Raw genomic sequence first — 239,914 nt, 5'->3', positions numbered from 1 at the left:
AGACTGTAGTTTACTACAGTGTCTGTAAATAAACATAATGATAATGAAAAGAAGTGGAAGGCATTCAACCAACGTGAGTCGAAGTGCAATCAAATGTTTTTATCATGGTTGAAAAGGAAAACGCACAATAGGTTAGGCTACTATGCTGAGTGAGTTTTGCGCCTTTTCAATTTCAATAAGTATGGATTACCCATTTATTTGTCTCTGCCTGTAAACAGTCCTCCTAAAAGGTAGGCTATATTCTATAGGATTATGCGAAAATGTAGCAAGTGACACTGCTGCTTCCAGTTCAGTAGCCATACCTGAGAAATCAGGTGCGTATGGTCTCAATTAAATAGAGTAGGCTGTAGCCTATGTATACATGGACGGAGAAGCACAGGGCAGTTATCTTTCCAAGGAAATGTACTTCCTAAAATGGCCTATGATTAGGCTATAATTTACTACATTGCCTAGAAATAAGCCTAAATATTGATCACCCATATTTCTCAGTCTGAAACTCTTCTCACTCCTTAAATGTAGGCTATAAAAATCGCTCAAGAGTAAGTGCAAGTCTCTCCTACTCTGCTTGCTTCAATCTACATCTAGCATATTGGCTGATATAGCTCAGTAATACAGATAGCCTAATATAAGTCAGAATCTCTGGTAACTTAACCTGTTTCTTAAGGTATTGTTGCACATTTGATATTGCCTATAGGGCGCAAAATTGCTCGGACCATGGCTGGCAAGTGAGCTGCGTTACATATGCCTAAAATAACATTGTGGGATTAAGAAATTGGTCCTGCACAGACCTCTTCTGTGCACCATGATAGTGAAGCCTCTAATGTTAGAGCTGTTTATTACTGTGTCAGTGTGAAAAGTAGGGAATTAACTAGGGAAACTGACAGATCAATAACTCTACATTGACATACTGACTAATACAACTCACGTTGTCTAGTTTGATTGAGGCAAAAATAATAGTTTATGTAAGCCAATTTCTGGTGCTCTCTCTCTAATGGTACACCAACTGGCGAAAGTTTGCCAAGTTCATTTACTTCTGAAATGTGACAAAACAAAGGCTACAAAACATGTCCATGCAAACAAAACAAAGGGTACAAAACATGTCCATACAAACAACTGCTCTTAGATAGTAATAATAGCCACCTAATATCGCTATCTGACAGATAACTAGAAGCTAGAGCTGACCTGGCTGTGTGGTAGCTACTCACTAGCGTAGATTATTCATTCACGTTTACATGTCAGTTACAATACTAGCTCAACACTGCGAATAAACCCCTCCCCGTGCTGGTCCAGCCAGACTTCCGGGAGCTTTGCCTTCACACAGCCTACTCTGTGGTCTCACACAGCCTACTCTGTGGTCTCACACAGCCACTCTGTGGTCTCCACATGGTCCTAAATCCAGGCCTCTAAACACTCCAAAAAGCCTACCCGACCGCTCGGAGGCGTCTGCACACCGCTGCCTTCTTTTCTATCACATTCCAATGATAATACCGGGGGACAAAATTTAAATGTCCGAATGTTGGGGAGACATCCCCCCTTCCCCAGTGAAAGTTGTGCCCCTGCTCAGATACAATGAAACCCTTCATAAGGATATGACCCTTTGATATGCAAATACTGATAGTGTCAGAAATCTTAATTTAATATCCTTTACCTCTTTTAATGTTCTTACCGGTATAGCCCAAGGCCTACATCATTAGTCAATATGAATATATTTTTATTCATGTACTTTTCAAGCAATTTATTGTCAAATCATTTCAAAGTAGCAAATAACATAAAACAATCGACAAAGACGACTTTGTTTTCCGCTTTGGCTGCTCGGTAGGGATGTGCACGCACACTGCCTCCACAACAACGATGACTGGACCAGTCTTGAATTTCACAGACGTAGAATATTGTCCGGTCAATGGAACTGCAACAGCTGCAAGCTGACCCAGAGGAAGGAGAAGAAAGAACCAAGTATGAGTCAGAAGAGATCATTTCTCTCAGTCAGACTTATCCAAAATGCCTTGTAAACTGCTAAATCTATGTGAGTATGAAACACATAAACTGGTCCGAATACAAAGTGTAAGGCTGGGATCGCTGAAATGGACATTTAACGGAGTCATACTGATGTTCATCTGGTGAGTAGGCTATTCTGCAAAAGGATTCATCTTGCGGTAATAACGGTAATAGACTACGAACGCCCACTCGCCTTGACTGATCAAGAACGTGTGCCTGAAAATAAAGTATGAATGTTTTATATAATGTTTATATTCTAAAATAATGATGTATGACTTGCATCCACTGTATCTCTTGTAACCATGCCAATTGTATTTTAAAACGTTCAGGGATATCTATCAAAGTAGGCTAACTTACTCAAATTTGCAACATACCATGATCAAATATTGTTTTATTTTGTAGCATTATGATGCTCTGGAACAAGGAGTACCAAGAACACGACTATGTGGTCAGCTCTGTTACTGCTAAGGTCAAGGGAGTGGCCTTAACCAGTTTACCAGATGTTGGTGATATAGTATGGGACGTTGTGGATTACAGTGGGCCATCACAGGTGTGTGTGTGTGTTTATGTGTGTGTGAGATAGTGAGAGAATATTGTTGTTTTATTGTTGTATATTATACACATATTACATTTGTAATATACATGCACATATTTTTTACATTGGTTCTGACTTTCTATACATTTGTTTGACTTTCTGTTTAAGGGAAAGAATTCATTTTTTGTGGTGACCAATGTCATTGTTACAAAAAAACAAAGGCAAGGAAAATGCCCTGAGGTAGAGTGCCAGTAGGACATCCAATTACTGTACAGTCTAATGTCTTATATCATTTCTATTTGATGACTAGAACACACTAATCTCATAGGAATGTTTATATTGCAGGTCCCTCCGTATGGAAAAGTGTGTCGGACAGACGAGGACTGTGTAAAGGGATTCTGGGATCAGCACAGTCACGGTACAACTACAACTGTCTAGAACTTCTCCCATTATCCATCTCTTCTGTTTGTGTCATCTCTATCTGGTGATACCATTTGTTCTTGCATGGAGGGGAGGAATTTGTCCCCGGTGTGTTAAGGTTTCGGACGGTCAGCTCCGCTCTGGGCTCTTTACTATTTGCAGCTACATTATGGTTATATACGTTTATACAGTGGTAGTAAACATGTAGACACATGATAATAGAACATCGAAGATAATAGTTGGTATTGTTTGTCATGTGACCCATACAATAATTCAAATGTTGCTTTCCTTATCAGGGGTTCAGACAGGTGCATGTGTGAAGTTTGATGTGACACGGAAAACATGTGAGGTGTCTGCGTGGTGCCCCATAGAGTCCAAGAAAAAGCCCCCCAAGTAAATAAGCTCACTATTATTGTTGTTGTTGTTCTCAGCATCAGTATGCAGTTATGTGTGCATGTCCTCTTATTCATATCAAATTCAGTGTGATTTGACATGTGCAGAGGTTAGTTACTCAGTAAATAATGTTATCTTCTCTTCTACATAGACCACTGCCTGACAGCTATATTTATACTTTAGTTCCTCTAAAGTGGAGGAAGCTCACTTTTTTAGTGCTGCATGTGTATATAGTCAAATATGCCAAGGAACATTGTTTCACAGTAGTTTAAAAGAAACTTTTAAATGAAAATGAAACCGTCCCCTGGAAAAAAAATATTGTTTTCACAACTTTGCTTCAATAATACAATTGATAACTCCTCTGACGTCTAGGCCTGCTCTCTTGGCATCAGCTGAGAACTTTACAGTCCTCATCAAAAACAACATCAGATTCCCAAACTTTAATTTCATGAGGTGAGACTTTCCAATTCAATATGATTTAATTTGGCTTTTTAGTTTGCACACAACAGTTCTCAAGTATATTTACAGATGTGGGATCTTAATTTGATCACCCTGCTGCAGAAGAACTTTCCTGCAATGCAGGACATTTAAAACATGTTTGGGGTTTAAAACATATTTGGGGTTTAAAACATTTTAAAGGCTTCTGAAGTTTGAATTTTCCACTTAGAAATTTCAGACATGATTTTCCCTTAAGAAAAATGTATAAAAAATGTCCATCAATTGTAATCCATATAATAATTCAAACTTCCTGTTGCTGCAGGATTCTTTTCCTGCTGTAGCTATCTGGCTCAAACTAAGATCATTAATCTGTACACACTCTGAGAGCATAAAAAAAAAACAATTAAATTAATTCATAAAACGATGGAAAACAATCACATTCTTCAATTTAGTGAAAGTGGATCTAACTGATGCGTTTCTGTCTTACAGAAGGAACATCCTCCCTGAGATGACGGAAAGCTACCTGAAGCTCTGCCAGTTTAACAGGCATACAGACTCCTCGTGCCCCATCTTCCGTCTGGGGGACATTGTAAAGGAGGCTAAAGAGAACTTCTCAGAGATGGCAGTTGAGGTGGGCTGCTTTGTTAGATGGAGTTTCTCAAACAACCACAAACTTTCACATAAACTAACTCTATGACCCTCAATTATGTATGTCCCTCACTGTTGTCTGTATCTATTTTGGCCCTGCACATAATGTTGGACATATTTGATTACGTAACGAATTACAGAATTATGGTTTGGATTCAATCTGTATCCGCATAAAAATATGAAGGTGATTTCCGATTTGGTATTTTATTAGGATCCCCATTAGCTGTTGCAAAAGCAGCAGCTACTCTTCCTGGGGTCCACACAAAACGTGAAACATAATACAGAATGAGATAATACAGAATATCATTATACAAGAACAGCTCAAGGCAGACAGAACTACATAATTTTTTTTTAAAGGAACACGTAGCCTACATATCAATGCATACACACAAACAATCTAGGTCAAATAGGGGAGAGGCGTTGTGCCACGAGGTGTTGCTTTATCAGTTTTTTAAAATCAGGTTCTCTGTTTATTTGAGCAATATGAGATGGAAGGAAGTTCCATGAAATAAGGGCTCTATATCATACTGTACGTTTTCTTGAATTTGTTCTGTATTTGGGGACTATGAAAAGACCCCAGGTGGCATGTCTGGTGGGGTAAGTGCGTGTGTCGGAGCTGTGTGTAAATTGACTACGCAAACAATTTTGGATTTTCAACACATGTTTCTTATAAAAAGAAAAAAAAAGTTTCCCATAATGTTTCTTATAAAAAGAAGAAGTGATGCAGTCAGTCTTTCCTCAGCTCTTAACCAAGAGAGACTGGCAGCATAGTATTTATATCAGCCCTCTGATTACAATTAAGAGCAAAACGTGCAGCTCTGTTCTTGGCCAGCTGCAGCTAAACTAGGTATTTCCTTGCAGCACTGGACCACACGACTGGATAATAATCAAGATTAGACAAAACTAGAGCCTGCAAAACTTGCTTTTTGGAGTGTGGTGTCAAAAATTGAGCCGACATGTGCAGCGTGTACCGTGAGTGCAGTGCAGTCTCCGCGAACGCGGGAACATTGCCTTTACATTTAAATCGAGATATAATGCGGATGTTCCGCGATACTTCGGCGATACCGATTGAATCTAGCCCTAAATCACCTTAGTTACGTCAGATTACATGATTGTCAGGTTGATATAAAACACGTTGAGTAGATCATCTCCACCATGCTCTCTCACCAAAGGGTGGTGTCATTGGGATCCAAATTAAGTGGGATTGTAACCTGGATGGGTTCTTGCGGAACTGTCTGCCCAAATACTCCTTCCGCCGGCTGGATGAGAAGGAGAGCAATAGAACACTGTACCCTGGTCTCAACTTCAGGTAATTGTGACAGGCCTTGTTCTTGAGGCCAACGGTCATGTCATAGGTCATACATGGTCAGTTGACCCATGTCAAATTATGGAAAGCTGTCAATCAATACTGCTATAGACATTTGTAATTGTATATATCAATGCAATCCAGATATTACATTGTTTAACCTACTACTTGTGTTGGCAGGTTTGCCAGATATCAGACAGAGAAAGGTGTTGAGGAGAGAACCCTGTTTAAAGCATTTGGGATCAGGTTTGATGTCATGGTGTTTGGAGAGGTTTGTATGACTGAGTAAGTCTCGTCATTTAAACCTGCAACAATGATGATGGTAATCTTGTGAATGTTGTTATTTTGTAGTTTTTTTTACCCCCTTTTTCTCCTTAATTTTGATCTTGTCTCATCGTTGCAACTCCCCAACGGGCTTGGGAGGCGAAGGTTAAGTCATGCATCCTCCAAAACATGACCCGCCAAACCTCGCTTCTTAACACCCACCAGCTTAACCCCGGAAGCCAACCGCACCAATGTGTCGGAGGAAACACTGTTCAACTGACGACTGCTTTCAGCCTGCAGGCACCCGGTCCGACACAAGGAGTCGCTAGAGCGCGATGAGCCAAGCAAAGTCCCCCCGGGCCAAACCCTCCCCTAACCCAGACGGCGCTGGGCCAATTGTGCGTCACCCTATGGGACTCCCGGTCACGGGAGGTTGTGATACAGCCCGGGATTGAACCCGAGCTGTATCTCATTTCTTTTTCTAATTCATGAAAATCTGAAAAATACAAATGGTAATTTATATCATGTGTTCTTTTAAGGCAGGAAAATTCAGCATAATCCAACTGATCATATTTATTGGATCAACTCTATCATATTATACACTGGTGAGTGTTATTCAGTCTTTTTTATTCAACTTGTTTCAAATGCAAAACTAATAACAGGGAAAGTAAAGGACAATGATTGTGATTTTTCGTAGACCACTGTATTTATCGACTGGCTCATTGGGACCAGTTGTTACTCTAAAGAAGCCAGACAGAACTACTCCGAGAAGAAAGTTGAATCTGTTCAGGACAGAAAGCAGGTAGGAGTGGGATGTAGGAGTGGGATGGCATTCCCCACTGAGGATTATACAAACCCACAGCAAGATTGCCATTCTCATTGGCTGAATTGTTTGATGTAAATATGTGGTGAGACGCTGAACAATGAGACAATTCTTCTTCTATGTTCCAGTGCATTCTCTGTGTCTCGTTTGTGGACGAGAACCATATAAGAGTGGTGAAGAAATCACATAAGAAAAGTTTACAACAAGTGAAGCCCATCTCTGTTCACCCATGCAAGGTTAGCATAACTGTGTTTTCCCCAATATAGTGCCATTCTCACCCTGATACAATAGATAAAGATGTCACTTTTAATCTCACTTTTTTATCCTCCTCTTTGTCTTTTATACAGTAAGTCAGTATGGTAATACATACATATTGTATCAGTGCATATGACTCATTTGATGTGTACTGCACACTTGTTGCCAGGACGACACAGGGCACCTGAGTGCCATGGTTGGTGTATTGCAGAAAGGCAACAACACCATAGACAAGCCGCCCCAGGTTCTCCCCCGGCCCAACCGTCCAGCCTGGTGTCTGTGTGGCTGCTGTCTCCCTTCCACCCATCCCCAGGAGCAGCTGTGCTGCAGGCAGAGCATTGGCCGCTGCATCACCACCTCCTCCCTGTTTGAACAGCTGGTGCTGAGTCAGCCCTTGTTGGAGGCAGTGTTGCTGTACAGGGAGCCTCTCTCTGACCTGACCGAGGGGGAGCAACGGATCGCCGCCCTTCGCAACTGCTCCTACAGACAGTACATCAGCTGGAGAATTGGGGCCCCACCCAGAGAAAGTATCCCTGTCATGCCCAGTTGTAGTGTGTGGAGAATCAGAGAGGAGTACCCCAGCCAAGAAGGAGAGTACACTGTCTGAGGCCCAGGAGAACTACATCTCCCCAGTCCAGCCCTGACACACAATTTCAGGGACGAGGAAGAGTCAGTGTTCTAGAAAGCTCCATCAGAGATTGGTTCTCATCATGTAGTGACTGTACAACGCATTTGTACTGGTGTATTGATCTAATCTTCCATTCAGCATTAAGGTTAACATCTTCAACCGGAACATTGTCTTGTAGATATTGTGTCCATCCATCTCACTGTCTAGGGACCATCAATAATGAAGAGGGAAATAACATAATAGACTTTATCTTAGATGAGACTGAACTGGAGCTAACTGGAGGTGGGAACTGCTTTATCTTTTCTTTGACTGTCTACTTACATTTAGATTGGAACATATGTTTTTTTACCATGTGCAATAAATGTAACTTTGAAAATATTGTTGACTTGATAACATAATTTCACAACTTTGCTAGTTCTTGTGTGCATACAGTAATATTTTCATTCATCCACTGGAGTGGATGAACAGCAGTTTTATTATGCCACTTGTCAGATAGGGTATATTTGCCAACTGAGCCAGGGTCCGTTGTAATTTTCATACGAGCCATTAAAATGATTAGACTATTATCTCAGCAGGCTGTGACATCTCTTCACCTCTTTAATCACTCATATTGCTAGTTTTCTACAGTGTAACCATAACTCAGAAGATGGGCGGCTGTAGCTCTCAGAGCTGCCACCTCTGGTTCTTTGAATATGAAACAGAAAGAATGATTGTGGTAAAGAGCAAAGTAGTGGGATCCGTCTTCAGATTAATCCAGTTTTTGATCCTCTTTTATGTGATTGGGTAAGTTGGGATTCAATTATTCTGTTTCTTACATTAAAAAGCTGGTGTTCCAGTACATTTAGTCAGAGTGGATGTGTGAATGTATCACTGTTTCTACACCTGTGTCCCCTTGTCTCCTGTCTGACCTGCTACACTATTAGGTATGTCTGTGTGGTGCAAAAGTCCTACCAGAAAACAGACTCAGTGATCAGTTCTGTCACAACCAAGGTGAAGGGCACTGGCTTCACCAACACCTCTGATCTGGGCACACGTGTGTGGGATGTGGCTGATTACAACATCCCCCCTCAGGTAGAGTGGTGGAAAAAGTACCCAGTTGTCATACTTGAGTAAAAGATGTAATGGAGTAATAGAAAACGACTCAAGTAAAAGTGAAAGTCACCAAGTAAAATACTACTTGAGTAAGTCTAAAAGTATTTGGTTTTAAATAAACTTAAGTATCAAAAGTAAATATAATTGCTAAAATATACTTAAGTATCAAAAGTAAAAAATAATTTCAAATTCCTTATATTAAGCAAACCAGATGGCACCATATTATTGTTTTTTAATCTATGGAAAACCATGGACACACTCCAACACTCAGACTTAATTTACAAACGGAGCATGTGTGTTTACTGAGTCTGTCAGATCAGAGGCAGTTGGGTTGATAAGTGTGAATTTGACTCTTTTCCTGTCCTGCTAAGCATTCAAAAAATGGATGCTGGGAAAATGTATGGAGTAAAAAGTAAATTATTTTCTTCATGAATGTAGTGAAGCAAAAGTTGTCAAAAATATAAATAGTAAAGTACAGGTACCCTAAAAAACAAAACAATGTAAGTAGCACTTTAAAGTATTTTTACACAAGTACTTTACATCCCTGCTCAGGTAGAATCCTATACTCTATACACTTTATCTGCAGCGTATTACTTTTTTGTCCATTTGAGTTCAGATTGTGTTGGTAACTGTTTTTGTATAGAAAGATATTTTTTTCTCAGACAATGTCTTCTGTCTGGCAGGGTGAGAGTTCTTTCTTTGTGTTGACCAACATGATTGTCACCCCCAATCAAACTCAATCGACCTGTCCCGAGGTAAGTTGCTGATTTCTCCTTTAAAATACATTGAAATGTGTAAGTCTATATTGTAAAATGTGTATTTATTCTTTGAATTAAAAACTACTGAAAATGTCCAGTGAAATGTTAAGTTGGACTGTATTTATACTAAAATACATTGACTTAGAAGATATGCATTATACAACCATTATTTCAATGGTAATCAAAAGTATTTGAATGATAGTGAAATGTGATCCTGTATCTTCTTAAGCTCCCAAACCAATCCACCATTTGCATGTCAGACAGTGACTGCTTAGAGGGATCCAATGATGTTCGTGGAAACGGTAGGTCTTCATGCCTTGCTGATGAGTCCTTGTATAATTGTTAAGGTCAGAAACCAGCAGGGAGATGACTGAAACATTCATAAGAAAATCTAAATCTACTGCTCCAGATAAAAGTGTCCTGAAATTCAGTCATATTTTCAGAATCATCCTGCAACATATTTGATTAACTAAAGAGCAATGTTTTCTAATCGTATTACTCTGTTAAAAAGGTATCCAGACAGGGCTATGCATGAACTACTCAGAGACTGTAAAAACATGTGAAGTGCTATCTTGGTGTCCTCTTGAAATAGACATCAACTTACCCGAGTAAGTAAGAACAAATTATAATATGATTCATGAGGGTATGCTCATTGCGGCAAGGTATTATAAGTGGAACACATTTTGTATCATAGACATGCACTGCTGGTTGCAGCAGAGGACTTCACGGTGCTAATCAAAAACAGTGTGACATACCCCAAATTCAACTTTCACAAGTGAGTCATGTTAATTTGTCCGGCACTGAAATTAAACATGAAAAGGAATAAAGGCAGGACACCTGCTTGAGAGTTTTACTTTATTCTGTAGAATAATATTTTCTCTTTGGTCTCTTGCAGAAGAAACATTTTGCCTGATGTTAACTCCTCCTATCTGAAGCAATGTGAATTCAATCGCAAAACAGACCCTGACTGTCCCATCTTCCGCCTTAAAGACATGGTCTCTGAAGCTGAGGAGGACTTTCAGACCATGGCAATCAGGGTATAACATTTAGCTCTACACTCTCCTCTTTAGGTCCCTTACAAGCCTCGATTCTGCATAAGTCCATACTAGATGTTCCTGTAGTTATTCTTAATGCCGTGTTTAGTATGTTGCAATTGAATGGGCTTTAATCATCCTTGTTCATCAGGCCACATTTTGGCAGTAGTGTCACTCATTGGTATATCAAATGACACATTTAAATAGATGAATTTGAGATGAGACTAAATGATTGTGTTTGTTCAGGGTGGTGTTCTTGGGATTATGATTGACTGGAACTGTGACCTGGACTGGCCTGAACATTACTGTGGCCCTAAGTATTCCTTCCGCAGGCTAGACAACAAAATCCCTGAAAACAACGTGGCCCCTGGATACAACTTCAGGTGAAATCAATGTGGACACAATGCTGTCATAGAGTATAAATACAGCTTTTCAACAAGACTTATTTCCACAGGTTTGCCAAGTACTACAAAACCACAGATGGTAGGGAAACAAGAACATTGATCAAAGCATATGGAATCCGATTTGATGTCATTGTTTTTGGAACGGTGAGACTCAACATACAAAAAAAGAATTGATTCTTAAAACCAAAGGAGTAGAATCCTTAATTTTTACAATGTATGAGCTTTATGTTCACAAGATGGTAAAGGCAACAATTGAGACCACCACAATAAGGGTTTCAAGGTCAAATGACTAATCGGCCTACCTTCCTCTACTGTTCTATCTTTACAGGCAGGTAAATTCAACATGGTTCCGACCATAGTGAATGTAGGTGCAGCGCTAACGTTTCTCTCTTTGGTAAGTTCTGTTAAGTGGAGCCATCTCCAAAACACTCATTATTTGTAAACAAACATTCATTATTAGTACCATAAAGCATTTTTCTAAGAAATGTTAGCCTGTTAATACAGTTTAATTTAGTTGTCATTTTCAGTTTGAAATAGTCATGCAAGTGTGTGCCCTTAGGTGAATGCAGTTTGTAACTGGTTTCTCCTGACATGCACAAAGAGAAGAGACTACTACAGCAAACACAAATTCACATATCTGGATAACACTGATGACAATGCTGGTGAACCTGTGAGTTACCTGTGACTTCTCAAGCTTATTCCACTAAATACAGGACCAGTTTAATTATCAGGGAATAATTACAAAAATAACCATCACTATTCTTTGCTTAACAACCGCAACTTGGCTGTTTATCAACTTTTTCATTATGCAGATTTGACTTAAATTAGTTATATAAATCATGTATTATTAATCTGACAAATTCTTATTTGTCTGTACAGCTGGGAGAAACAACGTATGGGACCCGGTAGATCCTGCACAGAGAAGTAGTCATTTCATATTGTGGGGGAATGTTGAAGCCATCTTTTGTCCAGACCTCTAGCCATCTCCTGCCCCTGCCCCTTAAACATCATATATGGGGCATGTACTGATATTACCTAATATTCCAGATTAAGCCTCGTCAAATGTGAAGTGTATAATCTGTTATAAGATACCTTAAAACAAGGTAAGAAAATCATTTAAAAAAAAATCATTTTAATATGGAAATTGTCATTTCACATAATTGATCACAAAAGAATAATAAACAAGTTACAATATAGAAAGTAGAAAATGTATATTTTTAGACTATCGCCTTTTCTGGAAAATATGTCCTCTTCCCATCCCTCCACTTCCTCGACCCCTGGCAGCCACTGTAGAAGAGGAGACAAAGCAAATAGTTTGTCTATAAAAACATACAGTACCAGTCAAAAGTTGACACCTACTCATTCAGGGGTTTTTCTTTATTTTTTACTATTTTCTACATTGCAGAATAATTGTGAAGACATCAAAACTATGAAATAACACATATGGAATCATGTAGTAACCAAAAAATATATTTTAGATTCTTCAAAATAGCCACCCTTTGCCTTGATGACTGCTTTGCACACTCTTGGCATTCTCTCAACCAGGATTAAGTTTTGTAAGCTAGGCTACCTATGTAATTTCTTAATTTAGTTTCATATGTTGCTGTCCAGTGGTTCTGAATTTGTGATGCACCCGACTGTCCACATTTTTCTGTGCAATAGAATTTTACATTTGAAAAGTGTGTGTGTACTAGGCTATTTAATGTACATGACCAGTTTGTCTTCAGTCCATTTTAAAATGGGATAGATGGGCTATGGTATAGGTTGAATGTGATAGTCTGCCTAAAACCAGCCCGAGAAGGCCTATGAATCCATTTCTATTCTATTCAGAGTTTAGAGAAATTAATAGAATTAGAAATTAGAAATTATCAGGCTGGTTAACTTCTCTGGGATATGTGGGACGGTAGTGTCGTGTCTTTACTATCATTAAATGAAGACTTAGTTTTTATCAAAGATTCTCTGTAATTAGTATTACGCGATCAAACTGATTAATCATGTAACTGTAATTAACTAGGAAGTCGGGGCACCAAGGAAAATATTCAGATTACAAAGTTATCATTTCCCAATAGAACCTTTCAGATATTTTCATATCTGATCAATAGTCTTCTGATTAATGATTTATTTATTTTACATTTTACATTCCAAATGTCGTAAATTGTTGGTTATCTGCACGAACCCAGTCTTCACTATGAGTCATCCATACATCAATTGTATTAAATCATTTATTTATTACTAAGTAATTCACAGAAATGCATAAACAAACAAGGTAAATAAGGTTACAAGAAATGATAGGGGAATGTGCCCTCGTGGGCTAAACCGGCATGGCGGCTTGTTAGACAAAAGGGAAGTGGGGGGGGTCGACTAAGAAGTCACTACAGAGTTGATAATTATAACAATTGAAATGCTAATCCTTTGCACATTAACGCTCACTCATTCGGGAACAATTGCAATCAATATATATATTTACGCACAGTGTGTCGTCTTGATCGCTGTTGAAAAGTTAGTTTCTTTTGTAGAATTGTCCGTCTCTCTCTCTCTGTCGTGATTATAGTGAATAGTTCAGAGTGACATTCATTCATGTTGTTGTAGAATGGATGTTTTGGCGGTTGTCGTTCTTCACCTTCAATGATACCGAATTCCTAGCTGCAGACTAGTAATTAATATCAAAGACTTGTTCTTATTCTGTCGGTATCGATAGTCTTAAGAGTTTAACCACGTGGTATGGTTAAAAGAGTCAGCAATGGTCTGCAACCTTTGTCCTCCCGTGATTGAGAGAAACATGGTCTACTTAGAATTTCTCAAAGTTGGGTTTTATTCGGAATTGCAGAAAAGGGTCTGTCCTAGGATGCCTGACCCTAACTGGGCTCATGGGGAGTCCTCTGATTTAATTAAACTCAAAAGGGAATTGGAGTTTCCTTAATTAAACAGTCCAAAATCACATTGTAAAATTGTGTAAACAGTATCATCCTCACTCATCTTATACAACAATTAGATGTAAACGTCATATCTGAGGCTATTATATAAACAGCGTTATGGTAATGTGGCCACACCGTCTCCCATGAGCTTCCCCAAGTTGTAACAAACGGACCAGTTCATAGCTGGATTCTTCACCGATCTTTTATACCTTCTCCGGAACATGAAATTTGTTCGGACCTCAAGTTCTGTGAGGTGGAAGAAATTCCTTTGTTCTCTATGAACATTCACTCTCTTATACTGTGTCCATGAGGAGATAATCTCTTCGAGGAATTTACGACCTCACTGACCACAGCAGCCTGGTTGAAGGAGCAGAGAGAGGGGGATGGTGCTTGCTGTACCCAAAGAGGGCAACATCATGACAGTAGTGTCCCACCTAACCAACAGCCAGTGAAAGTGCAGGGCGCCAAATTCAAAACAGAAATTCCTCAAGCATACAAGTATTATACACCATTTTAAAGATAAACTTCTCGTTAATCCAGCCACAGTGTCTGATTTCAAAAAGGCTTTACGGCGAAAGCACACCAAATGATTATGTTAGGTAAGCACCTAGTCACAGAAAAACATAGCCATTTTTCCAGCCAAAGAGAGGAGTCACAAAAAGCAGAAAGAGATAAAATCACTAATCTTTGATGATCTTCATCAGATGACACTCATAGGACTTCATGTTACACAATACATGTATGTTTTGTTCGATAAAGTTCATATTTACAGTGGGGCAGAAAAGTATTTAGTTAGCCACCAATTGTGCAAGTTGAGAGGCCTGTAATTTTCATCATAGGTACACTTCAACTGTGACAGACAAAATGAGAAAAAAAATCCAGAAAATCACATTGTAGGATTTTTTATGAATTGATTTGGTATTTGGTCAATAACAAAAGTTTATCTCAATACTTTGTTATATACCCTTTGTTGGCAATGACAGAGGTCAAACGTTTTCTGTAAGTCTTCACAAGGTTTTCAAACACTGTTGCTGGATATTTTGGCCTATTCCTCCATGTAGATCTCCTCTAGAGCAGTGATGTTTTGGGGCTGTTGCTGGGCAACACGGACTTTCAACTCCCTCCAAAGATTTTCTATGGGGTTGAGATCTAGAGACTGGCTAGGCCACTTCAGGACCTTGAAATGCTTCTTACGAAGCCACTCCTTCGTTGCCCGGGAGGTGTGTTTGGGATTATTGTCATGCTGAAAGACCCAGCCACGTTTCATCTTCAATGCCCTTGCTGATGGAAGGAAGTTTTCACTCAATCTCACGATACATGGCCCCATTCATTCTTTCCTTTACACGGATCAGTCGTCCTGGTCCCTTTGCAGAAAAACAGCCCCAAAGCATGATGTTTCCACTCCCATGCTTCACAGTAGGTATGGTGTTCTTTGGATGCAACTCAGCATTCTTTGTCCTCCAAACATGACGAGTTGAGTTTTTACCAAAAAGTTATATTTTGGTTTCATCTGACATTCTCCCAATCTTCTTCTGGATCATCCAAATGCTCTCTAGCTAACTTCAGACGGGCCTGGAGATGTACTGGCTTAAGCAGGGGGACACGTCTGGCACTGCAAGATTTGAGTACCTGGCGGCGTAGCGTGTTACTGATGGTAGGCTTTGTTACTTTGGTCCCAGCTCTCTGCATGTCATTCACTAGGTCCCCCAGTGTGGTTCTGGGATTTTTGCTCACCGTTCTTGTGATCATTTTAACCCCACAGGGTGAGATCTTGCGTGGAGCCCCAGATCGAGGGAGATTATCAGTGGTCTTGTATGTCTTCCATTTCCTAATAATTGCTCCCACAGTTGATTTCTTCAAACCAAGCTGCTTACCTATTGCAGATTCAGTCTTCCCAGCCTGGTGCAGGTCTACAATTTTGTTTCTGGTGTCCTTTGACAGCTCTTTGGTCTTGACCATAGTGGAGTTTGGAGTGTGACTGTTTGAGGTAGTGGACAGGTGTCTTTAATACTGATAACAAGTTCAAACAGGTGCCATTAATACAGGTAACGAGTGGAGGACAGAGGAGCCTCGTAAAGAAGAAGTTACGGGTCTGTGAGAGCCAAAAATCTTGCTTGTTTGTAGGTGACCAAATACTTTTTTTCCCACCATAATTTGCAAATAAATAAATTAAAAATCCTACATCGTATGTGATTTTCTGGATTTTTTTTCTCATTTTGTCTGTCATAGCTGAAGTGTACCTATGATGAAAATTACAGGCCTCTCTCATCTTTTTAAGTGGGAGAACTTGCACAATTGGTGGCTGACTAAATACTTTTTTGCCCCACTGTATAACCAAAAATCTGAGTTTACATTGGCGTGTTATGTTCAGTAGTTCCAAAACATCCGGTGATTTTGCAGAGAGCCACATCAATTTACAGAAATACTCATCATAAATGTTGATGGGAATACAAGTGTTATACATGGAACTTTAGATAAATGTCTCCTTAATACCCCTTCCAGCTTTATGCAAGTCAACAAGTCTTAATCTTAGGTCATCTGAGTTCTCTTTTGATCAAGGCATGGTTCACATCAGTCAATGCTTCTTGTGAGTGTTTTTTATGGGGCAGGGCAGCTCCTAACCAAAATGTCTCCTTGATTTGACTCCAGGTTAATTGACTCCTGACTTCAATTAGCTTTTGGAGAAGTCATTAGCCTAAGGGTTGGTTCACATACTTTTTCCAACCTACATTGTGAATGTTTAAATTATGTATTTAATATAGACAAGAAAAATACCATTTGTGTTAGTTTAAGCACGCTGTTTGTCTGTTGTGAAATTTAGATGAAGATCAGATCAAATTTATGCAGTAATTCAGGTAATTCCAAAGGGTTCACATACTTTTTCTTGCCACTGTTCATCACATTAACTTCTTTGGGACTGGGGGGCAGTATTGAGTAGCTTGGATAAAAAGGTGCCCAGAGTAAACTGCCTGCTACTCAGCCATAAAAGCTAGAATATGCATATAATTAGTAGATTTGGATAGAAAACACTGAAGTTTCTAAAACTGTTTGAATAATGTCTGAGTAGAACAGAACTCATTTGGCAGGCAAAAACCTGAGAAGAAATCCAACCAGGAAGTGGAAATCTGAGGTTTGTAGTTTTTCAACTCATTGCCTATCGAATGTACAGTGTCTATGGGGTCATATTGCACTTCCTAAGGCTTCCACTAGATGGCAACAGTCCAGTGTTGGACAGAACAGAACCTTGTTTGAGGCTTTTACTGTGAAGTGGGGGCGAATGAGAGGGGATTGAGTCAGGGCTCTGGTAGAGTGGCATTAGCTGACCAAGCGCGTTCACGTGAGAGTTAGCTTGCGTTCTATTTCAATTCTACAGACAGAGGAATTCTCCGGTTGGAACATTATTGAAGATTTATGATAAAAACAACCTAAAGATTGATTCTATACTTCATTTGACATGTTTCTACGAACTGTAATATAACTTTTCGCCTGAACTTTCGCTTGGACTTGCCTGCGCATTGTGAGTTTGGATTGTGTACTAAACGCTCGAACAAAAAGGAGGTATTTGGACATAAATGATGGACTTTATCGAACAAATCAAACATTTGTGGAACTGGGATTCCTGGGAGTGCATTCTGATGAAGATCAAAGGTAAGTGAATATTTATAATGCTAGTTCTGACTTCTGTTGACTGCACAACATGGCGGTTATCTGTTTGGCTGTTTTGTTGTCCGAACGCTGTACTCAGATTATTGCATGGTGTGCTCTTTCGGTAAAGTTTTTTTTAAATCTGACACAGCGGTTGCATTACACAGTGTCTCTAAAAGTCAGTCCACGGTAAGACAAATTGTCTATAAATGGAGACATTTCAGCACTGTTGCTATCCCTATGAGTGGCCGACCTGCAATAACGACTGCAAGAGCACAGCGCAGAATGCTCAATGAGGTTAAGAAGAATCCTAGAGTGTCAGCTAAAGACTTAAAGAAATCTACAATACGTAAAACGCTAAACAAGAATGGTGTTCATGGGAGAACACCATGGAAGAAGCCACTACTGTCCAAAAAAAACATTGCTGCACGTCTGAAGTGCACAAAAGAGCACCTGGATGTTCCACTGCGGTACTGGCGAAATATTCTGTGGACAGATGAAACTAAAGTTGTGTTGTTTGGCAGGAACACACAACACTGTGTGAAAAAAAGGCACAGCACACCAACATCAAAACCTCATCCCAACTGTAAACTATGGTGGAGGGAGCCTCATGGTTTGGGGCTGCTTTGCTGCCTCAGGGCCTGGACAGCTTGCTATCATCAACGGAAAAATTAATTCCCAAGTTTATCAAGACATTTTGCAGGAGAATGTAAGGCTGTCCGCCAATTGCTGTCCGCCAATCTGTCTGCAAATTGAAGCTCAGAAGTACGGTGATGCAACAGGACAACAACCCAAAATACATAAGTAAATCAACAACAGAATGGCTTCAACAGAAGAAAATACACTTTCTGGAGTTGAACAGTCAATCCTGACCTCAACCTGATTGAGATGCTTTGGCATGATCAAGTGAGCGGTTCACACCAGACATCGCAAGGATATTATGGAACTCAAACAGTTTGGAAAGAGGAATGGTCCAAAAATCCTCCTGACCATTGTGCAGGTCTGATCCACAACTAAAGAAAACATTTGGTTGAGGTTATTGCTGCCAGAGTGTCAACCTGTTATTAAATCCAAGGGTTCAGATACTTTTTCCAACCTGCACTGTTTACGCAGTGTGTTCAATAAAGACATGACAAATATTCATTGTGTGATTAGTTATTAGTTTAAGCAGACTGTGTTTGTCTATTGTTGTGACTTAGACGAGGATCAGATCAAATTTTATGCAGAAATCCAGGTAATTCTAAAGGGTTCATATACTTTGTCTTCCCACTGTATGTTTGATGAATCTGAAAAAAATCATCCCACACTCAGCCCCGCTCCACATTCTCACCCAGTCAGGATCCGCTACTACTTGTGGCAGTGACAATGCTTACTTTTTACTAAATGGTACAACCTAAATAGAATTTGAGACGATGAGTAGCCTACATAGTATGCAATTTAAGTATGGAGCACGCTAGTATGGGTATTCTTAAAAGGCCAATGACTAACAAGGACTTGGCATGATGGCACTAAACAGACTGGCACCCAGGCTAGCAGGATACCAAGGTGGGTCTGATTAGGGCCAGAATGTAATGTAAATCTGTACCTTGTGCTTTGAGAATGGCAGCTTTGCCTCTTCCTGCTCCAGCTCCCTGGTTCTTGTTCTTCATACTCTTTAGCATGGGTGCGTTCTTCAGCATGTCAGGGAGAATTAGGAATCGGATCTTGCTGCCTCGGATGTACACCTGCTCCAGCTGGGCTACACAGCCGTCTCTGTGGGTCACTGTGATGTTGGCCATCTGGAGGAGGCAGAATGTGTAATAAAAAATACATCACATCTAGATAAGGAAAGGAGGTAGGTAGGTTGTGGAGGACTACTTTATGTGTTGCTGAGGAACCCTCAACTCCTTTCTCTTATATGGAGGTGGGTTTTGATGACTGGTCGCGGGATTTGCTAGCAACAACATTGAGTCACCTTCAGTCGATTCTTGTAAAAATGTAAATTCTGAAAACGCTTCTCGTTTTTCAAGCAAAGGATTTTAAGGGAGTATGCGAGCATGCTCATTCGGTTAGCCGAGCTCGGCTAGGCATACTTAAGCATGACACCGGAATAAGGTCAGGGGTTACGGTTAGGGTAGGGACATCAAGGTACCCGGACAGCACAGACCAATTGAATCTCAGCTTACCTAATATGTAGTATGAGCAACAAGGGGGAAAAAAAGTTGGTGGCTCCGGTGGAAGCGCCGCAGTTGTAGCGTTTTCAGAATTTCATTTTTTACAAGAATCGAGATGAGATGGTGACTCAATGTTGTTGCTAACAAATCCCATGACCAGTCATCAAAATTCAACTTCGCCTTGATATAAGGGAACAGAGTTGAGGGTTCCTCAGCTACTTTATGGGGGACTCAGGGATCACAGAGGCTGATTTGCTACTCTTTATTTTACTGATGTAGCTGGCAAGGTAACTACAATTTTACTTAAAAGAAAAAAAGTATTTAATTGCCAGTGCCGAGTTAGTAGTGTAACTAACACGTAATGTAAGCTAATGCAGTACATGTTTCAACCACTCGACTGAAGTTCTGTCTGAAGAGAATGAACTAGCTAGCTACCACCGCCAGTTCAGCTCTAGACTAGCTATCAGTTTGATGAAATAATTAAGACACACAAATGACTAGAGGAAGTCTGACCACAATTGATTTGATTGTGCCGCCTGGCTCAGGCTTGCGGTCTCTCCTTCACTGCAGCCAAGGTGAGTAAAACATTTAAACGTGTTAACCCTCGCAAGGCTGCAGGCCCAGACGGCATCCCCAGCCGCGCCCTCAGAGCATGCGCAGACCAGCTGGCTGGTGTGTTTACGGACATATTCAATCAATCCCTATACCAGTCTGCTGTTCCCACATGCTTCAAGAGGGCCACCATTGTTCCTGTTCCCAAGAAAGCTAAGATAACTGAGCTAAACGACTACCGCCCCGTAGCACTCACTTCCGTCATCATGAAGTGCTTTGAGAGACTAGTCAAGGACCATATCACCTCCACCCTACCTGACACCCTAGATCCACTCCAATTCGCTTACCGCCCAAATAGGTCCACAGACGATGCAATCTCAACCACACTGCACACTGTCCTAACCCATCTGGACAAGAGGAATACCTATGTGAGAATGCTGTTCATCGACTACAGCTCGGCATTCAACACCATAGTACCCTCCAAGCTCGTCATCAAGCTCGAGACCCTGGGTCTCGACCCCGCCCTGTGCAACTGGGTACTGGACTTCCTGACGGGCCGCCCCCAGGTGGTGAGGGTAGGTAACAACATCTCCTCCCCGCTGATCCTCAACACTGAGGCCCCACAAGGGTGCGTTCTGAGCCCTCTCCTGTACTCCCTGTTCACCCACGACTGCGTGGCCACGCACGCCTCCAACTCAATCATCAAGTTTGCGGACGACACAACAGTGGTAGGCTTGATTACCAACAACGACGAGACGGCCTACAGGGAGGAGGTGAGGGCCCTCGGAGTGTGGTGTCAGGAAAATAACCTCACACTCAACATCAACAAAACTAAGGAGATGATTGTGGACTTCAGGAAACAGCAGAGGGAACACCCCCCTATCCACATCGATGGAACACTAGTGGAGAGGGTAGTAAGTTTTAAGTTCCTCGGCATACACATCACAGACAAACTGAATTGGTCCACTCACACAGACAGCATCGTGACGAAGGCGCAGCAGCGCCTCTTCAACCTCAGGAGGCTGAAGAAATTCGGCTTGTCACCAAAAGCACTCACAAACTTCTACAGATGCACAATCGAGAGCATCCTGGCGGGCTGTATCACCACCTGGTACGGCAACTGCTCCGCCCTCAACCGTAAGGCTCTCCAGAGGGTAGTGAGGTCTGCACAACGCATCACCGGGGGCAAACTACCTGCCCTCCAGGACACCTACACCACCCGATGTTACAGGAAGGCCATAAAGATCATCAAGGACATCAACCACCCGAGCCACTGCCTGTTCACCCCGCTATCATCCAGAAGGCGAGGTCAGTACAGGTGCATCAAAGCTGGGACCGAGAGACTGAAAAACAGCTTCTATCTCAAGGCCATCAGACTGTTAAACAGCCACCACTAACATTGAGTGGCTGCTGCCAACACACTGACACTGACTCAACTCCAGCCACTTTAATAATGGGAATTGATGGGAAATGATGTAAATATATCACTAGCCACTTTAAACAATGCTACCTTATATAATGTTACTTACCCTACATTATTCATCTCATATGCATACGTATATACTGTACTCTATATCATCGATTGCATCCTTATGTAATACATGTATCACTAGCCACTTTAACTATGCCACTTTGTTTACATACTCATCTCATATGTATATACTGTACTCGATACCATCTACTGTATCTTGCCTATGCTGCTCTGTACCATCACTCATTCATATATCCTTATGTACATATTCTTTATCCCCTTACACTGTGTATAAGACAGTAGTTTAGGAATTGTTAGTTAGATTACTTGTTGGTTATTACTGCATTGTCGGAACTAGAAGCACAAGCATTTCGCTACACTCGCATTAACATCTGCTAACCATGTGTATGTGACAAATAAAATTGGATTTGATTTGATTTGATTTGAGAGTCTGTTGTAATGTTTTTTTTTTTGGTTGTAAAAGCCTTTATTACAGCAAAGACATTAAAAGTTGCATTCATTCTTGAATGCAAATTCTGAAATTGAAAAGTTTAGGTCTATTTATTGTTGAGGCTAAGGATTCAATTGTCGCTTTATTTTATTTTAAAACTAACATGCTTGATTGCATTTCACATCATGAATGACTCATATGCTGTGTGATGATGAATAAATGATTGATTGATACAGTAGCCTATATAAGTGTTAACATGTAGGTCTAAGTAAGTTACGGTATTAAGACTAAACAGGGTGCGCTCCTAGACCTACAGCTCCATGGTGGTCATACAAGGCTTCTATACTAAGCCTAGTAATGATAATGACATTACCTATTATAATAACAACAACAATGATAAAGGAGGGTTATTATTAAAAATATCATTTTTATGACAATTTGGAACAGTGTAAGCAACACTAAATGAATTACAAATAATAACAGAGGCTGGTCTAACGGGGGAAAAAAAGTGTAAAGCCTTAATTACAGCATAGCAAAGATTAAAAACAGCCGCATTTGTGAAATTGTTGCATGAGGCTTGGTGCTCACGGAATCAGTAGGCTATCAACCAAAACACTCAAAACAGGCAACAGAAGCAGGATCACTATTAAAAGGACAGTTTAAAAGGACATTAGAAGAGACTTGCTTGGGCCAAGAAACACAAGCAATGGACATTAGACCGGTGGAAATCTGTCCTTCGGGTCGGAATTTGAGATTTCGGTTCCAACTGCCGTGTCGTTGTGAGATAGAGAGTAGGTGAGTGGATGATCTCCGCATGTGTGGTTCGCAAAAAATCAAATCAAATTTTATTAGTCACATACACGTGTTAACCAGATGTTATTGCGGGTATAGCGAAATACTTGTGCTTCTAGCTCCGACAGCGCAGTAATATCTAACAGTTTCACAACATATACCCAAAATATATGTAAATCTAAGTAAGGAATGGATTAAGAATATATATATATATATATATATACGTCAGAGCTGCATTGGACTAAGATACAGTGGCATATACAGTGGGGCAAAAAAGTATTTAGTCAGCCACCAATTATGCAAGTTCTCCCACTTAAAAAGATGAGAGAGGCCTGTAATTGTCATCATGGGTACACTTCAACTATGACAGACAAAATCCAGAAAATCACATTGTAGGATTTCTAATGAATTTATTTGCAAATTATAGTGAAAAATAAGTATTTGGTCACCTACAAACAAGCAAGATGTCTGGCTCTCACAGACCTGTAACTTCTTCTTTAAGAGGCTCCTCTGTCCTCCACTCGTTACCTGTATTAATGGCACCTGTTTGAACTTGTTATCAGTATAAAAGACACCTGTCCACAACCTCAAATATGTATGTCCAATATGAAAAAATATTGTATTTAAGATGATTTGGCATTCTTTAAGGGCTCCACAATGAGCAGTGACGCTCCTCTGGGTGTAAACCTGAAGTTCTCCTTATACTGCAACACAACGTAGAGAAATTGTGTATGGTGCAATAAATTACAAGAGTACATACAAAAAAATAAACATTGTTGACAGTCTTGAAAAAATAAGAAAGAAATAAAACACATATCTCATTTAAATACTTTAATTATTATTTATATCATAACTAGTATAACCTTTATAGATAATTTTGCACATTTTCCATCGTTTTCGCCTAATTATTAATTTACAAAGGGGAACTGTTATTCTGAATAGTCCAAAAATCCTTGACCCAGAAGAACTTAGTTATTCTTGCACTCTTCAGTGGTGTTTCGTTTGTAGTTTTCTCTGAATATAACCATATGGCTAGTTAGCTTACTAGCTAGCTGAACAGAACTGTCTGTGTACACTAGAAACCATTCCTCAACAGTTCACATACGTCAAAGCTGTAGCTACCACTTTGAAGGATCTAACCGTTAACTTAGTGAGCGAATCGACCATCAAGTCGACCTACCAGATGTAAATAATGCTAACGCTATCTGTTAGGGTAAGCTAATTTCGTTGTTAGCTAGGCAGTCCTAGCCAACACCCTCATGAGGCAATCCAACTCCGGAGAATTAGCTAGCTACCATCTGTAAACAAGTCTGACTAACTTGGGTTTTGCATCTAGCAGCAAAGAACAATCCAACAGAATGTCAGGTAAATGTAGTTATGTTCTAGCTAGAGAGTGGTTTTGAAATGTAGAGTTTGGTAGTTGACCCCACTTAATTTAGCTAACGTTAGCTAGCTAGCCACCAATGTAAACAGTGGAGCCAAAGCACCCCATCCATTTCATGACATTGTCACATGTGAATACTACTTGCTTTCTATATCAGTGGTGCTAAAGGAATTTCCAATCCACGAGAAAAACATTAATTAACTAGCTAGCTAGTTTTGTAAACATGATTTGAATTCATTTAGAGAAGCTTGCCAGAACAGCAAGTAACAGACAGATTTAGGCCCAGATGAGGACCAGTATCTATGATTGTGTACTTCTTTGCATCAGCCTCATATCTTGTTTTTGACAGGTGATGCCATTCTGCTGAATGTACCTGTCATTCGGCAGCTGTACCACTGGGACTGTGGATTAGCCTGCGCAAGAATGGTTTTGAAGTACGGGAACATTTCGTCATATACTTTACATACACGGTACACAGACTTGCATGTGTCGGCATTTTAACTACAGTAGATACAGACAATTGTGACGCTGAAGACCTCATCATGCAAGTGTCACTTTTTGTCCATGATTTGGCAGGTACCTCCACCCTGTGAGTGATGAAGAGTTTCAGGGTGCTTGCTGGGAGCTGAAGCTGACGGAGAGCGTGTGGACAATTGACTTGGCCTACCTCATGTGCCAGCTGGGGGTCAGGTACCGCTTCTGTACTCAGACACTGGGTGTTGACAAGGGCTTCAGGAATCAGGTAACGAGGCAACACTTTGTAGACCATCACAAGAAGTACAACAGTTATAATGTATAAGTATTTTTCATTGTCATGTACCCATTAAAAGGAGACCATTGCGCTCTTCCGGAAGTTTGGTTGTTGCATAGAACCTGTGAATTCACACTCAAAAAGATGTTGCATAGCTTTTTTTTTGCATTGCATCAGGGATAATGTACACAGATGTTTTGGCTTTGCAGCATTTTTCAGTGTGTAGAAGGCGGCTGCTAAAATGTCCCTGATGAAATTAGTGAAATAAATACAACGATTTTAAAAATGAAGTAAGCTTTATGCAACATCTTTTTGATGGCGGACCCATCACACCTTTTTTGATGTAGCCCACCATAACAAATATCCTTAATTAATTAACCTGAGACTCTTATCATGTATTTGTTCCTTTCATCTTTTTCCAGTCCTTCTACAAAAAGCATTTTGACACTGAGGAAGACAGAGTGAACAAACTCTTCCTTAAGGCTGAGAGCAAGAATGTCGTGGTGAAACAATGGTTAATTAACTTTGTGAAAAATAAAGACAAATTGTTCCAAAACTACCAGCTTGTCTGGTTAGTAATAGTTGTTTTCCAGACCTAGAGAGAGAATAACTAACAGATCCTAACTTTCTCCCTTTTTCAATGTCACCTGTAGCTCTGTGACAATTCAGGAAATCCAGGAACATGTTGACCTGAGCCATGTGGCCATAGTGCTGGTCAACGCTGTGGTTCTGGTGTGTGAACTCTGCACTTCGCCTGTCAAGTACTGCTGTTTCCTGCCTGTGGGCCAGAAGTGCTTCTGCAGGAAGCCAGAATACCAGGGTCACTTTGTGGTGGTGTGTGGCTTCAACCGGAGCAGCGGCTGCATCTTCTACAACAACCCTGCCTACTCAGACCGTGAGTGGTCCCTCTACACATCTCTAACAGTTAACAGGGCCACTGACATACCAGACCCATATATCATTCAGTATAAGTGTGGAATAAATTGCATTGTATTTTGGGCATTAAAGTTCTACATTTAAACGCTTCTTAATAAATTGCACAATAACATTGACACCTGACGCCTGCATGGTGCATTGCATGAACATGTAACCAGAGGGTGAAAGGTTGACCATGTTCTTGGCAGTAATCACAGGGAGATTGAGTAAGAGTGAAAATATCACATTGACAGAAAGCCTTTGGGTGTTTTACTTGCAGGCGTGTGTTGCACCAGCATTAGTAACTTTGAAGAGGCTCGAATGAGCTACGGGACAGATGAGGATATTCTGTTCATCTTCAAGGAGAGCTGATGGTGGCGGTGCAGATGACAATGCAGATGGTCTCCACAACATCATAGCGTCCCATCCTCACTATGATGAAACAACAGTGGGTCTACAGGTCCCTGAACAGGGACTGCTGGTTCCAGCTCTGGCCCAGTGTTGTCGATGGGCCTGGGCTGTCCACTCCAGTGCTAACATGGCTGATTGCTCACAGAACATACAACACCACTCCAACGTCACCACACATAGCCCATGCTAGTCGTCAGTGTCTAAAGGAATAACAGCTGAAGAGATCAACAAAGCAAGTGTGGTTTTTATGTTGGTTGGGAGACCAGCAGATAGATGAAATAGAATAAATTAATTTTGACACTGTCCCCTTTTTGTTTAGTTTTAGTTGATTCTACCAATTGACATTGTGAAATATTTAGCAGTGCAAGCCTATTAATCCTATTCCTAATGCTGAGTGGACAAAATGCCAATGACACTCAAGTTGTTTCTAAACTTGGAGACGAGGGCAAAACAATGCACATACGAGGGCTTACGGCAACATGATGCTTTCTTAATGGTTTATTCTGGTGTCATGTATTTGTCATGCAAGTCTGATGGGCCATGTATAGCTGCTTTCCTCCCCTAAGACAAGCCTAGTCTTATGTTATTAATAGTTTGATTTGTATTAATTGTATTTATTAAGGATCCTCATTAGCTGCTCAGCTACTCCTCCTGGGGTCCAGCAACATTAAGGCAGTTATATAACATTTAAAACAGTACATGACATTACATTTCATAACACTTTGCCCAATACATATAGTGTTCCTTCAGTCCACTACTCCACTATCACATATTTACAATACAATATCCATGTGTACGTGTGTGTAGAGTGCATGTCTTATCATGTGTATGTGTGTGCGTCTCTTCACAGTCCCCGCTGTTCCATAAGGTGTATTTTTATGTTTTTTAAAATCTGATTCTACTGCTTGCATCAGTTACCTGATGTGGAATTCCATGTTGCCAGGGATCTATGTAGTACTGTGCTCCTCCCATAGTCTGTTCTTGACTTGGGGAATGTGAAGAGACCTTTGGTGGCATGTGTTTGTTAAACTTAACTTATTATTTAGAATTGGCTAATAACAGGGAATAGAGGGAGAAATAGTTTTTGAAGGACTCAGGTAATTAATGTTCATGAAGTCTGATGTGTTGTACTACGATAGCAAACCCATTTCACAAACTAATTTTCTTAATTCAAAAACGCCTCGACCAATAGCCTGTTTATGGAACCAAATCTGCCCGGCAGGCTTAGATGTCGGCAATCGGGACATCATGTTCAACCTCAGCCAGCTGCTTTGAACAGACTTTGCTCTTGTTGTGTGCACCAGTTAATCAGTTAACTTCGTTTTCATCGGAAGGTCCCTTTTCAGGGTTGCACTACATGCCTCAATCTCCATGCTCTTTAAGTTAGAAAAAAGAGAGAATGGAGACAGTGTAAAGTCTAAAATACTCAGTACGGGGTATGGATGCATTGTAGGTTTTTCTTCAGTGTATGACTTAACGCTATAGTAAGGTTTTAAAGGATTTATCATAAGATGTTTTCTGTTGAAAACCGCAATCAAGTAGAGACAACACATAGAATGACACCTTTATTTAATTCTCATTCAACATTTATTTTTACATTTTGGTATCATGGATGATATAGCACTATGGTATTTGTACCAGCCATAATTATGTATTATTTAATTAATATTTTAAGATATTTTCCCAATCTACTAATTGGGTGGGAAGACAATTTATTCCTGGTTGTGTATTTGTTATCTATTAAAATGGCAAACTTTTTTTTACAATTCCAATTACGTACTGTAATCAAAATAATTTTAACAAATGGCTGGCTTAATTGGTCTGTTCATACTCTTGATGGCACTAGACATGTCTGCCTCAACAGTGACTTCATGTCTATAGTGCAGCCCGTCTCCATGTAGAGGTCCCTTCAGAAAGCATGGATCTTCTACTCTTTGATTATGTTGGGTTTGAAGTCCTGCTTGGTGGCCCTGGTGAGCTCCTCTGCATACTCTTCATACCTCCCAGTCATCTGCAAATAGTTACAGCAAACTACTTCATGCAAATGTAATAGATGAGGGTTGTGTTATCGCCTAACTGAAAGCTAGAAAGGTAGACCAGATAGTGATGTCTGTTAGGGAAACATGCATTTCCAATAAGGACGCAATGAACTGCTATTACTACCAAAAACATGAGCTGAAATCATGTAAAATATGTACAATTCTTATGAAATAAGGTTCTTATGAAAGTAGTTCACCTTAAAACTCCATTTGTCACTGATTTGCCTGGTCAGGTTGAGGTCCATTTCAGTCACAAGGAGTCCGTCACGGGTTCTGGACAGGCCTGGTGAGCGGCTGCCATCCGGAGCAGCCACATAGCTTGACCCATAGAAGTATCCGAAATCTTGGTGAGCTATAAAAGAACAAAGACAGAATTCTGGTTGACAATGAGCTTTTCAATAAAACTGGTCAGAGGAATCCCAACTGAATGACAGATGGCTCGTGTCTACCTGGTCAGATTTCACCTATGTGTAACAAGAGTAGGGCAGGACTGCATGTTCAAACTGACACTTTATACATGGGTAATGAAGTCTTTGGATATGAGTGTGGATATAACGTTCAGAAACATGACACTTGTTGACTTGGCTGCTTTCCCCAGGCCTGTTCTGAGTGTCAACAGCAAACAGACACTTTGCTTTGGGGTATGGCTCATACAGTGAGGACCAAAAGTGTTTGGATAGTGACACATTTGTTGTTTTGGCTCTGTACTCCAGCACTTTGGATGATACAATGAATATGAGGTTAACGTGCAGACTGTCAGCTTTAATTTGAGGGTATTTTCCTCCATATCAGGTGAACAGTTTAGAAATTACAGCACTCTTTGTACATAGTCTCCCATTTTAGGGAACCAAAAGTATTTGGGCAAATTCACTTACATCAAGTATACAAAACATTAAGAAAACCGTCTCTTTCCAAGACAGACTGACCAGGTGAATCAGTCTTGATGTAATTTGTTAAATCTACTTCAAATCAGTGTAGATGAAGGGAAGGAGACAGGTTAAAGAAGTATTTCTAAGCCTTGAGACATGGATTGTGTACAGTCTGTGTGCCATTCGGAGGGTGAATGGGCAAGACAAAATATTTAAGTGCCTTTGAACGGGGTATTGTAGTAGGTGCCAGGCGCACCGGTATGTGTTGAGAACTGCAACGCTGCTGGGTTTTTCACACTCAACAGTTTCCCGTGTAAATCAAGAATGGTCTTAATGGGAAACAGACGCATCACAAATCCTCAACTGGCAGCTTCATTAAATAGTACCAGGAAAACACTAGTCTTAATGGCAATAGTGAAGAGGCGACTCCGGGATGCTGGCTTTCTAGGCAGAGTTGGAAAGAAAAAGCCATATCTCCGACTGGCCAATAAAAAGAAAAGATTAAGATGGGAAAAAGAACGGACACTGGAAAGAGGAACTCTGCCTAGAAGGCCAGCATCCCGGAGTCGCCTCTTCACTGTTGACGTTGAGACTGGTGTTTTGCGGGTACTATTTAATGAAGCAGCCAGTTGAGGACTTGTGAGGAATCCGTTTCTCAAACGAGACACTGTAATGTACTTGTCCTCTTGCTCAGTTTTGCTCCCGGGGCCTCCCACTCCTCTTTCTTTTCTGGTTAGACCAGTTTGCGCTGTTCTGGGAAGGGAGTAGTACACAGTGTTGTACGAGATCTTCAGTTTCTTGGCAATTTCTCGCATGGAGTAGCCTTCATTTCTCTGAACAAGAATAGACTGACGAGTTTCAGAAGAAAGTTCTTTGTTTCTGTCCATTTTGAGCCTGTAATCGAACCCACAAATGCTGATGCTCCAAATACTCAACTAGTCTAAAGAAGTCCAGTTTTATTGCTTCTTTAATCAGCACAACAGATTTCAGCTGTACTAACATTATTGCAAAAGTGTTTTCTAATGATCAATCAGCCTTTTAAAATGATAAACTTGGATTAGCTAACACAACCCTCCAATTGGAACACAGCAGTGATGGTTGCTGATAATGGACCTCTGTACGCCTATGTAGATCGCAGGAGCTTCTCTCTCAGGTGGGTCACTTCTGTTTTCAACTGATGATGAAAATACTACGCTAACACAACAAGCACCATGTTTAAAAGTTAAAAAGTTAATTAACAGCTAGAAAGGTGGGATTATTGTCAGGCTACCTGTTACTTGTTTTTATCTAATCATTCATTTATAGTACATTATAGTTCATTACATTTCATTATAGTACAACGGTTTGATTTGTCTAATCTTAGCAATTTCTTCTTAGCTAGCTACATAGCCGTCTTTGTATCAAAGATAATTGCGTAATTATCGTATTTCGTCGTCCTAACGTAGTCTACACTGCTTTCTGCCCAGCAGCTAGCTAACGTCCACTAGCACAGCAGCTAGCTAACGTCCACTAGCACTGTAGAAACTATTACACTCAACGACTCGATTAGTGTAGTGTTAGCTAGCTACATAGTTGTCTTTGCTGTCCTCGTATCCAAGGTAATTGTGTAGTTTAGAGTGTGTAGACTTAGAGTGATTATCTTAATTTACCGAGGTTAGCTAGCCAACTATTTGTCGTCCTTAACGTAGGAGTCACTGCTAGCTAGCTAGCCAACAGCTAGCCAACGTCTTCCGAATTGAACTTCAACAACCCGGTCAACATTCCGCCTCGCTCCACAGGTAGTATCACATTTTCATTTCACTTCATTACAGTCCAACGGTTTGATTTGTTTGATCGTAGCTAGCTAGCTACATAGCCGTCTTTGTATCTAAGACAATTGTGTAGTCTGGAGCAATTTTCTAGGTTAGCTAGCCAGCTATTGTCGTTCTTTTAACGTAACGTTACGTAATCAACACTGCTAGCTAGCCAGCTAGCCCCCGAATAGCAGCACTGTAGAAACTATTACACTCGACGGAACGACTTGATTAGTGTAGTGTCAACAACGTAGCCACTGCCAGCTAGCCTACTCCAGCAGTACTGTATCATTTCAATCATTTTAGTCAATAAGATTCTACGTAAGCTTAACGTTCTGAACATTCGATAAGTGTAGTCCACTTGTCATTCCAATCTCCTTTGCATTAGCGTAGCCTCTTCTGTAGCCTGTCAACTATGTGTCTATCTATCCCTGTTCTCTCCTCTCTGCACAGACCATACAAACGCTCCACACCGCGTGGCCGCGGCCACCCTAATCTGGTGGTCCCAGCGCGCACGACCCACGTGGAGTTCCAGGTCTCCGGTAGCCTCTGGAACTGCCGATCTGCGGCCAACAAGGCAGAGTTCATCTCAGCCTATGCCTCCCTCCAGTCCCTCGACTTCTTGGCACTGACGGAAACATGGATCACCACAGACAACTCTGCTACTCCTACTGCTCTCTCTTCGTCCGCCCACGTGTTCTCGCACACCCCGAGAGCTTCTGGTCAGCGGGGTGGTGGCACCGGGATCCTCATCTCTCCCAAGTGGTCATTTCTCTCTCTCCCCTTACCCATCTGTCTATCGCCTCCTTTGAATTCCATGCTGTCACAGTTACCAGCCCTTTCAAGCTTAACATCCTTATCATTTATCGCCCTCCAGGTTCCCTCGGAGAGTTCATCAATGAGCTTGATGCCTTGATAAGCTCCTTTCCTGAGGACGGCTCACCTCTCACAGTCCTGGGCGACTTTAACCTCCCCACGTCTACCTTTGACTCATTCCTCTCTGCCTCCTTCTTTCCACTCCTCTCCTCTTTTGACCTCACCCTCTCACCTTCCCCCTACTCACAAGGCAGGCAATACGCCGACCTCATCTTTACTAGATGCTGTTCTACCACTAACCTCATTGCAACTCCCCTCCAAGTCTCCGACCACTACCTTGTATCCTTTTCCCTCTCGCTCTCATCCAACACTTCCCACACTGCCCCTACTCGGATGGTATCGCGCCGTCCCAACCTTCGCTCTCTCTCCCCCGCTACTCTCTCCTCTTCCATCCTATCATCTCTTCCCTCTGCTCATACCTTCTCCAACCTATCTCCTGATTCTGCCTCCTCAACCCTCCTCTCTTCCCTTTCTGCATCCTTTGACTCTCTATGTCCCCTATCCTCCAGGCCGGCTCGGTCCTCCCCTCCCGCTCCGTGGCTCGACGACTCATTGCGAGCTCACAGAACAGTGCTCCGGGCAGCCGAGCGGAAATGGAGGAAAACTCGCCTCCCTGCGGACCTGGCATCCTTTCACTCCCTCCTCTCTACATTTTCCTCCTCTGTCTCTGCTGCTAAAGCCACTTTCTTCCACTCTAAATTCCAAGCATCTGCCTCTAACCCTAGGAAGCTCTTTGCCACCTTCTCCTCCCTTCTGAATCCTCCTCCCCCTCCCCCCTCCTCCCTCTCTGCAGATGACTTCGTCAACCATTTTGAAAAGAAGGTCGACGACATCCGATCCTCGTTTGCTAAGTCAAACGACACCGCTGGTTCTGCTCACACTGCCCTACCCTGTGCTCTGACTTCTTTCTCCCCTCTCTCTCCAGATGAAATCTCGCTTCTTGTGACGGCCGGCCGCCCAACAACCTGCCCGCTTGACCCTATCCCCTCCTCTCTTCTCCAGACCATTTCCGGAGACCTTCTCCCTTACCTCACCTCGCTCATCAACTCATCCTTGACCGCTGGCTACGTCCCTTCCGTCTTCAAGAGAGCAAGAGTTGCACCCCTTCTGAAAAAACCTACACTCGATCCCTCCGATGTCAACAACTACAGACCAGTATCCCTTCTTTCTTTTCTCTCCAAAACTCTTGAACGTGCCGTCCTTGGCCAGCTCTCCCGCTATCTCTCTCAGAATGACCTTCTTGATCCAAATCAGTCAGGTTTCAAGACTAGTCATTCAACTGAGACTGCTCTTCTCTGTATCACGGAGGCGCTCCGCACTGCTAAAGCTAACTCTCTCTCCTCTGCTCTCATCCTTCTAGACCTATCGGCTGCCTTCGACACTGTGAACCATCAGATCCTCCTCTCCACCCTCTCCGAGTTGGGCATCTCCGGTGCGGCCCATGCTTGGATTGCGTCCTACCTGACAGGTCGCTCCTACCAGGTGGCGTGGCGAGAATCTGTCTCCTCGCCACGCGCTCTCACCACTGGTGTCCCCCAGGGCTCTGTTCTAGGCCCTCTCCTATTCTCGCTATACACCAAGTCACTTGGCTCTGTCATAACCTCACATGGTCTCTCCTATCATTGCTATGCAGACGACACACAATTAATCTTCTCCTTTCCCCCTTCTGATGACCAGGTGGCGAATCGCATCTCTGCATGTCTGGCAGACATATCAGTGTGGATGACGGATCACCACCTCAAGCTGAACCTCGGCAAGACGGAGCTGCTCTTCCTCCCGGGGAAGGACTGCCCGTTCCATGATCTCGCCATCACGGTTGACAACTCCATTGTTTCCTCCTCCCAGAGCGCTAAGAACCTTGGCGTGATCCTGGACAACACCCTGTCGTTCTCAACTAACATCAAGGCGGTGGCCCGTTCCTGTAGGTTCATGCTCTACAACATCCGCAGAGTACGCCCCTGCCTCACACAGGAAGCGGCGCAGGTCCTTATCCAGGCACTTGTCATCTCCCGTCTGGATTACTGCAACTCGCTGTTGGCTGGGCTCCCTGCCTGTGCCATTAAACCCCTACAACTCATCCAGAACGCCGCAGCCCGTCTGGTGTTCAACCTTCCCAAGTTCTCTCACGTCACCCCGCTCCTCCGCTCTCTCCACTGGCTTCCAGTTGAAGCTCGCATCCGCTACAAGACCATGGTGCTTGCCTACGGAGCTGTGAGGGGAACGGCACCGCAGTACCTCCAGGCTGTGATCAGGCCCTACACCCAAACAAGGGCACTGCGTTCATCCACCTCTGGCCTGCTCGCCTCCCTACCACTGAGGAAGTACAGTTCCCGCTCAGCCCAGTCAAAACTGTTTGCTGCTCTGGCCCCCCAATGGTGGAACAAACTCCCTCACGACGCCAGGACAGCGGAGTCAATCACCACCTTCCGGAGACACCTGAAACCCCACCTCTTCAAGGAATACCTAGGATAGGATAAAGCAATCCTTCTCACCCCCCCTTAAATGATTTAGATGCACTATTGTAAAGTGGCTGTTCCACTGATGTCAGAAGGTGAATTCACCAATTTGTAAGTCGCTCTGGATAAGAGCGTCTGCTAAATGACTTAAATGTAAATGTAGATATTCCATAAACAGATGAGGCATTTCCAGCTACAATAGTCATTTACAACATTAACAATGTAGTTCTGATCATTTGATGTTATGTTAATGGACAAAAAAAGTGCTTTTCTTTCAAAAACAAGGACATTCCTACGTGACCCCAACGGTAGTGTACATGCATGTAAAATTCTTGACAGAAAGATGCAGTGGTGAGTTGAAATAGAGATATGCATATGACTATATTTTGTCACAGACGGGATAAGGCAGGAGAGGACAAAGTAATATGCATGATATTACGCTGTCCTAAAAAAAAGACAAAGATTCATACCTTTTTTTCCATCCCCAGAGGTGAACTCATTGTTAAAGTGCTCCTACATAAAACAAGAGATATCCTTGTCAGAAAGAGAATCATGATGGCACATACATAATGTAATTTACACCAGCTGTGAAGTCTAGCAGTGGCATATATGGCTATACACAACAGAAGGAATACCAGTATACTGTAGATAATTGGCCTATGGAGGCAGTAGGGGGCAGCATAAAATAGATGTTACAATGCCTCTAGGACTTGGCTCAATAATAGGTGGTTGTAATAGAGAAAGATGTGCAGCAAAACAATCCTGTCTTTGGTGGTACTTACTGTCCCAACACGGTTGATTCCACAGGTGAAGCAGTGGTTTGCTATAGCTGCATTCCTAGCCTCGATTGACCACATGGGCTCACTGAGTCCTCCAACAGTTGCAGAGGGGTTGAAGATGATCTCTGCTCCGTTCATGCTGTACATGAACCAGTTGAGAGGGTGATGGCGCCCATAGCAGATGTTCACAGCAATCTTTCCAAACTGGGTCTGAAACACTTTGTGGCCAGTGTTTCCCTCCATGTAATATGTGGACTGAGTTAGAGAGGGAAGAAGAATATGTCAAAGCAAAAGTCTGTGCATATCTGCATCGAGTACAGTATATCTTCCATAAAAACATGTAAGAGGTGAGCATAACAAGGTTACATGTAAGGAAATATAGAAACAAAATACAAAAATTAAAGAAGGTTCAAATAAATTCTCATAGAAATACATTAGACCTGTAGAGGTTAAGGAAATTGTTGATACTGTAAGTGTCAGTGTAGGACAATAAACATGAGCAATGAACATGTCATACATGCCATGTCATCTGCATGAGTATGCAGAATCCATTGACCTGTAAATAGGTTTAGTGGATGACATGACTTATTGAAAATTGCCCGAAATGAGCGTGCACCCATGTCTTCCTAGATACACCATTGTGTGAGCTGGATATTAGGACTTACTGTTTGATAAACAAACAGGACACGATTCGATTAATATGTACACGGTGATCTGCTCAGAACTTGTTGTACACTTACAGTGCATTCGGAAAGTATTCAGACCCTTTGACTTTTTCCACATTTTGTTACGTTACATCCTTACTCTAAAATGGATTAAATAAATAAAAAATCCTCAGCAATCTACACCCCATAATGAAAAAGTGAAAACAGGCTTTTAGATTTTTTTGCAAAAAAAACCCAACTGAAATACCTTATTTACATAAGTATTCAGACCCTTTTTTTATTTTTCCTTTATTTAACCAGTCAAGTCAGTTAAGAACAAATTCTTATTTTCAATGACGGCCTAGGAACAGTGGGTTAACTGCCTGTTCAGGGGCAGAATGACAGATTTGTACCTTGTCAGCTCGGGGATTTGAACTTGCAACCTTCCGGTCACTAGTCCAACGCTCTAACCACTAGGCTACCCTGCCGATTTGATTTGAAATTGAGCTTAAATCAAACCAAATCAAAATCAAAATCAAATAAAATGTATTTGTCACATACACATGGTTAGCAGATGTTAATGCGAGTGTAGCGAAACGCTTGTGCTTCTAGTTCTGACAATGTAGTAATAACCAACGAGTAATCTAACCTAACAATTCCACAACTACTACCTTATACACACTAGTGTAAAGGGATAAAGAATATGTACATACAGATATATGAATGAGTGATGGTACAGAACGGCATAGGCAAGATGCAGTAGATGGTATCGAGTACAGTATATACATATGAGATGAGTAATGTAGGGTATGTAAACAAAGTGACATAGTTTAAAGTGGCTAGTGATACATGTATTACATAAAGATGCAGTAGATGATATAGAGTACAGTATATACATATACGAGATGAGTAATGTAGGGTATGTAAACATTATATTATGTAGCATTGTTTAAAGTGGCTAGTGATATATTTTACATCAATTTCCATCAATTCCCATTATTAAAGTGGCTGGAGTTGAGTCAGTGTGTTGGCAGCAGCTCAGATGCATCCTGTTTCCATTGATCATCCTTCAGATGTTTCTACAACTTCACTGGAGTCCACCTGCGGTAAATTCAATTGATTGGACATGATTGAAAAGGCACACTGTCTATATAAGGTCCCACAGTTGACAGTGCATGTCAGAGCAAAAACTAAGCCATGAGGTCGAAGGAATTGTCCATAGAGCGCAGAGACAGGATTGTGTCGAGGCACAGATCTGGAGTATTGAAGGTCCCCAAGAACACAGTGGCCTCCATCATTCTTAAATGGAAGGAGTTTGGAACCACCAAAATTCTTCCTAGAGCAGGCCGCCCGGCCAAACTGAGTAATCAGGGGAGAAGGGTCTTGGTCAGGGAGGTGACCAAGATCCTGATTGTCACGCTGACAGAGCTCCAGAGTTCATCTGTTGAGAAGGGAGAACCTTCCAGAAGGACAACAATCTCTGCAGCACTCAACCAATCAGGCCTTTACGGTAGAGTGGCCAGGCGGAAGCCACTCCTCAGTAAAAGGCACATGACAGCCCGCTTGGAGTTTTCCAAAAGGCATCTAAAGACTCTCAGACCATGAGAAACAAGATTCTCTGGTCTGATGAAACCAAAATTGAACTCTTCGGCTTGAATGCCAAGTGTCAAGTCTGGAGGAAACCTGGCACAATCCCTACGGTGAAGCATGGTGTTGGCAGCATCATGCTGTGAGGATGTTTTACAGAGGAATAGACTGGGAGACTAGTCAGGATCGAGGGAAAGATGAACAGAGCAAAGTACAGAAAGATCCTTGATTAAAACCTGCTCCAAAGCGCTCAGGACCTCAGACTGGGGCGAAGGTTCACCTTCCAACAGGACAACAATCCTAAGCACACAGCCAAGACAACGCAGGAGTGACTTTCAGTCTCTGAATGTCCTGGAATGGCCCAGCCAGAACCCGGACTTGAACCCGAGCGAACATCTCTGAAGAGACCTGAAAATAGCCGTGCAGCAACGCTCCCCATCCAACCTTATAGAGGTTGAAAGGATCAGCAGAGAGGAATGGGAGAAACTCCACAAATACAGGTGTGTCAAGCTTGTAGCATCATACCGGAGAAGACTCGAGGTTGTAATCGCTGCCAAAGGTGCATCAACAAAGTACTGAGTAAAGGGTCTGTTTTTGCTTTGTCATTAGAGGGTATTGTGTGTAGATTAAAAATATTTTAATCCATTTTAGAATGAGGCTCTAACGTAACAAATTGTGGAAAAAGCAAAGGGGTCTGAATATTTTCTGAAGGCACTGTACGTGTACATAACCTTTCAGACATAGAAAGCTCGGCATGTACTGCACGGCAAGTATGGCAGTAAAGTAGGGTAGGAGGTGTGCTGTCCACACATGCAAGAGCCCTCTCTGAACCCTGTAATTTAACTAATGCCAGTGTGCTTTCACTGTTAAATTCATTGAGTCTCACTGGAAAACCATATTCTGTGAAAGAAGGAACCAGTTCCCTTGTTCATGGATAGGTTGTGGACAGAGGCACAGACCACCATGGGAAGAATCCATAGGGCCAGCTGTGAGACATACAGTACTGTATACTGGGTGTTTTGTCACTTTGTGACAAATTGGGCAGTATACATACAATTGTTTATTGATTGTTTGATCGCTGATAAAAAAAGATTGATTAGTGTACTGACCTCGTTGAAGTCTCCCACTCGGGGAATGTGATTCTTCCTGGTTTTACCCAGCACGCTGCCCGAGTTAGAGACCACTACTGCCGTGTTCCACAGAACGTTGTGTACCTCCTCTCGCTCCAAAATGGGCGATATCACTACCATATTGTATTTCTTTGCCAGCTAAAGACAAACAAGAGTAGTTTTAGACATGGGTCATCATACAAAGACACAAGGCTGGAATTGCCCATCTTTATCAGCACACATACAGTATGTGTACATACAGGGATGTATTGTGGACAACAACGCATTGCTACATGCTGGAATGCTGATCTCCGATGGGAGCTGGTGTTTGTTTACATGTTTTAGTCCCCAAGCTGAGCATGAATTCCTGCTGCAAACATTTATTATTCAATATTATTACTCAATATTATTAGTCAATATCATTAGCTTGCGAACTAACCTACAGTACAACCACTCTGTTTCTTAAAACAGTATACATTCAACAATTAGGCCTATATAAATGTTGTAGAATGTGCCTTGTAAATTAATCATAATGGAACATTATTTCACATGCTAAATAATACACTAAGGAGCAATGCCAATCTCCAATCTATGCAATGACATTATTTAACTGTTTCATATCTGTTAGTTGCTGTAAAAGGAATTTGTAAAACTTCAGTGTAGGTGTGCATACTTACTGACCATACTATTAAATGGCTACTACTCTGACTGTTTTCAGAGTATGAGTCACTAGCAGTGTTGCATTAGACATCTCACCTCGCCTCACCTCTCACCTCTCACCTCTTGGCAGAAGCGGGTAGTGTATCCTTCTTCTGCAGACTCAGCAAATTCTGTCCACGGTTCTTTCTCCCGGGTACAGAAAGCAAAGGGCATAGCTGTGGTGGGGAACAAAGCAGGATCATCTCTAAAAACTCAAGGCAGTAAGAGTAAGGCAAGAGAGCAGTTAAACATCACTTTGGGTGCATATCATAAGTACATCTCTCAGAGGACAGAAAATATGCTCAAACTATTTGTCACATGATCCTTCTTTACACCATGAGAAGCATTTTGGTGCAAACTTCTGTGTACGCTTATCAATGCCGTAAATAGTTGTGGGAATGGGGGTCACCTCCCTTGCGGGACACTTTGGGGTGAGTTGAGCATGTTTCTATACTGGGAGACTCTAAGGAACCAGAGTAATGCACTCCTCATTCACAACACATCAAAATGCCATTCAGGAGCCAAAACAAATAGGACAACAGACTGTTTGGTGTGCTGCTGACGTCCCTATGACCAATTAAGGACAAATGAACCTACTGCCGTATACCCAGATCCTATCACCTTGGCTAATCCAATATCACCCTGTTATAATTTCTACAGTTACTGTAAAGTGAACCTACACAACTTGTATCCTATTTAAAGTGGAATTACCTTATTCTCTGGAACAAATTGCACAAAGAAAAGTTTTGGGAAAGCATTGATAAGCTTTAATAGGCTACCCCAGTAAGACTGACATTGAGTTATGTCACTCACTCCAGGCCTCCTGGAAGCAGACAATGTTGACCCCACACATGGCCGCCACATCCACCATCTCACCAATCCTTCTGTGGAGCGCTGTGATCTGGGCAGAGGGATAAACACAGGGATCAGTCACCAAGCCTCATGCACCTTCTCAACACTGCTCATAGCAAGGACTTGAAAGTGCAATTGTAACTTCACATATATAATGAGAAGGAAGAGATAAAGCCATAGCTTTAATCAATATTGTAGTAGGCGTTGGTTGGTAAAATAAATGGAATCCAAGTAGTCATTCTTCTCTAACCTGATCCAGGACAGGGGCATCAGTGGGCAGGACGATGCGGTTTTGAATGAGGCCCACCCGGACAGTTCTCGGGGTCCTGAGCTGCTCCGTGGAAGCTTCAAACATGTACCCCTGAAGCTCAAAGTCCCTCTCCAAAGCTATCTCCACTGCACATGCTGGTAGAACCAACTTCCTGCAAGAGATTGTCAAATGTGCTGTAAACCTTTTAGTTTCAAGGAGGAAATAAATCAATATGTGGAGGGCCAGAAGGTCAGATAACCCTAATTACCCAGACAAAAATTACTTCATTGACTCTCATCTGGGTTCACAGACCCTCAGCAACACATGTACTGCTAGTAAAACCTACAAACAAGTGCATTTTTGTGTGATTGTAATAACAGTTGGCTAACTAACAAAATACCAAAACATTGTTTTTGATTTAACTATCCCTTTAATTTGGCCAATGCTGCCAGGGTGTAACAAACATATACTCAGTGAAAGGCTCAATACTGCCCCCATCTACAGGCACAAATACAACAGAGGTTGAAAGGACACCTACTGGTCAAAGTCCACTTGATTGTAAATCATTAACTCACTATGCAGAACATCATAGTGCAAAGGAATCGTTAGATAGGAAAAATAAAAACAGCAATATTTTCCTATATGTTTCACTTTATAGTAGCAGTGTCAAAATGTGGCCATACATACTGTCCAAATAGTTATGAAACTTGATCTATTTTCTCCTTTAGCCTACTATCCAGCAGATCTGACCCGCTTGCTTACAGCTGCACTAGGGTTGGACAGGTTTCCACTGTAGATTAAGACACCATAGGAGCCAGTGCGAGATATGGCTCGGAAAACATACCTCAATCCAGGGATGAGAAATGCATTGCACTCAATGATTTATACATACAATAGATGACTGATAGGTGGTGCTGTGTTGAAGCCACCGTGTCTCCATCTTGGCACCTCAACCATTGTAAAAAATGTTTTGGACGCTAATAGAAATGCATTTTTTAATGTCTCTATTTGTTTTGTATTATGTATGTATTATTTTAAAGACACCTTAATGTATGCTTTTAAAATATATTATGTGATCTAAAAATACATTCATTCCATTCATCAACTCAAATTGCTCCTTTTGTAATGACCACCCAGAAACAGTGTTGAATCTTTTTTGGCATTGTATGCATGTAAGAAAACTGTGGCAAGACATCAGTAGGTTTATAATTGAACACATTTATGAAGATTTTACACTATTGTGGAGAGATGTACTGTTTGAAAAACATTAAAATATATATATACATTTCCTTTAAAGTATATATATTTTTAGATTACTAATGTTACTGTCCCAACTACAATAAATACATACTTAAATACATGCAATTTTGTCAATTTAAATACTGTAAAATTCCATTCATTCCTATGGAGGACTTCTACTGGGGAGTGTCACAAAGGAGCTGATTGGCTGACACTGCCATTCCAAAATTTCTGCTTTGGCTTCTGCTACCTAGTATGAGGACGAAAAGGAAATCTATCTTAACATTAATAAATGTGAACTCATAGCTGTCAAAAATTGTGTGACACCTTCATATTATGGTATTCCAGTAAAAGAAGAACTTACATATTTAGGCATAACCATTACAAAGGATCAGAAGTCTAGAGGCTTACTAAATTTGAACCCTCTTATTAAAAAAACAGAAGCTAAATCAATGGCTACAGAGGGACTTATCTTTAAAAGGTAGAGTCCTAATAACCCAGGCTGAAGGTATCTCTAGACTAACATATGGTGCTCTATCTTTATATCTTGACCGTAAAATAAGCAAGGAGATAGACCAGATGCTTTTCAACTTTCTGTGGAGAAACCATACCCATTACATTAGGAAAACTGTTGTAATGAACACTTATGAGAATGGTGGACTGAATTTTCTGGACTTTACTACTTTAAATAATACTTTTAAGATCAATTGGATAAAACAATTCCTAAGAAGACCCACTTCTATCTGGAATTTTATTCCTTATCATGTCTTCTCTACTTTTGTGGCCTTAACTTCCTGTTGTTTTGCAATTATAATATTGACAAAGTTCTGCCAACCACTATATGAAGAAGTTTAAGGAAAACATCAACTCAAATCGCTCCTTTTGTAATGACCACCCAGAAACAGCGTTGCATTTTTTTTGGCATTGTATGCATGTATGAAAACTGTGGCAAGACATCAGTAGGTTTATAATTGAACACATTTATGAAGATTTTACACTATTGTGGAGAGATGTACTGTTTGGATTCTTTCCATACAATAGAAATAAGCTGAAACATTTTTATGTAATTCATTTCATTATTCTTTTGGCCAAATTTCATATACACAAATGTAAATTTACAAACAGAAAACCACATTTTCGTACCCTACAAAAAGAAATTGAACTGTATTTTAAGACAGTTAAATGCTCTACTAACAAAAAAGCTGTTAGAATTGTAAGTATATGTATGTCCCTTAAGGTCATTGTGTAATTGTAATGTGATATTGTACCCCCTAGCTCGATTGTCCATTGTTTGTAATATATGTATGCTTGTGTTCCCTCATGTGCTTTATGTATTGATTTGTTGTTAATAAAAAAATACAAAATACAAAAATTTAAAGGACGAAAAGGAAAGTTTTCAGGAAAAAAATAGCAGTCTTTCAATCCTTTCGATGTAAATTGGGATAAATTGACGATTCGGAGTACAATGTCTTTCTCATCACTGGATTGGGGTATGTTTTCCGAGTCATATCTCGTGCCGGCTCCGTGTTGTCTTAACCTGTACAGAAATACTGTCTGACCTAGTGCAGCTTTAAACAAGCGGGTCGGATCTGCTGGCTAGTAACCTACAGACATGATTTTTTAACCCTGATATTGTTGCGTGCAGAATTCGACAACAACTCACTTGGTTTCTTTTCCAAACAAGATTCGTTTAACTTCTTTCAATTCCTCCTCTGGAATATGTTTCTCCAATGTCTTCTCCAGAGATTCAAACTCAGACCCCGCCATTTTGAGGCTCCTTCTGTATACTGTCCAAGCCTTGTGCGTGTGTTTGTGAATCCGATAGCCTAGTAAACCCACCCCTTCGACTATTGGGCAAAGTCTACCAGCGGAAATGCAACCATCCCGATTCCATCACATTTCTCATCGTCAAAAGTCATTGTCAGCACTACAGGAAGTATGCTTTTGACAGGTCTCAGGTGTAGTATCGGACTAGGGTAGGTCTACTGTGTCTACAAATGTACTGAACAAAAATATAAACACAACATGAAACAATTTCAAAGATTTTATTGAATTACAGTTTATGTACGGAAATCAGCCAAGTGAAATAAATCCATTAGGCCCTAATCTGTTGATCAAATGACTAAGAATATGGATACATATTGTAACGACCCTGGGTTTATACGCGCGAATATCGATATTGACTCTGCCGCTTGAGCATACTTTTGGGACTGAACCGATAGCGCGCTGGACTTCGGGCTAGAAGATCGAGGCCTGCTCCCTGCCTTTTTCATAACAATATGTTGGCCAGAGATACATTTTTTTTTTTAACATAGGGGTGTGGATCAGTATCTGGTGACCACCATTTGCCTCATGCAGCGCGACACATCTATTTCACGTCGAGTCGATCAAGCTGTTGATTGTGGTCTGTTGACCTACTCATCTTCAATGAAATGCTTACTTACAAACCCTTAACCAACCAGTTTTAAGAAAATAGAGTTAAGAAAATATTTACTAAACAAACAAGTATATACACTGCTCAAAAAAATAAAGGGAACACTTAAACAACACAATGTAACTCCAAGTCAATCACACTTCTGTGAAATCAAACTGTCAACTTAGGAAGCAACACTGATTGACAATAAATTTCACATGCTGTTGTGCAAATGGAATAGACAACAGTTGGAAATTATAGGCAATTAGCAAGACACCCCCAAGAAAGGAGTGGTTCTGCAGGTGATAACCACAGACCACTTCTCAGTTCCTATGCTTCCTGGCTGATGTTTTGGTCACTTTTGAATGCTGGCGGTGCTATCACTCTAGTGGTAGCATGAGACGGAGTCTACAACCCACACAAGTGGCTCAGGTAGTGCAGCTCATCCATGACGGCACATCAATGCGAGCTGTGGCAAGAAGGTTTGCTATGTCTGTCAGCGTAGTGTTCAGAGCATGGAGGCGTACCAGGAGACAGGCCAGTACATCAGGAGACGTGGAGGAGGCCGTAGGAGGGCAACAACCTAGTAGCAGGACCGCTACCTCTGCCTTTGTGCAAGGAGGAGCAGGAGGAGCACTGCCAGAGCCCTGCAAAATGACCTCCAGCAGGCCACAAATGTGCATGTGTCTGCTCAAACAGTCAGAAACAGACTCCATGAGGGTGGTATGAGGGCCCGACGTCCACTGGTGGGGGTTGTGCTTACAGCCCAACACTGTGCAGGACGTTTGGCATTTGCCAGAGAACACCAAGATTGTCAAATTCGCCACTGGTGCCCTGTGCTCTTCACAGATGAAAGCAGGTTCACACTGAGCACGTGACAGATGTGACAGTCTGGAGACGCCGTGGAGAACGTTCTGCTGCCTGCAACATCCTCCAGCATGACTGGTTTGGCGGTGGGTCAGTCATGGTGTGGGGTGGCATTTCTTTGGGGAGCCGCACAGCCCTCCATGTGCTCGCCAGAGGTAGCCTGACTGCCATTAGGTACCGAGATGAGATCCTCACACCCCTTATGAGACCATATGCTGGTGCGGTTGGCCCTGGGTTCCTCCTAATGCAAGACAATGCTAGACCTCATGTGGCTGGAGTGTTTCAGCAGTTCCTGCAAGAGGAAGGCATTGATGATATGGACTGGCCCACCCATTCCCCAGACCTGAATCCAATTGAGCACATCTGGGACATCATGTCTCGCTCCATCCACCAACGCCACGTTGCACCACAGACTGTCCAGGAGTTGGCGGATGCTTTAGTCCAGGTCTGGGAGGAGATCCCTCAGGAGACTATCCACCACCTCATCAGGAGCATGCCCAGGTGTTGTAGGGAGGTCATACAGGCACGTGGAGGCCACACACACACTACTGAGCCTCATTTTGACTTGTTTTAAGGACATTACATCAAAGTTGGATCAGCCTGTAGTGTGGTTTTCCACTATCATTTTGAGTGTGACTCCAAATCCAGACCTCCATGGGTTGATAAATTTGATTTCCATTGATAATTTTTGTGTGATTTTGTTGTCAGCACATTCAACTATGTAAAGAAAAAAGTATTTAATAAGAATATTTCATTCATTCAGATCTAGGATGTGTTATTTTAGTGTTCCCTTTATTTTTTTGAGCAGTGTATATATATATAGGCTATACAGGGGGTACTGGTACAGAGTCAATGTATGGCAGTACAGGTCAGTCGAGGTAATTTGTACATGTAGGTAGGGTAAAGTGATTATGCATAGATAATAAACAGCGAGTAGCAGCAGTGTAAAAAAAAGGGGGGGGGGTCAATGCAAATAGTCTGGTTGTAGATTTGATTAATTGTTCAGCAGTCATGGCTTGGGGGAAGAAGCTGTTAATGAGCCTTTTTGACCTAGATATTGGAGGGGACTGGAACACGCTGTCTTACACGTCAACACAGAGCATCCCAAACATACTCAAGGGGTGACATGTCTGGTGAGTATGCAGGCCATGGAAGAACTGGGACATTTTCAGATTCTAGGAATTGTGTACAGATCCTAGCAACATGGGGCCGTGCATTATCATGCTGAAACTTGAGGTGATGGCAGCGGATGAATGTCACAACAATGGGCTCGTCATGGCATTCAAATTGCCATAGATAAAATGCAATTGTGTTCGTTGTCTGTAGCTTATGCCTGCCCATACCATAACCCCACCGCCACCATGGGGCACTCTGTTCACAACGTTGACATCAGTAAACTGCTCGCCCACACAGCGCCATACACGTGGTCTGCGGTTGTGAGGCTGGTTGGACTTACTGCTAAAATCTCTAAATTGGTGGCTTTTGGTACAGATATGAACATTAAATTATCTGGAAACAGCTCTGGTGGGCATTCCTGTAGGCAGCACACCAATTGCACTCTCCTTCAAAACTTTAGACATCTGTTGCATTGGGACGTGTGACAAAACTGTACATTTTAGTGCTCTTTTATTACCCCCAGCACAAGGTGCATCTGTGTAATGATCACACTGTTTAATCAACTTCTTGATATGCCACGTCTTTCAGGTAATAAGCATTTTGTGCATATGGAACATTTCTGGGATCTTTTATTTCAACTCATGAAATATGGGACCAACATTTATATTGTTGTTAAGTACATATATAGGCTACCTTTATTAGTTGTTCAACTAATAATTTAATTTAAACATTATTAATTGTTGTGAATACATGGATAAGTAGGCTCAGGCTACATTTATATGCCTTTAATAAGTTCAATGGTCCATATAGTATAATTCTCACATTAGACTGCAGTTTACACAGGCAGTCCAATTCGGAACGTTTTCCATTAATTGGTTTTTTGACCAATCAGATCAGCTCTTTTACATATAATTGGGCTGCCTGTGTTAACTCAGACAAATAATCCTACATTAGTAAAAAAACAATTCTGGGCCAATACCAGCTTCTAGTACACACAGGAGACAAGCTACATGCAAGTGCCATTCTTACTTTTACCAAGGTGTTGTGTCTTTGGCTTTGCCGGATTAAGTGATATGACATGCTATTCTATAAAATCCTTTCTCTGTAATTAATTTTACCCAATCAAAATTGGGTTTAATATTTATTTACTAAATACCTAATTAATCACACAGAATTACATATACACAGAATGAATCATACCTTGATTACAAATTATGTCATAAAGGAAAACGTCCCTAGCGGACGGAACAGATATGACAGCTGGTTACACAAAGAAAATGGGGGTTGGGTTTGAGTGAAAGAGCAGGTAGACTGAAGAACAAAGGGAGAAGCGATGTCTCTATCGTAAATACAGGATCTTATGCATTCTAAATTACTGCCCATTTGGAAAAGGAAAACATAATGAATATTTACTCTGAGCTGTGCTTCAATAGGTTGGTGGTAGATGGAAGATCGAGTTGCCCAAGAGTTCTTCCATCCTTTGAAGAGTGTCTATGGTGGTGAACGGGAAACGTTGTAGTGTCATCGTTGTGTGGTCGATGGGATACTCTGTCTGTACTCTCCTAGCCCACGTTTACAGCGGCCGCTGCTAACTCAACGGCTAGGAGGTATCACTTCTGTAGCGAATAAGAGTTCAAAGTTCATACCATTCGCAATCAAAGCTCACGCTGAGGTTGGCTTCGTTCTGTAGCTATTATCTGAATCCTTCTGACATCGGATCGTCATCCTAATGTACCCGGAACAGGAGGTTACATTATCGTCAAGGGCTTTTATATAGTGGAGGGAGAAGGGTGTGTTTCATAGTTTAAAGCCCATGTCTAACCCATGCCTAACCTTATGAAAACCCAAATCTCTCATTTGGAAGCTAAAATTACATTTAATCTTTTCACCAATAATTGTATATTTAAACATTTGAATTGCACAACAATTCCATGTGAATCTGATAACTATAATATGTAGACTTTCCCAGATACAGTTTAGGTCGTCCTGTCATCAGTCATAATGTCTCAGATGACAACTGAACTGACATCATATTCATTAAGTACCAATGCATATTTTCAACTGGTTCAATTACCGAAATATGGTTCCTTTCCCTCCACTTGTTTGATGTTCCCAGACTCTCTGTTTAACAAAGGCTAATCAAGAGTCCCTCTGTAGAGTCAAGAGAGAGGGAAGGGAGAAAGGTATTTATGGGGGGGGGGGGCAACGCCATGACAAGGGATATGTGGGAATGTTAATTTATCAACCTAAATTTACCAAAGTAAAAAATAATTGGAGTGAAGAGAACCACAGCACCAACACAATTACATGTATGTGGTCCACAGCTTTCTATACATGCATGTCCATCACCATCTTTTTCAGCCTTCCTCCTCTCCTTTCTTCATATCTTTTTAAGTCTTCCAGGATGGTTCTTCTTGTTTCCAGCAGTGGGCTTGCGCCGGATCTGATTGACAGAACCTTTCCTTGAGGGACCACCCTTTTCTTCCTGCTCCTTACCTGGGTTGGACAGCTTCTTTAGGACCTCTGAGGTAGAAACATTTACAAAAGTAACATACATAAGTATAGACAGTTAATACATATTAAGATACATATTAACCACCACATATTAACCATCCTAATCATACAGTCTTAAATCAGGCTTGATGTGGGTTTGCTTAAGGCTAGAGTACTGCACATGTACAGTAACTAGGCAACAAAGTCACGTTACAGGTATTGTCCCATTAGGAGGCCACAAAGATTTACTTTAGACTATGCTCAGTGCCGGCACCGAATAAAGCCATGCAGTGGTTTCAGTCGGGCACATTTGCCTCAGTGCTGTGGATGTTTTTTTTCATTACCTGCTAACTCGGGATGGCTCTTGTCAAGGTCATTTAGGAGTGGCACATACTTCTGCCCTTCAGTCCCATCACCTCCTGGGGGAAACATGAAGTGAATTAAAGTTAACCAGTTTCATTACTGTAAAGTAACTTTAGTAATAATGACATTAACTTCAGCCATGTTAAGGCCAGGCACCACAGGCTAATAGATATTTTTTTCTTCCTTTACTCTCATCAGATTGAACCTTTACCAGTTGAAAGTATACATAAATACAATATATTATTTTATGACAATATGTGCTAATTTGCATATTCCAATAATCCCTTTTTAAACACATTGCTTCAAAGCAGAATGTTTTTTAAATGTTTTATTGTGATATGACACTCAATAGTCAGACTTTTACGGATCATGTTATAAAAATATTGTCATTTCATGGAATTATTTAAAAAACATTATTCACATGTATGACGGATGCATATTTAGCATATATTTACACATATAATGACACTTAAAATCAAAACAACACAAGATGTAAAATAAAAGTCTGACTAAAAGTCTACCCGAGTGCACAGCAGGTCTAAGGCACTGCATCTCAGTGCTAGAGGTGTCACTACAGACCCTGGTTCGATCTCGGGCTGTATCACAACCAGTCGTGATCGGGCAGAGCACAATTGGCCCAGTTAGTGGAGGGTTTGACCGGGGTATGGCGTCATTGTAAAATAAGAATTTGTTAACTGAATTGCCTAGTTAAATAAAGATGAAAATAAATTTTAAAAAACTAAGAACCTGTGTGTGGAATAACGTGGAATAATGTGAATGTACGTCGTTTGAAGACGGAGAAAAATGAATTGGAGCACAGGGAACATGTCATTTTGAGAAAATGGCTGATAAAGATAGGCTAATGCAATTAAAATGTACTTTCCATAAATATTACCATTCATGTCACATTAATTACACTTTTATTCATATATCACTTCTAAACTGACAAATAAACATGAGCTATACCTTTTAATAATACATTAGCACGTTTAATACATTTCTTTCAAGGAATAGTGCATATGCTTTAAATACTGGTCTGATGGGCAAATATGCACTTTTGGGCAAATTCTCATGTCACTTTGCCCAATGTGTCACATACAAGGATTTTGTATGGCTGTTGAAATGTGCAGAACAGTAATCAGCTATGCCTGCCCCATATGTAAGGTCCTCTGAGTTGTTGCTGGTGATGCTTTACTTTCTTAACTGTGTCATGGGACCTGCGCCTATGCTTGACACACTCCATTGAAGCAGCATTAGCTCTCACAACTCCTCTCTGATTGCTCAAGTGTCACCAAAGGGCTGTCAAGCCACAATTTGTCCATCAGATTTGATATAGCAGTGGTTCCCTCATTGAACTTACTGGCTGTTGCGTCAATGCAGCTTTTGCCCACGAAGACAGCTTTGGGGCACTGCAACCATATTACAGAATTCAGACAGTCATTTACATTTTGGGTTCCTCCATGCTATATATCCTTTTGAGGAGGTCATTTTTTATTTTTTTTTTCTCACCTTTATTTAATCAGGTAGGCCAGATTGAGAACAAGTTCTCATTTAAACTGCGACCTGGCCAAGATAAAGCAAAGCACTGCGCCACAAACAACACAGAGTTACACATGGAATAAACAAACGTACCATCAATAACACAATAGAAAAGTCTATATACAGTGTGTGTAAATGAGGTAAGATTAGGGAGGTAAGGCAATAAATAGGCCGTGGCAAAGTAATTACAATCTAGCAATTAAACACTGGAGTGATAGATGTGCAGAAGATGAATGTGCAAGTAGAGATACTAAGGTGCAAAGGAACAAAATAAATAAATAACATTATGGGGATGAGGTAGTTGGATGGGCTATGTACAGGTGCAATGATCTGTAAGCTGCTCTGACAGCTGATGCTTAAAGTTAGCGAGGGAGATATCTCCAGCTTCAGTGATTTTTGCAATTCGTTCCAGTCATTGACAGCAGAGAACTGTAAGGAAAGGCGGCCAAAGGAGGAATTGGCTTTGGGGGTGATCAGTGAAATATACCTGCCGGAGTGCGTGCTACAGGTGGGTGCTGCTATGGTGACCAGTGAGCTGAGATAAGGTGGGGCTTTAACTAGCAAAGACCTATAGATGATCTGGAGCCAGTGGGTTTGGCGAAGAATATGAAGCAAGGGCCAGCCAACAAGAGCATACAGGTCGCAGTGGTGGGTAGTATATGGGGCTTTGGTCACAAAACTGATGGCACTGTGATAGACTGCATCCAATTTTCTGAGTGTTGGAGGCTATTTTGTAAATGACATCGCAGAAGTCAAGGATCGGTAGGATAGTCAGTTTAACAAGGGTATGTTTGGCAGCATGAGTGAAGGATGCTTTGTTGTGAAATAGGAAGCCTATTCTAGATTTAATTTTGGATTGGAGATGCTTAATGTGAGTCTGGAAGGAGAGTTTACAGTCTAACCAGACACCTAGGTATTTGTAGATGTCCACATATTCTAAGAGCCGTCCAGAGTAGTGATGCTGGACGGGCGGGCAGGTGCGGGCAGCGATCGGTTGATGTATTTAGTTTTACTTGCATTTAAGAGCAGTTGGAGGCCACAGAAGGAGAGTTGTATGGCATTGAAGCTCGTCTGGAGGTTAGTTAACACAGTGTCCAAAGAAGGGCCAAAAGTATACAGAATGGTGTCGTCTGCGTAGAGTTGGATCAGAAAATCACCAGCAGCAAGAGCCACATCATTGATATATACAGAGAAAAGAATCAGCCCGAGAATTGAACCCTGTGGCACCCCCATGGAGACTGCCACAGGTCCGGACAACAGGTCCTTTTGACACATTGAGCTCTATCTGAGAAGTAGTTGGTGAACCAGGCGAGGCAGTCATTTGAGAAACCAAGGCTGTTGAGTCTGCCAATAAGTATGTTAACTTGACTTTTGAAGACCTTAGAAAGGCAGGGTAGGATAGATATAGGTCTGTAACAGTTTGGGTCTAGAGTGTCTCCCCCTTTGAAGAGGGGGATGACCGCGGCAGCTTTCCAATATTTGGGGATCTCAGACGATACGAAAGAGAGGTTGAACAGGCTAGTAATAGGGGTTGCAACAATTGCGGCGGATAATTTTAGAACGAGAGGGTCCAGATTGCCTAGCCTCGAGAGGGTCCAGATTGCCTAGCCTAGCTGATTTGTAGGGGTCCAGATTTTGCATCTCTTTCAGAACATCATCTATCTGGATTTGGGTGAAGGAGAAATGGACGTTACAGTGTCCATGGACGTTACAGTGTCCCAGAACTTTTTGGAGTTTGTGCTACAGGATGCACATTTCTGTTGAAAAAGCTAGCCTTTGCTTTCCTAACTGCCTGAGTATATTGGTTTCTAACTTCCCTGAAAAGTTGCATATCGCAGGGGCTATTCGATGCTAATGCAGTACGCCACAGGATGTTTTTGTGCTGGTCAAGGGCAGTGAGGTCTGGAGTGAACCAAGGGCTATATCTGTGTTGAAGGAATTTAATTCCTCTGTTTTAATTTCCAATTCAAACTAAACACTCTTTCAATTCATAAGAATTTGTAAGACCCTTATTTTATAGGAATGGACAGAGCCCGGTCTTAAAAGTCAAGTAACAGCCTTTATTCAAGAGAGTACTGAGTACATACACATTTTACCACAGGCTATAAACTGAAAATGACGTCAGCGTTTTCTAAATGTTCCGTCTCTTCTTGACACTGGTAGAAAGGCTCTATAGCTCTCAAGCCTTCCCTCCTCGCCTAGAGCCAAGGTCAGTCAGTGTAGATAAGCATTCTAGACAGGCTGGAGATATAGTTAATTCATTTGTACCAAGGAACAGACCGTCATTGTTCTAAACTCTTGACCACATTCACTACATTATATTCAATACTGGGATCAAGAGAGAAAATTCATACATGTACAGTAGCATAAGAGTATTCTGATTAGTACATCCTGATTAAAATGTATACATAATTAGTCATTATAGATAAAAATTCCCTTAACAATCTGTTTCTGGTTCTACATTTATTTGAAAGGGGCATGGTGAGGAAAGTACTTTTAAAGAATAAACAGGCATTTTAAAGAATAAACTGCCCCCCCCTTCTAATTTCCTTAATTTTGTGGCTAGAGTCAAGTACTTTCTGTGGCACAAATACTTTATATAGAACAAACTTTACTTCAGGATAGGCAACCGAAATTAATAATGAATGTATGTGCGTTATATTAAACAGAGGAGGGAGTCAAATGTGGGCAATAAACATTTCAGAACAACTACTAGTCAAATAAGACATGGGAGAGATGATACATTTTTGGCAAAGAGATTTATTCATAGACATTACTAGTGCTTCCCCCGCGATCAAACCGACATAAAAAATCAAATGAAACGCAGCCTAACGTGACCAGAAATCTCAACTAGCAAGCAAGTTGCAGCAATGAAGAATTGAGTACGTGCGTGTTCACGCGAAGGGGGGGGGGGGTTCTGGCATGTGGGAGCTTTTCGGCACAACACTGGAAAACAATCTTTTGCATGATATACGATTCAACATGGAAAGTTTTAAAATTAGAGGTAGAAGTTCTACATGAAAAATGTTAACGAGAACGACATTTATGGCAGGTGTAATTGACGAAGTTGAGATAAAATTATACAAATCAAGTATTTATATACATTATTGCCGATTTATTTGTAGTTGCAAATGTCCCAAAATCTGAAAATGTACGAATGCAAGTAAAATCACAATTTTTGCCTGTGGTGCCTGGCCTTATCAACCTACCTATAACATATTAGTAGGCCTAGTAATCGTGTGTAGAGCAGGCAATGTGAGAAACCACTCTTTGATCCCATGGGCTCTTTAGACATACACAGCCTAGTGCCTTTATTATATTTGGAGAGACTCACTGCAGATGCGTATGAGAACGTAGCTGTGCCTCTCCTTCATCAGACTGCTGGCTGGCTCCATGCTCTTCTCCTTTACACTCAGGTTCACCAGCTCCCCTGTCCTGTCCATCAGGTCCACATAGTCTGTAGAGTACATCTGTAATGTGACATTTACACTGGGCTCTCTCAGTCTATTACATTTTCACTTATTGGTATTTACTCAGTCAGGAAACAATCTGGCCGGCTGTTTCTATCATTCCAGTCATGTGCATACAACCTCACACGGAAATGTACTGTATAATATATATCCAATAGTATTTGTATCATGCTTTCAGACTCTTATCTTTATTAAAATAATTTTTTAAATATTTTGTTTTATGTGTAATTGCATATTGCGTTTAGGTGTTTGGACCTCAGGAAGAGTAGCTTGATGGGGATCCCTAATAAATACAAATACAAACACTATCAGGTGCTTCTGAGGTTGAATAAAGAATCTAATACAACATATCGGAAGTTCAACTGTGAATTATTCTGCACTGTGGGAGAAGTTCGGAACTGCACCTTGAGAATCCAGATAACATCTCTCCTTCAAACTGTGGATGAAGTCTATCACCCTACAGTTCAGGTTAAACAGTTCTGTTTGGCCCTCTTTCAAAATAAGAAAAGAGAAGTATGTTTGTACATTTCCTATAACATTGTATAACATTCATATGACATCGTACATCACAAAATTACATCTAATGTTTAAATGTGTTATTCTCAAATTATCTGTTTATATCTCCATAGGTCTCCAATGGTTTCATTAGAGGTCAGCTGTTGGCCTCCATAGAGATGATGGAATTATACTCCATCATGATGATGATATAGCACTTACCTCCAAACCGCACGGTGACAAACATTTCACCTTGTCTCTACACAGAACACTTCAGACCAGACCACTAAAGCCACCTCCCATAATGTTGCTACAAGTATCTGAAGCACTCACCTCTTCCACAGAGCCAAAGGAGTGATGAGTTTGGGCTTAGCACACAGTGCCACAATAGTAGAAAAAAAATCTATGTTGTTGACTACTGTCATACTTAGTGACTAAGCTTCTGCACTGAGAAGGCCATTGTGAATGGCTTCTGCAGTTGCTCTGAGTAAACCAACAGTTGACAGGATACGTTATCCATTTGGCATTTCAAAGCCAGACCTGTAAACAGTTTTGAACTGTTGCAGAGCCAGCAAAAATGTTTGTCTTATACACACATCGAAAGCACATTCCCCCTGGTTGATAACCCATCTGACTCCCCCTCGTCTCTCCTCTCCTTTCAATGGAAGAAAAGACAGAACCTTTTATGTGAGGGAAGTGTTCTTGTTTGTTTCCATGGAGTCAACACACAAACACATAAGTCCTCTGGCTTTTACTGCTACATGTTGAACACTGAGGTCTGACTTAGATACTGTGGGGGATGACTTAGCAGGTTTATTGTCAGCCGACCACTAACTGGGATTAGACTGACCATTACCCATAGAGGCAATGCTACTCTACTATCTAGTGAATTATAATGACAAGACAGTTGTTACCATAAGCATCATCACAACAAATCTAAGAGAGAATCTAAATTACTTGTCTTTTGCTTAGAAACGTTAGGATCAGGGATCTGAGCGTTTCCTCTTATTTCACAATACCACACACGTTGTATGTAATACATTCCACACATTCTGCACTTAACACCATAACAATGACCAGTACAGGAGATCATCTGAGGACCCCAGTCCATTCATGGCACGTCCCACTGACTTGTATGCTACATCAAATCAAATTATGTTTGTTACATGTTTCGTAAACAACAGGTGTAGAATAACAGTGAAATTATTACTTACAGTCCCTCCCAACAATAAATATAGAAAAACATTTTTTTTTAATTGAAAAATAACAGGAGGGATAAATACACAATGAGTAATGATAACTTGGCTATATACACAGGGTACCAGTACCGAGTGGATGTACAGGGGTGCTAGGTAATTGAGGTAGATATGTCCATATAGGTAGGGATAAAGTGACTAGGCAACAGGACAGATAATAAACAGTAACAGCAGCGTACGTGGTGAGTTAAGAGTTAGTGCGAAAAGGGTCATGATTAAACCATCAACACTGAACTATCAATCAACTCTTTCCCATTGTACGACCATGAAGAGAATGTGTGTTGTTACTGCTCAAATTACACTGTCAATCAGATGAGACAAGAGTACCAGACCATCTAACACTTGATAGATTGTACATGCCAGTGACTGAGGCACTATAGAGCCACTCAGTGAGAGAATTAGATCAGCTTTGTTCCGTGAGCACCATTTTTCATGGCCAAATGTACAGTAAACCATGTACAGTATCAGGATCACTGAGTCATGACAGGAAGGAAGCTATGTCTGTAACATTAGGTGGTTGCTACTTAAAGTCCCCAGGACATTCACAGTATTAGGCAAGACTGCCTTCTCGTCTTGTGCACCAGATGCATGGAATAATCAACAATCCATGTTTCATCTAGATATCTTACTGCTACTGAATGAATTTAAAATATTGATGGGAGACTCTGTTACGGAGGAGTGTAAATGCTTTTTTTAGGCTGGATCATGTTGTTGATCCCATTGAGACTTTGGGTCTCAATGGGATCAACAACATGATCCAGCCTAAAAAAACTTTGGGTCTCAATGGGCTTTTCCTGGTTAAATAAAGGTTAAATAAACATGTTAAAAATGAGCCTCCAGTCCCAGGTACAGTATACTGTTGATATAGAGGTTAGCACAGTAAAGATACATTTGGTTGAGGATGGCATTGTTAAACACGTAAGTGGTGAGTGAAAGAGATATTGGCCAGAATGGCCACTTCTAAAAACGTGAGTTGTGGAAGTCTTATTTAGTCATGTCAGAAAGGGGGTGAGAGTCAGGATGTTGTCGTGTAGAAAACACCAGTCAATTATGCTGGTAACATCTTTTTTTTTAAACACCACAATGTAATTTCAGGAAGCCCCTGGGAGGACATTAAAAGGAGAATGCCCTGTGCCCCGTAACCTGGAATCATCCGGGAATTTAGATAAAAGCTGGGAAAGCTGTAGAAATCAGAGGAGCTCACAGTTTGTAAAAGGGGACATAAATCCCATGGCCCATCTGGTCTGGTCTGGTCTGCCCCCTCCACAGACTGACCAGCCCTCTTATGGAGCTTCTCTTTGTCCAAAACTCCTCCCTTCTGGGAGCAAAGCCACGGTGAGTCTCTGCACTTATTCATTCATGTTTGGGAAAACTGTACAGTACTTGTAATACTTAAACAGTTCAACATGGAAACAAAAAACAGATTTACTTAAAAATATATATTTATTTTTGGACAGGAGGTATTGCTGCATGCATTGCATCCGAAATGTGAGAATGCACAGAATGCCATAGATATGTAACACTTGCGAGAGAGTCATTTTAGTAAAAAATATAAGGTGTATGTCATTATTTATTTGTATCATTTAATTGTCTGTGATATCTGAAGGATCTGCACAGGTTCGTGCTACTGACAGTTAGACAAGTTGAAAGAAGTGTAATGTAGAAAAAGTGACAGTTAGACAAGTTGAACGAAGTGTAATGTAGAGAAAGTGCACAGTGGTAGATTAGTAGATCCTCCTCAAAATAGTTTACAACCATTATCATTGAAAAACTCTTTGCAAGGCAGATTTAAGCTTTGTTGCATTCATACATTTGCAAGATCATAAACCTGAACGTCTAAATGAAATGCACTCTCATCACGTCCATCTATATGGGACACAAACATGCTAAATCAATGAAGTAGTACGGTCCCCTTATCACACGCTTGAAACATCCCTGCCATCCCCAAATACACAGGAGTAATCCAATCACGTCAATGTTATTTCTTTAGGGCAAAGAACAAGAGCCAATTGTGAAGCTTCAGATCTAAGCACCACATGACGTCACAGACCAAGAGAATAAACATCACAAACAGAATCACATTGAACCATTCAAGTCACATTTCTGCTATAAATAACTACAACCATTTTTTGCTTCAAGAAGCTGAAAGGTCCAATTGAAATGGTGCATATACAGTTTGTTTTGTATGGCTGCCTTTGTGTAGAAGCTTGGCTCCACTATTAGAATCCCTGCTGATAGAATGCCTCCATTAGGCCATCTAGATAACATAAGATACATCCAAACTCTGATCCTCAGCTTGTGAGCCTGCCTACCCAGTAATCTACCATTACACTCAGAGCTGACTCCCCAAAAATAAGAGCATCTGAGTAATTTCACACAGAAGGCCAGGTGTTAAGGGTTCCTTAGTAGATGTCTGGCACCAATTCTGTATCCATCAGGACACCCCAGAAAGCTTGGTGAAGCAGGTTTTATGTTTATAGAACAGTGATTTGACCTGGACAGGGGAGAGATCCTGCCTGTCCTTTACCTCTTCCATCTCTGGTCCTTTAGGAGACTGCTGGTGGTCCCCATACTGCAGGGGATGACATAAGGGTTGTGTCTGGGTCTGTATGAGAGGCTGTGGCAGAGGGGGGCTCACATTGTGATTGTGGAAACTAATCACAGAAAGAGGGTGGTTGTGAATGGGCGCTGAGGTCAGAACGGCCCCTGCAGGTGTGACATGGCTCTCACAGCTACAGGTGTTGTGCTCGGTGTGGAGGTCGAAGCTGAGGCAGTTGGCCTTAACCCTCACTGAGCCACAGACTCTGTTGTGGGTGGAGGTGCGAGTGCTGCCGCCACTCTCAAACAGCTGCCGGCGGTGGAGGCCCAGGAAGTGGCGGCGGATGATCCTCCTGAAGGTGTGACGGAACTCCCGTATGCGGTATGCATAGATGAAGGGGTTGACCACTGAGTTGCCGTGGGAGAGGATGATGGCCACGTATATTATCCAGAGGGGTGGGCGGGCACACTGAGGGCAGAACAGGGTGAAGCAGTTGATGATGTGCAGCGGCAGCCAGCAGATGGCAAACAGGCCCACGATGATGGCCAGCGACTTGGCCGCCTGGACCTCCTTCTGCAGGGTGGAGTGGGACTTCCCCCCGTGGACAGCCTTCAGTTCTATGAGCTTCAGCTGATGCCGAGCTGCCATGAAGATCTGCAGGTAGATGACCAGCATGAGCAGCAGAGGCATCAGGACACAGGCAAAGAAGTTAAAGTAGACCATGTAGTCCATGACAACCACCTCTTCAAACAGACACTCCATCAGGCCTGGGGAGCAGGTGCTGTTGGGGCGCTCAGTGGACTTGTTCCAGCCCAACATCGGGGTCAGGCCAATGATGATGGACAGCACCCAGCAGACAGCAATGATCCCCTTGGCACGCTGGCCTGTCACCAGGCTATTGTACCTGTGGGAACAAAAAAGATATGGACTCTGTTAGTAAGACACACAATCTCTGGGGGTTTTTCCCTCCCCAATTGGTAGTTATAGTCTTGTCCCATCGCTGCAACTCCCCTACGGACTCGGAAGAGGCGAAGGTCGAGAGCCATGCGAAACACAGGCCGCATTGCTTCTTGACACAATGCTCGATTAACCCGGAAGCCAGCCGCACCAATGTGTCGGAGGAAACAACGTCGAGCTGGCGACCGAGGTCAGCTGGCAGGCGCCCGGCCCGCCACAAGGAGTCACTAGAGAGCAGTGGGACAAGGAAATCCCAGCTGGCCAAACCATCTCCAAACCCGGACAACGCTGGGCCAATTGTGTGCCGCCTCATGGGCCTCCCGGTTACGGCTGGCTGTGACACAGCCTGGGATCGAACCCGGGTCTGTAGTGATGCCTCAAGCCTTAGACCACTACGCCACTCTGGAGGCAAACATGCTCTGTTGGCTTGGGGAGCATGAGTTGTCTCTCTGGAGGGTTCGATTCTCCCAGAGGTTAAGGGATAGTGAGTTAAATATTAAACATTATAATAGGCATATCATTCACACACTCTTTCTTTATGGGAAAACATCTTGTTTAAGTAATAAAATAGATGCTTAAAAACAAAATGTTAGCATTTGGAAGGAACGTCTATTTTGAGTGTGTCTGTCAGTCAGTGTGAGAGAGCAGCTAAGCTATTTGGCCTATTTCTGCCACATTCTCAAGATGTTAAAGTTCAAAGGTTAGCTATGAGAGATACAGGAACACAGCCCTAAACTCTGAACAACAAACTATCTTGGATGCAATAAGGCTGCACACACTATCAAAAAAGTGTATAAGTAATTACTGATTATTAATCCATTTTAAGGCATAATGTCATTTATATTTGTTTACATAGGAAAATAAACAAGTTGTCTAAACGGCTAACGTTTTTGACATGTGTATAGTTCTGAAGAGGGGTCATGGTCTGTTTAAACTCACAGTCAAAGGAGATTCCACTTATATCTGGATCCACTGAGGAAATCAAAAAAGCTCATCTGGCCATTTGGGCTAAAGATTTCAAGTTAATAATTCAAAAATAGCACTATCCTCTGCTGCTCTATTCTGAAAACAACTCTCACAGGTTTTAAGATTTACTTCAGATTTTTTTTTTCTATTTGCTACTGGCATGAAAACTACACAATGTACCTGCAACCCGGGTATGCAAAAATCAATCAATAACCCTATACAACCTCATAGGGTACATTGAAAATCTTTACAAAACCTAATGTCTAACCGCTTTGTCCGTAATTGGGTCTGAACTCTCAGAGAGGAAAACAGCATGACGGCAGCAACATGTTAGCACATTCTCTGTTATGTTCATACAATGTTGAACTGACCTGAGCGGTATCGTGATGGCGATGTAACGGTCTATGGCGATGGCCAGCAGGCTGAAGATGGAGCTCTGGGTGAGCACCAGCACAAAGCAAGCAATGAAGAGGCAGCCATAGAAGTTGGAGCAGAAGCCAGTGCTGATGACGATGGCGAAGGGGATACCCAGCACTCCCACAGCAATGTCTGCCACCGCCAGGGACACCACAAAGAAGTTGGTGATGTTCTGCAGGTTGCTGTTGAGGCAGACGGCCCAGCAGACCAGCACATTGCCCAGCACGGATAGTATGGCGATCAGCAGTTCCAGCACAATGTAGATGACAGAGGAAGCATCGTTCAGCATGGTGAGAGGATCAGCGAGGTCACTGAGGAGGAAGGAGGACCACTCTCCTCAAGGTCCATAGCTGCAGGCTGGTAGCGGTGGCCTCACCCTGTAGGGCTTAACTCACTGCCTGGGACTATGGCTGAGCTCTCCAAACACAGAGACCACTTCACCTTAAAGCCTCTTAGAAGTCCCACAGTTGGTGGTCAGAGAAGCAGTCCAACCTTCTGTTATCTTATCTGTTGTCCTGTCTGGTGCTCTCCTCTCAAGTTCTTCCCCTCACTGTTGCACAATTTAGCATGAAACTCCAATGGGGCTGAGACTGAGCCAGGAAGCGATCACAAGTGTCATACCGCTGCAGATAAAGGGAAGAAAGAGTGAATAAAGTGGAAGTGCTGAATGCCAAAACAGGAAATGATTGCAGAAAATACCAATGAATATTACAATGATCATTTCCATCAAATATTAACCACGTTTGAAGTCAAACAATAAATATGACAGTATATTATCTGACATGATACACTGGAATTTCCAATGTAGCAAGTAAAATACACTGTAAAGTAACAATTTCAGTGTTTACTTTACATTAACTGTACTGTATTCCCCATAAAACTGCTGTTCATCATCATTCATACTCGATCGAAAACCAACATCAAGATCTGAAATAGTCACCCCAGTAAAGTACCTGGGCAACTGCAGTGTTCATGTTAACACATGATAACTGGCTTCCCACCAATTCTTCTTTACCCCATTAGCAACAGTCACTGAACTGTAAACCAGGGATCAGGGGAAATATAACCAGCGTCAGAATGACACGATGGTGTTATGGAGCTACTATCCCAGTGAGTTAAATGTCAGCTGTACCAGAGCGAGGAAACAACATGCTTCAGGGACTGGAATGTTCTATATGTCCCCATGAGATTGCCCAACCCCTGCCTGATAAGGGGAGAGGAGTCTTGAGGACATCCAGAGAAAGATTCACTAAATGAGGTTATGAGAACACCAAACGAATCATTTTGATTTTGTTAGATGGGTGTCGTCATGCTCAAGACAAAAAAAAAACAACAAGAACAATTCAAGTAGTGCAGTGTGTGATTTGAGAATACAGCGGGCATAATATACACTCGACAATTGTTCTAAATTAGGTCTAATTTGTCAATCAACTGAGGTCACTGTGCAACACTGAATTCCCTGGAATTGTATGTGAGAGTGAAGAGGTTTCCAAGCTCCTTCCGTACAGAACTCTCATCATGTTTATGGAGGAGAATTCCCACGGTGAAGCCAAGGATGTTTTCGAAAGGTTACTCATTGTTTCAGGAGATAGCAGCTGTGCTGGAACTGAAAGGCTTTTGCTCTCAGAAACATTTCCCTTTTGGTGGGACTGAGGGTTTTCTCCCGACCGATCTCAGTCACTGTATAAGTTTCCATACTGCTTTAACTTTATCACACACATACAGTATAAGGTGTAAAAAGAGGTGGTTGCAGACTGTATGTATGTGGTCATAGAGTAGTACTCTGTAGGAAAACCCCAGTGACAATGCAGAAAGCCTAATATGGTTACATTTCTATACTGCATGTGAGAAAGGAAGAGGCATAATTATGTTCACCATCACACAGACCGAGTCACAAGTGAAGGTGCAAAGAGGTACATTTAATATAGAGGTTACAACTGGATTAGAAGTGATATCTCAATGTGAACCGTGTGTGTGTGACCCTGTCCCAGTCACCTTCCAACAGCTAGGTAATAACACGATATTTCAGTTGTCCTCTTTGACAGCACTTGAGGGGCATGAACATAGTCAATCATGTTAAATGCATTTATATTCCATCCTGAAATGTTTCTCAACAGTTGTAGCCAACAAGAGTTCTGACAGTATTCTGCTCAACAGTGGGTCCTGGTGGTTGGATGTAAACCAAAGGGGTGTATTCGAAGTGCATTGATTTCTCAATTGAAAGGTACTGCATGTTTCAGATTGACACAAATGTAAAGGAATTCAAATAATGTCCATGAATAGAAACCAACTGAGCATACAGGGCCTTAATAAATGCACATAAACAGCTTAATGTATAACTGTTTGCCTAGAAAACACTTTAGTAGATTACCTGGAGTAGTAAAATCATCGTGGTAAAATGTAAATGTGGTAAAACCTGCTACATCCTGTTCACATGTGGAAACCTATACCTGGCAAACCCATAAACATTATCCTTACCAGAAAGTGACAGTATTATCCCCTAGCTCTCTCGTCTCCCTCCTGTAACTCCCTATCAAAAAAGGGAGTAGACCAGAACATACAACGGAATTTGTGTAAATACAATGTCTAGAAATCGATAAAGTAATTCCAAACACTCCCCAAATTGTACCGAGCACAATTGTCCATGAAAAAAACTTGGCATAGGCTACTGTCCAGTTTCTGTATACCTGGCTGAAAATTATTTTGATCACACCAGGATCAATAACTGTTGTGTAAACTTTCAAAATATTTAATTAGGCTATTCATTAATTGGATTTAAATAAAATACTCTAAATAGAAATAGAAAACCCTTGGACTTCTATCTAATGCTATTCTAATCCTATTTTCAATTTCTAAAAAACGTACCTTTTCAATATATCCCTCGACGTGTCTTATTCCAAATGAATCACAACCTAATCGAAATAGTTTGCATCATGCCAATAAACATCGCTCGAATAAAATAATTCACATTATAGGCCTACGTTTTAAGTGGCGTAAAATAGAACGCGTGATGTAAAGGATCATAGCTGGGGAACGTAATCTGATAGGCAATTTGTGCGCTCCCACTGTTTGACTACTGATGCTGAAACCGATTCTCCTCGGTTCAATATCGCACAGGCGGACCAGACTGACACGTGACCCCAGCAGCACAACATAGGATAATAGTCAAATGCTTTTGGGAACTTGGGCAGAAAAAGTTTACATCAATCAACTGAGGCCAAGAGGACAATCTCGGAGTTTATTTCAATAAGATTTATTTTTCACAAAAGCATGTGTAAGGTGTCAATTCACGCTGTTATTTGAGATTTTCTGAGATTAGCCTATTCAATAAATAAATTATGAAACGTTGAAGAAAAACACAATTGTTCCAATAAATGTTTAAGAAAAATGGGAATTGTACAGTGCATGTTCTAAATTTAAATGTGCGGGTTAATGGCGCATCATGCAGTATTTGCAGTGATACGGCCTCTGCAGAATTCAGTGCATTCATACTTCTTGCGCTAAACCAGAGCTGTTGAGCAGAACTGTTGTGATGGAAGTTGTCAACGAAGTGAGTTTGTGTTTATACAGGACCTGCTGCTCCCACCTACCGTCAACCAACCATGTCAATGTAGACCTAGAAGGTGCCCTCCGCATTGTTAAAACATTTGGTAGGCGCATGGCATTTCAGCATGGAGATCAATTTGGCCTCTGCATGCATCCAGAAGCTCTGCGTCACACATATGGAGTCTCCTACCACATTTTCAGATCAAGCATAAATGGACGTTTAGGGTAGGGGTGCAGGCCTTCACTTAGTCTGGCGTTGTAGACGGGTTAAAGCCAATTTATGCTTGATCTGAAAATGTGTTTGGATGGTCCAAGTAAATGCTGTATGGCCACTGCAGAAAAACATATTTACCATGCATTGCCTTAAATTAGCAACTGGGGGTGAGTTCAGGTGAACAAAAACGGACCCCCACATCCCTAACATAGGAAGAAAAGAAAAATAAAAAGTTTGGGCTGATTTGTTTTGAGCTCTTCATCTGGTATACACTGTAAAACCTATCTTCCCTCTCTGCTAACATTTGTCATGTTAGCAATAGACTTTACAGGCTATGGACTTCATCTTTGACATTTGAACAGATATTATGGGAATGAGATCACTTGCTAAAGTTCACATTCGTTTGTTTGTATTGGAAATATTCAGGTCTTAAATCAGAATATTTTTCCATCTCCATATTATCCTCTTCACTTGGGTTGTATTGTGTGCAAACTAAAACAATACACCATTACTGTGTGTGTGTGTGGGGGGGGGGGGGGTCACTTTGATATGAATCCCAAGTCTTTACAATAAAATATAAATGTTTCCTTGTTAAAACCTTCAAATCATCATCTGTTCAACAGTTACCAAACAGTTCATAAAGAAACAGCTTATTCAGGTGAATCTGGGTATTATCACATCATTCCACTTAATAAAAATACAGAAATACTCCTGAGCATCATGCCAATTGCATCCTCCCTCAAATCTTTGACATCTGTGGCATTGTAGAGTGGCAGGCACATTTTAGAGTGGTCTTTACTGTCCCCAGCCCAAGGTGCACCTGTGTAATGATTATGCTGTTTAATCTGCTTCTTGATATGCCACACCTGTCAGGTGGATGGATTAGTTTGGCACAGGATAAATGCTCACTAACAGGAATGTAAACAGATTTGTGCACAAAAATTAAGAGAAATAAGCTTTTGGTGCATGTGGAACATTTCTGGGATCTTATATTTCAGCTCATGAAAAATGGGACCAACACTTTACATGTTGTGTTTATTTTTGTTCAGTGTATATCGCTCCTTATCAGAGCAAAGGCTGCTGCTGTATTGCAAATACCACAGGCTAGCAGACTGAATTAAACACTTCATTCATCACAATCTAATTTGATCTAAATTATCCCAGTAGTTTTAATATGCTCTAGCCCTACAGAGTAGAGTTAATATTAGTGTTGCCTGTTTCACAAGCGAAGAATGTTTTTTGTTTATCAGTGCCTTCATTAACTTTAGACCAGTAATCTGAAAATACATTCAGCGCAACAGTTAAATCATAGCCTCTTACTCTATAAAAAGGGGGATATGACTGAATTAACCACATGGCAAATTCATTTATACCTTCACAAAACAAAACACATTCCTGTTGCAATGATTCTTTAATATTACTGGTCTGCAAACAAAACAATATAAATACAGATAAGCCTTTACTTTTTTTTTACCGAATTGTTGATGATCATAATGTGCATTTGGCTTACTTCCCTACACCATACTCTTGATGTTATCATTACCCAATCAACAGGACACATTTTGATTCAAGACACTCCATTGGAAATTCATATTGTGGCAATCATGATTTAGAGACAGAATGAGACAAAAGGAAACATGGGCCTCTTGGCCTCCTTATTACCAAGTAAAACTCTGGCAAGAATGACATACATTTGTAGGCAAAAGGCACCATTAATAAGAACCAAAAGAAAGCAGCTTAGAAAAACCTCAACCTTTCAAGTAAACAGAATTACCTCTAACGGACCCGTAAAAATAAAAACATGCTTTAAAGTTCTTTTCACATTTTTTTTGTGAAGTAGTGTAGAAAGAAACAGAAGAAAATGCAGAAGCCATGGAAAATATGAGCAACTTATTGAATGAAATCAAGCAAAATCAGACCAATATTCTTCAGTGGTGAATGATATGTCAAGATGGTAGCATCCTGATATTTTAACACATTGTATTATCTAATAGGTCAACTACATTCTGTCTACACTGTACAGTTGAGTAGAATGTTAGGGCAAGGTTTCAGTCCTCATAGATCACAACATGAAGGACCACTTATATCAATACCAATGTCCATTGGAACATGATCAAGAGATTCCATTTTTAACACTTGGCAAGAAGTAGCTTCACATAATAGAATAATTGCAGACCAACTAGTGTTTGGATCCAATGCAAATCAAATTTAAGACAGGGTTGCAGTATAGCAATGGGAATCATAAATAGACGAGTTAGCGTTGACATACTGTGCTCACTGTTCAATAGTAAATACCATACATGATAATGATAATAATTACAGTCACAGCACATGCGCTCTCACAAATGAGTGTTTATCCATACAATAGACCACCAACACAACATTTAACCGCCCAGTCTTACTCTCCAACCACACTGATCGACACAAAAAAAACGAGTAATTGTGTTTCAAGTTGTGCTTTGTCAAACACCATGCAGTGCACCTGTACAGCTGGTGGGAAGGTGGCTTGGCAAGCAGACAGGCGCAAATGTGCTTTTAAATATATTCAGAAAAATGTTGTCCCTACAAAGTTATGGTCACATGCGAGTGTGTTCGATCATAGACGTAAGGGGGCCTAAGCCTAAAATGGTACACCAACGAGGGAGTATCGATTGCATACTGTACCATTCTGAAATGATACAGGAGTGTGGTTGGGACCACATGAAAGGCAAATCGTCATCATACATTATGAGTTTAGGAGAGACATCAGTGCAGCAGTGTGATGAAAAGTCATAGATTCACATTATATGAAGATTACATTAACATTTGTAACACTTGCATCACTACACTCCGAGGTGGATTAAACCATGCTAATTAACCCACACAAACTTCAATAAGCAGAGGCTCAATAGCATAACACAGTCATTCTTCATTCCAATATCTTTCTTGGTGACTATGTAAACTACATAGAATTGATGTACACATGATTAGTGTTAGTACAGCTTTATCAATAAAGTCAATTGGGTGGCAAGTGATAACACAAAGAAAGCTCAAATATAAAATGTACCATTGAGTTCCTTGTGCATCTCTTGTAGTTAGTATCCCCCACCCCATGTTAAATGTTACTGGCAAGATGGAGTATATCAAGTCACAGAGTTAGGTTACACACACAATAACTTAGTCATTGTTGAGCTCAGAGGGTCTAATAACACACAAATCTTACAGTTCAGAACAACTGGACTGTGACCAATCTTGGGAGTTTCAGTCTGCTGTTGGTGGAAGTAATGTGTCAAAACGAACAATGTGTTAATACATTTGGCTCCAGCAGCAAAACGGATGCGTTCTGCATCTGAAAAAAACTCTTCCCCTATCATGATTGATGACAACAACAAGAGAACATCCAACCCTGAGACTCAACATGCTGGGGAAACATTTACCACAATCAAATCACCAAGAGCTAGGACTTTTTTGGAAGTCTAGCCCTTGACTTCACACAGATAGGACACTTGACCAAGTTACTTTTTGGAAGTCTAGCCCTTGACTTCACACAGATAGGACACTTGACCAAGTTACTTTTTGGAAGTCTAGCCCTTGACTTCACACAGATAGGACACTTGACCAAGTTACTTTTTTGGTTCAGGATTAAGACAGTTCTACTTGAGAAAACCATCACTGAGAGACATTGTGTTGGTTCTGTATAGCCTATTGTTTTCTATGAGTTGGTGTCTGTTAGCAAAACAAATGATGTTAACGTAGCAATGATCACTCTCCTAAAAATAGTCCAAAAGCACATCAAATTGTAACTTGAATCTTACAGGTGACCAAGAGAGCACCTGACAGCGTTTCCCTTATGATGTAGCTAGTGTTCATAGAACTGCAGAATCACTTCTAAAAAGCTTCACTTAGATTCCTCCAAAGCTGCTTTGAAGGAATGGAGCATTGAAACGTTTAATTTGAGCAATTGTTGCTCCAACCGTCTCTTAGTAAACCTCCAGCGATGTAAATCAAACAGGCACTTAATCCACAATAGAAGAAGCCCCTTCACAAAGTGTTTAATGGGTCAGGAAGACAATGGAGCAAAAAATGCCTTGGCTGATTTCCATAGAAAATTTGTCCCATGATTCCTAGGGTGGACACACTGCACACTGGGTATGGTTTGGCTTAAACATTTGGGATAACCACTTGGTTAGAAGAATCAAAGCCAGGTGCAAGGCACAAAGGCTGGGATAGTCTGTAGCATGTTCCCCAACTCTGGTCAAGGAGAGTAGAGCTAGTAGATCTGCAGGCTCTTATTGTAGATCTGCAGGCTCTTATCGTAGCTCAGTTCATACTGGTTTAACCAGACACTGAGGATCACCTCAAATGGGTTATCCAGTAATGGATAAGAGTATAAATAGCATCCCAAACAGAGCAGGCCCTGAACAGGTGCTTGAAGAGCCCTTAGGCTGTGTTCATCACACTAAACGTGTCAGTGAAAAATGTTCATCATAGAAATATCCATGATTAGCTTTAGGAAGTCAACAGTGAGCTTATTTCTACGTTTCTTATGGTGACTCAAACTAGAAGACGTCTAGACGAGAGACAGAGCAGCCGGTGTGCGGCATGGCTGGGTGTTGGGGTGAAGGGTGGCTCAGAGGCATAACAGCTGAGTTGAATGGCGAGTTGAAGTGTTGGAGGTGCGCTAAGGTCAGAGGAGCTAGCAGGTTGGACTGCAGGTTGTGCTTGCCATGTTGGGTGGAGAGATCACATCAGGTCTCAAAGTACTTGTAGATGGCTGTGACATAGGTCATCACACTCTGCCAGTCTGGTCTCTCAGTACTGGCCATCTCATTGAGGTCCTGCAAAACAGAGAATGAGACCAGGTTGAATAAACAGGGTCTTTGTCATTAAGATACATCATGCCTAGAAAAAAGCCTGTGCCATTTGTTCATCTTTGTATTATACACACACACACACACACACACACACACACACACACACACACACACACACACACACACACACACACACACACACACACACACACACACACACACACACACACAGTGGGGCAAAATAAGTATTTAGTCAGCCACCAATTGTGCAAGTTCTCCCACTTAAAAAGATGAGGCCTGTAATTTTCATCATAGGTACACTTCAACTATGACAGACAAAATGAGAAAAAAAATCCAGAAAATCACATTGTAGGATTTTTAATGAATTTATTTGCAAATTATGGTGGAACGTTCTCTACGGCGTCTCCAGACTGTTTCTAAAATAGATTCTAAAATAGTTTCAATCGTTTTTCCCCCCTCAACAATCTACACCCCATAACGACAAAACAAAAACTTGTATTTAGAAAATGTGTCCAATGTAAATAAATAAATAAAACTGAAATATCACATTTCCATAAGTATTCAGACCCTTTACTCAGTACTTTGTTGAAGCACCTTTGGCAGCAATTACAGCCGTGAGTCTTCTTGGTTATGACGCTACAAGCTTGGCACACCTGTATTTGTGGAGTTTCTCCCATTCTTCTCTGCAGATCCTCTCAAGTGCTGTCAGGTTGTATGGGGAACGTCACTGCACAGCTATTTTCAGGTCTCTCCAGAGATGTTCGATCAGGTTCAAGTCCAGGCTTTAGCTGGGACACTCAAGGACATTCAGAGACTGGCCACTCTACCATAAAGGCCTAATTGGTAGAGTGCTACAGAGATGTTTTCTCCCATTTCCACAGAGGAACTCTGGAGCTCTGTCAGAATGAACATTGGGTTCTTGGTTACCTCCCTGACCAAGCCTTCTACCCCGATTGCTCAGTTTGGTCGGGCGGCCAGCTCTAGGAAGAGTCTTGGTGGTTCCAAACTTCGCCATTTAAGAATGATGGAGACCACTGCGTTCTTGGGAACCTGTCTCGGAGCTCTACGGACAATTCCTTCAACCTCATGGCTTGATTTTTGCTTCATCCTTGAGATGTTTCTACAACTTGATGCACCTGAGCTTATGGGGTATCGTGTGTGGATTGACGAGGAAAACATTTGACTTAATCCATTTTAGAATAAGGCTGTAACGTAACAAAATGTGGAAAGGGGGAAGGGGTCTCAAGGATGATCAATGGAAACAGGATCCACCTGAGCTCAATTTAGAGTGTCATAGCAAAGGGTCTGAATACTTAAGGTATTATTATAAGGTATTTCTGTTTTTAATATTTTATAAATGTGCAAACATTCTTAAAAACGTGTTTTCGCTTTGTCATTATGGGGTATTGTGTGTAGATTGACAAGGAAAACATTTGACTTAATCCATTTTAGAATAAGGCTGTAACGTAACAAAATGTGGAAAGGGGAAGGGGTCTGAATACTTCTTGAATGCACATTCATGTGAGGACTTATTTTGTGAAAATGACTAAAATAGCTTTCCAGGTGATGCTATGAAACTTCAAGTCTGCACATATGCACAATGAAAGCAGTATTTCATCTAAAATATTTATCTTCTCTACAGAAGTCTGCCTATAAGAGCCTGTGAGAACAGTCATCAGTTCCACACAAAAAAAATACCATCCTCAATATGCAATACATTAGCAGGTCATAATTCACCACCATGCCAGCACCAGTGTGGTGATTTGTAAGGTGAAATGAGTCTGAAAGATTCTCTAGAAAAACTGAATTTCTAAGTATGTCAGATATATGTTTAATACGTTCATGTGAAGAACACCTCTGTTATTCACAGTTCAGTTCATCTTTCACTTGAATCTTACCAGAGTGGACTTGATCCCCACACTCTCTGCAGCCTGGAAGGCTAGTGTGAAATTACGCCTCTAAAGATCGGGAGACAAAAACACACAATCACACACTATAAAGCTCCCTGATGACAGCTTGAGACAACTGTAAAAGATTAAACAATAGCTAGGTTTCCATCCGATTGGCAACAGATTTCCATGCAAATATATTCTAAAATCTGCATTAAAAACAATGTGCATTTTCCCACCAGAGATGTTTCCATCAAACTGACTTGTTGCAGATAAAAATGACGTTTGCAGTTAAGTTCCCATGTACCGAATGAAAAACGTTAGTTATATGGGTTTCCATTGCAATTTAAACCACGTAAACTTGCATAATCTGGTTTTGGCACATGCTCTCTAGACTTCGCTGATAAAGTGGACAGTGGGGTGACTATATGATGAGATATGGATGAGCAGCCAAGAACCGATCATCATGTCACCAGAATTCTAAATAATAGCCTACCCTCGATATTGAGCCTATTGGGAATTAGCATGAATATAACTTATTTCATCTGCCTATAAGCATTTACTGCTTTTCCCAGTCGTGGTGGTAGGCCCATATCATTACGTGACTCCAAGTTCACTTCAATATGATGGTTATTAAGTCAATATTTGGCATTTCCACCGAAGTTTCTCAAATAATTATACTCACACAAAAAGATCCCACCATGTTGAACAAACCAATCATCTGTCGAAAATGTATGAAATTGTACCGACTTCCTGCTTCCATGAGCCCTGACGTGACTTTTTCTGATCAGGTAATTATTCCACATGTAATGGTTAGATAGAAACCTGGTTACAATTCTATGACACATTGTTACTTATCATCACTACAGTAGGAAATCGGCTTGCCTTTTCCTGGCTGGTGAGCTCCTGGTAGGGGATGTGAGCAGGCAGGTAGGTGTGGAGCACAGCGCAGAACGCAAGGCCGTCATTCCAGCTGCTGCTGAAGTTTGTTATGTCAATGTTCTGCCAGAAAGAGGGGAAACATTTTTTATTGTATTGCAAAGGTACAGTGTAAAGACATGTAGGGTTCAGAAGTGTATTGTATTGATAATCCAATAGATACTGGGTCCCAGACATCAGTCCTAAAAACACCTCGTTGGGCCTCCAGAGTGGCACAGCGGTCTAAGGCACGGCATCGCAGTGCTAGAGGCGTCACTACAGATCCGGGTTCGAGACTGGGCTGTGTCGCAGCCGGCCACGACCAGGAGACCCATGAGGTGGCGCACAACTGGACCAGCATCGTCCGGTTTAGGGGAAGGTTTGGCCTGCCGGGATGTCCTTGTCCCATGGCGCTCTAGCGACTCCTGTGGCGGGCCGGGCACATGCTCGCTGACACGGTCGACAGTTGGATGGTGTTCACTCCGACACATTGGTGCGGGTGGCTTCCAGGTTAAGCGACCAGTGTGTCAAGAAGACCATCGCCTCTACCGAGTCCATAAGGGAGTTGCAGCGATGGGACAAGACTGGAACTACTAAATGGATATAATAATTTAAAAAACAACATAATAAAACCAACTCGTTGTTTCATCTTCCTACTAGTTTCAAGTTTTATTAGTCGTATGTACGGGATACACAGTATGTACGGGATAAAAAGTATGTATGAGATACACAGTATGTACGGGATACACATAGTATACACTTTCCAACCAAATGCTTACTTGCAGGTTCCTTCTCCACAATGCAACAATAAGAAATAAGAATGGATAAGAACACGAACAAAGTAAAGTATCCTTCCTGTTTGGCCCTGTCCGGGGGTATCATCGGATGGGGCCACAGTGTCTCCTGACCCCTCCTGTCTCAGCCTCCAGTATTTATGCTGCAGTTGTTTACGTGTCGGGGGGCTCGGGTCAGTTTGTTATATCTGGAGTACTTCTCCTGTCTTATCCGGTGTCCTGTGTGAATTTAAGTATGCTCTCTCTAATTCTCTCTTTCTCTCGGAGGACCTGAGCCCTAGGACCATGCCTCAGGACTACCTGGCATGATGACTCCTTGCTGTCCCCAGTCCACCTGGCCGTGCTGCTGCTTCAGTTTCAACTGTTCTGCCTGCGGCTATGGAATCCTGACCTGTTCACCGGATGTGCTACCTGTCCCAGACCTGCTGTTTTCAAATCTCTAGAGACAGCAGGAGTGGTAGAGATACTCTTAATGATTGGCTATGAAAAGCCAACTGACATTTACTCCTGAGGTGCTGACTTGCTGCACCCTCGACAACTACTGTGATTATTATTATTTGACCATGCTGGTAATTTAAGAACATTTGAACATCTTGACCATGTTCTGTTATAATCTCCACCCGGCACAGACAGAAGAGGACTGGCCACCCCTCATAGCCTGGTTCCTCTCTAGGTTTCTTCCTAGGTTTTGGCCTTTCTAGGGAGTTTTTCCTAGCCACCGTGCTTCTACACTTGCATTGCTTGCTGTTTGGGGTTTTAGGCTGGGTTTCTGTACAGCACTTTGTGACATCAGCTGATGTAAGAAGGGCTTTACAAATACATTTGATTTGATTTAAAATGGCTCAGTAGAATAGAAAACATTTTAGCATAATTATATTACAGGAAGGCACCATTTATAGTCTGTTATTTAGAAGTGTTTTGGCAAGGGGAGATTTGGGGGCAAATGTTAAAAGTGTGCAGCATTTAACAATCCTAATAAGAGTCTGGTAGCAGCAGTTGAGATGTGTGTGTAGCATGAATGTACAGAGTATACCAAAGTACACAAAGAATGTACACTGAGTATAACCCCCCACACATTTTGCCCTTAGAAGAGCCTCAATTCGTCATAGCATGGACTCTACAAGGTGTCCAAAGCGTTCCACAGGGATGCTGGCCCATGTTGACTCCAATGCTTCCCACATTTGTGTCAAATTGTCTGGATGTCCTTTGGGTGGTGGATCATTCTTGATACACACGGGAAACTGTTGAGTGTAAAAAACACAGCAGCGCTGCATTTCTTGACACAAACTGCTGCGCCTGGTACAAGCATGTGGTCAGTCCAGTTCAAGTGTTCAGCAGTCTGATGGCTTGTAGTTAGAAACTGTATCTGAGCCTGTTGGTATCAGACCTAATGCTCCGATACCGTCTGCCCATGGCTCATGGCTGGGGTGTGTGGGGTCCTTGATGATGCTGCGGGGCCTTTCTCAGGTTAAATTTCGAGTACATGTCCTGGATGGGTGGAAGTACGGTCTCAGTTATGTGCTGGGCCGTCTTCACCAGCCGCTGGAGGGCCTTGCGGTCATGGATGTAGCATTTCATGTACCAGGCCGTGATGCATCCGGTCAGGACGCTCTCAATGGTGCAGCGATAGTATTTGGAGAGGACCCGGGGTGGCATGACGAATTTCGTTCAGCCATCTTAGGAAGTAGAGACGCTGTTGCGTCCTCTTGACAAGAGTGGTGGTGTTGTTGGTCCACGTCAAGTCATCTGTGATATGGACTCAGAAGAACTTCAAACTGCTTACTCTCTTGACTGCAGTCCCGTTGATGTGGACCGGGCCATGTTCCCTCCTCTGCTTCCTGATGTCAACAATCAACTCCTTTGTTTTACTGACGGTTGAGGGAGAGGTTGTTGTGGCCATACTGTCAGAAATAAACTGGCTTGTTTTCCTCACGAACAAACACTGTTTTATCAGAATGACCAAGTTTCTCTGAAGGAAGAGGTCATAAAGATTGAGTGGAGTATGATGTGTCTACTCAGATTCATTTGACAGGAGGATCTCTTAACACCACATCGTAATCCTGGCAGGATTGCTTGCTCAGCAAGAGCAACATTTCAAACAACAGAAGACCCCCCCCTAAAAAACAAAGCTGGTTTGTTTCCATCCCACTATAGTGTGAATCCCCAATGTATTGAATCTCATTGCCCTCCTCTCAGCCAGGGCAATTCACAGCTTTTCTGACAGGCAGTTGGCACGACATGTGTAACATTTGGAGCACTTCCTGGAGAACCATGACGACCAGTCACTAGGACCAAGACCATAAAAAAAAGGATGTTTCAATATGACAGAGTGGGTCTTAAAAACGTGTCCTAAATAGCAAATTCAACCAATAAATAAAGTTTTCAAAGTAGCCAAATGTTTATTCCCTCTGTGGATGACGTTTGAAGCCGTTCCCAGGGACTGTTGGTCCAGTCACATGCTTTAGAGTGGGAGAAGAAACATAAGGACAACACAATAAAACTGACAACAGTCCTCATGACAACATCTACAATAGTTTACGACTTGAGAGGGGAGCATAAAGGATGCGCTGACGTAGGTGTCGGAGAGGGGCTTTTAAAAAACAATTAACTGAACTAGACCTCTGAAGGAATAACGGACATTCTGACAAAGTTATTGAATTAGATTGTCACTCCAGATAGTTGAGCTTATAAAAACCCCCACCAGAGTTTCACTATTGAAAAAATAAATCCTCATCAACAGAGAGCGACCCGAGAGGTGAAATGACCTGACCTGTTCTGACTGAACAACACATACCTGGTAACCCTCAGTCTTCTTCTGGCACCACTTGAGCAGTGCGTTCCTCTTGGACCCCCCATACTCCCGGGCCAGCGCTGAGAGGGGGTCCTTCCGCTCCTCTCTGAACACACCACGTTGGAGAGGACAGAGAATAATTTGAATTAACACACATATTCAGACTCCATTGACCAGCTAGTCCACAAAGCCCATTTGGTATAGTCAAAATATTGTTTAAAACATAAAAAGGACTTAGTGGATTAGTATGTATCGTATCAAAGGCATGGAGCTGATGAGGGTTTTACCGGAGGCGGCTGCGTGCGGTGGGGGTGACAGAGGCGGTGGGGGAGGAGGAGGACAGGGAGGAAGCAGAGGCCATGGCCATCAGAGAGGAGGAGCCACCTTCAGGTGCAGAGATGTCCCTCTTCATCTCCTCACTGCTCCTGCGGGACACTGGCCACCACACAGACAGACAGAGATACAGAGTGAGTGACCCGTCTTCACTGCCAGCGACAACATACCCCCCCCCCAAAAAAAACAAAAAATCATTTATTTTTTATAAATGTCGTTAAATTCTTTCTCAAAATGCATTTCATTTTACTGGCAACCATTTAAAAAAAATTATGGATCTATTTCAAGGCCTGTTCATATGTCCATGATTTATGATACCTGAGATGGCCATGGCCTTTGATGAGTCCATGTTGGACACCCTCTGGAGAGCAGAGGCAGGGCGGCTGGCAGAGGAGCCCCTGAGAAGATGCTCTGCTGTGGAGGGAAGAGGATAGCGACAGGATGAAACACACAAACATTATGACAACCCCACAACCAAAGTGAGGAAACAGAAACATTGCATTGAAATAAAGTGACTTCATATTCCCTTCAAAATGTTAGTTTAAGCAAGAGGGATTTATTTCTTCCTCTTATACTCAAGGGATCAAAGTAACATTCCAGGCCCTGGAACTGTCAAGTACCATCGAATGAGGTTAAAAAACAACAGGGACATTTAACTAAACATCGGAGGGCATGACCATTATAGCACGTTCACATTCCAGGCCCTGGAACTCACTAGAATATGTATGACAACATTTATGGGGGAGGCCAGTCACTGGGACACCACACTTTCTATGGTGTTTTATTAAACCCACACATCAAAGTCAAGTGACTTTGACTCAAGTGACTGCTGACTCCATGCTCGCCTCCTTAGTGGCTAAAGACACCCACCCCACTGCTTTGGGCGCAATGCACCACCAAACTTAAAAATGACAAATATATCCACATACTGTATTGCCCAACACAGACTGCCTTAATACTAGGAGGAGCTAAGATGTCTAAGATGAAATTGCGTTATATCTGCAGCCATTTTCCTCCTTTATGAGTGACTGTGACGGAGTACTCCTCTCTCATTTTATTCACGAGTGACGGAATGAGATCCAGATATGGAGCTCTGCTGTCAGTGTTGGTGTTTCTGCGGACTCACCTGGCATGCTGATGTCTGCGTAGCTGGGCCTTTTGTCACTCATAGAGGAGAGGGTTTTGGGTGCAGAAATGGACCCAGTTATGGAGTGTCTCTGAAATAGACCAACAATCATTGGATTAAAACTTGCTCACATACATACAAAATCAGGGATTTTCTGCCATTGTAATGCTTGGGCAGTCAGCCTAAGCATTTTTTCAGGTTACCTAAGTCAAATAGTGTATTTGAAAGGGCTAGTAAGCAGATATAAAGTATATAGAAAAGATAATGAACCTATAGTTAAAAATAATATAATGTTTGAGAAAAATATTATATAAAAGCCAGACAATCAGGGAGAATTGAGTATTCATTTTGTTATTATTTTTGAGTAAAAGAACACAGCATTGCCATGGCAAAATGCATAGAATTTTAGCAAAATAGCTTTAAAACCAAAATGTTATTTTAGTGCCATGACAGAATATGTAGAATCGCAGGAAATTAGGTTTAAAGCTGCAGCATTTCCTCACAGCTCCATGGAGAAATATTGTAGAATTGCAGGAAAATGGAGCATAAATGCAAACACTTTCTCTACACCGACAAGATGGGGGCCTCTAAAATGTAGCCGCTCTGAGTCGATCATGCTCATTGCCCCGCCCACCACATAAACCCCTTTTTTTATCCAAAAACCTTCACAATTCCTATAGAAGTAGCCTACTATGTGTGATTTCTGAAAAAATGCCCAGGTCGAGGAGGCCATTCTGACCGCAACACCAGCAGCCAGACATTGGCAATAATCGTGTGACTGCAGAGGAGGATAGATGAGAAAAAGCAGGACAGAAGACATGAAACCTGTCTAGGAAACAGAAAAACCAATCTCTCGCTGAACTTTGCCCCTTTCATATGAGAAGATCTGATACTCTGTTTAAATAATGTATATAAAATATCCAATGCTCAGATGTGCCCCTCTGTCCACAGTATTACATGGAATGACTGAATTTGTCCTTATACTCTTTTGCAGTGGTATTCAAACATTTTCAGCAGGGACACCATTTTCTTTGGACAGAATTTCTGGGGACCCCGTTGTTTCTCCAAGTTCTCTCGCAACCTCACCCCACATCTAATGACAACTTTTTTTTTACAACAAATAACTTTCAAATCATTGCATTTTCATCCCTTATCAAAATGAAAAGAAACCAATAAATACATTTAGCGAAATTGTATTTTTCAAATTATCTTTCTCAAATGTATATTGTCCCATACAATAATTTGCACCCGTAAGTAACTTCCAGCTTTGTAGGCTAACTTTCATTACTAGCTTACAGTACTAGCTTACAGCTGAAGCTTACATCAATTCACTACATTATTATTAATATGATAATATGCAACACCATAAGGAAAAAATATTGCTGATTTTAAAGCTGATTGTCACCAAAAACTTCATTCATTCACTTAATCTACCACGCCCAATCCCAAATGGACCCCCAAATCGAACACCCTATTCACTCGTGGAGATCTGAGGGGATTTGATTGGTATAAGCAATACAGTGAAATGTCCACCTAACCTAGGTGGAACTATCACCATATTGCTTACACCGGTCAAATCCTTTCAGATCTCCACGAGTACATAGGGTGTAGGGCTTAGGGGTCCATTTGGGATTCGGACAAGATCATCTTTGCTCGAGCCTCGAACTGAGTGTTTGTGTGAATCAAATCACATTTTATTTGTCATATGCTTCGTAAACAACAAGTGTAGACTAACAGTGAAATGCTTACGTCATGGGCCTTAAAGAGACAGCGCACACTTATATAAGAAGATACTGCTTCTTCTATGCAAATGTTGTTGATCAGTACAATAAAATAAGTCCCAAATGGAAGAGAAACAGATTGTTTTTAATCTGTAGCCACATGAAATCAGCCAAAATAAGATCAATAACTCCATGCATGCACACAGTCCTATTGAATATGTATTCACCTGTATAGTAAAATAGGCCTAGACTACATCTCGATTTACCCAGATTATCAATAGACTAGAGATTTAACATTCAAATAAATGATTACCATTATGTTGTTATGTAGTTAGATTGGTAAAGAACTAAGTCAAATTGATTGTATGATTATATAATTGATTCATTAATGATTTAAATTTTATTTTTTAATACATTTTTTAAATAGAACATTTCAAATGTAATGATATTGAACTCAAAAGATCTGTCTGGATCAAGTGCCACTCTACGACATTGGCTAATACGATTAATTCCCCCTCCCCCCGTGGTATCGAGTATCGTGATACAAAACTTGGAATCGGTATCTAAGTCAAGATTCTGTTATCGTGACAACACTACATTGCAGGTTCATGAAAAATGTGTTAGAGGAAAAACGGCTGACATGTTTGAAAAAACGTGTGAGCTTAAAACATGAGAAAGAATCTTTGGGTCATATGGATAATTTGGATGCACTGACTAAGTCACTATGGATAAGAGCATCTGCTAAATTACCAAAATGTAAATTAAGGGAAAGTGAGGTAATGGAATTAGAGCTATGGGACACATTCTCAAACAACTCAATCTCTCATGGTCTGTGTATGAGGCAAGCCCTGAGACTGTCAACTGTGACAAAGTGCCAGAGGAAGAGGAGGAAGTGATATCTGTGGAGTAATGGAGGTCTATAAACACTGTGAATATAGGACAGCTCTTGACCCGATGGTCACAATAACTCTTTCACTACTGCACCACTCCCTGACCTAGTCAGCACAGACAACAATTTCTTGCCATACTGCTCTGGCAGTTCTAAAACACACCATTTGATCTAGACCTTGATAAATACAGGGCATTTGTAAAGTATTCTGACCCCTTGACCTTTTCCACATTTTGTTACGTTACAGCCTTATTCTAAAATGGATTCAATTCTTGTTGTTTCATTTCTCATCAATCTACACAAAATACCCCAAAATGACAAAGCAAAAACAAGTTTATATACATTTTTGCAAATTTCTTGAAAACAAACAACTGAAATACCACATTTACATAAGCAGCGATTACAGCCTCAAGTCTTCTTGGCTACAGTCTTGGCACACCTGTATTTGAGGAGTTTCTCCCATTCTTCTCTGCAGATCTTCTGCAGATCCTCTTGGATAGGGAGCATCGCTGCACAGCTATTTTCAGGTCTCTCCAGAGATGTTTGATCGGGATCAAGTCCGGGCCACTCAAGAACATTCAGAGACTTGTCCCAAAGCCACTCCTGTGTTGTCTTGGTGTGTGCTTAGGGTTTTTGTCCTGTTGGAAGGTGAACCCTCCCCCCCAGTCTGAAATCCTGAGCAGGTTTTCATCAAGGATCTCTCTGTACTTTGCTCCATTCACCTTTCCCTCAATCCTGACTAGTCTCCCAGTCCCTGCCGCTGGAAAACATCCCCACAGCTTGATGCTGTCACCACCATGCTTCACTGTAGGGATGGTGCCAGGTTACCTCCAGATGTGACACTTGGCATTCAGGCAATCTTGGTTAAATCAGACAAGAGAATCTGAGAGTCCTTTAGGTGCCTTTTGGAAAACTCCAAGCGGGCTGTCATGTGCCTTTTACTGAGGAGTGGCTTCCGTCTGGCCACTCTACCATAAATGCCTGATTGGTAGAGTGCTGCAGAGATGGTTGTCCTTCTGGAAGGTTCTCCCATCTCCACAGAGGAACTCTGGAGCTCTGTCAGAGTGACCATCGGGTTCTTGGTCACCTCCCAGACCAAGGCCCTCCTCCCCCGATTGCTCAGTTTGGCCGGGCGGAAATCTCTAGGAAGAGTCTTGGTGGTTCTAAACTTCTTCCATTTAAGAATGATGGAGGCCCCTATGTTCTTGGGGATCTTCAATGCTGCAGACATATTTTGGTACCCTTCCGCAGATCTGTTTCCTCTCGACACAATCCTGTCAACTGTGGGACCTTATATAGACAGGTTTATGCCTTTCCAATCAAGTTGTAGAAACATCTGAAGGATGATCAATGGAAACATGATGAATCTGAGCTCAATTTCGAGTCTCATAGAAAAGGGTCTGAATACTTCTGTAAATTTCTGTTTTGTTTTTAAAACTGTTTTCGCTTTGTCATTATGGGGTATTGTGTGTAGATTGATGAGGGAAAAAACTATTTAATACATTTTAGAATAAGGCTGTAACGTAACAAAATGTGGAAAAAGTGAAGGGGTCTGAATACTATCCGAATGCACTGCAGCTATGTGTGAATGACTGGTCTAGTGTAAGCCAGGTTTTTATTGTGTGCTTGACCTGATGCCTACACTTAAGAGCTTGCCATGCAAACAAACACACTGGAATGGGTTCCAGGTGGCATACCTGTATGGGTGAGATGGCGGCTGCAGGAGGGGTCTTCATGGGGCTGGGGCTTAGGGGAGTGCGTGGTAATGTGGCAGCAGGTGCTGTCGGAGCAGCAGGTGCAGCGGTCGTGGGGACTGGGCCTGTTGTGAACAGAAATCAGTCACATCCCACAGTAATACTACGACATTGTATTTGTAGCAGTGTTACTGCTATGCTTATTACTAGGAATATACAGGTGAAATGAGAATAAAAGTGGTCCATATCTTACACTCGCAGGTTGGGGTACCTTGTGAGGAGGCATTGTCAAAGCTCTTGATGAGGGTTTTGACGGTTGGAGAGGGCTCAGAGGAGGTAGAGGAGCGACGGCTCAGGCCCATGCCCTGCCTCAGTACAGCCAGATCCCTCTCCACTGCATTCATGTAGTTATATACCCTGCCCCTCTCCTCATCCTGCCTAAGGAGACAAACACCAACACACTCAATACATATCAGGTCCCACCTCACCCATTTCATGTGGATGCAAATACAGACCACCACATCCAGCTTCATCAATGTGGCAATCATTGTTAACCCAACCCCGCACACATACAGTACCAGTCAAAAGTTTGGACACACCTACTCATTACAGTGTTTCTTTATTTTTTACTATTTTCTACATTGTAGAATAATAGTGAAGACATCAAAACTATGAAATAATGCATATGGAATCATATAGTAACCAAAAACGTGTTACACAAATCAAAATATATTTTAGATTTGAGATTCTTCTAAGTAGCCACCCTTTGCCTTGATGACAGCTTTGCACACTCTAGGCATTCTCTCAATCAGCTTCACTAGGAATGCTTTTCCAACAGTCTTGAAGGAGTTCCCACATATGCTGAGCACTTGTTAGCTGCTTTTCCTTCACTCCGCGGTCCAACTCATCCCAAACCATCTCAATTGGGTTGAGGTCGGGTGATTATGGAGGCTAGGTCATCTGATGCAGAACCATCACTCTCCTTGAGGTGTGTTTTGGGTCATTGTCCTGTTGACAAACAAATGATAGTCCCATTAAGCACAAACCAGATGGGATGGCGTATCGCTGCAGAATGCTGTGGTAGTCAAGCTGGTTTAGTGTCTTGAATTCTAATAAAATCACTGACAGTGTCACCAGCAAAGCACCCCCACACCTCCTCCTCCATGCTTCACGGTGGGAACCACACATGCAGAGATCACCTGTTCACCTCTTCTGCGTCTCACAAAGACACGGCGGATGGAACCAAAGATCTCAAATTTGGACAGATTTGCACCGGTCTAATGTCCATTACTCGTGTTTCTTGGCCCAAGCAAATCTCTTTTTCTTATTGGGTTCCTTTAGCAGTGGTTTCTTTGTAGCAACTCAACCATGGCTTCCTGATTCACGCAGTCTCCTCTGAACAGTTGATTTTGAGATGTGTCTGTTACTTGAACTCTGTGAAGCATTTATTTGAGCTGCAATCTGAGGTGCAGATAACTCTAATGAACTTATCCTCTGCAGCAGAGGTAACTCTGGGTCTTCTTTCCTGTGGTGGTCCTCATGCAAGCTAGTTTCATCATAGCGCTTGATGGTTTTCGCGACTGCACTTGAAGAAACGTTCAACGTTTTGACATTTTCCAGATAGACTGACCTTCATGTCTTACATTATGGACTGTCACTTCTCTTTGCTTATTTGAGCTGTTTTTGCCATAATATGGACTTGGTCTTTTACCAAATAGGGCTATCTTCCCGCATACCACCCCTACCTTGTCACAACACAACTGATTGGCTCAAACGCATTAAGGAAAGAAATTCCATAAATTAATAATTAATTGAACACACATTGAGCACACATGTTAATTGAAATGCATTCCAGGTGACTACCTCATGAAGCTGGTTGAGGGAATTCCAAGTGTGCAAAGCTGTCTTTTTGTTTTGGTTACTACATGATTCCATACATGTTATTTTATAGTTTTGATGTCTTCACTATTATTCTACAATGTGGAAAATAGCAAGAATAAAGAAAAAACATAGAATGAGGAGGTGTATCCAAACTTTTGACTAGTAATGTACATCTCCCCAATATGATCACAAGACAGCTGGCGTCGGCCACGACACTTGGAATCAAGCACAGCGTGTTTCTCAGTGTCTCTTACTTGCGGTTCTTGACTTCGTCCAGCTCCTTGCCAAGCTTCTCGTTCTTCTCCTGGGCCTCGCGGAGACGGTGCCGCATATCCCCAATCTCCTCCTGTGCTTCCGACTTGATGTCATTAGCGATGACCACGGCCGTCTGCAGATCAGCCTGGAACTGACGCCACTCTGCCGATTCTTCCTGAACAGACAAACACAGGCGCACGCACATACACAGAGAGAAACATACACACAGAGCAACATCATTTCAAACACTGAGCCTGGAATGATAAAGCTAATAAGAAAATTTGTGTAAGCAAATATCATCATATTGCTTTCGAGTGGATTCCAGTTGTAACTATGGTTTGGTCAAACCATAGTGCCGCTGTGCTTAACCATGTCAGTGACCTCTGGTCCTCAGATGGCCCTGTCCACTGGCCCACTCACCCTCAGCCTCCGGTGCAGAATCTTAATCTCCCGCTCCATGTCACGCTTCTGGTCCTGCAGTTTTTTAACAGAGTCTGAGGGAGGAAGCAGACATGGCTGAGTTCATGTGAACGGACCACAGGATATATTCACACACAGCGCAGGAAGAAAATCTGCTTTCAAACAATTCAAGAGCTGATAGAGACACTGACCTTAGCAGCACCAACTTATGAATCTAGAGGTTAGGGTTAATTATTGTGTAATTCAGTCTATGAAGTATACTTGAATCCCATTGAAGCCAATAGCAATATAGCTACATGTCAAGGAGTCTAAAAGGCAAAACATGATTGACTTTATCCACCAAGCGTATCAGAGTTAACATGTTATTTTCTGTTAAATAACAAGTTCATACAGTCTAAATAAATTCAAGAGTAAAAATGCGCTTAACAAGGCACATAATAAGTTGCATGAACTCTGTGTGAAATAGTTTTTAAAATGAATTTTGAATGACTACCTCATCTCTGTAACCCACACATACAATTATCTGTAAGGTCCCTCAATCGAACAGTGGATTTCAAACACAGAGTTAACCACAAAGATCAGGGAGGTTTTCCAATGCCTCGCAAAGAAGGGTACCTATTGGTAGATGGTTAAAAATAAAAAAAGCAGACATTGAATATCCATTTGTGCATGGTAAAGTTATTAATTCCACTTTGGGTGGTGTATCAATACACCCAGTCACTAAAAGAGATACAGGCATCCATCCTAACTCAGTTGCCGAAGAGGAAGGAAACCGCTCAGGGGTTTCACCCCGAGGACAATGGTGACTTAAAAACAGTTACATAGTTGAACGGCTGTGATAGCAGAAAACTGAGGATGGATCAACAACATTGTAGTTACTCCACAATACTAACATAAATGACAGAGTGAAAAGAAGGAACAGAATAAAAATACAGAATAAAAATATTTAAAAAAACATGCATCCTGTTTGCAATAAGCCACTAAAGTAAAACTGCAAAACAAATGACCTTCATGTCCTGAATTTAAAGTGTTATGTTTGGGGCAAATCCAACACAACACATCACTGAGTACCATTCTTCATATTTTCAGGCATGGTAGTGGCTGCATCATGTTATGGGTATGCTTGTCATTGGGAAAAGACTTGGGAGTTTTTTAGAATAAAAAGAAACAGAATTAGGGCTAAACCCAGGCAAAATCCTAGAGGAAAACCTGGTTCAGTCTGCTTCCCAACAGACACTAGGAGACAAATTCACAATTCAGCAGGACAATAACCTAAAACACGAGTTGCTTACCAAGATGACATTGAATGTTCCGGAGTGGCTTAGTTAAAGTTTTGACATAAAATAGTTTTGCTAATCTATGGCAAGACTTCAAAATGGCTTTCTAGAAATGGTCATCAACCAACTTGACAGAGCTTGATTAATTTTTTAAAGAATAATGTGCAAATATTGTACAATCCAGGTGTGCAAACCTCTTAAGAGACTTACCCAGAAAGACTCGCAGCTGTAATCTCTGCCAAAGGTGATTCTAACATGTATTGATTCTTATGTAAATTAGATATATTTCATTTTCAATAAATGTGCTAAAATAAAAAAATAAAAACATGTTTATACTTTGTCATTATGGGGTATTGTGTGTAGATGGGTGAGAAACATTTACTGAATCCATTTTGAATTCAGGCTGTAATGAAACAAAATGTGGAATAAATCAAGAGGTATGAATACTGAGTGACTTATGAACACACAAATCAACAAAGTTCCTTACTTAGTCCTATTCAATTATCAACTAATTAGGCTAATGCATGGCTGGCTACTACTGCCAGACACAGATTTAGATGAAGGTAGGCTAATTCACTTGCCCCATACATTGTTTCCCTTTTGAGAGGAGCAAAACCTCTCCCCCAACACTTATGCCACAACATTTGTACAATCAAAATAAACTAATCTACATTTGTACTTTCATTCATTTATGATCGGTAAACATGCCTGGGAAAGAATAAATAATAATTGCAAGAACCATGGGCTTAGATCACAACAGACATTCTGTGAAAACATCTGCGCGTGTCTGCCTGGGGAAATGTGGTCCCGCAAAGCCAGGGTTGTGGGTTTTTGGTTCCCAAGGGGGACCAGTACGAAATAGTATGTGCACTCACTACTGTAAGTGGCTCTGAATAAGAGTGTCTGCTAAATGACTCAAATGTCAAATGAAATGACAGCAGACGGAGAGCAGCTTGTTCTAATCCAATCGTTCTAGGAGGCTCAACCGAAACTAAGCAAGTTTCTTTACAGACAGAAATACTAGTCAATAGTTGTTTGGCGCACACAGTGCTTCACACTGTTTGAGTGAAAGAGAAATGCGTGCTGGCAGCTGAAAATAACTTTTACAGATCACAGATCATTAAAAAAAGATAGACTCGTCATAATCGTATTCAGACAATTCTCCATATCCATTACAATACTTGTTTTGTCCAAGTACTCAGCACACTCCTACTGTGCTGTTCACACTTTCCTCTGGCTGCAAGAAGCCTGACACAGCTCTACACAGCCACCATGTGGCCCTGGCCAAAGGTGGAAAATGCACAGTAGGTTTCCGGTGTTATGTCTTATGTGTAGAACCAGGGGCTTCATTCGTAACCGTTGCAGAAATTTCACACAAAATGTCTGAAAAGCAAAATGTCTAAAAAACTTGCCGCACACCATAGTATTCAAATGTTTCCCGTTACGAATCAGAACTGTCGTAAAAGAAACTGTGCGCCCGTGAACGAGCATTAAAACTCCACCTGGAAAACGGCCTCCATTCACCTTTTATGGTGACAATAAAACCCTTTATTTGCTGTGTAATTTGAAAACTATTGGAATTAGGTCAACGTAGTTTTTATAAGAAAGAGAAATGTCAATTTAGATCATATTTCTGTAGAGATGTAGGCAGAATGTTTGAATATTTTGCAGTGACTTTTTCAAACTAAACATGCATGCTATGCTGCCTATATAGTGAGTGCCTGTCTGCAAATTCTGCAAGATTGGTTGCATATTCAAAACAATTAGGCTAAATGCTACAGACCACATTTCTATGCAAAATACACGTTGTTGTTCAATATTTAGTTTATCAATAGATTATTGTCAGTGTTGGAGAGTAGTAAACTACATGAAGTTCAACTAGTAATTTAAGTACATTTTGCAGTACCTTGGTGGTAGTGGAACTAAATTCCAATCAGGTAGTGTTAACAGTAGTTAATAACGTTTTTGCCATGTAGTGGTGGAGCTAACTGCTGGAACTACACACTACTCTTTTTACAAAAATAAAATATGGGTAAAATGAGCAATCATTTTCAGCATCAGACCTGCCTAACTCACCTGAAACCTTGTTTTTGTGATTAATAGAATAAAATGACACATTCTGTTAACACCTGACTAGTGAGTGATCTAACCTTGCAATTTGTCATCTACGACATTTCAGATTTACATATGAACATTTTTCACAAAGTAGTTTTGATGTCGTGAACTAATTGTTTTAAAATAACTTTAGTTAAGTAAACTATATGTTTTAAGGGTAGCTTTACTTTAGCTTAACGTCCTCAAGTGTGAAGTAATGGTAGCTTGGTAAACTATATTTTCAAAGTTCAACAATGTTTGTGCATCGACTTTTCCTCCTACCTAAATATGACAGACAGCCTGCGAATTCTAAAACATAAAAATAAATTAAAATATAGTACTTACAGTAGCATACATAGGTCTTCTGCACCGTAAAATATCAACTGTTCACCTGTTAAATTCAACTGTAGGTCTATATTATAAACCGCGCTGCATATGGGATGGCAAAATCTGAAATACATATAGTCTATCTATTTAATAGGCCCATGAGAGATGAGCACGGTCATTTGTTGTATGGCTACTTTGGGAATATGAACCAATCATGTCCAGAAAAGGAATTTATTCTAAAACGGTTATGAAAATAAATTGGAAAAAGATTCCCGTTGTCTAATTATTTTAGACTCTAAAAATAAAAACATATTTTCACTCTAACAACTGCATTCTTGTTAATATGTTTTCCTATTTTTTGTTGTTGTTGCATAAAATACCCGCTAGCTTGAAATACAATATTTCGACCAGTAGATGTGCGTACACATGGTCTAATGCTTCGAACACACAGACAGCATTGCTGCGCAAAACAGTACGCAGCATCATCTAGATATGTATGCAACAAAAGTTAAACATTCACCTTCTGCTACCATTTCTGTCAAGCCGTCTAAGCATACAGTTTGACGCATGCAGTCGATAAACCCAACACAACAAACGCAATGCCTCTGCAACGCAATGCTGCAAGGCAAACGCAGCATTTCAATGGAAATTCATGTCATTCTGGTGTACCAAAATGCAATGACGCTGTCGGTGTGATCGAAGCGTAAAGTTTGCGGGGAGGTGAGCACATTCTCTCGTCAAGTATAAATGTCAACTTTAGCGTGAAACTTCCCAAATTAGTTAGTGAGCTGTAGAATCACTGGTCGACAAATAGTATTCCCCCAAATAATAGGTTTTGTGCGATTAAGATCTCCCCGTCAAACACACACGCACAACCAGACATGGATGGATTGATTGCAGACAGCTTATGTTAATTACAAAACATTTCATATGATTCCTGCCTGCAGCAACATTAGTGGACAATGTTGGAATTACCGGTAAAAGCACAGTGCCTCAAAAAGTGCCCTAAAAATCCTGAACTTGTTACTGGCATCGATCTATGATGCTGTGACATGTTTTCCCTCTTGGCCACAGCCCACTCACTCTCTAGGTCTGTGATGATGAGGTTGTCGTGGAGTTTTACAGCTCGGTGCTGCTCCACCTCGTCCTCCAGCTCAAAGATGGTCTCCTTCATGTCCCCGATCTCAGTCTCCTTCTCCTGCAGCTCCACTCGCTGCTTCTCCAGCCCACGCTTCTGCTCTGCCATTTGCTTCTGCTCCTGCTCCTGGATGTCCCGGTACTCCCGATCCAGCTGTACACACCGCCAGGGGAATCAATCATTATCGCATTCATAAACTAAATGGCCCAAATGAATGCTCATTCTTCTTTTCAGTGGTGAGGGTACATATAAAGCAGACACATGCATTTCTATGAAAAGCTTTTAAGGTGGTATGGAGGAAAGTGGACTTTCGTGAACTTTTCCACAAGTTGAATACAGGAGACACAAGCAGTCTCGCAACTTTGATGGTGAACATGAGCAAACTATCAAAAGGGTGGGATCAGGGATCAAATGTACTACCTCTGTAGGATGGTGTGTGTGTGGTGGACTCACCTTACTGAGGGTGTCCTGCAGTCTGGTGACATCAGTGCGGGCGTGGCTCAGCTCCTCCTGCAGTTTGGCAGCCCTGGCCTCCGCCGCCTCCTTGTCCAGCCGAACCCCCTCCAGCAGCTGGCAGATGTCACTTTTGTCTCCAGAGTTGTGGATGGAGTAGAGCTCAGCCACCTTCTGCCTCTCCTGGTCCAGCTGGGCCCTGCAGCGGCTCAGCTCTACCTGCTCACAGCTTACCGCTGCCTTGTACTCCTCCAGCGCTGCCACCATGGCCCCCCGGTCCTGCCTCTCAGACTCCATGATGTGCTCCATGTGGTGGTTCCTCTCCTTCAGAGCCCCAATTACCTCCTGGGCCTCAGCGTTGTCCTGCTCCGCCATCTTTAGCGTGTTGCTGAGGTGCTGCTGCACTCCCAGCAGCTGCTCCCTCTCAAAACGGGCGTTGTCGGCCAGGTCCACGTAGCGCTGCTCCAACTCCATGTAGCGGCCGCTCTTGATGTCCTCCTCCAGGACGTAGGACACGTGGTGATCGTCCAGCAGAGAGCGGAAGTACTCAATCTGCCGGCCGTAGTGCTCCAGCTTGTCGCTCTGCTGGCACAGGGAGTCCATGAGGATTACCTTCTCTTCCCCTAGCCTCTCGTTCTCTCCGTTCAGCTCCTGGGTAATCTGCTGCAGGTCAGCAAGCTCATGTAGTGTGGCCTGCAGCTCCTCGGCCGTGCTGTGCTGGTTCTCCTCCATCTGGTGAATGCGCTCCGTCAGGCAGGCCACAGACACCTCGCTGGCGTTGCTGCTGCTGCCCCGGTGTGAGCGCTCTCGCCTGGGCACGCTCTCCGACTCTGAGGAGGACGAGGCTCCGGAGGGGGCGTCCAGGGCATCATCGCTGGAGGTGACGCCCTGGTAGACCTCGCTGGACTCACTGTCCAGGTTGTCCACTGAACCACTGTGCTGCTGGGCCGTCAGCAGGTCCTCCAAGGAGCCAGGGGTAGAGCCTTCCACAGAGGAGGTGAGGGTACCAGTGCCCCCGCCATCACTGTGCCCGCTGCTGACTGCCAGGTCTGGGCTCAGGGAGGGGTAGCTGAAGAACTTGTCAGAGCCATCCAGCCTCTGCTCCAGGGAGAAGCCCAGCGCGTTGAGCCGGTCCTTCAGCATGCGGTTCTCACTCTTCAACAGGTTCAGCTCCTCACGAATGGCATGGTTCTGCTCCTGCAGGAGAAGCAGTGTGGACTCCACATCCGCTGCTGTGATGGCTGACACCTCCCTCTCCTGTGGCTTCTCCTCCTCCCCTCCTCCTCCTCCTCCCTCCTCTGTGGGAACCTCCTCCCCTCCCAGGCCCAGCTGGGCCCTCATGTCCCTCAGCTCGCTGCGCAGGTGCAGGATCTCCAAGTCTTTGCTCTTGGCCAAACCCAGCAGGTCTTTCACCTTGGTCTCCAGGGCCACCTTGACACTGATCTGGCTGTCTGATTTAGACTTGTTCATGCGGCTCTCAGACTCTGCCAGCTGCTGGGTGCGAGAGCGCTTTCCCTGGGCCACATCCTCCTGCCCCGTCCCTGACAATGACTGCTTCTTACTAGCCGATGTTCTGGATGTTCGCAGACGGTCCCTTGACGAGTTGGGCTCCTTGGAGGTAGAGGACGTCACACGTTTGGCTGAAGAACCTTGTAAAGAGAGACAGAGCCCAGCAACCATGAAATGCAGAGTAATAATAAGTACGATGAAAATAGCATAGGTCATTAGAGGCTAGTCAGCTAACATAAAGATATAAACAGATTTACTTGAGCTAGTCTTTGGTTTACTGTCTGGGTTACCACTGCTGGTCCCTGTGGAGGCAGTCCTCTTGTTCTTGGTCACAGCGCTGGTCATAGCTGGAGTGCCCCCTGCCATTGCTGCTAGCAGATCATCATTGCTTTTAACCTGGAGAACAAATCACATGGAAAAACAATCACATGAAAACAATTACTTTAATGCCCACTAATCCAGGATTGTTCGGTACCACGATAAACATGTACAAATGGGTGTTGGCAAAGTAGGCCATTGTATATCATTTTGAATTTGATAGAAGTCTACTTGGCTTAGTGACAAGATGTGTAGAGGGATAGAAGTGTACCTTTGACAGAGGTGCCGTTGTGGTGGTCTTGGCTGCAGCCTTGCCTGTGATTCCTGTAGCAGCGCCTTCAGTCTTCCCCCTCTCTCCACTCTGAGCCTTACTCACCACCGGCCTGCCTGTCTTCTTCATACTGGGCTCTCTGATGCCCAAACATTTACACCTCAATCTGGATACACACAGGGAGAAAGGACAACATATCAATGGAAGGACTCACTTCAACTACATGCTCATTTGACTTCATCTCTCTTCATCCCAGTGTCAGATTTCCTGACTGTCATCAGCTTTACCAGATGGCAGTCATAGGCTGGTTAGGGTTCAACTGGGGTTGTTCTCTGCCCAAAGTTCCTACTGTCACTAATAAAGATTTAACACACAATCCATGTGTATTAGTTCACGTCTCACCCAGGTGCATGGACAACTTTCCTTGCTGTCCAGATGACCAAGGTAGGGAAAATATTTGGGGCTTTATCTATGACAGTAGAGGTTATAAAACAGCTTGATAGGACAAATGAGGCAGTCTTTTTTTTGTAACGTTTAGGGTATACCAAGAAGTTAAGAAATATTCTATTTGTTGAATACAAGACATTTTTATTTTTTGTCTACAAGGAATAATTGTGCAATAAATCGCAAGAGTAAATCATAATTGCAAGAGAGCCTGAAAATAAACCAATTTGCAGAGTAATGGCTTTCCAAAGGGCTCGGCCAGACTACGGTTCTCAGAGATGTAGGCATAGTTGAAATTCTATACTGCGGGAGACGGGACAGGGAGGGGCAGATCTCAGTAATATCCCTCAGCTGAGTGACATTAGTGGTGCTGTTCTCCCCTGCGATTCCTATGATCTGTAACCCAACCTGCTGGCCATACTATCCCGCACAGCATATGTGACAATTAAACCAAGCAGGCTTTCTGGATCTCTTTATGCCTGCTGTCAAGCTGGGTGCAGGTGGATGTACCAACGCCCTCCCTGGATGGCCATCATTGTTTAATCAAGTAAGCAGACAAAGTTGAGTAAATATTACTTGTTTCTTTTCTAAACATAAATTATATAGGGAGTATTTCTGTCTACATAGAATAATCAGTGCCTGTGATAACATTTTCTAAACTCTTTTGTTTGGCATATTAATAAATTCAGATATGCAGTCAAAACCCTTCCACTTGTCTTTCTACTTTAAACAATCCGTCTAAAAGAGGTGCAAAAAAGGGAACACGCAGTCTGGTCCGTATGGGTCTTTCTGCACTCTGCTGGAGTTATGAGATCTTTCCAGAGCTTTTTAACAGCTCCCAGTTGTCCTCTCTCGCCTCTCATTTATGGCAGAGCAGCAGCAGGCTTGTGCTCCTTAGGAGTAAACTCTGCCTAATGTCTCTCAGCTGCGTGTGTTGAAGCCCCGTGATTCCTGTGGTTGGAAGGTGCTTGTGTATTCAGACCCCCATTGAAATATGCCTAGCAGTGTACACATTCTTGAACAGCCAGAGGGTAAGAGACAGAACAGATAGTGAATGTTGAAATAACAATGAAATGCAATACACTAACATACACCCTTACTGGCAGTGGAATATTGATGTAAAACGTGGCATTGGAACATTCCTGTAGAGTTGCACCTTTAATGTAAAACAAAACAGACAGAGGGACATCTTGCAACAGAAGAGTGTTCTACTGTAGCCTACACTCCCCAGTCAGGTGTGTGTTCACACCCTTGCTGACCTCTGTTTAGATTGTGCAGGACATGTTGCCAGCTACTGACATGGGCTCTCAACACACAGCCTGGGTATAGCTTCCTGTAGCTCAGATGTGGGTCAAAGATCACCCAAACACACAACCTGGAAGGCTGCCCTTTTCTTTGGCTATGAATGAATGGGATTGAGTGAGAGAGGCTTTCAGTCTATTCGTAGAGTAACATGACAGAATGCCTTCCGTAGACTGTCAGGTTCAGGTGTGCAGTAATACTTCAATGGCTTTTTTTTTGCTTATGAAACAAAACCATTAAAAGCGGGAAAAAAGGGTGCAAGAGAGAGCGAGCAAGAGTCTTAGTGAGTTAGGCCTACTGCAAACGGCTTCTCCCTCCTCTTCCTTATTCAGTGCTTTGACTGTGGGCGTTACTTCTCTTCCATAACATCTGCTTCTGTGATGGCGTCTGAGAAAATCCTACAAGGATGAACGTGTGCAAGGACAAGTAGGCACCAGTGTGATTCAGACAGAGCAGACAGTGTAACCTCTGAACTCTTCAGTCTAAAACATCCATCATAGCCGAAGACCCAGTCCTCCTAACAGATCCAACCAAGCCATCCTTCATGTACCTTATTATGATATACCAGTGCTTCTCAATCCTTTGGGTCCCCAGGACCAGGATGGAGAAACACTGAGCTATGCAGTGCATACAACACAAAACACATGGCTAGGACAATCTGTTTCAGAGCTAAGGGGACATCACAGTGTGAGGTGAACAACTTCGGCTTCTTTCAAAAGTAGGATCAGACAATGCACAATCACACACGCACAAACGGGTGTTTAAGTAACCTCCAGCTCTAGGAACATTTCCAAGAACTGAAGATTTTTCACTTTGGGACATTTTTCCAAAAGGAAGGATTCAGAGACAAGGAGGAGTAGCCAAATTCCTATTGCATAAGTCACATTCCCTGGACAGGACATTGAAGAGCAGACTGTAGAGCTTTTTCAGGAAAATAAAGAATAGTCAGGAGAAATATATGCTCACTTTGAATTCTTCTACTGTATAATGAGAAGTGTGTGTTTCATATTTTCAAAATAAAGTAGCTATATGGGCTTTAGAGAGACCTCTAAGATGCATGTGTAAAAAAGAGTGACATGCTTCAGGCTCAGGGAATCACAAACATAAATAATGGAGCTAGATAGCTATGACAAGTTGCCTAATAAATCAGACTATGATACCAATTATTGGTATACAGTCAAACAAAGCACTGCAAAAACTTGGAAAGTTTCTTCACCAGCCAGAATGTTTAATCAAACTAAATGTGAACTTACTCTGCCGATTGTCTGTGCGGCTGGTCGAAATTTGAGACAAAATATCCAGACTTTTAGAGTGCCTGTACTGCCGTTGAACTTTCTATCACCTGGCATAGGCCCAAAACCATGTCAACACCTGCAAGACTTTGGTTAGTATACTGAGTGGATATTATCATTTTTTAGTCTCAAGTTTTGACCAGCTGAAGGACCAACCCCACATACAATTATACTTGAACTTACTCGATTGTATTCAACATCTGTGACAGACAAGGGATGTTTAGGATTTTACTATGTACATTTGCATGGGTATGCTGCACATGCAATGGAAAGCATCACCACAATCAGGACTACAAGTTCATTACCGCTATGACATTTGACATAGCTAGCTAGCTTACCAGAAGATTACGACCCTGCCGTTACGCTTGTTTACTGGGGTCGGAACACAATCATGGTTACATTAAGACACTGTGTAGCCGGCGCAAGATACGGTTCGGAAAACGTACCTTTATAGTGTACAACAGAGTGATACGCATAAAACCTAGCAGTCAAACAGGGAAATGGTTCCAATCGTTTTTCACCATTAATTTTAGAAACACTTAAAATAAGGGCTTTGTTTTGTGCAAGCTTACCCTGGCATGATGTTTTGATAACTATGTAAATCTCTCTCGGACAAGGTGACTTATCAATATATTCGACTGTATTTACACCCAAAAATGAAATACTAAATCAGCTGCTAATGTGGCTATCATGATCTGGACGAAACTGCCGAATCGAGACAAAGGTAAGAATCTCTGAATTAACTATCTAATGTTAGCTAAATGTAGTAATGAATAAATGGCAACATTTCTTTCAAATTGACACAATACCTGCTATCAAATGTGTCAGCTAGAGATGGCGTGCATGCAGGGATTGCATGACTTCTATTACCATTTTCAAATCAGAGTAAATAGAGCCGAATATATTGATAAGTCACCTTGTCCGAGAGAGATTTTATATGGTTATCAACATGTCACGCCAGGATAAGCCCACGAAAAACAGCCCTTATTTTCTGTTTCTCTAAAATCCACTATGGGAAAAATGAATGGTAGAAAAATGTTTGGAACCATTTCCCTGTGTGCCTGCTAGGTTTTATGGGTATTATGACACCTCCACTGTGGGGCTACAGTGAGGGAAAAAAGTATTTGATCTCCTGCTGATTTTGTACTTTTGCCCACTGACAAATAAATGATCCGTCTATAATTTTAATGGTAGGTTTATTTGAACAGTGAGATACAGAATAACAAAAAAAATCCAGAAAAACGCAGGTCAAAAATGTTACATTGATTTGCATTTTAATGAGGAAAATTAGTATTTGACCCCCCTCTCAATCAGAAAGATATCTGGCTCCCTGGTGTCTTTTATACAGGTAACGAGCTGAGATTAGGAGCACACTCTTAAAGGGAGTGCTCCTAATCTCAGCTTGTTACCTGTATAAAAGACACCTGTCTACAGAATCAATCAATCAGATTCCAAACTCTCCACCATGGCCAAGACCAAAGAGCTCTCCAAGGATGTCAGGGACAAGATTGTAGACCTACACAAGGCTGGAATGGGCTACAAGACCATCGCCAATCAGCTTGGTGAGAAGGTGACAACAGTTGGTGTGATTATTCGCAAATGGAAGAAACACAAAAGAACTGTCAATCTCCCTCGGCCTGAGACTCCATGCAAGATCTCACCTCGTGGAGTTGCAATGATCATGAGAACATTGAGGAATCAGCCCAGAACTACACGGGAGGATCTTGTCAATGATCTCAAGGCAGCTGGGACCATAGTTGCCAAGAAAACAATTGGTAACACACTACGCCGTGAAGGACTGAAATCCTGCAGCGCCCGCAAGTTCCCCCTGCTCAAGAAAGCACATAGACATGCCCATTGCCAATGAACATCTGAATGATTCAGAGTACAACTGGGTGAAAGTGTTGTGGTCAGATGAGATCAAAATGGAGCTCTTTGGCATCAACTCAACTCACTGTGTTTGGAGGAGGAGGAATGCTGCCTATGACCCCAAGAAAACCATCCCCACCGTCAAACATGGAGGTGGAAACATTATGCCTTGGGGGTGTTTTTCTGCTAAGGGGACAGGACAACTTCACCGCATCAAAGGGACAATGGATGGGGCCATGTACTGTCAAATCTTGGGTGAGAACCTCCTTCCCTCAGCCAGGGCATTGAAAATGGGTCGTGGATGAGTATTCCAGCATGACAATGACCCAAAACACACGGCCAAGGCAACAGTGGCTCAAGAAGAAGCACATTAAGGTCCTGGAGTGGCCCAACCAGTCTCCAGACCTTAATCCCATAGAACATCTGTGGATGGAGCTGAAGGTTTGAGTTGCCAAACATCAGCCTCAACCTTAATGACTTGGAGAAAATCTGCAAAGAGGAGTGGGACAAAATCCCTCCTGAGATGTGTGCAAACCTGGTGGCCAACTACAAGAAACGTCTGACCTCTGATTGCCAACAAGGGTTTTGCCACCAAGTACTAAGTCATGTTTTGCAGAGGAGTCAAATACTTATTTCCCTCATTACAATGCAAATCATTTTATAAAATTTTTGACGTGTTTTTCTGGATTTTGCTATCCTGTCTCACTGTTCAAATAAACCTACCATTAAAATGATAGACTGATAATTTCTTTGTCAGTGTGCAAACATACATCAGCAGGGCATCAAATAGTTTTTTTCCCTCACTGTATATGCAGGGATGGGATATGCCACCTTACTACATCGAGAAGATTGAAATACTGCTAGTTTTCCCAGAAAACTGCCATTTTCGTCCCCATGCTAGCGTTGAACAACAAAGGAGCTGATTGGCTGACACTGCCATTCCAAAATGGCCATGTTAACTACTGATAGCTAGCATGAGGGCAAAAAATGCAGTTTTCTGAGAAAACTAGCCGTATTTAAACTTTCTCGGTGTATTAGTGTGGATAAAGGCATATCCCATCCCTGCATTGGGATATTTTCTTTTCTATATCTGGCGCTCGTTCCAATGTCTTAAACTATGATTGTGTTCAGACCCCAGTGTAAACAAGCGTAATGGTGGGGTCGGGATCTTCTGGCACCGAGCTATGAGTTTTGGCTATATGACCAGTTGACAGAATATGTCACCCCACTTGCCCTTTTAGTTACCATTAGCTAAATAGAATAACTTACTATTTAGTAGTAGCTAAATAGATTGCTGCCAACATTTCCATCCAGCCAATCATGAGAAGTTGTCAGCTAACGTTAACTAAGTTAGCTAGTTACCGTCGCTAGCTAACTGTGTCCAACTATTCAGCTAACGTTCGTTTTTTATAGGTTGAGCCTGGCTACTATAACTAGCCTAAAAACGACTAAATTGAATGTTCTAGGAGACGTGAAAGTTGCAAGCTTTCCCAGAAATACATTAGCTAAGAAATGATTAGATAAAATGCATTTTCACATAACTACAGTAGCTAGCTAGTTTTCTAGCCTAGCTTAGCTTGATATTGATAACGACGTTACTAACGCTAGCTAAAATTCATACCGTGGCTTCTTCTATTTGATCCTTGAAGAGTGAAAATTAATAAGGGTTTGCGAATACATCTTAAGATAGCTTTGTAGCTGAGACAGATACTGGAGGTTATTCCAATTCGGTCCATCTGACACGATGCTTTTCAGTTGTCAATGCAGCGAACAGCAGCCTGCTTATTGCCTCCCAGAGCCTTGCCCTGGACTTGGACCGCATCCTTCATAGATGTATTTTTTTAACAAGATCGGCATGCTCATTCTAGCCCATCTACATCTAGAGCCCAGCTCTATATTAATAAAAAACATATATTATTTATATGTATATATATATATAAATGTGAAATATGTTATATATATATATATGTTATATATATATATGTTATATATTTATATATATATGTTATATAAGATTATTTAACATTATTGTTGTCAGTAGAATAAGATTTTAGTTATTTTCTACACTTATATATAATATATATATATATAAATAATATAAGTGTAGAAAATAACTAAAATCTTATTCTACTGACAACAATAATGTTAAATAATCTTAAATTGTGTTATCAGATTGCAGAGAATCAAGATTTAAAAAAATACAAAGCACATGTGAATCAACTCTTTATTGTAGCTACATAAATTAGACTTTCTTGGGATAATGACTACAACTGTCTGAAATGAAAAAAATGTAAATTAAGTGATTGCTGTTAGACTACAAACAGTCAGTTAGCCTAACAGTTTCATATGTGCTAATGGTATCATATCTTAACATCTTAATTCAGATATCTGTAAACATTTGGAATTATTTTCATTTTGCAAGCACAGATACATTTTTAAGGGCTTTCAAAGTTACAGCTCACCAGGCAGAGAACAATAAACCCTTTATATATTTAGCTAGAAACAAAATAACACAACAGAAGACAATGGTGCCCTTCACAATGCCCATTATTTGTTTTCATACCCAGGAGATTTGGATATTAGTGGAGCACTACCAAGGTAGGCTACCAATAAAATTGAATAAAGAGCCAAAGCTTATCAGTTGTATTCCTGTCTAATTTCCACGTGACAGCACTGAATAGTCTTTGATTTTAACCCATCTGAAAAAAAAAAAAAAACTAAATTCCTCCAGTAAAGGGGTGGTGTGTTCAGACAAATGATCTCTAATTGAATAAGATCAAAATATAAATTCTTAAGGAAAATGTAGGACTGTCATAATTGTACTTAAACATTTCAGCCTACTACTTAATGCTGCTGGTCTTACAACATAGATTTAGCAGTATCCAGCTTTCAAGTCCCTATAAGCTAATGAACAAAAAACACGATTCTGAGATATGGTTGAGGTCCACTGTTTAACTAAGTACAACCTCCCAGAAATCTTTAAACAGAAACTCACAAACAGCAGTTATTTGAAGAGAAAAGTACTACAAAACACATTTAAGTCAACATGCCTGCATGTTAAATATACCTACATAAGTTTGATCAGTCTCACATTCCTTACTAAATAAAGAGAGCATACGCATAAACACCTGGTGAATACACATTTTCCTACAATGGGCTTCAGCAGGGAAAGATTGGAGTTTGTAACCCTCACTTGTGCCAACAATTTACAAAACAAGCCTTATGCCACAATAAGAACTGTAACCATCTTACCATTTTGATAATTGTTCTCACCAGTGCCTCTAAAATGAGTTGATTGTCAGATAGGTAAAGGATTTTGACACACTATCTGTAAGTGCTCAGCACACTTAATGTGAGGGATCATGGAGATGACAATTTGCCTCACTTCATCTGCTAACAATATTTTTTAAATTAAAAACCAAATAAAGGAATGGTCTGTTCTTTGACCATATTAAATGGCTTTTTGTGTTTGATGTAAGACAGTTTTAAGGTCAGCAAGATAAGGATGATCATAATCATAAAGTACTGTATTTGATCCAATCTGAAATGTGCTGTTGACTCCCTCTGGTGGGCCATATAGAGCAGGTGCCCTGTAATCCAGCCAGTGTTCATTAGCTCCAGCAGCCTACAATTTACCATGGAAGGCATACTTTTGTCCACTTCTTCCTCCCTCCGTTTTTCACAGATGGAAATGTCCATGCTCTCGCTATACTTCAGTGGAGAAGAGGATGCTTTGACGTTTGCTGTCCGGCGTTGGGATGCTCTGAAGCTGAAGGAAATACAGTAGGACCTGTACCTACACAGACAGAAGGGCAAGCGGGAAAGAGCAAAGGAAACAGATTATTAGAACCATAGCACATCATTTTGGGCTCCATGAATACCTCTGAATCTACCTCTGCAACAAAATCAACATTGACGTTCCAAAAGACACAGGTCTCCACAGATTTCCTCCACAGATTTCGGCAGTACCTGTGACATAACCTCCAGTGACCAGTTGTCATTCATAGTGATGGGTTGCGTGGCATTGGCTGGGATCTTGCTGTCTTTCTCAGATGGGCGGAGCAGGGTTGGACCAAAGACCGTGGCCAGGTTGTGAAAAGACATCTTATTAACGCTCTCATTATCAGCAATCCTGTAAGAACACAGAGGATGACATAAGTGTACGATTGTGGGATGCCAAGAACAAGGAAGGAGATATTAGCAACAGGTTTAGAAATGACAGATCTGTGACTGTATTAGTGCGGAGAGATTAGTGCTTTTTGAGGTCGGTTCGGTTTCGGGTTCGATTATTTCTCTCTCATGTGGGAAATATGGTTTGTGCATATCTAACCTAATGTAGCAGGCGTAAAAGTGTATCAGTCCAGAGATCTGTATATAATGACAAAATGCTCATGTCTCTGCCCTAACAATGGGAGTCGTTGTCCCAAAGGCGGGAAGTCCAAAATAACAAATCAAAACGCATTGGGCTTATTTTGGGCATATGTTGGTGAGAGTGGAACTTCTTGCTTTGCCTCTTCCTCTCTGATCCGTTTGAGATTGTAGTTAATTATCCCCATTTCTGCTCTGAACTAGGTTTAATATTTGCTTAATGAAAACAACAACTCCCTTCAGCCTAGCGTCCCACATAGTTCTTGAATTGATTTATTTCATGAATGATTTGATTTCTCTCTAGAGAAACGTGTGTTGGGACACAAAAAAACAAAACTAAATGGAATTCAAGTAAATGAACCGACATCTGTCAATTAGTTGTTTAATAACCCCAAAAAACAAAAGGATTGGTTAATCACTCAGCACAAGACTGTATTAATGTGACAGGATCAAACATTATGTCACTGTGGGGAGTATACCTCTTCAGGTGATCCAGCAGGAATAGGAAGGTGACCAGGTTGGGTTCTGGGAGTGACAGCAGCAGGTGCAGCATACAGCTCTCCTTAGCCACACTGTCTGACAGGGCTGCAAGAGGACACAATTGTTTTAGTATTTTTAATACTACCTGATTGATGTTTAATGGTTTGCTAAATGTCACTTATGTTGTATTCACTACGATGAGACTAAATGCCATAGTAAGCTTTTTTGAGGTCACAAGGAGAGACTGACCGATTCCTCCAGCGAAGTTTGGGTACAGGTCATCTGTGAAAAGAGGTTCCGGCAGCTCACGGAAATACAGCTTCAGCGTTCCAGCAATGGCATTCACATCCATCTCACTCATCATCACCGACACATCCTTATTGTCTGTCAATCACAGGAAGGGAATGAACGATAAACTGGGGGAACAGTAAGTCGCAAGCCGGTATGAATAATAGTGATACATTCCTTGTATAGCATGATGTATTATTTGCTAAGGAAGAGATCCAAGGTCTGTGTACTCACTGGCATCAAATGCAGCCTTCAGGGCCTGGATGTCTGTTGCCACCCCTGAGACCCGGTAGATTCCTACCTCCTCCATGCCCCGGCGCTCGATCTCCTCTACACACTGCTTCACGATGAGGGGCACCTTAGACCGCTCCCGTCTATCGAGGTCAAACACACACACACACACACACACACACACACACACACACACACACACACACACACACACACACACACACACACACACACACACGTGGTTACACTTAATGCAGGATTAAAATTGGATTAATGCAGGAAACAAGAGAAGTCTAGTTGCTTTACACTAATGACTCAAAATACCTGTGACTGCAAAACTGGGCGTCTCATTTTCTGTACACACCTGGTGTTTGTTTTATTGTGGTAGTGCATAAACTGAACACAATAATATTTTTCAATTTTGATATGTAATACCTGTTCCCAAGTATGAATAAATTACCCATATTTTCTTTCTACTTTCGGAGTAAAGCAAACACTGAGAAAGACCTCCATCCTGCAAGTATTGCATCTTTAGCACTATAAAAGGTTTCTCAAATAGACCATGCCCATAAGGGGCTTTAGTTATTTTTACAAATGATCATGAGAGACTTATGGTCCCTGTGAAAATCCCAGACAAGGCATGTCTTTGACAGTTATTCCTGACCCTCCACTATTGCTTTTGGATTAAAGTGAAGGAGGTAGTAGGAGGTGTCCCATCCATTTGAAAATATGATGTCTGATCTGTGCTGGTCATAGAAATGTGGCATGCATTACATGAGGCTAGTCCTTCATGACAGGCTTAAAGGGATACTTCAGAATTTTGGCAACAGAGCCCTTTATCTACTTCCACAGAGTCAGATGAACTCATGGATACCATTTGTATGTCTCTGCATCCAGTACAAAGCAAGTTCGAGGTAATTTTGCACGCCAATGTCGCAATGACTAGAAGTATATGGTATCTACTAGCAGTTACCATAGACTTCCAGGCATTGCGCTAATGCTAGTTAGCAACTGACGTCAGACTGCACGCAGAGACATTGCCAAAATCCTGAAGTATGATTTGGATCTGGGTGCGGAAGTTATACAGAGGCTAACAAACACACATTATTCACTCACTTGGTTACAACACTGATTTTCACTCCAAACACGCCTGACTGTTTCCGCGAGGGCATTCTCTTCAGACTGAACTCTCTGCTGGTGAACTTCATTGACAGCTTCACCTCAATCTTTACCAAGTGAAGTTAAGAATTAGCCAGGAGTCAGTGAAATTAAGAGTTTTGCATGTATCCTGATCCACACAGTATAGGGGGCATACTTCATATTGAAGTCTGTATTACACAGTAACTATCAGTGGAAAAAACAATTTAATTACCATGTTATATACATAACTTATTTAACAACGCTTACACTGGCCACTGGAGTAATGCCAATGTAAAGTTGTGCCAAAAAAGTGCTTTTGCTAAACAAGAAAAGCAAGGCAGTGTGGTTTCAGAAAGCTTTGTGAAAAACAGCGATAATTGTTTAAATTTAGGCTGGTAATACGTACCCCGTTCATGGTGATGACTGTTCTTTGCCAGTCTTTGGTTTGTAGCGTCTGAGGATCCAGCTGGAAAATATGGAGACATCTATCAATCAGAGCAATCATCTAACCCAGTAAAGACGAACTTCTCTGATAGACAGTGTGTGGACAACACGATGGCGTGGTAGGACTGATGCAGTCTTTATTCGCAGTACAGACATGTTATAGTACTCCAGTAATGAAATTCAATCCATTATTAAAAACCAATGACATATTTAAACCTCTCAAAATCCTGCTTTGTATGAATGTTTAGCACAGTTAGCCTCTTGATCCTTTCCAATTAATCTAAAGCACAATATAAAAATAAACCTTCAATGAAACTATTCGATTGGAAAGTGTATAATTTTACTGAAGAAAAGCAAAAAATGTACAAAATGATGGATTCAAAGAGAAAAGATGGTTATTTTGTCTTTCTCCCCAATCAGCAAGCCTGGGCCTTAAGTAACAATTACCCTTCACTTGCCCTTATCCTCACATGAACTTCATGTGGTTGGGTAGTGTCAACTCATGTCACTGATCTATTTTAATCATGTGACTAATACCAAGTTGCCAACAAGCACGAGTATTGTGATAGATAATGCTAACATGACAGATTTCCTCTCACCTTAGGGACAAACATATAGATACTCAATCTAATTCCAAAAATCATTTTCATTTTGTTCTGTGGACATCAATTTCTTCTTACATAATGCAGTGGATTTATCAAAAGAAAATAGCATTACGTGTTAAGTATGAGAATACTGTACAACACATTCAAGGATACTTAAAGGATATGCTCTGTGGTTGAGTGACTCATTGTGAGCGTACAGAACAGGGCTGCAGGTAGCTGAGAGAAAATGGAGGAAAACTAAACTTCCGGAGGACCTATCATCCTTTCACTCCCTCCCCTCTACCTACTCTTCCACTGTACCCGCTGCAAAATGCACTTTCTACAACTCTGCATTTCAAGCTTCTGCTTCTAACCCTAGGAAACTCTATTCCACCTTCTCCTCCCGCCTTAATCCTCCACCCCTCCCCCACCCTCTCACCGGACAAATGTGTCAACCACTTTGAAAAGAAGGTTGACGACATCTGCTACTCATTCACTCAGCCCATTGTGTCCACTGGTCTCACTCACATGCCTTGAGCTCTTTATCCCCCCTCTCTCCAGATAAAATCCTGCAACTAGTGAAGTCTGGCCGCCTGACAACCTGACCACTCGATCCCTTGCCCTCCTCACGTCTCTCATCCCTGACCATTGGCTGCGTCCCCTGACTTCAAAATGGCTGGAATCTCTCCCCTCCTCACGAAACTAACACTCAACTCATCAGACATCAAAAACTATAAACCTGTATCCCCTCTTTCTTTTCTTTCCAAAACACTTAGGTGTGCTCTCCCTGATCAACTTTCTCTCTCAGAACAATCTTATTGACCCTAACCAATCAGGCTTCAAGACGGGTCACTCAACCAAGACTGCTCTTCTCTGGGTCACGGAGGCTCTCAGCACTGCCAATGCTGACTCTCTCTCTCCTCTGTTCTCATCCTCCTAGATCTATCCGCTGCCTTCGGCACCGTGAATCATCAATCCTCCTCTCCACCCTCTCAGGGCTGGACGTCTCAGACTCTGCACACTCTTGGATTGCATCCTACCTGGCAGACCGCTCCTACCAGGTGACATAGAGAGGATCTGTGTCTGCATCACGTACTCTCACTACTGGTGTCCCCCAGGGCTCAGTTCTAGGCCCTCTTCTCTCTATACACCAAGTTATCCAGCTCCTTCATATCCTCACATGATCTTATCATTGCTTATCATTGCTATGCGGATGACACTCAACTACTTTTCTCCTTCCCCCCCTTCTGACACCCAGGTCGCGACACGCATCTCTGCGTGCCTGGCAGATATCGCAGATGTCAGCCCACCACCTAAAGCTCAACCTCAACAAGAAGGAGCTGCTCTACCTCCCGGGGAAGGCCTGCCCGCTCAAAGACCTCTCCACAGTGTCGCTCTCACAGAGTGCAAAGAACCTTGGCTTGACCCTGGACAACACCCTTTTGTTCTCTGCAAACAAAAGCAGTGACTCGCTCCTGCAGGTTCATTCGCTACAATATCCGTAGAGTATGACCCTACCTCAGACAGGAAGCGGCGCAGGTACTAATCCAGGCACTTGTCCTCTCCCGTCTGGACTACTACAACTCGATGTTAGCTAGGCTCCCCCCTTGTGCCATCAAACCCCTGCAACTTATCAAGAACGCTGCAGCCTGCATGGTTATCAACCTTCCCAAGTTCACTCATGTCACCCCGCTCAGCCACACACTCCATTGGCTTTCAGTCAAAGCTTGTATCCACAACAAGACCATGGTGCTTAACTACGGAACAGCAATAGAAACTGCCCCTCCCTACCTTCAGACTATGCTCAAACCCTACACCCCAACCCGAGCACTCCGTTCTGACACCTCAGGTCTCTTCTTGGTCCTCGCACCCCTACTGGAGGGGAGCTCAGCCCAGTCCAAGCTCTTCTCTGTCCTGACACCCCAATGGAGGAGCCAGCTTCCCCTTGAAGCTAGGACAGCAGAGTCCTCACCTCAAACTTGACTGATAGCTACTTTGAGGAAAAATGTATTTTATGCCTGTGATATGTAGTTGTCCCACCTAGCTATCTTAAGATGAATGCACTAACTGTAAGTCACTCTGGATAAGAGTGTCTGCTAAATTACTAAAATGTAAATTATATACATTGCCTAGTGAAAGTCTACACACCCCTTGTACAGTTGTCACATTTTTCTGGCTTAAAATGAAATCTAAAAAGGGATTCAATTGGATTTTCTTCCTATTGATCTACACAATGTACTTCACATTTTCAAGTTATAGAATTATAGAACATTTTCCAAATTAATTAAAAAAACGTTTTGATTGAGTATGACTTCACGCCCCAAAGTAAATTCTTAGTGGAAGCACCTCTGGCAGAATAATATTCTACCAACTTTGCACAACTCTTAGGGCAACATATGTGCATTGTTCTTGTCAATTGCTATAGCTCAGTCAATTTGGTTGGGAATCATTGATGTATAGGAATATTCAAACATTGTCTCTGACTTTCAAGCTGATTTAAGTCAAGACTGAGACTGGACCACTCAACACCACAATGAAAGCCATTCTGGTGTGTCTTTGGCATTAAAATTAGTGTTATTGTTCTGCTGAAAAATAAAAATCCCAGGGTTAGCTATTCAGAAGTTTGAGGCAGGTTTTCCTCTAACTTTTTAACGGGCTTTGCTCCTTTCATATTTATTTTGATCCTAACAAACTCCCTAGGCCTAGTCCCTGTTGGTAACAAGCATACCCATAACATGATGCTGTCACCACAATACTTAAATACAAAAGATCAACAACAAATACATGTATTTCAGGGCCTAAATTAAATCTTCAGGTTTGGATCAAATCCAATACAACACAGAGGGGAACCTTCTGTATTTTCAAGTATTGTGGTGGCAGCATCATGTTATTGGTATGCTTGCCACCGGCAGGGACTGGGGAGTTTGTCAGGAGCAAAATAAATATGAAAGGGGCAAATGCCTAGGTAAAAAGTTACTGGGAAACCTGCCTCTGTCACCTGAATGCCTAACCCTGGGATAGATTTTTTTAGAGGAACAATTACACATATTTTCTGCCAAAGACGCACCTGAATGGCTTTCCAGGTTGTGGAGAGTTCCTGAGTGGTCCAGCCTCAGTCCTGACTTAAATCTGCTTGAAAATTAGACATGGTTTGAATATTGATGTACATCAACTGGTTCCCAATAAAATGCACAGAGTTTGAGTAATTTTGACTAACACAGTGGATATATGTTGTCCTAAGAGTTGTGCAAAGCTGGTAGAATCTTATTCACAATAATTCACAGCAGCAATGGCTGCTGGAGGTTCTCCCACCAAGTATTAAATCACTTTGAACATGTAAAGTAGGTTGTGTGGATCGGTGGAGGTGGGGGATCAATTGTATCTCTTTTTGGTTTTCATTTTATTAAAAGGCAGCAAAATGTGACAACTGTGCAAGGGGTGTGTAGACTTTCACTAGCGACTGTACAACGAAGGATATTAAGAAATATATACAATATCCTCTCTGTTCCGAAGCACAGACCATCCATGATAAGACATATAGTTCATTCTCGCTCCTATTTGTGCTGTCTTTACCTTCTGTCTGAGCAGAGTGCTGCGGACCCTGCCCCACAGCCGTGCCCCTGTGCCTGGGGGCTTCCTGGGACCTGTGTCCTCCTCATCCTCCAGGGAACAGCTGCTGGTGAACTGACTGCTGGTCTGATCCAGTATCAGCTCTTCATCACAGATCTCACCCATACTCTTCTACTTAAGACTCAGTATCTCACTCTCTACTTTCACTAGCTAATGTACTGCTCAAAACAATGGGACAAACAAAACAAGGCAGCAGTCCAGAAAATATTGTATTGTCTCAAAGAATCCAGAGACCACTATAGTCCTTTAATAGTCCAGTAGTCCCCTGGAAAATGTCTGGGTGTCCCATCAACTTCTTAACCCTGTCATGCCATCAATCCTTGCACACCAGATGAACAAAAACAATGGGAACAAAGGCAGCCCCACAACCACACTGCCTCCCTGTTGTCCCAGTTCCTAGATGGATCTGTGGATTAACTCCTGAGAGTCCCCTCCTCCCCTGACTATGGCCACACGCTGGCAGCTGCTCAGAGGTTATGAGGACTATAGGGTGGGTATGTAGCCCCAGGTATGCACAGGTAGCTTCCTACAGCGTCCTCATGGATCACCAGTTGGTAGATCTGTTTTGGTTCTAGTGACCCTGGCTCCTCCTGACTTCACCTGACCCTTTTTCCTCTCAACCAAACCCCCCTGCATCTGATCTGTCTCTTTTTAATCCCCAAACATTTCGGGACACATGCACACACAATGTTCAGACTGCCTCTCCAATCAGCACTTATCTCAAATTCCACAAACAGATCAGACCCAGGCCAGAGGGTCATCACGCCCAACTTAATGGATGTGACGGACCACGTTGGCTGTGGATTGTCCAAAAAAGACAACACATACAGTAGATTGCCTATTCAATAAACATCCAATGTTAACCCTTCACTAACGAGACCAAGAAGGATCGCTCTCTGTCTCCCCCTTCCACTGCCATTGGTTGGATCTGTGCCAGGGGCTACATTTGGTCTGCTCATTTCCCTTCCTAACTGTAATCCCCCCTCTGTCACACTCACAACACCCTATCACCAGTCAGGGTATGGTGACCCAGCAGCGACCCCACAGCCTTTTTCCGCACCACAGAAACACATATGGTGGGATTACCTGCAACATCGCAGCTATTGGGGATGGCATACAAGATATGTCATTTTCACCAGCTATGATATTAATATATACTGTATATTCATATAAGAATATGTCTATATGAATAGCGTGTAAATAGTATTTTTTGTGTCTTTCCTTTATTTAACTTTTTTCGTGTGAATTGTATGTAATATCTTATGTTGTTATGGTCTATAACTGTTCTGTACTTTGTCATGGGGCGGCAGGGTAGCCTAGTGCTTAGAGTGTTGGACTAGTAAGCAAAAGGTTGCAAGTTCGAATCCCCGAGCTGACAAGGTACATATCTGTCGCTCTGCCCCTGAACAGGCAGTTAACCCACTGTTCCCAGGCCGTCATTGAAAATAAGAATTTGTTCTTAACTGACTTGCCTAGTAAAAAAATAATAAATAAAAAATGTATTTGTACATTGTATGTGGACCCCAGGATGAGTAGCTGCTGCATGTGCAGTAGCTTATGGGGATCCTAATAAACTAAACATCTATTATTTCATTAAGCTATGTCACTGTTGCCTGGTGTGACAGGCAACACAAAAATGTGCTTCATACCTGTATCTGTCCTTTGGCCATGATCCTGTCAGTGTTCTCTCCGTCCTCCTTGTTTTGCTTGGCTTTGTTGTAGCACTTCTCATAACACAGCAACCTTAGAGTCTGAGATCCCTCCAGCTCAATCTCAAACTCCTGCAGGGAAACCGTGCAAAACCAGGTAAGAGATAATCTAGCAGATCAGACTGAATAATAGACACCAGGAAGTTGTGTTCTGAGTGCTAAAGGATACATGGCCTCCTCACCTCGTTCCAGTTGGGTTCTGTGGAGTCTCTGTACACACGTGTCTTGGCTTTGTTCACAAAGTAGCCAAAGGAATCCACCTCCAGAGTGCAGTAGAGATCTGTGTGGAAGAAGAGCCAGTTACAATGGCTAATAGGGATACTTAGATACGGAATCTCAGTAGGACTGTCCTGTATGTACTTTACAATACACTGTTAAACCATACTTTCTAACAATCTCCACCATGGAACTTGCCATGTCCTCTGAATCTGTTACGTTTTAAGGGAAACAGTTCCCGTCCAGAGGAAGATTACATTTGGATTAACAAGTCGGAGTTTGTATAAGATAAGAGATGTTGTTGTTTTTTATACCTTTATTTAACTAGGCAGTTAAGAACAAATTCTTATTTTCAATGACTGCCTAGGAATAGTGGGTTAACTGCCTGTTCAGGGGCAGAACGACAGCTCGGGGCAACCTTCCGGTTACTAGTCCAACGCTCTAACCACTAGGCTACCCTGCCGCCCCAGATGCCGTATGCATGTGAGCTGTAGCCTGACTGTATTTAGGACAAGGTGTGAAACGACAGGGGTTTTCCATCCAGACCGACCATGGCTGGAGCACAGTGTTCCTCGTTAATCCTGCGAGTTCTGCCTTTACGTCAGCATCCGCTCCACAAGGGAATGCCTGCAGACTAGCTGGTGACAACCGGACTGGAGGGGACTGACAACGGAATGGAAGGGCGGCCTTGGCAATACTCATTTCATGGGAATCAGGGTAGGACACCAACAATATGGAAAACATAAGCTAAGCCACTTACTCAAACTCTGTTTGAGTCCTGATGCAGAATGAACAATGACATTCAGAAAACCATAGAGTCCAGAGGATTCGTCTTCTAAAGAGAGGAGAGTGAATAGTCAGGAGTTGTTTAATCAAAAACAATATTAATAAACAACTCCCTCTCTTATTATAAGTTACATTACTGAACAGCCTTCCATTCTTACTAATACGGTCTCCGTTTCGTGTCAATGGCCTACCTTCTTTATTCATGGTCATTGGTATAGTATGGACCGTCTGAAGCTTCACACATGAGTTAGTGAGCATCTGCAGCTCCAGGGAGGTCAGAGAGAAGCTCTTGAAACCTGCAGGAGAAAATGGAGTTCAGCGAGAGACTGACAGCCACCGTCAGCTCAGTCATGGGACTGTAGCAACCATAGCTTATGTTGCAGAGAACACTCACACTTCTTCTGCTGCTCGCGGATGATCTCCCTCCACTCCGCACGCTCATAATCAGAGGAGATCAGGAATGTGAAGCCCTGAAACAGACAGAGCTCAGAAACATGTAGCCCCACAGTAGACCTGTTGGAAATACTGTACCACATCTCTACACCTGTAGGGGGCATCAGATCCTAGACCAAAATATTTCACAGTACAAACAGTAGGGTGTGTAGTTAGAGATGACCTGGCAGGACCATAGGTGCAGAGAGAGAGAGAGAAAACAGTCCGTGGCTGGCTCACCTTGCCGTTCCTGTGGGCCACTCTGAAGGCCATGCTGGGGGACATAAGCAGCAGCAGAGACTCCTGCTCCGACAGCTTCTTCTTAAAACGCTCTATTGCTTTCCCTCCTTTAGTGGTTCTCTGCACATACACATACAGGAGAACAGCACTCAGACACTTGTTGCTGTGTCAACGCATGGCCTCTGTCATTGCTGGCTCCTCTTATGAAGCCACGATCTGGTCAAGGGTTCCAATATTACTCAAATAAAGTGATTTTCTCCCTTTCTGATGTCTGCGGTCACCTTTTCTCTCTGTATCTCGTTCTTGATCTGTGAGATCCTGATCTTCATGGCGTCAATCTCCTCTTCCTGGACCTGGGGGATGGGCGTGGCCTCAGAGTCCTCGATGGTCTGGAAGGTGAGGTCTGACAGCGGAATGTACCACTTGCAGTCATACTGCTGGCCTTTCCTGGAGATAAACACACACACACACACACAAATGATCAAACAACAGACACAGGTAAGGACCACCAGACAGACATGAGATGGTTTGTGTACCATCTAGTCCATCAGTAAAGCTACACTCACCCTGCAGTCTGTTTCTTCAGCTTGGCACATAGTAGTAAGTCTGTGAAGAGGAAGACGTGGCGTAGCTTTCTAGATCCCTCCACCAGTTCCACCATGAAGCAGTCCCTCATCAGCTGACGGTTCTACAGGGGCAAACAGTGAATCACACATTCATTGAATAAAAAAATAAAAAATAAAAAAATATATTTGCTAGAATTTGTTACCATACCGCCACAGAGTGAAAAGCCGTTTTCCAATAAATTCCTTGTCAAGCTGCTTTTTACAATGACTCTCTCTAGATCACGAGGGTCCTAGACCTAGAGGATGTTTCCTGGTGCTTATGCCAGTCGGCAAAACAAACCAAACTGCATGCCAGAATCATTTTTCACATTAAAAATAAGGATTCAATATCAATGTCATCCTACGGTAGAGATTAAATGATAGGGTACATTAATTGCTCTATGTTCACCATCACACGACACATGGTAACAACATGTAATATGGCCGCCAGGTGGAACTACGATCTGATGAATGTGGCATGATTGGCTCTCGACGGGACTCAGGAGAAGAATCTCCAAAATGACTACTTGCACTGAACAGTAACATAATATTTAAGCAATGATCTGAGCTGACAGTCTGTTGGTTCTGCAAAATAACTAACTTCTAGTGGCTGCTGGGATGAGTATATTCTCTTCTCGTCACAAGGAAAGAACAGAACCTCCGAAAATCTTTGTCTTCAAACAAAGTTGAGACCTGGTTGTAAAACGTGTAAATTAAGGGCCGTTAGGTTAATCAGTGGCTTTGTTATCAAAGAGCCTGCGTTTACAGGAATAGATCCTAATTCCAGAGGGGTATACCACAAAGCAGGATCAATTATAGTTAGCCAGCTAACTTTGATAAACAACCAGAAATAACTGTTGATTTTCTGATACGTTTTAGGTTGTTGAGTCAATTAGACCATGACCACTTCCCCCCCCCAAAAAGAAAAAAAGAAGTTATTTCAGAACATTTGGGGAAGTTAGCTGACTAAATCCTTGACCCTGCTTTGTAGTATACCCCTCGGAACTTCCTATAATCCTGCCTGGCTGGCCATTCCAGTTGGCGGTTGGTGAGTGCTGCTGTTCTGTTCTGCTGTTCCTTTGGCCAGATCGTGGAAGTGGACTGTTTATACGCGTCGGGCTAAACGCTACTTATATTTATCGTACCCACATGAGACTCGACCAACCCATCCAAACCACATTTCAGCAAAAACAAGGAAGACTCCACCAGGGAGGGTCCTTAATGGATTCATGTTCACATTATTGACATTGGTTACTTTCTGACATAGTCATCCTCCATTTTGAGATATCTGCTGACAAAATTGGTAAGCGAGGCCCAACTAAACTGAACCCTGGATTTCAATCACCAGGGTAAGTATATACTTTTAGCTAGTCACAAGTACTACATTTATTTTGTCTTTAGCATATACCGGCCTATGAATTGTGGAATACTACAAAAGAGCAGTAATATTTGTCTGAGTTCCAGTCTCACGTTCACTTATGATAAGACGTCTGATGGTCATAGTGGGGCAGGTTTCCAGTAATAATATAGGAAGTTCAGCAGGGGTGAGGGTAACCAGTGCGTGCGTCCACGCGGAAGGGTGGACAGATGCCTGATAAGGCCTGCTTACAGGTCATTTCTGGGAAACAGACTTCAGAGACGGGGACCGGAGGATGGGAGTGGGGGAACCAGGACAGGGATGTAGGCGGTGCGATGGGCTTTCCTGGTCAGAACCGTGGAGACCGTTGCCCTCCCGGTTTATAGTACTTTATCATGAGTTTCCTCTACACTCCACTTCCTCCACTAATAAACCAGACACACAGAGATGACTCAGCAGGAATCTGACTAACAACACAGTTTTATTAGAGTTTCCAGACACAATGTTCTCATGGCTTTTCAATGTTTATACTACTTTTTCAGGAACTGAGAAGCACTGATTGGCTAATTTACAGTAACTCTTAGATGCTTAATGTATGGCTATGAAACGGTGTTGATGATTCCTTATCTTGAAACAAGCTGTGTAATAGGACACTATTTTGTTGACAGGAATTTTCAATGTGACATCAAAGTGGCAGAATGAAATGAAGCCAAGTAGGAAAGCAATATAAGGGAGGGCCAGAGAGTCACAGGTCCGGGTCTGGGTGTCAGACTCCGTGCTAGAGGACTTAATGGATCCACCAAAACCCAAAGAGTGGGTCCAGGTCCAAAATTCTAACTTTTCCCTCAGGTCTGGGTCGGGTCCTGTTTGGATTGTCATCAGGTCTATGTAACTACAGCTGATAGACCCGAGTAAACCCAACCACGGCTCTGCATAGCATATTTATTTTACGCTAATAAGGTGAATGTATTGACTTATAGAAGGCCTAGCCAACATATAAAGACCTATTCGTTAACCAGAAAAGCAACTTGGCTGATTAAAAAAAGAAAGTAACTCGGGTCCGGTCTAGACCCAGACCTGTTAGGGTACGGGTTGAGTCTAGGTCGGTTGTCGGGTTGGACTGTTCTCAGGTCCGGGTCCCCCTTTAAAAAGAATGTGCGGGTCGGTTTGGGTCCAGGTCCAACTTTTTGGACCCGAGAAGACCTCTACTCTGTGCTTCTATTTGCCAAACCACTGGATGTGTCCTTGGCAGTGAAAACAACCGGCCTATGTCTAGGGAGAGAACAAACTGTACCCCTCCTACTTAATACATCTTTCTCTGTTCCAGACTTTGTGTCAGAAATACATCTACAAGCTGTACTGCCTTCAATCTAACCATACTAGCAAGTGTAAACACATTGAGTGAGTGAGTGCACGATGTAAATCTAGTTTGGAAAGAAAACATGTTCTCATTAGGCCGTGAAGCCATAGAAAAGCTAATCCGTGGAGAGATGCAAACACACGGCATGTCACCTTGTGATGTCGCAGCCTTTTACACTGACTGACCTCTCCCTTCTTCACTGTCATGGACTGCCTGCGTGGGGTGATCTCCTCATTAATGCTGGAGAGGAAGTTCTGGGAGATTCTCAGGGCGTCCTGCAGCAGTGGATAGTCTGGGTGGCTGGAGGGGGTGTGTTTTAACAGGTCCTGAGAGAGGGAGAGAGAGAAAGAAGAGAGCGAGAGGGAGGGGGGGGGGATTCATCTAAATTAAATTATGATGACTTATTCTAATGGATGTGAAGAGGCATTGTTTCCATATAAAAAAAAATCTCAAATTCAGGACCGAAGGGGAAAAATCTTCAGTGTGTTGATTTGACTTACATGCAGAACCAGGGTGCTGCGGGTGACTCTGTCCACTGGTTTGTAAAGCAGAGCTGAGGGGGAAAGGTTCATAAAGTGCATAAGGCCCAAGGCAGGACAAGGCAAAGCAGAACTAACAGCATAGGACACATTGAGGCTGAGGGTCAAATTCAATATGCTTAAGCATGTACCACTCTTACTGAAATTAATTAAATTAACTACAGGGTTGAATTATTCATTGTCTTGAACTATTGATATTTAAAATGTAAGGTTTAGTTCATTTGACCCGGAATAGTACAAAGTAATTTAAATCGCACTTACTTTCCAGTGAATTTTTGGCCTGGTCTTTGCATTCCTTGGAACTTCTGACCTTAAGATTCTGAGACCACATCAGGAATTGAGAAAGTCATACAAGTGTGTCCAAGAACAACATTTCAACACAGCACGCTAACACAATTTCATTACCCATGACAACAGCATGTGTTCTAACAGAAACATCACCCATGTAAAAGCTCACCATAATGGTGACAGTTAAGAATGCCCAGTCACCACTTCCCAAATAGCCCTCCCTCCTATCCTGCTGTGTGTGGTGCAATACCTACCTCACATATTTCAGCAAACTGTACGTTGGCCTGGCAGCACTTGTCTGCCGTCTCCACAGCAACCTTGTAGTTATCCACAAAGGCCCTGTACACCCCCAGCTGGCTAGCCTTTTGTGGAGAGAGACAACAGAGAGTAGATAAGATGTAGCATGTGGTAGTTAACCTGCTGTTGATTCATGATTCTACTCGTGATACTAGTTTGGTTTCTTTCTCCCGTCTCAACGTGCTGCATATAGGGATCAGATGAGATATGGCAGTTTAATAGAAACAGCATTTAAAAAATGAAAATAACATGCATCCTATCAGTCTTCAAAAGTTATCCGTTTTGTGCGTCTGTGTGCTTTTGTTTCATGCGTCTCCATTTTTCTCCACCGTCACACTGAGGCAGCTCTTCGCAGGCCTCAGTGTTTTGCCCTGCTTTACTGGCTGTCATGTGGTAAAGCCAGGCTTTTATCTGTGCGGGAGACGTCTCCAGGCAGTCTGCTCACGTGGAGCCAGCATCCACTGCACATTACAGCCCGTCGAACTCCCACTTTTTACTCCTTAAATCTCTTCCTTCAGTATTATTACAATGATCAAGTGAAGTTTACAGGGGAGTTATGATGCATTTTGTCTAAAAGTGGCTGACTGTGACTGGATTAGGGCTGCGTCTGTCATGACATTTTGTCAGCCGATAACTGTCATGCAAACAACTGCCGGTCTATTGGTAATTGACCTTTAATGAACATAAACACGCTTAGCATCTCCAGGCTTCCGCACATTGTCGACAAGCTACTGATGCAGACCTTTGGAGCATGTACATTTGAAAAAGTCTAATAAATCCATTTAATATACATCACAATAAATCAATTTTTTATTTTAGGCAGGTCTAAAGAAACATTATGATACAAAGAAAATGTAGCCTATTTCATTAGAACCGAATAGCATATTCTGAGTCTCCATTATGTTATGCTCTGATCTGGCTATGCCATATGGCTGTGGACTACACTAGTTCATTCAGCAGACAAGATTTGCTTAGAATTCCTGTGGCATTATTTGATATTATTTTATAGTAAGCTGAATAAAATTGAAAGGATATTTTTCCCCAAACCATTTCAGAGGAAGTGCGAATATGCGGCTATTCTGTGTTGAGCATTTAACAAAGTGATCATTTGAAACAGGTGCTCCTATATGCTTAATTTAGAGTTATTTATGCAACTTTAGTTGTGATACACTACGTTTTGTTTTTTAATACATTCTAAGGCTGCATGATGCAATTAATGTTGATTTGAAAAAGGTTGCATGAAAAGGCATGAGACTTGCATGGTTTCTTGCACAGGTTGCACACACTTCATCAGTCTCTCATTCACAATTTGACAAGTACTTGATAATGTTCTCACCCATCAGTCAATTGGTTGAGAGAATGCCAAGAGTGTGCAAAGCTGTCATCAGGGCAAAGGGTGGGAACTTTGATGAAACTCAAATATATTTTGATTTGTTGAACACTTTTTGGGTTACTACATGATTCCATGCGTGTTATTTCATAGTTTGGATGTCTTCACTATTACAGTGTAGAAAACAGTCAAATAAAGACAAACCCTGGAAAGAGTAGGTGTGTCCAAACTTTTGACTGGTACTGTATGTGCCAGGTAGGCTACACCGGTTGTAAAGTGGATGAATATGCTTACATTTGAAGGATTTAGCAATAAATATAGCATCACATGAAAGGTGGGATCCTCTTTTAAATTGTGGCTAGTCTAAACTTTGTTTTCACACGCGATTGCGAAATGACTGGGCTTTCTAAGAACAGATGTTTCTCTAGGCTCTGTAGGATACGACCTCCGTAGGCTACGGGCCACTTTGCATGCCTAGACTGCACGCGCTGGGCATCATTCACAACGGATAATATTCTCACCCATCAGATTATTCTCAATTTAATCTTGTCTTTACTAGATACTAGATAATATATGTGTGGAATTAATTTTGATTTAGAATGGAACATTATCATGCACCTGCTGGAACAGGGGCAGAAAAATAATCATCTGTATGTAGTGGAATAGTGAATGGAGGACGACACTTTCCCCGCGGTTTATTTTCATGCCAGCCAGGTAGGCTACTTCGGTTGTAAAGCGAAGTAATGTGCTTAATATTAGGAAAATTGAGAAATAGATATAGTAGGCCTAGCCTATAGAAAGCTGACGGGATCCTCTTTTTAATAGAGGCCATCAAAACTATGTTGTTTTCTCACGCAATTGCATAGCATAGGCTATAAGAATGTTGCGCAACATGGGCTTACAGGAACACTTTTAATTCCATGCAACAAGCAGCTATTGAGGAGCTGTATCTCACTGCCAACTGGTGATCCTATTCTGCTCAAACTCTGAAAGCCAGGGATCTCATGACTAGATTCCTGATTGTATTTGCATGGATGTCAGAGTGATTAGAGAAACAACAGAGCCCTGAGTACCAGGCCATTAACACATTTGATAGGATACAACCATCAGTGGCATCAGAGCGCAGTTTTGGAGAAGCCTAGTCACATGGAATTTGACTTCGGTCATGACTCGTGACTGCCAGTATGGTGTTCATACAGTCACTGTAACAGCCCTAGACTGGAGACATATCAACTTACTCAGAGCACAATGCTGTTTACGGCTGTGGAAGTTTATTCTCATGTTTTTGGAGTACTGAACAGAAGCCCCTCGGAAGAACACAAAAAGAACCACAACAGCATTTCCTAAGTCTTTACACAACAATAATATTGCACACCAGTTTCTGGAAGAGATCGCCCACACACTGGTTGTGGCTCCACTCCTGAACTCTGGGTAGCAGGGCATCGTAGAAGTCCTTGTGGATCTCATGGAGCTCTGTCACCTTGAAGAAGATGGTCTCTATCTGCTGGATGGTCAGCATTGGCTGGGAGGTGGTGGCCGCTGCCCTCAGAGGCTTCATGGGCTGGGACAATCAATGCAAGACAAAGCATTACTGTGTGTGTGTACACGCGCGCGCACACACACACACACACACACACACACACACACACACACACACACACACACACACACAGATGGGTCTCTGTGTGTCTATCCAACATGTTCAATAGTGAGGTGTGCCATATTCAATTAGTTGAGTGATTACTTAGGGCCTAGGATTTAACAGCAGCAGCACAGCTCAAAGTCCTCAGTCTCTCACCAGTAAGATAGCCCCCAGGTGGCTGAGATACATCTCCTCACTGGCTAAGATCCCTGACAGAACCCATTTCCGCATCTCCAACTCTTTCTCCTGATCCAGCTCTGTCTGTTTGAGAATGAGAGAGAGAGAGACAGTGAATTAGAGAGAGAGAGAGGGAGAGAGAGAGACAGACCGACCGACAGGGTTTTCACTTCTATCAGGCTCATCTTGGGATTCTAATTCGAATCGGAGCAGATCTTCCCAAATCCCTGTGGTTGTTCTAGGAGACCGTCCTCTCTAGGGAACCCAACACATTCAATGAAACCCAACACATTCAATGAAACCCTGTGGGAGATGTAGAGAGCTGAGGCCAGGGTCAAAGATCCATTGTATTGTGTAGAGAAACAATTGTTTTCCTAGCCTAGGATGAGACCTGTAGTTCTAGATGGGTCAAAGGCATCAGTCAGTTAGGTTTCTGACAGTCTATCGATATGGCTCTCGTGCATAGAGAGCAGAGCAGGAATTAATAGCTCTGACAATTCCACAGCCTGAAGACGAAGGGGGGCACAAGAGAGCCACCCCCCCTCCCCCCGAATTTAACCTTTGAAGATCAGAGAGTGGAGCACATCAGAGGATGACGACCCAGGGGACTCCGGAGATTGGCTAGGTACAGTACAGTAAGGGTGGTTGAGATTTATAGGGTGAGTGAAAGTGTGGTTGGAAAGAGCAGAACATCTCTCTATTAAATACACGCAGAGCCCAGGGCACACTTAGAAAGGTGGAAGCAGTGCTAGAGGACGGGAGCATTAACAGATTGCTGCACTGAATGGAAAATCCGAGACCGGAGCTTTAAAATGTAGGAGATGAAGCGTGTGGTAGTAGGACTGGTGATAACATTACCGACAAGGCGAACTCCAGGGAGCCAGATGAGTGCGTGTCCCGGCTGCTGCGGCTCTTGGAGCGGAGGCGAGGTGAGGAGGAGGGCGAGGTGCTGAAAGGCTGGAGGTCATGGTGCTGCTGGTGCTCCTCTGTCTGCTCCAGATATCCATAGGAAGGAGGGGTCCCACTGTAGGGGGCTTCTGTGATAATGACACACAGATGGAAGGGGGTTAAGTGGGGGATTTGAAAATATATCTGTTTCAATAACTATTTTCATGGCAGCAAGGCATTTCAGGCAGTGGCACAGTGGGAATCTCTCTCGTTGACCACATCACTTCACAGGCAAGAAAAGTGCTCTTCTCATCTAAAAACACCACGGATGCCACTAAACAGACAGTGGAAGGAAGTTAGGATGGGTTGACCATTTATCACCCTCTCAAACATTCTAGTCATAATCCTTTGTTGAGAAGAGAACATTATGCAGACACAAAAATAGCCAAAATAGGTTTCACATCATACAAACACAAGGGCTTAAAAAAGTTATTCATCTGTATAGCAAATTGTATTATCTGGAAGCTACTGTATATTCAATATATTTATAAAAAGGCCCACAGGCTGCAAATACAGCTGTATCATTCAACCTCTAGCGTGCTCTATTCCAATACGCTCCATTCCAATATAGTCCATGTCTCTGTGCTTTAAATCCCCTCTGACCTTCAGCAGGCAGTGTGCAGCTCTGCCAAATCTACCACAGAGACTGTGCCAGACACACAGTCAGGGACAGTTCCACAGCAAAGGATAAACCAGGAGAACTGCAGCAAAAATACTGACTCACTTGTGTGGGTCGGGATAATCATTCATGTCAATCCCTCTACTCCGAGGAGGCTACACAAACTACTGGAACTGTACAGACATGCCAGTAGTTCAACTGGACAGGGGCTTAACCATAGTAATTATTTATTTACACATCAACTCAATGGATTGCAAAAAAAAATAAGAAAAAAAATACTCTAAGAGGAATTCCTTCTTATTGATCACTCAGTGGTCAGAATCAAACCAGTAACCTGTGGAACAGATAATTGGGTCAATGGGACTTTGTCCGCCCGTTATTATCTCTTCTTATCTCCTTCCTTCTCCACCATGTCTAATTGTGGCTGTGTGGTGTTTCTAGTTCCTTCTGAGTGAATACATCCAAGGTGTAGGGAAGTGGCTAAGGCTATAGTAGACCTCTCCGTTTGTAGAGCAGACAGGGGGAGGACTAATCTTAGCTCTTCCTATTCTTTTTGGTTCGTAAGTGTTGGCAACCGACCAGAAACACCCCCTCTTATTCATAATCACAGCAGAAGTGGACATTCTGGGAGGAAGTGTATGCAGACAATGCAACACAGTGGTCTATTTTGGTGCTATAGCTGCTGTTGTGTAGATTACTCATCTAGAATTGCATAAAGTAGTGCTCAATCCCTGTTATTCATACCTGGACTCACCAACAATGTATATCATCTTTGGCAGTTTCTGTGTGGGAGATACAAGCTTGTTTGTCTGTAAGGCCTCAGTGTTGAAAAAGCAGGACACTGACAGAACCTACTGTATTTTCAGAAGAGGATACACAGAGATAACTAGTACACCTCTGCTAGAAAACAGGAAAAAGGAATCCGGAAGCATGGCGGGCAGAACAAACCCAGCCGTGTGAAGTGTCTGGGGCCTGGCCGAGTCAGGCTGACAATGTGACACCCAGATACAATGACAGCCTGAACAAACACACTGCGCCCTGCAGAGAGAAACCACTGTGTTTACTCTGGAGGAGCAGGCCACTGCAGGGCATGACAGGCCAGGGGAATATAGGGGAAGCCAATGTGAAAGGCCAAACTGTGTGTGTCTGTCAGATTATACAACAGCAATGACAATGGGTGAAAAACACTTCCTCTCACACAGATACAGAGGCCTGGAAATCACTGTCAATGGACACATACTAACCCATCATTCAGACAAAAATACATTTCAGTAAAATTGGCATATTTATCGGTTTATTTGGATCCCCATTAGCGGTTGCAGAAGCTACTCTACCTGGGGTCCACAAAAAACACCAAACATGACAAGTAACAAAACACTGATAGACAAGGACAGTCACACAGATTTAAAATACAACCATATACAAACAATACAACATGTATATAAACAATAGAACAAAATGATGTGCTTGTTAGAGTTCGCCGTTCCATGAGATGTTGTTCAATCCGTCTTTTAAAAGGTCATTTTGCTGTTTTCTTGAGTATTGGAAGGGAGTTCCACGTGATCATGGCTCTGTATAATACTGTGCATTGCTGTGAATTAATTTTGGACTTGGGGACTGTGAAGAGTCCCCTGGTGGCATGTCTTGTGGGGTATGTTTGGGTGTCTGAGCTGAATGTTATTTGATTTTGCAGACAAAACGGGAATTTTCATCACAGTAATACTTCTCATAAAAACGAGAAGAGAAGCAGTTACTCTCTTCATCAACCCCCAAGCAGGAAAGACTGGCATGCACGTGGTCGATGTTAGTTCTGTATGTGCATTTCAGGGCAAGGCGTACAACTCTATTTTGAGCCAGCTGCAACTCTATTTTGAGCCAGCTGCAGCAGCTTTGCTAGGTCTTTCTTTGCTGCACTAGACCATATTACCAGACAGTAATTAAGACGGGACCAGACCAGAGCCGAACAAATAGTGCAGTTGATTTGTCAAAAATGCAAAAAAAAATTTACGACAGCCATACCCCTCCCCACCTTCACAACAACTTCGTCAATATGACTCGGTCATGATAATAGACCATCCAATGTTACCATCCATAAAACATATCTTAAAAATGTTATTTCTTACTTATGAACTAATATGAAATACAATATTGTTCTTTTTTAATGGAATTACACAGAGACAGTTATGTACATGGCCCTGGAATAATCATACTTTAAAAAGAAATGCAGATTTGTTTTCCATGGTAGCGTGAAAAAGCAGGCAAACATCCTAACATTGAGTGAAGAGGATTTCACAATAGGCTAGATCCTCAATCAAGCTTAGTTCTAGGACTACAAGGCCTGTTGCTAAGGAAATGTCCAGGCAGGTCTGTCCGGAATGTTGAGCAATTCATCAACTTCAAAGCGGAAACAGACATTCTGCACAAGGTCAAATGTTCACACAAACACCCCCCTCCTCCCACACACACATTTAGATTCATATTAAATATAATATAATCAACTCTAGGATAGCTGTCCCTGAACCAACCGTGTAAGTTGTCTAATTGCTTTTACTTTTTCACAGGTTAAATCACTTTAAAACATTTACCAAAGAAGGTCAGCTACAGCTCTGTGGGACAAACAAAGAGCAAATGCAATTTTCCTGTTTCCACGGTGCAGTAACAGAGTCATTGAGAAGATGGCTTTACTCTCAAACACTGTGGGTGGATGGTGGTAGAGGGAATCTGACAGTCTCCCCTCAACTAACCTCAAAATGGTTATAAATTGTGCAATTCAGGCTGTATCACAACAAAATGTGAAGGGTGTGAATACTTTGAGGGTACTGTAGCAGCTGAGGAACAGAGGAAAACATTTATCTGGACTTTTAGTAGAGAATGCTGCAGAATTTAGATTTTCAGCATTATCGAATTTGCCTCTGGTTTACTAAACACAAAGATCAGCACAAAGTTCATCAGGCTTAGAAGATCTTTTCCTGTATCTGGAAATTGTGTTTGTTTAGTGCACAAGTTTGTAATTACAGAGGGAGCCACTAAACATAGCTATGGCTACCTGCTATACATAACAGGTTAAACGCTCTCAAATCCCTGTCTAGAGAGAATAACCTTGGCACGGTCACCATGCACTCGGTCTCCTGTAGATAAAACAAAATCGGAAAACCTCTGTTTTGTGGAGAACGATGACAGCAGGGTTGGGATAAATTACATTTATATTCCAGTCAAATCAAAAAGTTAACCTAACTCCAATTCAAATTCTTCCTAATTGAAAATAATTGTGTATTTCTGGAATTGACTGGAATTGGCCCAAACCCTGCATCAAGGATATATACACATATATACCTACTCCATATGTACACTGAATGTACAAAACATTAGGAACACCTACTCTTTCCATGCCTTCAGAAAGTAGGGACTTTATCTACATTTTGTTGTGTTACAGCCTGAATTTTAAATCTATTAAATTGAGATTGTTTTGTCACTGGCCTACACACAAACCCCATAATGTCAGTGGAATTATGTTTTTAGAAATGTTTATATATACATTTAAAAAATGATGAAATGTCTTGAGTCAACAAGTACTCAAAAATTCAACCCCTTGGTTATGGTTATCCTACATATCTTCAGATGTAAAAATACGCTTAACAAATTTCACATGTCACATAAAATGCTGCATGGACTCACTCTGTTTGCAATAATAGTGTTTAACATGATTTTTGAATGACTACCTCATCTCTGTAACCCACACATACAGATAATTGTAAGGTCCCTCAGCCAAGCAATCAACTTCAAACACAGATTCAACCACAAAGACCAGGGAGGTTTTCCAATGCCTCTCAAAGAAGGGCACCTATTGGTAGATGGGTAAAAAATAAATTAAACAAAATAAGCAGACATTGAATATCCCTTTGAGCATGATGAAGTTACTAACAACACTTTGGATGGTGTATCAATACACCCAGTCACTACAAAGATACAGGTGTCCCTCCTAACTCAGTAGTCGGAGAGGAAGGAAACCGCTGAGGTATTTCACCATGAGGCCAATGGGGACTTTAAAACAGTTACAGAGTTTAATGGCTGTGATTGGAGAAAACTGAGGATTGATCAACATTGCAATTACTCCACAATACTAGCCTAATTGACAGAGTGAAAACAATGAAGCTTGTACAGACTAAAAAAAATATTCCAAAACGTGCATCTGTTTGTAAGAAGGCTAAAGTAATACTGCAGAAAATGTGGGAAAGCAATTCACTTTTTGTCCTGAATACAAAGTGTTATGTTTGGGGCAAATCTAATACAACACATTACTGAGTACCACTCTCCATATTGTCAAACATAGTGGTGGCTCATCATGTTTTGGGTATGCTTGTAATCGATAAGGACTGGGGAGTTTTTCAGGATATAAATAAATAGAATTGAGCTTAGCATAGTTAAAATCCTAGAGGAAAACATGGTTCAGTACACTTTCCACCAGACAGTGGGAGATGAATTCACCTTTCAGCAGGACAATAGCCCAAAACACGGCCAAATATACACTGGAGTGGCTTATCAAGTGGCTGAGTTGAAGTTGACTTGAATCTACTTGAAAATCAAATGGCAAGACCTGAAAATGGTTGTCTAGACAACCAATGACAGAGCTTGAAGAATTTTTAAAATGATAAAATGAGCAAATATTGTACAATCCAAGTGTGGAAAGCTCTTCGAGACATACCCAGAAAGACTCACAGCTGTAATCTCTGCCAAAGGTGATTCTAACATGTATTGACTCAGGGGTGTGAATAGTTATGTAAATGAGATTTACATTTTCAATCAATTAATAAAAATGTTTAAAACATGTCTTCACTTTGTCATTATGGGGTATTGTATGTAGATGGGTGAGAAAAATCTATTTAATCCATTTTGAATTCAGGCTCTAACACAACCAAATGTGGAATAAGTCAACGGGTATGAATACTTTGTGAAGACACTGTAGACTGACCAGGTGAATCCAGATGAAAGCTTTGATCCCTTATTGATGTCACTAGTTAAATCCACTAAAGAAGGATTTTTAAGCCTTGAGACAATTGAAACATGGATTGTTTATGTGTGCCATTCAGAGGGTGAATGGGCAAGACAACATTTGTAAGTGCCCTTTAACGGGGTATGGTAGTAGGTGCCAGGTGCATCGGTTTGAGTGTGTCAAGAACTGCAACGCTGCTGGGTTTTTCACACTCAACAGTTTCCCGCGTGTATCAAGAATGGTTCACCATCCAAAGGACATCCAGCCAACTTGACAAAACTGTGGGAAGCATTGGAGTCAACATGGGCCAGCATCCCTGTGGAATGCTTGACACCTTGTAGAGTCCATGCCCCAATGAATTGAGGCTGTTCTGTGGGCAAACCGGGGTGCAATTCAATATTAGGAAGGTGTACACTTAGTCTAAATAAACTCGGCAAAAAAACAAAATGTCCTCTCACTGTCAACTGCGTTTAGGTGTAAATGTATAAATGTCTTAACATGTGTAAATATTTGAATGAACATAACAATATTCAACAACTGAACAAGTTCCACAGACATGTGACTAACAGAAATGGAATAATGTGTCCCTGAACAAGGGGAGGGTCAAAATCAAAAGTAAGTCAGGATCTGGTGTGGCCACCTGCTGCATTAAGAACTGCAGTGCATCTCTTCCTCATGGACTGCACCAGATTTGCTAGTTCTTGCTGTGAGATGTTACCCCACTCTTCCACAAAGGCACCTACAAGTTCCCAGACATTTCTGTGGGGGCGAATGGCCCTAGCCCTCACCCTCCGATCCAACAGGTCCCAGACGTGCCTAATGGGATTGAGATCCGGGCTCTTCGCTGGCCATGGCAGAACATTCCTGTCTTGCAGGAAATCAGCCATACTGCTCGTTCTGTGCGTAGTGGCATTGTCATGCTGGAGGATCATGTCAGGATGAGCCTGCAAGAAGGGTAAAACATGAGGGAGGAGAATGTCTTCCCTGTAACACACAGCGTTGAGATTGCCTGCAATGACAACAAGCTCACTCCGATGATGCTGTGACACACCGCCCCAGACCATGACGGACCCTCCACCTCAATCCCGCTCCAGAGTACAGGACTCGGTGTAACGCTCATTCCTTCGACGATAAACCCCTGGTGAGACAAAACCGGGACTCAGTGAAGAGCACTTTTTGCCAGTCCTGTCTGGGCCAGGAACGGTGGGTTTGTGCCCATAGGCAATGTTGTTGCCAGTGATCTATGGTGAGGAGCTGCCTTACAACAGGTCTTCAAGCCCTCAGTCCAGCCTCCCTCAGCCGATTGCGGCCAGTCTGAGCACTGATGGAGGGATTGTGCATTCCTGGTGTAACTCAGGCAGTTGTTGTTGCCATCCTGTATCTGTCCCGCAGGTGTGATGTTCAGATGTACCGATTATGTGCAGGTGTTACACGTGGTCTGCCACTGTACGGACGATCAACTGTCCGTCCTTTCTCCCTGTAGCGCTGTCTTAGGCATCTCACAGTACGGATATTGCAATTTATTGCCCTGGCCACATCTGCAGTCCTCATGCCTCCTTGCAGCATGCCTAAGGCACGTTCACACAGATGACCCGGGACCCTGGGCACCTTTCAATTGGTGTTTTTCAGAGTCAGTAGAAAGGCCTCTTTAATGTCCTAAGTTCTCATAGCTGTTAGTGTCTTAACGACCGTTCCACAGGTGCATGTTCATTAATTGTTTATGGTTCATTGAACAAGCATGGGAAAAAGTGTTTAGACCCTTTACAAATTAAGATCTGTGAAGTTATTTGGATTTTTACTAATTATCTTTGAAAGACAGTGTCCTGAAAAAGGGATATTTTTTGTTGTTGCTGAGTTTAGATGAACGACTATGATCCAGAGGTGGAATGACGTGTTACCAAGATAAATCCACAGAATTGTAAACACAGCAATTCAACATCACAACTCTACCTACATGTACATATTACCTCAACTAACCTGTGCTCCCCGCTCATTGACTCTGTACTGGTACAGCCTGTATATAGCCTCACTACTGTTATTTTACTGCTGCTCTTTAATTATTTGTTATTGTTTACTTAACACCTATTTTTCTTAAAACTGCATTGTTGGTTAAGGGTTTGTAAGGAAGCATTACACTGTAAGGTCTACACCTGTGTATTCGGTGCACGTGACAATTACAATCTGATCCCAACAGATGTGACCTTGCTTACAGGGCAGGGTTCACACAGTCCGTGTCAGTGGAATACAGGATATCCTTTACATATGAATGCACTCCTAAAAAAAATACAAATAAACAAAAACTTGTCTTGAAGGATAGTTTCCAGGCCATTGTCTTTCTCCTTTGGATTAAGACGGAGAACTTGATTGTGTTGATGCTGAATGGTGTTGCTTTTAGAGTCTCTGTGTGATGCATGCATCAAAGCACTGACACACTTCCCTGCATTGGCTAGAGGACACTAAATATTTCTATGGAAAGAAAGATGAACTGGTCGGTAATTCTCAAAATAACTTAAGGGGGGAAATGGTCCAGAGAGTGACCAGAGTGGCAGCCTGTAGAGACCCTGCTTGACCCATCTCACACTAACCGTGATGGGACGCAATGAACAAAACGGGTCCACCAAGTCAAAAAACGAGCCACAAATGTTCATCAATTCTACACAGACAGGGCTAATACAGTATTCCCTTTAAGACTGATTATTTGAGACATTATGGTCCAGGAATTATAACTTCAGTATTACATGTATCACAATGAGTCTCTCTGTCGCCTCAGACTGCACGTTTATAGATTAGAGGAGATATGGCACTTATATATATATATATAAAACAGTGAAGATGCCAATGTGTGATGTTGTTAAGAGGTTTGGCCACTTTCTGCCTCCACTAATGGATTTTCATCCTGATTGTGTGGTCACTGGGGAGACAGCTGTCAGCTAACAGGGAGAATACGGGTGTGATAATGCCTTTTACCATCAAAACGGGTATGACTACTGGAGCGCTACTCGCTAAATATAAAAAGCATAGAAAACTATAATGGTGTACTGGTTTATCAATAACAATCCAATTTACTAATCCTCAGCCTACAAACAGTTGCACTTCAAACGCACTACTGCAAAGGACTATTTACGTCCCTCACAGCTAACCCAGGAAGGACTGGGCTGGGTAGACCTTTCAGTACTGCAGTCACGTCACATCAGCACATCTGGTTTCTCTCTGATTGAGCGTTACCCATCATGTTGAAAAGAACCAGGCCTGAAAATGTGGCATTTGCGAAGGGGCGGGGGCACACCGGCCCTGGAAGAAGCTGACTGGGTGTTTTGGCGATCAGCAGAGCGTGAGCAAACCAAATACCAGCACATTCTGGCACATCTGAAGTACTTTGTTGAAATGGGAGGGAGGTCGACCACAGGCCCAGTAGGAGTAGTGAGGCCCACCTGCGCTCTGCTCAGATCTGTTATGGGACAGCCTAAAATTAGCGCCAGCCATTGAACAGTGTAGGTCAGAACTCAGCAGCCCAGCCCAGCACACCTACTAATCAATGTGTTGAAATAGCTCAGGATGGTCACAGTAATGCTCTGTGTAAAAGAATATCAAGGCGCAATAATTGTTCCAATCTATGACCTACAGGATGCACGCACACACACTATCACACTGAAGGTGTAATACTAGCTAAAAAAGAAGGCACAAATGTGTTTTCCCCTAATAAACTCGGCAAAAAAAATAAACGTCCTCTCACTGTCAACTGCGTTTATTTTCAGCAAACTTAACATGTGTAAATATTTGTATGAACAAAACAAGATTCAACAACAGAGACCTAAACTGAACAAGTTCCACAGGCATGTGACTAACAGAAATAGAATAATGTGTCCCTGAACAAGGGGGGGGGGTCAAAATCAAAAGTAACAGTCAGGATCTGATGTGGCCACCAGCTGCATTAAGTACTGCAGTGAATCTCCTCCTCATGGACTGCACCAGATTTGCCAGTTCTTGCTGTGAGACGTTAAACCCACTTTTCCACCAAGGCATTTGCAAGTTCCCAGACATTTCTGGGGGGAATGGACCTAGCCCTCACCCTCCGATCCAACAGGTCCCAGACGTGCTCAATGGGATTGAGATGCGGGCTCTTTGCTGGACATGGCAGAACACTGACATTCCTGTCTTGCAGGAAATCACGCACAGAACGAGCAGTATGGCTGGTGGCAGTAACATGCTGGAGGATCATGTCAGGATGAGCCTGCAGGAAGGGTACCACATGAGGGAGGAGGATGTCTTCCCTGTAACGCACAGCGTTGAGATTGCCTGCAATGACAACAAGCTCAGTCTGATGATGCTGTGACACACTGCCCCAGACCATGACGGACCCTCCACCTCCAAATCAATCCTGCTCCAGAGTACAGGCCTCAGTGTAACGCTCATTCCTTCGACGATAAACGCGAATCCGACCATCACCCCGGGTGAGACAAAACCATGACTCGTCAGTGAAGAGCACCTTTTGCCAGTCCTGTCTGGTCCAGCGAGGGTGGGTTTGTGCCCATAGGCGACGTTGTTGCCGGTGATGTCTGGTGAGGACCTGCCTTACAACTGGCCTACAAGCCCTCAGTCCAGCCTCTCAGCCTATTGCGGCCAGTCTGAGCACTGATGGAGGGATTGTGCATTCCTGGTGTAACTCGGGCAGTTGTTGTTGCCATCCTGTACCTGTCCCGCAGGTGTGATGTTCAGATGTACCGATCCTGTGCAGATGTTGTTACACGTGGTCTGCCACTACACGGATGATCAGCTGTCCATTCTGTAGAGCGGTCTTATGCATCTCACAGTACGGACATTGCAATTTATTGCCCTGGCCACATCTGCAGTCCTCATGCCTCCTTGCAGCATGTCTAAGGCACATTCACGCAGATGAGCAGGGACCCTGGCCATCTTTCTTTTGGTGTTTTTCAGAGTCAGTAGAAAGGCCCCTTTAGTGTCCTAAGTTCTCATAAATGTAACCTTAATTGCCTACCGTCTGTAAGCTGTTAGTGTCTTAACGACCGTTCCACAGGTGCATGTTCATTAATTGTCTATGGTTCATTGAACAAGCATGGGAAGCAGTGTTTAAACCCATTACAATGAAGATCGGTGAAGTTATTTGGATTTGTACTAATTATCTTTGAAAGACAGGGTCCTGAAAAAGGGACGCTTCTTTTTTTTGCTGAGTTTATTAGGGATAAATTATTCAGACATCAACACCTGTGTCCCAATTTCTCTTTTCAAAATGGACCACAACAAAAACACTGTGGATACACACACACCTAGTTATTTTCTCTATTATATGCTTGACAATGAGGGGTTAACCTATACAGATGATGCACCCATGAGACATTTTTACATTTTTGTCATTTTAGCAGTTACCCATAGCAACTTACAGGAGCAATTAGGGATAAGTGCCTTGCTCAAGGGGACATCAACATTTTGGGGGGGATTTGAACCAGCAACCTTTCGGTTACTGGCCCAACACTCTTAACCGCTAGGCTACCTTCCACCCTCGGCAACCTCTTAATAAGAGTTGGTCAGTCAGGTGAAACACACTGAAGGCCTGGCCAGGTTTAGAGACTTATCCTCTGAGCACTGTGGACAACCAGGAAATGGGGGCAAAGGTCATGCATTATACAATCTTGATTATCATTGTGTTTTCGGAGCAATGTCTAGAAAACAGTTAAGCTTCAAGGAGGAATCTTAAGGACTCATGCTTGTGGATAAGTCTTTGCTCTACAGTACATCATGTTAAAGTAAATACATGAAATAGTGTTGTCTGCCACAGACCTGGCACCGGGATAAAGTGACTAACGGGGGCAGTTGAAAACGGCAGTTCTTGCATTGGAATTATATAGATTTTTGCTTATATCACGTTATACCACAATAAACGAAGTTCAATTGATGAGACTGAGATCAATGAGTGCTTTTGAAGTGACAGTCAGGTTGGCGCGAAATCTGTATCAGCACAAGGGACAGCGCCCTACACACTAAAGCACGTCCGTTTTGGTAATGAATATAGGCTACAAGATTAGATAGGCTTTTTGTAATAGGTGAATTACCCTATGTGAATGCATTTGTACACACAGCTGACTTACCAAAAAAATGCAAACTAAATGCTGAAAGTAGTCGCTTAGTTATTCATGCATGCAAACAAAAATACTGAACAGCAGCTTGACTTAGAATACTGACAACTGTGAATGCGAACAGAACAAAACCGCGTTGCCAAGTAGCAGGACTAGTAAACAAAATATCAGATCGATAAAAGGCATGACACAATCTACGTAGGCCAGAAACATGAACAGTAAACAAACACTACACAAAAGGTGAATGGAGATCCAAGCATAGGCAAATGAGATGCAGTCATGTACAGCTAGCTGTCTTGCCAAATAAATAGGTCAAACATGGAAAATCATGCCACTCGGTGCTAATCAATTGACCCAGATAATCAATGCTGGCCTACCATCAACAGGTTTTCCAATACGTACAGTTCCATTAACAACCACGAAAACCAATCGGCTACCAAGAAAACCATAATTGAATGTATCTATTTCTATGATATAACATACCGATTTATAGCTATATCCGGGGGCATCATTTGGGTTCTTGCATTGGAATTATATTGAATTCTGCTTATATATCACGCTATACCACAATGAACATAAAATATCTAATTCTTTTGATCAAGAAGTAACAGGTTGGCGCGAAATCTTCTCTGCGCTCGATCAGCACCATGGACAGGGCCCTAAAAACTAAAGTAAGATTTTAATCGGAAAAAAACAAACACCTAATTGTTTTTTTTTACCATTTCAGAAATCTTCTTGAAAGATCTCCCTCAAATGCCAGTTGGATTAGTTGAGCTTTCCTCAGGTGTAGCATGCTTCTTTTGTGCTGACTGAACACGTTTGTCAAAGTGGAAAAGTTTGTTCTCGGATGTAGCTTCCTCAGTGACTATTTCACTCATGAGCCCTATGATTTCATTTGGAATATCGTATGATGTCTCTGTGGCATTGCGGGGTATGCTGCTCAACACCTTGGCAAGTTCCTTGTCTTCTCCGGGAGAAAAAAAAAGTCCACTGCCCCCTCCCCTCTATCACGTGCAATGTTCCCATCAGTGGTTGCTGGTTTGAAACAAGGAACTCAATGTCCACAACCTCTGACACGATTTCTTGCCAGCTGCCCATCATTAACAAGTTGACACCTCAGTACCCTAACTTGTTTTTCTTTCCACACTGCATATCAAATGCTTTTTACTTGATGCCTGCCTAGCGAATCCCTTAGTACTATCAATAGCATGCTTCAAGTTAGAACACCCAGCTTGGTTAAAGGCCTCGTCCTGTGTTAGCATTGTCCCCAACACAGAACTTTCGACATGGTTAACAAAATGCTGCATCTGCAGTAACCAAGTATTCCAGACACACCTCTTATGAACCAGTTGCCATTAAATGAAAGTTTTTGGACATAAAACCTGCAGCTAGGGTAGGATCCTAGGCTAACCTGGGCTGGCTCCTCTTTTCCAAGATTGTCAGGAACAGTGGAGGTGGAGGGGGTTGTGGGGCCATTATCCTGGTGGTGCTTGTGGAAGAGGAGGAAGGCTCTGCATACGGCGCTAGCTTGAGCCAGAGAGGAAGAGGCGAAGCGAGATGGACAACTGGAAATCTGTCTTCTCCGGCAGTTGGAGTTGTTTCTTTCATTTACCAAACGGGGGAGTTTTTGTATGAGTGTCCAATTTGGTCAACAAAAAATGTAAATGGTTTATTTGCTACGTGAGGTGTATTTGATCGAATACAAGTTTCATAATGCTTAGGTTGTTACGAATGTACTGATATAAGGACACATGACATCCCAACAACTTTGAGAAAAAACACTTTATATTGGAGTTGTCTCGAGATGGCTATGCATATTGATGACGTGGCTAGTAGCATAGCATCTCTCCATTGAAAACAGGCGGTTGACGTCAACACCACTCATCGACATGGGTATCTTGTCATTATATACAAATCTCTGCTGGAGCTTGGCGGCATCGTCGCTGCTCGGCTTGGCGCGTGGCCTCAGTAATTTGATGGTGCTGCTGCTCACCACTCTCCGAACTTTGTTTTTGATATCCATTGTGGCAGTTGCAGATTAGCTGGTTCAAGCTAGCTAAATAGGCTCAGACTAATAACACTAACACTTTTACAGCTAGCTAAGAAGATAACTAAACTCTGTAGTGGTGAGGGGGCGTGAAAGAGTTGAGTGAAGCAGCTTCAATGGTAAACTTGATCAAGCCCTTATAAAATCAAAATATTACAGGCGGAGGCGTATCATGTTATTATTCAATTAGCCTACCACAGAAGGAAACCCAACACCGCAGCAGGCTCTGTCCGTTGTGCCGACACAGCACAGATACAGATTTTGCACCAACCTGTCACTCAATCATTTAGATTGTTTTTTTTTGTTTCAATACAAAAACATACACATACAAACGACAACATACAGATGCACACAAAAATCCACAATATCACCCCTTGCCCCGACCCACCTACGCACACTCCCCCCCCCATCTCCAGCGCCCGCATCACTGTCCGTCACAAGTCACCAACGCACTTTCAACATTAGATAATAAAGCATTTGACCTTTCCATTGTGTTGACGATGGATGATTTCCAGTTAAGTATACTTTTTTTTCAAGATGGATGATAAAAGTATTGCCCAACCCATCAAGTATCTCACTGGACCCTCATATGCCATGTCTTGAAATACGACAGACACATTGAAGTACATTTATGGTGGCATGAAAAAGTATGTGAACCCTTGGGATTTCCTGGACTAGACAAACACAGTATGCTTAAACTAATAACATAAATAATTGTATTTTTCTTGTCTATATTGAATACATAATTTAAGACATTCACAGTGTAGGTTGTAAAAAGTATGTGAACCCCTAGGCTAAAGACTTCTTCAAAAGCTAATTAGAGTCTGGAGTCAACTAACCTGGAGTCGAATCAATGAGACGAGATTGGAGATTTTGGTAAAAGCTGCCCTGGCCCCATAAAAAACACACACAAAATTTGAGTTTGCTATTCACAAGAAGCATTTCCTGACAGGAACCATGCCTTGAACAAAATAGATCTCAGAAGACCTAAGATTAAGAATAGTTGCCTTGCATAAAGCTGGAAAGGGTTACAAAAGTACAGTTGAAGTCAGAAGTTTACATACACCTTAGCCAAATACATTTAAACTCAGTTTCACAATTCCTGACATTGATTCCTAGTAAAAATTCCCTGTCTTAGGACCACCACTTTATTTTAAGAATGTGAAATGTCAGAATAATAGAAGAGAGAATGATTAATGTCAGCTTTTATTTCTTTCATCACATTCCCAGTGGGTCAGAAGTTTACATACACTCAATTAGTATTTGGTAGCATCGCCTTCAAATTGTTTAACTTGGGTCAAATGTTTCAGGTAGCCTTCCACAAGCATCCCACAATAAGTTGGGTGAATTTTGGCCCATTCCTCCTGACAGAGCTGGTGTAACTGAGTCAAGTTTGTTGGCCTCCTTGCTCGCACACACTTTTTCAGTTCTGCCCACATATTTTCTATGGGATTGAGGTCAGGGCTTTGTGATGGCCACTCCAATACCTTGACTTTGTTGTCCTTAAGCCATTTTGCCACAACTTTGGAAGTATGCTTGGGGTCATTGTCCATTTGGAAGACCCATTTGCAACCAAGCTTTAACTTCCTGACTGATGTCTCGCTTCAATATATCCACATAATTGTCCTTCCTCATGATGCCATCTATTTTGTGAAGTGCAACATACCCTCCTGCAGAAAAGCACCCCCACAACATGATACTGCCACCCCTGTGCTTCACGGTTGGGATGGTGTTCTTCGGCTTGCAAATCTCCCCCTATTTCCTCCAAACATAAAATGGTCATTATGGCCAAACAGTTCTATTATTGTTTCATCAGACCAGAGGACATTTCTCCAAAAAGTACGATCTTTGTCCCCATGTGCAGTTTCAAACCGTAATCGGGCTTTTTTATGGCGGTTTTGGAGCAGCGGCTTCTTCCTTGCCGAGTGGCCTTTCAGGTTATGTCGATATAGGACTCATTTTACTGTGGATATAGATACTTTTGTACCGGTTTCCTCCAGCATTTTCACAAGGTCCTTTGCTGTTGTTCTGGGATTGATTTGCACTTTTCACACCAAAGTACGTTATTCTCTAGGAGACAGAACGCGTCTCCTTCCTGAGCGCTATGACGGCTGCGTGGTCCCGTGGTGTTTATACTTGCGTACTATTGTTTGTACAGATAAACATGGTACCTTCAGGCATTTGGAAATTGCTCCCAAGGATGAACCAGACTTGTGGAGGTCTACAATTTGTTTTTCTGAGTTCTTGGCTGATTTCTTTTGATTTTCCCGTGATGTCAAGCAAAGAGGCACTGAATTTGAAGGCAGGCCTTGATCTACATCCACTGGTACACCTCCAATTGATTTGAATTATGTCAATTAGCCTGTGAGAAGCTTCTAAAGCCATGACATCATTTTCTGGAGTTTTCCAAGCTGTTTAAAGGCACAGTCAACTTAGTGTATGTAAACTTCTGACTCACTGGAATTTTGAATTATAAGTGAAAAAAATCTGTCTGTAAACAATTGTTGGAAAAATATGGTGTCATGCACAAAGTAGATATCCTAACCGACTTGCCAAAACTAGTTTGTTAAGAAGAAATTTGTGGAGTGGTTTAAAAACAAGTTTAATTGACTCCAACCTAAGTGTATGTAAACTTCTGACTTCAACTGTATCTCTAGTCAGTCCACGGTAATACAAATGGTCTATTAATGGAGAAATTTCAGCACTGTTGCTACTCTCTCTAGGAGCACAGCGCAGGATGCTCAATGAGGTTAAAAAGAATCCTAGAGTGTCAGCTAAATACTTACAGAAATCTCTGGAAGATGCTAACATCTCTGTTGACGAGTCCACAATATATAAAACACCAAACAAGGAGGGTGTTCATGGGAGGACACAATGGAAGAAGCCCCTGCTATCCAAAAAAAAAACATTGCTGCATGTCTGAGGTTCACAAAAGAGCACCTGGATGTTCCACAGCGCTACTGGCAAAATATTATGTAGACAGATTAAACTAAAGTTGTGTTGTTTGGAAGGAACACACAACACTAAGTATGGAGAAAAATAAAAGGTACAGCACGCCAACATCAAAACCTCATGCCAACTGTAAACTATGGTGGAGGGAGCCTCGTGGTTTGTGGCTGCTTTGCTGCCTCAGGGCCTGGACAGCTTGCCATCATCGACATAAAAATGAATTCCCAAGTTTATCAAGACATTTTGCAGGAGAATGTAAGGCTGTCTGCCAATTGAAGCTCAACAGAAGTTAGGTGATGCAACAGGGCAACAACCCAAAAGGCAGAAGTAAATCAACAACAGAATGGCTTGAACAGAAGAAAAACTATCCTTCTGGTGTGGCCCAGTCAGTGCTGGCCTCAGGTGACCAGTCCACACCAGACATCCCAAGAATATTGCTGAACTGAAACAGTATTCCTCCTGATCATTGTGCAGGTCTGATCTGCAACTACAGAAAACATTAGAGGTTCAGAGTTAGTTTTGATATTTCAACCTGCATGTCCTGATCGCATCTGGTGTGGATGGACAAAATCAACAAGCTCGTTGTAAAACTGAGGGAGCACAAGTTTCAATTGAGGGGGTTAGGCCCCTTTTTGCCCCCTCGTGGAGCCGGGTATGGTCTGCCAGAAGCAATAGCCACAAACTAATTATTGTCTAACAAGCCCCAGGGGTCAGGCTGTTTGTGGAGAGGTAAGCTCATCCAGCACTTTACATTTCATTAGCGGTGTTCCCCCTACACCCCACAAGCAGCTGAGACATTCCATAAACACTTTTGGCTTGCCAGCCAGCAGCACAGAGGGCCCTTTGAGTAGGACCTGGGAGTGGAGCTAAGACCAAGGGGACCAGAGGGGCGAAACAGAGCACAAGAGAGGATTAGAGCGAAGAGGGAAGCCTGGAGCGAGGGACAAAAGCTCAAACATTTCTCATGGCTTTCTACCATTACCTTTAAGAAAATATCTGGATATGGAAAACAGCCTGGGATGACACCAGTACTTTCAAACCTGGATGTAGTAGGCCGACTGCACTTAAAATAATGTAAAGGACTGTCCATGTTCTGTTAGATCTGAAACTATTTCAAGGTTGAGAGTTGAAATCGTGCCAAGTAGGCTACTGCCCAACCATTTACCCCTATGCTGGTGTAACTTGAACCGGGTCTGCTCATTTGAGAGATTAATGATGTGTTTGTCCCTGTGCTCCCTCTGACTGCAGCTGGCAGGGCCCTGCTGCTCTGATCCCCTGCCAGCTCTCCAGGAACACTCCCACTGCACCATTTTCCCAAGTTAACCACCTGGGAGGACAGGTGACAGAAAACAGAGCTCACTCACGGTGCACAAGAGCGCTGTCCCTTTTCTGTGCTGGCCCCACAGACACAAGTCTTGAATGTAAACTCAAAAAGGGGAGGGAGTGCCCATTTTTTTTTGCTTCCTTATTTAACCACTTAAAGCTGAGAATATTGACGTTCAGGTACAAAAACCAGCCTGTGTGAACTTCATTAGGAGCTCTGAAAGATTAATGATTGGACCGTTAACCTGGAGGGTGGGCCACCACCATCTCTCTACCTCCTGCTGTGATTACAAATACAGCCCTGGACTGACGCCAGACACCCAGAAAGATAGGATCTCTACAAGACAGACTGAGTGAAAGCTTCACATTTGTGTCAAAGGAGACATACAGACCTGTCTAATTGATACTAAGCAGAGGCTACTCTTGGCCTGGCAGAGGTTCACTCAAACTGAAGACATTCTAACAACACAAGCCCCAGTAGCCCATCTTATAATGTACTCATCATTAGCCGTAAGACATTTCTATGAGCCATACAGTAGGAAAAAGCTCTGGCCACTGGCATGTCTGTCAATGTCATAGTGATAATTAACTATGGCAAAGCAGACACATCATAGAAGTGGCCTCATTTAAGCCACACAGCTAATCAGCAGCTCTATTCACAGCCAGGACTGACAATTGGCCTAGATATCCACAAATGAGGAGAATGTGCTCATTCTCTTATTCCTGTGCTATTCTAGGAATAAGAGACCTTAGAGATGTAACCATTTTAGACGGGCTGTTTTCCCATGATTACAAGCAAGAGGTAAACCAGGGTTGGTGGAGTCAGTGTAGCAAGGACTGAGGCCCATTTATGCTAATCAGTACTGTACCCAATGCCAGGGCTGACCTTTTTCAGGCAGAGCCAGCCACCATGCCAGGTAGTAAAACACTAGGAGGGCTGCAGGGTGCCTGTCAATGCCACCATGTGTTTGACAGGTTCACAGCTCATGCAGTCACAGAGAACCCCCCCCCCCCAAAGAAACAACATTGGAGTTGTATTTTCTTCTTAAAATGTAGCAATGGCTTAGTGCAACTTAAATGAATTCAAATGAAGGGAGAACTTGCACAATTGGTGGCTGACTAAATACTTTTTTGCCCCACTGTATGCATGCATGCATGCATGCATGCATGTATGTATGTATGTATGTATATATCTATCTTTCAGTACTAGATTAATTCTCAGAAGCCTTGATTGGATGGACAACATGTCAGTTCATGTAGCAAGAGCTCTGCTAGGTTGGACGCTACACCATGGTGCTACCCTACAGAGTGCTGTTGAGGCTACTGCAGACATTGCAAAATAGTGTATGGTGAATATATATATATATATATATAGTGCCTATAGTGTATGGTGAATATATATATATATATATATATAGTGCCTTGCGAAAGTATTCGGCCCCCTTGAACTTTGCGACCTTTTGCCACATTTCAGGCTTCAAACAAAGATATAAAACTGTATTTTTTTGTGAAGAATCAACAACAAGTGGGACACAATCATGAAGTGGAACGACATTTATTGGATATTTCAAACTTTTTAACAAATCAAAAACTGAAAAATTGGGCGTGCAAAATTATTCAGTCCCTTTACTTTCAATGCAGCAAACTCTCTCCAGAAGTTCAGTGAGGATCTCTGAATGGTCCAATGTTGACCTAAATGACTAATGATGACAAATACAATCCACCTGTGTGTAATCAAGTCTCCGTATAAATGCACCTGCACTGTGATAGTCTCAGAGGTCCGTTAAAAGCGCAGAGAGCATCATGAAGAACAAGGAACACACCAGGCAGGTCCGAGATACTGTTGTGAAGAAGTTTAAAGCCGGATTTGTATACAAAAAGATTTCCTAAGCTTGAAACATCCCAAGGAGCACTGTGCAAGCGATAATATTGAAATGGAAGGAGTATCAGACCACTGCAAATCTACCAAGACCTGGCCGTCCCTCTAAACTTTCAGCTCATACAAGGAGAAGACTGATCAGAGATGCAGCCAAGAGGCCCATGATCACTCTGGATGAACTGCAGAGATCTACAGCTGAGGTGGGAGACTCTGTCCATAGGACAACAATCAGTCATATATTGCACAAATCTGGTCTTTATGGAAGAGTGGCAAGAAGAAAGCCATTTCTTAAAGATATCCATAAAAAGTGTCGTTTAAAGTTTGCCACAAGCCACCTGGGAGACACACCAAACATGTGGAAGAAGGTGCTCTGGTCAGATGAAACCAAAATTGAACTTTTTGCCAACAATGCAAAACGTTATGTTTGGCGTAAAAGCAACAACTCATCACCCTGAACACCCAATACCCACTGTCAAACATGGTGGTGGCAGCATCATGGTTTGGGCCTGCTTTTCTTCAGCAGGGACAGGGAAGATGGTTAAAATTGATGGGAAGATGGATGGAGCCAAATACAGGACCATTCTGGAAGAAAACCTGATGGAGTCTGCAAAAGATCAGAGACTGGGACGGAGATTTGTCTTCCAACAAGACAATGATCCAAAACATAAAGCAAAATCTACAATGGAATGGTTCAAAAATAAACATATCCAGGTGTTAGAATGGCCAAGTCAAAGTCCAGACCTGAATCCAATCGAGAATCTGTGGAAAGAACTGAAAACTGCTGTTCACAAATGCTCTCCATGCAACCTCACTGAGCTTGAGCTGTTTTGCAAGGAGGAATGGGAAAAAATTTCAGTCTCTCGATGTGCAAAACTGATAGACATACCCCAAGCGACTTACAGCTGTAATCGCAGCAAAAGGTGGCGCTACAAAGTATTAACTTAAGGGGGCTGAATAATTTTGCACGCCCAATTTTTCAGTTTTTGATTTGTTAAAAAAAGTTTGAAATAGCCAATAAATGTCGTTCCACTTCATGATTGTGTCCCACTTGTTGTTGATTCTTCACAAAAAAATACAGTTTTATATCTTTATGTTTGAAGCCTGAAATGTGGCAAAAGGTCGCAAAGTTCAAGGGGGGCGAATACTTTTGCAAGGCACTGTATATATTCACCATTCACTATTTTGCAATGTCTGCAGTAGCCTCAACAGCACTCTGTAGGGTAGCACCATGGTGTAGCCGGAGGACAGCTAGCTTTCGTCCTCCTCTGGGTACATTGACTTCAATATAAAACCTAGAAGGCTCTTGGTTCTCACCCCCTTCCATTGACTTACAAAGTAATTATTATAACTTCCGGAGGATGTCCTCCAACCTAGCAGAGCTCTTGCAACATGAACTGACATGTTGTCCATCCAATCAAAGCTTCTGAGAATTAATCTAGTACTGAAAGCATAACAGTTTTGAACAAATGAATTTCTTCCAAAATTAAAGGACAAGTGAGACAGAGGGAGAGAGAGTGAGCTAGCTATATTTGGTTGTATTTTATTTTTGTAACTTTCACTTAGCTAACTGAATGCAGCTAGCTAGTTTAGCCTACTCAAACACCTGGCTCAAGACAGAGAGGGATGTTATGTTAGCTAACTGACTATAGCTATCCAACACTGAATCTCTTCCAAGTCACGGTAAGCGTTTGGTTTTAATAATTTATTACCATCGGGGCCCGCTGCTGTAACTGCTAAACTGCTTGCTGACTGTATTGCATGATTGTAGTGGGTTTACTAACGTGTTAGTTCTAGTAGCTATGTTGAATATGAGGTGACAACAACAAGCTGTGCGCAGCGGTTAGCAGTCATGATATGACGGTTTGTCTTTGAAAGTTTTTTTTTCACCTGGTCACAGACAGCGGATGTGTTATACACTGAAGTCTACAAGTGAAGAGAAAACGTGAGAGGAGGAGAAGGTGTAGTAGAGGTCGACCGATTCTCATTTTCCAACGCCGATACCGATTATTGGAGTACCCAAAAAAAAAGCCGATACCGATTAATCGGCCGATTTAAAAAAACAATAAAAAAAATGTATTGTAATAATGACAATTACAACAATACTGAATTAACACTTATTTTAACTTAATATAATACATCAATAAAATAAATTTAGCCGCAAGTAGATAATGAAACATGTTCAATTTGGTTTAAATAATGCAAAAACAAAGTGTTGGAGAAGAACGTAAAAGTGCCATATGTGCTATGTAAGAAAGCTAACGTTTCAGTTCCTTGCTCAGAACATGAGAACATATGAAAGCTGGTGGTTCCTTTTAACAGGAGTCTTCAATATTCCCAGGTAAGAATTTTAGGTTGTAGTTATTATAGGACTATTTCCTTCTATACAATTTGTATTTCATTAACCTTTGACTATTGGATGTTCTTATAGGCACTTTAGTATTGCCAGTGTAACAGTATACCTTCCGTCCCTCTCCTCGCTCCTCCCTGGGCTCGAACCAGCAACACAATGACAACAGCCACCACATCGAAGCAGCGTTACCCATGCAGAGCAAGGGAAACAACCACCTCAAGGCTCAGAGAGAGTGAAGTTTGAAACGCTATTAGCGCGCGCTAACTAGCCAGCCATTTCACTTCCGTCACACCAGCCTCATCTCGGGAGTTGATAGGTTTGAAGTCATAAACAGCGCAATGCTTGAAGCACAAAGAAGAGCTACTGGCAAAACGCACGAAAGTGCTGTTTGAATGACTGTTTACGCGCCTGCTTCTGCTTACCACTGCTCAGTCAGATACTTAAGATACTTGTATGCAGTCAGACTATATGCAACACAGGACACGCTAGATAATATCTAGTAATATCATCAACCATGTGTAGTTAACTAGTGATTATGATTGATTGTTTTTTTATAAGATAAGTTTAATGCTAGCTAGCAACTTACCTTGGCTTACTGCATTTGCTTAACAGGCAATCTCCTTGTGGAGTGCAACGAGAGAGAGGAAGGTCGTTATTGCGTTGGACTAGTTAACTGTAAGGTTGCAAATTTGGATCCCCTGAGCTGACAAGGTGAATCTGTCTTTCTGCCCCTGAACGAGGCAGTTAACCCCAAGTTCCTAGGCAGTCATTGAAAATAAGAATGTGTTCTTAACTGACTTGCCTAGTTAAATAAAGATTAAATAAAGGTGTAAAAAATAAATAAATAAAAAAAATATATTTTTTTTAATCGGCAAATCGCCGCCCAAAAATACCAATTTCCGATTGTTATGAAAACTTGAAATCGGCCCTAATTAATTGGTCGACCACTAGCGTGTAGATAGTCGCAAGAAGGAATTATATATGCAAGAAGCAAAGTGATCATGCTGTTTTTATATTGCTGCTATGAAAGTGAACTGTGTTTGTGCGTGATCAGGGGTGTGTTCATTCCACCCATTCTGTTGAATTATTTATTTTTTTTAAGGGTTATTGTAACATCGTGATGGGCACAGGAAAACTTGAGTATCATGTAGTAGCCTAAACCGATCAAGGTTACATTGAGCTGGGTGAATGGAATATGAATGACAGTCATCCAATATGCTCTAATAGTAATAAGGCAATGCTCATTCATTCATTTTTAAAAGCACCGCCTGCCATTGGCCAGCATACCTTGTAGAGTCCATGCCCCAACGAACTGAGGCTGTTCTGAGGGCAAAAAGATGGGGGGGTGCAACTCAATATTAGGATGGTGTTCGAATGTTTGGTATAGTCAGTGTATGTCTGTAAATTGTATATCCTCACTGTAAATCAGCTTTACGTTTACTGTATTTATATTATTTATGCTGGCTTTGTGTCTGCATATTGTCTATGGCTGGCATCACCTATTCACAAAGTCAAATTCCAGGTATGTGCAAATGTACTTGGCAAATAAAGTCAATATGATTCTTGTAAAGCTAAATAGTCACCAGAACACTTATGTAACTGGAGCACAGTGGCCCTTTATAACATTGACATTATAAGCTAGCTTTACTCAGCAGATTAAATGGATTTTACTGAATGTTGCAATGAGTTTTAAAACAAAAAGAAAAACAGATTTTCCCATATTCGCTCAAAATCACTGACCAAAATAGAGAATAGTGGATTGTCATGCTCGCCTCAAAACCACTGCTTACCACAGCACTGATCCAGCAATGTGCGCAATAGCCCTAATGTTCTTACGACATCAGAAAATAAATCCAGATTTCCATTAATCCACGAAGCCCGGTTTACATGAAGTGATCCTGCAGCAGGACCGTTACCTCAGCAACACGGCCATTTAGACCACCACTCCAAGGCCAGGCTCAGCAGCATTGTTTCTGCTCAACATTTAACCAGCAAGCTGCAGCAATCACAGTAAGCCAACTGTCCAGTTTACTAAGGCTTCAGTCTAAACATGTGTCGTTGTATCGGATAGCCCGTTTCCCCATTTCCTACAGGTCAAGCAGCATTGGTAAATGGGTGATATTGTGAAGAAACAATAATGTGGTGAGACAATGTAGACAACAACCCATGATAGTATTATTGTAATATCAAAAAGCTCAATATTTGACCACAAGTCAAAAGGAATCTGTATTTCTGTCAGAAGAGCCAAACACTGGCTTACTGTTCTCAGACAATTTGCTTGTTCATTGCATGTTTGGTTTAAAATGCTTTCCAGCCTAACACCTTACATAACAGCCTGTTCTCAACAATTGCTACTGAAAATCTGCTCCAAACAGCATGTACTTTTTTTGTAATAACGTCAAACAATGTGTTCTGGCTCTTCTCATATGAATTAGCATAGCTTTTAGTTGTTGAGCCTAGCAACGAATGGCCCTGCCTGATTCACTACAACAGACAGACCGTCTATTAAGACTTCAGTGAAACCATGTAATATGTGGCATTGAGTCACCCCTTTTCACTTAGACATGTATTTCTTTAATTTAATCACCATCATAGACAAATCATACAGCCTCTCATATATTAAAGCTTTCATAAATATTTTGCATGGGAACTCACTCTCTTCTCTGTCCTTGGCAGCACCTAGTAAGACCACCTCATCCCACTTAACATTGCTACATTGTTGCAGTGTCAATACATACTCTGCATGAGTGATTCTCCTATTGTGTTCACACATCACAACAGGAAACACTGAGGCCTGAGATTTTGATGGGAAGCCATGTGACACACTTTGAGCCCTCCGTCCTCTTTTTAGTGAGAGTTATCAGCCCTTTTCCTCCCCACCCCCAACAAAGAGCCTCCCTAAATTCATCACGCTACACAAGCCCCTTTAAGTTAATTACTTCTAGCCAAGGACAACAACGCTGATGTGTGCTGACACAAAAACACTCTGGGTGGACAGGGCCGAGTGACTGGGCAGCCTAAGGGCACGCACTGTCTCAATCAGGGCATGTCCAGAAGAGCACTAGGCCACTCAATAGGAGAGCAGAAGGGGGGGGGGGGGGCAGGCATGTTTACAAAGTGAAAAGAAAACAGTCGTACAATCTACAAAGAACCGCACAAGCACTAGGGTGCTTTGCAATGGTTGGGCTGTGCTAATGGTTTAATGTATTCATATGGAAAACTTCTTGGCAGATGCATGGTACACTAGATCTAAATAATTCCTTCCTTTCCTTCGACATGTTGCAGGTGGACATATACTGAAAGCACATCCGCGCTTGAGGAGGGGTCTAGGTTAGGGCAAGTACAGGCACCTCTAATAAACATGAAACGGCAGTGGTTATTGAGCCCTAGGGTGCATTAACAATTCTCGTGCTTTTATACAGTGTCTCATCAAATGGAAATTAAAACAGAGGATAGAAAATATCTTGATTACAAAAGGACAGAGACTATGTCCTTGCAGACCTACCCAGATCTCCATGGAGACTGTTGTCATGCGAGGTCCTACTAGACGTAGTGGAGGTCCCATCGTCGGGCCAGATCTGACCTGTTTTACGGACACCCACGATGGAGGCCTCGGACACCAACACTTGCTGCTTCAGACGTTTCTGAGACAAAGGGGTGGGTGGGCTGCTGCTGTCAAAGGACTGCTGGGAAATCTGGGACGGAGAGCGGCTCTTCGGTCTGTACATATGATAGGTTGTGGGACTTGGGGACACGTGACTTGACTGGCCAGAGGAGAAGTCCTCCTCGCTGGACGTCAGGTTCTCATTGGAGCTGCAGTCTGGGGTGTAGCCGCCCCCAACATCGTCAAAACTCCCCGGTGAGTAGGAGCGCCTTGGCCAGGTGAGGTGGGAGTCCTCCTCCACACTGTGGTCCCTGATGTGGATGATCCTCCCCTCCCCCATCATCCCCCCGACATACACACTGGTGTAGGGCTGACAGTCTGCCGGTTGTCTCCCCCCATTGGAACGGCTCACACTGTCCTTGAAGAAATGTGGGTTCACCTCTGCTGCATCATCATACAGCCCATTGTAGCCAAAGCCGCCCTCTGTGGATCTGCCTCGGAGGACAGATTTGCGGATCTCCCCCGTCGCAGTGGATAGGTTCCCGGGCAGGGAGTGCAGGGACCTCTTCCGCTCCATTTGCATGGCCTGGCAGCCCAGGCTGCTGATCTTGTCTGAGACCTCCCTGTCATTGACCTTCACGAGGCCTCTCTCATGGTGGTACTCCATGTTCACGTAGAAGGGTCTCTCTGTCCCACCAACCCCTTTCCCATCTCCTGCCGTGTGAGAGTTGGCTCTCTTGATGTGCTCAAAGTTGGACCTCAGTGCTGCTACTGAGCCCATGCCTACCCTGTCCAGATGTGTGTCTGGAGGACCCGCTGTCGACCTGTGAGGGGAGAAGCCACCACTCTGTTTGGAGGGAGACACCCCATCCACCTCTCCCTCTGGATACTGTTTACACCCTGTGTCAACTGCCTCTCCTGGCTGCTCCTCCAATGAAGGCTCATCTAAGTGGGATCTCCGGGTGTCTGAAACACTGGATTGGTCTCCAATATTCATTAGGGACATCCTCTTGATGCCCCATCTCTGTCCATCATATGCCTTCCTCTCCTTGGCCAGTAACGTCTGCAGGTAGATCATCCGAAAGCGCTCCTTGTTCACCTCCAACTCCAGCTGCCTGATAGATGCCTTGCATTTCTCCAGCTCCTGCTCAACATCCCCCAATGATTTCAGCTCCATGTTTGGGGGATTTGACTCCGGGAACTGGGCTTTCCAAGCCTCCACAAAACCCACTGGTTCAACCATTTTTTTTAAATAACTTAGTTCACTGAGAATAGAGTAGAAACTTCTACTAAAATTTCTACTCAACGATATGATTAGTTTCCAATCAAAATAATTTCTAAAGTATGACTTATAATGGCCATTAGAAGCTATTTCCACACTTCACTGACTGAATACAGTTTTCAGAAGTCTCGTGCACATTTTTTCTTATGGTTCTAACGTTAGTTATCAACATGATATCAGCTCGCATAGTAGAGAATGCCATGAGGACTGAGAATGACGACCCAGTTCAGATACCTGCAACAACAAAAACATAAAGAAAGTGTCCTTATCTTCTGTAAGTAATGTCAGTAGACAATGATCCTTCATTCATCGTAAAGGCAGCAGCACTGTGCTATATCCAGACGTTCCATCCAATGATTTAGTGAAAGCCCAATAACACTTTTACATTTCCACTGTAATTCCTGATTTTCGTGTTAATTCGTTACTCCGCATCTAATTGAAAGTTAGTTAGAATGTTCTCTCGTTAACCTTCGATCCACCACACATGATATACACTTCGTTGGATCGCACGCTACAGTTACTGTGTTTTGCTCATTTTATTTAGGTTGAGTTAGTGCTGAAAAGAGAGGGAGGGACTTTGATGTGATTGAGGGTCTGTCCAGTTTTAAAGACACAGGCACGTCGACAAAACAAGAAATCCAAGCTGAAGAAAACCTGATAATGATATGGCCTATATTACGTAAGTAATAATGTAGACTAATCTATTGCCATTTTGTAAGATTAAAAACAGACATGCTTTATTACGGTATATATACCGTCTGAAATATCGATATTTGTCTCCATCTAATGGTACAAAAGAGAAATCCAGACAGACAAGAACCTGTGTACAACTCTGCGTGTGCGCTGGTGGCAGAGTCTGCGCAGCTTGTCCCACTCTCTCTTCAGAGAGAAAGAGGCGAAGCGAGATTTTTAAATGTAACTAGGCAAGTCAGTTAAGAACAAATTATTTTTTACAAAGAGAGCCTATGAACAGTGGGTTAACTTGCCTTGTTCAGGTGCAGAACGACAGATTTTTACCTTGTCAGCCCTGGGATTCAATCCAGCAACCTTTCGGTTACTGGCCCAACGCGTTAACAAATAGGCTACCTTTTTCTCCGCCAAATTATTTGTTAAACATAACACGACCACGAAAGACATTTTTTATGGAGGCCAGTGAAATATTGTAAATTTGGCCATGGAAAACTTGAAATGCTAATTTGCTACGTGGGGTTTATTTGATCAATAGACATTTCGACAACTTTGATGTTGGAGTTGTGCCTGTTGTCATAGAGGACTCATGATATATACGATTTTATTATGGACATTGCCATTGAGGCCTTCCACCATTTTAAAGTAGTCAACTGGGTGAGGATTCCTATGAGTTGGGAGCAATCAGCCAATGAAGAAGAAGAAATTGACTACTATAAAATTGAGATAGTCTCAATGGCGCTGCCCTTGCTGTCACAGACACAAATTGGCCCCTTTATTCAAACGTGTATCTGCCCTCTCATTGGCTAGTCCCACCTGATCTCACCTCCCGCCTGACTTCCATGTGAAACCAGAGACATTAAGGTTTTATTTATTTATTTTTATTTAACCTTTATTTAACTAGGCAAATCAGTTAAGAACAAATTCTTATTTACAATGACAGCCAAACCCGGACAACGATGGACCAATTGTGTGCCACCCTATGGGACTCCCAATCACAGCCAGTTGTGATACAGCCTTGAATCGTACCAGGGTCTGTAGTGACACCTCTCGCACTGAGATGGATGCAGTGCCTTAGACCACTGCGCCACTCGGGAGCCCATGAGTCACATGATCATACAGATTTTTTTTTTTTCAAATTAAAAGTCCCTCTGAAAAATGTTTACTTGGATGATATTTTTTTTGAATCACAAAAAAAATATTGTTTAAAGTTAAAAAACATTTATTGAAAATAACAACAATATATTATAGAAATCAATGAGCTATTTACTATATGACCCAAACAACTATTTTTTTCTTAAAGTCCCTTTAAAAACCAATAACAACACAATACCAACACTGTTGCTGGAAGTATTAGTCTTTTTTAACTGCTAACAGAACAGGATTTAATCATGTTCAGAAGAGAACATTTTCAAATGGACCCTATCCAGGAGTAACCTCTGGATGAGGCCACAGGGCTATGCTCAGTCTGGCTTATCTGGTATATTGTGTGATCTTATGCATTCTCTCTGTAATTTGGCTCTGTCTGTCTCTCTCTTTCTCTCTTATCTCTTGGGTTACCTTGTCCCGGACCAGTTGTTTCTACCCCCCCTTCTCTCTCTCTCTCTCTCTCTCTCTCTCTCTTGCTTGCTATCTATCTCCCTCCCCCATCTCTGTCTCACTCTCCTTTCTCTCGCTCTCACTCTCGTTCTCCACTGTCTGTCTGTCTCTCTCTCTCCCAGGCAGGGGAGTCTGTCCTCCATGTTCTGGCAGGTTGTATGATGGTTAGGAAGCTGTCGGAGATGGAGAGTGAGATGTAGACAAACTGAAATGGTCCACCCACACAGACAGTGTGATGAAGGCAGTGCAATAGCGCCTCTTCAACCTCAGGAGGCTGAAGGAATGTGGCTTGTCACCCAAAACCCTGACAAACATTTACAGATGCGCAATCGAGAGCATCCTGACGGGCTGTATCACAGCTTGGTACGGCAACTGCACCGCCCTCAACCACAAAGCTCTCCAGAAGGTCCAGAGGGTGGTAAGGTCTGCACAACGCATCACAGCGGGCAAGCTACCTGCCCTCCATAACACCTACGGCACCCGATGTCACAGGAAGGCCAAAAAGATCATCAGGGACAACATCCACCGAGCCACTGCCTGTTCGCTCCGCTATCATCCAGAAGGCGAGGTCAGTACAGGTGCATCAAAGCTGGGACAGAGAGACTGAAAAGCAGCTTCTATCTCAAGGCCATCAGACTGCTAAACAGCAATCACTAACTCAGAGAGGCTGCTACCTACATTGAGACCCAACCACTGGCCACTTTAATAAATTGATCAGTCACTTTAAACAATGGCACTTTAAATAATGCCACTTTAATAATGTTTACATATCTTACATTACTCAAATCATATGTATATACTATATTTCATAGCATATATTGCATCTATGGCGCTCGGCCATTGCTCATCCATATATTTATATGTAAATATTCTCATTCACCCCTTTAGTTTTGTGTGTATTAGGTAGTGGTTGGGGAATTGTTAGATTACTTGTTAGATTTTACTGCACTGTCGCAACTAGAAGCACGCGCATTTCGCTACACTCACTTTAACATCTGCTAACCATGTGTATGTGACCAACAACATTTGATTTGATTTGACATACTGGAACATGCTGTTTCATCATACACATCCAGGCATTGCAAACCGACGCTTACATTTGTGTAATTGCTGAACCATGATTGTGTTTGTCTTCTCTATGTCCCTCTGTCATCCAGTCTGACATGTTGCGCTCACTATCCACCACAAGATCCACAGTCAGCACGGAGGACTTGTTCAAGATCAGGGAGTTCACAAAGGACTTTGGACAGGAGGGCTGAGAGGTCCTGGTCAGTCGGGGCTTTACAACTCCTTACCCTGTCTCTCCGTACAAGCCCCATTCGTACGACCTCCTGTCAAATAGTAGCTACAGCATTACGACGCTACAAATTTGGTGTTGTTTGACTAACCTGAAATGACATGAATGATGGAGCATTTGAACTTCATTCATATTATTTCCCTCTGATCATACGCTATTGGACAGTCCTGAAGACTGAAAGACTGTATTTCTTTCATTGTCATACTGCACTTTTACAGTGAGTACAGAGCTCATCATTGAGTGGAGGAGGTGTTTACATTTCAGTATTTCTCTGATTTTTTTCTGTGATTTTCAGTAGAAGAGCCCTTTACTATTTCTGGATTTGAACATTGGAAATAATAGTTCCACAACAGACACTATCATATTGTTCCAATACTGTATGATCCTAAGCGATTTTTGGTGCCATTTAACCCCATTCAGCAATATGGAGTGCTTCAAATTCAAATACTTCCGGCGCCATCGGGAGTTTTCCATAGGAAAGCGCTATCACTATCTACTGGTTTTAATATCTATGTTATTATATTCTAATGGTGGTCCTGTAGAGCATGAAGCTTGCAGGGCCAGGGTTGTGGGTTCGATTCCCGGGGCTTTGGATAAAAGCATCTGTTAAATGGCATATATTATTATTACATTGTTAAAACAACAGACAAAATAACAGGTCTTTTGGTTTTTCAAATTAATATTTGTGTGGAAAGTTTACATCAATTGGAAAGGCAGTACATGTATCTGTTTAATTATTACCTGATTCAGAAGTTGTGGACAGAAATGTGGGTAGAAATAAATAAGGTGTAGTCTGTATTAACCAGTGATCTACTATAATACAGGGTCTAATGTAAAGTTAAAATAAAAAATAATGACAAGTACATTTTACATTTTTAAATTCAGGTTTCATTAAGTCAGGTTTACTTGGTTTTGTGTAACAGCATTGAGATCCCCTCTGGGACCAAAACTGACTTCAGTATTATTGAACCAGTATACCCTCAACTATACAGAGACACAGCAATACTATTGTGCCAACCATATTGGAACAATAGGATAGAGTCTGTTGTGGAACTATTATTTACAATGTTCCAATCCAGAAATATAAAAGGGCTCTTCTAATGAAAATTACAGAAAAAAATTGTCCTATATGGAAAACTCAAGAAGCCAGAAGTATTTGAATTTGAAGCACCCCATATTGCTGAATGGGGCTAAATGGCACCAAAAATTGCTAAGGATCATGGTGAAAATGGCCGGAACTAGCAAAGCATCATGGTCAATGTTGTCATTTTCATCCTGCCAAAGAGAGCCAACCTTAATGTCTATGGCACAGGCCCCCAGTGTCTTAGAAAGCCTAAATCAAATCCAAATAAAATGTTTTTGGTCACGTACAACTCAATATTAGGAAGGTGTTCCTAATGTTTGGTATACTCGGTGTACTGTATATGTACAGAATATGACGGTGTGTATAGACAGTATGGAGCGTATATGAATAGAAAAGGTGTGTACAGCAGTAGTTATATACTAGAATACAGTATATACATATGAAGTGGGTAAAACTGTATGTAAACATTATTAAAGTGACCAGTGTTCAATGACAATGTACATAGGGCAGCAGTCTCTAAGGTGCAGGATTGAGTACAGGGTGGAAGCTGGCTAGTAACAGTGACTAAAGTTCAGGGCAGGGTACTGGGCGAAGGCCGGCTAGTGGTGACTATTTAACAGTCTGATGGCCTGGACATAGAAGCTGTTTTTTATTTTCTCGGTCCCCAGATTTGATGCACCTGCACAGTCTCTGCCATCGAGATGATGACACAAACCTACCAGAAGAGCTAAATGACTTTTATGCTCGCTTCGAAGCAAGTAACACTGAAACATGCATGAGAGCACCAGCTGTTCTGGATGACTGTGTGATCATGCACTCACGTCTGCAGCCATGAAGTGCTTTGCAAGGCTGATCATGGCTCACATCAGCACAATTATCCCAGAAACCCTAGACCCACTCCAATTTGCATACCGCCCCAACAGATCCACAGATGATGCAATCTCTATTGCACTCAACACTGCCCTTTCCCACCTAGACAAAAGGAACACCTATGTGAGAATGCTATTCATTGACTACAGCTCAGCGTTCAACACCATAGTGCCCTCAAAGCTCATCACTAAGCTAAGGACCCTGGGACTAAACACCTCCCTCTGCAACTGGATTCTGGACTTTCTGCCGGGCCGCCCCCAGGAGGTAAGGGTAGCAGGGTAACAACACATCCGCCACGATGATCCACAACACGGGGGCCCCTCAGGGGTGTGTGCTCAGTCCCCTCCTGTACTCCCTGTTCACTCATGACTGCATGGCGAGACATGACTTCAACACCATCATCAAGTTTGCCAAGGACACAACAGTGGTAGGCCTGATCACAGACAACGACGAGACAGCCTGTAGGGAGGAGGTCAGTGACCTGGTCGTGTGGTGCCAGGACAACAACCTCTTCCTCAATATGATCAAGACAAAGGAGATGATTGTGGACTACAGGAAAAGGAGGACCGAGCACGCACCCATTCTCATCGACGGGGCTGTAGGGCTGTAGTGAAACAGGTTGAGAGCTTCAAGTTCCTTGGTGTCCACTTAACCAACAAACTATCATGGTCCAAACACACTAAGACAGTTGTGAAGAGGGCATGACAAAGCCTATTCCCCCTCAGGAGACTGAAAAGATTTGGCATGTGTCTTCAGATCCTCAAAAGGTTCTGTAGCTGCACCATCAAGAGCATCCTGACTGGTTGCATCACTGCCTGGTATGGCAACTGCTCGGCTTCCGACCGCAAGGCACTACAGAGGGTAGTGCATACGGCCCAGTACATCACTGGGGCCAAGCTTCCTGTCATCCAGGACCTATATACCAGGCGGTGTCAGACGAAGGCCCTAAAAATTGTCAAAGACTCAAGCCACCCTAGCCATAGACTGTTCTCTCTGCTACTGCACGGCAAGCGGTACCGGAGTGCCAAGTCTAAGTCCAAAAGGCTTCTTAACAGCTTCTACCCCCAAGCCATAAGACTCCTGAACACCTAATGAAATGGCTACCCAGACTTTTTGCATTGCCCCCCCCCTTACACCGCTGCTACTCTCTGTTGTTATCATCTATGCATTGTCACTTTAATAACTCTAACTCTACCTATATGTACATATTACCTCAACTAACCGGTGCCCCTGCACATTGACTCTGTACCGGTACCCTCCCCTGTATATAGTATCACTATTGTTATTTTACTGCTGCTCTTTAATTACTTGTTACATTTATTATATATTCTTATCCATATTTTTTTAACTGCATTGCTGGTTAGTGGCTCGTAAGTAATAATTTCACTGTAAGGTCTACACCCGTTGTATTCGGCGCATGTGACTAATACAATTTGATTTGATTTAATACACTGGGTGCTGTAGATGTCCTGGAGGGCTGGGAGTGGGACCCCGGTGATGCGTTGGGCTGACCGCACCACCCTCTGGAGAGCCCTGTGGTTGCGGATGGTACATTTGCCAGGAGGTGATACAGCCCGACAGGATGCTCTCAATGGTGCATCTGTAGAAATTTGTGAGGGTCTTATGGGCCAAGCCGAAATTACGATCGCCAGAATGGCCGCACCCCACAAAATTGAAGGCTGTTTTAAATGAACTTGGATTTGGCCGTTCTGGCGATCGTAATTTACATAGGCTTTCTAGGGCAGACCAGGGCTTTTGGCACCGCAAGGTTGCTACGCAGTAACCGACAAGCAGAGTTCCTGACTTCACGCCTCACACCGGACACTGGGGGACTTTGTAATACGTGTTTGTAACAGTCGATAACAGTGAGAATAACCGTTTATAGCAGTGTAATAACTGTTTATAACCATGTACAGCACATCTACCAATGCACGGATTCGTGTCAAAAGCCTAAGTTTTGTTTCAGAATCCTCAGACCCCTGGCGGGGAGCAGCATGGGGACAGTACTATCTAGTTGAATGGAAATTAAACTATTATTCCAGATATTATTTAATGAAGAATATTTACATTTCAATCAATAATTCCTTTTTAACTAATTTATATTTAACATTATTGTTTAAAACACATTTCGATGTCCCGTTATTAAAACATTTACTGATTGTATCTTTTATTTCATTTACCCACCTTGGCAGACCGCGAGAACTAAAAAATAATCTTCAATCCCTCCTATGAAAAGGGGAGGCTAAGATCAGAGAAACTGAACGCATCTTGCAACAGGCAAAATACACTATAATGTCTGATATTGTGGTCAAGTAAGAGGATAACTTTTATTTTGAAGCTATTTCCATTGTTAGAGCAGTCACTCGACTATCTTGTCAAACAATCTTTGCCCTCTTGAAAAAGCTGAAAGACTTCCTGTTAGCAACCAGCTCGAGTACGTTTGTGCCTGGTTACCAAAACGGATACGAATGGTCTTGTTTAAAAATATAAAAAAACGAATGTTCTTGTTTTGCTGACTGTGAACGTTGTTATGGTGTTTAAAACGAGTATTTCTAGAAATAAACAAGGGGACAAGCCAGCTGGCCACTTTGTGCATATGAACTCTCTTGTTAGCGTGTAGCTAGCTATGCTTCAAGCTATTCACCTAACGTTTTATAACAGTATCTAGCTAAATAGCTAACTTTACAGTACGTAGCAAGCTAACGTAATGCTAGTTTTGATTCTGTATTTTTGCTAATCCTCTTAACTAGCTAACATTGTCTAAAATGATTTACCCCGCTTTAACGTTAGCTGACCAGTTGATTTTAAAATGAGCAAGCAATTTATATTTATTGTTGAGCACCTGAATAAAGACCCCTTCAAGAAAAACGTTAACCTCATCACCTTCGACTCACTGGAGCCAATGCAACTGCTGGAGATTCTCAATGATGTTCTGGCTGAAATGGACACTAAGGTAAGATAATGTAAACAACAACCTCATACTTTTGATCATGAGTTGTCCCAGTTGATATTATGTCTCAAATGTAATGTTGATGATGACACCTACCCCATTTTGAGCCCCACTATTATTGGGTTTCCAATTATCAGTCAGTCACCTAAAGTGTGTGTAAAATGTGTGAATGAATTGTAAATCATATTTTATTCATTTCAGTAAGCTATTGATATCCGTGAAGAAATGCCTAACCAAACAGCAAAGAGAATGTTCACTTTGCTAGGGATGTTGAAATACAAACCACCTGGGAATATGTCTGATCTGTAAGTATTCTTGACAGACAACTTACAAAATCAAAGCAGATTTCAGCAGTAGAACCAATGACTGAATAGAACACTGAGAGTGTTTGCTTCTCACTGTCCTCTTTCTTCAGACAGGAGCAGTTTCAGACAGGGCCTGGTGACCTGTGATTCACCCTATCCTTCACTGGTTGCTGCAGAGGATCACAGAGCTGAAGAAGAGAGCTTACCTGGCTCGCTTCCTGGTTAAGCTGGAGGTGCCTGCAGAGATCATGCAGGGTGGTGTCATCACTGACACCTGTCACCAGGTTTGTTTAACACTGACTTCAAGTTGCAAGCATAACATGGGATAATGGGAACTTGGGATAATGACTCCTCCTCTCGCTAGACTAGAGAGACCACACTATGATGCCATGATTAAAAACTTTATTTGATTATTTTTAAGTTCACTGTGGGTTAGAAAGATGTGATGGAATGCATAACTAAGATATGATTAATCATTGCATAGTGTTTGATCTGTTGTTTTTGTAGTATGAAGAACTAATGGAACGATTCAAGACCTACCATAAGGAGTGTGAGCAACTGAAGAGCTCTGGCTTTTCCACTGCAGAGATCAGTGGAAAAGTGTGACACCTTTTCAACCTTAGGACATTGGTGCCATGGAAGAGGAGAAGGACCAGCTGATCAAGCGAGTTGAGTTGCTGAAGAAGAGGGTAATGCAGATAATCTGTTTGAGGAAGCCCACCCTGTCTTAATGCCTGAAACTCACAGGGACTCAGAGGAATGAAAACATGACCTCTTATACACGCCAACGGATTCCTTTTTGTAATGAGACTAGACAGGCATCTGAGAGGCTCACGGCTTCACCCTTTTCCAGGGTAGAATAGTAATAGAGTGCTATTTTAGTGGACCATAATTTAAGGCCATGCCAGAAGGGAGACTGAGGTCAGTGGTAGTGGCTGTCGTGTGAGGTGAAACTCAATCTCAGGTGCCGAAACAGTATCAAAGTTGTTTTCTGTGTCCACTAGGTGGAGTCCGTGTTCAACCACCAGCGGATGCTGGAAATGGCCAGACAACTACTTGTGGAACAGGAGAGAGAAGAGTCTCTGGCTCAGCAGAAGAACCAACTAATGATATGGCATGTCCAACTTTCCAATTTACAGGCTTTGTAACCCATATTTTCAACTTTGCTGCATACAGAGTACACATAAACTCAGCAAAAAAATAAATGTCCTCTCACGGTCAAATGTGTTTATTTTCAGCAAACTTAACGTGTAAATATTTGTATGAACATAACAAGATTCAACAACTGAGACATAAACTGAACAAGTTCCACAAACATGTGACTAACAGAAATGGAATAATGTGTCCCTGAACAAAGGGGGGAGGGGGGTCAAAATCAAAAGTAACAGTCAGGGTCTGGTGTGGCCACCAGCTGCATTAAGTACTGCAGTGCATCTCCTCCTCATGGACTGCACCAGATTTGACAGTTCTTGCTGTGAGATGTTGCCCCACTCTTCCACCAAGGCACTTGCAAGTTCCCAGACATTTCTGGGTGGAATGGCCCTAGCCCTCACCCTCCGATCCAACAGGTCCCAGACGTGCTCAATGGGATTGAGATCCGGGCTCTTCGCTGGCCATGGCAGAACACTGACATTCCTGTCTTGCAGGAAATCACACACAGAACGAGCAGTATGGCTGGTGGCATTGTTATGCTGGAGGATCATGTCAGGAAGGGTACCACATGAGGGAGGAGGATGTTTTCCCTGTAATACACAGCGTTGAGATTGCTTGCAATGACAACAAGCTCAGTCCGATGATGCTGTGACACACCGCTGCAGACCATGATGGTCTCTGCACCTCCAAATCGATCCCGCTCCAGAGTACAGGCCTCAGTGTAACACTCATTCCAGGGGTGATGCTCGCGAATCCGACCATCACACCTGGTGAGACAAAACCGTGAGTCGTCAGTGAAGAACACTTTTTGCCAGTCCTGTCTGGGCCAGCGATGGTGGGTTTGTGCCCATAGGCGACGTTGTTGCCGGTGATGTGATGTGTTGTGAGGACTTTACAGCAGGCCTACAAGCCCTCAGTCCAGCCTCTCAGCCTATTGCGGCCAGTCTGAGCACTGATGGAGGGATTGTGCTTTCCTGGTGTAACTCGGGTAGTTGTTGCCATCCTGTACCTGTCCCGCAGGTGTGATGTTCGGATGTACCGATCCTGTGCAGGTGTTGTTACACGTGGTCCGCCACTGCGAGGACGATCAGCTGTCCATCTTGTCTCCCTGTAGAGCTGTCTTAGGCTTCTCACAGTACGGACATTGCAATTTATTGCCCTGGCCACATCTACAGTCCTCATGCCTCCTTGCAGCATGCCTAAGGCATGTTCATGCAGATGAGCAGGGACCCTGGGCATCTTTCTTTTGGTGTTTTTAAGAGTCAGTAGAAAGGCCTCTTTAGTGTCCTAAGTTCTCATAACTGTAACCTTAATTGCCTACCGTCTGTAAGCTGTTAGTGCCTTAACGACCGTTCCACAGGTGCATGTTCATTAATTGTTTATGGTTCATTGAACAAGCATGGGAAACAGTGTTTAAACTCTTTACAATGAAGATCTGTGAAGTTATTTGCATTTTTACAAATTATCTTTGAAAGACAGGGTCCTGAAAAAGGAACGTTGACATATTATCAAAGATTGTTGTCAATTACATATTCCAAATTCACCTACAAGTAGATTTATAAGCATGATGTTGGTTTCTTTTAAAATGCTGATAAGGTGTGTTGTCATTTGGATATGTTCAGCGTTTTCAGGCAGAGCAGAGACTGCAGAGATTTCAGCAGCAGCTGAAGAACCTGCGGCAGGCAACATCAGTAGATTCCAAGCCAGAGAGTGAGTAGGCGTGTTCTGCATCACCCTCCACACCACCGCTGGTTGAAAGGTCAAGGACACGGCAGATGAGGCTGAATCTCTGTTAATTGATTCTGTCACGGTTGTCGTAAGAACGGGACCAAGGCGCAGCGGATATTGAGTTCCACATATTTATTCCAAAATTGAAATATAAGCCAAAACAATAAACCAGATAAACAAACAACGGAATGTGACTACGTGGTGCACATGCACAAACACAAAATAATATCCCACAAACACAGGTGGGAAAAAATCTACTTAAATATGATCCCCAATTAGAGACAACGAATACCAGCTGTCTCTAATTGGGAATCATACAAAACACCAACATAGAAAACAAACTAGAACACAACATAGAAATATTAAACCAGAATACCCCCTAGTCATGCCCTGACCTCCTACACCATAGAGAAACAAGGGCTCTCTATTGTCAGGACGTGACAGATTCACATCTATTAAGGCCCCGTAATCATCTAGTGTTGGTCTCTTTACAATCACACAGGAGATTTGCACATTTATAGTTTCCAAAATGACCAAAGTAAAGACAGACAGACATGAAAGCTTTTGTGAGTGGCACACCAACAAAGCATTTGACAATACAATGACTCAAAATACCACATATCAAATGATGTGACCCCCTTGTAAAGGTTTTCAGTCTCATGTAGGTCTACTGTGCGTCAGTTAAACAGCAGCATGGAAGAACACTAGATAGAGTGCATTTTGAAAGTATTCAGACCCCTTCCCTTTTTCCACATTTTGTTACGTTACAGCCTTATTCTAAAATGGATGAAAATGTTTTTCTCCCCTCATCAATCTACACACAATACCCCATAAAGACAAAGAGAAAACAGGTTTTGGGAATTTTTGCAAATGTATAAAAACAGAAATAGCTTATTTACATAATTATTCAGACCCTTTGATATGTGACTCAAAATTGAGCTCAGGTGCATCCTGTTTCCATTGATTATCCTTGATCAACTTGATTGGAGTCCACCTGTGGTAAATTCAATTGATTGGACATGATTTGGAAAGGCAAACCTGTATAAGGTCCCACAGTTGACGGTGCATGTCAGAGCAAAAACCAAGCCATGAGGTCAAAGGAATTGTCCGTCGAGCTCAGAGACAGGATTGTGTCGAGGAACTGATCTGGGGAAGTGTATTATCAGATGTCTGAGGCATTGAAAGTCCCCAAGAACACATTGGCCTCTCATTCATAAATGTAATAAGTTTGGAACCACCGAGACAATTCCTAGAGCTGGCCGCCCGGCCAAACTGAGCAATCGGGGGAGAAGGGCCTTGGTCGGGGAGGTGACCAAGAACCCAGTGGTCACTCTGACAGAGTTTCAGAGTTCTTCTATGGAGATGGGAGAAACTTCCAAAATGACAACCATCTCTGCAGCACTCCACCAATTAGGCATTTATGGTAGAGTGGCCAGATGGAAGCCACTCCTCAGTAGAAGGCACATAACAGCCCGCTTGGAATGCTTGGATTTTACCAAAAGGCACCTAAAGACACTCAGACCATGATAAACAAGATTCTCTGGTCTGATGAAACCAATATTTAACTATTTGGCCTGAATGCCAAGCATCACATTTGGAGGAAACTTGGCACCATCCCTACGGTGAAGCATGGCGGTGGAGAAATCATGCTTTGGGGATGTTTCTCAGCGGCAGGGACTGGGAGACTAGTCAGGATCGAGGGAAAGATGAACGTAGCAAAGTACAGAGAGATCCTTGATGAAAACCTGCTCAAGAGCGCTCAGGACCTCAGACTGGGGCGAAGGTTCACCTTCCAACAGGACAATGACCCTAAGCACACAGCCAAGACAACATAGCAGTGCGTTCGGGTCAACTCTCTGAATGTCCTTGAGTGGCCCTGCCAGAGCCTGGACTTGAACCCCATCGAACATCTCTGGAGAGACCTGAAAATAACTGCAGCGACGCTCCCCATCGAACCTGACAGTGCTTGAGGATCTGCAGAGAAGAATATGAGAAAATCCGCAGATACAGGTGTGCCAAGCTTGTAGCGTCATACCCAAGACTTAAATCTGTAATCGCTGCCAAAGGTGCTTCAACAAAGTACTGAGTGAAGTGTCTGAATACTTATGTAAATGTACTATTTCTGTTTTTTATAATTTAGCAAAAATTTCAGTAGCACTGTTTTTGATTTGTCATTATGGGGTATTGTGTGTAGATTGATGAGGAAAAAAATTGATTGAATCAATTTTAGAATAAGGATGTAACGTAACAATGTGGAAAAAGTCAAGGGGTCTGAATGCTTTCCGAACGCACTGTATGTTGAGGTTATGCTCCTGAGTTGATTAATTAAAACAATGTTTTGCATACGCTCTCTTGATTTTGTTTAATGTTAATTCTTGTGATGAGCAGATGTGCTCAACTCAAGATCAGCATATTTTCTCCTTTTCTTCTATGAGCAGGTGTGCCTCATTGTGATTCAAAGACTTTCAGAATGATGTCGCCTGATCAAATGTTTCTGTTACTGTCTCTGTTACTGTCTATGTTATTGTCTCCGGCTTAATGAAGAGGCTTGAAGAGGAGATCAAGTTCAACTCCTAAATGGTGTCTGACAAACTGCCCAAGGAGCTGGAGAGTAAGAGGCGGATGGTGCAGTACCTGCAGAAGGTGGTTTCCAAGCCAGACAAGGGCCAAGCTGAGTTTAGGGAACGAGAGCACAAGGTGAGCTATCTACCTACCTGGGTAATTAAGCTATAGAGCCTTTTCATTTTGGTTCAAGAATGACTGACAGTAACCAAACAGGTTGTTTCTGACAAATTGAAAGTTTGAGTCTGACTGTTCCCCACTTTGTCCAGAATCGAGAGAACACCATTGAAATAAATCTGCTGATTGAGAAAAGAATGATGATAAACTGTCTCTTCAGGCAGCAGGTGATTTGTTTCTCCTTGTCTCACATTCTCTAAACATACAGTACATTTATATGACATAACACTAGCAATTACATAGGATGAAGGTTATGTCTATTTCAGAATGCCATTCCCTGTCATTGATACTAAATCACACAGGTCTTTGTCAGTTATATGAATCTGTATGCGCTGGCTGTCTGTGTGTTGTTAAGCGTTTGCTGGCTCTTTGAACTTGTTAGGATGATTGATGTTGTCTGATGAAGGGAGGCAGCTTTATTTATCATCAAAGGGTTTATTCAGGTTATCATATTGATATTTGAATATTTTTTTTGTCTCTTTTAGGTGAGAACAGCCAAGCACGAGACCTGGAGGGAGTTGGGGTAACTAACCACCTCTCACAGCTCAGTACTCTGGTCTGAACATCATCATCATCCACACCAATAGTAATCCCCTTCCTCACCATTGGAACAGGTTCGGAGCCTTTTTCGATGGGGAGTGATGTATCGTCATTTTCCAGCAAAAAGACTGTTACCTTATACAATCCACAGGAGGTTGGTGGCACCTTAATTGGGGAGGACGGGCTCATGTAATGGCTGGAGCGGAATGAGTGGAATTGTATCAAACATGGTTTCTATGTGTTTGATTCCATTCGCTCCGTTTCAGCCATCATGAGCTGTCCTCTCACCAGCCTCCACTGATACCATCTGCTCTGTATTCGCACACTACGTTGTACATCTGCTCACCACTCAAAACTGAGCATCACTATCCAAACTCTCTGAGGATAAAGCAAAATGCATCAGAGATGATATGTTTTCCATGTTTAGGGGTAGATTGATTAAACATTCTACTGTTTGCTTACGTCAAACTTTGTTGATAAGAGTGAAGCGCGGTAGAGTTGTGTGCCGCACTGAATGTGAGATGCTATTTCTGCTCTTATGTAAACAGAGAGGGGCTTACTGGCTAAAGCTACTTATCCCTTTCCCCTCACTCTCCCACATTCCCATGCAAGGTTAAAAATAGACCACAGCATGGACTACCTAGAACCAGGACAGTATTGAACAAACTGTCTGAAATGTTAACTGTTTTCAAATCTCTTCGAAATTAATTCCGCAAAACACAAACCATTGCAGTGTGAATCCTTCAACTAAATGTAACTCGATGGCTGATATTTTATCCCAATCGAAACAAACTGACACGAGCTTTGACGATATGTTTGGTTAGATCCCTCTGAACCACTGGCAGAGAGTGGACTCTCAAATTTGAGTGGCTTTTTAGCCTCTGCAACACAGTGCCAGGAGCCATCACTCCTGTGTCAACACACCCTGTGCCTGGCTGTATAAGTTTAAGGATGATAAGGAAAAACGACCACTCTTCACATCTCAAACTATGCCTGTTCCTGTTTTCAGAGCAACCTTTGGCCATAAGCAGGTCTATATAGTTGGTGGTCGCAGTTGGAGAAAAGGCACGTACTGCACCCATATGTTCATGTCTGACTGTTTTGTGAGCAGGAGTTCCACACGCAGTGAGATCATGGTGCTGAGACAGGCTGGCGAGGCACATAAGCTACCTGTCTGAAATAGCAGCCACTTCCTCCCTGCTCTCCCCAATGCCCTGTTCATGTGGGTGGTTTCATCTGCTCCCCTGGATAATAAGTGAGTGTGTTTTGATGGGAAAGGGAACTCTAAACCTACTTCTTCTCAGTGTGGTAAAACAGTAGGTGAGAACAAGAAGGGTTTCTGTGGTAAATGGAAAGGACTTATCAGTCTCTCCTGGAGTCATGGGTCATGGTGGAAATGATCACCTTATCAGAGGTATTTTCCATTCTGAGCGTGCGTGTAATCACATGTCACCCAGCAGCTGCAGGAGGGCGTCTGTATTATGCCCCTGTGTGCCCATCCTTAGTTAGCTTGGTTTTGGTCCACCATGTGTCTAGTGTTCCATCATCCATTGCTTGGCTCTCTGTTCACTTACACCCCAAATTCCCCCAACATAAATAACAGATGTGTTTGCTCAATCTGGAAAGGTTATTCACCCTGCCGAAATAGATTTCACATACACTGTAGGCTACTGCTATTTATAAATATGCACAGTGCGTACCATGTTTAATTATCTGCTATCCCATTGTGCTGCATTTTCAAAAACGATCCTCTGTTATGATAAATAGTTCAAGCTCTTCAAAGTACTGGCTAATTTAGTAGCAGTTGTTCTGGGGACCCATTGTATGTGACGAGAGAATGCTATGCAGCATTCTTCTGCCTGCTAATTCCCTCTCAACCTTGTCTGCCCTTGATGTCCTGAAATAAAACAAACCATATATTCGAAGTGACGTAACATTCTGTGATTTCTGGGGTTCTCCAGAATGAACAGCTATAAATGTTGACATGCACAGGATTGTCATCGTACCCCTACAGAGAAGGGGGGCCAATGTTTGTGTTTGCCACGGGTCATGTCTGTCTTGGTAGGAATTGGAGAGGATGACCTTGCTTCAAGATGTGGTTGTTTGTGTGTATCTGGGAAGAAAGAGGACATGTCAGTCTCACTTTCAGACACAAAGTAATTCCCTTTCTCTTAGCATATTTTTTTCATGACCGTCTCCCTCTGTTCTTCTCAGTTCAATCGTTTTGTTGGGAAACTGCGCAGCAAGGGGACGGTGTTCAAGAAGAAGAGGCAGGAGATTACCCAGCTGAGCACGGGATCCTGCAGAGGATCCTAAAACAGAGGCGTGAGGTCAGCCAACAGCAACTGGTAATGCACCTCACCAATCCCCTTTCACAGCTATCAGCTATGGACAGCTATCCACAATACCTGCTTTCCTCCATACCGCATCAGCCCTCTTATAGTGCTGCACGTGCCTTTCCATCCTGCCCCTTCCTGGAAATTATTTCACACCTCAAAACCCTCCCACTTCCTGACTTGCTAAAAGCTTGGCTGACGCAGGGAGGGCTGGGCTGCTGCTATTTGCGAAGGCTGCATCTGTTTCTCTCTATGACGCTGGTATTTTTTTTTATCAGTGGCTGCATCCCCCCACCACCACGGCTGGTTGTCTGTTGGTGCCTGAGCCCCCTCTTCTCGCTACCTGCATTCCTGTTCCCAACTGTTACCCCTCCCACATAAAATGAACCATTCGCTGCAACAATGTTTGTTATAGCCTATCGTATAACCCAGAACATGCTAGAAGCCCAGCCTGCCACTGTGATCTATTCATATCAGAACCAAATATTAGAATGAATGTAGTTTAATTAGGTCATTCACATTCAGTCTTTATCAGTGTTTGAACAGATTTGCAATGGAGGGCTGGGGGATACGTGTGAAGGAAATTGTGTTTATTTTCATAGGTCACAGATTTCTCACTCATCATATACAATAGACTGCACACACACACTGCTACCTCAACCGCATGTAACCTTCTCTTCTTGGAGAACAAAGTGGCCTGTACTCCCAGGTGTGAGCCCTGACTGTTTGTGTGGACACACCGCTTCACAGTGCATAGAGCTGCGACTCCGGTGCCAGGGGTCAGTTCAGGATTAGGCTCCGTGCTATATCCTCCCAGACAGGGAGGGAGTAACTTAGTCACTGAGTCACAGCTATAGACTTACATTTGTCGATATGGTGCAAACTAAATTATAAACAATGAATTAGCTGAGCCATTGTATGTTATTACATGGAGATTTACGCACCTCAAAATATTAACTTGTATTTACTGATTACACTCATTAAAATATCCCACTGCCTTGCAGCTCCTGTGGGTGTAGATAGACTACATTGCTCAAGTGCCAGGTGTTTCTAATGAACTCTTGCCAGGTCTCTACACTGACATTTGGTTTAGGATTATAAAACTGGACACAATCTCATGTTATGCTGCCATATTGCAAGGCACAAGGATCTCATATTTTGTGTACTAACGGATGACTGGAACCCCATATGCCCTTTCATGCTCTTATTGTCTGTGTAGCAATCCATGGAGGCACAGAAGCGGATCTCTGGGTACAGTGACACTCAGGAGGAACTGGAGAGGGTGTCGGCCGTCAAGGGTGAACTGGACGAGATGAAGGCACGCTCGCTGGACGACGTGTCTGAAATGGTGACTATACCAGGGGATCGGAGCCACTGTCTGAGTAGCATGTCACTTTACCACAGGGACAGATCTTTACCCACTCCAGACAACCCCCATACTCAGTCACAGGATCATGCTCATTGCCATCAGATGCTTGTCCAGATGCACAATTTGTTTTACAAGAACCTTCCTTGTCTGACTGTGCTGTTTTGTTTGTGTCATTGATTACTTCGCATTGATTTAGTGTCTTTGAAACCTTGAAATACCCCTCATGCATTTTTCAACTTTGTGCTTGTATTCAGGGGAAAAGAAGAGGAGTTGGTGGGTTTCAAGCCAGGTTTGATCACCAAATCAACCTGTTTTATCAATATGTCATTCCATTGCAATGAAGTCCAAGTAGAACCAGTTGCAAATGATTAGACCCCAGTTCAATATGTTTTTGAAATTATTTAAAGGTTTGGGTTTGTGGTTGAAGCTGGCAGGTTTCACACTTAGAAGATAGTAGACTGCCGCTCCCAATGATGGATTAAAGCATTCCTGGCTGTAGCTATAAAGTAGACTTTCACTCAACTCACCATCTTCCAGATGACTCATTCCTCATATACAATAGTCCACATAACCACACACACTGCTATACACACACACACTGGAGAACGGTGGCCTGTACTCTCAGGTGTCGAGCTGAGCCCTGCCTGTTTGCTCAACCCTTCAAAGTGCGTAGACCTGCAACACCTGTCGCTATATAGTAGACTTTTACTCACCTCACAATCTTCCAATCCCCTGGTTGGCCTTAGACAGCTCTGCCTCTCCATGCACACCCTATACGACCCCTGCTTGTGTAAAACACAGGTGACATATGATTATTAGATGTTATTATGGGCATAGTTAGCCATCTTCTGTACAGCACTTTGAGATATCAGCTGATGTTCGATGGGCTATATAAATACGTTTGATTTGATCTTAATCTGACATTTCTGTGGATAATTTTTCGCACCAAACCAGGATGTTGGCATATGGGTTAAAATATGTGTTACTTTTTTTCAGGTCAAAGAACTAAACTCGACGATAGTGGAGAAGAAGTCTGCCCTTGCACCGGCCATGAAGGAACCGAGGCCTTTGAGACAGCAACGTCAGGTGAACGTCACACTCTGTGAAACTTTGTCTAGTTTCATCTTCAAATTGCGTCATTACACAGAGCTGTGTCTATAGAATTAGCCAAATGTTCAACCCCAGATTATTATGCGAAACTAGAAGATTAGCAAAGCATGACAGGAGGTCAATAGGTTTATCAAAGGAAGGGGAAAACCCTGATGCTTCCACCAGCTGCTATTCAATTTCAAGTTTTAATGTCACATGAACAAGTATGGTGAAATGCCTTTCTTGCAAGCTCCAAACCCAACAATGCAGTCATCAATATCAATGTAGCACTAAAAATAACTTTAGGTAGAACAAAAACATACGAGAAATAAGAATAAGGTTTGCAGGATTTTTGTGGAGTCCTTTAATGATAGTTTACATAGAGTCTATAAGTATACGATAGGGAAAGCCCCTCACATCTCTTGGCTAAAGCAGGGGATCATATTTTCCAATGTGTTCCCTAATTTGGTATAAAATCATACGGGCTAACAATAACTAATGATGAAAAGATGCATCAGAAATATTTTAAGACTAGGCTTGGGCTAAGATTCAGTAAAACTGTGAAAATATATGCATGGGCTTTGATCTGATAGTGATATGAAAAGGGGTTGGGGAAACTACATTTTGCATATAGTACATTTGTACTAGTAGGGGGGGGTATTTAGACCCCTTGACTTTTTCCACATTTTTTTTAACTTTACAGCCTTATTCTAAAATGGATAAAATAATTTGTTTCCCTCATCAATCTACAGACAATACCCCACAATGACAAAGTGAAAACAGGTTTTTAGAAATGTTTGCAAATGTATAATTTCTTTTAAACAGAAATACCTATTCAGACCCTTCGCTATGAAACTCGAAATGTAGCTCAGGTGCATCCTGTTTCCATTGATCATCCTTGAGATGTTTCTACAACTTGATTTGGAGTCCACCTGTGATAAATTATATTGATTGGACATGATTGGGAAAGGCACAAATCTGTCTATATAAGGTTCCACAGTTGACAGTGCATGTCAGAGCAAAAACCAAGCCATGAGTTCGAAGAAATTGTCCGTAGAGCTCCGAGACAGGATTGTGTCAAGAGACAGATCTGGGGAAGGGTACCAAAATATTTCTGCCGCATTGACGATCCCCAAGAACACAGTGGCCTCCATTAGTGGAACCACCAAGACTTTTCTTAGAGCTGGCTGCCCGGCCAAACTGAGAAGTCAGTGGAGAATGGCCTTGGTCAGGGAGGTGACCAAGATCCTGATGGTCACCCTGACAGAGTTCCAGAGTTCCTCTGTGGAGATGGGAGTTGTCCTTCTGGAAGGTTCTATCTCTGCAGCACTCCACCAATCAGGCCTTTATGGTAGAGTAGCCAGATGGAAGCCACTCTTTAGTAAAATGCACATGACAGCCCGTTTGGAGTTTGCCAAAAGGCACCTAAAGACTCTCAGACCATGAGAAACAAGATTCTCTGGTCTGATGAAACCAAGATTGCACTTTTTGGCCTGAATGCCAAGCGTCACCTCTGGAAGAAACCTGGCACCATCCCTATGGTGAAGCATGGTGGTAGCAGCATCATGCTAAGGGGATGTATTTTAGCGGCAGGGACTGGTAGACTAGTCAGGATCGCGGGAAAGATTAACTGAGCAAAGTACAAAGATCCTTGATGAAAACCTGCTCCAGAGCGCTCAGGACCTCAGACGGGGGCAAAGGTTCACCTTCAAACAGGAAACAACCTTAAGTACACAGCCAAGACAACACAGGAGTGGCTTCGGGACAAGTCTCTGAATGTCTTTGAGTGGCCCAGCCAGAGCCTGGACTTGAACCCGATCAAACATCTCTGGAGAGACCTGAAAACAGCTGTGTAGTGACGCTCCCCATCCAACCTGACAGAGCTTGAGAGGATTTACAGAGAAGAATGGGAGAAACTCCCCAAATACAGGTGTGCCAAGCTTGTAGCGTCATACCCACGAAGACTCAAGGCTGTAATCGCTGCCAAAGGTACTTCAACAAAGTACTGAGTAAAGTGTCTGAATACTTACGTAAATGTGATATTCAAATCAAATGTTATTTGGTATGTACGCCGAATACAACAGGTTTAGATCTTACAGTGAAACGCTTACTTACAAGCCCTTAACCAACAATGCAGTTTTAAGACAAAGAAGTGCTAAGTAAAAAATAAAAGTAACAAATAATTAAAGAGCAGCAGTAAAATCACATTAGCGAGGCTTTATACAGGGGGTAAATGTACAGAGTCTATGTGTGGGGGCACCGGTTAGATGAGATATTTCAGTTTTTTTTATACATTTGAAAAAAATTCTTAACCCGTTTTTGCATTGCCAGTATGGGGTATTGTGTGTAGATTTGATGAGGGTAAATCAATTTTAGAATAAGGCTTTAACGTAACAAAATGTGGAAAAGTCAAGGGGTCTGAATACTTTGCGAATGCACTGTACATAACATACTATAACAGTGAAATGTATTGTCATTGTACTTAAATGCTGTAGAATATGCGCATCTATGTGTATTTCTCTGTTCATGTGTCTGTGAATGGGGATTTCATTCTTCACAGGAGCTAACTCAAGAGTATGAGGAAAAGAAGGCCAAATAGCTGTGCTGCAGGTCTGGAGAGTAACCGATCCACTGGACCAGGTACAATATTAAATGCTATGTGTAGACACTTGACCTAACACCACATATGACATTTTATATATGTAATTTGTTCACATACACCACACAATTGCAATGTTCTCTCCAAGAGGAACAGTTCAGTTTCTTCTTGCAGGAGGTGAGAGCTCTGAGGGAGGCGATGACTCGGGAGGAAAACTGATACCACTACATCAACTGCATGAAAGAGGTAAGGGGCTCAGGTAGCAAACAGCACCTGATCTGTGCTGAGACAGTCAACCAGAGCTCCTGTTCTTCTCCCCATCTCTCTGTTCTTCACAGATCATTGAGTTGCAAATGCAGCAAGCAGCAAATGAGATGAAGGCCCCTGATCCGCAAGAGAGTAGGAAAACCATCAGGTGAGTCTGCCTGCTGCTTAGGACTTATATTACCGCAGTCCCCTCCATAGGCTCCTATTACAACACGTGTGCATCTGCTACTGTTGCCACACACCTCCCCATACACCTCCCTCAAAGGACGCACTTGCAGCAGTCCGTTAGTAGGTTCACCCTCATAGGTATTTTATATACTATAGCTATGCATTTCAAAGTGTGTCCAGAACTATTGCTTTTCTTTAGATAAATATGTAAGTAAAATACTAGTTTAATATAATATGTTATGGATGTTTGCTACTGTATGTTGTGTTATTCAACTAACAGGTAGTCTTTCCCTTGTGAAACAATAATGTCAGCAGTGATCTTGTGAAAGTTAATAGGCTCACGTGACCACTGACCCTCTGGCTGTTTCACAGGGAGCAGTACATGAAGAACGTTGCAGAGCAGGAGTCCCTTGGCAAGGTGAGCAGAGAGGTGCTTTGTGTGCTTTGTCAGGGTGCAGGCACAGTGCCAATGGCATCTGACATAGATCCCCTGCAAACACAGGGGCCATACTTTAGGTTCTTCCTCACCCTGATCAGAACGGGGCCAGAGAGGAGAAAGTGCATGGCAGAGCCTCCCCCCCCCGGCACATTCATGACAAGCTACTTCTTTATTAGGGTTTCCCATCTATGGTTATGAATAGGCTTGATGCTAATGCACTTGGTCATGTTTGTCTGGTCAAGCTTCCAGTCAATGAATACAAAGATCTCATGACCACCCTTCCGTTCCGTGTTTGATACAAAACCATATGCTGGCACTTGAAAAGAAACTGAAAATGTCTGTTTAACTATGCTGGTATCATACACTGTCTTTGATGTCAAAATGAGCCTGTTGTGCTGATGTAATAAGGATTCCTCTTTCCCTTTGGACAACAACAGAAGTTGCGTGAGCAGCAGAAGGCGTTGAGGGAGAGCCACAGGCCCAACATGAAGCAGGTGAAGATGTGGCTCGACCTGGAGCAGCTGATGGTGTGCAAGCTTGGGTGCTTCCCGAGGGCCCAGAACCAGGTTTCCATTGGTCAGGTCATCCAGGAGGGCGGTGAGGATAGGCTGGTGCTGTGAGAACGAGGAGACTGTCAATGCAGGGCCAACTCTGGTACACTATGCTCTACCACAATGACCAGGACTTCTCACTCATCTCACTACTGTACTTTGTTCTCCAGTTATAGTTCATCAGTCTGTCTCGCTTTTTAATCTATTTTAGGTACTTTTCATCTCTTAATGTAATTAAAAAAACCTCTGCTTTCATTGCCTAAAGTTAAAAGGATTCAATTCAACCAATCTGTGTTGATCCTGGTTTAGTTTGCTAGTTATGTTCTCTGTGAATAATCCCAAACTAAGATTTAGTTCCATTTAACAGATTTTTCTCCCGTGAGGAGCACCTTTCCGATGATGATATTGTGAGAGGTGCCTGATGAGAACTGAAAGAACACATGATCCAGAAGGTGTCTGACGGATAAGTGGTTTAACTCTCTGGCTCTTTGACTTCAAACAAATCCTCAGCCTCCATATTTGTTGACACATCTTTAAGAATACAGCTCCAATCTATATGTCTAAAGATAACCGCGTACAAAGTGTTGCACTTGGGACGCGGCTGCGCGCCGCTATTTTGGGAAACAGCTTCCATGACCTTGGGCCGAGGAGCTTGCCTATTTTGGAAATCAATTGGACCTCTGTTGTTAAAACAGGACAGTGCAGGGTGAACTGGTCCAGCATTATCATCTTGCATATTGTACCTTGGCCAAGTCTATGCCCGTTTTAACACTTAAAATGTAACGACTCAATTTTTTTACTTATATCACATTAGCTACATATTATCCTGTTGTATTTCTCATTTGACTTAAAACAATACTTGAAGATAATCAATATTTGGTCGTAATTCTGTCTGACTAGTCACAGCCATCTAAAGGTGATGGATAACAGTGAATGATAAATCAAACTGACAGGTTAACTTTGGTCTTTAGAATATACCTATGCTATTCACAAATCACTCACTCTGAATACCTCTGTCTATAAATGCCGACGTGAATAAGGGGACATGTCACTCGCTGTGCCCTTCACTACAGCTTTGGCTGTAGTGAAGCATAACTCAATATTCTGCTCACAGCCACAGTTAGTGCCAGATGGATCAAGAGTGAATTCTAGAAGGCTACTTGACTGGGAACTGATTGGCAGAGAATTATAACTGAACAACAGGATTGGTGATGTGCCACTGGAGGCCTCATTAGCAAGTGTCAACAGATGATAAATGCCAGTCCTGTTTTAAAGAGCTGACAATAATGCCCCCTAATAAACACATTGGGGTGTCAACTAGTGGCCTTCGCTGACATCCTTCACACCATAATAGCCGTTTGCCTGTGATTGCTTTGCATCTCTTGGTTTGACTAAGAGAATCTGCCTTTGTTTACGTCACATTCTGATTTCAGGTGAGGTGCATGCAAATATATGAGCATGCTGCCTGGGGTCCAGTCACATTCATTGTTGTTGGTTATCAGGGTTGGGGAGTAACGGATTACATGTAAGGGATTACAAAATACAATAACTAATCCATTGCGTTACTAGCAAAAATATTGTAGTCAGATTACAGATACTTTTGAAAATCTAGACTACTTCATGGATTGCTTTTATTCAGAAATGAGGTTTGTGAAAAATATTTGACACTTCTGTTTTCTCAGACATTCAAATCAGCATTGAAAAATGGTGCAAATTTAAGTTTGATCCACCTGAGCGAGTCTGACCAGAAGTCAGAGACCACTATGATGACACACCAAATGTGTTTGATGGATCGCGGGAAAAGAGCAGGAGTAGGCTACAGCTATCTCTTCCAATGGTACGACTGCTGTCAGCATCCAAAGATTATCCAACTTGAATAAACGCTTGGAGGTCAGGATGACAGCAGTGGTGTAATCTACGGCGATACGGATATCACTTATTATTGATATCTACATAGCGCATTGATGCGAATCACACTGCTGCTCTCTCATTTAGCTATTAGCGCCTTACGGATTGTGATTGTTGTGGATGGCTGTTCACAAATCTAAATGTGTATTTGAACCCAATGGTTGAATTCAAGAAGATTAAGCTGCCTATCATTGTTTTTGAAACCACTGAACAGCCAGTGAAAAATGCGGATCTCAGCCTATGGAATAAAAGTGGGGCTTTTATTGCTCAATGTAATTCATGCTGGTAAAAATGTTTTATCCATAGGCCTAATGGACATATGTTCAAACTTGCACACTTTTGATAGACTTAAAGGGGAAATCAGTAGTTGCTACATCCATTTTTGGACTTAAATACATTCTTGAAGAACATAACTTATAAATGCTTCATGAGCTTAGTTCAACTGTCACACTCCATGAGAACCCAAAATATAAGCTTGTTTTCTCCAATGTTTGTAAACATTGTAAACGTAAACAAACACTGTATAGCCTCATAACATGAATAAAACAATAATTGTTATATCATGTATGGTCAGTCCGTGCATCTATAGCTCTATCTATTAATCTGAGAGTGGTTACATTTCTCCAGGCCCATACCTCAGCTTTTTACCAAAACAGGCGGGGCATCCATTTTGTTATTGTTTCTGTTCCTTTTCCCTTCAAACAGTTGCATATTATCAATATATCATAGTGTCACCAACAAAAAGTTAAACAATAGGCCTATAGCAAATGCAGCATATGGCATTCATTATTCACATGTAAATATCACTTTTCAGTAGCGCTCAAAGCATACCATTCCATGAGCGCAACATTTATTTTTTTCATCTTGAATCAATGAGCCTAATCAGTCCTGCATGACACCAAAATCATAAACAGCAGGGTAAATCCTTAGTTTTGGGGTTATGCTGAGGTAAAACAATTTGGCTAATCTATACTTCCATATTTCCATAAATCCTATTCTTGAAGATCAAGGGGTATAAAATGTATTGTAATGACTGGAATTCTGATAGACGTTTTTAATGTAAAGATATAATTTAATCATTATTATATGTAATAGAAGGCAATAGGTTAGAAGAAGCCTACATAACCAATCCATAAAGTAAAATTTAACATCCATATGGCCAGCTATGTAAACTTTAACTTAGATTTATCCTGCAATATATGTGGTTCAATAGGTAACATACATTTTCATCTTCTTCTATTGCCTTTAAGGGGAAATTAATCTAAAAGTAACTGAATGTAATTGGATTATGTTACTGAGTTTGGGTAATCCAAAAGTTACGTTACTGATTATAATTTTGGACAAGTAACTAACTAACTGTAATGGATTACATGTATTAAGTAACCTACCCAACCCTGTTGGTAATACTAATGTATGTAAATACTGGGTGTGGCTCGGTATGCAAACCTAGAGTGTGGATCACAATCTATGCTGGTACATAGACTTTCAAGATAAGGAAACCAATATTTTTCCATTTTGGTGAACTAAGAAGAACCAAAAAAGTGAATTGAATGTGCCACATCTAGGCCTATGTCTTCGTTATCCCATGTCAAAGTACATTGATCTTGGGTTACTGTAAATTAGTTAATGGCTTTTTAGTTTGCTCATTTAATAATTCAAAGCAAATAATGGTACTGGAGACTGGAGAGCGAGCAGGCTTTCGTTACACCCCTCTGATTCAGCTAATCATGGACTAAATACCACAATATGTTTTATTTTGTGTTAATGATGTGCTGGAATAAATGCATGTAAGCCTACACCTCGTAGCCCTATAATCTAAGTTGCAGAGCCCTGAACTAGGGCCTTACTGATCCTGGGAAAGGAAAATGTATCAACCTGATTTTCTATATCTGATTACTACAGAGTCGGAGGATTGTTTGGCTGCAAACTAATAGCAAACTCTTGGTAAATTAAATTTAGCCTAATTGTCCTTACTTTCGAGTAAACATTTCCAAACTCCTTCTGTCCAATAAGAGTAGCCCACAGGTGGAATATTCAAGAAAGGTGCCGTGTTGAGGTCGTCACTAGTTACCACAGCCACAAAGTCAGAAGGCCCGCTTACTCAACCAATCAGATGAGGGAGTGTGATGTCGCATATTCCGATTCACAGGAAACACCTCATTTTCTAAATTGCCTACCTTGAGTTCAAGTTTTGAAGACCAAATTAGTAAATACATTCAGCAGCAAGAATTGACAACATCACTAAAATTCATAACATTGAGAAAGTTTTGGGCAAAAGGCCAAGTTGTCTTTTCTTTTTTTATATAACTTGTAGCTATTTGAGGGCGTGTTCTCAGAACATGTGCAAAACAGTTATATTCACTGTAATGTTCAACATCTCCTTGTCCCCAGTCTATAATCCCCACGTTTTGAGAGAACCACCATCATTCCTGTTCATGCCACAATGACTACCGCCCTGTAGCACTCACATCTGTAATCCTGAAGTGCTTTGAGAGGCTGGTTATGGCACACATCAACTCCATCATCCCAGACACCCTAGACCCACTCCAATTTGCATACCGCCCCAACAGATCCATACAAGATGCAATCTCAACTCCACTCCACACTGCCCTCACCCACCTAGATAAGAGGAATATCTATGTTAGAATGCTGTTCATTGATTACAGCTCAGCGTTCAACACCATTGTCCCCTCCAAGCTCGTCACCAAGCTTAGGACCCTGGGACTGAACACCTCCCTCTGCAACTGGATCCCGGACTTCCTGACTGGCTGACCCCAGGTGGTGAGGGTAGGCATCATCACCTCCACCACGCTGACCCTCAACACGGGGGCCCCACAAGGGTGTGTGCTTAGTCCCCTCCTGTACTCCCTGTTCACCCACGAATGCATGGCCACGCACAACTCCAACATCCTCATCAAGTTTGCTGATGACACGACAGTGGTAGGCCAGAATACAGACGGTGATGAGACTGCCTACAGGGAGGAGGTCAGTGACCTGGCAGTGTGGGTCCATAACACAACCTCTCCCTCAATGTCAGTAAGACCAAGGAGCTGATCGAGGACTAAAGGAAACGGGGGGACAAGCACGCCCCATCCACATACACAGGGATAAAGTGGACCAGGTCGAGAGCTTCAAGTTCCTCAGTTTCCAAATCACTAAGAACTTAATGGTCCACACACGCGCACAGCTGTGAAAAAGGCGCTACGCCGCTTCCCCCTCAGCAGGTTGAATAGGTTTGGCATGGGCCCTCAAACCCTCAAAGTTCTACACCTGTACCATTGAGAGCATCTTGACTGGCTGCGTCACTGCTTGGTGTGCCATTCCACTAGTATAATAAGGGATTCCATTCCAAGCACACATGAGTATAGTGCCTCGTTCAAGTGCTAGACGGAACTCTGAAATGTATGACTTGCTAAATGGTTGTAGTCATACACAAACCACGTTCAACCAGTTAGCAAGTCGGTAATTTCAGAGTTCCGACTAGCACTTGAACGCGGCACTAAACTTGTGTGCTTGGAATGGAGTCTGCTGTAGTGGGAAGTTTTGTTAAGATCCCCAACGCTTGGTCCCAACATTAACATACAATGCTTGCGGTACTGTTTTGAAAGCATAAGGACCTTGTTTTTCATATCAGAGAGAAATAACTATCAAAAAAGAAAAAGATTAAATTGATACACAACTTGATAGGGTTTTGGTTAGTTTTCCCACACAGCCGTATTTTCATGTTATAACGCTTATTTACGGAAAACTACGGAAGACGAAGCGACCAACTTTACACTGAACAAAAATATAAATGCAACATGTAAATTGTTGGTCCCATGTTTCATGAGCTGAAATATTTGTATTTCTCTCCAATTTTGTGCATACATTTGTTTACATCCCAGTAAGTGAGAATTTCTCCTTTGCCAAGATAATCCATCCACCTGACAGGTGTGGCATATCAAGAAGCTGATTAAACAGCATGATCATTACACAGGTGCACCTTGTGCTGGGGACAATAAAAGGCCACTCTAAAATGTGCAGTTTTGTCACACAACACAATGCCACAGATGTCTCAAGTTTTAAGGGAGCAAGCAATTGTTTTGCTGACAAGAAGAATGTCTACCAGAGCAGTTGCAAGATCATTTAATTTTAATTTCTCTACCATAAGCCGCCTCCAACATCGTTTTAGAGAATTTGGCAGTATGTCCGACTGACCTCTCAACCATAGACCACCTGTCACGACTCTGACCGAAGGTGGCTTCCCTTCCCGTTCGGGTGGCGCTCGGCGGTCGTCGTCGCCGGCCTACTAGCTGCCACTGATTATTTTCTCCCCCTCCTTATGTGTTTTTTGATTACACCTGTTTTGAGTTGGTTGTAATTAGTTGGGCTTTATTAGTCAGCCGGCCCGCCCGTTTCTTTGTGCGGGATTGATTATTGTAACCCTAGTGTTTGTTACAGACGAACGTGTTGGTGTATGTTCGTATATAGTGCTGGACTGTTTTCGTTCCCCGTGTCTGGGGCATTTTGGTTTTGAGTACCCAGTGTTTAGTGGGGTGGCCGTGGTTCACCGTGTGTGCATTAAAATAGCATTATATTGAACTCTCTGTTTTCCCTGCGCCTGACTTCATACTCACGACACCCAGTACATTACACCACCTGTAACCATGCCAGCCCAGGAACCTCCACATCTGGCTTTTTCACCTGCGTGATCGTCTGAGACAAACTACCTGGACAGCTAATAAAACTATAGGTTTGCTCAACTGAAGAATTTCTGCACAAGCTGCACAGCCATTGAAGAGGAGTGGGACAACATTCCACAGGCCACAATCAAAAGCCTGATCAACTCTATGTGAAGGAGATATCACACTACATGAGGCAAATGGTGGTCACACCAGATCCTCCTGACTGGTTTTCTGATCCACGCCTCTCCTTTTTTTTAAATGTATCTGTGACCAACAGATGCATATCTGTTTTCCCAGTCATGTGACATCCATAGATTAGGGGCTAATGCATGTATTTCAATTGAACTGTAACTCAGGAAAATCTTTGAAATTGTTGCGTTTTATATTTTTGTTAATTGTAGCTTTCTAGCATGCTCCGAATACCTGTTTTGAAAGTGTAGCTGAAGTGTAGTTTTGTTGGATGAAGGATTCTTTCTCGCTGATGAGAGAACATGTCCATATGTTTCGAAAGCCTTATTGCAAGCAATGATTATTGACGTTTCTAAACGTTAAAAAACAGCGTTGGGATTGTATTTTATATGAGGCAGTCATGTGCTAAGCTAATGGCTGAAAACTAGAGAGATGGCAGAATGGAGCCAAGAGTTTGAGAGAGCTAAAATGAGTTATTCTATTTGATAGACCAACGTTGATCGTTTCCTTACAAGCCTTTCATTCTAATAGTAACATGTCATATTCTGGACCTTCAAAAGATGCACAGCAGCTGGCAGTGAAAAAACTCAGTTGGAAGAGTAAAAATATCCCAATTCAATGGTGTTCCATTGGAAGATGTGGGCACAGAGACATATACATGCCACCAGGGGAAAGACATACAAACAAAAGCCAAAGAGAAATATGCTGCTGCAATGAACCAGGTGGCATTAAGTTCAAAGACAGATCACTGTCGTTTAAACCATACTGTCACACCCTGGCCATAGTTTACTTTGTATGTTTCTATGTTTTGGTTGGTCAGGGTGTGATCTGAGTGGGCATTCGATGTTGGATGTCTTGTTTGTCTATTTCTATGTCTGGCCTGATATGGTTCTCAATCAGAGGCAGGTGTTAGTCATTGTCTCTGATTGGGAACCATATTTAGGTAGCCTGGGTTTCACTGTGTGTTTGTGGGTGATTGTTCCTGTCTCTGTGTTTGTTGCATCAGATAGGCTCGGTCACTTTGGTTTTTCTTTTTTTTCCTTGTTTTGGAAGAGAAGAGAACGAGCGCCATTCTCCTTGCGGAGATGGTGCAAAATACATCAACACGGTCGGTCCCTGGGATTGGGCTGGCCAACACGATTCGGTTTGCTTGGAAGGAGAAGGAGTTGGAGCCTTTAGGACGGGAAACTTTTGGAAGGACAATCTTGATGGGGATTCTAAAGCTGACGGTGAAGGACGTGTTTTGTTTCCAGGGCAACTCATTGGAGGGAGCATACGACGTGGCACTAAATACAGAGGAGAAACATGATGATATCCTGAGAAGAGCAAGAGCAGTGGGAGGTGAGAGGCCGATGAGCCATTATGAAATAACAAGCCTGGCGAGGAACAACTTTAGGGTTGTAACTGTCAACATGTACAACCCATACGTTAAGGACGAAGAGGTGAGGGCCTTTCTGGGGAGATACATGGATAACGTCTCCTCAGCAAGGCACCTCAAAGACTCCCTTGGGTTTTGGAATGGGAGGAGAGGCTTCCAGGCCCTCCTCAGGGAGGACCCAAAGGGGCATGGTGGCTACCTTCATCCTCCTGCTATGTTCTCCCTAGGGGCTGACAGGGGGACGAGAAAATGCAGATTTTGTGGATCTGGGGAGCACGAGGCGAAGGATTGTGACGAGCCTAAGACGTGCCACGGGTGTGGCTCATCAGCACACCTGTGGCGGGGGTGCCCGGCTCGTCAGAGGTCATACGCGTCTGCGGCTGGGGGGGGAGCAGGAGCGGGGGATGGGGGAAGAAGAGGAGGGGAAGGAAGCATGCCTCATGACCAGAGTACAGGTCCAGAGGGGAAGGCGGCAAGGAAGGAAGAGGAGCAAGAAGCGGAGGATGGAAGAGAGAAGGAAACGGAAGGCACGGGAGTAGGAGAACCAGGAAAAGCGGCGGAAGAAGGCAACCGAGTGGAGGAGCATGAGAGAGAAGAAAGCGAGGGAGGGGTGGTGGAGAAGGAGACGGTGGAAGAGCAAGTGGAGTGGGGGGAAAGTGCCCTGGTGGAAGAGATGAGGGGTATGGTGGAGGAGCTGGCGGGGGGGGGTGGTATCTCTCCACTGCCGCCATCACCAAAGAAGAGTGAAGAGGAGGGTGCGATTGGCCGACAGTGAGAGAGAGGGGATGGCCAAGAGAGCGATGGGGGTGGGAGAAACCTCTGGGTTGCTGCTGGTTTCCCCAGGCCCTCAACTTCTGTTGGGTGGGGACACACCTAACAAGACCCAGGACTGGGTACAGGAGGAGGTGGGGTGTTTTTTGTTTGGGGACTCAGCCTCCCCTATTTTTTTCCAAACTAGCTGCAGTGCTGGGGAGGGGGAGGGGTGTGGGAGTAGACCCAGGATGCAGGGCACCTCGGAGCCAAACACTATTCCTGCATCCTGGGTTGACGAGATGCAGGAAGAGACGTCGGGAGTACGGATGGTGTTATCACCGGTAGATATGGAGCAGGGGAGCATCTGGTGAGTCTCCTGGGTTTTTTTTCTGTCTGGGTTTAGTATTTGAGTGTATTACATGTTTTTATTTTATTCTTTCATGGGGTCTAATTTTACCTTTGTTAGTTTAAATGTAAGGGGTTTAAGGGATATTGTTAAGAGGAGGGCGGTTTTTAGTTATCTGGAGGGTGTGGGGTTTGATTTTTGTTTTTTACAGGAGGTTCACCTGAGGGATGGAGGGGATGTTAGTAGGTTTAAGAGGGAGTGGGACAAGGGGGAGTCGGTTTGGGGTATTGAGGGGGTGCACTCATCGGGGGTAAGGATTTTGTGTGGCCACAGGGAGGTAAAAGTGGAGGGTTCTTTTGTGGTGATGCAGGGGAGGGTTATAGGGGTGGATGTCACGATAAGGGATTGTAAATTTAGATTAGTGGTGGTGTATGGGCCACAGGTGGTGGCAGACAGGAGGGAGATGGTGGACTGTCTGGCGCCCCTGTGTGTCACAAATAGGAAATTAGTGATAGGGGGGACTTTAATACAGATTTAGGAATAGGGGGGATAGCAGTGCAGGCGCCATCACCGGGCTAATGGCTTGCCATGGTCTGGTTGATGGTGGCCTGCACACTACTCCGAAAATGGCCGGTCCTACATGGCGCAACTCCAGGGGGGTTGCGCTGAGGCTCGGCTATATTTTTGTACCCAGGTCTTTGGGTAAGTTGTCTGGGCGGCTGTTGCCTGTTTTCTTTTCGGATCACGACGGGGTGCTCCTGCAGGTGGGGTCGCCAGTCTGCCTATTTGGTAGGGGGTACTGGAAGTTAGATCGGGATGTGCTGGAGGAGCAGGCTTTTGTTGACGGGTTTTTTGGTTTCTTTTGGAGGCTTGAAGGCCTCCGGTCCATGTGCGAGCGGGTGTTAGAGTGGTGGGAATTAGTTAAGGTGAGGATTAGGGCTTTTATAATAGGGTATTGCAAGAGGAAAAAAAGGGAGGAGAGGAGGGAGGTGGATCGTATCCAAAGGTTAATTGAACTCGAATACGAGGCAGGCAACCTCGGCGGGTCGTTTGACTGGGAGGGATCCGCAACCCTAAAGGCGCAGCTCAGGGAGTTGCAGGAGCGTAAGGCTCGAGCTTTCCTGGAGCGTGCGCATAGTGGCTTTCTAGAACACAATGAGACTTGTTCTGCTATGTTCTTTAAGTCGGTTAGGGCCAGACAGAGTAGGAAGGTAATGCATGGTGTTAGGGAAGAAAATGGTAGTATAGTTAGAGAATCAGAGGATATGGTCAGGGTGACAACTGATCATTTCCAAGGTTTATTTAAGGAAAGGGAAATAGATTTAGAGCAGGGAAATGTGTTTTTAGAACACTTGTCCAGGCGGTTGCCGGAGGACATTAGAGAAGTGATGGAGGCCCAGATCTCACTAGAAGAGGTTGAGAGCGCTCTTAGGAGGATGGGAAAAGGGAAGGTGCCTGGGATGGATGGGCTGCCGGCTGAGTTTTATCTCAAGTTTTGGGGTATACTTGGTCCAGTGGTCCTCGAAGTCTTGAAGGCCATCCTTGAGACGGGGGTCCCGGGGGGATCAATGGCTGTTGGTGTGCTGTCACTTTTATATAAGAAGGGGGAAGTAACAGACCTTAGCAACTGGCGGCCGTTGACCATGCTGTGTGTAGATTACAAGCTACTTGCAAAGGTTTTAGCAGACCGGTTGCGCACAGCCCTTCCCTACGTCGTCCATGAGGATCAGACGTGCTGGGTAGAGGGCCGCTCTATTAGATGGAACCTACAGTTAATCAGGGACTCCATCGCTTGGGTTGAAGATAGAGGACTGCCTTTAATGGTAGCAGCGCTAGATCAGGCGAAAGCCTTTGATCACGTGAATAGATCCTTTTTATTCAGTGTTAGGTCGATTAGGATTTGGGGAGAAGTTCATAGGATGGATTCGTACATTATATGTCGGAGCGGGGTGCCGAGTTAGTGTAAATAGTCATTTGGGTGATGTTTTTGACCTCTCGTCTGGGGTCAGGCAGGGGTGCCCACTCTCGGCTCTCCTCTTCGTTCTGTACATGGAGCCTCTGGGGGCTGCCATTAGGGCAGACACAGGGGTGGAAGGCTTGTTGATCCCTGGAAGTGGTGGGCTGCGTGTTAAGATGACGCAGTACGCCGACGACACTTCCTTTCTGCTGTGCAAGGACTCGTGCCTGACAAGGTCCCTTGCCATCTTTGGGGATTTCACCCGAGCGTCGGGAGCGGTTCTGAACCATGCAAAGTCTTCCGTCAAGTTTTCGGAAGATGGCGCGGTAGAACGGATGTGCCCGGGGGGTTATCTCTCTGTGAGGGGGCCCTGAGGATTTTCGGGGTCCATTTTGAGACCTCCGGCTCAGCGACGCTAAACTGGAACATGCGTATCGCAGTGGTACAGAGGAAGCTAGCAATGTGGAAGGCTAGGTATTTGTCTTTTATGGGCAAAGTCCTTGTCCTAAAGGTGGATGTGTTGCCATCTCTTTTGTATTTGGCATACATCTACCCATTGCCGGCTTGTCTGAGGAGGCCTCTAGTGAGACTTGTGTTTCAGTTCATGTGGAGTGGCAGGTGCGAGTGGGTCGCCAGGGCACGCATGCTCTGTCCCATCGGGGAGGGAGGTAGGGGGGTACCACATTTCCCCCTCAAGCTGGACGCAATTTTTGTTTCTTTCTTGTTAACGGAGCTTGCTCATCCAGTGATACACCCGTCCAGTTACCTCCTGCGGGTGTTCTTCTCGTATCAGGCGAGAAGCGTAATGGTGTGGTCTAACACGGGTCCTCGGGCGGAACAGCTGCCGTGGCACTTTGGTCATGCGGCCAAGTGGCTGCGTGCGCACCCTGAGGTTGAAGTTGCCCGAGTAGGTTTAGATCACAGGCACCTGTAAGAGGAGGTCAGAAAGGCAGGGAGTCCGGCGCCTGTAGTGGGCATCTCGGAAGTGGTCTGGGAGGGAGTGCAGGCGCGGGGTCTGGACAACAGGCTCAAGGACCTGAATTGGTTGAGCCTTCATAAGTGTTTGCCGGTACGTTCCATCTTGTACCGGTATAGTTTGGTGCAATCCCCCACCTGTCCAAGATCCTCTTGTGGCAGGGAGGAGACTGTGCGCCATGTCTTTTGGGACTGTGCCTTTGCCGGAGTAGTATGGGCTAGGGCACGGGTGTTGTTAGGTTTGGTAAGGGGGGATTTTGTATTGACGTGGGCCAGGTTAGAGAGAGGTGTAGGGAGAGCGAGAGGGACGGATAGGGACATGTTTCTGCTCTGGCTTCTCATGAGCCTCTTTAAACGGGGGCTGTGGGAAGCCAGGCAGAACATGGTGAAGACAGGGAGAGATTGGGGGGTGGAAGGGATAGTGAGGAGGGTGGAAGGAGATTTGAGGGGCAGGATGAAGAGGGAGGAGAGGAAGTGGGGGCAGCATGCTGCTCGGGAGAGGTGGAAGGGGGGTTTAGGGCTGGGTGTCATTTAGATTTGTAAGGGGATAGATTAGGGACGGGGAGATAGGGAAAGGTATTTTGTAGGGTGACGGGGAGGGAAGATGCTCCCCTGAGGTTTTGTTTGGGGTTTTTGTTTTGTTAAAATTAAAATACCATTATTGGAGTATGTATGAAAATTATGAGTTGTAAAGAAGGAATGGTATTGAAGGTAATAAATTATTTTTTATAAAAAAAAAATAAAAAAAGATAGGGCTGTTTAGGTTTTCGCACGTTTGTTATTTTGTTAGTTTATTAGTGTATAGTTTCTTTATTAAAATAAAATGAATAACAACCACGCTGCATTTTGGTCCACTCCTCCTTCCCACAACGAAAGCCGTGACAGAATCACCCACTACAACAGGACCAAGCGGCGTGGTAACAGGCAAAAGCAACAGCAGGAGCAACAAAAAAAAGGAATGGACATGAGAGGACGAATTAGACGGAGAAGGACCCTGGGCCAAATCTCCCTGTTTATCGTGAGGAGCCAAGGAGACCAGAACCAGAGCCGGTGTTGGAGGTGAGCGAAACAGAGACTGTGAAGGAGTTAATGGGGAAATTGGAGGAGAGAGTAATGAGGGAGTTGCTGTGTTGGTGCTTTAAGTATGGAATTCGCACAACGGAGCGTGTCGGGGATTTGATGGCACCTGGGTCAGCGCTCCATACTCGTCCTGAGGTGCGTGTTAGTCGGCTGGTGAAGTTGGTGCCAGCCTCACGCACCAGGCCTCCTGTGCACCTCCCTAGCCTTGCATGTCCTGTGCCAGCACTGCTCTCAAGATCTCCAGACGCCCTCACGGTCTAGCCCATCCTGTGCCACCTCCACACACCAGCCCTCCGATGGCAGCTCCCCGCACCAGGCTTCCTGTGCGTGTCCTCGGCCCAGTACCACCAGTGCCAGCACCACGCATCAGGCCTACAGTGCGCCTCGCCTCTCCAGCGCTGCCGGAGCCTTCCTCCTCTCCTGGGCTGCTGGAGTCTCCCGCCTGTTTAGCGCTGCCAGAGCCTTCCGCCTCTACAGCGTTGCCGGAGACTCCTGCATGTTTAGCGCAGCCAGAGCTGCCAGTCTGCATGGAGCAGCCAGAGCTGCCAGTCTGCATGGAGCAACCAGAGCTGTCAGTCTGCATGGAGCAACCAGAGCTGTCAGTCTGCATGGAGCAACCAGAGCTGTCAGTCTGCATGGAGCAGCCAGAGATGTCAGTCTGCATGGAGCAGCCGGAGCTGTCAGTCTTCATGGAACAGCCGGAGCTGCCAGTCTGCAAGGAGCTGCCAGTCTGCAAGGAGCTGCCAGTCTGCAAGGAGCTGCCAGTCTGCAAGGATCTGCCAGTCTGCAGGGTGTGATCTGAGTGGGCATTCTATGTTGGCTGTCTTGTTTGTCTATTTCTATGTCTGGCCTGGTATGGTTCTCAATCAGAGGCAGGTGTTAGTTATTGTCTCTGATTGGGAACCATATTTAGGTAGCCTGGGTTTCACTGTGTGTTTGTGGGTGATTGTTCCTGTCTCTGTGTTTTGCACCAGATAGAGCTGTTTAGGTTTTCGCACGTTTGTTATTTTGTTAGTTTATTAGTGTATAGTTTCTTTATTAAAATGATTATTAAAAAATGAATAACGCTGCATTTTGGTCCACTCCTCCTTCCCACAACGAAAGCCGTGACACATACACTTTCACAACATTCAGTTAATTTTAATAATGTTGAAGTACAAACTATGGAATGTTCCTCAGTGAAATTGAAGATGGGACTTTAAATGAGTGTTCCAACTCAGTGATCAATAAAGATCCCATGGCACTTATTGCAAGAGTAGGTAATGATGAGTACCGTTTTATGTGTTATCTGTATATTAAATTGTACTCCTATAATGTAATGCTGTGTATAAAAGTACCATGTATGTAAAGTGTATGAATTATGTAAATTAAACTAAATTATGTTTAAAAAATGTATATATACTTTTGTCCTCAGAAGGTGGTGGATGGGCTAGATAAATAAATGCAAATAAAGAGTAAGTGTGGTGAGATTCCCCTTATACTATAAAGAGCTTTATGTGTCTAGAAAAGTGCCATGTAAGTACAATCACTTATTATCATTCCATGTTTTGCCATCTTCCATAGCTTGAAGACTATGACTTTGTACAGAGATGGAAACTGGCACTAAATACCAAAAAGGTGGCCTACAAGGCAATGTTAAGTTTAATACATAATTGACTAGTATTTTTTTTATTGAACCTTTATTTATCTAGGCAAGTCAGTTAAGAACAAATTCTTATTTACAATGACGGCCAAACCCGAACAATGCCAGGCCAATTGTGCGCCACCCTTTGGGGCTCCCAATCATGGACGGATGTGAAACAGTCTGGATTCGAACCAGGGACTGTAGTTACGCCTCTTGCACTGAGATCCACTCGGGTAGGTGCCTAGGTGCCAAATAAAGTAACAGGGTTGAAGTGTTCATCTTAAATCAGCCAATTTCAAACATTGACATTTCTGTGAACATTTCTGTGAAACATATTCATTTTACTTGTGGATTACTTATGGATTCTGAAAATAAAAATCTAAAATCAAGATGTACCAATTTGTTTGTCTACATGCCATTTAAAAAGAAATGCAGATGTTGGAGTAAACTTATTTTGGGTTAAGACAAGTAACTATGAGTAAGGGCAAACATCTTGATAAGAGTTTTTGAATAAAACATCCAATTACCACTTTGCTTTTAGAACGGTTGGTTTTAATATAGATAATAAATAACCAAATCTTTGATGAACCAAATCTAGATAAAATAAATGTGTCTCTCGTCTGCTTCTGCAACACAGTCGGCATAATCGTCATCATACTCCCTCATCTGATTGGTCGTTTCCAACGAACTGTAAACCGGCATACGCGTCATCACACTCCCTCATATGATTGGTCGAGTATTCGAACCTTCTGACTTTGGCTGTCATCACTTTCCCTCATCTGATTGGTCGAGTAGGCGGGCCTTCTGACTTTGTGGCTGTGGTAACTAATGACGACCCCGTGTTGAGGCACTTTCAACAAAATCAGATCAGCGCTACAGTTTGTTACCACTGAAGCTGTGAGCTGTGCCGAGAGAGGTGGATTTAGGTCAGCGCAAGGATTGGACCGGCTGATTGCAGCCCTTAACATTGGCGATTGCTGCACTCTTTTCCACTATTTGTGGGCAGATAAGAGGACACCCAAAGTAACATTTATTGAGGGAGGAAGAGTCATTTTTCGTTTCAATTAGCTCGTTTATCAGCCTAACAACTTACGGACAATTTCTTACTCGTATCATCGACATCTGGCCTTTCTGTGAATGCATATTTCACAGTTGGGAAGCTGTATTACTGCTGAAAGATTTTAATTTTAAAGAGACTGAGGCGGCTGAGTAAACAAAGTACAACTGACAAGAAGCCCACCAACCACCATGGATAACGCTCACACAAAGAGTGTTGAAGAAGTTTATAGCCATTTCTCTGTCAACGAAAGTACTGGACTTGGTTTGGACCAGGTGAAACGTCAAAAGGAGAAATGGGGCTCGAACGGTATGTGAACCTCTACACCTTTACTAATAGTACCGGTAGCTATTTAGCTAATGTTCACTATATGTCACTCATGAGGGAACATGATACCATCATTTAGTCCCACTGTTAGCTAAAGTTACCTAGGAGTTACACATTGGGGTAAATGTCAGCCCCATCACTCCGCCCCGTCATGGACTGAATTAATTTGGCTGATGTCATCGTAGACAACCTCGTGGGTTTCAATCTTGTACAAACTAGCCAGAAAGTAGTCAGTTAAATGGGGAAATTGTTATATTAGTGTAAGGGTATTTTAAACCAGGTATACAAGTATAGACCGCTGACGTGTGCCTTGGCATTCTGATGTGATGGCTAGCCTAGGACATTTGGGACAGCATAGCCGCTCGCCATGGGCATGGCACAGGCCTAGCTAGCTAACAGTTAATGATGCTAGTTAGCTAACGCAAGCCGGTTCATAGAATCCTGGGTTGTGTAGTTTTTCCTAGCTGTAAACACAAGAAACGAGGCTCGATTCCCGATTTAAGCTCATGAAAGCGTCTACTGGATGACATAAAATAGATTGGGTGCGTCTGACACCATTCAAGGTGACCTCTGAGAACATCGGTTCAAAAGTTACCTAATGTGTCACCACCATGAATTCAAACATTGATTGGGCAATATGCTTACCATCTACGACTTGCTACTGTTAATGACTCAGCCGAACACAAGACTGGGGTTTCACTCGGTGAATGCAATTAAATCAAAACCCTGTTTTTCCATGTTGCCTATAGCAAAGTTTTAGCTTTGCTATATCTGAACCAGGACATATGGGGTTTAGTGGGAGTCATAGGGGGTCATTGGGAGTCAAATGGGGTGGAGATAAACAAATTGCAGTGCCATATGTTTGATTGTCAAAATGAACAGCATTAGCTACTAAAACATTACTAATGTAATGGTGTGTTCTCTTTTCCCTGTATGCACTTTGGATTGGCCCATCTCCAGAGTTACCTGCTGAAGAAGGTAATAACACACAATTCAAAATATTTTACTTTTACAACAAACTATGTGCTACAAATTCTTCTTGATTTGATGTATTTGTACATCTTTCATTCCACAGGGAAGTCTCTATGGGAGCTTGTTGTTGAACAATTTGAAGATTTACTTGTACGAATTCTTCTGCTGGCAGCTTGTATATCTTTTGTAAGTATATCGCTTAGACTCTAGTACTGCTGCTGCTTGCCATGGGCCTGGAATTTGTTCACAATCCTTTGCAGTGACCGCTGTATTGAAGAGTATTGTGAATGTATTAGATTGTTTTGGTTTATTACATGGAGGTGACAATCCCCCCCCAACATGCGGCGTTAAGTTGTCATAGAAACAAACTCTTAAATCATCTGCTTGCTGTTCAGAGTTGCTGATGAAAGCACATCAGGAGGAGTGGGCTGTCTGGCATGAAAAGGGAAAGTGTATGTTTGGCTTAGTAGCATGAGACGTGTGGACAGCAAGTGCAAATGTCTTCTGTTTGAATGCCTAGGCTGAGGTTACATTCACAGATCAGGCAGCCAAACAGCTAAGGCTAGCTACACATTTGAGGAATGGTGATGACAGCAGTTGCTTGACTCGAGTTGCTATCACCATGTGTCTAACAAGACATTTGAGTCGTCTTTCACTCTCGCAGTGTAATGACTTCCTCTCCTCTGCCTCGTTATTTGGAGTTAGAAGCCTATCCACAAGCTAAATGGTTTGATAGAAATGTAACTGACAGCATACAGTGATCTAGCCTAATTTTCATTGTTCTGCAGTATTAGCAGTGTACTGCTACATCAGTGTTTACTATTCATGTTGTTTTGGTATTGTACAGATGGATGTTTTTGCACTGGAACGGTTTACAATGTAGTGTCAGATACTATGTACATTGACTTGATGAGATTAGGTCCTTTTGAGGCCAGTATGGAGGTATCAAGAGCTGTAAATCTATAATCCCAGTGTGTGTCAGTCTGCTAGAGGAGCTGGTATGCAGTGCCCAGCCTTGCGATATGGTGATGTTGGTGGTTGCTGTCTGACAGGGACAGGGCACCACTCAAGACCAAATTTGGGCTCTGACCTTCAGTGGGAGGGCATTCCCCAGACGAATGCACCACCCGTTCCCCCATGCACCTCACTCCCATACTTTTGGTCGGTTGTCAGCTAAATCAGATCCAAATGAGTGCGAGTAGTAGGCTAATGAAATAACAAGCGGGTGCAGCAGAACTTGCAGCAGAACTTGCAGCAGGGTGTTCATGATGTGGCTTTTTCCCGTTCAAGTGAATTTGTGCAACACGTGTCGTGTGCTCTTATTCTCAGTAGATAACATGCAAATTAGTCTTGCTCCCAGAAGAGTGTTTTTATCTCTGGTTTGTGAGGGAGGAAGAGTGCAGAGTTGGAGAATGGCTATGTAAAGTGACCGATTACTGCAGCAGTAGTCCTGGTAACTGGTTTGTTTGAGGTGGTAAGGTGGCTGGCTGTTTGTTTCAACTGCTCATATTTGACATGCATTCTATGCATGATACTTATGGCTACTGAGGGCCATTGATTAATTTGTCCAAATGTACTGTTATGTGCTGACACTGAAATGACATACAGCAACACATCAAGACGATCTGTTATAAATTGTAGTCTAACTGTATTTTCGGTGTTCGGTTTAAGTTTTCGAATTTCAAATGTCTTATGTGCAAAATTGACCATAAATGATATAAAAACAGATTTCATTTGGAACTTTAATTCAGCAATGTGCGTTTATAGAGAGTTGGCTATGTATTGCTCAGTACAGCAAACTCAAGTTAAATAATCACTCAAAATAAAATCACGGTGCTAGATTACGATGAGGTTTATGGTATTTGAAAGGTGCTACGCATAGGATTTGTTAGAATTTTTGCGTTGTCATTTCAGAAAATGGCCACAATATATCTGGCGCTAATAATGGAATGATGGCGTTTTCACAGTGTTACATACCCACCAGTGTTGTGATTGGTTGTGATTTTCGCCTATTTAGGGCTCCTGCCTGAGCGACATCTGTCAAAAATGTTCCTGTGTTATCTTATGAAAATGGTTGCAAAAAGTCTACACTGCTCAATTTCTGTTTGTGAGACAACAGGCACTGACTAGTGTAGGGAATCATTGTACCATCTAGATCGTTGTGAAATATATTTTGAATAAGAACAAATACATTTTTTTTTTTTTTACAGCTGTTTGAAGCTGGTGAACCAAAACCGGAAAAAAACAGTGACTTTCTGTTCCGGTCCACTAGCTTCAAACAGCTGTAAACCGATATCTGACGGGAGAAATCAAAAGGCTAATATCACAGCCAATCAAAACACTGGCAGGTAAGTAATACTGTGAAACGCTATCATTCCGCTATTACTGCAGCTATATTATGGACATTTTCTGAAATTACAATTCAAAAATTCAACAAAATTCTGTGTTGCACCTTTAGCACTTTGCTTTTGAACTTCGAAAATGTTGTCTGGTTTAAAAAATATATTATAACATCTAAATAAATGTGTTTTATCCATCTTGTTTAAATGTGTTACTCGTGCACTGATATCCTGCTGTAAATCTTCCGATGTAACTTTTTGTATCTTCATCTTGTTGGTGTTTATGCAAAAAATGGACCTCACTCAACAAAATGTACATTTCTATGCATTTCTACCACTGCTAAGTTAATCAGTCATATCAGAATGCATACACATTCTCCGTGGACATTTAGTTTAACCTTATTTCACAACAGTTTTCTTAACATGATTATGATCGCTTAAATGCATAGTAGTAAGCGTAACCAGGGGAGGGATGTTGTTAATTACTCTCTTATGTGGAATCATGTCAGTAATGGATCATCATTGTCTTGTTTACCTTTAGGTCTTGGCCTTGTTCGAGGATGGAGAAGAAACAATCACAGCCTTTGTGGAGCCTTTTGTAATCTTACTCATTCTTATAGCCAATGCCATCGTGGGTGTGTGGCAGGTGAGCAACTTGCATGACGTCATTTAGACATCTTTTACATTATTTTGAACGTTGATGTTCAGTGTGGCGTTGCAATGACAGTGACAGTATTCCGAAACTCTTGTTTTGGTGCAGGCTGTGGAAAGGAATATTTATTGTATGCAACTAGCTAGCGACTATAGGTAAAACCGCTACCATAAAGAGTTGTAGGTAGGAGAATCCACAAGTCTCATACATGCTGTTCATTGGCCACATGGCAGTTTTATGCTTTCCTTTTTTAAGGACTTGCTGTTCAATGGTAGATGAAAAATGGGGCAAGGAAGTAAGTGGGTCACTGACTACATTTGAGAAGGTTTAGGCGTGACCAAAGTGACAACCTCTCCTCTTGCTCAGACTTCACGTCTGTTGCTTTAATTATGTTTACACCCATGGTCTCTTAGCCATTCTCTAATGATTGCAGTCTTTGCAAAGAGAAATTTGTCTGTAGCAACTACCAACACAAATTGGCTGGATGCTCCCTTAGGATTTATTCATTCAGTCTAAATTCCTGCATGAGTTTGTCCAGAACTAGGTTACATTTCCTCAGTCTGTTGGAGTTTAACATTCCATAGATGGCATGTTTGTGAGCAAATGGTCTTGAACATTTGAATCCAGTCCATAAAGAATTTCTGTGTAGTCAAAGAATGGAATAAATGATAGGCAATTCAATCCACAAGTTGGTAGTTGTCTCTTTTACTCTGTTTCGATGCCCATTTTCTTGTCAGACCTTTTGTCACGCTGGTTGACTTTGCTTGCACTGCCAGGCAGCCCCTAGGAGGAATGTCCAGTAAGCTAAGCCAGTGTGTGCCAAGGAGTAGACTTACTCAACAGGAAGTGATGCAACTGGCCATCCCTGCCCTGGTAGGCTCTCACTAACTGATACGTTGAAGTTGGCCTAGAAATGTGGACTTTAGAACTAAGCATTCTGTTCACGGTGTGAAGGTTCTTATTTAGCTGCTGTTTTCATAAATTACTAGAATATGTGACTGACACAATGTTTACTACTTGCACTTCTGTTTTCTTAAGTTTATTCAGTTGACATATGTAAAAAAAAAAATATATATATTTGGCGACCTGTCCAAATTCACATAGAAATTAGTTATATACAGTGCCTTGTGAAAGTATTCGGCCCCCTTGAACTTTGCGACCTTTTGCCACATTTCAGGCTTCAAACATAAAGATATAAAACTGTATTTTTTTGTGAAGAATCAACAACAAGTGGGACACAATCATGAAGTGGAATGACATTTATTGGATATTTCAAACTTTTTTAACAAATCAAAAACAGAAAAATTGGGCGTGCAAAATTATTCAGCCCCTTTACTTTCAGTGCAGCAAACTCTCTCCAGAAGTTCAGTGAGGTTCTCTGAATGATCCAATGTTGACCTAAATGACTAATGATGATAAATACAATCCACTTGTGTGTAATCAAGTCTCCGTATAAATGCACCTGTACTGTGATAGTCTCAGAGGTCCGTTAAAAGCGCAGAGAGCATCATGAAGAACAAGGAACACACCAGGCAGGTCCGAGATACTGTTGTGAAGAAGTTTAAAGCCGGATTTCGATACAAAAAGATTTCCCAAGCTTTAAACATCCCAAGGAGCACTGTGCAAGCGATAATATTGAAATGGAAGGAGTATCAGACCACTGCAAATCTACCAAGACCTGGACGTCCCTCTAAACTTTCAGCTCATACAAGGAGAAGACTGATCAGAGATGCAGCCAAGAGGCCCATGATCACTCTGGATGAAATGCAGAGATCTACAGCTGAGGTGGGAGACACTGTCCATAGGACAACAATCAGTCGTATATTGCACAAATCTAGCCTTTATGGAAGCGTGGCAAGAAGAAAGCCATTTCTTAAAGATATCCATAAAAAGTGTCATTTAAAGTTTGCCACCTGGGAGACACACCAAACATGTGGAAGAAGGTGCTCTGGTCAGATGAAACCAAAATTGAACTTTTTGGCAACAATGCAAAACGTTATGTTTGGCGTAAAAGCAACACAGCTCATCACCCTGATCACACCATCCCCACTGTCAAACATGGTGGTGGCAGCATCATGGTTTGGGCCTGCTTTTCTTCAGCAGGGACAGGGAAGATGGTTAAAATTGATGGGAAGATGGATGGAGCCAAATACAGGACCATTCTGGAAGAACCTGATGGAGTCTGCAAAAGACCTGAGACTGGGACGGAGATTTGTCTTCCAACAAGACAATGATCCAAAACATAAAGCAAAATCTACAATGGAATGGTTCAAAAATAAACATATCCAGGTGTTAGAATGGCCAAGTCCAGACCTGAATCCAATCGAGAATCTGTGGAAAGAACTGAAAACTGCTGGTCACAAATGCTCTCCATCCAACCTCATTGAGCTCGAGCTGTTTTGCAAGGAGGAATGGGAAAACTTTTCAGTCTCTCGATGTGCAAAACTGATAGACATACGCCAAGCGACTTACAGCTGTAATCGCAGCAAAAGGTGGCGCTACAAAGTATTAACTTAAGGGGGCTGAATAATTTTGCACGCCCAATTTTTCAGTTTTTGATTTGTTAAAAAAGTTTGAAATATCCAATAAATGTCATTCCACTTCATGATTGTGTCCCACTTGTTGATTCTTCACAAAAAAATACAGTTTTATATCTTTATGTTTGAAGCCTGAAATGTGGCAAAAAGTCGCAAAGTTCAAGGGGCCCGAATACTTTCGCAAGGCACTGTATCTGTTATTCTAATTGAAAGCCGGTATATGAAGCTGTAGATCTGTTCTATGTGTGCTATTTCTATGATTTGTGCCTTTAAATTAACCCACCTATGTCTGCCGAAAGATATTTCACAGCGTTTTAGATTGTACAATAATTAGGAAAACGATTAGAATTTTAGCAACCATGAAATGGCGGAGCGATTTCTGCATATTGCACTTAAAAAAATATTTTTTCAGATTTTAAAATATGCGTTGGCAAATCACCTGGTCCTTGTCATGTATTAAAGGCACAATCTCTAAGATCTCCTGCTGCCTTTGAATTCAAAACTAGTTATATTTCACCAGCCCCATCCATCAGTTAACAAAACAAAGTAGCATGGTTAGGCTGTTGAAGTTTGTGCCTTTAAATAAACCCACATATCTGCAGTTTGCAGGATAATGAAAAAGTTAAATGGGCTTATTTGAATTGGCATCTATAATGTCGTCAGATCATCAAGTTCAAATATGTGAGCAAACGCTCAACATTTCTCATCTACACAGGAACGCAATGCTGAGGATGCCATTGAAGCCCTAAAAGAGTATGAGCCTGAGATGGGCAAGGTCTACCGCCAGGACAGGAAGACCGTTCAGAGGATCAAGGCCAAAGAAATTGTGCCAGGAGACATCGTAGAGGTTTCTGGTAAGGTAGCCCTGTCTTTCTCTGTGCTTTAGGATGCATTAAGCCTAGACGATTTCTGATAATTCAGTAAGTTTGCTTATGAATAAGTATTGTTTAAAGTTGAATTAAAAACGGTTATTATTATTTGTTAGAAAAATATTTCCATTTAATAGTTTAGCACTGTAGAAAAAAAGGACAGTCCTGATCTCTTTTTACGCAAAACAGAATTGTTTTTAGCCTTTGCTTTTTATGACTCCTCATTCAGGTAAATGCTATTTTTAAAAGGGCTCATGAGTCCAGGCAAGGTCAGGCTGACGTTTTAGCAGTAAAAGCTCATTTCAATTCCCCTCTTCCCCTAGTCCCACTGCAGAGGTGACTCACCCTACAGGAGTGGTGTATTTTGGGATGTTTCTATTAACTCATTGTCCCAGATGACTAGGCACTAGTGCTGCTAAAGGCCTCTCGGATCATGTGCTCATGTTTCCTGGGGGTGCTTAACTCACCAGGGTGCACCGAACACACCACCTTGATGAGTCTTGCATGCGGTTCAACCGTAGCTAGAACATCCCCCTTGGAGCTGGTAAACTCAACCTTTGAGTGGCTTGTCTCCCGTTTTCTCAGTGCAGCTGGTAAGAGGCTGGTATGACTCACCCAAAGACAGTGACTCTAGCACTTTAGCGAAGAGTGAGACGTCTCTGGTTTTGAGAGGAATGCGTCCTGGGCAGCACCTGGCTGTAGTGCAGCGTGGGATGGACGTATTTAAATGATGTGGAGTTCGAATGCGGGAGTCCTTGAAAGGCTAACGTTATCATGATACTTTGTTTAACCCTAAGCCGTTGAGGTGATGCTGTGTTTTTTTGCTCAAAGTGGTGGGTTTATTTTAAGCCTGGAGAGCCTGTCTAGATTATAAAATCATGGTGTATTTATAGCAGGCAGTGACAGTAGTGAAGATGGCCGGTGTCTGGTGCCCACCCCACCCACCCCCTCTCTGGGGAACATTGTTGCAGTGTGGGACAGTTTTTGGCAGGGCTCCAAAGTCACCTTGAGAAGGGCATCGTCAACACTGCGTGCATTTGCTGCTCGCAAATTTCTATTAAACCAATTGTGTTAGTTAGTGATGGAAAATTAGGTTCGGGGGGTAGATGTAATAGTATGGTCATCTAAGTGGGACCTGGAAGTCTTAGTGGGTATTCTGTATATTTCTGCCTTTATTTGATGCTCATGAATTTTTGTCAAAGACTGGTCCTGCTGTGTGAATTCCAGCCTCTATGCCTCCTATGATTGTTTAGTGTGGGCATGATTGGTTGTGTGCTCTATGTTCACCCAGGAAAATGGCTAACATCCTTGCCTGGAAAGCAGACTTCCAGAGAGTGGCTGGTAAAGCAGATATTGTCAGAGTGATGCGTTGTGCATGCTGTCAGGTGGAGAAGCTCACCTAAAAGAGGGCATATGGGTCAAATCTGCAGAGACCTTTTTATATTGGTTTCTGTGATGTTTGTTTCTGAATAATGTTTTTTGCCCAAAGTTCCAGTGTGACCCCCCCCCCGCCAGCAGGAGGGCTGGTTGTGACGCAGATGCCAGCTCACTGCTGAGGCAGAGGACGCAGGCTGCAATGACTGGCTGAGCTGTGAGCAGAATACTAAACGGGCCATCTCTGGCCCTGCCTGTCTGACAGCCTCTCGCTCTGCTCCACTCAGCCCATTTCTCCTTCCCAGCTCCTATAAGCCCTCTGGAGGTAGACACAGTTGGCACTCTCCTTCTCAACTCTCATAAGCCCACATGGGACATCCACAGTCTAGAGATGGCGCTTTACTCTCTGCAGATGTGTTTACTGTCCGGAAGATTATAGCCCAGTGTTGCTTTTCATTACTGTTTTGATTGTAGCTAATGCATTTCTCAGTACATCCTCTGGCTGGGCTGGCTGTCCTCCTGCTGTATCTGTGTACTGTAGTTCATCCTTGACCATCCCAAGCTGTCTGACCCAGCACTGTCAATACAGGGATGCTGTGCTGAGGTTTGCTGTCACTGCTGTTCTTACTAAACTAATCTGCAGCTATGTGATGTCAGCTTTCCTTGACTGCTGTTCCAGGCTGGGTTCCAGCCCCTTTGAAGGCTGGGTTCCAGCCCCTTTGACTTGGCTGTGCGAATTAATGTTTTAATTGAACTCATCGGTGGGAGCTGCCCATTCTACATGGTCACGTCACTCAAAATGTTTTTTTTTTTTTAGGTGGCTTATTAAACCATTATTTGGTCAAACAGCAAAATACATTATTCTCATGATTCCTGCCTGTACATGTTTCGCTGGGGCCTGCTGCGATGTCGAACGAGTCACTCGCTTTCCTTTCCCGGAGAAAAAGTGTCCTGATTGTTTAATTAGATTAAACAAACCGGTATCTTGTCAGAGTTATAATTTTATTTCTCAACTCTCCATTTTGAGCTTAATAGCAACTATTTTACAACCAAGATAGTCTATTCAGAAATTATTCAGACCCCTTGACTTTTTCCACATTTTATTACGTTACAGCCTTACTCTAAAATAGATGTAATAGTTTTTTCCACTCATTAATCTACGCACTACCCCATAATGACAAAACAGAAACAGTTCAAAATGTTATGTATAATTTATTTTTTGGGAAATATCACATTTACATAAGTATTCAGACCCTTTACTCGGTAATTTGTTGAAGCACCTTTGGCAGCGATTACAGCCTCGAGTCTGAGCACGGCCGGATATCTCTCACACCCTCCCGTAGCGCCCAAGTCTTTGCAATCGCAAAAAAAATCTCTCCTCACATCAACCCTCACTACTTTGACGTGCGAGTCTGTGTTTTATATGCTGACCTCACACCTCAACAAACTTCTGATTTGGTCAGTGTCAATACTCCTGGCCACCATTGATTGGCAGATGTGTGAAGCAAATACGTGTGCCCACAGAACAGTTTTTCGAGGTCAAGGAAATGAGCGAAACATCCACACTTGCTCAGCCATCCACGTAGCGTAAAGAGCTGCTCGTCTGATTATTCAACTGGGAACATTTTCACGCTGGGAGAAATGTTAAAGTATGACGTCACAATCTGAGCACAATCAGAACGATTGGGAAGAATCTTCTTCACGCTGGGGAGATTTTTACATGACGCCACCAGGGAAAATGTTGGTCTGATGAGCTGCGCCCTCTAGCCTGTCCCTCACAGCACCTTGGTTGACTGCTGCTGCTCCTGCTACGAGATTCACTTATCTCTCTACCCATAGTCACTCTTAATTTATCCCAGAACTTCAGGGAAATTAAAGAGATGGTTCTCTTCTCCCTGAATAGCTCAACATTGGCCATAAATGCAACGGCCGTTGCATCAGCATAATGTGGTCTGTAGCCAGAGGTGTTGCATTTCTGCAGGAATCTGGGGGTTCTGGTCCCTGGCTGGTGCATGTTGATAGGGGCCAGTCAGTGTTGGGTTGGGTGAAGGATGAGGGGGGAGGATTGCTCAGCTGTTCCTATTGTTTGGACAGCAAGATGACCTTGTATGGAAGTCGGTGGTAGATGGTGATTCCACCCCTCCAAGCCTAATGCGCAGACACTACCCATCAGCACCCTCCATGGCCTGGGATTCCAGACACCCAGCATGGCATGTGGCATTTTGTGTGGGCCTGGCCAACGTTTGCTGTCACTGTGGGGTCTTTTGGTGAGTGTCGGGTCAGCAGGAGGCACAATGTTTGGCTGGGTTTTGGATGAATGAGGCGGAGGGAATTGTATGTACTTGAAAAGAGAGCAGTTTGCAGTAAATAACCTGCTGTTCATTTAGCCTATTGTTGTTCAACATTATCAATTCATTTAGACATTTTAAGTGTCAATAAAGACTAAGGGTACCAACCAACAGTTAAGCTACAATTTTCGGCATGTTTGCATTGCCCTTGCGTTTGAGTTTTGAACTGCACTGTGGCAGCTAACCTTGAGGCATGTCCTGAATTGACTGCTGGGAATCTGCGTTATGCTGTCTGGTTAATAGAAGTCACGGTAAAATGGTCTGGAGAGGCTGTTAAGAGGAGCCCAGAGATTGACCTTAACACCAGGGGAAAGTGACGGGAACATGAATACCCTTCGGAGCTTCCTCTTTTACCGTGGTCAGACTGTAGCCAGCTTCTCGTGACCACATGTGGAATGGTGCATTACAAGACTGCTGTGTAGAGAGGGAAGGTAGTATGAGTCATCAACACTCCCCTTTCATTAGGCTAGGTATAGGGATTAGCAGGCAGACGTTTTAAAGGTAGACTCAGCGAAATGACGTTGCCACGAGCAGCACCACAGATATTGAGTTGAGCGAGATGCAACACTTCACTCTGTCACACACAGTATCTGTGCATGTGCAGGGGTTCTCTTCACGCTGTTCACAACGTGGGAGCCACGGGAACAAACAGCAGAGGTAGTTGTTGCGCAAATTGACCCACTATGCTGTTTACTTTCTGCGTCTACGTCATATCACTAAGTCTACCTTTTAATTACAACCTTTTCATGGTGTCGATGGCAACACTAAGTAATGGGATAGGGAAAGGACCATCCAGAGGTCTTCTTTAACTTATCATTTAAAAATCTGAGATGCTACAGGGCATTCGGGAAAGTATTCAGACCCTTTGACTTTTTCCACATTTTGTTATCGAACACCCTTATTCTAAAATGGATTAAAAAAAAGCCCTCAACAATCTACACACAATACCCCATAATGACAAATGAAAACAGGTTTTTAGAAAAGTTTGCAAATGTATAAAAAATAAAAACAGATACCTTATTTACATAAGTATACAGACCCTTTGCAATGAGACTTGAAATTGAGCTCAGGTGCATCCTGTTTGCATTGATCATCCTTGAGATGTTTCTACAACTTGATTGGAGTCCACTTGTGGTAAATTAAATTGATTGGACATGATTTGGAAAGGTACAACCCTGTCTATGTAAGGTCCCACAGCAAAAACCAAGCCCTGAGGTCAAATGGATTGTCTTTAGAGCACAGAGACAGGATTGTGTCGAGAGGAAACAGATCTGGGGAAGGGTACCAAAGAAATGTCTGCAGCATTGAAGGTACCCAAGAACCGAGACCTCCGTAATTCTTAAATGGAAGAAGTTTGGAACCACCAAGACTCTTCCTAGAGCTGGCCGCCCGGCCAAAATGAGCAAACAGGGGAGAAGGGCCTTGTTCAAGGAGGTGACCAAGAACCCGATGGTCACTCTGACAGAAAGACAAGCATCTCTGCAGCACTCCACCAATCAGGCCTTTATGGTAGAGTGGCCAGACGGAAGCCACTCCTCAGTAAGAGGCACATGACAGCCACCTTGGAGTTGCCAAAAGGCACCTAAAGGACTCTGACCATGAGAAACAAGATTCTCTGGTCTGATGAAACCAGTATTGAACTCTGGTCTCAGTGCCAAGCATCAGGTCTGGAGGAAACCTGGCACCATCCTACGGTGAAGCATGGTGGTGACAGCGTCATGCTGTGAGGATATTTTTCAGAGGCAGGGACTCGCAGACTTGTCAGGATTGAGGGAAAGAGGAACGTAGCAAAGTACAGAGAGATCCTTGATGAAAAACTTCTCCAGAGCGCTCAGGACCTCAGACTGGGGTGAAGGTTCACCTTCCAATAGGACAATGACCTAAGCACACAGCCAAGACAACACAGGAGTGGCTTCGGGACAAGTCTCTGAATATCCTTGACTGGCCCGGACTTGAACCCGATTGAACATCTCTGGAGAGACCTGTAAATGGCTATGCTCCCTATCCAACCAAATAGAGCTTGAGAGGATCTGCAGAGAAGATTGGGAGAAACTCCCCAAATACAGGTGTGCCAAGCTTGTAGTGCTTCAACAAAGTATAGCATAAAGGGTCTGAATTCTTATGTAAATGTAATAAACTGGTTTTGTCATTCTGGGATATTGTGTGTAAATTGATGAGAGGGGGGGGGACTATTCAATTTTAGAAGAATGCTGTAACATAACAAAATGTGTCAAGGGGTCTGAATACTTTCCGATTGCACTGAACAGTTGAAGTCAAGTTTACATACACCACAGCCATCTACATTTGAACTCAGTTTTTCACAATTCCTGACCTTCAATCCTAGTAAAAATTCCCTGTCTTAGGTCAGTTAGGATCACCACGTTATTTTAAGAATGTGAATAATAGTAGAGTGATTTATTTCAGCCTTTATTTCTTTCATCACATTTCCAGTGGGTCAGAAGTTTACATGCTACCAAATAGTAATTGAGTGTATTGCCTTTAAATTGTTTCACTTGGGTCAAACGTTTCAGGTAGCCTTCCACAAGCTTCCTACAATAAGTTGGGTGAATTTTGGCCCATTCCTCCTGACAGAGCTGGTGTAACTGAGAGGTTTGTAGGCCTCCTTGCTCGCACACACTTTTTCAATTCTGCCCACAAATTTTCTATGGGATTGAGGTCAGGGCTTTGTGATGGCCACTCTAATACCTTGACTTTGTTGTCCTTAAGCCATTTTGCCACAACTTTGGAAGCATGTTTGGGGTCATTGTCCATTTGGAAGACCCATTTGCGACCAAGCTTTAACTTCCTAACTGATGTCTTGAGATGTCGCTTCAATATAACCATAATAATTGTCCTCCCTCATGATGCCATCTATTTTGTGAAGTGCACCAGTCCCTCCTGCAGCAAAGCACCCCCACAACATGATGATGCCACCCTGTGCTTCACGGTTGGGATGGTGTTCTTCGGCTTGCAAGCCTCCCCCTTTTTCCTCCAAACATAACAATGTTCATTATGGCTAAACAGTTCTATTTTTGTTTCATCAAACCAGAGGACATTTCTCCTAAAAGTATGATCTTTGTCCCCATGTGCAGTTGCAAACCGTAATCTGGCTTTTTTATGACGGTTTTGGAACAGTGGCTTCTTCCTTGCTGAGCGGCCTTTCAGGTTATGTCGATATAGGACTCGTTTTACTGTGGATATAGATACTTTTGTACCCGTTTCCTCCAGCATCTTCACAAGGTCCTTTGCTGTTCTGGGATTGATTTGCACTTTTCTTACCAAAATACGTTCATTTCTAGGAGACAGAACGTGTCTCCATCCTGAGTGGTATGATGGCTGCTTGGTCCTATGGTGTTTATACTTGCGTACTATTGTTTGTACAGATGAACATGGTACCTTCAGGCATTTGGAAATTGCTCCCAAGGATGAACCAGACTTGTGGAGGTCTATAATTTTTTTTCTGAGGTCTTGGCTGACTTCTATTGATTTTTCCCATGATGTCAAGCAAAGAGGCACTGGGTTTTGAAGGTAGGCCATGAAATACCTCCACAGGTACACCTCCAATTGACTCAAATGATGTCAATTAGCCTATCAGAAGCTTCTAAAGCCATGACATTTTCGGGAATTTTCCAAGCTGTTTTAAGGCAGTCAACTTAGTGTGTGTAAACTTCTGACCCCCTGGAATTGTGATACAGTGAAATAATCTGCCTGTAAGCAATTGTTGGAAAAATTACTTGTCATGCACAAAGTAGATGTCCTAGCCGACTTGCCAAAACTATAGTTTGTTAACAAGAAATGTGTGGAGTGGTTGAAAAACAAGATTTAATGACTCCAACCTAAGTGTATGTAAACTTCTGACTTCAACTGTACTTATCTACTTTATGTATTATTTGAATTATCCAACATTACAGATGTTTTGTCCAGCATATACTCACCCGACAGTTTTTATTAGGTACATCTAGTACCAGGTCAGACCCCCCTTTCTCTCCAGAACAGCCTGAATTCTACAAGGTGTCAAACTTTCCACATGAATGTTGGTCCATGCTGACGCGATGGTATCATGCAGTTGCTACAGATCGGACAGTGGTACATTCATTCTGCCAACAGCCCGTTCCATCTCATCACAAATATGCTTTATTGGGTTGAGGTCTGGGGACTGTGCAGGACTCCAAGTTAACTGAACTCGCTGTCATGTTCCAGGCAATGCTTTTCCACTCCATTGTCCAGTGTCGCTGACCGTGTGCCCACTGGAGCTGCTTCTTCTTGTTTTTAGCTGAAAGGAGTGGAACCCGATGTGGTTGTCTGCTGCGATAGCACATCCGTGACAAGGATCGGCGATTTTTGCGTTCCGAGATGCGGTTCTGCACACCACTGTTGTACTGTGACATTATTTGTTTGTTTGTGGCACACCTATAAGCTTGCACAATTCTTGCCATTCTCCTTCGACAAAGAGCTGTTTTCAACCACTGGACTTCCGCTGACTGGAATGGTTTTTGTTTATTGCACCATTCTCGCTCAACCCTAGACACTGTTGTGTGTGAAAAGCCCATGGGGGTGGCCATTTTTAATATACTGGAGCCAGTGTTCCTGGCACTGACGATCATACCACGGTCAGTTGCTTAGGTCACTCGTTTTGTTCAATCGAACAGTAGCTGGTTGCCTGTCTGCTTTATATAGCAAGCCACGGCTCACTGTCTGTAGGAGCGATTAGAATATTTGCGAATGGGGTGGTGTTCCTAATAAACTGGCTGATGTGTGTAGAGGTCACCGATAGTTAGACATGTTGACCCCTGACCTCTGCTATGTTACTTCATATATCCCAGCAGGACCCTGGTAGTCAAGCAGCATCTGTTCCATGTTCCACACAGCACAGGCCACTGGTAGGAAGGACAAACACATTTTGGAGATTTCCCTTATCAAAATCAATACATTATAGCACGATTTTGTGGTCATTCAGGAGTATTTGCCGGATTTTAAGTAGAATCCTTTTGAAAAATGTTAGTACCATTTTTTTTATATTCCTAAAACATAAGTTGAAAATGATACTGTTGCTACTTCCTTAATTTTTTATTTTTATCAGTGTCCACACACTGGTTTTAAGTGTACAAATGCATAGTCAATATGCTGATGTAAGTCGGGATATTTTTGAAAAACAAGACATCAAAATTGCTTCCTATACACTTGTTCAGAACTTGTATTTTACTAAATTAGTACCGTTAAAGCTCTAGACTGGAATTGATTAGCTTGTTCTACTGTAATCAATGGCACACGCAAATTAATCACTCACATTGGTATTTGTATTGAAATCAATGGAACTGGGACCACGGTGACAAGAACAAATGTGGGCGCTCTTCCTACAATGTCTCTGACCTTTTAATGCCACACCGATTTGATGGTCAAATTATCACTCAAATGAAAGCCGACCCCTGTCGCCATTTAGAAATCGATGTGAGAATATGATTCAGAAGGAAATGCTACACTTCTGCTGATTTAACTTCGGTGAATCATATTCTCACATTGATCTCTAAATGACGACAGGGGTTGGCTCTGATTTGAGTGATAGTTTGACCCTCAAATCAATGTGTGGTGTTGAGGCTAGAGAAGTTTGATTTTTCCTGACACCCTGGTCTGGTAAATTCCATTCAACAGTCTGGTGAATTGCAGTCCCACCACTGACAGGCGCATACGACACAGACACCGGTACAAAACCAAATCTATTGATCTGTTTCAAGCAATCGACTTTGGTGATGATAGTCATCACGATTACACAATCTGAGGTAAAAAGGATGTGTATTTCCTGTAACTGTAGTGTGGTGAAAACGTTAGTCTAATATAGTAACACGTTCTGTCCACCATAGGGACATTTGCATAATATAAAATAATTTAATGTCAAATTAAATATTTTGATTTAGGATTATAGTAAATTAAGCCCACACAGATCTTTACAACAAATGACATATGTCTTACTACTTTCACCATGGAGAGAGTACTTCAAACAAATCCTAAACACAATTTCACTGGGCGCACTCGAGCCAAAAGTCCCATAGTGACTGCAGCAGCATGAACTGTTTACGCTCCTCCCACTGGTCTTCTTCTAGGTGTCATTTGACTCTGTCGCTGTCCTGTTGCCACGGCAACCATACCTGGCCCAGGAGGGGACATGGTGATCTGTCTGTGTCTAGTGTGCTGTACAGTCCTACACACAGCCCTGTTTGGCTGGTTACGAGAGGAGACTGGAGATCTCAGTACACCCACTGAAAACCGACAAGGTGGAAAATCTGATGTGCCCTTGAGCAAGGCACTTCACCTTAATTTCTTAACTTTAATCACAGACCCTGGCCGTAACCCCACTCTCCGAGGTTGTCTCCGGGGTAGTTGAATATGCAAAAAACAAATTCACACATGAAATGGGACAAATAAACACACACACAATTATTATTAAACTACTTTGAAGATGAAAAAGACAACAGGATTCTAATATTTTTTAACTCTGCAATAATGGTGAAGCATTCTAAACAATGGGACTAGCAATGCGAGCAAAAATGACGATGTGAATGTTGGCTGTACAGAAAGTTCACCATCAAAATGGAAAATAAACAAAATGTAGTGAATTTCAGCTAACTACTTAGCAAACACATAGCATAACTGCTTTGCTGTCATTCTATTAATTGAAACATTTTTCAAATGATCTACAGCCACTTGATTTATTGATAGCTAGTCACATGTCAGGCTAATTCTGTAGAATGTGCAACAGCGCTGGTCCAAGGAATTTGTTTATTTTCAAAACGCTCCCGGATGGAATTAAAGTTGTCTTAACAACTTCGACCTTGCATGAATACAGGAAGTAAAGATTAAATACAGACACATTGGTCAGAGAAATGGTTGTTACTCCAGCTAGCTATGATGTTCACGAGTGGCTCAGTGGTCTAAGGCACTGCGTCTCAGTGCTTGAGGTGTCACTACAGACACCCTGGTTCAAATCCAGGCTGTATCACAACCGGCCGTTATTGGTCACATAGTGCGGTGCACAATTGGCCCAGTGTCGTCCGGGTTTGGCCGGGGTAGGCTGTCATTTTTAAATAAGAATTTGTTCTTAACTGACATACCTAGTTAAATAAAGATTAAAAATAATTAAATAAGATCACATGGCCTTTGTCTTTTTCTCTGATTCTACAAATTCTTAGAAATGTTGACTTGTATTTACCCGTCCATAATTACCCGCCCCCTTTTTCGGAGGACACATCTTGTTAAAAAAAACCTAACAGCTTTTCTGCTGCATATACATTTCACATACTTGGTACTTTTCCATAAAGCGATCACATAACAGTAATATATTACCAAACAAACTCTTTAATCCCACCTCTCAGCCCATCCCTTCCTATCACTATAGACCACACTCGTTTGGTTTCCATGTGCCATGTATTTTTCAATTGTGCTGTGATGTTTTACTCACAGTTGAAGTTGGAAGTTTACATACACTTAGGTTGGAGTCATTAACTTGTTTTTCAACCACTCCACACATTTCTTGTTAACAAACTATAGTTTTGGCAAGTCGGTTAGGACATCTACTTTGTGCATGACAAGTAATTTTTCCAACAATTGCTTACAGGCAGATTATTTCACTGTATCACAATTCCAGGGGGTCAGAAGTTTACACACACTAAGTTGACTGCCTTAAAACAGCTTGGAAAATTCCCGAAAATGTCATGGCTTTAGAAGCTTCTGATAGGCTAATTGACATCATTTGAGTCAATTGGAGGTGTACCTGTGGAGGTATTTCATGGCCGACCTTCAAACTCAGTGCCTCCCTGCTTGACATCATGGGAAAATCAATAGTCAGCCAAGACCTCAGGAAAAAAATTGTAGACATCCACAAGTCTGGTTCATTCTTGGGAGCAATTTCCAAATGCATGAAGGTACCATGTTCATCTGCACAAACAATAGTACCTAAGTATAAACACCAAAGGACCAAGTAGCCATCATACCACTCAGGATGGAGACACGTTCTGTATCCTAGAGATGAACGTATTTTGGTAAGAAAAGTGCAAATCAATCCCAGAACAGCAAAGGACCTTGTGAAGATGCTGGAGGAAACGGGTACAAAAGTATCTATATCCACAGTAAAACGAGTCCTATATCGACATAACATGAAAGGCCGCTCAGCAAGGAAGAAGCCACTGTTCCAAAACCGTCATAAAAAAGCCAGATTACGGTTTGCAACTGCACATGGGGACAAAGATCATACTTTTTGGAGAAATGTCCTCTGGACTGATGAAACAAAAATAGAACTGTTTAACCATAATGAACATTGTTATGTTTGGAGGAAAAAGGGGGAGGCTTGCAAGCCGAAGAACACCATCCCAACCGTGAAGCACAGGGTGGCATCATCATGTTGTGGGGGTGCTTTGCTGCAGGAGGGACTGGTGCACTTCACAAAATAGATGGCATCATGAGGAAGGACAATTATTATGGATATATTGAAGCGACATCTCAAGACATCAGTCAGGAAGTTAAAGCTTGGTCACAAATGGGTCTTCCAAATGGACAATGACCCCAAACATGCTTCCAAAGTTGTGGCAAAATGGCTTAAGGACAATAAAGTCTAGGTATTGGAGTGGCCATCACAAAGCCCTGACCTCAATCCCATAGAAAATTTGTGGGCAGAATTGAAAAAGTGTGTGCGAGCAAGGAGGCCTACAAACCTGACTCAGTTACACCAGCTCTGTCAGGAGGAATGGGCTTGTGGAAGGCTACCTGAAATGTTTGACCCAAGTTAAACAATTTAAAGGCAATGCTACCAAATACTAATTGAGTGTATGTAAACTTCAGACCCACTGGGAATGTGATGATAGAAATAAAAGTTGAAATAAATAATTCTCTCGACTATTAATGTGACATTTCTCATTCTTAAAATAACGTGGTGATCCTAACTGACCTAAGACAGGGAATTTTTACTAGGATTTAATGTCAGGAATTTTAAACTGCGTTTTAATGTATGTTAACTTCCGACTTCAACTCTACATACATACGTACATACATACAGTATATCACAAAAGTGAATACACCCCTCACGTTTTTGTAAATATGAGTATACCTTTTCATGTGACAACACTGAAGAAATGACACTTTGCTACAATGTAAAGTAGTTAGTGTACAGATTGTGTAAATGTGCTGTCCCCTCAAAATAACTCAAAACACAGCCATTAATGTCTAAACCGCTGGCAACAAAAGTGAGTACACCCCTAAGTGAAAATGTCCAAATTGGGCCCAAAGTGTCAATATTTTGTGTGGCCACCATTTTTCAGCACTGCCTTAACCCTCTTGGGCATGGAGTTCACCAGAGCTTCACAGGAGTCCTCTTCCACTCCTCAATGACGACAACATGGAGCTGGTGGATGTTAGAGACCTTGCACTCCTCCACCTTCCATTTGAGGATGCCCCACAGAAGGTCAATAGGGTTTAGGTCTGGAGACATGCTTGGCCAGTCCATCACCTTTACCCTCAGCTTCTTTAGCAAGGCAGTGGTCGTCTTGGAGGTGTGTTTGGGGTCGTTATCATGTTGGAATACTGCCCTGCGGCCCAGTCTCCAAGGGGAGGGGATCATGTTCTGCTTCAGTATGTCACAGTACATGTTGGCATTCATGGTTCCCTCAATTAACTGTAGCTCCCCAGTGCCGGCAGCACTCATGCAGCCCCAGACCATGACACTCCCAACACCATGCTTGACTGTAGGCAAGACACACTTGTCTTTGTCTCCTCACCTGGTTGCCGCCACACACGCTTGACACCCTCTGAACCAAATAAGTTTATCTTGGTCTCATCAGACCACAGGACATGGTTCCAGTAATCCATGTCCTTAGTCTGCTTGTCTTCAGCAAATTGTTTGCGGGCTTTCTTGTGCATCATCTTGAGAAGAGGCTTCCTTCTGGGAGGACAGCCATGCAGACCAATTTGATGCAGTGTACGGCGTATGGTCTGAGCACAGACAGGCTCAGCCCCCACCCCTTCAACCTCTGCAGCAATGCTGGCAGCACTCATACGTCTATTTCCCAAAGACAACCTCTGGATATGAGGATATGACGCTGAGCACGTGCACTCAACTTCTTTGGTCGACCATGGCGAGGCCTGTTCTGAGTGGAACCTGTCCAATTAAACTGCTGTATGGTCTTGGCCACCGTGCTGCAGCTCAGTTTCAATCATCTTATAGCCCAGGCCATCTTTATGTAGAGCAACGATTATTTTTTTTCAGATCCTCAGAGTTCTTTGCCATGAGTTGCCATGTTGAACTTCCATTGACCAGTCAGTATGCGGGAGTGTGAGAGCGATGACACCAAATTTAACACACCTGCTCCCCATTCACACTTGAGAACCTTAACACTAACGAGTCACATGACACCTGGGAGGGAAAATGGCTAATTGGGCCTAATTTGGAGCGGTTTAGCGGTTTAGACATTAATGGCTGTGTGTTGTTATTTTGAGGGGACAGCAAATTTACACTGTTATACAAGCTGTACACTCACTACTTTACATTGTAGCAAAGTGTGAGGGGTGTACTCACTTTTGTGATATACTGTACATACATGTACATACATAAATATATACATAGATTGTGAGCTAAAGAACCTTTCCTACAAGGATTATTTATTGACTGACTATGGCTTTCCACATCGCCAAACACTGCTATTTGTAAGGTTCATTTTAAGTGAATGTTGTGAAATTAATTTGTTTTAACCATTCCTGAACCTGTGACTAGAAGCAAGCTACATAGGGGCAGTACCAGAATAAATTATCTAGGGATTGTCTCTTTGCAGCAAAATCTACAGGGCTGAGAGAGGTTGTATGCCCCATATATTACTACATTACTAATTACCCTACATTACTCATCTCATATGTATATACTGTACTCGATACCATCTCCTGCATCTTGCCTATGCCGTTCTGTACCATCACTCATTCATATATCTATGTACATATTCTTTATCCCTTTACACTTGTGTGTATAAGGTAGTAGTTGTGGAATTGTTAGGTTCGATTACTCGGTTATTACTGCATTGTCAGAACTAGAAGCACAAGCATTTCGCTACACTCGCATTAACATCTGCTAACCATGTGTATGTGACAAATAACATTTTATTTTATTTATATATAGCATTCTGTTGGTGGCAAGAATTTTGTATAATAATTTAAATTGAAAAACTTGACGTGTTGAATCAAGATTTATGAACTGGTACAAAAAACACGTTATGGAATCAGTACATCAAATCTCTTCCCATTTATTTCGCGACCTCTATGGGGCAGCTGTCAACATTTGTTGTCCTCATGAAACTGGTATTTTGCCAATTTGTGTCTTTTAAAAGGCGAACAAGTTCCCTACCTTTTCCCTTTTCCACGTGCCTCCTACATTTTTGTGGTGCTGCCATCAGTTAGTTATGCGTATGGATTGAGCAGACATCCCCATATATTTTCAATAGCTGCATATGTGACACAACTCCACTGTTTTATTCATAATATCATTACTAAATATAATACATTTTCTTCCATAAAGAATTGTTTTATTTTTGATTAATCAGTATATTTGAGTTTAACCATAACATTTGTTCTATCTTTTCAGGAGGATAAAACTGAAATTGTAACCGGCTTTGTATGGCTTGTTTTAAGGAAGGGCGATACTTAATAAAAAAATACAAATAAAAATTTCTTCAGAAATTGTAATCTGTATAAAGGTAATTTATGAACAAAGGCTGAGCCTTTCTTGATAACCTACTGGAGAACCATTTTTGGTTTAAGTTTAACTTATGTATGAGTGACGCTTTTAGTAAGAGGTTTAAAGCTTTAATATCTCATTTTAGCCCCCCCCCCAAACTCATTCATTATATAAATAGGCACGTTTAATTTTGTCTGGCTTAGTATTCCAAATTAAATATTGTTTGCTCATATGATTTTTTTAAATGAGTCATTTAGAGTAGGCAGCACCATTAGTAAGTAAGTAAACTGTGATAAGACCAAAGAGTTCATCAATGTGATTTTTCCATAAATAGACAAGTATTTACCTCTCCATGGTTGCAGAATTCTATCTATTTTTGCACACATTCTATTGAAATTAATTGAAAGTTCTTGTATATATTTTTAGATGTGAATACCAAGTATGTCTACTTCACCATCCACTAATTTTTAGTATTTACACTACCTTGTAGTTTACCAATGTCTTTTAACGATGCAATACGTAATATGGTACACCTGTCATTATTAGGTTTTAGTCCAGAGAGGCTAGAAAAGTGATCCAGATCTTCAATGAGACTGTGCAGGACTTAATAAATAACTGTAGCCATCAGCATACATGGACACTTTAGTTTTTATCCCCTGGATTTCTAACCCCTTGATGTTCTTGTTGGATCTCATTTTAATAGCTTTCATTTCAATGGCCATAATAAATAGATATGGAGACATTGGACAGCCTTGTTTTACTCCTCTTAAAAGCTCAATACTTTCTGAGAAGTAACCATTATTTACTATTTTACATTTGGGGTTGCTGTAAATAACTTTAACCCATTATATAAGAGATTCACCAAAATTAAAGTAATCCAGGCATTTATATATACATTGTAGTCGTACTTTATCAAATGCCTTTTCAAAATCTGCTATGAAGACCAGGCCTGGTGTCTTTTTTAATGTTTTATAATGTTCAATGATTTCAAGTAATTGTCGTGTAGTATCTCCAATATATCGTCCATGTAAAACACCTGTCTGATCAGGATGAACAATATCTGGGCGATGCATTTCGCCAGAATTTTCGCATTACAACATTAAAGTGTAAGAGGCCTCCAGTTTTTTTTTTTTTTATGGACTGGATCTTTATACTTACCACCTGGATCCTGTTTTAGTAGTAATGAAATCAGACCTGGTTGAGTACCTGAAAGTCTACCATTTTTATAGGAGTAATTAAAATTGCCTCAAAGTTCCTCTTCTGTAAATTGGCCTTCACACAGGTCTTTCTGTAAATGTCTTAATTTTAGATTATTATTAGGAAATAAATCCTTACAGTTAACATTATTCAGTGGAAATGGAGGAGACTGAAAAAATATTTTCCTTCCTCTTTCAAAATATAATTTGGTGAATCATGGATGACTTCATTTGTTAGTTTCTGTAAATTCTTTTTGGTAGTATTTGTATGTTGAAGATTCAAGAAAAATGTATACATTTCCATCCAATTCGCTTTATTTTTGTAGTACATAACACTTAATAGTTCTTGAATAAGTACCTCCATTTCTTTTTTTTTATTCCTCTTACCTATTTTGTGCCTCTATAGTACAGTTTCTATTACCATCTACCTGAATAGTTAGTGTACTATACACTTGGTTAGTAGTGGATGCTGCCTAGACAAGAACAGCTGGTTAAGAGCACTTTAAGAGTTCCAGAACATTATTACCTGTTGAGTGCTTCTGAAATAGCCTCCTCAGAATAGCAGCTTTTCAGCCTTTTGTTGTATCTGCCATCAGCACCTGCACCCTCAGGATTGGACATACAGAAACCTGCTGTGTCCGTCTGTCTTCCTGGTTTGGCGGCCTCGCTTGGACCTACTACTCTGTTGTAAAGAAGGACACCCCTGGGAGTCATGTATGGCACTGACTCTTGAGTCTGTGCGTCTTGTTGCTACGCTGCCTGTCTCACTCTCCTAGGTGTGGAGACTGTCACAGAGGTTTGGCCTGGTACCAAGTAGGATGTTGACATAAAGGGACAGATTATATATACACACACACACACTTCATCCAGAGCAGTCTTTCGGGCCAGTTGAACTGCACCAGGACAATGTAATGTGTGCCTTGTGTGCGTTTCACTCTTAGACTGTTAGCGTTTCCTTTTTTCTTATGACATCAACAAGTACAATTTTAAACGTCTTCAAGCCGTCCCAATTTGTTTCTCTAGTTCCCTCCTGCCCTGCAGTCATAAGTGTTTCTTAAAAAATGTATTTTCTCTTAGCACAGGAAGTATTACACAACCCTTAGGATGTGGCCGTTATACTTCATGGCTGAAGGGGAAACATTTGATTGGTCATGTTTTCTTTCTGTTCAGTTTGGCATCAGATTGTATATTAAAACTCTTCCCAAACGTATCTTTCTTTGGCCTTTAGATATTATTTTGTAACAGTTTGCCTTTGTCTAAATAGACCAAGTGAGGTTGATGATAATTTGTTTGTTTTTTCAGAGGAAGGCCCTAAAAATTGTCAGACACTAGCCACCCAAGTCAGACTGTTTTCTCTGCTACCGCCAAGACACAAGACTGCTTAACAGTTAATAAAAATGTGCTACTCTGAATATTCACACAGTTTCAAGGGTGTTTATTTAAAACAAAGAAAAATAACCCGGTTTCCTCTGGGGTAGAACACCAAGCCCCTGGGTTCTAGCAGAACATGAGGATGTCTGTCCAGTAGCAACCTGTCACTACCTCCAACCCTCCCGTGTGCTGCCCTCCTGGCAGCTGGTGAGCAATCATCCCCAATTAGTCCTGGCCGGAGGACCCGACGAGACCTGGCACGTCCAGCAGAGGGAGCCACCGCCGCGTGATGTAGAAGGTTTGTCACCACCAGGCCTCGAGTCTCCCCTTAGTGGCTTGTCTGCGGTACGCCCCTTCCGGTCGTCAGTGCGATGTACATCTCCCTTCTTGATAGGGCATCCGCGTTCTCATGCTTCACATCTGACCTGTGCACAACAGAAAAAGAGAAGTGTTGAAGGGACAAGAACCACCAGGTGACTCGATCGTTCGTCTCCTTTCCCCTAGCTATCCAGATCAGGGGAGCATGGTCTGGGACAAGGGTGAGGTGGGTGCCCAACAGGTACTGGTATTGGTATAACCCGTCCCGTGTCGAGAATGCTGTCATCTCCCGGGAGGAGGCTTCCAGGGGTACCTGGTCAGGTCCAGGGTGCTGATGTACTGTGCCTTTCCCAACCGGTCGATGAACTTATCCACCCTCGTCATGGGGTAGACATCAAACAAACTGATGTTGTTCACCCCCTAGATGTCATTGCAGAAACGCAGACTACCGTCCGGTTTGGGCACCAACATGGTAGTGCTGCACTTTGGGACTCCTTTGATGACTCCCATCCTCAGCATAGCCTCCACCTCCTGCTTCACGGCCTTCCTTCGGGCCTTGGGGATCTGGTATGGCCTCTTTCGTGCCGTGTGTTTTTGGAGCGGTGATTTGACACTCTGGGTAGCTGCGGCAATAGTCTTCCACGGCCCGCCTCAACCCAGGCGGAAATCCGTTACCGGGTCTTCTCCATTCTCAGGTGCGCCCCCAACAAAAGGGTGTTGGCCTTCTAAAGAATGGTTCCCGGCGATTTGGAAATGGGGGTATTGCCGGTCATTCAGCCCCAGAAGAAGCTGGCCATCCACCTCTATCACTTGGGCTGCAGCGGCTTTCAAGTTCGGATCCCCCCACCGGGAGGTCCTGAACTGTCCCCCTCGGGGGGCTTAGAGCAGGTGTCTCAGGATTCCCTCGAAATCAAGGAGGGGGTGCATGGGCTCATACTCCTTTTTTTTACCACAGTGCTGCGGACAATCTTGTTCCACGAGGAGGTGTACCGGAAACTCTGGTACGGCACCCACCACCATATGGCAGCTCTCTTGTGGCGTCAAGGTAGCCTAGTGGTTAGAGTGTTGGACTAGTAACCGAAAGGTTGCAAGTTCGAATCCCCGAGCTGACAAGGTACAAATCTGTCGTTCTGCCCCTGAACAGGCAGTTAACCCACTGTTCCTAGGCCGTCATTGAAAATAAGAATTTGTTCTTATTAACTGACTTGCCTAGTAAAATAAAGGTAAAAAAAAAAAAATTAATAGTGGTCTTTCCGGTCGAATACCGCTTAGAGCTGCTGTGGGCACAGGAGATAGACATCTCCTCACCATGCTCGGTCAGATGGGCCTGCAGGCGTACTTGTATGAGAGTTACCACACTCCCGGAGTGTGGGTGTCATGACTGTCAACTTTCACCGGGGCCCATGGGTGCTGGTGGTTCGCTTGTGGGCCCAACAGGAGGTGACGGTTTACTGTGTGGCCCGACTCGTCTCCACGGCCCCCTGATGGCATCGACTCCTCTCGACCCAGGCAATTCCATGCAAGGTGTCACCGGGTGCCACACTCAAAACATCACATTTGGTCTTCATCCACCTGGGGTTGTCGGTGGTGGGTTGACTCTCCCCTGGCACCTGTGGGTCTGCAGTCCTTTAGCCCAGCTGACTGTCAGATTGGCAAGTACGGTGGTGGGATCATCCTTCCGTTCCCTTCGACGGCTCCCGGACTCGGCCTACGTCCTCTTCAGTAGGGCCTCTGTATTCGGGTGCGTCTCCACGGCTCCCAAGAGGTCCTCCCGAGGTTTGGGGCGTGCGTAGGCTTGCCGTCCTCTTCATGTCGTGAGGTAGCACCCGTAAGAAGCGATCCATGACCACTTTGTTGATAATGGGGAAGGTGGCTACATCAGTTAGGAGCCATGCTCTGGTGATGCGCAGTAGTTCGCTCACTTGGGCTCGGGGGGAAGCTTCTGCCAAGAACCTCCAGTTGGGACCAAAGGGTCAGGCTGTACCTGTAGCGGCTGAGTACCTCCCACTTGAAACAGTCGTATTTAGCCGCCTGTTTGGTGTTGAGATCATAATACGCCTTTTGGGTGTCTCTGGACAGGAACGGGCCCAGCAGACTCGCCCACTTCGCCTTGTGCCAACATTCACAGAGTGCTGTCCATTCGAACGTGTAGAGGTAGGTCTCGATATCATCATCCTCCGTTAGCTTGATTTAAAAACCGATTGGGATGCGATTCGGTTTGTGTTTCTCCTCGCAGCTTCCTGACTTCCTCCAGCTGTTGGACATTCTGTAGACGCTGTTCTTCCAGCATTCGTTCCTGAATGTCCTGTTGGGCCCGAACGAACTGTGCTATCAACTCGTCCGTGCTGATACTGCGTAAACGTCAACCCTGGTCTGACTGTTTTCAGACTTGCCCGCATTCTCCACCACTTGTGGCAGACCAGGGGGTTTGATCAAAATGTTTACACAGATCAGACAAGTGTGTTACCTCAGTTTCAAGGGTGTTTATTTAAAACAATAAAGAAAAATAACCCGGGTTCCTCTGGGGTAGAACACCAAGCTCCTCGGTTCTAGCAGAACGTGAGGACCTCTGTTCAGTAGCAACCTCTCACTACCTCCAACCCTCCCGTGTGCTGCACTCCTGGCAGCTTTATGGGCCCCGTACGGCTGGTGAGCAATCAGCCCCTTGATTACTCTCCAGCGTCAATCAGCCCCAATTAGACCTGGCCGGAGGACCCGTCGAGATTTGGCATGTCCAGCAGAGGGAACCACCACCGCATATTGTAGAATGTCTGTCACCACCAGGTCTCCACGAGTCTCCCCCTTGTGGCTTGTCCGCGGTGCGCCACAATACGCTCTCACACACACACACACAAAGATACACAGACACAGTTTCACACTCTTCACATACCCTGCTGCTACTCTGTTTTATTATCTATCCTGAAAGCCCTGTCACTTTTCAGGGATGCGAAGTTTGCCGTTTTGAATCCAAAATAGGTGATCTACGTGATTTGTGAAGATCCAATGAGAACTTTGGGCGGGGGGGGCTTTGGATCACTACTAGCTGTAAGTGAACGAGTGATGCGCGTTTGGAGAAATACGAGCTGTATCCAAGGCTCAGCCAATCGTTCACATAACAGAATGCAGCACGTAACTGAAGAGAGGAGACACAACCAATGTGCTAGTTACAGCATCAGCGAGCGCTATGGAAATACAGCAAGAGTGTGAAAGGGTAGTTGGCGTGTCCCCTGAACGATAACGAAGAGGTAGGTGAGAAGCCTGACCACGGAGCGTACTTAATGAGCTGTAACCGAAAAACAACTGGCATTTGGATTAGAGGTCGACCGATGATTTTTCGAAACAGATGCCGATTATTGGAGAACCAAAAAAAGCCGATACCGATTAATCGGCCAATTTAAAAAAAAAAAAAAAAAATAATAATAATAATAATAAAAATGTAAAAAATATTTGTAATAATGACAATTACAACAATACTGAATGAACACTTATTTTAACTTAATATAATACATCAATAAAATCAATTTAGCCTCAAATAAATAATGAAACATGTTCAATTTGGTTGAAATTATGCAAAAACAAAGTGTTGGAGAAGAAAGTAAAAGTGCAATATGTGCCATGTAAGAAAGCTAACGTTTAAGTTCCTTGCTCAGAACATGAGAACATATGAAAGCTGGTGGTTCCTTTTAACATGAGTCTTCAATATTCCCAGGTAAGAAGTTTTAGGTTGTAGTTATTAGACTATTTATCTCTATACCATTTGTAGTTCATGTACCTTTGACTATTGGATGTTCTTTTAGGCACTTTAGTATTGCCAGTGGAACAGTATAGCTTCCATCCCTCTCCTCGCTGCTACCTTGGCTCGAGCCAGGAACACATCGACAACAGCCACACTCGAAGCAGCGTTACCCATGCAGAGCAAAGGGAACAACTACACCAAGTCTCAGAGCGAGTGACGTTTGAAACGCTAATAATGCGCACCCCGCTAACTAGCTAGCCATTTCGCATCACATCGTTACACCAGCCTAATCTTGGGAGTTGAAAGGCTTGAAGTCATAAACAGCGCAATGCTTGAAGCATTGCAAAGAGCTGCTGGCAAAACGCACAAAAGTGCCGTTTGAATGAATGGTTACGAGCCTGCTGGTGCCTAACATCGCTCAGTCAGACTGCTCTATCAAATCATAGACTTAATTATAACATAATAACACACAGAAATATGAACCTTTGGTCATTAATATGGTAGAATCCGGAAACTATCATCTCGAAAACAAAACTTTTATTCTTTCAGTGAAATACGGAACCGTTCCGTATTTTATCTAATGGGTGGCATCCATTAGTCTAAATATTCCTGTCACATTGCACAACCTTCAATGTTATGTCATAATTATGTAAAATTCTGGCAAATTAGTTCGCAATGAGCCAGGCTGCCCAAACTGTTGCATATACCCTGACTCTGCGTGCAATGAACGCAAGAGAAGTGACACAATTTCACCTGGTTAATATTACCTGCTAACCTGGATTTCTTTTAGCTAAATATGCAGGTTTAAAAATATATACTTCTGTGTATTGATTTTAAGAAAGGCATTGATGTTTATGGTGAGGTACATGTTGGAGCAACGACAGTCCTTTTTTGTGAATGTGCACCGCATCGATTATATGCAATGCAGGACACGCTAGATAAACTAGTAATATCATCAACCATGTGTAGTTATAACTAGTGATTATGATTGATTGATTTAGTTTATCAGATAAGTTTAATGCTAGCTAGCAACTTACCTTTGCTTCTTACTGCATTCACGTAACAGGCAGGCTCCTCGTGAGGCAGGTGGTTAGAGCGTTGGACTAAACTGTAAGGTTGCAAGATTGAATCCCTGAGCTGACAAGGTAAAAATCTGTCGTTCTGCCCCTGAACAATGCAGTTAGCCCACCGTTCCTAGGCCGTCATTGTAAATAAGAATGTGTTCTTAACTGACTTGCCTCGTTAAATAAAGGTGTAAAAAAAATAAAAAATCAGCGTCCAAAAATACAGATTTCCGATTGTTATGAAAACTTGAAATCGGCCCTAATTAATCGGCCATTCCGATTAATTGGTCGACCTCAAATTTGGATAGTTTGAGGTGAGGGGATTAAGTGTGGCACATTAAGTATCTTGCTAGCTGGATAGAATTCTCTGTTAGCAAGCCAGAAAAATGTTAAGCAACATTGTCCAATTTAACTGATCAAATAATTGAGTTTATGGTGTTAAACATTAGTTGTGTGACTTTATTAGCCAGCTAACGTTAGTTAAAACCTACATGTACATTTGACTGTATCGCAACTACGTCGTACCGGTGCTCCTTGTATATAGCCTCATTATTGTTACTATTTCCTTTTTTCATTTAACTAAATGTTCTTTTAACTCTGCATTATTGGGCAAGGGCTCGTACTTAAGCATTTCACGGTAAGTCTACACCTGTTGTATTATAACATTTTGATACAAATGTATACTTCCCTCTGTAAGGTAGGTTGCCTGACAGTATCAGGAGTGAAACAAATTGTTCCACATTAGACAGTTGAAAGATGCGATTGAGCTCTACACAATTATATTGGAGAAAAGCTGTCTCTCACGATTGGCCCATGGCCACTGGTGGTCCAGAACTCCTGGCACCAGTGTCTGTATTAATATGGCCTGACACACGTACCCAACTGCACACCGGGGTGAGTCTCTCTCTCTCTCTCTCTCTCTCTCGGTGTGTCTCGGTCTCGGTGTGTCTCGGTCTCTCTCTCTCTCGGTGTGTCTCGGTCTCTCTCTCTCGGTGTGTCTCGGTCTCTCTCTCTCGGTGTGTCTCGGTCTCTCTCTCTCGGTGTGTCTCGGTCTCTCTCTCTCGGTGTGTCTCGGTCTCTCTCTCTCGGTGTGTCTCGGTCTCTCTCTCTCGGTGTGTCTCGGTCTCTCTCTCTCGGTGTGTCTCGGTCTCTCTCTCTTCTCTCTCTCTCGGTCCCTCTCTCTCTCTCGGTCCCTCTCTCTCTCTCGGTCCCTCTCTCTCTCTCGGTCCCTCTCTCTCTCTCGGTCCCTCTCTCTCTCTCGGTCCCTCTCTCTCTCTCTCGGTCCCTCTCTCTCTCTCTCGGTCCCTCTCTCTCTCTCTCGGTCCCTCTCTCTCTCTCTCGGTCCCTCTCTCTCTCTCGGTCCCTCTCTCTCTCTCTCGGTCTCTCTCTCTCTCGGTCCCTCTCTCTCTCTCTCGGTCCCCCTCTCTCTCTCTCTCTCGGTCCCCCTCTCTCTCTCTCTCTCGGTCCCTCTCTCTCTCGGTCCCTCTCTCTCTCTCTCTCGGTCCCCCTCTCTCGGTCCCCCTCTCTCTCTCTGTCTCTCTCTCTCTCGGTCTCTCTCTCGGTCTCTCTCTCTCTCTCGGTCTCTCTCTCTCTCTCGGTCTCTCTCTCTCTCTCGGTCTCTCTCTCTCTCGGTCCCTCTCTCTCTCTCTCTGGTCCCTCTCTCTCTCTCTCTCGGTCCCTCTCTCTCTCTCGGTCCCTCTCTCTCTCTCGGTCCCTCTCTCTCTCGGTCCCTCTCTCTCTCGGTCCCTCTCGGTCTCTCTCTCTCGGTCCCTCTCGGTCTCTCTCTCTCGGTCCCTCTCGGTCTCTCTCTCTCTCTCTCTCGGTCCCTCTCGGTCTCTCTCTCTCTCTCTCTCGGTCCCTCTCTGTCTCTCTCGGTCTCTCTCTCTCGGTCTCTCTCGGTCCCTCTCTTTCTCTCGGTCCCTCTCTTTCTCTCGGTCCCTCTCTCTCTCTCGGTCCCTCTCTCTCTCTCGGTCCCTCTCTCTCTCTCGGTCCCTCTCGGTCTCTCTCTCTCGGTCCCTCTCGGTCCCTCTCGGTCTCTCTCTCTCGGTCTCTCTCTCTCTCTCTCGGTCCCTCTCTCTCTCTCGGTCCCTCTCTCTCTCTCGGTCCCTCTCTCTCTCTCTCGGTCTCTTTCTCTCGGTCCCTCTCTCTCGGTCCCTCTCTCTCTCTCTCTCTCTCGGTCCCCCTCTCTCTCTCTCTCTCGGTCCCTCTCTCTCTCTCTCTCGGTCCCTCTCTCTCTCTCTCTCTCTCTCGGTCCCTCTCTCTCTCTTTCTCTCTCGGTCCCTCTCTCTCTCTCTCTCTCTCTCGGTCCCCCCTCTCTCTCTCTCTCGGTCCCCCTCTCTCTCTCTCTCTCGGTCCCTCTCTCTCTCTCTCTCTCGGTCCCCTCTCTCTCTCTCTCTCGGTCCCGCTCTCTCTCGGTCCCTCTCTCTCTCTCTCTCGGTCCCTCTCTCTCTCGGTCCCGGTCTCTCTCTCTCTCTCTCTCTCTCTCTCTCTCTCTCTCTCTCGGTCTCTCTCTCTCTCTCGGCCCCTCTCTCTCTCTCTCGGTCCCCTCTCTCTCTCTCTCTCTGTCCCCCTCTCTCTCTCTCTCTCGGTCCCCCTCTCTCTCTCTCTCTCTCTCTCTCTCGGTCCCTCTCTCTCTCTTTCTCTCTCGGTCCCTCTCTCTCTCTCTCTCTCTCGGTCCCTCTCTCTCTCTCTCTCTCTCGGTCCCCCTCTCTCTCTCTCTCTCGGTCCCTCTCTCTCTCTCTCTCTCTCGGTCCCCCTCTCTCTCTCTCTCTCGGTCCCCCCCTCTCTCTCTCTCGGCTCTCTCTCGGTCCCTCTCTCTCTCTCTCTCGGTCCCTCTCTCTCTCGGTCCCGGTCTCTCTCTCTCTCTCTCTCTCTCTCTCTCTCTCGGTCTCTCTCTCTCTCTCGGTCTCTCTCTCTCTCTCGGCCCCTCTCTCTCTCTCTCGGTCCCCCTCTCTCTCTCTCTCTCGGTCCCCCTCTCTCTCTCGGTCCCTCTCTCTCTCTTTCTCTCTCGGTCCCTCTCTCTCTCTCTCTCTCTCGGTCCCCCTCTCTCTCTCTCTCGGTCCCTCTCTCTCTCTTTCTCTCTCGGTCCTCTCTCTCTCTCTCTCTCTCGGTCCCTCTCTCTCTCTCTCTCTCTCGGTCCCCCTCTCTCTCTCTCTCTCGGTCCCCCTCTCTCTCTCTCGGCTCTCTCTCGGTCCCTCTCTCTCTCTCTCTCGGTCCCTCTCTCTCTCGGTCCCGGTCTCTCTCTCTCTCTCTCGGTCTCTCTCTCTCTCGGCCCCTCTTTCTCTCTCTCGGTCCCCCTCTCTCTCTCTCTCTCGGTCCCCCTCTCTCTCTCTCTCTCGGTCCCCCTCTCTCTCTCTCTCTCTGTCCCCCTCTCTCTCTCTCTCTCTCGGTCCCCCTCTCTCTCTCTCTCTCGGTCCCTCTCTCTCGGTCCCTCTCTCTCTCGGTCTCTCTCGGTCTCTCTCTCTCTCGGTCCCTCTCTCTCGGTCCCTCTCTCTCTCTCTCGGTCCCTCTCGGTCTCTCTCTCTCTCGGTCCCTCTCTCTCTCGGTCCCGGTCTCTCTCTCTCTCGGTCCCTCTCTCTCTCTCTCGGTCCCTCTCTCTCTCTCGGTCCCTCTCTCTCTCGGTCCCTCTCTCTCTCGGTCCCTCTCGGTCTCTCTCTCTCGGTCCCTCTCGGTCTCTCTCTCTCGGTCCCTCTCGGTCTCTCTCTCTCTCTCTCTCGGTCCCTCTCGGTCTCTCTCTCTCTCTCTCTCGGTCCCTCTCGGTCTCTCTCGGTCTCTCTCTCGGTCTCTCTCGGTCCCTCTCTTTCTCTCGGGTCCCTCTCTTTCTCTCGGGTCCCTCTCTCTCTCGGTCCCCTCTCTCTCTCGGTCCCTCTCTCTCTCTCGGTCCCTCTCTCTCTCTCGGTCCCTCTCGGTCTCTCTCTCTCGGTCCCTCTCGGTCCCTCTCGGTCTCTCTCTCTCGGTCTCTCTCTCTCTCTCTCGGTCCCTCTCTCTCTCTCGGTCCCTCTCTCTCTCTCTCGGTCTCTTTCTCTCGGTCCCTCTCTCTCTCTCGGTCCCCTCTCTCTCTCTCTCTCTCGGTCCCCCTCTCTCTCTCTCTCGGTCTCTCTCTCTCTCTCGGTCCCTCTCTCTCTCTCTCTCTCTCTCGGTCCCTCTCTCTCTCTCTCTCTCTCGGTCCTCTCTCTCTCTCTCTCTCGGTCCCCCTCTCTCTCTCTCTCTCGGTCCCCCTCTCTCTCTCTCTCTCGGTCCCCTCTCTCTCTCTCTCTCTCGGTCCCCCTCTCTCTCTCTCTCTCGGTCCCGCTCTCTCGGTCCCTCTCTCTCTCTCTCTCGGTCCCTCTCTCTCGGTCCCGGGTCTCTCTCTCTCTCTCTCTCTCTCTCTCTCTCTCTCTCTCTCTCTCTCTCGGTCTCTCTCTCTCTCTCTCTCGGCCCCTCTCTCTCTCTCTCGGTCTCTCTCTCTCGGTCCCCCTCTCTCTCTCTCTCTCGGTCCCCCCTCTCTCTCTCTCTCTCTCTCTCTCGGTCCCTCTCTCTCTCTTTCTCTCTCGGTCCCTCTCTCTCTCTCTCTCTCGGTCCCCTCTCTCTCTCTCTCTCTCGGTCCCTCTCTCTCTCTCTCTCTCTCGGTCCCCCTCTCTCTCTCTCTCTCGGTCTCTCTCTCTCTCGGTCCCCCTCTCTCTCTCTCGGCTCTCTCTCGGTCCCTCCTCTCTCTCTCTCTCTCGGTCCCTCTCTCTCGGTCCCGGGTCTCTCTCTCTCTCTCTCTCTCTCTCTCTCTCTCTCTCTCTCTCTCTCTCGGTCTCTCTCTCTCTCTCGGCCCCTCTCTCTCTCTCTCTCGGTCCCCCCTCTCTCTCTCTCTCGGTCCCCCTCCTCTCTCTCTCTCGGTCCCCCCTCTCTCTCTCTCGGTCCCTCTCTCTCTCTTTCTCTCTCGGTCCCTCTCTCTCTCTCTCTCTCGGTCCCTCTCTCTCTCTCTCTCTCTCGGTCCCCCCTCTCTCTCTCTCTCTCGGTCCCTCTCTCTCTCTCTCTCGGTCCCTCCTCTCTCGGTCCCGGTCTCTCTCTCTCTCTCTCGGTCTCTCTCTCTCTCGGCCCCTCTTTCTCTCTCTCGGTCCCCCTCTCTCTCTCTCTCTCGGTCCCCCCTCTCTCTCTCTCTCTCGGTCCCCTCTCTCTCTCTCTCTCGGTCTCTCTCTCTGTCCCCCTCTCTCTCTCTCGTCTCTCGGTCCCCCCTCTCTCTCTCTCTCTCGGTCCCTCTCTCTCGGTCCCCTCTCTCTCGGTCTCTCTCGGTCTCTCTCTCTCTCGGTCCCTCTCTCTCGGTCCCTCTCTCTCTCTCTCGGTCCCTCTCGGTCTCTCTCTCTCTCGGTCCCTCTCTCTCTCGGTCCCGGTCTCTCTCTCTCTCGGTCCCTCTCTCTCTCTCTCTCTCTCCCTCTCTCGGTCCCATTCTCTCTCTCTCTGTGTGTCTCGTTCCAGTGTGTACTGTTTGAGCCACTCCTGTTGCGTCTGAGTTTTGGAAGGCGGGGCTCCATGTCCGAGTGACAGCGTCTGGGATTATCTCCTCCACCTCTTCCTGTTCAGTGGGGATGACGGGAAACAGCTGCTATCAGTTACAGTTCATATAAGGAAATCAATGACTGTGCAGGGGCATAGCCACCCACCCACTGGGGAGTCAGGCCCAGTCAATCAGAATGAGTTTTCCCCACAAAAGGGTTTATTACAAACATAAATACTCCTCAGTTTCATTAGCTGTCTGGGTGGCTGGTCTCAGACGATCCCGCAGGTGAAGAACCCGGATGTGAATGTCCTGGGCTGGTGTGGTTACATGTGGTCTGTGGTTCTGAGGCCGGTTGGACGTACTGCCAAATTTTCTAAAACGACATTGGAGGCGGCTTATGAGAGGAATGAACTTTCAATTCTCTGGCAACAGCTCAAGTGGACATTCCTCCAGTCAGCATGCCAACTGTACACTCACTCAAATTGAGACTTCTGTAGCATTGTGTTGTGTGACAAAACTTCATTTTAGAGTGGCCTTTTATTGTTCCCAGCGCAAGGTGCACCCGTGTAATGATAAGCTGTTATAATCAGCATCTTGATATGCCACACCTGTCAGGTGGATGATTTAGTTTGACAAAGGAGAAATGTTCACAAACAGAGACGTAAACAAATTTGTGCACAAAATTTTAGAGAATATTCTGGGATCTTGTATTTCAGCTCATGAAACATGGGACCAACAGTTTACAAGTTGCATTTATATTTTTGTTCGGTATAGTTTTCTATTTTCCTCTCCCCTCAAGCGCACAGGGGACCATGTTTGCGTAATTAAAAAACAAACCATTTATTAGCCTTCCCATTTTCTTTTCTGTCTGCACGACATCACCTTGTTCGTCCTGGGATGGTTTAAAGTTGACTACAGATGCACGTCTTCCTGTTTGTCTCCTTTGTGTGGAGGTGTTTTTATTAGGGGAATTCATTTTGACAGCCTGGTTAGTGGAATAAATGTAATACTATGTGGAGGCTCCAGGGCCCGGTTTCCCGATAGCAATATAACTTTGGCATCTACGAGGGCCGACGATTTAACGTGCGTTTCCCAGAACACCACGCAGAGAGAATGATCAATTAGTACGTCGTTGGAGCAGGTCTGCTGATGGGATCGAAAGAAAGCCAGTGCTACTCTCGGATCAGCTTTCAAATTTTACTTTAGCAGTATAATTGTTCCACAATAGTGATGGTGGATCAGCTCCGAGAGATTTTCTCACCTATGGGTGCAAATATTGTGGTGGCTTATTCTAACGCTTACTCTATAATGAAGCATTAAATCAAGATTTGGTATATCATGAAATATATTGAGGAAAAAATTGGACAGTAGGATACAAATTGCAAATTAGAAGTCAATTAATTGAACATAAATATATAGGCCTATAGCCTACACGGTATATCATCTAATGCAGTCATTCTGTTTTTAATTTGATGTGTCCTTTTTACCCTTTGCTTGTTTGTAACAATTGCAAAGACATTGGGAACTTTGTATTTGCAGTCAACTTCACAACGAAGTCATCGGTAGTCACAGAGAGATGGATAAACATCTTGATTCTATGTTTAGCAGAGATCTTCTGTGTATAAAGTGACACGGTAGAGAAGAACGCATCTAACGACTCACTTAGCTGTTCCACGAGTGGTCTGAGGCAGTCGGTAAATTACAAGCTTTTTCAAGTCCTGCTTTGGTGACGATGGTTTTGGGAAACAGTTTGGAGGTTTAACGATGCTCCTATAAAAGTTGTAACTACTTACTGAGCCTTAAGATGCTTTTTGGGAAACCGGGCCCATATCTGTAAGAGCAAATTGACATGTTTTATGTAGAACTGCTCTGCACGTTGAAACTGAAAGAAGAACCGTGCTTTAAACTAGTGTTTTCCCCATCTCCCAGCATTTATGTGCTAATAGGTTGCTGAATCGGGTCACCACAACTCAGATGTGGTCCAAATTGGTTCTTTCTTAGGGACCGGCCTTTTAATAAGGCTCACCAGTCCTCCATTTCCTCTTCCAGCTCTGGTGCTCCTTTCTCCCCTACAGCGATAGAAGCCCAGTACCCTTCCTCTGCCTTCGTGTGGCCCAGCAACCAATCTTGAAATGAGCTATAGTCTGTCAGTTAACAGTGATACTGAATAAATTGCATCTATATTTCAGTGAACAGCTTGGTAGTCTTCAAGGTCCATTAGTCTAAGCACTCTGTATAGGGTGGTTTTCTTCATAATGTTCTGCTTACAGCATAGGCTTAAACTTGTTTATGGCTTTGCACATGCATAACCAGTTTGTCTTGAGAGACCTGTAACTATATTGTTCACTGACTATAACTAGTCTGTTTTTGTGCTACAATGAGTTGACATCATAGGCAGATGTTATGGAGGTCATGTGAGGTATCATGTGTCCACTTTATGCTGATTTGCAATGGATCATTGTCCGTCTACGACATTGTAATCTGTTTCTCTAATTCTCTCTGTGTGTCTGTCTTCTTTCCCCCCTAGTTGGAGACAAGGTTCCTGCAGACATCCGTCTCTCTTCCATCAAATCTACAACCCTGAGAGTAGACCAGTCTATCTTGACCGGTAAGACACATGGCTGTTTGCTGCACTGTTTATCCTATACTCAGGGTTGCCATGTCCACGGTTTTCCTGCCGAATTGGGCTACTTTGAAAATTATGTTGCGGGTGAAAATGTGTTGGTTGCGGGTTTTTGGGTTATTTATAAATCGCACCTCGGCCGCCGTGGCATTTCTCTTAAAAAAAAATATAGATATATATTTCACTGTGACTTGCTGCTGGCAGCGAGGCAGGCTGTTGCTGAGTGAGGGGGGGAGAGCACTGCAGCGTAGTCCACTATTGGCTGAGTCACATGAATGAGAGGAGCCATAGCAGAATGTGCATCACGTCGTGACAACTGTTTTTAGATTATCATTATAGAAACACCTATTTTTCTCCAACCCTTTTTCCATAAAACATATTAATAGGCTAGAGCTGATGCACATCAATACATAATGGAGACAAAGCACTGGATAATGACTTTGGGCGCACTAGAGCGTATTACATAAATTATCTCGGATGTGGTTTAAACTCCATTATAATGTGGACTTTGCTTATAGAAAACGGTATCAAGCAAAGTGTTTTTACGCATGCTCAGTTCTCAGTTATGGAACTCCCTTGCGTGGTTCTTTTTAATGAAACTGACATTAAATGTGGAAATGATACATTTACCTCTGGCCATCAATTAACCTCTTAATTTATATGGCTACCATTTGATACAGAAAATATGTTGAAATTACAATCACTGGAGTCATTGCAACTTAATTTGTGCCACTTGTGTAGCCTACCTGGAGCTGGCAAACTGAGTCATTAAATAGCCATTCACTTCAGTTTGTTGTAGCCTTTTTGTTACTGTGCGATTATTAAGGGCCGAGTTTAGTTAATTCAATTGGAAGTTATCAAAGCTCTATTGCAATTGCAGATCAGTTGTTAGAATGCATAAGATTGATGGTAACCGTGGTCAGATTAGGCCGAACAAATAAACACTGGCTGTTGTTGACAAGCATATTCAGATCATATACATGTGAAATTATGACCCCCATCCTCAGTAGCCTATTCCAGCAGGAAACACTTATCTTGAAATCGACTCGCTTATTCATGTTTAATAAATTAGTCTGTTAATTTGAACTAAGCAAGCTGCTAAGTCATTCAGTTTACTTCATGCCTAGGCTACTGTAGACTATCTGAAATGATATGTAGGCCTATCAGGGGCTATAGGCTACCTGCATTTATTCAACCAAACCATGGCAAAGTTGAATTAATCATAAACCCAGATTTAAGTCTGTAGCCTATGCCTTTTATTTATTTATATTTATTTCACCTTTATTTAACCAGGTAGGCCAGTTGAGAACATGTTCTCATTTACAACTGCGACCTGTCCAAGATAAAGCAAAGCAGTGCGACAAAAACAACAATACATGGGACAGTACAGTCAATAACAATAGAATCAAATCAAATTTATTTATATAGCCCTTCTTACTTCCCTGAAAAGTTGCATATTGCGGGGACTATTCGATGCTAGTGCAGTACGCCACAGGATGTTTTTGTGCTGGTCGAGGACAGTCATGTCTGGAGTAAACCAAGGTTTATATCTGTTCTTAGTTCTACATTTTTTGAAAGGGACATGCTTATTTAAGATGGTGAGGAAATTACTTTTAAAGAACAACCAGGCATCCTCTACTGACGGTCAATATCCTTCCAGGATACCCGGGCCAGGTCGATTAGAAAGGCCTGTCCGCAGAAGTGTTTTCTGGAGAGTTTGACAGGTTGTTTGACCGCGGACCCATAACGGATGCAGGCAATGAGGCAGTGATCGCTGAGATCCTGATTGAAAACAGTAGAGGTGTATTTGGAGGGCAAGTTGGTCAGGATAATATCTATGAGGGTGTCCATGTTTACGGATTTAGAGTTGTACCTGGTGGGTTCCTTGATAATTTGTGAGATTGAGGGCATCTAGCTTAGATTGTAGGACGTCCGGGGTGTTAAGCATATCCCAGTTTAGGTCACCTCCAGAACGAAATCTGAAGATAGATGGGGGGCAATCAATTCACATATGGTATCCAGGGCACAGCTGGGAGCAAGTCAATCTCAAAAATAGGCCATTTATAACGGTTTGTAGTCTTAACATCTGGCACATAATGACGGCACAATAGCCAGAAAATAGCCTAACATTCGGGTTTTTTTCTCGTTTTCGTCCAAGTCTTTCTTACTCAGAGATTGAGACCCTCTGTCCAACTTTCATCACTTAAACTCTCCTGTCTTATTTATCTATAGTTATGCACATCCACGCAAGTGATTTATTTACCATTTTAAACTTGGTTTGAGCCCTGAATGCTGATTGGCTGAAAGCTGTGGTATATCAGACCATATACCACGGGTAGGACAACATTTTTATTTTTACTGCTCTAATTACGTTGGTAACCAGTTTATAATAGCAATAAGGCACCCCATGGATGTGTGGTTGATGGCCAATATACCACCGCTAACTGCTGTATCCAGGCACACCTTAATCTCTGCGGTCTTTAAAGATCTCATTGCACTTGTCGTAAGAGTAGGGGTGTTAACCACGGTGTCCTGGCTAAATTCCCAATCTGGCCATCAAACCATCACGGTAACCTAATAATCCCCAGTTTACAATTGGCTCATTCATCCCCCTCTCCCCTGTAACTATTCCCCAGGTCGTTGCTGCAAATGAGAATGTGTTCAAAGTCAATTTACCTGGTAAAATAACGGATAAATAAAAAATATAAAAAAATCTTGGAACTACCCATCCTGGATCCGGGAGAATTGTCATCAACTACACTAATTAGCATAGCGCAACGGTCAAAAAATATTACTAGAAAATATTCATTTTCATGAAATCACAAGTGAAATATAGTGAAACACAACTTAGCCTTTTTTAATCACCCTGTCATCTCAGATTTTGAAATTATGCTTTACAGCCAAAGCAAGACAAGCATTTGCGTAAGTTTATCGATAGCCTAGCATAGCATTATGTCCAGCTAGCAGCAGAAAGCTTGGTCACAAATCAGAAAAGCAATCAAATTAACCGTTTACCTTTGAGCTTTGGATGTTTTCACTCACGAGACTCCCAGTTAGACAGCAAATGTTCCTTTTGTTCCATAAAGATTATTTTTATTACCCAAAATACCTCAGTTTTTTTGGTCACGTTATGTTGAGAAATCCACCGGAAATAGAGGTCACGACAACGCAGAACAAAATTCCAAATGATATCCATGATATCGACAGAAACATGGCAAACGTTTTTTATAATCAATCCTCAAGGTGCTTTTCAAATATCTATTAGATAATATATCAACCGGGACAATTGGCTTTTCAGTAGGAGCGAGAGGAAAAATTACTACCTCAGTCTTTTACGCAAGAATCACTCTGAGAGCCCTCAGCTGGCCACTTACGCAATGTAGTCGTTACGCTCATTCTTCAACATAAAGGCGTGAAACTACGTCAAAATGCTGTAGACACCTTTGGGAATACGTAGAAAAAGGAATCTGGTTGATATCCCGTTCAATGGCCAATAGGGGTGCATAGGAATACAACAGTTTCAAACACTTCCTGATTGGATTTTTCTTAGGCCTGCAATATCAGTTATGTTATACTCACAGACAATATTTTTACAGTTTTGGAAACTTTAGAGTGTTTTCTATCCTAAGCTGTCCTAATTATATGCATATTCTAGCATCTGGTCCTGAGAAATAGGCGGTTTACTTTGGGAACGTTATTTTTCCAAAAATAAAAATTTCAAGAGGTTATTAATAAGAACAGCCGTTAGCTGTGGTATATTGGCCATATACAATACTGCCCTCATGCCTTGTTGCTTGATCATAGCAGTCAAACTAGTTAAACCGACATCCATTGATGGAAATGATCAGATGAGTTTAAGGGCAAATTATTTTCTCTTGCGACATTCAAATTCCTTTATTATGTCATAGCTCGCAAGAGTTATTATTTTGTTTAAAACCTAATTCAGCTTCTAATGTTATTACATGTTCCGTCTATTCCTTAATTGGCTCGATAAAGGGTTTATATATATAAATCTGGCAACTACTCTAATACTGTGAAAACATTTTGAGGGTAGTTTTCAGGCTTTTTGGGCAGGTTTTAAGTGGTCATTTGATCTGGAAACATTATCTCGATCTGGCAACCCTGCCAATACTGAACCAACTTAGGATAATGTAATTCTCTATTAAAAATAGATTTTGACAGATGCTCATTCCAGGTGTTATACAGCTGGCTTTACTGATAGCAGTAGCTACTCTGAGCGTGCAAGCATACTGTATGACTTGCTCTTGATTGTCCTCTGCCACAGGTTTATTTGCATTCATTCCACATAGGCAAACTCTAAAGGTTTATTCCTTTAGAGTTTGTTATTCAAAACTTTGTTTGATAGATGACTCGCGTCTCTAAAGTAAATGTCTCTTTGCTGGTCTGACAGTTTGCAAAGCTGCTCTACACTCGGTACACTGGCAGCCCAACTGCTCAGCACAGCACAACAAATGTTTTACTTTAGCTTATCCAAATGAAAGACATGCATTGTTCATTTAATATCATGACAAGGGGCTTGACATTCACTTTTTTTCCCACTTGTCCATTGAACAAGTAGGACAGATAAGTCACTTGGTCTGCAACACAAATTTCACATCGTTGTATGATGCAAGGATGCCACTTTACAAAATATAATTATCTTTTTATTTTTTTACCAGGCAAACATGTACGCTATACTCCCCTTTTTAAGGCTCTCTTGGAGGATGGTTGGTCACCCTTGGTAGCCTATAAAATATTGCAAAATGATAATTACAACCAAATACCTTGGTAGCCTATAAAATATTGCAAAATGACAATTACAACCAAATATATTTTATGCCGTTATAAAAAATAATTCCTTCCAGGGCTCGCGTCCCTGGGACGATAAAAAAAATCTATACGGTTCAAACGGACAGTTGTGGGATGACAGATCCCAAATTCATACAACCGCGGTACATTAAAACATTTAAGAAGGCAATGTGGCTGACTCAACGGATCAGACCGATTTAGCTTAAAAATGGGATAGTTGTATTTCTTCACATTTTAAACTCAACAATGCGCACATGGCTGAAAGCTATGCGCGAATGTTCCAAAATGCAATTAGCGGAAAACCCTGTTCTCTAACGTACCTCGATGAAAATATATTTTAGAAATTAAGACGGGAGTTCTAAAGAATCATCAACTAGCATGGATGCTAATATGAATAGGATTATTCCTTTGGCTGCTGGAAAATGAAAGAAAGTTGATTTGAAAACCAATAGAACATGAGAAAAATGCTGGTTTCAATGTCATTAAGGGTTTTAAAATAATCCTCTCAACATTTCAATGGTCGTATTTTGGCTAGGCTATTTTGAAAAAAACATCCAGGTTTTAAACAACTATGTTTGTTAATTAGTTTTAAAATGCTGACCACCTCTGATGAGATTCAAGGTGGGTGATATCCGGTGCGCAACAGGCGCTGTACTTCGAGAATGTCTACAGAATCAAGTCTTTAGATGTTCATGTTAATTACCCTTCATTATTTGTCCCATGTGGCTCAGTTGGTAGAGCATGGAGCCTGCAACTCCAGGGTTGTGGGTTCGTTTCCCACTGGGGACCAGTACGAGAATGTATGCACTCACTTATGTCGCTCTGGATAACAGAGTCTGCGAAATAAAAAATTATATTTGTCAAACATGACTGGTATTTAACGTATATTTATAAAAGTTTCATTAAAGTTTGGCTACATTTTATGCCGCCTTCCTCATGTCCACATCTGTTTGGACATGAGGCTGTAGGCTTTTTTAATTTATGTACATGAAAAATAGATTTGATTTTTCCAATGTTGGCCTCTGATCAGAGTAATCGTTTGATATTGTGATCATTTTTTACTTGTCCTGGACAAGACAACAGGGCTCTACAGTGCGACCATTTTAGTTGCCTAAATAATTTGTGCTTTCTGGAATTTTTATTTCGGAGCACCAGTGTGCCTAGAAAAATGCAAGGATTCTAGCTTTATAACCTCAAATATATTTTGTGCTCCTTAATTTCTTTGTGTGCGCCTACATTTTTCAACTTAGGCACAGACCTGCTCCTTGTAAAAAAAGGTTTTAAAGTCAGTGTAGAGCCCTAATCAGCGTTAATGTCGAGCCTGAATGAATGAATGAACGAACTGAGTTCACCTCTGAACTGGGTTAATAGCAAGGGTTGATTTCCTCTTGATCCATATGATTAGAGGCTTTGCCCTGCATCATGTGCACAAGCATTCAGAGCGAGGAATGTTACACATTGATTGTGGCGTGGGAGTCTATGATTGAAGTTGATGTAGTTTTTCCCTGAGGCGATGGACACCGACAAAGGGATATCAGTGTGATATGTGATCTGCACTGCTCTCCGCTTTGATTCCAGGCGAGTCCGTCTCTGTCATCAAGCACACCGACCCAGTGCCTGACCCCCGAGCTGTCAACCAGGACAAGAAGAACATGCTCTTCTCTGTAAGCAATACTCTTCACGCCTTACTGCTCCTTCTAGTGGCTGTATGATGATTGAACTTTCCACTATCAGCTAGTAGTTTGAGCTTCTCCTTCAGTTATTTGTTTCAAGTTGAAGGCCTGATGCATGGATCTTTAACATTTGGGCACAAATTATACCAGTATCACTCGATATCAAACGTACTTACAAGTGCAGATCCTGCTATGTTATTTTGGTTTGTGAATTTAGAGTTTGAGTTTCCATTTAGTCTGCTCTCCTCAAGCATGTGCAGGACTGTGTGGCCATAATGTTCCACCCGTGTGTTTGCAGGGCACCAACATCTCATCTGGCAAGGCTATTGGTGTGGTGGTGGCTACGGGCGTGAACACTGAGATTGGTAAGATCCGTGACGAGATGGCAGCCACTGAGCAGGAGAAGACCCCCCTGCAGCAGAAGCTGGATGAGTTCGGGGAGCAGCTGTCCAAGGTAATCTCCCTGATCTGCATCGCTGTGTGGATGATCAACATCGGCCACTTCAACGACCCCGTCCACGGAGGCTCCTGGATCCGCGGCGCCGTCTACTACTTTAAGATTGCCGTGGCCCTGGCTGTGGCCGCCATCCCCGAGGGTCTGCCCGCTGTCATCACCACCTGCCTGGCCCTGGGCACCCGCCGCATGGCCAAGAAGAACGCCATCGTCCGCAGCCTTCCCTCTGTGGAGACCCTGGGCTGCACCTCTGTCATCTGCTCCGACAAGACTGGCACCCTCACGACCAATCAGATGTCTGTCTGCAGGGTGAGTCTGGTTGTTTTCTTTATCTTGCTTTACACACTGACTGAACAGAGAGGTCTGCCTCTGAAATGGCTCTGTCGCATTACCTTGCTGTGATTGGGTTTGAGATGGTGTAAGCAGAAGTCTCTTTGTCGTGGGGAATCAAGATTGAGCTGTGTAACAGAGGTGGTGATGCAGCGACGTGCTGCGGCTGTGATCTACATTCAGCCGTGGGGTGACTGATCAGCCGCGGTGCTGTTGCATAACTGACCTTGCGTCACAGCTCTGCAAAGCATCCAGCCCCTCCCTCCCTCCCTCCCTCTTTCTGAGTGGCTCTCCAACACACTTACATTCTCTGTCCCAGAGCAGTGAGACATTTAATTATTCATTGAGCATGTTTATTCTCTTTTTGTTGAATATGCTCAGAACTTTGTACGGAACCGCTGACTGCACTCCTTTTAAAACATGATTTTCTTTTCTGGATGAGTGACTCTTTATCGGCCAGCGGCTATTTATTTCCCAGAATACATCTATTTTGATCTAGCATTCCAATGGGTCTCTATGGTCTTATTTGAATGTTTTTCCCTCTCGAGTCATTTCCCTTCTCCTCTGACGCAGACTGAGATTATTAGAATGGATGATGCAATTTTTGCCTTAATGCACTAGTAACTACTAGTCATCATGTCCTACTGTGCTTATCTCATTGTTTACATAACGTAAGTGAGGAGGACATCTGTTTAAGCAGCGCATCATGTTAATATGCCAGTAGTTTGGCAGTAATATGCCAAACTTCCTCCACATTGCTTTCCCCTATCCAGTAGGTTAAAGGGATACTGCGAGATTCTGGCTTTTTAATTTACTTACCTATAGTCAGATGAACTTATGGACATCATTTTGATGTCTCTGTGTGCAGGATGAAGGAAGTTAGCATTGACTCGAGAAACTACTGCTAACTACCTTTAGCGCAATGACTGGAAGTCTACAGGTACAGTAGCATTGCTACTAGGATATCAAGAGCTTAAATACCAGAATCTCACAGTATCCCTTTAAGATCCTTGAGGTAGAGACCAGGAGCCGAAAGTGAGCCAAGCCTTCTTCAGGTAACTGCCCAGCAACCATCTCCCATTTCATCTCCGTCAGTGATGCGTGGAAAGAAAGTCTTCCACAAAATTGTTTGTGTTGACTTCACAGTAACAGAACCATAATGTATCCAGCGAAAGAGAATGTCATTTGTTTTTCTAATCATCTGACGCCAGCAAGGCTCTTTGAAGTGTGGCCTCCGTCTGGAAAGGACATGACTGATTACCATCACTCTTCCTTCCTTTTATCTCTGACTGAGACTGTTGTGGTGGTGTCCCAGCTGACTGGCTGTGACAGTGTTTGTGTGCATGTGCCTACTCTTAGGTTTGGACCAGTCCAGTTCTTCCTAAGGGAAAAGGCCCTCTGGGCTCCAGCGCTCTCTTCTCTTTATTCAGGGTCCCTGACAGACGGCCTCCACTATTTTACTTATGTAGTATTGACTAAACCAAACAACCAGTGCTCACTGCTACACTCCTACCATAACCCCCACACACAGCCAGAGAGGGCATCTAAATCCCTGCAGCCCAGAGAGTGTACATACACACACACACACACACACACACGTTATGTTCTTCTATCCTCGTGGGGACCTACATTTTTTATTCCAAATCCTATTTTCCCTAACCCAAATTCTAAACCTAATTGTAACCCTAAACCTAACCCCTAAACTTAAAATAGCCTTTGTCCTCATGGGGATGTGGGAAATATCCTCACAAGGGAGAATTTTCCTTGTTTTACTTTCGGGGATTTTAGGTCCCCCACTAGGATAGAAGAGCCAACCACACACAGTATAGGGTGGTCTAGAGCCCTCACAGACTCTGTGGCGCTGACTTGCTGCAGTCCACTCTGCTATTATGTTGTCGGTCTGCTGCCATCTACAGTGTCAGTTAAGAAACAGCCTCTAATGTAATGTTGTAACCATACATTGGTGTGAGATGATTAGGCCTAACCTTGTCTTGTCTGTGCTGTGTCGGGGTCTCCAGATGTTCATCCTTGACAAGGCCGAGGGGAACAGCTGCTCTCTGAACGAGTTCACCATCACTGGCTCTACTTACGCCCCCGAGGGAGAAGTGTGAGGACCAAATACACTCTGAATGCTAATCCATTCATGCTACAATTATTGATTTACCTCTAGTTACGTGTATTGTTAAACTCCCTCCAACGTTTCCTCTTGTGTCCGGCCCTGTCCTTTCTGTCTCCCTCCAGGTACCAGGATGGCAGACTAGTGAAGTCCTCTGCGTACGATGGTCTAGTGGAGATTGCCACCATCTGTGCTCTGTGCAATGACTCCTCTCTGGACTATAATGAGGTCCGTGCGCTCGCCTGCCTGCCTTTCTCCTTCATATGGCTCATCATGGGACGTGGAGTAGAAGTGACTAATGTTTATGTTTGTGTCATCAGGCCAAAGGTGTGTATGAGAAGGTTGGCGAGGCCACAGAGACGGCCCTCACCTGCCTGGTGGAAAAGATGAATGCGTTTGACACCGACATCCAAGGCCTGTCCAAGATCGACAGGGCAAATGCCTGCAACTCTGTAAGCCCACGAACCACAACCGTTGAAGGTGAAACATCACCGCTGGTTTGTGAGCAGGTTTTCTGAGTCGTGTGTCTGCGTGTCTTCTTTTAGGTGATCACGCAGCTGATGAAGAAGGAGTTCACCCTGGAGTTCTCCAGAGACAGGAAGTCCATGTCTGTGTACTGCACCGCCAACAAGGCCCGCTCCTCCCTCGGAAAGATGTTTGTCAAGGTATCACCAGCTTTTAGCAACTCCTATGCTTGACTCACTTTGAACCAAGTGTTTTTGAGTCGCCTGTGTCTGAATCGGTGTTTCAACCTCAAACTCGTTCTTACCCCACAGGGTGCCCCAGAGGGCGTTATTGACAGATGTACCCATGTTAGGGTGGGCACCAACAAGGTTGCCATGACCCCAGGCATCAAGGAGAGGATAATGTCTACAATCCGAGAGTACGGAACGGGGCGTGACACCCTGCGCTGCTTGGCTCTGGCCACCCGGGACGCCCCACCCAGGAAGGAGGATATGGTGCTGGTCGATTGTGCCCGTTTCGCTGGTTACGAGGTGAGGGTTACTCATCACCACTGTTGCATAAAGTAGATTATATCTGACTTTCACTGCGGGATGCTATTACTATCATATCTAGTATAACAGTTGGACGTTTAGTAGGAACCCTGATGACGGTCCTGATCGTGTTTATGTGTGTGTTTCTCTGCTCAGTCTGGCTTGACCTTTGTGGGCTGCGTTGGCATGCTGGACCCTCCCAGGACAGAGGTGGCTGCCTCCATCAAGTTGTGCCGCCTGGCCGGCATCCGTGTCATCATGATCACCGGCGACAACAAGGGCACTGCCGTGGCCATCTGCCGCCGTATCGGCATCCTGAGCGAGGAGGACGACGTGGACAAAATGGCGTTCACAGGCCGCGAGTTTGACGACCTGTCTCCCCAGGCACAGCGCGATGCCGTGACCAACGCCCGCTGCTTCGCCCGTGTCGAGCCCTCCCACAAGTCCAAGATCGTTGAGTTCTTGCAGGGCATGGATGAGATCACGGCCATGGTACAATGAACCCCCCCGCTCACATCCCCCATCCTTAGCCTTACTGTACCTGTAAAACTTGTATATCTATTGTATTGCTGTTGTCATGTAGCCTCCTATCCATCCTTAAGTATCTCTGTTTTCTCCCACACAGACTGGTGATGGAGTGAACGATGCCCCTGCCTTGAAGAAGGCAGAGATTGGCATCGCCATGGGGTCTGGCACTGCCGTGGCCAAGTCAGCCTCTGAGATGGTCCTGGCCGATGACAACTTCTCTTCCATCGTGGCGGCTGTGGAGGAGGGCAGAGCCATCTACAACAACATGAAGCAGTTCATCCGCTACCTCATCTCCTCCAACGTGGGAGAGGTCGTCTGGTGAGTCAGCTGTTTGACGTACCTCCTCCTGGCACTGAGGTCTTTGTAGTGGTGCTAGTGGTGTTAACAATGTTTCTCTGTGCGGGCAGTATCTTCCTGACGGCTGCTCTGGGCTTCCCTGAGGCTCTGATCCCAGTTCAGCTGCTGTGGGTCAACCTGGTGACAGACGGTCTCCCTGCCACTGCACTGGGCTTCAACCCCCCCGACCTGGACATCATGAACAAGCCCCCCCGCAGCGCCAAGGAGCCCCTCATCTCCGGATGGCTCTTCTTCAGATACCTGGCCATCGGATGTGAGTTGTTAGGACTGTGCTTTATTTCCATTTTTTTGTCTCAAATAGCTCCATCTTAAGGTCAAGCTTACTACTACTGGCATACCCTGCCATATAGTGTTATTGTGCACTCCTCTGCCCTGACCCCCTAGTCAGAGAACCAGTATGTCCCACAACTCTTTCTACGTCTCTGTCCTCAGGCTATGTGGGAGCTGCCACAGTGGGAGCTGCTACCTGGTGGTTCGTGGCCGCTGAGGACGGCCCTATGATCTCCCTGTACCAGCTGGTAAGACTAGCTCCTAGAGGTCAGCGTTACTGTCTGTGTGGTGTTGTACCTCCCTGCCTAAGTCCCTCGTGTCTGTCTGACTCCTCCCCACACAGAGTCACTTCCTGCAGTGTTCCCCTGACAACCCTGACTTCGCCGACCTGGAGTGTCATGTGTTTGAGTCCCCCTACCCCATGACCATGGCCCTGTCTGTGCTTGTCACCATTGAGATGTGCAATGCCCTTAACAGGTGGGTCCCCTGTAGTCAGCGGAGTGTTCTTGCATCCTCAAAGAATAATTAGCATTCAGTAGAGGACAGCTACAACTTTCTAATTACAAGAATGGAATATAGAGTACTGTATGTGGACCCTAAAAAATATCTTAATGTGACCTTCAACCTCTCTATCCCCAGCCTGTCAGAGAACCAGTCACTGCTGCGGATGCCCCCCTGGGAGAACATCTGGCTGCTGGGGGCCATCTGCCTCTCCATGTCCCTCCACTTCCTCATCCTCTACGTAGAGCCACTGCCCGTAAGTCAGCTTTACTCCTATCAACCTCTCAACCCAGGTCATTCTCTAGCTGCACCATTCTCACTCTTTTCATCCCTCTTCCTCCACCTCTCCAGGTCATTTTTCAGATCACCCCTCTGGACCTGACCCAGTGGCTGGTGGTGTTGAAGATCTCCCTGCCCGTCATCCTGCTTGATGAGCTGCTTAAGTTCGTGGCCAGGAACTACCTGGAACCCGGTAACCAGCCAGAGTATAAGTCATCCGGCAAAGGCTGGTCCCCTTCTGCATGCACGGAGGGCATCTCCTGGCCCTTTGTGGGCATCACCCTCCCGCTGGTGCTGTGGCTCTACAGCATCGACACTAACGTGTCTGCCCTGTTCTGGTCCTGACTCCAGCACACAACCCTCTCAAAGCACCAGTGTGAGTGGAGATTAACACACGTCTAACCCCCCCCCCCCCCCCAACTACATCAACTGCAGTGGGCGCTCAAGTCAACATTTGTACCTGTGTGGACGACAGATGCTATCTGTGAGCCCTCTCCGAGGTTTGTCTCCAGGACATTTTGGTCCATTCAGTTTTTTTTTACCGTTCACTATTTCCTGAGGTTAATCACTTGTCCATGTGTCTTCGTTTTAATATCAAGCTGTTGGTTGTGTTTGTTTGTTTTGCCCCCCTTTTTTGAACAGGCGTAAAAATCATCTATTTATGAGACGTCTACAGAGAATTAACACTATTTTATCAAGATGAAGATTTTTGTAGCTTTGGGAACGGGTGGGGGGGGGGGCAGTCGGGACCCATAAGCGACGTGCACAGGACTTAGACGTTTGACTCTTGTTTTCAGTGTGAACTTTGACCTCTAAAGACCTTGTGGATAAGAATGGTGTGTCGTAACTGTAAGGACCATCATTTGCACTGACTCAGAAGTCTGCACAAAAACATGCATGTATTCTGCCCTGGCATGAGGAACTGAGATTTCCTTACCGTTTGATCTCCATGTTTCTTTTCTGCTCTCGGCACAGCTACCTCAACGCTAATAATATGACTATTGATAACTACCCGTGTTTCTCACTAAGCTTGTCATACACATTGTCATATTGAGTGTTGAGGTATGCACCATTTTGCTTTTGCAGAAAGAAATAGAAAGCCCTCATTTGCCTTTCATGTTATTTTAAGAGCTTTTTAAAAAGTTTCATCTGTGTTTTTTTATGTTCCTTGAGTGGGGTTAGGACGAAATGTTACCTTAGTTCGATTCAAAGCAATTATTTTATATAGACAAGCCTGTCGTTAAACACGTTTACTTGAACACAACATAATCTATTGTTATTCCCATAAAGGTTCACATTTTTTTTAGGTTTAGCTTTAATTTACGGGCACTGTAGTTTCTTTATTACAATAATTATGATATAGATTATGTATATTGTGCACATACTGTACTTTAATATATATAAATGCACCAAGGGGCTGATTTATCTTATCAGTTGAGCACAAGATGGATGCTTGATGGGACCTTTATGTGGTCTGGATTGCCTGTTTGGGTGTGTCACTAAGTGGAGTCTGCTTTGGCCATAGTATATAGGCCCAACTCTAAAAGGCTAAGATGACTGGCTGGTAGAAGTCTGTATATCTGTACATATCACACAAAATAGTATCTATGTGCATGGAGTTTTACAGATGCTCCATACCTTTACACTAGTTTACTTGAGTGTGTTTTAGACACACTGTAGGTAGGTATTCCTGGAAAGCATGCCCTCGCCGATACCAGGCCAGTAAGCGCTTGAGTTTTCTTAAACCTAACTGCTATTTCTTCCAATGCCTTCTGCCTGTTAACCCAACAGAGTGAGTACCCTCTACCTGCATGCTTTCTGCCCACTAATGTCTCCTCTCATCCTGGCACTGTCACACACCGAGCCTTGCTGTCTTGAGTCTGACAGCAGTAACTCTTCTCCTTGTTGAAAGAATAAGTGTTGAATCTGTGCTCTTGGTCTTTGATACATTCTACTAAGGGTACCATTCCATGAGTGATATTACCAATTGGTCCTATCTATCAGCCAGCAGAGGCAATCGGCAGGATCTTGTAATATGGAGGAAAATTGGAGGCACCTTCATTTCAACATCCCTTTGTCACTAAGTGCCAGTCAAACCTACACTATAGGATTAAGACCCTGTGTCTGTCTTAGTTCCGCCTGGATCAAGTCTGTTTTTAATAAGGGATTGATGTGTAAAGCGTCATTACTGGTAGCAAGTTTTGAGCTCTGACATGCGACTCGCAGGTCATAGTGTTCCACTTAATATGGCTTACTGCATTTATTCCCATCCTGCTAGCACGTGGCATGGTCCTAGACATTATGACTGTAAGTAGAAAATGAAGCAGTAGATTACCTTTTAATAATGGCTTTTTGTTCACCATGCCTTTTTAAATGCCTAGTGAGGAAGCCATGCCTCTGGTTTGCACCTTTTGCTTCTTTGACGTATGCCATATCTGTCATCCTCTGATTGGTTTCTCTCTGTCTTTCTCTGTTCTCTCTCTGCAGCTAGTGCCGTGTAAACCCGCCCCTCTAAATCCCTTGCAGGAATTGTAAGGTTTTGTTTGTGTTGTGCATGTGTTTTTTGAGCAGCACCACATCTTCCAAGACCTGCATGTCAATAAAGAGATATGGAGACATGATTGATACATTTCATAAGCAATTCCATCACACAAAAAAAGTACTAATAATCAAATGGTAAATATTTA

The 239,914-nt window shown here is 43.0% G+C and overlaps 9 protein-coding genes and 1 pseudogene across 14 annotated transcripts; 5 read left to right on the top strand and 5 right to left on the bottom strand.

The window, feature by feature from the left end:
- Positions 1-1,849: 1,849 nt before the first annotated feature.
- On the top strand, positions 1,850-8,083 carry p2rx7 (purinergic receptor P2X, ligand-gated ion channel, 7). The gene is made up of 13 exons (XM_064937548.1): positions 1,850-2,117; positions 2,398-2,545; positions 2,699-2,770; positions 2,876-2,948; positions 3,247-3,343; positions 3,716-3,796; positions 4,271-4,412; positions 5,602-5,738; positions 5,916-6,006; positions 6,539-6,604; positions 6,697-6,801; positions 6,951-7,058; positions 7,247-8,083. The coding sequence occupies exons 1-13, from the start codon at positions 1,999-2,001 to the stop codon at positions 7,682-7,684; spliced, it is 1,677 nt and encodes a 558-aa protein (XP_064793620.1). The 5' UTR covers positions 1,850-1,998; the 3' UTR covers positions 7,685-8,083.
- Positions 8,084-8,162: 79 nt separating this feature from the next.
- Positions 8,163-12,252, top strand: LOC135514228 (P2X purinoceptor 4-like). The gene is made up of 12 exons (XM_064937550.1): positions 8,163-8,488; positions 8,629-8,776; positions 9,481-9,552; positions 9,785-9,857; positions 10,067-10,163; positions 10,250-10,330; positions 10,451-10,592; positions 10,836-10,972; positions 11,044-11,137; positions 11,322-11,387; positions 11,553-11,663; positions 11,873-12,252. Exons 1-12 carry the CDS (start codon positions 8,352-8,354, stop codon positions 11,900-11,902), a joined length of 1,188 nt encoding a protein of 395 aa, XP_064793622.1. The 5' UTR covers positions 8,163-8,351; the 3' UTR covers positions 11,903-12,252.
- A 10,671-nt stretch (positions 12,253-22,923) lies between these two features.
- On the top strand, positions 22,924-28,205 carry LOC135514226 (protein GUCD1-like). Of its 5 annotated transcripts, none has more exons than XM_064937546.1 (6): positions 22,924-22,975; positions 24,706-24,826; positions 24,933-25,098; positions 25,530-25,621; positions 25,761-26,002; positions 26,303-28,205. In XM_064937546.1, the coding sequence occupies exons 2-6, from the start codon at positions 24,780-24,782 to the stop codon at positions 26,392-26,394; spliced, it is 639 nt and encodes a 212-aa protein (XP_064793618.1). In that variant the 5' UTR covers positions 22,924-22,975; positions 24,706-24,779; the 3' UTR covers positions 26,395-28,205. The 5 variants fall into 5 exon arrangements, with proteins under 5 accessions (XP_064793618.1, XP_064793615.1, XP_064793619.1 ...); XM_064937543.1 differs by lacking the exon at positions 22,924-22,975 and adding an exon at positions 23,951-24,337; XM_064937547.1 differs by lacking the exon at positions 22,924-22,975 and adding an exon at positions 23,952-24,185 and having other exon boundaries at positions 24,706-24,790.
- upb1 (ureidopropionase, beta) lies at positions 27,986-43,471 on the bottom strand. The gene is made up of 9 exons (XM_064937542.1): positions 43,289-43,471; positions 40,387-40,558; positions 40,098-40,185; positions 39,366-39,460; positions 38,586-38,744; positions 35,249-35,500; positions 34,937-34,979; positions 28,670-28,824; positions 27,986-28,444 (listed from the first exon to the last, which is right to left on the bottom strand). The coding sequence occupies exons 1-9, from the start codon at positions 43,390-43,392 to the stop codon at positions 28,361-28,363; spliced, it is 1,152 nt and encodes a 383-aa protein (XP_064793614.1). The 5' UTR covers positions 43,393-43,471; the 3' UTR covers positions 27,986-28,360.
- Positions 43,472-46,653: 3,182 nt separating this feature from the next.
- On the bottom strand, positions 46,654-53,886 carry LOC135513626 (uncharacterized protein C22orf15-like). The gene is made up of 3 exons (XM_064936501.1): positions 53,751-53,886; positions 48,859-48,933; positions 46,654-48,544 (listed from the first exon to the last, which is right to left on the bottom strand). Exons 1-3 carry the CDS (start codon positions 53,884-53,886, stop codon positions 48,402-48,404), a joined length of 354 nt encoding a protein of 117 aa, XP_064792573.1. The 3' UTR covers positions 46,654-48,401.
- Positions 53,887-57,061: 3,175 nt separating this feature from the next.
- LOC135514224 (adenosine receptor A2b-like) lies at positions 57,062-63,579 on the bottom strand. Of its 2 annotated transcripts, XM_064937541.1 has the most exons (4): positions 63,382-63,579; positions 62,995-63,046; positions 60,471-61,139; positions 57,062-59,080 (listed from the first exon to the last, which is right to left on the bottom strand). In XM_064937541.1, exons 3-4 carry the CDS (start codon positions 60,803-60,805, stop codon positions 58,072-58,074), a joined length of 1,344 nt encoding a protein of 447 aa, XP_064793613.1. In that variant the 5' UTR covers positions 60,806-61,139; positions 62,995-63,046; positions 63,382-63,579; the 3' UTR covers positions 57,062-58,071. The 2 variants fall into 2 exon arrangements, with proteins under 2 accessions (XP_064793613.1, XP_064793611.1); XM_064937539.1 differs by lacking the exon at positions 62,995-63,046.
- A 2,089-nt stretch (positions 63,580-65,668) lies between these two features.
- Positions 65,669-97,900, bottom strand: LOC135514223 (cytospin-A-like). Its single transcript, XM_064937538.1, has 16 exons — positions 97,717-97,900; positions 91,189-91,354; positions 90,857-90,995; positions 89,091-90,739; positions 88,583-88,790; positions 83,802-83,875; positions 83,381-83,556; positions 81,499-81,683; positions 81,249-81,370; positions 76,942-77,032; positions 76,134-76,229; positions 75,770-75,917; positions 75,486-75,588; positions 71,865-71,981; positions 70,989-71,048; positions 65,669-69,093 (listed from the first exon to the last, which is right to left on the bottom strand). Exons 2-16 carry the CDS (start codon positions 91,315-91,317, stop codon positions 69,004-69,006), a joined length of 3,387 nt encoding a protein of 1,128 aa, XP_064793610.1. The 5' UTR covers positions 91,318-91,354; positions 97,717-97,900; the 3' UTR covers positions 65,669-69,003.
- Positions 97,901-98,305: 405 nt separating this feature from the next.
- On the bottom strand, positions 98,306-146,876 carry si:dkey-91m11.5 (PH_BCR_vertebrate and RhoGAP_Bcr domain-containing protein). The gene is made up of 23 exons (XM_064937537.1): positions 144,941-146,876; positions 119,097-119,275; positions 118,218-118,322; positions 117,795-117,980; positions 115,047-115,154; positions 114,766-114,823; positions 114,466-114,518; positions 114,151-114,291; positions 111,210-111,331; positions 110,925-111,090; positions 110,644-110,763; positions 110,366-110,441; positions 110,163-110,267; positions 109,946-110,020; positions 109,152-109,249; positions 108,910-109,041; positions 103,009-103,068; positions 102,579-102,688; positions 101,466-101,605; positions 101,193-101,327; positions 100,943-101,048; positions 100,065-100,227; positions 98,306-99,891 (listed from the first exon to the last, which is right to left on the bottom strand). Exons 1-23 carry the CDS (start codon positions 146,280-146,282, stop codon positions 99,802-99,804), a joined length of 3,870 nt encoding a protein of 1,289 aa, XP_064793609.1. The 5' UTR covers positions 146,283-146,876; the 3' UTR covers positions 98,306-99,801.
- An 8,226-nt stretch (positions 146,877-155,102) lies between these two features.
- LOC135513625 (intraflagellar transport protein 81 homolog) lies at positions 155,103-170,593 on the top strand (annotated as a pseudogene).
- A 15,228-nt stretch (positions 170,594-185,821) lies between these two features.
- On the top strand, positions 185,822-237,639 carry LOC135514219 (sarcoplasmic/endoplasmic reticulum calcium ATPase 2-like). The gene is made up of 20 exons (XM_064937535.1): positions 185,822-186,330; positions 187,309-187,326; positions 187,424-187,506; positions 190,201-190,305; positions 193,564-193,702; positions 224,820-224,900; positions 231,303-231,388; positions 231,696-232,160; positions 234,200-234,288; positions 234,423-234,525; positions 234,618-234,749; positions 234,843-234,962; positions 235,074-235,292; positions 235,449-235,784; positions 235,918-236,138; positions 236,228-236,430; positions 236,610-236,695; positions 236,791-236,924; positions 237,087-237,204; positions 237,300-237,639. The coding sequence occupies exons 1-20, from the start codon at positions 186,213-186,215 to the stop codon at positions 237,570-237,572; spliced, it is 3,129 nt and encodes a 1,042-aa protein (XP_064793607.1). The 5' UTR covers positions 185,822-186,212; the 3' UTR covers positions 237,573-237,639.
- Positions 237,640-239,914: the final 2,275 nt, after the last annotated feature.

The sequence above is a fragment of the Oncorhynchus masou genome, chromosome 25, assembly GCF_036934945.1.
Source record: "Oncorhynchus masou masou isolate Uvic2021 chromosome 25, UVic_Omas_1.1, whole genome shotgun sequence".
Classification (NCBI taxonomy): domain Eukaryota; kingdom Metazoa; phylum Chordata; class Actinopteri; order Salmoniformes; family Salmonidae; genus Oncorhynchus; species Oncorhynchus masou.
The sequence above is the reverse complement of the archived record's forward strand: the minus strand, read 5'-3'. Positions and strand labels throughout refer to the sequence as shown.

Bases quoted from the DNA above. Each gene is read 5' to 3' on its own strand.
- p2rx7 (XM_064937548.1), top strand. From the start codon at position 1,999: ATGCCTTGTAAACTGCTAAATCTATGTGAGTATGAAACACATAAACTG. The intron at 6,605-6,696 runs GTGAGTGTTATT...GATTTTTCGTAG, and splicing joins CTCTATCATATTATACACTG to ACCACTGTATTTATCGACTG. The intron at 6,802-6,950 runs GTAGGAGTGGGA...TCTATGTTCCAG, and splicing joins CTGTTCAGGACAGAAAGCAG to TGCATTCTCTGTGTCTCGTT.
- LOC135514228 (XM_064937550.1), top strand. From the start codon at position 8,352: ATGGGCGGCTGTAGCTCTCAGAGCTGCCACCTCTGGTTCTTTGAATAT. The intron at 9,553-9,784 runs GTAAGTTGCTGA...TATCTTCTTAAG, and splicing joins CTCAATCGACCTGTCCCGAG to CTCCCAAACCAATCCACCAT. The intron at 10,593-10,835 runs GTATAACATTTA...GTGTTTGTTCAG, and splicing joins TTCAGACCATGGCAATCAGG to GGTGGTGTTCTTGGGATTAT.
- LOC135513626 (XM_064936501.1), bottom strand. From the start codon at position 53,886: ATGTACTCTACAGACTATGTGGACCTGATGGACAGGACAGGGGAGCTG. The intron at 48,934-53,750 runs GTGAGTCTCTCC...TGTTTCCCCCAG, and splicing joins CGTTCTCATACGCATCTGCA to GAGGTGATGGGACTGAAGGG. The intron at 48,545-48,858 runs GTAATGAAAAAA...TTTCTACCTCAG, and splicing joins GAGCCATCCCGAGTTAGCAG to AGGTCCTAAAGAAGCTGTCC.
- si:dkey-91m11.5 (XM_064937537.1), bottom strand. From the start codon at position 146,282: ATGGTTGAACCAGTGGGTTTTGTGGAGGCTTGGAAAGCCCAGTTCCCG. The intron at 114,292-114,465 runs GTAAGTCAAATC...TCCCTCTCTCAG, and splicing joins GCAGCACCCTGGTTCTGCAT to GACCTGTTAAAACACACCCC. The intron at 111,332-114,150 runs GTCAGTCAGTGT...TTGCCCCTGTAG, and splicing joins TGACAGTGAAGAAGGGAGAG to AACCGTCAGCTGATGAGGGA.
- LOC135514223 (XM_064937538.1), bottom strand. From the start codon at position 91,317: ATGAAGAAGACAGGCAGGCCGGTGGTGAGTAAGGCTCAGAGTGGAGAG. The intron at 75,589-75,769 runs GTAAAACCCTCA...TGGTGTGTTCAG, and splicing joins ACCGCACGCAGCCGCCTCCG to AGAGGAGCGGAAGGACCCCC. The intron at 71,049-71,864 runs GCAAGCCGATTT...CCCGATCTTTAG, and splicing joins AGCTCACCAGCCAGGAAAAG to AGGCGTAATTTCACACTAGC.
- LOC135514219 (XM_064937535.1), top strand. From the start codon at position 186,213: ATGGATAACGCTCACACAAAGAGTGTTGAAGAAGTTTATAGCCATTTC. The intron at 232,161-234,199 runs GTGAGTCTGGTT...CGGGGTCTCCAG, and splicing joins ATCAGATGTCTGTCTGCAGG to ATGTTCATCCTTGACAAGGC. The intron at 234,289-234,422 runs GTGAGGACCAAA...GTCTCCCTCCAG, and splicing joins TACGCCCCCGAGGGAGAAGT to GTACCAGGATGGCAGACTAG.
- LOC135514224 (XM_064937541.1), bottom strand. From the start codon at position 60,805: ATGCTGAACGATGCTTCCTCTGTCATCTACATTGTGCTGGAACTGCTG. The intron at 59,081-60,470 runs GTCAGTTCAACA...TTGTTCCCACAG, and splicing joins GCCATCACGATACCGCTCAG to GTACAATAGCCTGGTGACAG.
- upb1 (XM_064937542.1), bottom strand. From the start codon at position 43,392: ATGGCGGGGTCTGAGTTTGAATCTCTGGAGAAGACATTGGAGAAACAT. The intron at 40,186-40,386 runs GTTAGAGAAGAA...CCCTCTGCCCAG, and splicing joins ATGCCCCTGTCCTGGATCAG to ATCACAGCGCTCCACAGAAG. The intron at 34,980-35,248 runs GTAAGTACCACC...TGTTTTATGTAG, and splicing joins GAATCAACCGTGTTGGGACA to GAGCACTTTAACAATGAGTT.
- LOC135514226 (XM_064937543.1), top strand. The intron at 24,827-24,932 runs GTACACAGACTT...ATGATTTGGCAG, and splicing joins TCATATACTTTACATACACG to GTACCTCCACCCTGTGAGTG. The intron at 25,622-25,760 runs GTTAATTAACTT...TGTCACCTGTAG, and splicing joins AATGTCGTGGTGAAACAATG to CTCTGTGACAATTCAGGAAA.